Below are 207,377 nucleotides of genomic sequence, written 5' to 3' on the forward strand. Positions count from 1 at the left end.
GAGACACAGCACGGCAAGGCCTGACGGTCACTGGCAGCACAGCAGCCAGGGATGACTTCCTCAGCTCCATGGGATGGTGCCCAAAAGAGGAGCCACTGCCAAGTGTCCCAACTTCCCAGTCCTTGTGAATGGAGAAGGGCCTCCTTGTGCCCTCACCCCCTTCCACCCCAGAGCAGAACCCTTTTCCTTTGGCAGTTTGGTGAGTGCCCACAGAAGGAAGGATGACATGGAGGCCACACCTGAATGCAGCAGAACTTTAATAAGTCAAAAGAGAGAAACCAGATCACTCCAAGCGGAGGACATAAGTCCTAGAGCACCAGGGGCACCCGAGAGTCTGTGCTTTTTGGCCATGGAGAAGTTCCTGCATGATGTCCATCTGCCTGCCCCAGAGAGGGAGAGGAGACAGATGGTTCCCACCAGGCTGGCCCAGGTGGGACCTTGTTGCCAAGGGGAACCGAAGCAAAAAAGGAAAAGGTAAAGAAAGGCAAAGCCATTCAACAATACTGCAAGCACATTGAAAATCTTGATCCTTTGCCCAGCACCATGTTCTGTGTTCCTCAAGGTGTCTCCATGGAGCTTTCCCAGCAGCTTTAGCATGGGGGACACCTTCTGCCACAGTAGCGGCTGGTGATGCAGGAGAGGTCAAAGCCCCCGGAGTTGATGGGCACTCCCTCACAGCTGAGGATGCTGCCAACGGCAGCGGAGGTGGAGGAGCCCACAACGGTGTTCTGCGGGAAGGAGCTGAGGATGGGTCCGGGCAGGGTCACCACCACAGCAGGGGGCTCGATGACGACGGTGGAGTTCTGGCACTGCCTGACACAGGGCTCGTTGCAGCTGTTGGCCAGCGGAGTCGGGCCGCAGGGCCGGCAGGGCATGCACTGGCTGTAGCAGGACATGTCTTGAGGGTGGAAGTGCAACTTGGAGGCAAGCAGTGAGGAAACAGAGCAAAACAGTAAGTGAGAAGCAGCCTGGTTACCCTGTCACAGGGGAGACAAAGCTACTACTGAGTGGGGAGCTGGAGGCTCGGCCAGGAGATGCATGTAGTCTTCATCGCTCTATAACGAGCAGCCTGCCCCAGTGAGTCTCTCTCCCAATTTGTAAAGCAAAAGCTCCCTCAGCCACATCCCAGACTCTCTCTAAGCAGACCTTCCACCCACTTCCCTCTGTCAAGACAAGAAGATCCAAACCACAGCACGGGACATAGCCAATATCAGCTAAGGTGTCCATCGAGCAGAGATCTTTGGCAGAGGAGGAGAAAGGGCTTCAGACTTACCTGGTTCCCGAGGAGAAGGAGGCAAGAGAAGTGGATGAGACAGCACGGACTTGGGCTGCCTTTTATACCTGCCCTTCATTGCTGCAGGACCAGAGGCACCCTTTGCAGAGGTAACAATTTTCTGACAAGCTCATCTCAAATGCAAACCATCACAGCTAATGATATGGGTGGTGATCTGGTTTCGAACACTGCTGCCTTTTCATTTCCAGGTTTGTGCCATGCCCATGCCCCGATGAAGTCTTCTGAGCACTGGGATGAAAGGCCTCAGAATTTCTAGGGCAGGTTCCTTTGCATGATTCTACACTGGTGTGCATGAGCACGTGCATGTTTGCACATCCTTGTGTGTCACTCCTCATGAGGAAATTTGCCAGTCATAGCAGGAACAGTCTCCACTGCTCTGATCATGAGCTCCACAGAACAGCCAGAGCCAGAAGGACCCTGAGTGCAACTGAACAGCAACAGAACAAACCTGGCAAAGAACTCCCCATAGCACAGGCACTGAAATGCAACCTTTGGTATCTCAGTCCTCCTTTTTCTGCCCCTGCGAGGCTCATGCTCCACTGCTGCTGATTTCAGGCCCCAACAAGGATGGTTTGACACCAGTTGGGATTCTTAGTTTAATTCAATATGAAGGTATTTGGAGCGCCTCAGCGTAGCTGGAAGTCACCTCTCTCAGCAGTTCCTCACCAGCCTAAGACACAGCGCTTGGCCCAAGTACTAGAGTCCTAAAGAATGGAGTTTGCTTTATGAGCAGCTTGTTTGGGGCAAGGGGACATTGCTGGCTCATTGTCCAGCAAGACAACCCAGGTCATTCTCTGCAAAGCTCCTTTACAGCTGGGTGGGCCCCAGCACATGTGGTGCATGGAGTTGTACCTCCCCAGACGCAGGACTTCGCACTTTTGTCCAAAGGAGGAAGCATGGGTACCTTGTTACCCTCCCACAGGCACTGCACCAAACCAGGCCCTTCCCATTGTATCTCTCAAGTTGCTCCCATCAGTTGGGTAGTGTGTCACAGTCACCTGTACCATCACCTCCTTGCACTGAAATCGCTCCTTCTTCTGGTGCTGCTCACCAGTAGCAGTGAGCCTAGGTACCTTGTGGGCACTGCCCAGTCCTCCAAGAACAGCGGCTGCTTTGTCCAGGGGATGTTCACCACCTGGGGAGATTTCAGGTGAAGGTCTGAGATTTACAGGGCCAACCTCACCTGGTACCCTTGACGGACAGAGGAGTGCATTAGTGCAGAATTAGATGCACAGCAGATAACGCTGCTCTCTCCATTGTATGCAAAGTACCCACCAAGGTGAGAAATGCAGCAAAAGCTGCAGATGTGCCAGGAGGCTGGAGAGACAGAAAGGTGCTGCCGAGGCGCAGCTGTTCCCAATGCCAGGGCTGCTCCTCGGCCCTTCTCCGGCTCCAAACACCAGGATTTTCCTCCCCCTCCATCCCAGCCTCAGTCCCTTTCCTTCCCGGCTGCCAGCAGCGGATGGGGAGCCCCTGCCCTGCCCTTACGTCTGGCGCAGGTGTAGAGCTGCGCTGGGGACGGGGCCGCAGGTGCCCCCACCAGCCCACCCTGCCCTGCCACACGGGGCCAACGCATTGGCATGGGACTTCTGCCGCCTCCTCCAGGGATCTGTACGTTCACTCGTCGAAATGCCTTTCCTTCCCCCTCTCCAGTGCCTTTCCTTCCGCCTTGCTTCCCCCTCCCCCCTCGCCAGTGCCCTTTCCTCCCCCGCACCGCCGCCCTCCCGCCCGGAGACACACTGAGCAGCCGCCCCCAGCACCGCAGAGGCTGGACCAGGAGGAGGCCGGTGCCCTCGGCGGAGAGCAGCGCCCGGCGCCGCCCGAGCCCCCGGGGCCGCGCTGCCCCGGACCCCCAGCGGCGCGCAGCACCCGCAGCGGGCACGGGCGGCCCCGGGCGCGGGCACGCGGGGCTGCGGCCGCGGGGGGCGGGGCGCGGCGGGGCGGGGGGGCGGGCCCGGAGCTGGGCGGGGCGCGGCGGGGCGGGGCGCGGCCCCGCTCGGCTCCTCCGCGGCTGCCCGGGCCCGGCGCGGCTGGGCAGGATGGTGCCCGCGCTGGGGCCGTGGCTGCTGGCCTGGGCCTGGGTCTGGGCCGCGGGGCGGGCAGGTGAGGGCCGGGCAGGGAGGGCAGCGAGCTCGGGGCTGGAGGGGGAGGTGAGAGGGAGAGGAAAGAGGAGCCAGAGGGGAGAAGAGGTGGAGAGGGGAAAGAGGGAGAGGAGCAAGAGGGAGAGCAGGGAGAGGGGAGATGGGAGATGGGGCAAGAGAGGGAAGAGAGGGGACAGAGGCAGAAGAGGAATAAGCAGCAGGAGAGGGAGAAGGAGAAGGGGAGGAAGAGGGAGAAGGAGAGGCAGAGAAGGAGAAGGAGAAGAATGAGGCTTTCGGGCTGGGGCCGGAGTGCAGGGAGCAGGCAGGCTCGGCCGGAGGAGGGCAGGGGGCCATTGCCCCGGGTGTGGGGCTTTGCCAGGGCAGGGGGCGGCTGTCGCTGGGCCAGAGCAGGGGGGCACCAGGGAACGGCCCTGGGCACCCCCTGCCCGGCTGCCTGCGCTCTCCATCCACAGGGGTCTGGGCACAGATAAGGCTGGTGGAGTCCGGCGGGGGGCTGCAACCCCCCGGGGGCTCAGTGCTGCTCTCCTGCCATGGATCTGGCTCTGAGTTCAAGGATTATGCATTTCATTGGTACCGTCAGGCACCCGGTGGCCATCTCGAGTGGGTGTCCACTATCTGGCGTGGCTCATCAACCTGGTTCGGGGCAGCAGTGCAGGGTCGGGCCGATGCATCCCGGGACAATTCCCGGTCCGAGTCATCTCTGTCCCTGCGTGCCCTGCGCCCCCAGGACTCTGCCCGCTACTACTGCTCGGCGGACACGGAGACAGGAAAACCAGCGCAGCTTTGACAAAAACCTGCTGGAGCCCGGCCCAGGGTGCAGAAGCTGTGGGGGATGGGGTGCTGGGGCAGCTCAGGGGTGTTTGCAGGGAGAGGGGAGACAGGGCAGGAGAGAGAAAGGGAGAAGGGAGAGGGAGAGGAGTGAGGATGAGAATGTGAGGGGCAGGAAAGACAGGGAGAAGGAGAAGGAGAGGGAGAATAAGGAGAAGGAGAAGAATGAGGCTTTCGGGCTGGGGCCGGAGTGCAGGGAGCAGGCAGGCTCGGCCCGAGGAGGGCAGGGGGCCATTGCCCCGGGTGTGGGGCTTTGCCAGGGCAGGGGGCGGCTGTCACTGGGCCAGAGCAGGGGGGCACCAGGGAACAGCCCTGGGCCCTGGGCACCCCCTGCCCGGCTGCCTGCGCTCTCCATCCACAGGGGTCTGGGCACAGATAAGGCTGGTGGAGTCCGGCGGGGGGCTGCAACCCCCCGGGGGCTCAGTGCTGCTCTCCTGCCATGGATCTGGCTCCGAGTTCAAGGATTATACAATTCGCTGGTACCGTCAGGCACCCGGTGGCCATCTCGAGTGGGTGTCCACTATCTGGCGTGGCTCATTAACCTGGTTCGGGGCAGCAGTGCAGGGTCGGGCCGATGCATCCCGGGACAATTCCCGGTCCGAGTCATCTCTGTCCCTGCGTGCCCTGCGCCCCCAGGACTCTGCCCGCTACTACTGCTCGGTGGACACGGAGACAGGAAAACCAGCGCAGCTTTGACAAAAACCTGCTGGAGCCCGGCCCAGGGTGCAGAAGCTGTGGGGGATGGGGTGCTGGGGCAGCTCAGGGGTGTTTGCAGGGAGAGGGGAGACAGGGCAGGAGAGAGAAAGGGAGAAGGGAGAGGGAGAGGAGTGAGGATGAGAATGTGAGGGGCAGGAAAGACAGGGAGAAGGAGAAGGAGAGGGAGAAGAAGAAGAAGGAGGAGGAGGAGGAGAAGGAGTCCTTCGGGCTGGGGCCGGAGTGCAGGGAGCAGGCAGGCTCGGCCCGAGGAGGGCAGGGGGCCATTGCCCCGGGTGTGGGGCTTTGCCAGGGCAGGGGGCGGCTGTCGCTGGGCCAGAGCAGGGGGGCACCAGGGAACAGCCCTGGGCCCTGGGCACCCCCTGCCCGGCTGCCCGCGCTCTCCATCCACAGGGGTCTGGGCACAGATAAGGCTGGTGGAGTCCGGTGGGGGGCTGCAACCCCCCGGGGGCTCAGTGCTGCTCTCCTGCCATGGATCTGGCTCCGAGTTCAAGGATTATACAATTCGCTGGTACCGTCAGGCACCCGGTGGCCATCTCGAGTGGGTGTCCACTATCTGGTCATTTGATTCATCAACCTGGTTCGGGGCAGCAGTGGAGGGTCGGGCCGATGCATCCCAGGACAATTCCCGGTCCGAGTCATCTCTGTCCCTGCGTGCCCTGCGCCCCCAGGACTCTGCCCGCTACTACTGCTCGGTGGACACGGAGACAGGAAAACCAGCGCAGCTTTGACAAAAACCTGCTGGAGCCCGGCCCAGGGTGCAGAAGCTGTGGGGGATGGGGTGCTGGGGCAGCTCAGGGGTGATCCCATGGGGAGGGAGGCCATCAGTGGTCCTGGCTTTTCAGCAGGAGCTGCTTTCTCTGCACCACCCCTTTCCTTCTGAATCCCAAAAGCGGTGACTTATTTTGCAGAGGATGTTCAGTATATTCCTTGTCACTCAGCCAGCATGACCACTCTGCCTGCCTGGAACACCTCTCACCTTCCCTTGGTCCCCTCTGGGCTGCTCCTAGCGTGGACGGGCGTACTCTTTCCTAAATAAAGACCTGGCTGGATGGCCGGGCCCAAAGAGCGCTAGTAAATGGAGGCAGGTCCAGCTGGTGGCAGGCCTGACACAAGTGGTGTTCCCCCAGCCCGAGTATTTGGGCCAGGTTTGTTTTAATATCTTTATCAGTGATCTGGTGGAGATGGGGCTTCTTGACCTACTGGAAACACTCCTGGTGCCACCCAGGACACCATTAGCCACCTTCACGCTGGTGGGTTAACCTTGGGTGGCTGCCAGATGCCCATCAAGCTGCTCTATCATCCTCCTTCCACAATGGAATGGGGGGAGAAAAGCAGATGAAAATTTCACAAGTCAAACTAAAGACAGGTAGATGGCTTCCAAATCACAGAGAAAAAGGCTTGGGGAAAAGGAATATGTTGCTAATCAAAAAAAAGAGTAGGAAGATGAGAAACAACAAAAACAAGAAATCATTCCCCATTCCTTCTTCACAGGATGAACTTCACTCCTTTGTTCCCGATTCGTCTACCTCTTCCCCACTCCAAGCAGCACAGGGAGATGGGGAAGGGGGCTGGAGCCAGCTCGTAACTGTTCGGTGCTGCTCTCCTGCCATGTGTCTGGCTTCAAGTTCAAGAGTTACACAATTTGGTGGTACCGTTGGGCACCATCTCAAGTGGGTGTCCGCTGGTCATTTGGTGCTACAGATTACAGAGCAGCAGTGGAGGGTCGGGCCACTTCCCAATCCAGGTCGTCTCTGTCCCTGCCTGCCCTGCGCCCCAGGGACTCTGCCCGCCACTTCTGTGTTGTTTCCAGGGGGCAGGAAACCTGTCTGAGCTCTACCACAGATCTCCTGCCAGGGTTCCAGCTCTGAGCCTACAGTGCTGCTCCCTGAGAGTTGTAGACAGCTTTCAAATGTTTGATGCTGACAGAGACGCTGTAGTTGGTTCTGTCCCCTTCCGTTCTACCCTTTCTGCCAGACACCTTCCCACACCTCTCACCCACAGTGCCACTCACTCCGAAACCTCTTCACCTTTGGAAACAAGTTTTGCTTCTGTCAGTTCCCAGTAGGGCAGTACCCAACACAGTATGCCTGTCAGGACAATGTCAGATGTCTTTCAAAAACTATAAATACAAAGCAAATGCTACTTTATCTCTTCTGTTAACCACCCTCCTTTGTTGTAGGTGTCAGCAGCTTAGGGACTTCCCCAGGCAGGTACTATAGATCTCTTTTTAAATCACTGCTTTTAGTTGTCCTCTCCATAGTGAAGGTTGTGACTTACTTTTTGGTCTTAAAAATCTAGTTTCCTAAGATCACCTTTAGTGTCTCCAGGGAATCCATGGCCAGTAACTTTTCTGTCATGGAAGAAAGGCTGAGCGGGATGGTTCTGTCCGCAGAAGGACATAAAGCCCACTGCATCCTTGAAGAGAAAAGTCACCTTCTTGACCGTCATGTCCCAGAAGCAGCTTCCCTTGCCAATAAAAGTCACGGACACAGTCTCCTACAAAGGTGTGATGAAATCAGGTGGACATGCTGGGAGCTAGGCTCAGAGTGAGCTGTTCTCAAAAAGAGGAAATGGTGTTAAAATACAAATGGAGGTTTTGAGGGGGGTCAAGAAGGATTACGCTGGAAGGGCCAGGTTAGTTTCTTCTGGAAAGAAGCAGGGTAGGCCTTTCAGCAAGGGCTGAAGGAATACCAAGAACCATGCATGCACACACCACCTGCTAGTTCCCCTCCAAAACCTATCTTCATCTGCCTAGGACAATTTTCTGGAGGAAAGTGGGACTCCCTTTCTTCTTGTTTCCTCTGAAGCAGAACTCGAGGACAGGTCTTCAGCATCACCTTGGAAAGCCTAAACACTCTCTCTAACACATCACTGGCAGCATTGGAGCACCTCCTGTGATTTTTTGAGGGGATGCACCAGGACAGAAGAAGAAAAAACAAAGGCAGAACTCAACTTTTACACTGAACAAATCCAAGCGTGTGGCTTGCAGCAGGCTGTGAAGAGCAGGTGTGTTTCTGTGGCCACCCAAATGGAAAAAAGGCTGTTTAACTGCATCCGAGATCTTGTTGACAAGCAGGGGGTGGTCTCACTGCTCTGGAAAGATTTGGGAGCAAGCAAAGGGTGTAGGAGGGGCACCTGTGTGTACCCAGGCCTGTTGCAGGAGGTATTTAGAGCTTTTTCTTTTGTCCTGCCAGCAGTTCAGGAGACTGAAAGTAGCATATCGGCCACTCAGCTTTCCTGGAAGAGTGGGGCAAGAAGGAGAAAACAACATGACACACTAAAGGGAACAGCAGGTGAACGTGCCCATGTTAACAATGGAAAATATAGCAGCACTGGTGTCAAAAACAGTGATTAAAAATGAGAAATACACCTTTGTGCTTGGTAACAATAATGCAAATAAACGTACAGAGTAATACAGCATGGAACCATGCAGATTTGTGAACAGGATGAAATAATGCTATTTCCTTTTGTGTCTTAGAACTGGGTTAGGGTATTCCAAAACTGCCTCACTATTCCAGGCAACCTTTAATCAAAATCATTAAGGTAAGATAAAAATAAAATTAAAAGCTAACTTTACTCAACCATAACTAGGTGTTCCCTGCTTTCAAACTCAGCCAAAGGCACATATAAATAAAAGTCCAAAGCATAGCCAAGCCAGTGGTCAATAATCTGGTTCACAAGATTAAAGAAACTGAGGAAAAAAATTATGCGTATAATCAGGAAAAAGCTTCCAAGACCCTTATGAAAATAGCATTCAGACAAGACCTATTCAAAATCAAATACCTGAGTAAATAAGCAACTTTAGCACATCAAGGCAAACCAGAGTCCATTAAATCACTACCAGCTAAACCAGAATAACTATCAAACGTTTCATAAACATGGACTGATTTTTTATTTGGCATTAAAACAGACCTTGAGAACATAAATACTTGAAGGTCCAGAAAAAGTTGTAGAATGCAACTAAATTGAAAATTAGTAAGACTGGGGCAGCTGGTCCCCAGATATTCTTTAAAATATTTCACCATAACTCTCTTGATGTTTCTTAAAAGAAACTGGTAATGGAGTCCTTTAAATGAGAACAGCTGTAACAATTCAAAAGGAACAATATCGCTTTCTGACAAGTGTGGATAATATTTTAGTGAGAGATTAATAGTATGCTATCTGCCAAAAAAAGCAATGCTGATGATAGTTTTAGTGTACTGCAACCTCTCTGGAACAGTGTAGATTGCAGAAGTAGAACAGTATAGAGGAAGAGGAAAATAAAAACCAGCTCTTCAAAGGACATGAATGGGGACACATCACCGGCCACTGAAAAACGCCAGTGTTTTCTGTACAACTGTCTACCACTGTGGGAAATACGTACCACAGCAACTGAAAAAGACCGAGCCACTCCACACAAATTCTCTCACTCACTGACTTCTCCTGAAGATGGAAACGTGGTGTCCTACAGAGGCTCTTTTTCCTCAGACAACCGTATGCACATACACAAATTTGATTCCCAGACCGACTCTGCAGGAAGACCTTTCTATGCAAGAACAGTTTCCTCAACATTCAAGGCCACATCTTGGGTTTTGCAAGCACATCATTTTAGACATCTGAAAGTCAGCTCAGGTTCAGCCAGTGGGGATTAACCCACTGTATTTAGGTGTTTCCATTTAAGCTTAGCACTGTGTTCTATTTGTCTCAGAGCACAGAGGAGATAGATTTCGTCACAGTTTTTGGTAAGAACAAAGATCCTATAACTTCATATCCAAGTGTCTAGCAGCAGATGCATGAAAAACAAGGAGACTAGAAAGAATACTTCCCACTAGTAATCTCCCAGCTAGTAGACATCAGAAGGACTTTGAATTACATATGGTTCCTTTGTATTTATAATTTATGAGTTTATTCAGGAGCACCTCATTCATAATTTTGGCCTTCTGTCACCTTTGTTTGACTTACTGCTTTGTCAAGGTGAACCATTCTCAAGCTTGAAGGAGCTAATCTCTGAAAGTCAGGCAGCTCTCCTAGACCCTTTCTGTGTCCAGAACCATAATCCATGGGATTCTTCCAAGAAGATCCCTGAGAGCCCAAATTTGCAGTCGTGTTTCGTGCATTGCTCCCTGTTCTCTGGATCCTGAGCTCAAACACTGCATGATCGCTGCAGCCAAGGCTGTCCCTCACCTTCACATCTACCACCAATTCTTCTTCGTTTGCAAGTAGGAGGTCCACCTCATCAGTCACTTGTGCAAGAAGTTTTCATCAGTCCACTCCAGGAAACTACTGGACTGATTGTGCCCTGCTGTGCTGTCCCGCCAACAGACACTCGGCATGGTTCAGGTACCCAACGAGGACCAGGACCAGTGAACATGAAGCTTCTTCAAGGTGTCTGAAGAAGTTTCTTCCTGGTCCAGTGATCTGTAGTAGCCACCCACCGCAGTGTCACCCACGCTGATCTGCCCTCTGATCCTGACCCATTCGCTATCAGCTGGCTCATTGTACACCACAAAACGTGCGTTTCAGCTGCTCCCTCACAGAGAGGGTGATTCCTTCTCCTCCCCTTCCCCACCTGTATTCCCTACTCAGCCTGGCTCCATCCACTGCAGCACTTCTGTAAGCTGTCCCGCTGCACCTCCTGCTCCCACAGCTCTGCAGCCAGGCCACCGAGGAAGATCTGGGCCGTGCTGGAGAGGAACCCAGGCAATGCGTGCTAACTTGCACTACACCGTGCATTTCAGCCATGCAAGCTCCCCCACCACTTCTCCGTATTGCCAATGAGATCATCTTCTTCTTTGTGCCAGAAGTCACGAGCTCCCAGCCTTTATCGTCAGGGGAAGCTCCATTCCCCATCCTGATGGGCACAGACTCAACATGCCTCTCCCTTGTTAGAAAAGGGAGGAGTGGGCTCTTAAAGCTACAGAGTCTCTGAGGTTGAGTCCATCTCTTGCCATCAAGGTCTAGATAGCGCTAATGATGCGGAAGCTGATCATCATGAAGGATTTGATCAATCTGCAACAACTCCTTTGCTCGTTAGTAGCCACTTCCATGGGTACAGTGCCTCTACCTAACAAAGACCAATCACTTTGCCTACTTACTCATCTTACTTAAAAAGGCACAAAGACTTTCTAAGGCACCAAATAACCCCCAAACACCAATTCTAAGAGCCCAGGTGAGGCACATTCCTCATGCTCCTGAGCACTGAAACCAAATTCAAGGTGAAAAAGCAGGCAGCTTCCTGCAGCCCAGAAGAATTTTCATAAATACTTTGAGATAGCACTAAAATTACTGATATTTTTTTTTCCTGCTTTCTATTCAGCTTAACTCCATAAGACTTTTCAGAGTTGTTGTGTAATTCCCAAGTTTTCACTTGTAATTCAACCTTTCTGGTATTATTTTAGACCCTTCTTTGAAAGCCATACCATGTTTCTTCATGTGGTATGTTGGCTCAAAAACCACTCGAGAAGTCATGTGACTGCCTGTATAATCCAAAATTCTTTGTAGTGAAAAAGAAGGAAGAGACAGTTTTTATAAGGAAATATATCACCGTGTTTGGGGTGGGGTAGCACAATGATATAAACAACACGGGGCCCTGTACAAAAACCTAAAGAAGGAAAAAAGGCAATGTATTTTGGGGAAGAAAGGAGATGGGTGACTGAAATGACTAAGGAGACAAATACAACATTCATTTCGTGTTTCTTATTTATCCTGGAAATACATTGCTCACAGGGTTTCTAAAAGATGGGACAACTTGGAAAGTCTGTATGCAATCAAGTTATTTGCAATCACTGAACTATTCAATTATTGGTTTTCCCTTTCCAGTTTTGGAAGAGAATCTGGCTCTGGATACCCTCATGGAGTTGCACATGTTGATAATTAGGACAAATATCTGGCTTTTCATCTCCTGTTTTTACAACACTTCTGAAAACCATGAGGAAAGTTATTTATTGGTGTAAGTATTAGCAGTGTGTGAACAGACAAGCTCATATTTGGAAGTGGCACCACTCTCACAGTTGAACAAAGTAAGTACCATTGTTTTCTTTCTAAAAATTATGTTCAAATTAGGGGAGGGGTGGAGGGCAAAGGAATCTAATGGTTTGGGTTCACTGTAAAAATTTTCTGCTGCTGTAATCCCTAGAGTGCAATCCCTTTGGCCAGGGTTTCAAGCTGAATCCTCAGCTTGTATCTGCTTAAGAAAGCTTTACAGGAACAACTGGGCTAACTCTGTGTATCACCATTACCCCATGATCCCCAAACACCCGGGGTGCACTATTTAAGTTTAACACGTTATAATATAATGTAGTGCTCTGGCCCCAATTTACAGTGAAGTATCCTGTCCTCCAGTGGATGTCCACTGCCTCGTTTGGAGCAGGAACGCACAGCTCAGTGACCAGCTGCCAGTGAAGTGTTTTGAGACAGATCTTTAGCTCACTGGTGTGAGAAGTTAGGTTTTGACACTGGCACTACACTCATAGTGTCACCAGGCATGGAGACAGAGGAAGAAGAAGGTTAAATATCCTTGGGCTTAAATTTTTACAACTGCTTCATCTCCAAGACCACTTAGAATGAATGGAAGTTGGCTACCAAGTTGCCCAGACTTTGAAAATGCAGATGTGGTGAGCAGGGATCATAAAAAGCCTTAGTTCTTCCTATCTTTATTTGGAATTTCACAATGTAGAAAAAGGGTGGATGTCACCCCGAGCTTTCCTGTGGGAGTGTGCGTGTTGGGGCAGCAGGGGAGTTTGTTAGATTGATGTTTGTTCTCCTAAACATCCAGGTGCGTAACTTAAGACTTGTTACGATGCTTTCAGAGGTCTGCATGTCTTTAAAGTGGTGCAAAAATGTCCCATGTAATTTTACATAGCTAAAATATCCTGCTCTCATTCCAGAAGGGCAAGGGGCTCCCTTAGGTGCTGCCTAATAGCTGTCCAGGTCTGTAGGATATCTTCCATGTGAATAAATATCTATTTTGGAACAATTTAAGTCCACTTCCAATTCCAAAGGGACACAGGAATACAAAGTTATCATTCTGAAGAAAGATCTGTTCTTTCCAACCAGCAAGTCCTGCTGTAAGTGTAGGACCAGAAGAAACTGCTGGATTCCATTATTTTAACACCAGTCTACATTGGTTTAAAGATTATATTTGTAAAAAAAAATAATAATAATACAAAAAATAGGTAAAATAACCCGTAGAGAACAGTAGAATTTGGCAAGAAAAAACAACCAACAAAACACAGTCTAAGAGCTGGCAGGTGGAAGACTGAGGAATGGTATTGCCATTTTAGACGTTTGCAGGAATGCTGATACGATACTCATTTCTCACATAAAGGGTCTTATACATCTTTTTCAAAAAGCTTAGTGTGTTGGTTCTTCTGCTGACAGGAAAATATTTGTTTCTCATCAGCTGAAAGTAGCATGTGGCTGGTTGAGTCAACAGGTATTCTTGGTTTAAGGACACTTTTACAGTACATTACTCCAATTTCTAAAACATCTTCACTGAGTTACCTGCAACTTGGGTTAGAGAACAATTCATTTCACAAAAGAAAGGTATTAGCCTTGTCTTCTCCTGTACCTGAATGCTTTAAATTATTCTTTCTCTGGTTTTCCTGCCTAGGTATGCTCTCTGACAAAATTCTGTGAAACTTCAGCTGAGTGAAGTTTCCATGCTGTTCAATGATTTCTCTTTTCTAGCTAAGGATAGGATGACATTTTCAAAGCTGCACAAAGACTTTAAGATTATGTTTGACAGTAAGAGATAACCTAATTCACATATAGGCACAAGCTTTGGCATCAGGAAGCTTAGAATCCTGTGGAATTAAAGCTCCTACAAAAAAACCTACTCTCATACACTCTTTCTGTCTTTGATGTGATCTTTTGGAAGCAGCAGCAAGAAATAATGACGAAAAAGGGAGTTAGTCATTGATAATGCTAGGAATTAGCCACAGCTGGAGTCTATATGAACTTTAGGTGACTTAGCACTCAGACAAGCTTGCAATAACGTTAAACCATGCCCAAACAATGTCCCTTTTTACAGACAATCAAGAACCTTCTGTCCCACAAGTCATCATGTTGAAATCAAAGAAACTAGAAGATAGCACTGGGAAAGCAGCTTGTTTGGCAAGGAATTTCTCTCCAAAGAACATCAGCTTGGAAATGTCCTCTAATGAGGTTGTATATGAACAGAGTCCATCCATCTTGACATCAGAAGGGTTGTACGATGCCATTAAGGTGGTCAGTGTGGCAAAAGGCGCAGAGGTGACCTGCACGGCCAAATTCTACGGCAGAACTATTACACCAGGTACAATTTTGTGGTACAGCTGCAACTTGTTTCTGGAGGCGGTGTCTCCTAGCACTTGCTTTTCTCCTGCTAGAAAGCATTGCCCTGGGTAGCAAGCAGAAATGGGAAAGACATGCGGTACTTAAGCAGGCAGAGCTGTAAGACATTTAAAAGCATCTGAGATAAACGGTCTTAACTGTGTAACAACTTGGAGTTAGTTGGGGTTTTTTTTTGGGGGGGGGGAGGAAGACACAATCTTTTTTTTTAAATGTACATTTACTTATGACTAAATACTTCACCACATAGCAGCAAACCTGCTAGAGCACAACTGAAATAGCCTTTCTAAAAAGTTAAAGTGGTAGTGTGTTTGTGAGTGGTGGTTTTTTTCCCAAACCACTTTTTGTAATTTGGGGGCTTTTTTGTCATCATGAAGCTCATTCAAATAGTGAAAACAAAACAGGTCAGGAGTTCTTTTGCTTCCTGCAGTTCCGTGGAGGAATTTTCTTCTCTAATTAATGTTAGAATTAGTGACTGGTCACCTAAGCCTCAGACTGTACTGCCCACATGTTCCTACAGGAAGGGTCATATAAACATTTTGTTTAATCCCTTTTGAAGTTTGGGTATAGTTTATAATGCCTTTTCTTTATCATGCTACAGAAAAGGAGGCTGACAAACCAGGAACAGGGAAGGTTTGCAACACCGCAGACACCTTGGCTCCAGGTTAGTTACCCAAACAGGCTGTGAAGTTACAGTGCTGTGCTGGGGATAAATGCATGGAAATGTGTTTTCTCGGGGGCAGAGGGATCAGCATACAATGTATTCATCAAACACAACCTGCTTTTTCAAGGCAGCTAGTTTAGCAACAGGCGAGCCACAGAAAGCAAAATCCAGTCTAGACAGAATCCTCCCCCCTGTCGCTGCCGTGTGTCTCTACCACCTTTTCCTTCCCTGCTGTTTCTTCACCTGAAACTATCACCTGTGGGGGTTTTCCACTTTCTGCCAGTACCACAACATCCAAATCTAGAGCATGATCTCACCCGTCTTTTCTCTGTCACTGAGCAGATACCAAAGTGGAGAAAGCCAACACGCTGTCTGTGGCTGTGCTGGGTTTGAGAGTCCTGTTGGCAAAAAGCATCGCCCTCAATACGCTCATGACTATCAAGCTGTTTCTTTTCTGAGGTAAGGAAGCATGTAGCTTGATCTGTAGAAATACTGGAAGCACACATCAGGAATGACTACCTGCCTTTGTGTCCTTCTCTAACCCCACAAGCAATGATACCTGCTCACCCGCCTGTCTCCTTTAGATACCTCCTGTAGGTTTCTGGGGGAAAAAACAACGATGATGTCCAAAAAAACCAAACCCCAACATAAAACAACTAAAAAACCTCCCACCCTCTCTTCCAAACCACAGAGAAAACAGCCCCTTTCTCCATCAAAAGCTCAGTTCTTGGCAGCTGTTCCCCACATTTTCTTTGCAGCAAACCTGCTTTAAGCAGCTCGGCTATCACCAGGAGTGCCGAAGAGGTCTCTCATTGACTTCTGCAAGTGGCAGAGCACAAAGGCTGGAGAAAAATTAAGACAAATAAGGGTTCAAAAGCAAGGCTTCTGAAACACAAACATGTGAAGTGGTGGGAGGAAAGAGAGGAGCGGAGAGGATTTTTAAATTAAGGTATCCAAAGAGGCACAAAAGATAGTCCAGCCTAAATTTTTTGACTCTACCTGTCTTGATCTGACAGCTCTCAGACAGTGGCATGTAGACCCCACTGCATTAAATGTAGTTTAAAACACACTTTGCTCTTCCAGACAGGGGGAAGCCAGGCAACAGCAATGTGCAGAACAGCAGGAGAGAGCGTGTAGCAGCGGCACAACAGGTTGCACAGCCAACGTCAAATCCGCTGGCAACAACCACGGAACACAACAGGGCGCCTTCCCCTTGAGCCATTTCAGACGGCTGAATCCTGCATAGCGAGTTCATTTAGTTTTAAGAGTTGTAACTGCTTCTGCTGCTTCTTTTTCTCTGTGAACTGAGGAGGGTGTATTCTTCCTCATCCCCCTGCTGAGCAGAAGTTGATTTCCCCACCCTCCCAGTCTTTGCATGGAATTACCCAGCCTGCTTCTATAGTTTTGAAAAATCCAATCCTCACTGTAGATACACAACCCTCTTAAAACACCTTTTGCAGGCATGTTGCATTACTGTCTGTAGCACTGATGTATTACTGCTGAGGGAATTAAGGCACAGTAGGTGCTATTTATAGCTTTAATGGTTTTTAGATAGCTTTAATGACAGCAAGTTTCTAGTGTAGATGAGGAGACCTGTGTTGGATCTGAAGTGATTAAATTCAACCAGATAAAGTTCAACTATAGAAGCATTTCTTTATTAAACCTATATTTCTTCTGCAAAGTGTATGGCACATGCATTTTAGGTTACTGTAGTAGTAACCAAAATAAAGTTTTACTAAGCCAAAATGCTGTGGTTTGTTCCATGCTTTTTCTTCAGAATTTGGGATGGAGATTGCTGAAATCCAACTGTCCTAATAACCACTGAGATGAGAAATGCAGCTTTAATAACTGGGATTTCCCATTGGCTGAATTTGTCTTTTCTAGACCTTGTACAGGGAAGTGGAGATTCTCTTTGGCACATTAAAAAGCTTCAGTAGGGCCATGAATTCCAGACTCAGGGGATGCAAATGAGGTCTGGTCTGTCACTCTGAAGACATCCCCAGCCAGATGTTCTGCATCATGGCAAAAAAAGAAACATGTCTAAGGAGAAACCAGATAGGAGATGGCTTGATATGAGCATAAGGAAGGAAAATGCACATATCAGAAGAGAAGAAAACATGTTTTTTTCCACTCATTGCTACTAGGAAGAGGCCAACAGGAAATAATGCACGGTGGTTTGATGGAGTGATAGTTTCTATAACAACTTGGTTATTAGTCAAAAAGACCCCAACACACACATTCCCCAGCTCGTCTTTCTCTCACAAGCATAAGCAGGATGCTGTGGTCAACATTCATGACTACGTTACACCCTGCAAGATTAACTGCCCCTTGTTTTGAAAAACAAGTTAACCGCATCCTGAAGGGGAAATCAGGTTTTTCACATACTGAGTTACTGCTGGTTCCAAGACAGCCTCTGCAGAGTGCACAGTACGGGCTGTTTGATTCAGCCTGGCCAGGTCAGTCCCTCAGACCCTGCAGACACCTAGATGAAGCCCCTCACCCTATGCAGAAGGTAAGTGGAATTTGCACAGCAAATCCAAAACCAGTAAAACGCTTATTTCCTGCATTCTACCACCATAATGTGAATCGGGACAAGAGGTTCCCCAGTATTTTTATCCTGATTTTTTGATGACACCCTGAACCTCCACACCTTTTCCCAGTCTCTCAGGCAAGACTCAGACTCACGGTACCATTTCTGTGTCTTTGTGTACATCAGGGAATGATTCTCCTGAGCTTTCCTTAGGTGTGCCTGAGAGCTTTGGCAGAATTAAAGTCCTGCAACATTGCCCAAGCAAAAAGAGGGCTCTACAAATACATGACTACTGAGAGGTAGCATTGACTCATACAGAAATTTGTCGCCAGATAAAGACTTCAGTCTCTACTGTTCCAAACACCCATCCACACTGCAGCGTGGGGCACCAGAACACTCATCTCCATCACAAAGAGATTCATGATCTGAGTGATACCTCCATGGTCAGGTTTTTCAGACCTCTCTGTGGGTCACAGGGAAACCTGCCAGTGTGACAACATCTGTCTTCCTCCTAGATATGAAAAGGAGTGAAGACCTTAAAATGGCCTGGAGGCAGCTCAAGTTCTCGGTAGCTTTTAAGTTTAAGATCCTTTGCACCCCCACAGAGTTCAGCATCAGAATCAGTGCACAAACTTTTGAGTATACTTAGCCCACGTGTTGAATAATCCCTGTCTTTTTTTTAACAGATTCCAACAAGCCAGTCAGGTGGTTGGAGTGGGGAGAGCATATAAAGCACCCTTCCCTACTAAATATGTGGAAAAAAATATGGCTTTTTTTACTAACACAAAGTTTTATTGCTTTAGCTTTCCTGAGTATTTCTAAGTCTTACTACACCTACTGCAATACAATCCCATTTTGAATAAAGAGCTTAAGCCCTTTTACATACACAAAATGGTAAGATTTGCAATACTTTATCAAATTATGTCGTATGACAACTTTCTGTAAATTTAAGCCATTTGGTTGCAGATATCAAATGGTTCTATAGGGTTGTGTTGTATTTTTTATTATATTTCAAGGACTTTTGTTTTTGTCTAGGCATCATTATGGTCATTTCACTGTTAGATTTATTTTAACTGAAAATAACTGCTGCTGGAAAGGTACTTTGCTTTTCTGTGGAAGAGGTCATTAAAACGATGATGATGTCTAGATTTCAAATGAAAATCTAAACTACTCTGCTACCTCCTGCTAACTCTCTTCATCTGCATGCTACTTAAAGAGAATATCATGTTTTAGATAAGATGAGCTGGTTTACATTCCTTTCCCAATAGTACTTCAAGTGCTGTTCAATTTTGTCAATGTTAGGAGATTTTAGAATTGTGTTTCTGCTTAGTATAATTTTGTGGTTGTTCTGCTCTAATCTATTTTAATTCTTTCTTGCTTATTTTAATTTAGTGAGATACAGATGGTGTGCTTGGCTGTTGTTTTACCCATCGGTGGTCCTTAGCTCACATCCTGGGGCAGGGACACATCAGGCCATTTTGACCTGTGTGAAGCATTACATCCCCATTGCTAACGATGACTTATCCCAGTTTAAGCATGCGATTCTTCTCTGACTGCTACTGAGCCTCATGGATATTCTCTGGCAAAAGTTTACAGGTGGTTGTAGGCGGGAGTTACCTCTTCACCTTGCCGGGGGGGGGGGGGGGGGTGATAGCTTCTCTAAGTTGCAGGCGCTTCTAAGCAGCCAGTTATCTTTAACTGATGCTGTGGGCAAAATGGAGATGCAGAGAAGTTCACAGAGCCCAGTATGACTCAGAAGCTGCAGCATCTGCATTTCTACTGACTAGTGCTAGCTGCGATAGTTCAGCTCCAAGGGCTTCTTCACTCCTCGCTGACAGAAAAGAGATTCCTGCCTGAGGAGAGTAAGGTGTTGCATGCCACGCATTTTTGCAGGCTGTTCTGGTTTTACCAAGGGTGAAACTGCTGTAGCAACCAGGAACTTTGAGATTTGACTGTCAGAAGATCCCACCTCCCGACAGCTGCTCAGCCCTTTTGCTGCCAGCAGGTCAGAGCACACAGCATGTTTTGCGGCTTCTCATCATAGAAGGGCACATGCCACCCACAATATGAATTTAAATAAAACCTTTACAGTACTTCCAGGCAAACACCCACCTCCAGCACATGAGGTTTAATCTTATTTCCCCCTGGTGGGCCCCACAGAGTATGTTAACAGCTGGGAGTGGTTTCTTGATGAGCATGTCAAATGGTGATAGCCCTCTCCTGTGGCAGAGAGCATTAAAAGCACCCTCAGTGCACAAGCATCTTCCTAAACATTAAGTGGAAAAACGTCATGAGGAACAAGGAAAACCGAAGAGCAGGTAGAATATTTTGCGTTTTCTTTCGTATTTTTATTTATATATGGGGAGAGGAGCGTTTACGCTTGCAGCCTGTAAATTTCTTGCTTCTGCAGAAACATATGGGGATGCCCCCAAGCCAGGTTAAGTATCTCTGAGGCTTCAGTGCCCAGCCTCGCACAAGACATAGAGGGTGGCGAGTCTTCACGGCCAGAAAGGCTCTGGCAGCACAAGGCAGGACTCCCAGTCTCGTTCCTTTAGCGTCCTGGCTTTCTTAGAGCCAGTAAGTGTCACGGAAAAGGAGGCGTTCGGGGCAGTATTGGTGTCTCTGTGGGCTGCCAGAGAAAGTGCTTAGACCAGCCTCAAATGATGCGTAAGATTTTTGTAGCCTCTGGCAAACTGTTTCAACACGAATACTCCAACCACATGCAAAACAGAAAAGGAACACCTGCCTGGAACCCCTTTCCAGCTCAGCACACAAACACGCACGTATCAGAACCTCAGAAAACCTTGTTTCTTGCTTTTTTTCAGTGATGCCCAGTGTTCTCTAGGGCTGCGATACCTCATTGCCCTCATGTCCTTACCCTGCTTCTGTGAGCAGCACATCAGCCTGGCTTGGGGGTTATTTAGCACTTTCTTGCCAAAGGAGAGCAGGGAAGTTTGCTGTAAGTTGTTCTTAAAATGGGTCTGGATGTAATATGGCTAATGATGCTTATTTCTTACTGCTGTAAAACCCAGCTGGGTGTGAGAGCTGCCTGCGATTATTATCCCGTGGGCTTTTATCCTCTCATGCGAGGGCTGTGTTGGGAATGAAGAGCGTGCATATACTTAAACAGATACTCAAAGCAAAACCCAAAATTTCCAGAAGTTTTAACTTGTTAAAAGTAATTAAAATACATGAAATGAGGTGAAAAAAAATTCCCCCCCACCTTTTTTTTTCCTCAGACTCCATCAGTGTGTTCTTCTCAATTTAAACTTTATAGCTGAGATGGTAAACCAGGCTTTATTTCGCTTTCTGGCCATATAAACTTTTATAGATATTTTTAAGACGATTGACTGATTGTTTTCTTGTCATTACTTTAAACAATACCAAGCTTCATGAGAATGGTAAATATGAAATAACTTTTTGTACAGCTAAACCCTTCTGTTGTCTTATACAACATTAAAAATACAACATAATGAAGTCATTACTGCATTCTGCTGGGGCATAATCTGACCTGTCTGTTCTGGGTCCCAAAAATACTAAAAGGTTCCTGATAAAATTAGTTACGACCTAAACTGAATTTCTTTCCTTGATCTCTCCTGCTACCTGCTGGTCAAAGTGTTTATTGTCTCACAACATTTTTGACTTGATGAAATTCAGTAATGAGGGCAACCGGAAAAATTAGGACCTTACATTGGTATTGCCTGGCAATTTTCTTCTGTTTATTTTTTTCTTGGTTTCTTTTGCTTATGGGTCTGGTCGCTGGCTTCACTTCTAGACCGACTGGTTGGCTGAGCTCTCTAAACTCCTTCTGTAGACCATGAGAAGTTTTAGAAACAGCTATGTCAGCTGTTCAAAAAAAGATGGAAATTTCATCCCACTTTAATTAGCAGCGTGTCCTGGCTTTGAGAGGCTGAGGCTTTTCTCCTTTACAGTTTCGGTATAGAAGCTCATTACTGTGGGACAACTGAGTCTTCCTGGAAACTCACCTTTGGGAGAGGCACAAAACAATTATGGAATCAGGTACACCTTCAAACAAGAAGTCGTTTCACATTATAAATCTGAGGCTGAGCCTCTGCTGTTCTCCCAACTTTGACAAAAGCTGTTCTACTTGAAAGCCATCCAAGGAGCTTCAGCTGTGTGATGCTAACAGGATAATGGGCTTGATTTTCCACCTCACCAATTTCAGAATTGTTTCTACTTTCATTTCTATGTTGAGCCGAGAGGCATGCAGCTGGAGAGGCATCCTCATTTGGAGTCCATGGATGTGACAAGGGTGACACCTGTTCTGCCCCTTGATCTCTTTGAAAAATGCATATACTTGTCTGGACTGAAAGGTGTGTGTGGGTTTTTTTAGTGGGTGTGTCACCATGCGAGTTCAGCATCCAAAGTCACCTTTGGAAATGGGATGCAACTGGTGGTGAAACCTGGTAGGTAGAAACCCTGAAGGGGTAAGGATAGGAAAGTCTAATTCCCCTTTCTGTGGAACAGACACTGAAATTCCATTGCTCTTTCCTTCTGTGGGCAATCAAAGGTTGAGGTTAACTTTGCATCAGAGAAAAAAAAAAATCTTTATAAAGCTAAATACCTATTTGAAGGACTGGGCTCTCCTGTATGTGTCATTGAGAGATATGACACTTGTGAATGTTCAAAAACGACTTTAATGCAGATTCTGGAGTAATAACTACATTAATAATTTTCTGGGCAGCCTCTGTTGATGTCAATTGTCCTGTGAGAGGACAGAGAGAGATCATCCATTCCAATGGACTGGATGCTGGCGGTTACTTCTCCTCCAAAAAGAACAAGCAAATAACTGTTCTAGCGTTCTGCACCTGGAGAGAGGAGTCGTACCCCAAATGCTCCTTTCCTTCACCACTATGTGTTCCCAGAAGAACCTGCAGGGACGCTCGCTGTCCTTGTACTTCCAATGCCCAGAACCTCATCTGCATTTATTCTCAGAAATAAGGAGTTCTTGTCTCTGCTGGAAAAACCGTCTTACCTTTTGCTCTGCTGCTCCAGCTTCTGGCTACAGATAGGTTTCTGTCCAGGTTTTCACTCCTTGACAAAAAAAGCTGGGCTGTCTTGGAAAGAGATGCGGACAAGCAGGGCGTTGTTTGTTTGGGGAACTGGGAAAGGTATTTTGAAGATGTGCATGAAGGTCCAGGGGGAGATCTCTGCTCCTGATGTTGTTCTTATTCTGACAGAGAAATTTTGCTGTTAATCCTTGTAGCATTTCTTCGCATGAATGAAGGACAAAACTTGCAGTCAGTGGTCACCTCTGTCAAAACTGAAAGAGACCGTCAACTAGGAAAATCTTTAAAGGAAATCTCAGTTGCCAACTTACCAATTCTTGTTGTATTCCAGTTTTGCAAAATTGTTTTCTTCTTAACAAATTTACAGTGTTAGGCTGCCATTCAGAAGTCTAAAATCTGGGACAGTTTTTTTTCTCTTATTTAGTTCACATCAAAAAATCATTGGATTTTTTTTCCTTCTGTGACTTATGAACTTCCTTTCTGTGGAGGAAGGCGGAACTATCTAACGCCTGCCATAATGTGATGTCCACCGCTTCTCCTCGCTGTCTGGGACAAACACACCGAAAGCTGACATACTGGTCTAAAAGTGTTGCAGTGTGATACCTGATAAAGTACATGTTTCAGCAAGAAAAGGAAAATGGGCATTACAAAAGGCAGGGAAACTTGAGGTTGAGAATTTTATTTTTTTTTTTAGATATTTTGAGATATTCTCTGTGGCTTCTCACTTCTGCTTATATTTGCATTGCTCTGCACACCTTCTGCAGAGCTTGCGCCGCACTAAGGAATACATGCAAGCGTGTTTACTACTTTCTGCTTGTGTCGAAAAAGTAAGTGTCATGTTTTGTACCAGCTTTACTGTATTTAGTAAGTTAGGGGTTGGTTTGTGCTGCTGAAAGGCTTCATTCAAGAAGAGCAAAGACAAATTATACCAACTTTGGGTTTGGTTTAAGGTTTCTGGAAAGTGGGACTAAAATGTCCTACAGCCCAAGGCAAAGTTTTACTGAGGTTTTAATGTTGCATTTTTCTGGGGGAGGTTCAACAGAATTAACACATGGTTGGGAGGTCAACATTCTGAGAGGAGCAGTTTAAAGGACAGCATCTTTCTGGAGAAGTTAAAAATGCTAGTCCACCAGACAGTGCCTTATCCGTACTGTAGGCATGAGCTGTGTGAGCTTGTTTGTTCAGCATATTATCTCAGACTAACTTATTTTTCTAGATAAAGGTGTGGTGCCTATTTGTTTTGTATTTTGTGCCTGCCTGAATTATCGGCTGTCCGATTTACACAGCTCAGAGACTTCTTAGATGGCCGGATTCGTATTGCTGCGCACATCAACACTTACTGTTGCCCACCTTGTATTCCAGACCAAATCTTAAATTACAGACTTCTGAAAGAGTCCATAAGCAGAAGTTAGGCTTTTATCACCAGGTAATTAGTTCCTATCTCAACAATGCAGTCCATCTGGATGTTTTTGCCTTTGCCCTGCTGTCTCTTGAGCATGTAATAGGTGTTTTCAAGGTATTGAAGAGAGGAGGTGGCAGAGCTCAGGGCAGGTGGTGCTTCCCTTCAGCTGAGTGAGTGATGGACCAAGTTTACCTCTGAGCTGAAAAGATTGGTATTTTTGAAATATATTTAATTTCTTGCCTCTTTCTTTGCATTATAATGACCAGTGGTGTGACCGTCAGTGGGGTTGGGTACCATTTTTTTGAGAGATACACTGTTGTGCAGGGCTGCTTCTATTTGTGCAAAGAATGTCTTGTGTTGTGTTGACAGCTTGGGGGTTTATTATTACTTGCAGAGTACGTAGGTAAATATGCCTGTGAGAATATGATAAAACACTATGCAACTTGCAGTGAGGCACTCGAGAACACATAATATCAAACTTTTTTCACTCTTGGGACTTGAGCTCAGGGTTGCAAAAGGTTTAAATGATTATTGTTTCATATTTCTACTGACTAACAGTATTTTAAAAGCCAAACATAATGTATACCTCCACAAGACTTTTTTTACCCACTAGTAAGGAACATCTCACTTGTAAATAGAAGATGGATCAAGTTTCTGCTTTTAGTGTTGGGCTTGGTTATTAAACCTGGGAGACATGGCTACCTGAGAGATGATCAAGGTGAATTAAATAAATGCTTGCCCATTTTCATAACATAATGAACTGGCAGTTTTTCCAGCCTATTATGTACTACACTATGATTAAGATATCATAGGATATCTCAAGTTAGAAGGGACCCATAAGGATCACGAAGTCCAACTCACTGCTCCTTGCAGGACTACCTAAAACTAAACGATATGACTAAGAGCATCATCCAGGTGCAACTTGAACTCTGACAGGCTTGGCATCCTGACCGCTTCCCTGGGAGCCTGTTCCAGGGACCAGCCACCCTCTCGGTGAAGAACCTTTTCCTAATGTCCAATGTGAGTGATTCTTAATGGGGAACATGAGTTCATTCTTCTATCTTATCTGCTTCTGAACTTTGAGCTGTACTGTTTTTCAGGATGGACCATAAAGGTTCTTCAGATATTTGTCTTTACAATCTGATGATGTTATTTTTTAACTGGCATAATTTTTTTTTTTGTGTAGTTCCTTTGGTTGGCATAATATGTACTTGCAGAAGACCCATGTAGAGTTTCAGCTTGGATGTGATCTTCTGCTTCCTGGTTAGAAAAGCATAGAATGGAGGTACGCGTACTTGTTAGAACAGGCAGCCACATGTCTGTGAAGGAGGGTATTTTTATGGTAAAGACAGTGAGACTGGCAGTACACAGTCTCCTGAGCAATTAGAGATAACCTTATCATGCACCGCTGTAACAATTTGGAATTGCCATTGGACTTCTCAGAAATGAACATCGTTGGCTACAACCCCATCAGTTTGGGATGGATAAATATCATGTCTCTCTAGACTATGTAGTAAAGATTCAAGTATTTCAGAAGTAGGAGAAAGGTACAATGAAAATGAATGACTATGAGAGTGTTTTGCGCTATTACGGTTTAAATTTGAAAGCAGAAGTGTCACTGCACAGATTTTGACATGAGCATTAAGATTTAAACAGTCTTTCATAGCACATCACTTGTCAGCTCCCAGCACGTGACTTTGACTTGTACCATGTTAGTTATTTCACTCTTATGTCAAAAACATTTTTGTACTATTTCACTACTTGTTTTCTTTTCTAGAATGCTCTTTCCTATAGATTCGCCCCAAATCCAAACCACTGCACCAGCTGCTAAGAAGAAAATCAACTCTATCCCAGCTGAAATCGGGGCAGAATGAAACTTGGTAATTTTGGGGAGGAAATTTAAGGGTGTTCAAAACTGGAATTAAGCCCAAATTAGTAACTTTCACTGCTTTAGCAGACTGAAGGCAGTTTAATTAATCCAGCACTAGTAAGTGGTGTTGTGTTGCTGGCTTTGAAAGGTATAAATTAATGCTTATATTTTTATTTCAGCACACTGATTGTGCTACAAATAAAGGGCATAACTTATTGTACGTATGTGGCAGAATAATTAAAATCCACCCTTAAAGAGAGAAGAAAGGCAAGTGTTTGCATTTCTTGTGGACACTAGAAAACAGGTCTGCCTTAGGTCCATAGATGTCCTTAATAAAGATATTTGTCCTGGCAGCAACAAGATAATTATGCAGGTTTTAATCTTCTCAATAATTCTGAATAAGAAATGAAAATGACATTAATTTCATTCCTGCTTTCTGACCCACCAAGATAATTTCTGCCTGAGTTGACCCGTTCAGATTTGTTCTACTGCCTCAGAAATTTGTTGTGGGTCGCAAGGGGTGCGGGCTGATCTCAGAAATAATCAGGGCTTTTTTAGGACGATGCCTCATTCTTCTGTCTCCTTAGCTGTGCCTTTTTAAATGGGGATAAAGATTTGAGAGGGACTTAGTGTTTTGGGGGTTTGGTGGCTTTTTATTATTATTATTTTATTCTCAATTTTGAAAATTGACCTGTCCCTATCTTTCTCTCTCTCTCTTTTTTTTTTTTTTTTTATGAATCCTCTGCCTTTCTTGGGCTGTTGCTTTTACAGATCGGAATTAGTGAATGCCTTCTGATGAAATGTCTTGGAATATTGGGAACAGCTGCCGTTGTACTGAGCCATGCCCCACATACACGCAGCATGAGTACCTTTTGCAATGGGGGCCATCCCCGTGTACTGAGGACCGAGGTACACAAGCACCATAGTCAAAGGAGGCTCCCTGAGAACAGCAGTCGGTCTAGGTGTTTTCAGTCTCTCCTTTTATTTCATCGTATTGCTAAATATTTTTTTCACCCCTGTCTTACTGATCCCTCTAATTTAGCACAAAAGTGGGTATGTGTGATCTGTGCTTGCATTTATAATTCTTACGCTGTTTTCCATGGTCTAAGGCTCTTCACCGTGTCCTGCAGCATGAGCCTTATAATGCAGTTTAAAGACATTGGAAAGTGAGAAATTATACAAAATTTTCCACCAAAAAGGAGACACAGCTTTTGTTTTAATTCCCTGTCCTGAAAAACCTGCCAAACTCCTGGACAGAGTGCGGAAGGAGGCTATGAGTTCCCCCTTGAAGTGATCTATTAATTATTATCTTTTACATGCAGAACTCTGAACAGGGCCATTACTGTTTATTTTAATTGACCTATACAGCAGGAGCATAGTTCCCTTAGATATTTGTAATCTTGTTTTATGTGCAAAGAAGAAACCTGTAGTAGTGCTGATGCGGATCAGTTGAGGATGTGCCTTCCCAGGAAAGTAGATACCTGACTTTCCCTGCACACGGGGTCTGGTTTCCCAAGGGGTCATCGAAGCCTTTTGAGCGGAATTGACCAGTTACAGTGTCTTGGCTTGAAGGTTCGTAGGGAGCGAGCCCAGCCCCCCCAGAGACAGTAGGGCTGATGGGGTTTCTGACGCGCCACGGGACTAAAGCACTTTCCTAGGGTAAGGTGAGGTGCCGAGGGTGAGAATGAAAATCTAATATCAGTTCCAAGATATGCACATGAACAGTCTGTTCCAAGGTAATGATGTTAAAATTAATACCGCTAAAGAGAAGCCGGTTACTGGTCCTGCTGGACAGGGATACAGAGTTCATTAAGTACAGGAATCAATGGCACTATGGCACCGAGTAAGACAGAAGGCAGCTGGCTGGGGGTGGGGGGGAGTCTTTAAAACAGAAGAAATATAAAGATTTGATGGGAATTATCGTCTGTGGAAAAGCAAGAGGCAGTTCAACTGAGCTGCAAGAAAATTACATTTTCTTCCTGGTTTAGAGTGGAAGGTAGAGGCACAAAACCATCATAAGAGCAGAGGTTTTGTTTCTCCTTGCTGTTTACCATGGTCCAGCTGGAAAAAAATGGCTAGCAAGCAGTGTCCAGAAAGCCACTTGGTGCTTCCAGACACATGCAGGCTGTCTGGGTATTTTTTTCCCCCTAACACAACCAGAATTTGAAAACCAAATCTAATTTGTAAGGAATTTTAAGAAGGGCCGTTTCACCCTGGCTGACTGGCTGCTGACACTGGGCGGGGGGGGGAGCAGCCCTCACGCTGCAGGGTGGTTGGTGATGTCGCACCTTTCATTCTTCAACCTGTAATTCCAAAATCAGTTGTGGAAAGATGTGGGAGATTTGTTTGTTGTGTGGTGTTTGGCGGGGGGGGTGGGGGGTGTTTTGTTGGGGGATTGTTTTGGGTTTTTTTCTTAATGCAGCAATAACTAGTTAGTAAAATTTCCTGACCAGCATGGGAAGGTTATGAAAACAAGTTTTTGCTCCATTTAACGTCGCAAGGTAGCATGTTGCTCAGAAATACAGGGTTTTCCCTACATCAAAAATACTAAAAGAAGGGGGAAGGATGGGCATGTAGAGAGCTAAAATTTTCCAACTTTTTGCTTTCTTTTGAACCCTCATTGGAGTTAATGTGCTTAGATTTCTAACAAGAGCTGATACTAGTGAGAAGTCAAAGGAATTAACAAAGTGAAGTCAGGAGAAAGCTGCAGCGTAGACCTTAGGTAGCCAAACCACTGACAGCCCCCCCCACCACAAGTAACACCTGAAAAAAACCAGCGAGGATCCGTAACTGCTGCTTGTGTCCCACATCTTGCTTATGTGACCAGGACAAAAGCGAGTGTGTTACGGCTAAGCGCTGTTTCTGTTCACAGTCTTAATTTTGCAATTTCACCTTCAGATTGCCTCAACTCTGTTTTGCCTGTGGTCTGAGAATAATAATCAAGGGGCAACTGACAGTGGACCGTAACTTTGTCCTTCTCAGTCATTCCTGTGTGCTGCCACCGTGTGCTGCATGTCGGAGGGGGACAGGCAAGTTACAGACGACGGGACGTTATCGTGAGCTGCAAAATAATTCTGCGCACGTGCATTGGCACGCCTGAGAGCTGAAAGACTGAGGCAGCGTATTACAAAATAGTTTCCAGTTTTGCTTTTCAAACAGGAATTCAGCCTTCCTTCTTCCCCGAGTAACTCGGTGCAGGGCAATGAAGTGTTGTTTGCATACCTTCCCTATAGAATATTGGTAGGTGTTCATCACCGTGCTTAAAACTCTCAACCTTCCTCCTGCACCCTGTGAGAATTACTTCATCCCTTCACCAGGAAGGTGGCTTTCTCAACAAGCTTTGATAAAACTAGGAGGTTTATTAGAAAAGAACTGCTGTAAAAGACAACTTACTATTTAAAGGTTCCTAGCGGTGGTTACTTGAGCAGACCCTGTGATTAAATTTGGCGTATCGCTGCCAGATGAGCAAACATCCCTGTTGTGCAGATGTGGAGCTGAGGGACCCGCCTGACGTGGTGTAAGCGAGTGGCCAGGGTCAGAGCGCTCAGCTACTTCTGATCCAGACTCCTGCCCAAACCACAGGATCACCATTTCCCTTTTCAGTTCTTTTTAGATCTTCTACGTAATTTTCTCTAAGGTTTTTCCAGACGGTAGATAGCGTATATTATAATAAAGGAGATAAGAATCGGTTGCCTCATTGTAGTTATACTGAAGCTACTATGTACAGGCAAAAAGCCATGAATGCAAAAAATAGCAATTGGGAAATCTTACTCATCTCACAATGTGCTTCTGGTGGCTTGAGCTGAGCAGGGAACAGAACGTAGACAGCGTTTCAGCTGGAGATGTCTCAGAATAATGATACATAAAATTAGTTCAGACTGAAAAATGATTCCTTCCAAAGCAGCCCGAGCATGAAGGTATCAGCTTTCTGTTAAGCCTGAGATGGCTATCATTAATAGTCCAAAGGTCTTATGACACTTAAAACTAAAGCCTGTGTCTTGTTCGAGCTCTGGTTTGGTGACTGTGTTCTGACCCTTGCGTAACTCCTGCGATTCCAGCAGGTTACAGTATCCCACGCCTCCCTTTCCCAGAAACCCAGTTTCCGAGGGATGCTGAAAGGAGGAGTGTTGTGTGCCAGCAGAGAGGCTGAATTTGGGGTTCGCTGGGGGTGACCCGGCTCCCAGGGGCCGGGAGAGCTGCACACTGAGAGCATCGAAGCAGCGTTATCTAACTGTCCATCCCAGTTCCAGGTTTGTAATAGAAAATGATTCATCTGCCATCACCAAGGAAACAAGGGAGTGTGGCAGAACATGCTACTTACCTCGAGCTAGAGTTTGTGTCCCTTTCCTTTAGAAATCATATGGTTTGTAATACAGAGTTGTTAAGTCATAGGAAAATTCCTACTTGGCCTGAAGTGCTGTCTCTTCTCCTGTGAAAATTTAAGCTTTTTGTTACTACCAGAAAACAACTGGATTTTATGGTACAGTGTCTCACAGATTTTAATTTACTTGTTTCAGGCATGTGTTTTAATTCATTACAGTGATCCGTGCACTATGCCTACTGTTTAAAAAAATACAGAAAAAACGTTAATTGTCACAGAAGCTAAATTCAGTAGTTGAAATTAATTTAAGCTAATGTAACCTGTGATACTTTACGTTGCTTGCTTTTTCTATTCCCAGGGAGAAATCTTTCCCCAGGGGGCTGCGATTTGATCTGCATCTGTGCTGTTGAGGGGACGGAGCTGCAAGAGGAAGAGATGGCGGAGGATGAGCCAGGAGATGGCAACGGGGCAGATTGCTGCCCACTGCTCCAAGGAGCAGATGAAGTGGATGAAGGAAGGCAGCTCGCCCCTGTGGTGGTATCAATGTTGGAATCCCTGCAGGAAGTAACTTACCAAATTAGATAACATTTCCAATTTGCAGCTCATTTCAATTAATTCCTAATGTCTCTGATCCCTCTATTTTTCACGCTGCTGAAGGTGTACGACCCTAAGTAGAGCCTCTGAGCGCTGCAGGTCCGTATTGCGTTGCAGTGACTCTTCGCTGTGGCTCTTGCCAGTGGAATTGGCTGAGCAAGATTAGGAATTGCACTGAGCCCAGAGAGTTTTGTTCTCAAGCATTTGCTGAATATGCTCAGCAACTTGGGGCTGCAGTGAGAGATTTGTCACCTTTGTCAGTCTTTAGAAATCACTGTGATGGTTGGTGTCACTTATATTGCGTGACTGGCAAGGAGTAGGAGGATTTTTAGGCTCGGTTTATGGCAGAGCAGAGATGCATTTACTTGCATGGGAAAGAGCAGGTTTTCCAGCTGAATGAGTGCAGTGTGTTTCCCAAAGGGAGCTGCAGTGACTGGGAGCATCATCCGGCTCTGCTCAGCAGCACGGCGGTGTGAGAGCAGCCGGAGCAGCCGATCCCACTGACCTGTAGTGTGTGGAGATAGTCAGCGTTATCTGTGCATCTCCTGTGCCACTTCAGCAGAACCTCACCCCACCTGATAAAAAGCCCTATCTTGTTGCCTGTGTTTCCTGATTTCCACATGTTATATAGAACATATAAAATACTTTTGACTCCTGATGGGTGGTGACCTAGCCGCTCCCCTAGCGAGTCCTTGTTTCTTCCTTAGTGACTTCTAGCATTAAATACAAAACTGAAGCCCACATCAACAGGAGAAACCTCGGGAGACCTCAGCTCGGACTGGCGTGGCTCACACTGAGCAAGGGTGGCCACTTTGTCACGTGTCCCAGCTGCTGCTTGACAGGGGACTTACAGAAGGAGATGCATGGGAAGGTCACCCCATGTGGCAAAATGAAATGAATGGTGTTTGCTGTCTTCTTGCTTGTTAGTTCTTGAGGTTTTTCCTGATACTGACCATATCAATATTATTCAGCCACCAGAGATGTATTGCTATAAAATAAATAGTGTTCATTAGAGAACACTGCATGGAGGAGGTGGCACGAGGTGACTAGCTGTGACTGAAGTTTCCTTATCCATGTGCCTTGAAGACTGAGCTAGAGGGATTAGCTTCCCCCTGTGAGTAAAGGAAAGCATCGGTTTTACTCGGAGCTTCCCCAAAATATGTGTAGTAGATCGTGTGCGCCAGCGGAAGGAGGTCCGATGCAGGCGGCCAGACTGATTTCACAGGGGCTCCTGAACTTGTCTTCACCAAACTTGTCTTCACCAAACTTCTTCTGTGTGCTGCAGGGTGGAAATAAAGCGGGGGGTGGGGGGGACGGACGGACGCATGCAGACTGGATGGACAGACAGACAGCTGTGGGCACACTGGGGTCACTTATGTGCTGCCACGATCCACTTGGTGGTGGGAAAAAAACAGGAGGAGAGGCTTGGAAAGAAGTGTGCGTCGGTGTATTTCTTGTAGCGCCAGGGATGTTACACCCATTGTGGGGAATCCGTGTGTTCCTATGAGGGTTCTGCCCTACAGCCTGCCTATTCAGGGGTTGCCAGCAGCCAGCTCAGCCCAATACAGACAGCACTGTCCTCACTTGCTCTCTGGGGTTCTTAACAGTGGAAAATCACTGGGATACAGGATCACCCTTGCCAAACTCCTCCGTCTGTGATGTTTCTGGAATGATCTTTGCCCCACTGCCTTTCAGTGGGAAGGAGGCAGAAGGCAGTGGAGAATTTGCCCTTTTGAGTTTCCCACTTGCCTTATACCCAGTGACAAATCCCTGGAACGCCAGCCCCACACTAGTAGGAGCTGGTGTAACTCCGAGGGGGGGGGGGGGGAACGCGAAAGGAGAAACAGCAAAACCCACGCCGTGCAGGGGAAGCAGGGTGTGCTCAGCATCAAAAAGCCAGAATGGCTCAGACTAAATAGATGATAAAATATTTTCTTGATAAGCAGGGGCTGCAGGCAGCTATTGCGAGGTGAAGGTCAGTCCTTTAGTGACTGGGAGTGAGGGCTGTGGAGATGGGGGTCGGCATGGCTGTAGTTCGGCTGCAGAAATGCTCTGGGCTCTGCTCCTGGCTGGGGCTGGCACTGAATTTTGCCAAAACGGGGAAACTTCAGAGCTTCGGGGGCCAGGGCGTGAGCACTGGGGCGACGTGGCGTCCCCTGGAGCAGCCGTCCCTCATCCAGCCCACACAGGGAACAGAAAACTGCCTTTTTGCAGACCTTTTAAATTTTGTTTGCATCCTTCCATTCTTAGGCATTTTTAATTAAAAAGCAAGAGAAAACCCAACCTCTGGCGGTCTCTAACTATATGTTTTTAAGGCCGAGTCGCTGAGTCCCCTCCCTGCCCACACCCTCTGTCTCCAGCCTTTGAACAAGCTGGCCTTTTTTTTTTCTTTTTTTTTGTTTTTATCACAGGCGACTCCAGTACAAATTGGGCGTCCTGCAAAACCAAAGATTACCGGTTCCGCAGCGCCCCGGGGCCGAGGGGAGGACTCCGGGGTGCGGGCGCAGCCTGGCCGGGCACCCTGCCATCCCGTGTCCCGGGGCAGCGCCAGCACCTAAAATTAGCCGGGGAGGTGGGCGCGGGGGGTGCTGCCCCCCCGGTGTGGGTTTGGGGAGGATTTGTGCGGGTTTCTCGGTCAGCGCCTCCGCGCACCCCTCGGCCGCGGGGGCTGCGCCCTGCGCTCGCGCCTTGTTTTGGGGGAAAATCCCCCCCGAAGGATTAAATTGCAAAACTGCTGAATTGGCTGGTGCGGGGGGGTGTGCCGCTTTGGGGAGCAAAACCGCGCCCGCGCTGCGCTAAGGCGGTCTTTGCGCGGAACGCGGCGGGGGCTGCGCGCTTCATAGCGCCCCCGCCCCGCGGGTTGGGGGCGTGGCGTCGGCGGTTCCCGCCCCCTTTGCTGCGCGCCGGCGCGGCTGCCATTGGCTGTGCGGGCGGTGACGTGCGCGGGCTGCGGTTGTTCCGCGGAGCGGCGCCGCGGCTCCGTTTGCGTCGCTTTAAAGGGGCCGCGCCCGCGGCAGCCCCGGTAGCGGTGCCGGCCTCGCCGCACCGGACCGCGCACCCGCGGAGCCCCGCTCCCCAGCCGTCGGTGCCCGGCTCTTTCCACGGCCGAGACGCCGGGCTGGCAGCGCACCCACCGGCACCGGGGCCAGCCGGGCGCTGCCGGGAGATTCCGACCCGGTAAGGGGGCTCCGGGGGCTGATCAGGCGTGAGTCCGCACCGGAGCGGCCGGTGCCGGGACCGAGACGTGCCGACCGGGCAGGAGGCTCCGCGGACCGGGTGTCGGCACCGGCAGATGCTGATCGCTGCGGCTGGTGCCGGTACCGGGAGGTGCCCGCTGGGTGGGGGTCCCCGCTGGCGGGGGTCGGCACCGAGAAGTGCCCATCCGGTGGGACCCTGCGGGGACCGGGGTGGCTGGTGCCGGTGCTGGAGCGTCCCCCACCTGGTTGGACTGTCGGAGGACTGGAGCGGCTGCTGCCCGTACCGGGAGGTGCCGACCGGGCAGGATCCTGCAGGGATCGTGCATGAGTCAGCCCTGTTTGGGCTGGCACCGGTACCGGCGTAGGGCTCCGGTACCGGCGTAGGGCACCGGTACCGGGAGCAGGCACCGGTATAGGGAGTGGGTACCGGGAGCAGGCACTGGTCAGCACAGAGCACTGATACTGGGAGCGGGCACCGGCCCTGCTCACCAGGCAGTGGGCTGGGACGAACCGGTACCGGAGTGGGAACAACAGCTGCCGCCAGTCCCGGCCCCTCTGTCCGCAGGGAGCTGGCACCGGGCTGGCACCGAGAGGCCACAGGATGTGTGTGCCCGGCGGTGGGTGCATCCCCACAGCGTGGGATGCAGCAACTGGGATCCACTTTTGGGTACCCACAACCCAGCTGCTAACCCAGCACCCACTGCCTGCCCAGCTGCAGCGTTTGGGGGCCAAAACCACCTGGTTCAGGGTGGGGGGGTTGAGAATTTTTTTTGTTGCAGAGCAGAGAGCTCTGGCCCTGACGGCCGCAGCTTGGCCGCGGTAACGCCGCGGCTTCCTGGCAGGCAGCAGGAAAAGTAAACACCATAAAAAAAAAAAAAAAAATGGAACATCCCCATAACCTGAGGTGACCCCATGCCGTGCCGGCTGGGAGCGTGAGCCCCAGGAGGATGTTCCCGTTCCCTGTTCCTGTTCCCGTTCGCCCCTGCCCGGGGCATTTGGGACAAAGTGGGACCTACGAAGCACGAAGGGCGAGGTGGCACAGTGATGTGCGGCGGGGGTCCCGGCTGGCTGAGACACCCCCGTGAGCTCTGCTGTCTGGGTGATTTTTTATTAATTTATGCATTTGCTTCTGCTTCGGGAGCTGTGTGGACAGCCGGGGATGGTAGCGGGTTGGGTTTTATTCCAGGAATGGTGAAATTGTCCCGTGATCCCGATGACGTGCCTGGTGGTGCCGGAGAGGAGGGTTTCCCCTCCTTTGCTTTTGGGGCAGCAGGACTCTGTCCTCTTGTTCTGCCCGTCAAAAGGGTGGGCAAACAAGTTTGCCAAAGGTCAGGGGTTGGGCTTTGAGTTAAAATTAAATAAACCCAAACATGTTGTACACACCAGAAACATCAAATGTTTTTGTTTAAGGTTAAAAATGTTCAAACTGGGTGAGAGCGGAGTACAGGGGGGGGTTAAAACCAGCCCAGGGACTGTGCCTGCAGTTGGGAAGTGCCCTGTGCCCCCTCGCTTTCAGTGTGTCCTGGCTCTGGGATCAGGTGCTGATCCCTGTCCAGGCTCTCCCGGGTGCGATGGGGGCTCGTGTTGGGCCTGATCCTGTGCCTGGTGCAGGATTAAGCCCGAAGTCACAGCAGTGCAGAGGTCTGCCAGGATGCACAGCAAGAGCTGATCTGTGGAGGTAACGAGGGCAGCAAATATTGCTGGGCTTCAGCCTTTCCTCCCTGGGCATCTCTGGAGCAGGAGGATCCCAGGGATGGCTGGAGGTATTGCCAGAGGGGAGGAAAACATTGAGATTTTGGGGATAAACCACCCTGGGAAATTGCTCTTGTGGTGAGCCCAGCAGCTCACCAATTTAAGCAGGCATATTTTGACCCTCATCCCAAATTCCATTTGTTTCTTTATGTTTAACACGATTAATGAGCAAATATCTGTTTTTATTTTCTGTTTCAACATTCAGGCTTTACATAATGTTAGGAAGTGCGGCCGCTTTTCTTTTATTTTGGAGGGAGTCCCTTTTTTGCAGAAGGTGGACGGACACGCTCCGGGGAGGCAGCTGCCGGGTGAGTCATCTCCGTGCAGAAATAGCTCCGCTGGGAGCAGCGACACGGTCCTGCAGGGATTTCACTTCTCCCTACCCCGGATGGGGCTGCTGCTCCATCCCACGCTCCTAGCAGTGTGCCCACGGGCGCTGCCGGCTCCTGGCTGGATTTAGCGGGATAATTGAGGGCTGGGAGGTTTGCTAAATATTTTTTTCTCATCTCTGCTCCCCTCCTGCACAGGGCAGAGTCAGGGCTGCTGCCAGACCCCACAGCTCAACCTGCTTGTCTTTAGAGGATGAGCACTGGTTTACTGGCTCACTCCTAATGCCGGTATCTGCCTTTTCTGTGTCATAAGGGGAGAACAGCACATGCAGGAAGGATGCAGTTTGTCCGACAGCCCCCAGAAGCCATGAGATTCCCATCCTGAACCTTTACTGGCTAAATAACACTGGGTTAGATTTTAATTCCTCCTTTGCATAAAGCAGTGCACATTTTGATACTATTAAGAGCTGCGTTGGGGATGGTTGAGAGCAGAAAGCGGCTCTTGCAGCATGACAGGGATGCTCCGATCTCTCACCGGTAGATGGGGGCAGCAATTGTCCAAGCTGACTTCACGGATTATAGTTTTCCATAGAAAGGGCCCAGTGGCCTCTATCCTCCCCCAAGACCCACGAAGGGGCAGCTGCATCTGGGGGAGCCTCTGTGCAACAGCGGTGGCAGTGCCAGTGACACTGGGACAAGGAGCTTGGTAGAGCAACTGATTTTTGTTTTCCAGCTCTTGGATTTATCCCTGCTGGGGCTGTCAGTGCCCACGAACAGCAAAGTGATGCCGGGGAGATGGGGAGAGGAGGCAAGAGCTGCAGGGAGCTCTGCCGAGGATAAATTAGCATGAGGTTGAGGTGAACGATGCTGCTTCTGACTTCATGCTGGTCAGCTCTTGGAGGAGAGCTGGAGTAAGCCAAAAGAGACCAGACTGACTCTCCCCCAGCTCATAGGTCAGGGTTTTATGTACATAACAAAATGTTAATTCAGATGGTGGCTACATGGAAGGTGGTCAGCTGAAAAGTGCTGAAGGGACTAGAGACTGTATGAGGTAGCTGTTAGGTCTGTGCCTGACCTCATCTGCCCAGATTCCGAGATGTCTGCTGTTAGCCTTTCCTGGTTTGCAAAATGCAAAACCCTTGGGCCCAGAAGAGGGTTTTTTGGAGCAAGTTAGCTCCCCTCTCCACATTGTCCCTTAAGCTGCCCATAACAGCATCCACAGCATTAACCAGCCAGTCCAGGGCTCTTGCCCTGTGCCACGGCATTGGTACCACAAAGTCTCCGTAAGGCTTAGACCCAAATTATTTTCTCACTGCTGGCAGCTGAATATCATGAGAAAAATTACAATTATTCTTTCTTTAGTTTAATCTTTTTTTTCTGTTTCTCTGGGTTTGGACCTGAAAATCATGGTGGCTAATCCCACTGCCAGGCTGGCTGTAGCATTATTTGGCTTCAAATGATGTCTCTCAATAAACTTCAGCTTTTAATGGGTGCTTCTGCAAAGAAATAACTAGTATTTGGTTGAAAGGTTTCACAAAAAGTCACTTTTACAAGATTTCAACCCAGGGTTTAATTTTGAGTGCCCGCTTCTTTTTGCAGTGTGCCACCTCTGAGGTGCAGTTGTGGTTTATTATTTTAGCAGAGTCATGAATCGCATTTGTGCTCAAAATAGTTCGATGCTGGGCTTCAATCCAGGCAAATCCCCCACAAATCACCTTCAGCTGAAAAACTCTTCCTGTAGCCATGCTGATGACAAAAAAAAAAAAAAAAATCATTTAAAATCTCCTGACCCCAGCTAAGCTAAGCTACTGGTGACCAGTTAAAATTTCCGGTGTCCCAGTGTGTTATTCCTCCGGCTAACCGTCTGCCTGGGTTTGGCCACGAGGCTGTTTTTTGGAGGTTGCCCATCGCTCTGTTCTGTCGCCATGGACCACAAGAGGTCGGCAAAATTCGGGAGACGTATCCTGGGCTCTGCCTTCGCTGCGGGGCAGCAGCCTGGCACATCCTCGCCAGAGCTGCCTGGGCACCCGGTTTCATTCCAGGATAATTACTCCATTAGAATAAACACCCCAAACTAATTATACTGGAAGAAAATCAGGGCAATTTTGGAACAGGGCATGTGTTGCTGGGGTTTATTGCCGAGCCGTTCTGCTGGCTGCTTTCACATACGGCAAAGCCCAAGTGCTTGGGAGAATTAGGAGGGATCAGAAGCATTAAACGGGCTCTGCCCGCTCACCCCGCTCTCCGGGGACTCCTTTAATTCCTCCATTCCTGGTACAAAAGGTCCTGAGCTTGGGAGTTGGCTGCAGGACATAGAGCTGGCCGTGCTGTGCTGGTTGGTGCCGTGCCCGAAGGTGGCAGGGGGGAAAAGCCAAGGCATTAACCAAACCCCCCCTTCTCTGTGGTTTGCAGGCAGGAGTGCCTCCCAGCGAGCCCTGAGCCCTGCGCCCTGAGCCCTGCCTTCAGCAACACGCTGCCCGCAGAGTGATGGTCTTACAATGAAAAGGTGCTGTGAGGGCGTTGGGCTGCCATGCCTGTTTAAGGTCAGTGCCATTCTCACCCCTCTTGTCCTCTGTGAGCAGGGTTGTCCCCCCTCTTCCCAGGGGCCGGGAGCAGGACTCGGGTCCCCATCCTGCGGAGCCCTGGCCACGGGCAGCACGGCAGCAGCCAGGAGGTGAGCGGGTGCTGCTGGGGCTGCGGTGGCTGTAGCTGAGGGAGGCTGGGCTGGGGCCCGCGGCTCAGCACCCTGCTGGCACAGTGGGTTTGCTTTGGTTTTAGAGCAGAGCAGGAGGCAGCTCTGAGCTGTCCTGGGCTTCCCCAGAGCCTGCAGAGCCTGACCAGGGGGAAACTGCGTCTGAATGACGGAGCAAAAAATCAACCTGCAAAATCTTTTCCTCTGTCAGGCAAAGCCAGACTTGTCCCAGCAGCAAGAGGGGTCTTCAGGGGCACAAACCCCTTTTCAGGGGTGGGACGGGAGCAGAGTAAACCCCCACCAGGGACCCTCCCTGCACAAAACACCCCAAGGCACGTACTGTCTCCATGTCCCTTGGGAGGACGTGTGGCGGTCACTCGGCACAGTGACCGCCTTGATTGCAGGAACGGGATTAGTGGTGACAAAATGATCTCTTTATAGGCAGGATAAATGCCTTAGGGCCGGGGCCGAGGTATGGCAGCTGGGGATTAGCCCCCCTCCCCCGCCAAGCCCTGCTAGGCTAATAATCTGCCTGGGGGTCAGGTAGCCTCTTGCTGCTGTGGGTGCCACTGTCACTGTGCCCAAGGCCAAAGCCAAGTGCCTCGAACTAACGGCTGGGTGTGATCCTTCCACCTCACAGGGTGTTGGTATGGCCAGCCCCCGGCCTCCTAAATACCTCCTCGTCTTTGATTTTGATGAGACCATCATCAATGAGAACAGCGATGACTCCATCGTGCGGGCGGCACCAGGGCAGGTGCTTCCAGAGCACATCCGACAGACCTTCCGCGAGGGCTTCTACAACGAGTACATGCAGCGCGTCCTGGCATACATGGGGGACCAGGGGGTCAAGATGGGGGACTTCAAGACTGTCTACGAGAACATCCCCCTGTCCCCCGGCATGCCGGACCTCTTCCAGTTCCTCTCCAAGAACCACGAGCTCTTTGAAATCATCCTCATCTCTGATGCCAACATGTTCGGCATCGAATGCAATCTGAGGGCAGCCGGTTTCTACTCCCTCTTCCGCAAGATCTTCAGCAATCCATCCAGCTTTGACAAGAGGGGATACCTCACCTTGGGGCCCTACCACAGCCACAAGTGCCTTGACTGCCCGGCCAACATGTGCAAACGCAAAATCCTGACAGAGTACCTGGCAGAGAGAGCCCAGGAGGAGGTGGAGTTCGAGAGGGTCTTGTACGTGGGGGATGGTGCCAATGACTTCTGCCCTTCCGTGACTCTGACTTCAGCTGATGTGGCTTTCCCGCGCAAGGGCTACCCCATGCACCGGATGACCCAGGAGATGGAGAAGAAGCAGCCTGGAGCCTTCCAGGCCACTGTCATCCCCTGGGAGTCAGCTGCAGAGGTCACCCGCTATCTCCAGGAGGTCCTCAAGAAGAAGTGTTGAGGATGGCTCAGAAGAGACTTGCATACTATAAGCAGTGGGGAAAGGAGAAGCCGGGGGGTACCCCACACTCATCAGTACTACTCGCTTAGCCCCCGCTCCTGGGCTGCTTTCCTGCCTCTCCTCTCCACGCTCCTTTCTCCCCGGTGATTAAAGCACTTTGTCTCTGTCCCCCTCCTCCTGCCCCTGCCATGGTGAGATGAAGCCTTTCTCTATGCAGCTTGGACATCGACTCCAGTGCGGGTGTTTGCCAACACTAATGGTGACTTTTTGTTCGTTTGTTTTTCCCTTTTGACTTCACAAGAGCAATTCCTGAAAGAGCAGAAGCCGGCTCCCTGCGGGCCGGCCCTGCCTTCCTCCTGCCTTCATCCTCCTCGACTGCCCGACCGCTGCCGGCCATGCCGGGGGCTGTGTGCTGTTGCCTTGAACCTGATGCTCAAGCGCTCCTTGCCTCTTTGTGAGGTCACTGGAGGTTTAACCCAGGATATTTGTGCTGCCTGGGCTTCCTGGCTCGCCCTCTGCATCCCACCCGGGCAGGGCAGCTCCCAGCCCAGTTGCTGAGCCTTGTGATAAGAGTTAATTGTCCCTTGAGACTTTATTCTCTGAAAAAAACACGACATGAGGAATAGTAAACCTTTTGGAAAGGGGTACATTGGGAAAAAACCTCCTCTGGCCCATCCCCACCTACTTGCCCAGGGCACGGGCACGCTGACTGCATCCTGCGTGGGGAGGACGAGCTGCCCTTGCCTTCCATCCTCTGCATCTGCTTCCAGGGTAGAACATCCCCGTGTCCCCAGGGCAGACAGGTTCCTCCTCACCCTGAGCTAGTACCGCTCTCATCTGCTTGTCTTTGCTGGATTGTATGGGCTCCTCTCTTACCCCGGGGGGGGGGGGGGGGGGGGGGGGCGGGCGGCAGCTTCCCTCCTGACCTGGTCTAGAGGTGCTGAACCTCCCCCCGGGAGGTGTGGTGCTGCAGCCCTTCTCCTGGCATCAGGTCCCCAGTGGACAAAATCCCCCACGTCCCCCTGCCCCACTGCAGTATTAATTGCCCCTTCTAATTGCACTCTGCAGGGGGGACCTACAGTATTCGCTGCTCTCTGGTGTTGGCTTCCCCTGGATTTATCCACAGCCTTACCAGCTCCCGAGGGTGGCTTGTAACTCCTCCAAAGCATAGAAACCCTGACAGCAAACCTGAGCAGTAAGGAAATAACCAAAGCAGCCCTGAGGTGTTCCTCTATTTCATTTCCCGTCGCTTTGTTCTTCCTCCTTCGGACCCTGTTCAACTGTGTGGAACTTAAAGCCATGGAATTAAAAATATACATATATATATAGATATATATATTGCAGATACACAAGATGTATCCAGGACATAAACCTGGACGTGAAACAGCTGTCCGAGTTGCACATACATGTTGTTTCTCTTCCTTGGGCTGGTGAAGGTGGTGGGATTGCGTTGGAGTGGGGGCAGCGGAGTGGGGCTGGGCTACAAGCGATGCTCTGCAGGGGCCCCCGTGGGGACCCCTTTGCTGGAGAATCGGGCCCTGGCTCATCCCCATCTGTGTCTCAAGCTGATGGGGACAGCATGCAGCTTCCCTGGGTCCACAGCTGGGTGCTGCTCTCCTCTGCGTCCCTGTGGGCAGTTGGCCCCGTCCCCCATTTCTCTGCTTTGGTCCTGTGGGGCCGGGAGCATCACCAGGATCAGTCCACAGGACCAACGTGCCGCCCACTGCGTTTCCATCAGCTGAGAGCACTGCAGTGCTAAACCATCCCAGCACCAGCAGGAGCCAGTGCTGCTGTCATGAAAAAAGAAAAGATGGGAGAGGGGCCAGGCAGGAGATGTTCTGGGTGCTGGTAGCTGTCAGGGTGCAGCAGTGCCAGCAGTGGCACCCGGTCTGGCTGCCCATGCAAGGGCTGAGCTGTGCAAAGCCAGAACTGATAGGCGAAGCGCAGCCCCGCGAGCAGGAGCAGGATGCGGCCGATCCAGGAGGGTGGGGGGGATGTGCAGGGGCCTGCCTGCCCTTGGTGCTCAGATGGGCTCCACGTAATTGCCGGGGAAGAAACCCACTTCCTCACCCATGACGCCCTCACACCAGCCATCCGAGTAGCGTCGTGTGACAAAGAGGAGGGCGCCAGGCTGGAAGGAGAGCTCGTTGTCCTTCTGCTGTGCGTAGGGGTAGAGGGCCACCACTGCAAGAGGAGGGAGAGGGGGCCATGGAGCCCAGCAAGGCCACCACAAGGGACAGGCCACAGCTGGGAAGTGCAGGAGCAGGGGACATCAGCAGACCATGGCACTGCTCAGCATCCCAGCCCCAGCCGACGCCAGGGCAGAGTTGGGCCCTCAGTGCCGTGAATGTGGGCAGGAGCTCAACCAAAAGCACCATGGCAAAGAGACTGGGGGATCTGGGCATCCACTGTACCTTTCTCCAGGTAGTTCTCTGGAACCCAAGGGGGGTCCTCTGCAGCAAGTGGTGGCAGGGGGGCCAAATCCTCAAAGGCAGGCAAAGCTGGTGGTGGCAGCATCTCGAGATCATCAGGGGCTGCAAAATCAATGGGGGACAAAGGGCTCCATGGGGGGCAGAGGCAACATGCAGCCCCCCATATCCCTGCTAACCCCCCAGGATCAGCATCTCTGGACCACCAAGCACTCACCTGGGGGCATGAGGTCTGGTGGGGGCATGTCCATGCCTCCTGGTGGTGGCAGGTCCCCAGGGAGAGGTGGGGGCGGCAGGATGGCAGCCGCAGCTGGTGGGGATGGCCCCAGCAGGGAGGGGAGCGGTGGTGGGACAGGGATGCCTTCACAGGGGGCTGCCGGGGCTCCGCTCGAGCTGGGGGTGGGGGAGCAGCAGTGTCAGAGTGGGAGGACCAGCCTGGGGGGCTGGCCTTGCCCCCTACTCTTTGAATAGACATGTGCCCCATGCCAGGAGGGAGTGGCACTCGCTGTGGTCATCGTGTGGGCAGGAGATGCTGGCATCTGTGTGCCAAGCCTGTGCAAACCCCTTGCCCAGCGCTGAGCCTCATTTGCCCCATCAGGGACCCTCCCCATAAGAGGGTATCTTTGCTCTAGAGACAAGCACCGCCCAGCGTGCAGTCCCACTCCCAAAACCCGTATTTTTAATCAAAATCCCTTTGCAGCAGAATGTCCTCTGAGCAGCAGAATGACAGCAGCTGCCCTGGGGTCTCCTGACCCACCAGGCCCGCCCCCACCCCGAGAAGTGCCAGTACCTGACGGATATCAGCGAGGAAGTGGAGGAGGCTGCTGAGAGTTTGCCCTGGGGAACCACGGGTGGCTGGATGGGCTCAGGGACGCGGGTGCTTCTCCTGCGGGAAGAGCAGCCACTGAGCCCCCAGCCTGGCACAGGGATGGCACCCTGATGGCAGCAGCATCAGGCGAGCCCACGCCACATGTCACCGCTGGGTGACACGGAAAGGCAAAGCCCCCAACCCTGCACCCATCCCCACCCACAGCCTCACCCCAGGGTGCCCACAGCTTGCGCTGTCGACTTGATCCCCTTCCGAGCCAGGGTGCCCGTGCGGGACAGCTGGGTGCTGTGGTCCTGTGGGCACAGGGAGACACAGAGATGTGACGGGCGAGGGCAGCTGCAGCTGCCCCACAAACTCGTTGCACCCCAGATGGCCGTGACACACGCACACCCCCCAGGGAAGCAGCACCCTGAGGTCTCTGCTGGGCCCCCCCGACGGGAGCAGCCGAGCGGAAGGAGCCGCCGGCGCTGCGGTGTGGAGGCGGCCAAGAGGCGCCCGCCACCGTGGGAACCACAGCCCCAGTGCCACCACTTCCCCTCCAGCCCCATGCTGGGAGCTCGCACCTGCTGGGCTGCAGAAACCCCTGCCTGGGCGATTTAGGTGCTGAGTAAGGGACCGTGGGGTGGAAGCGTTGCAGCTCAGCGTCAGCCCCAGCAGCACCAATGGTCTTTGCTGAGTGTTGTTTACCTTTTCTGCACCAGACCACGTCCCCACTCCCCACGCTGGGACCACCGAGCCCCAGTGGGCTGTGGGGCACAGATAGACCCCGCTTTTCCATCAAGGAGCGGTTTGAGCCCACCTGTACAGCCATCAGTGCAACACTGGGGACACTGGCGACCAAGATAGCCCATCCAAGCCCCCTCACCCCTGTGGGACACCCTCCCAGCCCTGGGCTGACCTTTATGCCATGGCCGATGTCATCCAGGATGCTGAAGTTGAGGGGTTTCCTGTAGTAGGGCTCCAGGCAGGGTGGGCTGGGGGGGGGCATAATCTTCTGGTAGGACGGGAACCTCTTGCTGACAGTTAACGAGCCAATCTCCCGGCGAGACACCTTCTCCTTATGCATGTCAACCCTCTGCGGAGATGACACTGTCCCCACTGTCCCATTCCAGGTTCTCCTCACCTCCTGCTGCCACCTTCAAGTCCCACCACCCTTCCCAGCCCTGTCTCCCTGCCTGTAAGGGAGGGGCTGCAGGGAAGCATGGGGACTGAGCCTGAACCCTCTGGTCCAGCCAAAGCCACCGGGGCAGATCCTGCTCTGCTCCATCACAGCAGGGCGAGTGGTGCCCTTCATGCCACCACAGAGGACCTGGGCCTTCCTAAAGCAGGGGACAGGGCAGTGGCAGGGGGATGCATCAGCTTCAGCCACCTTGAAGCTGTTTTCCTGCTGCTTCCACCATGACCACAGTGTCCCTTCTCCTCCCATGGCTGGAAAGGCTCCAGGTGGCTTCCAAATGCCAGGAAGAGGGTGGGTGGCCACACTAGTGTCCCTAAGCTCTGGGAGGACGAGGCCAGGCAAGGGGAAAGTGTGGCAACCAGGCCAACACCCCGAGCCCCAATACTCCATTTTGGCCTCTCTGAGATTTCAGAGGCAGTTCCCAAGGTCCCCCCTCCACTGGGACTTGCAAGTGCCCAGACTGGAAGAACACCCCAGAGACCAGTTTCCCAGCCCCAGATAGAATTGTCTCCCCATGACATGTTGGGTGACCCCCACCACCACCCAAGGAGATGGTCTTGCACTTCCACTGCAAGGTGATGCTACAGGGGGCCAACGGGCTCTTGAAGCTGCAGGGGAGGAGGGCCTTCAGCCCCTTCGAGCTGCCCAAACCCCCCTTCCCAGAACCCAGACCCCAACACACGCCGGTGCCGGTCAGAGGATGGTCCCACCTGGGCCACGCAGCTGACGTCAGCCTCCACCTTCCGCAGCTCGGCCGCCTGCAGGTCCAGCAACCGCAGGAAGGCGGTGGCCAGGCTGCTGACCTGGTAGGTCACACTGGCCAGGGACTGCGTGCTCAGCGCCATCGTCTCCTCCAGCGCCTTCCGCTTGTCACTCGCCTGGAGGGGGAAACCCAGCCGTGGGACCCCACGCGGCCACCACTGCCTCCATCCTCACGTTGGAGTCACACAGGAGCAAAGATGCTTCCTTCTGCTTTCCAAATGCATCAAACTTCCTCCAGCTCCACCGGCAGGACACATGGGCACCCGGCAGGCAGCAGCATTCACCTTTTCCAGCACCGGGGATTCACCGTGATTCCTCCCCAGGATGCTGCCGTTTTGGCAGGTGCTGGAGCTGAGCCTGCCACCCCAGGGGACAGCTGGCCATGCCACCAGCTGTGCTGGGGATGGTGTCTCAGTTCTCTGAATAACTCAGCGTGTTTCCCCTTCAGCTCCGCTCCGGTGGATGCAACCCCCTGGGCACAGCCTCGGGGTCTGGCTTGAGCCAGCAAGGCCACTGACACATGCTCTGCCGAGCTCACAGGGACCCCTCCCCAGAAAACTGGGCCAGAACAAGCCTTTTCCCTCCTATTTCATCCCAAAAGCTCCTGCCCCACTGCTTCCCTCAGTGGGGGCCAGGCAGGAAGGAGGAGGAGGGACACTGGTGACAGCAGAGCTTCACGCTTGTTCTGCATGTGCAGGCACCTGGCTCACCTCTGCCAGGCCAGGATGTACCTCCGAAAGCCTGGGGACAGCCTGGGATAGCCCAGCCAGGGCTGGTGTCTCTGGTCCCCTCCCAGGGCTTCTCCAGAGGCACCAAACTCCTGGAGGACTCTCATTCATCCCCACTCTGAGAGCTGAGCAGAAAAGCTGCTGTAGAGCAAGAGGGGAAACTGAGGCCCAAGGGAAAAAAAAACACCCAAGAGCAGCAGCGTGCAGTGCTGGGTAGGAGGCTAACAGGGATGCTCAGGCTCCCAGCTCCCAGGGCACAGCCTTCGCCTTCACCCACCAGCCACCCCTCTGGGACCACCACCTCACCAGGGCTCCCAGCATCACACCCAGCCCCACAGCTGCAGCTCACCACGCAATGTCCCCAGCTGTCCCCATCCCCCTCACCTGCAAGTAGTTGCTTTCGCAGTAGTCGGCGACCCTGTGGAGGTTGCAGTGGTGGTCACGCAGGACCTGCCGGCCTGCTGGGATGTCACGCTGCTGCAGCTGCTCCAGCTCCGACATGGTGCTGGGCTCAGCTCCCACTTCCTCCCCAGCCGCCTCGGCGCTGGGTTTTGAAGCTCGTGGCGGTGCTGACGCAGGGACTGTGGGCGCCGCAGTGTCCCCGATCCCCCAAGGGACACCCCGTAGCTGTGGGGCCCGCCCCGGCCACCTTCACATCACTGACCTCCGGAGAGCTGGGTGCAGCCAGGAAAAATGGGGGGGGGGGCAGCGGGGAGGCAGCCAGTGTAGCCCCAGCCCCACGAGGGTTGTGTTGGGGGGCAACCCCAGCTGCAGCTGGTGGCCACCCCACCAGGCAGGGGGTGAGAGCGGCTGCGGCAGTGAAGGATGTGAGTCATGGAGGAGCCAGCAGTGCAGGGGAGGGGGGCAAGCAAGCAGAAAAGATCCTGACCCCCATCTCTGCCACCAGTGGCCGTCCTCCATGAGCTGCTGTCACCATCCCGGTGTGTGAGCGGCTGAGCCGGGCTTGGGCACACCCAGGGAGGGCGATTCCCTTCCCTTCCCCTTTATCAGCCATCAGGAAGGGATGCAGCCAAGGGCAGACTGCCAGGCCCTCCTCCCTGGAAAAGCCCCACGCACCCCACATCCCCCACGCAGCATCACCCCAGTCACCCAGACCTCGCGCAGCTCTGGGTACAGAGGGGTGGGACAAGTGACCCCCCGTCCTTCCCTCGCCCAGAACAGCACGCTCCCCTCCATGCTTTGCTAAAACAACCTTTCACAGCCCCACGGGTGAGGCTGAGGTTGTGCGGAGGGCAGGAAATTTTCACTTGGAAATCCCCCTCCACCCTCTTCTCCTCCTCCCACAGGTTCTTCCCTGGGGCCTCCCAGGCTCTCTCCTCAGCCCCAGTGACTGCACCGGCCAGACAGGAGCAAAACCCACGTTAGGGCTTGTCCCTTCCTGAGCCCGTGGCCCCACCAGCGCAAGGACGAGGGAAATGATGAACTTCCTCCAGCACTAGCCCAGACTCCTCACAAGCCAAAGGACCAAGAGCTGCCTGAGCCGTTCCTGACCTCCAACGCAGCTGCACCAGCCCTCAGAGGCCCCCCCACCCCAGGTCCCCCCGCATCCCCTCCCAAACTGTGAAAGCAGCTCCGATTCCCAGAGGGTCCAGTCCCCCTGACCCAGCCACGGCAGCACCCAGCCACCCCCACAGGCTCAGACACCCATGGCAGGGGCTCAAGGACTTCCTGGGCTTCCCACCATCCCACCCTACCCTTCCTCCCCCATCCTCACCCTCCCCACAGCCCCACCACCAATTACCCTGGGCTTTGAGGTTAATGCCCAACACCTGACCAGCTTATTCTCCTGAGTCTATTATCAGCTTAAGGACAAAAGACATCTGCTCCCTGCTACTCTCCCAGAGAGCTGAAGGAGTCTTCAAGCCTGGAGCAAGAGAGCAAGGGCTCGTTGACAGCATCGCCCCTCTGATGGATCTCTGAACGTCTGCACCGCTCACAAGGGCTACCCCTCGTCACCAGAGGTAAGTGGTCTTGCTCCTTCCCGGTACAAATGGCATTGCAGTGCCCACCCAGTTCGGGAGCCACCCGCTCAGTGGGTAGCACGACTGTGCCACGGCTTTGGGTCCCTCACGCTCTGCCCCAAAGGTATCAATGGGGAGAGGAGCACTGGGCACACGTGCCACACGAGCAGCTGCCAAAAACCAGCGGGGTCTGGGACGCACAAGCTTGACACCTTCAAGAGCAGGGGCAAGGTACATTTCAGCTTAATCATTTTTTTTTTATTATTTAAAAGATTGCGGACAGCTTTTCAATTCAAGTTTTAACATGGGAACAGACCTCAGCAGTACAGGCCAGCTATGTGGGAATCTCACATAACGCTTGGATGAGCTTTCACGAAAAAGAGAGTTTGGCTTTTCCAACCCACATAGCCCCAAAACCTTTCAGTCACAGCAAACAATGCCTCTGCATGCAAACAGGCAAGTTTACAGCAATGAAGGAGGCACAATCCATGTTATCACTTACCTGGGGGGAAAAGGCACAAGGAGGGGTGAGAAAAAAAAACTCCCAGTATTTAGTTCCTTAGAAAACCTGCAAAGATGCTCTTGCCCAGGCACAGGACAGCAGAGAGGTCTAGTTTGTAGAACGTGACCATCCAGGTTCTCCTATGATGTGCTGCCCTGACAGCCCCAAGGCAGCAGCTTTTCTCTGGGCTCAACTGGCCCCACTCAGCTAACTGGCCAGCTCATGTCCTAGGGTAACAGCTTCTGTGGTAGCAAAAAACTATTTAAAAACCACACTGGATCCTCCTCCGCTGCTTTAACTGCATCTGTCGCTCAACGTGCCTGCTGAGAACAAGCAAATGAAAATCCGGTTACAGCAGGTGTTACAAGCAAGGTTTTGAAAGGTGCCTCCTGCTTCAGTTTTCTTTTAGCATCAGCCTATCTCTCACCATGGGCATAGCTGAGACATTAGTGGCGTCTCCAGTATTATTAGGGCTGAAGCAAAAGTCCTAATGTGCCTTAAGACAAGCCCTGCTACACACTAATAACTAGCCATTTCCCTGTGGTTACAGGGCAAAATGGCTCAGGACATGACAGAGAAGGAGCTGCTGAAGATGGAGCTGGATCAGCTGAAGAAGGAGGTGAAGAACGAGAGGCAAATGGTGAGTCTTCCACCCAAAATGCAAAGGTTCCCTGGGGTAACTTTCTGACCTGATCATGCTGCAAAGGAAAAGAACCACAATCCCTGAAATTAAACCTCAAATACAGACATGAGTGTGTGCATCTGCACCATTCCCCTCGGGCTTAGCCCCATGTCCCAGAGCCCAGGGGCTGTGGCTCTGCACCCAGTGAGGTGCCCACAGCACCCTGGGGATGCTCTTGGGGACACCCCATGCTGGGTGGAATGTTCATGGCCACAGTTCCCCCCTCCCAGCTGCACAAAGGGGTTTGTAGGCAGCTGAAGAGGGGGAGCACAGCGCTGCAGCGAGGATTTGATCCCGTAACCCACACAGAGTGTCTTCTTCCTTGGCAGATCTCCAAGACAGGCAAAGAACTCAAGGAATACATTGAGTCCATGGCAGGTGAGGATCCACTGCTGAAGGGAGTCCCTGAGGACAAGAACCCCTTTAAGGAGAAGGGTGGCTGTACGATAAGCTGACCCCCACTGCTATCACCGCTGGGCACAGGAATGTTCCTGTGTGCAAGCCAAGACTGTCAGAAACCTGCTTTCCCTGTAGTCTGACCTCAGCACTGGGGAGTCCAGAACCAAAGCACAGCACATCTAAAGGATGGCAAAAAGAAGAAGGGAAAAAAAAATATATATTATCCCACGGCCACCAAAGATGAGGTTCAGCAGCCAGCGCAGTGTGCTTTTGTGCTCTCACAGCTGATCTACATTTTGTTTCCTGCAAGCAAAACTTCTGCATTTTTAGCAGACAGCAGCAAACTGGGCTTTAATGAAACCGCAGACCTGCATCTGTCTCAGGCTTCTCCAAGCAGCCCAGCCCCAAACCCCCAGTCACTGCAGAAGAGCCTCGCAACAGGACCCTGCTCAAGCCGGTTCCTCTCAGTGCCTCAGTTTTCCCATCTGGCACAGGAGGGCAACACCCACCCACCCTGCTGCTTTGAGGCTTCCAGGGATCTGAAGCTTTATTTTTATTCCTACGCATCCCCCCAGCCAGTGACCACCACTGCCCAACACTCCTACAGCCCACGGCTTCCACCCACCATGCACCTTGCATCAAGAGCCAGCAGATAGCCACAGCATGGCTGGGTGGGCTTCAGCCAACACAGGGTATGGCATGGGAAGGAGCGAGGCCCCAGGCAGTTTGTTCAAACCCTTCCTCCACCTCTCAGTCTCACTTCCTCCTCTGGAAAACCCCTGGCAGCCATGGGAAAGCAAACCCAGGGCTGTCAGGTCCTGCCAGTGACCGAGGTGGCTCCAAGCCCTGCCTCTGCTTCACCATCAGCTCCTTTCCGCTGCTGCAACTGGGCCCCATACAGGCAGAAGGGCTGTAAAGTCTCATCCCACCATGTCCCATCAGGGACGGGAATGACTTGGAACAAGCAGTCTGGGGGACAGCAGCTCCTTGGAGCAAGACAGGACTCTCCAAGCCCTAACCCAGCAATGTCAGGCCATGATGCTCCTGCTCCCAAGGGCAGTTTGTATCTAGGACAAATTTCATCCCCTGTTTGATAGAAAAAAAACTTATCAGCTCTGGCACAACCAGCTTCCAGGCTCAGATACTTTGGGGCAGATTTATGGGGTTTGCTGTCTGGTGCTTTTTTGGGGGTGTTTAGGTCATTTTGTTCCTCCTTTTTAAATCAGTTACAGCTACCTGTTACCTTTGGGAAACACCCTCCAAAACTTCCCCAATCAACCCCAAACAGAAGCAGCAGCTCTTTTTATTTCTCAGGGTCCCTCAGGTCCCATCCCTGCCACAGGCTGTCCCCACCCAACTTCTGCTTCACGCTAGCCCACCTCTACATCGTGGCAGCCCTCAAGGCCACCGTGAAACACTCCAAGGCCCAGCCAGCCTCTGCGTGGATGTTACACGCATCCCGTGGCGGATTTAGCCACAGTGAAGACAATGGCTGCAAACTCGAGGCAGGAACAAACCTCTTCCAGCCAGTTTGTGGGATGAGGCGATGGCGCAGCAGGTACCTGCTGCCTCCTGGGAAGGCCATGGGTCTACGATGCTGCCGGTGGCTGCTGCCAGGGCTCTGGGGCTGCATGGAGATGTGCCTGGGACTAGTCTAAATGCTGTGCGTGCAGGGGAATTGTTACCAACCCCACTCGGAGCAGTGTTCTCCTGTCTGCTGGGCCACCGCTGGTCTCACCGACGGGCCGGCCCCACTCAGCACGGTGTCCGTGGGGCAGGGGGGGGTCCCTCAGCCCCACAGGTGCCCAAAGATGGGTGCTCCCTGGCAGAGGACAGACAGAAGGACGAGGCTTCTCCTCATGCAGGTGGTCCCCGCTGCTCCCCTGCAACCTGTACCTCCACTCCACGTACCTTCCTAGCCCGAAGAGACAAAAATAAAGATGGTTTTGCTCTTTCTCGCAGATGCTAAATAAACCTCTCAGCTCAACCACGGCTTCCGTCTTTCTTGCGGCTGAGGGGCAGGGCGGATGGCCCTGAGGCGAGTGGCCGTGGCAGGACTCAGCCCCGGGGCCTGGGCTGCCCCTAATCCCGGGCGATAACCCGGCCGCGAGCGGGTTTCCTGCGCTCGGCGGGGATTGACCCGTTAATCGACGTTAAACGGCTGGAAACCTGCGTCAGAGCCGGCTAAGCCGCTGCTGAAGGGATTCGGGACGCTGCTGGCCCAACAGCGGCTTAAAGTCAGGGCCGGGCCCTTGCGGCTGCTTCCCCCAGGCCCCCGCGCCTCGCACCGCCCACCCGCGACCGCGAACCCACCGTACCGAGGCCAAGGGCTCCCCTATCAGGCGGTGTCGCCTCACAATAACGCGGAGGGAGGCGGAGCGCAGCGCGCCCCCAGCCAATAGCGGCGCTCGAGGGGCAGAGTGTCAGCCCGGAAGCCCAATCAGCGCAGGCACAGAGCCCGCCGTGGTTTGCCCGCCCTGCCTGCGCATGCGCAGTGACGACCCGGCGCCCCCGCACAAAATGGAGCCCGGCGGGCGCCAGGAGGGCTCGGGGCCGGGGGGGAACACACACCCGTGGCGCTCCCCCCATCCTCCTCTAACGGCGATTGGCGGCCGCTCCCCGCCGCGTTCCCGGAGCCATGGCGGAGGAGCAAAAAGGCCAGGAGGTCCCACCGAGATTTGAACTCGGATCGCTGGATTCAAAGTCCAGAGTGCTAACCATTACACCATGGGACCGCTACGTCTACAGCTCCTCGCCGCGCCCTCAGTCTATCCCGACACATACTGTTGACACCCCTCGGCCCCCAGATCTGGTGCGTCCCCCCCGTAGTAACGGGGCTCCGCTTCCTGCTCCCCCGCACCGGTAGTGCCGGTGCGGCGCGGCTCTGTACCCCGGGACTGGCCCCGCTGCGCTCCGCGCCAACTCGGGGCGGGGGGGACCGTCCCATGCCCCCCCTGCTGCTCGAGCAGCCTCAGGACGCTCAAGGGCACCGGGCCGGTCGCTCCCGGTGCCCTTGAGCCACCCGGGAGGGTCCTGAGGCTGCAGCGCCGTTGGGGAGCGGCACTGATGCTGCACGACGCGGCTGCATCCCGGCGAGGGGGGAGTGGACTTTACCTCTCCCAGCACCCCCGGGCAAGAGAACGGTATTATTTATCCCTCCAGACCCCATTGAATCACGATAGCGGCCCCGTCTGGGTGCTACCGGCACCGAGGACAGGCCAGAGCATCCTCTGGGGCGGCCCCGAGCTTCACTGCTGCACCCACGCTCACTCCCAACCCTCGTTTCCCCCCGTTATTATTTCTCTGGGGTTTCTCCATTTCCCCTTTATCTTCTTTCCCCCTCTATTTCCTCTATTTGCCCTTTATTTATCTTGCTCCCCCCTCTATTTCCCATTTATTTATCTATTTTTTCTCTATTCCCCTTTATTTATCCTTGTCCCCTCTATTTCCCCTTTATTTTTTCTATTTCCCCCTTCTGTTTTTCCCTTTATTTCCCCCTTTTTCCTCTATTTCCTTCTTGTGTTTTTCCCTCTACTTCCCCCTTCTGTTTTTCCATTTCCCACCTTTATTTATTTTTCCTCTATTTCCCCTCTTTCTCCATTTCCCCCTCTATCCCCTCTTTTTTTCTCCTATTTCACCACTTTATTTCTCTTTTTTCCTCCCCTCAACTCCAGAAAAACACACCAACACTTTTTTTTTTGCTTGTTTGTTGTTTTTTTTCTTTTATTTTTAAAAATGAAACAGTGGAGTGAAGCGGTTTGTGGCAAAAAAAAAAAAAAAAAAAAAAACAACAACCTCACTGGAAGAGAAATGGAGCCCACGTCCATCCATAATCCCAACTCCACATCCAAGCCAACAAACTGCCTCACGCGAGGGGACAAGGAAGAACACGGATTAGAAGAGGCAAGGAGGAGAGGGAGGGGGGAAAAGGCAAAAGGAAACATCAGCTGAAAAGAGGAAAAACAATATCATTACAGGAAAGTACAATTATTTTTTTCTGAATAGCCTGAAATTGTACTGGGGCAGCTGCCGGAAGAAGTAGCACCCTTGGGTGCACCCAGCCGGTGGATGAGGAGGTGCTGGGTTCTCCCAGCATCAGGGTGCAGTGATGCGGCACCCCAAATTCAGCTCGATCACCCTCCTCATGCTGCCATCAACCCGCTGCCGCTGTCCCGCCCCAAAAAGCTGCTGGCAAAAAAAAATAAAAAAACAACCCCTCGACTGCAATTCCCCCAGCAAGAAATGGGGTTCAGCCCCGCCGGGCTGGGGGAGCGAGGAGGATAGAGGTGTACTGCTGATGGACGTAGTAAATATCCAAGTTCAAAAGGAAAAAAAAAATAATGGAAGATTGAGCATAAAAAAAAAAAAAAAAAAATCAGTCACAACCAAACATTTCGGACTGCTGAGGTCTGGAGCTTTTACAACTAATGACCACTTTAAAGTGAAAAGAAAGCCCATAAATTCTATTTTTAAAGAACATTTTTCTTTGGAAAAAGAGAGTAATTTTTTTTTTCCCCTAAACTACAGCATATGGAGTTGCCACTACCTAGTTTTTAATCTATTGTCACTAAGAGGTAGATAAACAAAAATGAATTGGTTATATAGAAGGTCGTGCCCCGGGTCTGACGTGCGGCGAAGCTGAGGGACTCCACGGGCACTGGCCGCTCGGGCTCTCAGGAAAACCTCGGGCTTCACGGGGGGTTTCGCCTCCTCCAGGGACACCCTAAAATCTGCCGGGTTCAATGTGGCTGCAGGAGCCAGAGCCGGCGGAGGCGGCAGTGGCACGGGGGGTCGCAGTTTAGGGCCAGATTTCCTCCTGAAGTCAAGGAATTTGATCCCGAGATGAATCCAGATGTGCGTCGAACAAACCAATGCAATTAACTGCTGGGTAACGAACGCTTGCACCAATTACGGCCATTTTAAGGATTACTTTCTGCCCTGATACCGGTCAATCCCATTGATTTCCTGGGATGATCCACCAACAGCAACGGGAGAGCCCAGTGAGCCCAGTGCCGTTCCCTGCCTCCTGCCTCTGCCGCAGGCAGCTCTGCCAGGGCCATGCTCTGGGTCAGCCCTTCCCAGCCCAAAACATCAACAAACTCCTTACCACTGGACTTCGTGTTGTTTTGCAGAGACCAATTCCTAAACTGGCCCAAAAAAATGGCTTCAGTTCTGTCATACATCCTGACTCCTGGGGCTTAAGTTAATATTTTATTTTTTTTAAGCAAAAAATCTCTTTCGGTGTTACGCTCGTGCTGATCTGCAGCACCCAAATGCTTTCCACAGTTCATAACCCACCGCTCTACCACACCAGCAGGGATGGGCTGCTGCCCTTATCTGGCAGAGCATCCCACCACTACGGTCTGGCGGAGCATCCCGTCATGGTCCAGCAGAGCATCCCACCACAGCACGGCTCAGCATCCCACTACCACGGTCCAGCAGAGCATCCCACTACCATGGTCCAGCAAAGCATCCCACCACAGCATGGCAGAGCATCCCACTACCACGGCATGGCACAGCATCCCACCATGGCATGGCACAGCATTCCACTACCATGGTCTAGCAAAGCATCCCACTACCACGGTAGCAGAGCATCCACCACGGCATGGCACAGCATCCCACCGTGGTCCAGCAGAGCATCCCACCGCCATGCCCTGGCAGAGCATCCTGGCGCTGCTGTGCCCCGCCGCCACTCAGAGAGGTATTTGTCTTCAACAAAAAACTAAAGAATTCTGTAACGTACAGTAAAGCAGCAGGGATCCAACACGCATCCAAGCCAACCCAGGGCTGACTTCTCAAGGGGTCCAACTCAGCCACTATCCCATCCCACCACCCTCCTGGCATCCTCCAGAGCCTTCCTCATCAGCTCTCCTCTTCCTCTTCTATGAGGCAGCTCTCCCTAACAGCGAGGCAATAAGCCAAGACACCAAAACTGCCTCCCCACCAGCCAGGAGCATCTCTGCTGAGCTCAGGGGTGCCAAAGGCCAGGTCCTGCCACGGAGGGTGGCAAGGGACCCCCCGTCCATCCCTTAGGGATCCCTGTCAGCTCTGAGGTAGTTTGCACGTGTACGTTTCCAGCTCACAGCACCTGCACGGTCTCAAAAAAAAAATTCATGATTTAAGAGCCTCTGACTGGTTTCACTCTGCTCTGGATTTCATCCACAATCACAAATGAGTTTTAAAAAAAGAAATAAAATTAAAAAAAAAAAAGAAAAAAAAAGAAAGAAATCTGAACAAAGATAAGAAGAAAGGCTGATTCGACCGAATGCGGACACATCTCTCTTCCCCGCCACGCGCTGCCAATGCGGAGCTGCCGCCGGGCATCCCAAATTCATTCTAGCCCTGAACGTTATCACCAAGCACCCGCGCCGAGGGCACTTCCCAAGCACTGGGTACCTGGCACGTGGCCACCCACCTCCAACCAGCAGACCGAAGCCTCCCAAGCTCCAGCACCACTCAATCCTGCTGCCCCATCACCACTCCCGGCTCCCAAAGTAAATCCATAGCCAAATTCTGCACCCTCCGGCCAGGAAAGACCACAGCCGGACTCGGCACGGCACAGCCCGAGCGGCTGCTGGCAGCCAGGGTGTTACGAGGATGCTTAAATATTTCCGTGCCCTCCCAGGAGAATACACATTTCACAGGATCACACCAATTTCATCCAAACAAAACAAAAAGCTACAATGGAAAAAAGAAATTAAAAACAACCAGGAAAAAAAAACAGAACAAAAAAGAAATCAAAAAAACCCCAACCCTCAGTTACTAAATTCTCTGAAAATAAGAAAGTTCCAAAAATATCAAAAGCCTATGTTGTGTGGACCAGCAGGGGACAGGGAGGGAAGACCTACATCAGTAAAAAGAAATTAAATTAAAGAAATGTCTTCAACTGTCTTATAGCAAGTCTGCGTTTCTGATCCTTTTTTCAAAGTCTAGAAAACACTCAGAATAGTTGGAGCTAGAAATTAAAAAAGATTTTTTTTTCTGGCACTGATTAACTATCTGACTAACTTTTACTGCTTTCTTCTTTTTTTTTCTTTTTTTTTTTTTAATGCACTAAAAAAATAAAAACAAACCCAAAACCTAATGCCCAGGAAACATAAAACGTAGCTTAGAGGCAGTTTCTCTTCAATATTTACAATGGATTTTCCTCTAGTTTGAATCCTAGGACCCTTCCACACTTGCCAGCCGGGTCGGGCTGCAGGGAGGGTGCATGGCCCTGGCATCGCTGCCGAGCCCACGGATGCTCGTAGCGACCTAGAAAGTGTTCAGAGCTTGAAAGAAACATTAGCTGTTATTTTGGGGAATTTTTTTTTCTACTTTTTCTCTCTTTTTTTCTCCACCTGAATGGCAAAAGAAAACTCTGATAGCATTAAAACGAGGCGAACCCCCAAATCCAAGTCTCTCCGTAGCGCGGCGGCGGCTCGTTCCAGCGATGCTTTGCACGGGATACGGCACAAAGGAGCACCAAATGCTTCCGAGACGTGAATCTGTTCATCTTCACACCGACCCCGAGGTAGGCGAGCAGCACTGCCCCAGCCGGGGGAAACTGAGGCACGGAGAAGTGCTTTGCTTGCTTGCTTTCCTTTTTGCCCTGGCACGATCCAGCGAGCAGAAACCCATTTCACCCTGTTTTCCACTCCTGCCCAGAGGCTCCCTGTGGCCCCCTGCCCCAAATTAAAAGCTCCACATCCTTCCTCACCCCACAGACAAGGACACTTCAGGACAGCAGCCGACCCTCCACACACCCCAGGATGGGGCAGTGCCAGGGCTGCTCCTTGCTCATGGGGAAAAAGAAAAATAATTTAATTTAAATAATAAAAAAAATAATAAACCCAGATTGTTTCTGCTAAGATGAAAACAAGGCAGAGGGGAGCTGGCAGCGCCGCTCACCCCCTCCGTGCAGAGGTTTCCCCTAAATTACCTTTTATTCTGGCTCAAAGAGAGCAGTGAGAGGAGCTGCCACAGGGCCTGGCATCCTTCTCGCTTGCTTTTGGGGTTTGCTAGAGCTATTTTTTTCCTGCTTATTCATTCCAGGTCTGATCCAAGGTTCGCTCGTGTCTCCTGCCACCCACCTCACCGGCCAGCCACACCAGGGATCCCGGTTTATCCCGCTTTCACTCTTCCCAGCTCAGCTTGGCTTCGGAGAAAGATGGGAGATGCTTGGAGGAGTCTTCCTTACTGCAAATCACTTTATATAAATAATTTCCCTTGGGAAAACAAAAGATTCCAAAAAAAAAAAAAAAAAAAAAAAGCACCGATCACTCCTACTTTACGGCAGCGGGACCAGCTTGGGGGTGGGAAAAAGCATCAAAGGTTTCCCTGAAACATCAGATTTTAGGTCAAGATCTTCTCACTGCAACAACCAGATCAACAGGACTGGGGGTGCTTGGGGTAGGATCTGGGGTTTGGTTTTTTTTGTGGTTTTTTTTATCCCTCAATGATACAGTTTGAACCAGTTATCAAAAACGCTTGCTGTCAGAAAAGACAATTATAATCACCGATGTCTGAATACACTGTTCTGTGCAAGGCTGAAAAAAAAAAAAAAAAGTAGAGAGCCAGAGATTTCAAGTAATAAGAAACCATTTTTCCTAGGACAAATGCTAGTCTTCCTTACAAAAAAAAAAAAAAAATTAAAAAAAAAAAATGAGGAAAACCCCATGAAGCCCCTCTCCCACCACCCCGAGGGGCAGGAGCTGCCCGCAGGGTGCTGCCAAGCCCTGGTTTTGCTCCTTTAACCCCAAATTTATGGGAAAAAAAGGGTCAGTGCTTCCCTACTGCCAGTGACAAGCCGGACCTTGCGCCCCTCACTCCCCCAAAGTGTTTGCGGAGGAGATGCGTGGGCCAGGGCGATGGGGACGGTAGTGCCCGTCACTCCCAAATTCACTACCACCACTGAATATTTTATATTTTTTAACTACCGTGCAAGCAAGGGTCATTTTCTTGCAAGTACGGTGAAAAATAGCAAGGTGGGACTTAAAAAAACACCCCGTGAACCGTTTAGAGCAGGCAGAGAGGTTCAAGCCCATCAGTCCTCAGGGTTAGATTCATCCTCTCTCTCCTTGATGTGCGTTTATATAAAAAAAATTGGCTCCCATTAATTTCTCTCTCTCTCTCCTTCTCACTTTTTTTTTTTTTTTAATTGCTTATCCTCGGTAAAACGGAGGCAAATCTCTGTAAAATATTTAACAGCATCATAGTGGAGAAGATGGTTCGACGCTGCCTCCGTGGCAACACAGGAGGCTGATTTGTTTGGGTTCTGGGATATATATAAATATATATATAAATATAAATATATATATATATAAATATATATATATGGCTTCCAAGTGCTTGAAAAAAAAATTGCCTGAGCTGGTGTGGTTTAAATACCAGCAGACCCCGTATACCCCACTTTGCATAGTCAACGCTGCCTAGGAGTCCATCCTTGCATCCCTGGGAGTGGAAGACTTCTGATTCCAAAGCTCTTCAATAATTTGTTTTCTCGATGGAGCTGGATTGAAAAAGGCCTTTCAGCCAGTGGCAGGTTTTGGTTGGGTTTTCTTAAATTTAATTAAAAAAAAAAAAAAAAGAAAGAAAAAAAAAGAAAAGGAAGAAATTACGTTTTTCCAATTGAAAAAGTTGGTGGGCTCCAATTTGTCCAAGGTCTCGAAGAGTCGCGACATCTGACAGCTCTTGTGTTGTGAAACTCATTAACTGGCTTGAAAAGGCCAAAAAAAAAAAAGCTGCTGCTGCCATCTTTTCCACTATGTCTGAAATTCCTGTCGTTCTCCATAGAGAGCTCATAACACTTGGTTACCTGCACATAACTCCTGGCTCATAAGAAATTATGAAACTTAACTTCTCTTTTCATTAAAAAAATAAAATATTCAAGACTATCAGCTTTTATATAAAATATCAGCAAGCCCCAAAAAAAAAAAAAAATCAATTGCTGAGGTAACTTCATACCTTGAGGTAGCTTTTTTTTTTTTCTTTTCTCTTCTTTTTTTTTTTTTTCTTTTTTTTTTCTTTTTTTTTTCTCTCATTGCTCAAACACACAGCAATACCTGGCCTTCCCCCACATTTCCCTGTTGTTGCAATGGTTTAACGGACAGTAACTGCTGCCATGTTCCCTTATCAACGAACCACCCGCTTTCCTGATGCTCCATGAGCTGAATTTTCAAGCCGGGTTTGGCTTTGGAGGATGCGCCCAGGAAAACGCCTGCTCGAGCGGGAGGACTGGTCTCCAGAAAATGAACAGGTAAAAGCATCAGTGCGAGTTTTTTTTATCCCAAATTCCCTCCTTTTAGCCTCAAATTGGCTCACCCGGGGGGGTGCTCCCAGGTCTCCTCCCACCCAGTGGGTGTGCAATCCCTAAAATTAATCCCAATTTTGCTTTTCCACCCTCCCGCTCCAATTTGCGGGAAAATCGGCATAAAACCACATTTTGGCTGGATTTGCAGCAGAAGAAACATGGTGTGGGGGCTTGGCTGGGGGCTGCCCCAGCCCCACCACGGAGACAAGACCTTTCCCCACCTGGAAGAGGCGATGGCAGCAGTTACTGTCCCTTCTAAATACTCAATATTAAAAACAAATCATTAAAATATATCTAAAATATAAAATCCACATAAGAGTGACGGGAATCAGTAACCATATTACATTCGTTTGACGTATATATTTGGTATGGTCTCATGAGAACAGTTATTCTTACTGCAGAAAGAAGGGTGGTGGATGGTGGTTTGTTGTGTTTTGTTGTGTTTTTTTTAAATAATTGAAAAAATATTTTTATGAACTGATATAAAATGTGCCAAATTTCAAGAATATTTTTTCCCCACCTACAGAGATTTGGAGGGGAGGGAATAAGACACAAATAGCCCCAGGGAGTTTGGGGGGGCTGGTACCTCCCCAGCTTGCTAACAGCAGTATTGAAAACCCCCGTATTCCCCGTGGCTGAGCCCCCGCAGGCTCCGGCGGGACCTGGGGGCACAACCCTCCTGCTCCGGGTGGGGACCGAGGCCGAGGGCAGCTGGCAGAGGACACGGCAAAGGAGTTGGGCACAAAACCAGCCCCCGTCAGCGGCAAAGCCGAGTCCCCTGCAGCTGCGCATCTCCCCGCGGCACCCCTCAACCCCTCCGACTCCCTCCCGACCCCCCCGACCATTCTGCAAGCATTTTGTTCCCATAATCTGATTACTAAAGAGATGTAAATTAATTCAATGTTTCCTACCAAACAGGGGGTTTCTTTGCGCTTTTTTTTTTTTTTTTTTTTTTTTTTTTTTTTTTTTTTGGTGGTGGTGGTTTATTGCTGTTGCTTGAAGGGAGGAGGGAAAAGCAAAAGCCCTTCCGTTGCCCCTGCCCTTCCCCGGAAAATTTGCCTCATCTCTAGGACTGGTCGTCACCTCTGCAGCGGAGATCACTGATAAAAACAGTCGCATGTCCCGTTTCTGCCATTATTTCATAGGCTTCAAAAAAAAATTTTTTTTTTTTAAATTTTCTTTCTTTAAACTAACCTAAGATGAAAAGAAACATTCAAACAATGGAAAGAAAAAAAAAATCATCCTGGAAAATAGAGGTGCTCTCCTGGCTTCTAAGGCTTTGCAAGGCACTGCACTGCAGGCAGCACAGGCAGGAGGAATCCTGCCCTCCCACCTGCCCGCTGGTGGTTCTGAGACTGGAGCGGTGCAGAGCTCCCAAGGGACCCAATCCGTTTGGTGCTAAGGTGGGGGGGTTATCTTTCCGCCCCCCCGCCCCAGTGGATCTCATTACCAACTGGAATTCATAAAAATCCACTGGAATTTCTCTTTACAAAAAAAAAAAAAGGGGGGGGAAAAAAATCGAAATTAAATGCTCCAAAAGGCTTAACGTCTTTCTAGGAATATCCACCAGCTGCAGGGAGGGAGGGAGCGAGCAAGGGGTCGGGGAGATGCAGCCGCCGGGTGCCCCAGCTGGGACGGGACCCCCAGAGGCTACTTAAATGAGTGGGCAAATGCTGCACCCGTGAGAGGGGACGCAGTGCCGTGGTGGCCACGGCTTCACCGCACCGTCATCCCCGCACACCCAGCGCTGCACCAGCCGGCCTGGCGTGTTGCAGCACCTCTCGCTTCATTTAAGTAGCTGTCCCGGCACGTGGAGCTAAAAATGGATCCAATTTTTTTTTTTTTTTTTTTTTTTTTTTTTTTTACCCTAGCCATCTACCTTGGAAGCCAATCAAACTGCCTTTTAATCTCAATTGGTTAATGAAAAAATTAGCATCTGTCTACGGTAACTGATTCCCAGCCACTCTTAAGCCCGGCATTGGCTTGTTCTGCTTTTCACGTTTGTGTCGGTGCTGCTCTTATTTCCTCCGCGCTTGTGTCTGGCCGCTCTGTCCCTTCTGGTGCTGCTGCTTCACCTGGGCCAGGATGTCTCGGATCTTGCGCTGAGCCATCTGCGGGTGAGAAGAGCAAGGTGGGGAGCTGGGGGGAACCCCAGGGCCAGCCAGACCCCAGGGGTGAGGGAAATGGCTTTGCACGTTGTGACAGATGCTGCCGCGTTCAGCACGGCTGGCTGAAGCGGCTCCGGGAAGTCCCTTCCTGCCTGGTTTTTAGCGTGGTTTCCTCCAGAAGTCGGGTTTGGGAGGTCACACTCTCCACGTGCACGCTCTCCCATGGCTCTCCCTGCTTCCCCCACCATCCCAACACCATCACCTACGGCAAAAGGCACAGCTCACCCTCACCCACTTCTGCAACCACCACCAGACAGGCGTGGAAAACACTTTGACAAGAGATGACGCATATGGACACAACACCATATGAGCCATCAGAGAATCCACTAGTACTAGCACAGGAGCTGCTGGGGCCGTACCTGGCTGGCGTAGAAGTGCCCAATGATCTTCACGATGACCTGCTCGTTCTCGTCAGGGGTCTGGTCCCGTGGCACCACCACCTCTGCTGCTGTCAGGTTCTGCAGCTCATTGACCTGTGGGGAAGGGGCAGAGACCACCCTGTTGTGCCATGCAGGAAGGACGAGCACCTTTGGCAAATCCCAGCCCGTCCCCCGGGAAACCCATCCCTGGGATGTCCCCAGGCACTGGCGCAAAGCAGCCACCCTCCCAGGGATGTTCTTTCGCAGGGTGCTCCCACCCCCATCCAAGCATCGCTTCTGCTTACGGTTTTGCCCCCTTTGCCGATGACCCTGCCTGCGGCCGAGGCGGGGACCCGGATGTGCGTCTCCAGCTTCACTTCTTCCTTCGGTCCAAAGAAGTTCTCCTCCTTCAGCTTCCCGTAAATCCTGCCCTGTGCCTGCGGACAGGAGGGAGCACGGAATCAGGTGCCGTCTGAGATGTCTTAGCCCAGCGTGTCCCCACCGGCTCAGTGGGTCTCCACCCCCGAGATCCGGGATGGGACAGCATCCCACCAAATCCCAGTTCCTTGGGGTTTCAAACCAGCTCAGCCCCTGGGAAAGATGATGCTGGGTTTACCCAGCCACAGGCTGGGGGGCTCAAAATAGGGGCCACCCCCCTGCTCCTCCCCCCACATCCCCCACAATGACGGTCGCGCAGGGGGCACCTTGAACTGAGCCTCTGGAGGGCCCGTGATGACGACCATGCGCACTTTGGAGTCCGGCGTCTCTGGAGGGGCAATCTGGAGCGGGGAGAGAGATGGGGGCTGCGGCACGAGTGGCACAGGCAGGGTGGCAGCCATGCCCTCCCTTCCCCACACTACAGGATCGGGCCCCCAGCCCAACCGCCTAGGGTTTTCCAGGTGGTTTCCCCAGCCCCTGCCTTCCGGAGGTGCTGGCAGAGGGGGGTTCTCCACCGGGCAGCCCTACCTTGATAGAGGCACTTGCGAACCGGGAGAGCTGCTTGATGTGCTGGCCCTTCTTGCCGATGATGGCACCGACCGCCTGCGCAGGGATGAAGACATGCACCGTCTCCTGCTCCGGAGGCTGCAGGTACAGTGTCACCGGTCAGGGCTCAGTACCACCACCGGGATCAAGGCTCCAAGTCCCCTTCCAAGTGATGCCTCAACCTCTCCCAAGGGCACAGGGCTGAGCCACTGCCAGACCCCGTGGGGTCTGAGCACCTTCACCACGTTTGCAATAGTTTAGAAGACCAGATCCTGCACCCATGCTGGACCTGACCTGCCTGCTGAGCGCAGGGGGTGCTGGAGGCATAACCCTGCCCATTGCAAGGGTCTCCTCCATGCAGGGGACATCCCCAAGCCTGAAGCGGAAGCAGTTGGAGCTGTCTGGTGTTCACCTACCATGAAGGAGCTGTATGGCGCGGCCCCAGAGACGCTGCTCGGTGGAGGAGGTACCGCGTTGGAGGAGGCAGGGAAGAGGCCAACTGCAGCCAAGTTAAGGCCAGGGATGAGGTGAGATTGCAACTGAGGGCGAGAGCAGACAAATGCACATTGCTTTGATCAGGGCATCCTCCTGGAGAGCCCGCATCAGCTGAGATGCTGGACCAAACCCTACTCACACTCATGGCGGCCACGTCGTTCTCGTAGGCTTCCCTCACTTTCTTCATGATCTCCTGCTCCGCTTTGCAGCAGTTCTCAATGGAGCCCTTCACCGTGATGGTCCTTTCAGGGTTGTACAGAGTCAGGTCCTGCAAGCTGATGGGAAAGCCAGCATCAGCACCCCACCAGCCCTACACACGGTACTCTGGTCCTTCTGATGGGTGCTACTGGGGTGCCGGGGACACAGGGTGCCACTGCCACTGTGTACTGGTCCCAGGCAAAGCAGGGGCCAACATCACGGTTTGTACTGCAAAGTCCACTCTGCCTTCTCCAGACACAGGGCTTATGAGTAAAACCCCAGTCCTGGCCATCAGCCCAGCCAGTACTGAGTTCTGCAGCCCTGAAGAGATGGGGAGGGGACACCAAAGGAACTGGGAGAGGAATACAGAAAATATAAAGCCAAGATTTTTCAAGAGAGCTTTGGGGAGTAAAGCACCCACATCACAGGCTGGCTTCTAGCTGACAGACTCATCACATTACCCATCCCCTCATCCTCCCCATCCTCCCCAGGCTGAGGAAAATCTGTCCTGGTTTCCCCAAAGGGAGCGAAGAGCCTTACGATGAGATGGTGATTTTTGTCTCTGTGTCCTGCTCCACTTTCTTCAAGTTTCGTCCTTCTTTGCCAATCAGGCGCCCCACAAAGTTGTTATGGGCCAAGATTTTCAGAGGCACTTCATCAGCTCTTGAGAGAAGAATGGGGAAAAAATCCAACGTGAAGGATTAGTACAGCCAGAAGAGGAGGGATTTGGTACAGAGGGGTGGGGGAAGCTCAGATCCCCTTGCTTGGAGTCCTTGGGTCCCCCAAACCAAAGCTCCCGCACACCTGGGAGCATCACACGGCTCTGGGCATTACGATGGTACCACAGCCCAGCAAAGAGCCACAGATGGGACACGGGTGCACAGCAAGGCAGGGGGAAAGCTTACGTCTTGGTGTCCTTCGCCTCTTTCTGCATGATCTCCAAAATCATCTTGCAGGCGGCAGAGCAGCCCTCGGGGGTGGAATGGATACTGATGGCTTTTTCTGCAGCTCCCGCATTTTCTTTCCGGTGCACGTCAATCCTGCAAGCACGGGATGGGCGCTGGGGTGGGGGGAGCAGCTCTGCGGCTTCCCGGCAGCGTGAGCACCCACTGCTCCGCTCCCCATGAACCACCTGGAGCTCACACTCGACTGTAAGGTTATATGCACCCAGGGAAGGCAAGAGGAGTTAATTCTGGGCTCGACACTCAACATGGACGCAGCAGCTAGAAGGTCACATCACAGACATCCAAATAAGGCATCAGCATCTACTTATTTTAAGCAACAGGAGTGATTACGTGGTGGAACAAGCACGTGCCTGGGGGACGGGGTGGGTTGTCCATCACTTCACGTCTTAGATAAAGCCTTCCTTGGGGGACAAGAGCCATAGCCAGCAAGTTCATGGGGCAAATGCCAGAGCAAGCAGGTGACGCTCGACAAGCCTGGGCTAAATGAGACTGGCTGAAGCAGCAACCTCCCCGCACACCTGCCTGGGTCCTGTCCCAGCCAAGGCAGCCCTGGCAAAGGGAGACACACAGGGAAGCACAGCCAGAGAGCCTGGCTGGGACAGGGTGAGGGAAGGTGGTTCCTGGACATGCCGCCCTACCCGGCGGGAGAGCCAGAGTGGCCTCAAATAGCCCATTCTTGGATAAGAATCCAGCCTCCTAAATCAGTGCACACCACAAGGCACAAACCAGCACGTAGGAGAACGGACTCACTTGGACTGCGTCTGCTTGGTGATGTTCCTGATGGTGGCCCCTTCCTTGCCAATGATGGCACCCACGTACTGGGTGGGCACCAGGAGGCGGAGGGGGATATCCACTGGCTGCTGCTTGACCGGTGCCCCCGCAGTGACGGGGGAGCCCTGCCTGGGAGCACCGCGCACCCCAAAGCCGCCCCGCCGCCCGTTCTCCGGCCCTTGCATGGACTGCTCGTCGGGGATGTAGGAGACCTTCAGCGCGTGGTTCTCCAGCTGGTGCCCATTCAGCTTCATGATGGCTCTGGAAGGGGAGAAGGGGTTGGGGTCATGCTCCCACGCCGAGCAGCAGCGCAGCAGGTCAGCCCAGAACGGGCCAAGCCCTCCCTGGTGTAACGCCCGGCAAGCAAGCACCCGGAGTGGGGAAAGGAGACGTGGTGGGGACCTGGCAGGACTTCCCACCCAGCCTGGATGAGCCAAAGTATTTTGAAGGGAGCCCCTCCGAGCACCCACGGCAAGGACAGGATTGTGCAGGGAGCGATTCCCGCATCTCCTCAGCCGTATGATTTTTGTCCGGTATCTCAAACCCTTTCCCTGGCAGGACTTCAGGGACTGCAAGGGCTGGACGCTGTCGGTAGATGGGGCTGGCAGCAAGAGCAAAGCGACGGCTTTGGCCACCGCTCTCCAGCTCCTTCAAACCTCCCCGGCTCTCTACCGAGGCAACCCAAACTGCAGGTCTCCAGAAAGTGGTCAGTGACTCAACTCTTGCAAAAAAAGAAAAACAAAAAACAAACCAAAAAAAAAAACCCCACAAAAAAACAAAAAACACCCTAAATCTGGATGGAAAGAGACTGTCCCTGCTAGCTGCCCCATCTCTGCAGGACATGCAGGGATCAGAGATGCTCGATGAAACACATATCCACAGAGGAGGAAAGAGCCAGACGGAAGGGCTGCAGATCTGAGAGCAAAACTACTTGCACAAAACTCTCGCTGAGTGCTTCCTGGCAAAAGAAATTCAAAATACTTCATCTTATGGGGTGTAAAGTGCAGGGCTGGTGTGGATGAACAAGAGACAGGACAAGCCAGGAGTGTTCCCCTTGCTGGGCTCCATGGCCAGACCCTGCCCCATCTCCTTACAGAAAGTAAAACACGATAGCGGTTCCGCCGTGATGGTTTGCTGCGGTCACACAAGCAACCGCAGCAAATTTGGGTTTGACAGCTGAAGTATTATCGGCCAGGCGGCCATTTGGAAGCTGACGCTTTGGCAGAGTGACCACAGGCGACGTCCCAGGAGGCAGCAGCGCGGCCACAGCGGCCACATTTGACACGCGCCTGCCTCAGCGACGGAAACCTTCCCGGATCAAAACCTATCCATCAATCCCCGCTCTCCTCCAGGCTGCCCTCCGAGGAAAGCGCTGCTCCCGTTCCTTTCCAGAGCCCTTCCGTGGGGCAAAAGGAAAGCGAAATAAACAGCGGTGAAAACCCAATTAATTTTCCATTTGCATTTAGTGCAAAGCCCGGTCTTCCCCGGGCAGGACGGGGAAGGGAGCTGCAAGTCTCCACATGAGCCATCAGCCTGAGAGGACACGTGCTGCCTGATGCTTGCCAGCTCCTATGATATTTGCTCTCATTAACTTTTTCTGGAGACATAATCCCTGAAATCATATAAGTACAAGAAAATCTCCACTTTTCCTTGAGCAAAACATTACGGGTTTACTCTCTGAACTGCAGAGAAAAGCCTAAAAACTCGGGTGTTCATCTGAAGGTGAAGGAATTCAGAGCTCGGGGAGGGTGTCCTCAAAGATTTGCTGCATTTTTAGCCAAAATGGAGGAATTCTGGGGTAATCTGACTCCCAGCACTGGAAATCCTCTTTTCTGCAGGCAGGGAAGGGGCCAGAGCAGCAGCAGGGAGGGCAGCCCGAGCTCCCGAGGGAGCACAGGGCACTTACTGCCTGGTCTGCTCCCGGTTGGCGTAGGTGACATTGACAACAGCCGTCTCGCTGTCCGTGTTCACTGCGAGCAAAAGAGGTAGAAATTAGAGAGGCAGTGCAAACATCTCTGACCAAAGCCCCCCAAAAAAGCTGAGAGACCGTCTCAGACAAGCCCCCACTCAGACAAGTCCCTTCCAGGGCTCCCCAGGGATTTGCAAACATTTTTCTCCTGCAAGGGAGAAGAGTGTCCGAGGACTCACCCTGGGCAGCACAGACCCTCCTGCCTTATTTGAAGGATCCCGATGTGCCGTTGCACCCTGCAGCAAAGCCACCAAAGCCAACTCCACCCTGCCATCCCTCGCTGGAGCCCAGGGAGGGTCCCAGGAGCTCCTCCAAGCCCTCCTTTCCATTTCTAGGAGGGTTATGGTAACTCTACTCTCATTAAACATCCCACGGGCAACATTAAACCTCCTGTCTCAACTGATCGCCATTAGAGGCTGAGATAAAATCTGCCGAGTGGAGACAGATAGTCCCCGGGCAGCCTCGGGAGAGCATCCCGCATCTTCCCCCAAAGCAGCTGCTGGGGGGTACCCACAGGCGCGGTGGGAACAATGCTGACCCGGACCCGATGCAGGGACGGACACCCACATGAGCTGCCCAAAGCCACCTCACGGGACTCATCTTTTAGCAACAGGGAACAAAAAACAAGCCCCAGCGACCAGGCTGAGACCTCTTGACATCTTCAGCCACGGTTTCTGCTGACAAAGGAAAACCACATGTCCATCCTCACCCTTCTCCCCCCTCCCAAAAAACAAAGAGCTGGGGCAGAAAATATCTTAAATACAGCTTCTTTTTTCAGTCCTACCTTGCTCGCAGTTTTCTACAGTGCCATACTGGGCTAGCAAACCATCCAGAACCTGGAAAAAGGAGCAAGAAAACCCCACTTTATACTGGGATTGTCAGGACAGATCAAGGAAATACAATCAATCAATAAAGGCAGCTTTCTAATCATTAAGACTTCACAAGCAATTAGATGAAGGAAGCTCCTGCCTACTCCAGGACGCTGGAGCAAGAGGCCTTGGAGCCTGCCTGGGGGGGAAAAAGAAGAAAAGAAGAAAAAAAAGAGTCAGGGAAAAGTCCCAGCAGCCAGCAGGAAGAAAGGATCCGGTTTGTTCCTTATACAATAGATAAATCATATATCCCTGTTATTAATGGGGATTTTTGTTGGTGTAGCTTACATTGCTTCTACCAGTTGAATTTACTCCTGTAATGGAAGAGGAATAAGCTACGTGGACGCAAGGGCTGAGTATAATTAGACCAAATTAACAACAAAGAAAAGGAAAAATAGACTTTAATCCCAAGTACAGAAACCTGAGGCAGGGAATTAGTCTGTAAATCTGATCTACACTTCTCCACTTGCTCCTCTTACCTCCCATCGCAGCTGGGGTGGGATGTTTCGGATTTGAATTTTCCGGCTCCTGAAATAAATGAAAAGCGATTAAAAAGCAGATTTGGTGTCCGAAACGTGGCTGTCTTGCATTGAGCTGTTGCACATTGATGTATCTAATCAAGTTTTGCATTTCCATACACTACCGGGATTTCTGATGGCTTTTGGCTAATTACACCCAGCCCGGTCGGTGCTGGATTTATGCCGGGAGCTTCTCCAAGAACAATGTGCCAAAAATCCCCCCAACCCTTCGGGACTGGCTGGAGCCCTAATGCGGGCATGGCTGGAAAGGCAGAGACTTTAGCTAGATTAAATAGAAGGATTAGTACACAAAAAGGGAGCCGTGTGCTCATGCAGCCTGCCCTCCTGCAGCAGAGGCATGAAGGAACGACCCTTGGGATGCCACCAACCGCTGGCAGGAGCCGCTGGAGCATCACTGCCGCAGCCAAAAACCCGGCTGAATTTTAACCGAGGAGGCCAAGGCACGGGCATCACAGCTTCACCACTCAGGCTGCTTCCCCACTCACATTTTTGGCTCTTCCCAACCTCACTTTTCCCAAAATAGAAACTCTTTTTTTAATTCTGATGCCAAATTTGCCCCGGGGGTGCTGTCCCCCCACCCACCCCTCACCGTGCAGCTGCTGCAGACAGCTGAGAGCAGCCGCGGGCTCGTCCAGCAGCACCGGCACACAGCCATGCCACCGCGGCTGCCGGCACCCCGACGTGCTGCCGGACACCCCAAAAGCCCCCACCTAAAGACAATGACACCTTTAGGCATCCAAAGCTATGAAGGACGCAGCTTTGTAGGCACAACTCGCCTGCAAACAAGGGCCAACCCCCAAGGATGGCTGGTCCTCCCCACCAGCCTCTCTTCTTCACGAATAACCAAAACCACTGAATTTTAAGATGCCTAAGGAAAAGGAAGATAAATGCCACGACCATGGCAGGCAGCTCAGCGCTGGCAGCACTATATTGGGTAAATACCCTCGGACCTGCTCACGACAGACCCAGGCTTCAAATTCAAAGTATTTATGACTGCGTGGAATAATCCAAAAAAAAGGAGAGAAAATGAGATTCCAGATCCTTATCTTCTAATTACACAACTTCAGAAGGTGGCTCAGCTCATTTGTCAATGAGAAGAAATCGTCTCGGCATGAAATGGCTGAAAGCCATTGGTGTGATTTAGCCATGCAGGTAAGGATCCCTCCTCAGTCCCTTCATCCCGCCAGGTAAAAGCAGCTGCCTCGAGCATCCCCTCTGATCCGCGCTGCCAATGCAAACCCACACACATCAAAATCCTCGAAAGGGCTGGTCTGGCCAGTTGGTTTTAAACAAAACCAGAACTGACGTTTCCCAAAGTCACCAAAGACTTCCCAAAGATTCAGACCAGAGGGATGGGATGGCCAGATTTGGGGTGGCTCTCCCCTCCAAAAGTCAAAATGAGCACAAAAAAGAAAGATTTCCAGCGGTCCCACCAGCTCAGCCGCTGGGAAGGCTCTGAAACACCAAAATTTGTTGCTACAACACAGGCAGACCAGGCGGGTGAGGAAAAAGAAACCAACCCAGCCTTAAAATCACAGCGTGTTGGGGGGGGCTGCAGAAAGCAGAGGCTGGGGGGGGGGATGCTCTGAAACCAGATCTCTTGTTTACATGTTAATCCGCATCCCAAAATGAATGGGAGAGAGATTAAGAAATTCAGAATGCAAAGAATGTCACAGTCCAGGGAGGGTCAAAAGGATTTGAAGTGATAGAGGAAACCCCGTAGGTCTCCCACCGCCCACCCCTGCCACGGAAACTTCTCCAGATAGCTACAAGCATCTGCATGGGCAGAGCATGTGTTCTGCACATACGTGACCAGAATCAAACGTGCTATGGAGAGAAAAGAGCCATTTATGTTCCCACACCGTAATTCTGCTGGTGGCATCTAATTGTCTCCCCCTAAAAAAAAAATATTTAAAAAACCACAAAAATCGATCTCCTTTTCTGAGCTTGCTGAAGCATCTGCCCGGGCAGAGCATCACCCACATACGCGCCGGCCAGGAAAGGTGCAGGGCTGCTGTCCGACTCGCCAGGGCTCCTGTGCTTTTATTAATATGTTAATTAACCGGTAATTCCTCCCATCACGACTATACCACTGGGATTATTTGCCGCTTGTAACAGCCTCCAGCTCGTAACAGCCTCCATCGCTGACAGATATTAAATTCCCCCGAGGCCACGCTGAGAGGGGAAGATGGGTCTTTTATCAGCCCAACGGGCTGAGCTGCACAGCACAGAGCAGGTTCCCCCGAAATCCCAGGATGAGCCGGCAGCCCGGAGCCTTCCCTCCTGGCCCATTCTCCATCGGTGCCCACCGTGCCCCAGGGAGGGCGGAATCAGGGCCGCATCCGTCACCCTTCGGTGAGGTCCGGCTCGACACAGCGTTGCCCCACAGTGGGTGGAAACCTCCCCCTTCGACGAGCAGCCGAATCTGGCTCCATCCAAGCACTCGTCCAAGCACTCGGCAGTGGCTGTGGTTAGAATTACAGAGGAAGTCATGAATAAATAAACCCCGCTATTTGCTTTGCCAGAAGCAGGTCCTGCTGTATTTAAATCCTCGTCGCGAAATGCCACTCTTCACACCACCAAACACGACAGCCCCGGTTCTGCCCGCTCCCACCTCCGCGCCAAGCAGAGCTTTACTCCAAATAAATAACTCCGCAAGACGGCAATTCCCTGGTTTTTATTCATGATGTGCCAAAGGCGGGCGCTACTCCCTCCCGCGCCGCGAAGGGCTCTCGCAGCCTCTGCTCGCGACCTCAGCTGGCAGCCAGGACCCGCACTCGTGCCCCTCGGGCCAGCAGGAGCCACGGACCAGCCCCGGCACCCCCAGCCCACAGGAAGAGGCAAGAGCTCTGCTGGACACTGCTCATCCTACACCAAAGGCAGGAGCCTCCCAGATCCTGGGGGTGAGCTGGAACAGACTGATCAACCTGATTAAAAAAAAAAAAAAAAGTCTATTCTCAAATCCGGCCAGTTCCTGCGCATGCTGGTGGCTTTTTTTCATTAAAAAAAAAAAAAAGCCAGGGGAGGAAGAGGAGGGCGAACAGCTGCAGGGCTGGAAGGGAGAGAGAGAGAGGACCCACGGGTCCCAGGGACAGATCCCGGTGTTAGTCTCCTCCTGCTCCGTGCCGATGATGCTATTTAGGATAATCGGATTTTAGCATCCTACTACGTCTGTTCTTCAACCCTCAAAAACCTGCCAACACGCCCGGCAGCCCCGTGCGGACCTGCTGTCTCTCTGAGCAGGCAAAGCAAGACCTTTGGAACCTCCTGACACTACCAGTAAACCCTCCCTGGACATGTGTTGGGCTCGCTGGGGAGAAAAAAACACCCACCCCGGGGCACCCCGACTGTAACAGGAGGTGGTGGTAGGACCCACATCATGGAGCCACACCACAGATGAGCACCCTGGGTCAGTCCCTCATTACCCCCAAGCAGAGGAATCACCCAAATCTGCTCCATCCAAGGCTTCCCTCAGGTTTTCCTTCAGCCAGCTCTTTAAAGAGCTCAACACACCAACAGATTAAGCCTCACTGGGAGAAAAAGCAAAGGGATGGAGCAAAGGGATGGAGCAAAGCACCATGGAGCAAACTGGGAGAATCCAGGAAAGGGACTGGGGATCCTGCAGTACCTGGGCACTGCAGAGATGTCTCACCCCGCCACGCTGCACCCACTGATACCATGTGGGTCAAACCCAAAGATTACCAGGAGGAACCTCTTCTCCAGAAGGGAGAAACGGAGCTGAAACAGGGAAAACTAGCAGCAAAGGAAAGCCTCGTTCATTCAGAAAACACCACTGCTGGTCTCCGACAGCTCCGGAGCCAGCTGGAAACCACTCTGTGTCCCTAACGCACCTGGAGTCCCCCCAAGCCCACACGGCATCGCTGGCTCTCGGTGCCGCGTCAGCAGCCACATCCTCAGAGCTGTGCACCCTCGGGTGCTCATGGCACATCACCAGCGTGAACAGAGTGGTACCTGCAGCTGCCTTCACAGAAAACCCTCATCACTTAGGGAGGCAAAATGGTCACTAAGAATCCCGCATTAAGTCTTGAGGTGGTTTGGGTTTTTAAATCTCACTGGGAAATATCCAAGTGCGGATTCAGCCATCAGGATCCACCTTCTCTCACCCTTGAATGCATCCCCAGAGATCGCCTTCGAGAGGGTGGCCAGAGCCTCCCGCTTAATTAAGAATCTGCTGGTAATTCCCTGGAGCGGACTGGCACAGTGGCAGCAGTGGCAGGGACCCAAGAAAGGGGCACTAGCTAGTTAGGAGCAGGCAGCCTGGCCGGGGGCCAGCAGGAGGCTGGGGCTGGCCGCCACGAGCCAAAGGCGACGGCAAAGCAGCATCGGCAAAGCAGCATCCGCACAGCCCGGCCTCGCTGGAGGGTTCCCTCCCTCTTGCATGAGCCCCATGGGGTGCTTGAGGTGATGCTTTGGAGGGGCAGAGCTGATCCTCGATCCTCACTGCACCACCAGCACCGGCACACCCCTGCCACCCGTGCTGTCACCTCCTCCCAAGAAAGTTTTGGTCACAGGTCCCAGCCGAGACAAGAGCTGCTCTCGCCCAGCACAGAAAGCTGAGAGATGTCCAGAGAGGAGCATCGCCGCACCCACAGCCGCTAGGTGGGTTGGCAGCAGAGCAGGGGATAAAAGTGCCTCTCTCCTTCGCACCCCGCGGATGCGCCTCCTTCCCTGGCCTTGCGGCACACGGAGCCCCGCGGCGCAGGCAGGGGCTGGCCAACGGACTGGCGTTATTTTGCCAACGGGATTTGATGTCAAGCATCACTGGTGCTGGCAGATGGAGGCGGCTGGTGGGATTGGCACAGTGGGCACGGGAGGAGAGGAGGACGGAGGGTGCAGGGTGCTCAGGTCACCCCAGCTATTGCCCTCTGGGCGCTTAGCCCTGAACAACATTCCCTGTGATCCGCAGGGAACACCCACAGCTGCCTGCGTTACCAGTGCAGGATGCTCAGCAAAACTCATCTTTAGGGAATGGCAACAGCCCCCATGCACAGGGGGACCCTCAGCAGTGAAACAGCCCCACAGCATGGCTATTTCCAGCACAGCCAGCCCCACAGATTTCCTTCCTCTTCCCCCACCTGTCCAGGTTTTGTCAGGACAACTTGATTTCTCTTTAGCCCCAAAGCAAGGGGCTGATTTAGCGAACCTCTGCTAGAGAAAGGACCAACTCCAAGCACCACAGCATGAGCCACCCGTCCTCTGCCCCGCATTGCTCTGCATTAGGGTGTCAGCAATGGCTCTGCAGTCACACCAGAGCCACACACACCCCAGACACTCTGCAGGATGCTGGCTACAGCATCTCCCTTAGATCCAACACCTCCTGGACCTTCTCTGTCCCCTACCATGTATTCCTCAAAGCAGAGGTGACTACAGGCACCAAGATGCTGAGGGACCAAGTGCCAATGGCAAGGTACGGCCAAGCTCGGGGCTCTCCCCTACCCCCAGCACCAACCCTGTCCTGGCCATCTCCCACCAAAACCATTTATGCAGCTCCTTGGGGCAGGAGGAGGACGGCCAAAGCCAGAGACATGGCAGGACATACTAGAATTGAACAACATTAATGATGGCTTTTCAATCAAATGCAAATGTTATGCAAATTTGGGGGCTGAAAACACAGTGCATCCCTGATTCAATTAACAGCATTTCATTTATCTAGTTAGGCTTTGATTCAGGAAAGCACTTAATCCTGTGCTTAATGTGTTGTTGTTGTTGTTTTTTAATGTTTTAAACATTTTTAAATGGAAAATGTGGTTGCTAAGACACAAACGTTGCCAGGGGGACTTGGAGAAAAGTTGTAGCAGAAATTACTTGCTTTTCCGTTATAAATTGATAGGCTTTCAATTTGCCGGCATTTCCACGAAGCAGGAATATTATCCCTAAACTCCCTTCACTGGCAAGGAAACAAAAGCACAAAAAAAGGAGGCACCTGCTAGAAGCCCACAGCAGGTTCCTACCACACCTCTGAGCACAACCCAGCGCCGTCTGCTTGCGTGGAGCGGACGGGATCTGCCCCCAGGCTTTAGCCACGTCACCTCTGAGCTGCCGTCTTCCGCGCTGCCCTCCAAGCCAAACACATCCCTGGGCTTCCCCACGTGCTGCTCGGCGGTTGTGCCATTAAACCCACTGACACACGGACATCCCAGCAGGACCAGGCAGGTGAGGTCCCGGCTGGAAGCCCTGACACACTGGCAAGGCAGGGAAGAGCTACATGCCGAACTGACCAGATGATGCTCAAGCAAGGCCAGCGATCCCAATTCCCTCCTCAAACCCAGCACTACTAAGGTCTGAGTCACACCTAAGCAGAGAGAGATATCTGAATATTTTTTTCTGACCCCAGACCTCCCAACCCAGCTCCTCCCAGAGCTGCAGCAGGTCCAGGTCGGACATTCAGAACCTTTGTGGTTTGGAAGAAAAAACTCAGTGCGGGACAGAGAGAAACCAATGAAAAGTCTTCCCCTGACTCTGCAAAAAGCCTAAAACCAGAGCTCTGAGATTTGGAGGCATCGCATTTGTTTTGAGCACTAATGTCTCAATGATCAAGAATATTCAATTTGAGCATATAAGTAAAAAAAAAACAGATCTGGGCTAGCATTTCCTAGAGTTTGGCAGGTGAGCCCAAAATCAAGGGCATTTTTTTTAAGAGCACTGAATCGTGCTCCCAGCGTTAAGGTCATTACTGCCTTCTCCACCATGCTGCTCCTCATCACTGGTCCCCGCACTGCAGCATGGCCCAGGTTCACCTTACCCCTCTTGGGCCCGTTGCTTCAAAGCCTGGCTTCGCTGCTGAAGCTGCGACTGAGGTAGATCTGGACTATGAGCTGGGCTGTGACGTGGGACAGGTCCAGCAGTCCCACAGAGCAAGAAAAAAAAGTGGTAGAATCCCATCAAAAAGCCCCAAACAGTTGCACAGGATGCAAGAGGGATGGAACGGGAAAAGGAGAGCATCCCTTTTCTTGTCCTGGAAAGGGACCCAGCTTGCAACCTGCTCAGGGAACACCAATTCAAACAATGACTTTTCATTTCTTCCATAAAGAAAATGCAAAGGTCTACCAGGGAACCATCCCCTGCCTCCAAAACACCTTCTCCCACCAGACCTCAACTTAAATGTCACCAGTGAAACAAACCCTCAAACTCTAACACCCTTTATTCTAAAAGCATCTTGTGCTATTTCGAGCTGCCACCCTCCTTCCTTCCAACCCCAGCGACCCACCTGCCCTCACATCTTAAGTCCTCGTGAAGAAACAGCTTCTCTATAACCACGCACCAGTGAAAAGCCTCCATGGTCAGTGGGCACTGCTGGCTGGGGGACCTGGCCAGGGCAAGAGAGGCGAGTCCCAGCTGCGCCTGTGCACAGCAAAGCCAGAGCTGCTGGGTGGCTGATGGGAAAGAGATTTGGGGGTGGAATAAAAAGAAGAGGAGGTCGAGAAAGAAATATGCAAATATGTGTCATGACAAGATTAAAGCAGCAGTAGCAGAAAGAAAAGCAGAGAGAAAAGCGAGCTCATCTGCTGAAAAGAAGCGATCCAAGAGGCCATTCCTGCGGAGATCAGGCCAAACCAACCAAGACATTTGGCCTCTTGCAGTTGGAGGGATGCAGAAATGAACTGGCCTTGGGTTTTGGAGAAACACATCATCCACGCAAGCGTCTTATACAGACCCACTCGCCCTGGCTACCAGTTATCTCTGGCAAGCAAGCATGACATGATTAATCCTTTCCATCAATCATCCCAGCAACCAGAATTTGATCTTGGGCTAATAAATCTGTCTAATTGGTTTCTCCCCATTAGCTCTTTTTCGGAACCCCTTTATACCTGGAGAATCACGCCTAATAATTGATGAGATTTTTTCAAGAAGCTGCTGAGAATGACTTGTCCACACACATCCCCTTTGAAAGCCTCGGAGAACTCACTCCTGCTTTCAGAAGAGCTGCTGTATCTCGGGCACGGAGGGAAAGGACTAGTTGATGCTCAGAGCCAGGAAAAATGCTCTGCCACATTCCCTCCTCTACTAAACTGCTGTGCTGCCCTTCAACTCCTCATTTTCCCCACTGATCCTGCGTGGATGGTGCTGGCATGGAGCACATGCCACATCCACCCATGTAAGTGCCACCCTCCGAGAGGAGCCAGTAACTTGGTGCTTCAAAAGGTGCAAAAAATCGTGAAGAAATCTCAACTCCCCTTATCCTCAACTTGCCCAGGGGAATACTCTCATCATCCCCCAGCCCTCTGCAGCTAGTCCTTGCCAAAGTCAATACATCAAGTATCTGCGGACAGGACAAGTTTAACAGTAAGTAATAGAGAGGAAAGATGGATGAGTTTTATACAATGCATCCATTTTGCATTATCTTTCCATTCTAATTTGCTGGCTGGTTGCCACGTATTGAAAGGCTCTTTCTGATGCTCTGAACATGTCCCAAAGCCAAGCCCAGCTAAACTCAGTGGGTTCCCACAACCCAGCACCCCAACCCCAAACCTCAGCAGGACAAGCTGCCCCAGATCCCTCCCAGCCACCTCCAGCCACAGGGCAGCTCGGTCCCACCGTGACCCAGCCACCAGCGAGATGTGTTGAGAGATTTTCATCTCTTCAGAATAACCTAAAATTTCAATTCTCAAACTGACCTTAAATCAAACCTGACGCCCCAAGTTGGCACAGGCTGGACTACGAACACGCCAACAAACGGGAAGCTTAAAGGCAAATCTTCTTGCAGCCCATTCCTCGTGGAGAGGTGGCAGAAGTGGGACTTGTTCCTCACCCCATCTTTTACCCACGGACCTCAAAGCACTGCTGAGACCATCACTTCAGAGCACAGCACAAGGCAACAAAACCTAAGGTAGCCAGGCAAGGCAGCACGCAGCATTATCTGCGTGTTCTCACCGCGTCGAAGGGAGCACTGCCCACTCGGCTCGGCTGTTAGCTTCCCTCCATCCCCGATGCTGATATAAAAACCTGAATAAAAGCACATAGAAGATAAAGTATATTTTGCATTTTGGTGCATTGTCCACATGTCAGAGCATCCTCTTTCACCCACCGGGGCCAACTGTGAATAGAAAAGCTCCTAAGCATGGACTTTCACTGAGCCACCTGCCTCCAGGAGCTTCATCAGCCACTGACATCGATGTCCCAGTCAGTCCAGTCCCCAGGTCTCCTGCCATCCCCCCCACATCCAACAACGCACAGCATGGTCACACCAATCCTGCCCTTCGTTAGGTGCTGGGGAAGGGGCTTCAGCCCAGGAACCTCCCACACCCTTGTTGCCACGAGAGGGCACCTCTGCCCTCCTCCAGCGCCCAGCATGCATTCCTAACTGGTTTCCAGTGGCTCTGATGGTGCTATGGGCTCAGGGGTGCTTTGAGATGAGTTCAGGCTTTGCAAAGCAGCCAAGTGAAGCTTCGGGCAGCTCCCACACAATCGGTGTCAGCAGGAACCCCAGACCCCATCAGCACACACTCTTGAGGGGGTCTTAGACCACTCTAATTTCTCAATAACTAAGCCCCATTACCAGGGCGATTGACAGGTGTCATTCAGATACGTTTGATATAATTTTGCCTAGAGACAGTGGCCAGGGACATAGCTTCATTCGGTATTTCAGCCCCCGGGCAGTGGGGTATTGGCCCTTCAGTGGATGCAGAGCCCTTCAGCGGGGGAAATCAGGAGGGAATCGCCACGGCCGAGGGGAGTTGCAAGGCTCCAGGGCCCCAGCCATTTCAGGTGCACGAGCACATGCCAGCACAAGAGAGGAAGAGGAAACAAAACTGTTTGTGACTTCTGAGGGTTTTTCGGATTGAGGTCTGTGGCGGGAGGAGGAGGCGGCAGCACAGGGACCAGCGGCTTGGAGGGCTGCTCCGCTGCTCCAGTGCCGGAGAGCGGCACGATGCCGCAGACCCTCGCTCCAGGCAGCTGCACATTTGTCACATAAAACTGGATCAAAACTCGATACAGGAGCCCCCGCACGGGGCTCTGTGCCTGTGGCACCCAGTCTGTTCTAAGCCAAATCAGGTTGAACCAGTGCAGCAAATGCAGGCAGACAAGCCCTTCCAGATCAAAGCAGATGCGTAAAGGGAGAATCCAGAAGTTACAACACGGATTATACTATCTTCTGAACTTGATTCAAGGGTGGAGACCCTTTTGCCAAAACTCAAGTTAAAACTCAGGACCTGCCAGTCCTCCCAGTTTGGGTGGGGAGGGGGCAGGGGGGTCAGACCTCCAGCAGCACAGGCTGCGAGCAGCATGCTTGTCCCCATCATGTCGGGCGCAAATCCCAGCCCAGATGCCGGAGAGGAGCTCCCAAAGCCCCTTCCATCCCTGGCACTGGCATTGGCAGGTCCAGGCAAGGACGACACACAGATCTGCGGCACGTTTGGTGTCACAGCCGGGCTGCGGCTGAGCCCCAGCTGGGTTACAACTGCCGTGTATTTTCCACTGAAAACTGCAAGTGAAATCAAAATGCTTCCGCTCTTCTGTCTGAAGAAACAGACTGAGATGAAAAAGTACAAGTGAAGCTTTTTCTTCTTCTTCATCTTCATTTCCAGCATAAATATTAAATAGAAGAACCGAGTCCTTCAACAAATCTGGTTGAAGCCAGACTCCCTTTCTCTTGCATTTCCTCTTCAGAAAGGAGGCAACAGCAAAGCAACACTCTTCTAAGAAAACGTGATCTAGCATTTTCATTGAAAAATGAGAAACTAAGGTTTCTCACGCCGAGCCCACAAAATCACCCTTTGGGGCAGGAGGAAAGACGCCCACGAGTCCACCGCAGGCAGCCCAGCTGAGGAAGCCAGCGGCATCCACGGAGCCCACAAAGATGCAGCCATGCTCCTCCTTCAGCATCTACTTGGGTTTGGGAGAGGGTTTAAACACCCCCGGCCGCTTCCTTCATCCCACCAGAGCTGGACCAGCAGTGGAGGAGATGTAAAGTTTCCAAACGAGGAAGACATCCTATGTTTGCTAGTCTGGGGCTGGGCTTTTTTAGCCAGGGGTTCATGAATAAGAGAAGAAAATGAAAAGGTTGAGGGTCAGATAGGACAGGACAGGAGGTGCAAAACAGCAAAGATGGAGATTTTCTACTCCACTGCCACTCACCTCATTACAAAGGCAATAGCGGTGCCGAAGCAAAGCCGTTTAAAGCCCACCGCTACTTTGGCACAGGCAACATGAAAAGCCAGCACAACAAACACAGCAAATAAATTCAACGCACCGTTAGCGAAATCCAGCACAAAGCTGCCCCAATATCTGATCTGGATTTCTTCCGAAGTGAATTCCCCTCAGTCATGTTTGTGCCCTCTCTCCTGTCTGCCTTCCATAAACATTCGCATCGCCAAGTTTCACGGCACGGCAGCAAGTAGCTTTCGAAGTTGCATGAACGAGTATTTGGGGAAACTAAATACCAAATTCGCACTGTGCAAATATTCATCCCAGGCGTGCAGGGGTGTGCAGCCAGCAAGGAACAGGAACAATGTCACCAGGCGGATAAAGGCTCACCGGGGGCAAATCTTCATTCACGCTGTAGCTTTGAAAAAGTCACAGATACTCTCTGCCCCCGATAGCTATCACTTATAAAAGTCACAGCCACTTTGCATCTCTGCTGTAAGCAAGAAGAGGCTACAGATGTCAGAGAAATTTGTTGCATTATTAGTTCAGCTGTAACTGAATGCTAAACAATGACTATATAAAGTTCATAGAAAGTTGTATATTTAGGCTCAAATTCAGCACATGCCTCATTTTATCATCGAAGCAGCCCCATTAACTTCAAACGAATGGCTTCCCTGTTTAAAAGCACATCCTGAGGAGGAGCCTTGTGAATCCAAGCCTAAAGGCACAACATTTATACCAGGTCCTTGGCTTCTCACAAAATTACACCCCAACAAGCAGCTCCATAAAAACCTATAGCAGCCACAAGGTCTCCTTCCATAGATCACAATTTTCTTTTTGCCTTTGCTCATCTGATCCGATTCATTTGTAAATAGTTTTACACCAGATGCTTGAACCACAGGAGGTCACAAAACACACACGAATGTCTTCATAGCAAAGAAAACATATACGCTCACGTATATATGCGTGTACATATAGACACACACACATGCCTACCCACGCAGGTGATCAAGTCTGCTTGGATGTGACCAGTAATAACTGAGGAATAATTTGGATCAGACTGATAGCCCTGGTTATAAGGCAGAACTGCAGAGCTCATGCCACCCGGGCAGCGTGGATGTTGAGGATGCAGCACTTCCCGACACCTCACAGGTAAACTTGTTTAAGGTTGGCCTAAGGTTGCTTGCGATACCTTAACACGGGCATCAGTTAATGCAGGTAGCTCTCTGCAAGCAACACAACCAGGTCTGATCCCACAGCCTTGGATTGTGCACAAGTTTAAGCAAAGCCAGCACTTTGCAGGTGAGAAATGCCACAGAAAACATAGAGCTAGAAAGGGAGAACAGAGCATCTCCAGCATCACTCCATTAGCTCGCTGTGCAGCAGCTCTGTGCCCCTTATTCTGCACCTCATCCACAGCTCCCAACACCTTGTCCACGAACGCTCCCGGAATTCCCGAAGAGTTCGACAAACCTTCTGCCACAAGCACTAAACACAATGGCTCGCAATGCAGCTACGAGCTAAAAAGCAGAGGGACGAGCAACGCCCCTGGACCTGCCAGCCCGTGTCCACAGCGCCCAGCCCTCCTTCGGGGCAGCAGCTGCCTCCGTGGCATCATTGGGGTGAAGGGGCAGGACCCGGCGGGGGGGGGGTGCCAGGAAGGAACTGCTGAAACCTCCCGGGTGTGAGGTGGCAGATCCAAATCTCAAGAAATAAGCAGGAATCCCAACAGACAGATTTTTCAAGAGTGCTCAGCACATCAGGCGCTAATCGCTTCTGAAAACGGAGCTTTTATTTAGACGCTTAAATGCAAGTTGGAAAAATCTGGCTCCAATTGTGGGTGAAAATCTGGCCCTGAGAGCCTTTTTTTCATTATTCTCTTCCCTTTTATTTGGCTCTAGATCACAATTCTCCTGTCTCTTACACTCCAGTCCGGGAGGCTGCTCCCCCAGGATCTCCGCTTTTAACCTTGCAGTAAAAGGAAACTGCAGCAGGACCGTTGTCGTCAGAGTCAAAACTTTCTCCTTTTTGTGCAAATCAATTTCCCTGTAATCTCAAGTGCTGTTTACACATCGCAATACCCCCGGACCGCGCGGGATTTGCATCTCGCCGCGCGCTGCGTGGAGCCCTGCCAGCTCCCAGCGGTTCCCAGCACACGGGGCTGCTGCTGCTTTTATTATAGGTGGACCGTGTTCATAGTATCTTAAATCCAACCTGGTGGATTACTATTCAAAATAAAGCGTGGACCGAGTTTTGCCGGGGATGCCCTGTGGATCAGGGTTTTGTTTTCTCAAACTGGTTTGCTCTGTATGGACCAGACAATTACGGTAGCCAGAAAAGTGTGAAATTTCAGCTCTGACCATGTCAGGGCTCCCAAGTGTCAGTTACAATAAAATAAATGACCCATTTCCTGACGGATCGCGAGGGCTCCTCAGAGACGGACGGACAGATTTTTTTATGTTTGTTTATTTTCTCTTTTTTCCTGACGGGAAGACTGCGCTCCCCTGCTTTTTCACATCAGGAGGTGGGAGCAGAGTAGGGATGCTCTCACCCATGTGCTGCTGCCCTGACAGCGCCCTCCCAGCTGCTCCCATCCCATCCCATCCCCGGCACCATGCCCACTGGCATCCCCTGCTCCCCCCCTGCCGAGCTCTGCCAGCTCCTGGCCCCTCGCCTCCAGCCAAAATCTCAATAAACTGTCCCCCCTGCTCTTCGGGTTTTATTAGCCACCCTGGGGAAGCGCCCATGCAGGGGCTGTAAGGGCAGCCGGAGCGGGCTCAGCCCCAGCCAGCAGCACAGGGAGGACGAATGTTTTCCCAAAACACTTCCCAACTCACGCAGACCACCCTCCAAACAGGCACCAGTACCCACAAGCTGCAGCGATACCAAGCACGGCTTAGTTTGCTCTTAAAGTAAAGCCAAAGCCCAGGGAAGGGGACAAGAGTCAGGCAGTGTCCCCTAGGGGAAGGGCTGGCAGGGGCCAGAAACAGGCTGCAGGACCCCAACCCTCCCGAGACCCTTTCCAGAAAGCCCCATCCATTGCTAACTGACCAGAGGAGAAAATCGAGTGGGTTTCAACTAAAGCATGACTTTTCAATCTTTATACTTAAAACCATGAAGACCACGCCAGCATCTTCAAGAGCAGGCTACGGGCACCACACATGAACCAATGTGGAACTGGTTTCCACTCCCCTTCCATGGGTTATTCCATCAGAAGCAGAGAACGCAGACAGGTTTTAAGGAAACCAGCTTAGAACAACACCTTACGTTAACTTTCCCACAGCTTCCCAGGGGCACCACCAACACAGGAGCGGTGTAAAACCTCCAGCCTGCGTTGGTCCGAGACATCCACTCTCAGCTCAGGGCAGGACTCGGGTGGGGAGGGACACCCTGAGGTCCCCTTGGCCAACCCCAGCGTTCCCCCAGCACATCCCCTCTGCAGGGACATGGGTCTCAATGCTGCCCAGGCAGAACATCTCACAGTTCACCAGAAAACATGCAAGGATGAGGACAGCCAGACAGAGACACCAGCAACCCCCTCGCAGAAAGAAGGAAAACCTTCCAGCCAAGACCCCTGCAATCCCCCCGGCTTCACAACCTCCAGGATAAACTTGCAATTTTCAGGTAAACCCCAGCAAAGATTTCTGAGCTTAATTCCCCCCAGGGTTCACACATTTACTGGTAATGAGCAGACGACCTGGGAAGGCAGCTGGGATAAATCACCACACACATCTCTGGAGTGGACAAACACCCCCGTGGGTCTGGGCTTCTTGTTTCATAAAATATAGGTTAAGAAAAAGTTTCCTGGTGAGCAGACAATTCCCTAACTGCCTCTGCAACGCTCCTCGTACCTCTCCCTGCAGCCCCTAGAAGCCATCCCAAGCCAATGCGGGATGCTGTAGGACATCAGCCCTGTCACTGATCCATTTTCTCCTGCATCACTTCTTTTCTTGAACTTTTTAAACTTTGCTGGGCAAATGCATTTTTTAACACCCCCCCGGTGCTCAGTGCAGGACCCTCCTGGATCTTTTCCAGGCTTCAACGTGGGCAGAATAAGAATTTAAAGGTGCACAAAAGGCTCAAAGCCATCAGTCAGCGAGGAGCCTGGCACTGAGAAGGATGGGCAGACCTTGCAAGATACTTCTGCTGGTTACCCCCCAGTATCCTCCAGTTTATCAGGGTCCTTCAGGCAGCTGGGAACCCCTCTCACCCACACCTTCAAAGAGGCAGCCATCAGTGCTGTTCAGAAGGGGGTGATTTTGGAGTGCTCAGCCCTCGCTAAAGTTTTTAAATGCCTGCAGTCACAGCAAAAACAAGAGGTTTCACCTAAAACTTTTGAAAAACTCCTCTCTGGTAAAAAACAAAAAAAAAAAACAACCCACACCCAAAACCCAAAAAAGACCAGGAAAGCCTCTGCAACCTTTTTAAAAGGCTTTTTTTCCAAAGAAACCTGCAACATCCAGGTTTCAGGCTCCTCAGTTTTTTAGTTTGCTCCTACTCCCCTCCTTAACTTTTGGGAAGGGGGAGACACCAGCATCCCCCAGGCAATTCCCTATGCATCTGCTTCAGCCTCCCACTTCTCCCCATCAAAACTGTTCTATAAAACCAGTGGCATCATTAAAAGAAGCAGAAAAAAACCCCCACCACCTTCCGCCAGCATCGATGGAGGTACCTTCCATTCCTAATTCCAGCAAATCTGGAAGGCAGCGGAAAGGCAGGGGCTGGAGCTGGTGACCCCGGCAGAGAAAAGGGGCAGGAGACATTTCCTCCTGCTCCAGCCTGGGGCTGCAAACCCCTTGGGCCATCCCCAGCAGCCTCAGCTCCCCCAAACCCCCCTCCCCAGTAACTCTGGAAAACATTAACATCACTGGGGGCTTGTGCTGGGAGGGGGCAGAAATCTCCATATTTTAAATTTTTTTTTTTTTTTTTAAATTCTGAAAGGTCTCGATTTTCAAAGCGAGTACTTTAACCCCAGCTTCCCCTCGCCATATCTCTGTTTGCTTGTTTTTTTAACCTAAAAGGCAAAGACAGAACCAAATTCAACTGGAGAGGCAGATTCAGCCCCAGCGATTGCCACTGAGGTTCTCTAGGGAATTCAATTTATTATTTTCTTCTGAATGTCAAAAAATCATCAAACTCCACAAAGGGCATCTACATGGGACAGGCTCCATCTTCTATGGGTTCAAAACTTGAAGCTACAGAGTTTCCAGTTAAATTGCAATTTCTTGGGCATATTTGCCACTTATGGCTCCTACGTGGAAAGGGGGGAAATAAAGGCATTTCTCTTGCTTCAGGCTGTAAACTGGTAAATATATTCTTTCTCCCAGGTAGGTTAAAATTTACTAAATCATCTCAGTTTCAAACCTCACAGATGAAATTTACTGACAAATTATTAATGACTAATTGAATGGCAAAGTATTTCTAGCTTTTCTAGCTGGAAATCATCAAAACACCTGAATTTCCAAAGAACTACCCTTCTCAGAGGTATAAAACCAGCAGCAGAGAGCTCACAGCTCAAGGCTGGGGGCTCACAGAGCTAAAGCAAAGAAGAACTCAAGTTTATTACCCTTTTTGGTAATCAAAAAAGTAGAAACACACCAAATCCCATTAAACTCTACATCCTGAGAAAGGAGCATTCATCCTGCCTTGCAATTTTCAAGCTTTGCAGTAAACAGGGGTGTTGCTAATTTTTGTTAATGATACTATAACTTGTGAGCCAGAGCTGGTTTTGGGAGAAGAGAAGGATCTTAAGATTGGACTAAAAGCTTATTTTATCTCAACATTCAAGACAGTGTCTTTCTTTTACATGGAAAAGAACTACCAAACTTTTTTCAGTTAATTTTCAGACAACCCAACCACCAGGAGGGAGAAAGGCACATTTTTTGATTAATGCTGACAAAGAAAGAAATCACACTCGCTGTGATCAAAAATTTTAAAATATTTCGTTACGAACAATTAATCACACAATTATGCATGCGCAAAAAGAATGGTTCTCCGGTGTGAAAACATTAATTTGAAGCAAAGTCTAGGGGAGAAAAAAGCCAATTTGAAGATTTTTCCCCATCCATTTCTATGTACTACACTCGATCCTCACATCATTAACAACATTTAATAATTTCCACCTCCGCTCGGGAGCACATGGAGCCTCTAAACCCAGGAGCTGCTGGGGAACAACCTCTCTTTAAAAATACCCTTTTAGTTTTCAGTCTATGGGCTGTTATCAACCCAACTCCCTCTCCCCCCCCCAATTACTTGGTTTCATTCTCTCTGGTCGACTCACTTCCACATTCCTCATATTTGGAATGTCTGCTTGATGGATTCACTTTTTTCCCCCCTCACCCCTCCTCCTCGCCTCATTCATTCATTCTTTCGACCCCATCGACTTCGGGCTTTTCAGCTTCCCAGTTCCACCCCCCCACAACCAATCCTTCATCTTAAGTAGGAAAACCGAATTTTTTTTTTCCTTAAAGAATCCTTTTAACCTTCTGAAGAATAAAGCATGCAATAATCTTGAATTTTTTTTTTAAATCCTGTTAAGTTTCTCCAAGTTTTTCTACCAAAGTTAAAGAAAAAATAACTCCCAAACAGCAATGAGATCCTTTAAACAAATCTAAACTCACTTTAAACCTCTGGGTTTTTTTAATGAAACGATACATTTATCAGCACTGACTTTTCTTTACAGTCTAATACTTCCAAAGTATTTCGTTAAAATGGTTCCCCAAGATCATTAACATAATTTGCAGTGTTAAGTGTTACTTGAAGAATCACTGTAATTAAAACAACTCTAAATCAGTTTATCCTTCTTGGCTATTTTGGTGCAGCAGCTACACACACCAGCCGCTCCTTCTTGGGCCATATGAACACACGGAGCATTTTTTAATTTATTTCGATGATGGGTTTAGGTACAGGAGAGATTTTGAAGAAGGCAATCCACCAGCAGGAAAGATTTATTTACAACATGCAATTTCACCAGACACAATCGTTTCCAAAACCATCCCTGATCAGTTCTCCTGAGCATTCCAATTCGCACATTCAATGAGAAGAAAACAACCAAAAAGCCAACTTTTGTAATTATTATTATTTCATAAATTAGCTGGGAAGCGCACCAATGCCCATGACTTGTTTTCCCACATTTCTAAAGGGGAAAAAAAAATTAATATCAGGTTTGGGCGGGAGGGGGAGGTTGTTTGGTTTAGATCCCACCAAACTCATCTGATTTTGTCCTCACTGCTCACACTTAATTAACCATTTCCTGTTCTATGTGCCTTTAAACTGGAAAATCCAGTCTTAAAAGCAAGCAGAAAGGGAAGAAGAAAGAAAAAATATGAAGTATCCTTTGAGGCAGCCCCCCATATATCTCAAACTTTTTTTTCTTGGTTTTTTTTTTGGGGGGGGGAGCAAAATACCCCAAATGTCCCCCAAAAAAGCTCATTCGGGGCAAACAACCTGCCAAGTTTACAACCAGCTGCCAAAAAAGTTGCCTTTTTTATTTTTTTCCCGACACAGAAACACAAACAACTTTTCCCAAAGTGAAACAAAGTAACGGCGGCCCCGGTCCCCCGCAGCCCCCCCCCCCCCCCCCCCCCCCCCCCGCGAAAGCTGCTTCTGCCGCTTCAAACGGCACCCGCGGGGGGGGGGGCGGAGGGGGAGAGGCCTCATTTAAACCCCCCAGCCCCCCAAAAAGGGGTCAGCAGCTAAAAGCGAGGCACAGCACGATTTAAGGAGATCCAGGAGAAATGCAAACCGACCTTCCTTCCACCTATTGTACGGTTCCCCCCCCCCCCCAGCACTTTGAATTCCAGGCACCGGAGGAATAGTCCCATTTTCAGTGAATTTCTCCCCGCGCCTCCTGGGGGGGCGTGAGCGGCTCCCCCCCAACCTACCGATTATCCAGCAGCAGTAAGAAAAAAAATATATATGTTTAGGGGTTTTTGGAGTGTTACTATGTTACCCTTCAGAGGGTAATTGCCTTTGCAACAGCCCCCCTTCACCCATTGCCGTTTAACCCCCAGCAAGTCACCCAACGCCGTAACCAGCACCAGCGCTCACCCTGCCACGAGGGGCTAAAAAATTAATTAATAAGAAGAAGAGTCAAAATCTTGGCTAGGAAATTGTTGCACGGATTTGGGTTTTGCTGTTGGGATCAACCCCAAGCAGAGGGAAGCCCCTCTGCCACAGCCAGGGCTGCAAAGTTTGGCAGCTCCCCCACCCCCTACAATGGAAGCATAAAGGGGTGACCCTAAAAAAGGGCTCCCACGCCCCAGCTGAGCGGGGGGGGCTCAAAAGATGAAGGAATCGGGAGAGTTTGGGGAGGCAGCGTTGGCTTCGCCTCCTCCCTCCGCCCGGGCGTTGAAGTAACCGCCTCGTCACGTGGCCGACGCGGGTTTCGGGCTGCGCGATCCAACGTGGACTATTGGGGTTGGGGTCTCGCTCGCCCGCAGCCCCACCGGCCCCTCCTTGAGCTGGGGAGGGGGGCAAACCTCTGCCAAAAATAAAAGCTCTTGGTATTTCCCAGGTAACCCCCGGCAGGGCTGGGAGCGCGGGGCTGGGGGCTGCTCCGGCGTCCGGCACGCCAGCCCGGCACGCAACAAAGGGCCAAGAAGATGGAGAGGGCCGGGCTGGGCAAGGCCGGCGGCGGCGGGCGAAGCCGCTTGGCAGGTTGAGGGAAACCACCAAGAAACCCGCTTCTTGCCCCAAAATAAAAGTTGCCGCTGGATGGGAGCTGGGCCAGCGCCCCGCGCTCGCTGGGTTTTAAATCACTCCCGGCATGGCACGGGGAGACCGGCCCCATGTTGTTGTTTTTTCCTTTAAGCCCTCACCATCAAATCCCAACAAATTGCACTTTTTTCCAAAAAAAAAAAATTATACCTTTTTTCATTTTATGATTCTATTGGAAAACAAAAAAATTTTGCTCATTTCACAGCAGAGGAACAGAGCGAGGCTGGGAAATTCTTCCAGTGCCACAAGTTTGAAAATCCCAACGCCTCAGCCATCCATCACCTTGGGTGAGCTGCTGGATAATTGTTCAACCATTTCTTTAAAAAAAAAAAACAAAACAAACAAACCAACAAAAAACTTGCTCACAGAGGAAGTTTTCTATTTTTTTTTTTAAAAAAAAAAAAGGAATTAAACGCTGAGCCTCAAAACTGCCTCTCACCTCGCTGGTATCTAAAGCCAAATCACCAACATCTTTAATTTTATATGCACATATTTGGGTATAATTTTTTTGCCTCCTTTATCTTATGTTCAATTTTTTTCCCCCAACAGAAATAAAAAAAAAAAAAAGAAATGAAAACACTGTATTACCTTTGCTTTTTAGGTACTGAATGTTCAATCTCTAGCTGTTTTCCATGAAGCTCCACTTTCCCTAAAAACAAAATGTGTCTGTTTTTGAAAATCTGGGTGGAGTGGTCAGAAAGCTTTGGATAACACACTATCACGTGAAAGCTCACAATTTAATTCAAATTACGACGAACTACGCACAAATACATTTTCCGATTCCTTTACAAGTGCATTTTATTAAATATAAGACTGGCTTCAAATGGGAAGCGGTGGGAGGGAGTGGTGAGTTAGCTGTCTGGACAATGTTCCTTAGGAATATTTAATTCCTTAGTTCATCCTGCTTGGAGTGAAAAAAAATGAGGAATAATATTTTGAGACCAATTCTTTGCCTTTATTTAATTCTGTCTTGTTTAATCTCTGGAAGAAGTCCTTTGGGCTGATTTATTCCCCCCCACACACACACACGCCCCCCCATTAAAAGGCTCAAAAATTGTAACTCCATGGCAGAAATGGATTTCTCTTTGAAAATGGAGTGGGTTTCTTTGCTGCTAGCTTATTACGATGATTTTTTTTTTTTTTTTTTTGGAGGGGGGAGAAGGGAAGAGCTCGGCGGGAGGCGGGGGGAGCCCGGGCCGAAGGGGGGGGTGGGGAAAATTCAAATATTTTAAAAATTATCTGCTTCCCGGGGAGCTTTTTCTCTCCCTGCGAGCAGCATGGCGACCTTCGCGCTACTCCACACATCACATGCCCCAGGAAACCCAGTTTCAAATCAAAATGGCCAAAGTCCCAGCCCACCCGCCCGTGCCGCGACGGGACCCCCGCACCGAGCCCTGCCGGGGCGGCCGCCCCGCAGCCAGCGGGGCCTGGGGAGGGGGCGGCCCACGCGGGGCGGGGGGCTGCGTGGGGTGTGGGGCCCCTGCTCTTCTCCCCCCAACGCTGGGGGGGGTTGGTGTTTTTTTGTGTTTTTTTTTGAGGGGGGCTGCGCTGGGGAGGGAAAGCGGGTCGCACCCCGCCGCCCGCTGATGCAAGCCCCGACGGGGCGCAACGGAGCGGGGGTGGGGGGCACGGGTTTGGGGGGCGGGTGGGGCTGGAAGCTGGGGGGGTCTGGAGCGTTTCGGGGAAGGGGAGAGGAGGAAGCGGGCGGGGAGGGCAGGCGAGATAACGCCGCTTACCCGAAAAAGTTTCGATGGCTTTCATGGCCCACTGCTCGTCGGGGCAGTCCACAAAGGCATAGCCGGACTTGACCAGGAACTGCCCGCTGAAGGAGATCTTGTGGTCGTTGAAGACTTTCTCCAAGTCGGCCGGAGTCACGTTCTCGTTTAGGTTCCCGATGTACAGCTTGTTCATGGTGGCGGCGGGGGGCGGGCGGGCAGCGGTGGCGGCGCGCCGGGGCTCCGAGCGCGGCTCCCGGGGGGGCTCCACCGTGCGCCCGCGCCGTCGGGCTCCGGCCGCGCTCTGCCGCCCCGCAGCCGGCCGGGGGCTTGGCTTGGGGAGGGGGGGGGTTGTTGTTTTCTTGCCCTTTTTTCCTTGGGTTTGTTTTTTTTTCCTACCCCCCCTCTTTCTTTTTTCCCCCTATTTTTTCCGCTTTTTTTTTTTTGATGGATTTTTTTTTTTCCTTTGAGGAGGGGGGCGGCGGCTGCTGGAGGAGGGAGGGGGGGCTCCTAGGGGAGGGGGCGGCTCCGGCGGGTGGCGGCGGCGGGCAGGGCGGTGGCGCCGGCTGCGGGGGCCCCCAAGTCGGCGGAGTGGCACTGGAGTGTCACCGGACGCCTCTCGGCAGCCGGGCACCGCCTCTAAATAAAACCGACCTGGAAAATGAGTGAAAATGTTTGCTGGAGGAAGCCACGTGGTGATGCGGGAGGGCCCGGCCCCCGGGGGGAGGGGCCGGGGGGGAGGGGGCGGCCGCCACTTATTTATTTATTTTAATTTAAATACTACGTTATTTACCTCCACGCACACACCCCCTCCTTCCTTTCCGAGCGGGGGGCGCATCCACCCCCCGTCCCATGTGGGTGTCGTGCCCCCCCCCAACCTCCTCCACCGCCCAGCCCTGTCCCGTCGAAGGCACTTTCCCATCTGCTGCAGCCCCCCGCCCCCACCGCGCCCCTCCCCCCACCGCGCCCCTCCCCCCACCCCTTTCCCCCGGTGCCTCAATGGGATTTTTCTGGGTGTAAAAAACTTAGGCATCAAAGGGGCCGGGAGGTCCCCTGGCGCCAGGGGATTGGGGGGGGAGGGGGGGCGGGCAACAGCCCGCCCGCCCCCCCGGGGCTGGTCCGGCCCGGCGGGGCGGCTGGGGGAGCCCCCCGGGGCGGTATTGTCCCCGGCATTGTTTTAAGCCCTTCATGTGCAGCCCCGCGGAAGCCTACGGGGAAGGGGGCGGGGGGGGGCTCCTCCCGGCACAAAAGGGCCCCACGGTGGAGGAGGGCCGTTCCCCGACGGGGCCAGGGCTGGGCTGCGAAGGGGGGGGTGCCCCGTCGGCAATGTGGCGTGTGCGGCGCAGGCCCCCCCTCCCCGCCTGCCTTTTCTGGAGACTTTTATTTTTAGGCTCAAGATGGGTTGAAAATAGCAGCGAGCCCGCGAGCCCCCACCACCACCACCACCACCCCCACACCCCCGGCCCCAATCCGCCACCCACCCCCCCGCCTTCCTGCCTATTCGACGGAGCGGGCGGGGGAGCCCCGGTGCGCTGGGGGCTCGGCCCGGGATGCTGCCGGGCGGGGAGGGGCGGGGGCGGCCGCAGCTCCCCACCCCCCCGCCCGCCCCCCCGCCCGCCGCGCTGCAAGTAGAGGCACGGTCCGGCCCCTCCGCGCCTGCAATTAAATGCAACGCGCCCGAGGAAACCAGCTCCCGCCTGCCCCTCCCGCCGGGCGGGGGGCTCGGCTCCGTGCACCCCCTCCCCTGGAAAAATTTGTAAAAAATTAAAAAAAAATAATAATAATTTAAAAAATCGCTAACACATGATTTTTGCCCATCGAGGGAGCGGCTCGGCTGAGGGATTCCCGGGCGCGGAGTTCCCGGGCAGCTCCGCGCTCCCTGCGCGGTCGCGCAACCGGCTCCGCGCTACGCTCCCCCCCCCCCCCCCCCGCCTTTCGGGGTGGGTGCGCGGGGCCGAGACCCCGGTCTGGGAGGCGGCGGCACCCCCAGCACAACTGGCAGAGCTGGGTGTTTCCTCGGTGCTACACAGATGGGATGTGCTGCGTTCTATTGCTAGAGTTATTTTTTTTTAATTATTAGCGAATTTTTTTTAATTATTCCTATTTTTCTCCCGGGTGGGGAAAAGCCACGTGGAAAATTTGTTAGGAAATAAATTTGGTATTAGTCGGGAATCAGAAGTTGTGTAAACCTGAAGAAATAGATGCACATGCCCGAGGACATTTGTAGTGCTCTGTGCTGCAGCCTCTTAGGAAACTCGTTAAAGTGAATGATAAAAATCCTGGGAAACGGTCATTTCAAGCGAAAAGCCTTTAGCTTTCCCTCCTGTATCCGATCCACTCTGTTATCCCGGGATCTTTGCCTTAGAAGCATGGAGATGCTGCTCACCAGGGAAAGTTCGGTTCCCATCCTTCCAGCTGCATTACTTGGCTCTCCTGAAGTACCAAAGCAGCCCGAGCAGCCTTTGTGGGAGCGCTGCTGCGCCCACGTGCGTGTCCCCCAGCCCTGCGGGGCGCAACGCAACCTTCAGATCCACAGGTGAAAAGCAGAGAGCAATGGAATTGGGAAAGAAAGTTCCTGCAGCTCAGAAAGTTCACTGCGAGCCTCCCCTGCCTGAAACCGCCAGCGTGCGCCTTCCTCCAGCGCTACGTGTGACCCCCCCACCGCCACGATAAATGAGCCGCTGGCTGCTCCGGATCGATTTCTGATCTTGCCCAGAATCTTTTGTTGTTGTTTCTATTGGTTTACCCAGTACCTTCCCCATGTAACATCAGCCTTTGCAATAATGAAATGAAGGAAACCAACCTTAAAAAAAAAAAAAAAAAAAATCCAAACAAAGAGGGAAGTCTTCAATTTAGATCTGAAACGAGAAAGACTATCAGTCAACCTCCTTCCCTTGGCTGCAGCATTCCAGATGCAAGGTATTTAGAGAATGCAAACAGCAGAGACTAAATCATTGATCTGCTGGGGGGTAACCGAGCTGCACTCACCCCGTGCAGGGGCTGGGGGGCTGCCCCCCAACCCCAAACTGCTCCCGCCCAGGCTGAGCCAGGGCAACATCCCCCCCACCAAGGGGATGTTTCAAACAGTTCTGCCCTCCCTGATTTCAATGTTACTAGGAGCCAGGGAAAGGCTGAGCAACAGTTTGCACCCAGGCACCGTCACTTGGAAAAAACTCTGTGGCCTTTTTGCTCCCCCAGGATTTTCTCAAATTGAGTTGTAGTTTTAAAATTCACTTTGAGGAGCTGATTTGTGTGTGTGTGTGTGAGAGAGAGAATTTACAAACATTTTCAAATTTTACTGCCTCACTTCCTCATCAATGTAAAGCTGCTTCTGATTTAATACCTAAAATCTGATTTGGCCAAAAGTTGGAGTTTTTAAAAAATGTAAATCTTGGAATCAGGCAGAAATGGTCTTAATGAGTTTTTACAATTTCTCTACAAGTTCAAGTAGTTACTGTTGCCACTTAGGAGTTTGGGGAAATTTCTTAAGGGAGAAGGTTGAAGCTGGGTGGCAAATAGTGCAGCTAAGATTTCACCGGAATGGGGCTTTGATACGAGAGGGTGCAATTACTGCAGCCTGCTGAAGTGTTGTTGATCTGAGGCAGCACATCTCTGAAATAGAAATATTTTTTACTGGCAGATTAGCAGTAAACAAGAACAGATTATATTCTGCTATTTTTCTACCAGCTATCATTTGAATCTTTCTTTAATTTGTTTTTCTCTCTTTTTTTTTTTTTTTTTTTTAAATCTCTGGTGATCTCACTGGTATTTAATTTGGACAACATTAAAGATGTACTTAGAAACCCCAGAAACTTTGAAAAAAATCTTCATTTTTGAAAGTCTGAAAATAAGTATTAATTACTATCTAATAAATATGGGGTGAAAGTTTTCAGTAAAATACACAGGTCATAAAGGAAAAAAATAAAAATTTTATTTTCATATAATCTGTCTCAATCAAATGTCAACTAGCAGAAATAATCTGAATATGGAACAAGCCTGTCCTTGAAACACAGGTGAGAATTCAACAGAACAAGAAGAGTGAGGGCTACAGTTGGGAAATATTTCCTTTTACTTAAGTGGAATCCCAGTTTAAACCACCTTTTGTTCAGTTTTTATTACATGGAAAATATTCATGACTGGAAAAAATCAGCTCATATCTAAGAAGATCCAGTTGATTAAAGCTCGTGTCGATAAATTTGTTAAGAATCAAACTTGCTATGAAATGACTAGTTTGCTTTAAAACAAAATTAAGGTTTGAGGTAGATGATTAGTAATCCCCTGGTTCTCTGTGCATTTGAAACATCATCCTGGCATGTAAATGAGGTTTTGTTTGAGCCCCGGAGCATCCCCAGCCCCAAGGAAGGGGCTGAGTGATGGGAAATGCCCCTCTGCTCCCTGGAGGGCGGGAGGTTCAGAAGCAGCAGTGCTGAAGATGGAAATGGTTAAACCTGGAACTTGCTGGAAGATCTGCCTATTCCCTAAACATTTTAGTGCTTCAGTTAAAAACAAAGCAAATACTGCAATAAACTCTGGCTTCAAAATCAACTCCCATCTTGAAAAATCCTTTCGTTCTGGTACGAAAAAGCTGGAGTCTCTTTCAAAGTAACCCAACAGAAAACCACAACCAAACAACTGTTTGCTTCTCCTCCACATCTGCTGCTTGGCACTTGCTGGGCTCCCACCAGGGCAGGGTGCTCAGCGCCGCACAGGGCTGGGGCTGGGTGCGCTTCCCAGGTCTCCTGGAGCAACAACCTGAATTCTCCGTTGGGCTTTGCAAACACACAGAGGAATGTTCAAATTGCAACTGAACAAAGCTGCTTTGCACAGATTTCCCCTCCATCCCCCCACCAATGGAAACAGTTAATTTGGGGGTTTGCAGTCATTTTCTTTGGGTAAGCAGTAAACTCTAAAGGGGAGGAAAGGAAAAGGCTTATCAGAACAAAGCCTTGAAATGTTGCTGTTCAGATAGTCCCTTTAATTTTCAATTTTTCTCCAAAATGAATATGCCGCCACTTCTTTATAACAGACCTTGCTAACCTGTTCATTCAGTTTTTCTTCCTCAAAAATCGCCGGAGCAGCTGGACACATAGCTGGAGCAGCCATTTCTCCTACGGATGGCTGGAGCGGTGGGGGAAAGTTTTGGTCTTGGTACAATGATAAACTAAACTAACATAGTTGAGAAAGCATGGTGGGGGATGAATCCTGCCGTTGCTGAACTCCCCCTGACCTTATTTCAAGTAGGAGCTGCTCTTTTGAACCCCGCTCCAAACATTTGCAGCACTTATATAGCACAGATTAAATGTTTTCCTTTCAGTTACTGTAGGTATTTGTATCAGATTTCCTCCAGTCTGAAATAAATGCAATTTCTATCAGATTTATGCTCTGTGAGTACAAATTTGGGGGCCCTATAATTCCGAGTCACCATTTAAATCCCCCAAAGAACAGCAGGCTCTCCAGCACTCACTGCTTTTCATCCCTCCACTTTTTAAACTCCCTGTAGCAGGAGGCAACGAAAGGCTCAGCCGCTAATACCATTCCATTTTTGCCTAATTCTTTATACCCAAAACAAGTGTATCCCGGGAGGTGGGAAGCTGCACAGCAACACTTTCTGTTGTGGGTCACTTTAAAAAATATAGGTCATTTCACAATCGGAACCTTGACCCATACCCCACCGCCTGTGCCGGGGCACCCGCACCGCTGGGCTGCCGGAAAGGTGATGTTAGGAGAGCAGCAAGGGCACGAGATAGAAATAATTCCACGTTACTGAACCAGCCACTTGGGCAGGCGCCTTGCCGTGGACCGGGTTGTCTAGTTTCTCGTCCTGCTGGTACATAGTTGGGATTTAGCAGGACTGATTATTTCCTCTCCTTTCCTGCAGCTCCACCACTCTAATCTCCCCAGCTGGTGACTTCTGGCTCTATCTTTGCTCAAAAGGGGAATCAAGGATGGTTTTCACATCACGATTGCTGCCGCAAGGTGAAGTGCTAACGGGGTAAAGCGCTAACAGGGTACAGCCCAGGTAGTTCTAATGCTACAGCAAGTCCGGATCACCTCTCCAGCCCTGGGAAGCTGTGATGGTGCTCACTACGCAGGGGTGAAAGTTGCAGTTGTGAGATTCTTATAAGCAGCTCAATGGTCCAAATAAATCTTCCTCGCATAGATGTTACAGGTGCTGTCACAGGCTTTTTGTTACGGCAGTTACTGTCCTGTAGGTCCCTGCTGCTGGGAGATATGACAAGCATTTCAGAAAAAAAACCAAAAAAACAAAAAAAACCCAAAAAACCAAAAAAAACAACAAGCAGAGGATGCAGCAAAAAGTCCGTATTCCCTGTGTTTTGCAGTTCCCATTTTTAGTTGTTGTGGATTTTTTTCCCCTCGCAAAGAACTGGCAATCAGGAAGGCTCCGAGACAGCCGCCCCAGTGAGCTGAATTAGTCAAGAACAACTGCTGGAGCCTTAAAAGGCCCTAGGGTTTGTCTGCAGTTAAAAGAGAACATTGGCATTTAAAAACATATCTGGTATTTTGCCATCGTGAAAAAACCTGTTCCAATCCCCGCAAGCACTGGAGGGGGAGGCAGGTCTGAACCCAGGAGAGAGGATGAAGCGGCGTGCAGCCCTCCAAAGATGCCCTGGAAATCCATCCAGCCCATCATCCGCATCCCCGGTGCAGCTCCACGTGAGCAGGGGATGGGACGAGGAGCCAGGCAAACCCTCGCTGCCTTCAGCTGAGCCCAAGCTGCTGCCACCACGTTTCGGGAAGCCTGAGCTCCCTGGCAGGGTCCTGGCCCTCGGGATGGGTGCGTGCTCTCCCCCCCTAACAGCACCAGCCCTCGCCGCACGACGGGTAGAAGGTGCCGTTAGACCCCAGGCAGCCCTGGGAAGCAGGGGAAGGCTGGACACGGGCTGCGGGGTCAGGGCTTGGGGGAAAGAAGCTCAGATTTAGGACTTGAGCTCTGCAAAGGTGTAACAGGGTGAGTGAGAATAAAGCATGTAAGAGTTACCTCCTCTGCAAGACATTGCTGGTATTTTAGGGAGACAAACAAGCTCCCAAGAAAAAGCTTGGAGCCTCTGCACCTTTGGCAGCAGCAAAGTTGAATTAAGAACAGAATCAGCCCTGAATCAAGACCAGAGTTGAATGATGCTCCACTGCCTGTGATTTCAGGTAGAGGATGGGGGTGAAAAACTCTAAAATCCCTTCTTCCTCCTTCCCTGTGCTTTGAGGAGCCAAGCAAATGCTAACACCGATCGATCATAGCCAGCTACGGTTGGGAACCTCAGATCAGCCCAATGCTTGCACACAAAATGGAGCAGAACGTGCTGTTTTCTTCTGGGACAGGCAACACCTGAAATCCGTCCCTGGCAGAGCTGAGGTGCCCTGAGCAGCGCCACGCAGAGCAGCAGCTGAAGAGCCCTGCTCCGATGGGAAAGGGAAAATCTTACTCACCAAATCCATTGGGAAGAGGAGAGGTGTAAACTGTGACACCGAAGGAGAGATGTTAGAGCTAAACACCAAGAAAATTCTTTGAGACGTTTGCAGCATTCTCCTTGCTGAAAACTTTTGGGAACGGATCAGACTTGTCCTTTCAGAGTGATCTAAATGGAGCTGAGGCTGCCTGGGAGCAGGGGAAGGAATGGATGACCTCTTAAGGTCACTTCAAGCCCTATTTTTCCATGATTACAGGGACATCTAATACTTGAAATGCTCTGTAATCAAAGTTGCCCTTGAGATGTTTCGGTGTCTCAAAGCAGAGCAGAAGGACCATTTCAGTAGCGCAGCTGTGATCTTCCCAGTGCATTCCCGAATTCCTGAAACACCAACTCCTCGAGTCAGGTCTGCTGCAGAGCAGAGCAGAGCTCGCTCACTCCACACTGCCTGGCAGGGTAGGATGAAGCAGGGCAGCTCCAGCTCTCCCGTTTAATTTGCAGGGAGACAAATGCTGCAGCTGGGTGAAACCTAAGCTAAAGTGTCCTCTGTCCCAAGCTAGGACGCAGCGGAAGGTTGTGAAATGACTCGTGTTATCAGAGAAGGCAGCAGACCACAGATAGCACTACAAGGGAAGAGCTGCTGTGGCTGGGATGGGCTGAGGCTGGAGAAGAACAAGGTTGACATCATTAATTGGACCCCCTGTAACAGGGGGCAGAAAGCAGATGCGGGCGCGTGGTCCTTCTCTAGGTCCCTAGGTCTGCCCTGGGCGCTTCCCAGACCCAAACTGGCATGCAGAGGTTCGGCGCTTCAGGTACCGACCAGTGGATACTGCACAGGGCAGGATGAAACGCAGGCAGTGCCCACCTGCCCTCGGAACTCCTGCTCCTCTGCAGGCTTTTTGCATGAAAGGTTGGCAGAAATTTTGGAGCGATGCTGCCGTCTGAACTGCGTCATGAGTGGATGCCCCGAAATAACTGTAATTGTGAACTCTGGGTCAACATTTCATGTTGCTGGACATTTATTTCACCCTATTAACTTTATACCCTACAGAGGCACTTAATGAGAGGAAAACAAATAGGTTGCACTTTGGAGAAACAAGATATCTGAGTTGGCTGGGAGCAAAGTACCTAGAATACATATAATAAAGACACTGGGCTAAACTATTCTATTTTATTGATTAGCAGCTATGCTAGGAGTGCAAATTGGTTACTTGTAACTATTATAGTGCATCATTTATTACAGCAGGCACAATGCTCCTGCATGGGTGAAAAGCTCTGGAGACCCTGGCACGCTTGTGCGCTGCAAGCTAAAGGACGAAGCCACATGTTAAGTAGCTCCTGTGAAAGTAGTAATTACTCCCTAATAGCACTGAACTCTTAATCTACACTAATAATGTCCTTCTGAGCCTTTATCTTGATGCAATATAGATGCAACATTTTTTTTGCTGGAGAGGCTGGTTGGGCAGGGGGTTGTATAACTGCAGCGCAGCAAGAGCTCGCCTCTGCCTGCGCCGGGGGCAGGTGGATGCGGCATTTGTTCTGCACCCTGTGGTCTTTGGGGGCAGGAACACAGGTAGCGGTTGAAACCAGCCTGTATCCGATGCTCTGTCCCAGCAGCACTTCTCAGAAGAGCAGAAAGAGACACTTTATAGAAAGGAACTACAAAATGGATAGCCTTTCCGTGGAGAGAAGCACCTCACCGTGCTGGATTTCTGCACGTGTTTGGGATGAGATACACCAGGGGCACCGTGCCAGCACAGCGAAACCCTCTCCCACGCCGAAACCACCGACACTCCAATTTTGCCATTATTACTGCAATTCCACTAAGGGCTGCTTCTTGCTCAGCCCTGTCAACCAGAAATCCTACTTCTTTCCCACACAAATCCCTGATGTAGCTGAGCCAGCACAAACCTGGGAGGATACACGCACCCCTCCTACACCCAGGTGTGCAGGGTTACTGCTCTGAGCCGCTCTGCTGAGCTCCACAAAATAAATAATAATAATAAAAAAAAGCTGGCAGACCTGAGGGGAAGGTTTTAACTTGGATAACCTCCTGCAAAAGTTCAGGCTGCTCGGGGGAACCGAGCTGCGGACGGGACTGTGCCATGAGCCAGCCACGGGCACTGCCGCGCATCGGAACGATGCGAGTGCAGCTCAGCCCCTGGGTTAGGCTGGCACAGGCACAATCCTGCTCTGCTTCCCTCGGCAGCTGAAGCTGGGTGTGACGGGGATCCTAGAGCAGCACCTGGTAGCAGTCCCTAAACGAGATTTACACACTAAAATGCAATGGGTCGGGCTCTCCCAGAGGGACTCAGGGAAAGCAGGCAAGTCAAGCACGAGGGAGAACATCTTACCGGGCACGTAGTCACAGCAGAGCTGATGGGAAGGTGGGTTCACCCCTCCTACTCTGATGGCACAATTCACATCTGCAGAACATCTGCTGTCCTAGATCCAGCTGTGCGAGGGCAGGGTGAGGTGGTGGCCTCACTGACCCATGTCCCCAGCAGCTGCAGAGCCACAAGGAAACACTCCATCACCTACTCAGGACAGAAAAAGCCCAAATGGGGGCTCAGGTCCCCCTACCACCCCTCACCATTACAGGCAGCTGCTGTGCCGCCACCATCCGCCTCGTTAACCAATGCTGCCTCACCATTGCCTACTAGAGTCCTGTCTGCCACCCTCCACCCCAAGTTTGCTTCTCTTAGAATGCATGTTTTGGGGGACAGATGCTGTTTTCAGTATTTGGGGGGGTTGCACAAAGGGTTTCAGACCACAGTTGAGATGCCCAGGCTTGATGGTGACCAAAAAATCCCAATGATAGAAGCTATTGATTTTAGCAAAGATATTCTTTCTCTAAGAAAGAGAAGGAGCAGATTGGATCTCTCTGAGACAGCACTTACACTTGGCAAAAGAAAAGATGGAAATTAAGGAAGTTTTTGCCATGGAAGGAGGTGCTATGCGGAATTAAGGTTTAGACCAACGCCATATGTCTTATGCCCACAATCCACGTTCATTCTTGATTTTGTGATAGAGTAATGTTTAATTGCCATTAATGTAAACAAATTTTAAAAGGTTATTTTCCTGCTCTGTAGGTCAATAGACTTAATGAAGCAGCTCTAAGTGGGTTTGAATTGCTTTGATTAGGTGCCTGATTTCCTGTTTACCTCATGGGAGTGGGTTTGGTCCTGCACAGCTCACGTATATAAAAGCCCTGGAAGGTCTCCTCAGCACCAGAACCAACTGAAATCCTCTGGGCAGCTTCAGAGAAAGGTAAGCAGCTCTATGTTAGTCCCTCTTGTTGTATTTTTTTACTTTCTTTCCTCCTTCCCTCCCCGCCCCCCCTAAAATAACAGTGGGAGCGAGCAGTTTGAGAGCATCAGGCAGGAGCTGGAGCAGAGCAGAGCAGCCCGTATCCTTGGCGCAGGGTTTCCTGAAGTGGTACAGGACTAGCCACTCTCTCGGTAGCTTTGGCAGGAAGGACCCGCAGCAGCGTGGCTGCTGGGTTGTAAAGGGAGCGATGGTTCTTTCAGAGGAGGATTCAGTATGTGGCAAATAGCAGTTTGGGATCTGCACCTGCACAGGGAAACAAGGAGAAATTGGTTCTTGGTTGCTTTTGGGGACCTCCCAGCTATGGATAAAACAGGGGCAATGTTTCTTCCAAAGCAGACAGTATTGTATGGGGGACTGGAAGACCTTCATGTTGCAAAGATCCCAAACTTTCACGTTGCAAAGATGCAAAGGAGTTGCTCCTCCTTCGATGAACAAGTCAAATCACAGGATCAAAACAGCGTAGGTATCACAGCAAACTCCGTGCCAGGCAGGGCTAGCACAGCTCGACTACCCCAGTTCAGTGTCACGCAGGCAAAGGGGTCTTGAATTAATTAAAAAATGGGTTTTTAACAGCCTCTGAAAATGTGGATTGCTTTCCCTCCCTGTCTGGGTAAATTCTGCAGAGAAGGAGAACTGTCCTTCCTTAAAATTAGGCTACAATGCATTTTCTCTCCTAGTGTCATAAATAATTACCCTAAGCAGAACAATATTCTTTGCACAACTGAGCTATTTTCAGATCCATCATCGTACCCTCAGTTATATCGCCAATATATGAAATGAAAAGCAAATAAAAGGGAAAGCCTCAGTTATTTAATCATGATGTTTTTTTCCCGTTCTCATTTAAAATACTCCTCAGCTCTTTGTATAATGGAATTTATTTCTGCTGTTAACATACTCTGTAACTATTTGTCTTTTATTGCTTTAGCTCTAAGTATTTTAGGGATTTCGCCAGTGTTCAGAATATTACATTACACCTTTGCTTTTAAGAGCATTCCTCAGAACTCAATGTATCTGAGATAATGTAATGCATTCAGTATGAAAACGAAAACATTTGTAAAAGATGTCACAGTTTTCCAGAAATAAAAAATGCCACAATTACAAGCAACATCCCAACTTGCAAATTATCGCTCTCTCCAAAATAAGAACTGGGCTGTCCTAAGAGTACAAATAACTACTTAAAGGAGTAAAGTTCTATAGATGTATGAATAAATTTTTGAAGGATGGAATATTTGAGTCCTGATCTAGACCTTTTTCGTTTTGTTACTGTACTATCCTTCCTGTTAACAGCAGCTCTCCATCGCAGTGCTGTTTCCAGAAATAGCTGTGACAAAGAGTGAGGTGAGGGACAACAAAACATATCTGTGAGCCATGATCAGAACCATTTTTGTACGGAGTTTGCAAAGCTGGAATAGTAATTAAAAGAGCTCAAATGTCCAAGGGCTTTTGAGCCGAACTGTGGACGTGAAGACTCGGAACAGCTTGAAACTAATAAATCTTGGAATCCGATCCTGTCACTGTCCATGCGGTATTTTTCATAACTGATATTCACTGACTCTGGCTCCAGTCCCTACATAAGGCATTACCCACCCCAACAGAAACTGTCCCAGAAATTAGATCAGGCTCCTAAATCCTGCGGAACTGCAGCGTGGGATAAGCGGGATGCCGTTGTTGCTGAATTGCCTGATCCAACGTAGGTTCCCGTTCACATACTCAAGATTGAATCGACCCTTAAAGCACAATGAGGTACCCACAGGGTCAGCTTGTAAACATGGAGGAAGACAAAGCCCTTGCCTCCAGGAATGTGCAACTCACAATGAATTTGATGGTTACAATAAAAGTATAGGGAACCAACATTAAAAGACACCAGGGTGGGAAAGAGCGTTGGCATTGAAAAAGTGATTTAACTGGGAGCGGCAGAATAAGGCTTTGTAGGATGGAGAAGGCTGCTCGAAGCACAAGGACTGAAGAAACACATTTACAAGCACAGGCACGTGCCCAGCCACCACACATCCTCCTGGGCTCACTGTCCTGTCACTTATGTCCCATGTGTTCGTAGGGGCCGGACATCTGGATTGCCCTTTGCTTTTGAGCAGAGAAACCAGCTGAGAAAATGATGTCTTTCAAAGTTCTCTCTCTGCTCCTCGCGTCTCTGGGGTTTGTTTTGATGGAAGAGAACGTCTCAGGGTAAGTGTTTTGGAAAGCTCACAGTGTATTTTGAGACTCTTCCAGCTCCTCACTGGAGGCAAATGGACTCTTTCCATTGGCATCTTGGTGAGTAGGTGAGAACATGAGTCCTGAGGTAGAGCTCAGATAATAGAGACAGCCAAGCATACAAAGATGAGCACATGATAAGAGAGATATCAAACTAAAGCCCTGAGCCTTTGAGCCAGAGCCAGGAACTCCCAAGTTTTCCCTACAAACTCCATGGCTCTGGGTTAGGAGGAACAAGCTGGAAGTCAACCAGGAGAAGAAGGTTGGCTGAGAACTAGAAACAAGATGTAATCCTCTCGCATGAATGAGGGTGGGGGCACCCAGTATTTGAAATAGTCTGAAAAGATGACTGGTTACATAAAGCAGGTATGTTATAAAGACTTTCCCTATCTTTCCCTACATCAAGGAGGTATATTATAAAGACTTTCCCTCTATTTCTCAGACTCCTATTACAAAATTTCCAGCTACCACCTGAGAAGATCCAAAAGATCCCTTATTAGAGCAGGAGAGCTTGCTGCAATCCCAGATAGCAGTACTATAAAAGGATCTGTCTTGAAATCCTTCACTAACGTAGGTAGCCACCAACTGTCTGCCCTGTCAGACTGGCTCTGGTCTCAAGGTCAGCCCTTGTCTCCTGCCACTCACCCCTGAGCCTCTCAAGGATGTGGGGACAGGTTTCCTTGGCCCGAGGTGCACGGCTGGCCGGAGGCAGCCCAAGCACACTGGGTGCCTGAGCTCGAAGCCATGATCTGTGAGGATCAGGCAGGGAAAGCCTCCCTGACTCCAGGCTGCCAGCAAACACCCAGAGCTCTGCTCCTCCATCTCCTTCTGGGTGGTCAGACACGAGCTGCCATCGCGTTCGCAGCCAGCAGAACCCACGAGGAGCTCAGTGCGGGAACAGTCACCGGCTCCAAGGGGGATCCAAAGTGATCACAAAACCTCGCAGACTGTAGGGAGCACGTGGGCCACTGGGGCAGCCCAGGCGAAGCAGGACTCACTCTTGCCTCTGTGCTCTTCCCCCAGTTTAAGCATCAGCATCCCCAGTGCCAGACCAGTGCAGCGGCGCTACTCCGAGGCCACCCTGGCAAGCGACTACAGCCGCACGATGGACACCATGCTGAAGAAGAACTTTGTGGAGTGGTTGCTGGCCAGACGGGAGAAGAAAAGCGAGTAAGTGCGTAGACTCCCAACGCTCCTACGGTCCAAACCGACAGCTGCTGTCAGCCGACCTATGGCTACAGAAAGATGGGGAGCCGAGGTTCTTCCTGGACCGCAGCAGTGATTCTCCAGGGAGCTGGTTTTCTTTATTTCTTGTATTTTCATAAGTCCTATAACGTTTCTGCTCTGTCAGACAGCACAGCTACCCCGCTCCCTGCCCGAGCCCGCCGCCCGCCCTGCCGGTGGTGGGGGGAGGGAGCCGGGTGCGGGGAACGCGGCCTTGTGGCGCCCCCTGGTGGCGCCGCCCGGCATAGCCCCGTTCCGCCCTTGCAGCAGCGCCGCGGAGCTGCGCAGGAGGGAAGCTGAGCCCCGAGGTCCAGCTGGGGACGGTCAGAGCTTCGACCTGGGCGCTCAGGGAGCCAAGGACTTCTTCACCTGGCTGCTGAAAGCCAAGAAAAACCAGAGGTGAGACTGGAGAACAGGTCTGGTCACTGGGAGGGGTGAGGTCTCCAAGAGTTTTGGAGAGTTTGGGGGCAGGTGTCAGTGGTAACGGTGTCAAGTAGGAAAATGAGAGGATTTTGATTTCAAAAGGAAATTTCACATTTCGCCATTCCGCCTCGTGAGTGAGGAAAAGAACAAAGACTAAAAAAAAGCTTCTCTAGATTTTAAATTTCTCAGAACACACACACCCACCCCAAATTTACAAAAACATAGATGATTGGGGTCATCTTTTGTTTTGCAAATGTCAGCACAGCTTCATCAAACCCCAGCGCTTTGATAAGGTCAAGATGCGGACTTTTGACAGGGCTGAAAGCGCATCCACTCCTCTAACATCACCCTAACAGAGAAGTCAAAATGAAGTGCTTTGACCTAATCAAAACAAAGCCCTCTCAAAAGAAAACTCCCCAGCGAAAATGAGATGAAATTGATACATTTCTACAAAACATTTTGATTTGATCAAATCAAGCCATGGGGGGGAAAGAAAAAAAAAACAAACCCAACCCACTCGTTCACACTCTCAGCACCTGACCGGTTCATTTTTTAAAAAAGAAACAAAACGGTTCATTCCTTGGATCACCGCTACAAGCTCTCATTATGAAGAGCCTGTCATCTAAATGAGAAACCAGGCAGGAGAGATGCCTGCCTGACCCAGGAGGAATTTCCCAGTTTGTTCCTGATCTGAGCATCCCCAGTTAAAGGCACAGATTTTTTTTTTATTTTTGTTTTTTTTTAAGATGTAATTATCTTAAAATCATCACGGTTACAATGGCGATACGAGCTCACTTGGAACAGGTACCTCTGGGCAAGGTAACCGAGTCCATATGGAGCATTCTGGTGCTGCAGCTCGTGCCTGCCTTTCCCAAGCCATCTGGCTGTGAGCATGCTTGTGTATCTCAGCCCTGCGCGGCTTTGTGCTGTGTCAGCATATCCACAGCCTGTCAATAGCCTGTTTCACCTCCCCCAGTCTTAGCTTATGTCACAAATGTTCAAAAAGCAAATTAGACACGAGTCCAAGGAAAAATCTGTTCTCAGGCACTTTATATATTAAAAAAAAAAAACACACAAACCACTGACAAATGAATGAGGGATACATTTCCTTTCTGTAACATGAAGGGGATTTTACAAAACCTAACAGGTTGCTGCTGGTTAGTCCTAAAATGGTGGCGAGAAGGGGGAAAAAAAGCACTTACCGCACACAGCCCACATCCTTCAGGCACAATCCTAGCCTCTTCTGGCAAAATAAATGGAATTTCTAACTACAGGGAGTCATGGGACAGTCACCCAGAACAAGAATCTGGGGGCATTTGTTGTCTTTTGCAGCCTTTGCATGAAAACTGCTTTAGAAACCAGGGTGCAGGGGATGACCCGGGGTGGGGGAAACGAGCAGAGTTCTGGTTCACAGAGGTGTCTCAGGCCAAGCACTCAGAAAATCAGACACCGAGAATCGCTAGTCATACTGAAAATACAAAATCAAAGAAACGAGGGCTTTGAGGGATCTCAAGAGGTCACTCAGTCTGACCTCTGCTCCAAAGCAGGATCAACTCGCCCTAAACTGTTCCTGACAGATGTTTGTCTAACCTGTTCTGGGGGGGGAGGTGGAGGGGGGAAGGGAAACCTTTGATGCTAGAGATTAATCAGCTTGATTAGCTTCATTTAAAAAAAAATTGTTTGCTAGTGTCTCCCTTAATCTCCTTAATTGCAAATAAAAAACAGGACTTGCAGGGGGGAAAGTCCTTCTCGGAAACAAAGACTTTCCTTTGTGAGTTGGGAGTGTAGATGCCGCTTCACCCACGCTCTGCCTTTGTTTTGATGCCTGCTGGGTCTAGGAGGAGGTGGGGTGCAGGGGGGGTCACTGCACAGCTCCCCCTCATCCCCCCAGCTGGATAGACATGCTCACCGCCAGGCAGCCCATACACGCCAAGATCAAGGCACTGTTGTGTGCAAGGAGCTCACCATGTCAGAGAGGTTAAAGCTTTTTTGTGGGTTTCTCTCAGTCAAAGACAGTAGAAGACGAGGAAAATAAAATATCCCTGTGAACTTGAGGAGATGGGGAAAAGAAGCTGTTATGTACTGCATCTGGATTGTTGCCTCTCCTCTGTCTTCATGGCATGGCACATTTCTTGCAGTTTTACTTCTCTGGAAGGTACAGAAGGTTTGAAGGATGTTTTGAACCAGGACTTTCTGACATGGCTGATGTCGACTGATCTCTGCAGACCAGCGTGAGTGGCTGTTCTACCCATTCCCGGTGTTACAAGCATCCCTAGAGAACTCTTCCCAGCCCTCATCCCCAAAGCCACTTGCTGCAGTGCTCAATCAAGGAATTTAGGATTTCTTTAGATAACCACTGAGTGCTTACAGGGCACAGCTCAGCTGGATTTGACTGGAGAGTTAAGAGCTCTGGCCAGAGTTTGGTCTTGCAAAAGTATCCTCAGCTCATTGATACAACAAAGATGGGGAAAGACAGATTGCAAAAAAATTGCTGTCTATAGAGCAGGGAGGTTAGTAAAGCCTTTCCCCCTCTTTTTAATGAGAAAATAGAGGTGTCTTTTTTTTCTGTGCATTGTACACTGCTACGAAAGGCTTTCAGAGAGAAACACAAGTAACCAGGATGCAAAAGGTGCAGGGGAGGGCCCCAAGGAGGCTCCAGGGAACAGCGAGCCCATCCTATGCTTAGCCGAGTAAGACAAAGTCACCATCTATTAAAAAAAACAAGCGAGAAAAGAGCTGTTTATGCTAATGGCAAAAGTTGGCATAAGAACAAAAAGGGATGAACTGGCCATGAATAAATGTAGGTTGGAAATAAGAGGCAGCTCTGTGCTACAGACAATTCCAGGCAGCTTGGTCAGACAATATGAGCCGAGTGGCCGGCCAGCCGGCCAGGGAAAACAAATAACTGTTGAGCTCATACTGCAGCCTTTCCTGCGGAGAAACACTGATTTGCATCTCTCTCCTCTACCCAGCTGCTGGCTGGTTTTTGGGGTTTTTTTCCTCAAAACTTGTAGGTACTTACTATTAGATACTAACTTGGAGTCACATCTTGCTATCAAAATGGATTTGCAAAGTATCCGGGGGGGGTGGTCGCTAGGGAAGGCGAGAACTTGTGCCTTGTTTCCTATCGGAACCAAATGAAAACGGGTTAAGCGCCACACCGCAGGAATTGATGTTTTTCTCTCCCACTTCTGCTTTGTTAGGACTGCGTAGCTCCAGGACCCCCCAGGGAACGCTCTCCTCACCCCAGCAAGACCCGCGAGGAGGAGGAAGGGACCCTACATTCACTCCCTTCTGTGCATATTGTCCGTTTTGCTAATGCAAGCAATAAAGAGTTGAGTTTGAAGCTGAAGTAAGATTCGGAGAAGAACCAATTTGGGGATGGGCTATAAAATATGAGTTAAAAAAAATACATATGTCCTTTCAAACAAGGTTGTTAAGAGTCACCCACCGTGTATGCCAGCGAGGGGGCCGGCGGGATTCCCACACAGGATTTGCGGTGTTCGGGACCCAACAAACCGGGCTGGGAGCTGGGCTGCCCCAACACAGGCGCCCCCGGCTCGCCCTCCCGCCTGACCCCCCAGCGTGGAGGGGCCCCTCCCACAGAGGGGACCCCCCCTTCCAAACTGGGACTTACCTCCATCTGCGGGGGCAGGCTTACCTGAGTTGGGCTCACCCTGGGGGAGGCTGAAGCCCCCCTGCACTGAGGGCTAGCCCCCCACTCCTGCGGGGGGACCCCTTCCCCCAAGGAGGGACTTACGTTCATTTGGGGGGCTCCCCCCACCTCGGAGGAGACTGAATCCCCCTCCACTGAGGGCTACCCCTAACCCGGGGGGGGGGGCCCTACCCAAACAGGTACTTAACTCCATTTCGGGGGGCCACCTGTACCCGAACCGAGCTCCCCCCACCCCAGAGGCAGACTCCCCCCACCCCCAAAGAGGTGACCCCCCAAAGAGGGACTCAAATCTATTGGGGGGGGTGGGTCATGCCTACCCGAACAGGGCTCCCCCCACCCCGGGGAAGCCTGAAACCCCCCTCCAGTGAGGGCAACCTCCCCGCCCCGGGGGGGACCCCTCCCACGGAGCGTCCCCCCGCAAACGGGCCTCCCCCCCCGGGCGACCCAACCCCAGCAGGGTCTCGTCCTCCCCCCGTGCACACACACACAAGAACCCCCCGCGCGGTCTGGGCCCCCCAGCGCCCCCGCCCTCGGGAGGGGTGACTGGGGGGCCCTGTCACACGAGGGGGCCCGGTCACGCGGCGCGGCCCCGCCCCTGCCGTGCGTCACGCCGCCCGTCGCGGGGAGATGACGTCACGCGGCGCGGCGGGGCCGGGATGCACCGGCGGGGGGTGGGCGCCGGCGCCATCGCCAAGAAGAAGCTCGCGGAGGTGAGGGGCGTCGAGGTCTCGCTGGGGAGGGGGGCGGGATCGGGGGGGCGGCGGCCGGGCCCGGTGCGGGGGGTGTCAGGCCCGTGGGCAGCGGCCCCGGCCCGTGGAGGGGTACCAGAGCCGCTGGGACGGGGCAGCACCCTCCGGGCCCCTGGGGAGGCGGGCAGGACCCCCGGTCTTGGGTGGAGGGAGCTGCCCAGCGCCATTAGTCCCGCGTGAGGGGGGCCAGGACCCCCGGTCTTGGGTGGAGGGAGCTGCCCAGGGCCATTAGTACCCTGTGAGGGGGGCCAGGACCCCCGGTCTTGGGTGGTGGGAGCTGCCCAGGGCCATTAGTACCCTGTGAGGGGGGCCAGGACCCTTCAGCCCTGTGGCAGGGGGTGCCAGGCTCGGTGTGGGGCCATCCCTGTTCTCACATCTGCCATCCCCGGTGGACTCCCTGCTTGCCCAGGGCACTGGTCGCATGTCCTCCTGGTTCAGCCATCCTTACGGAGCATCTCCCTCATCCAGTTCTGGTTTCTGGTCCACCTGCAGCACTGCCTCCATCATCCTGTTTTCTTCCTGCAGGCGAAGTACAAGGAGCGAGGGACGGTCCTGGCCGAAGACCAGCTCGCCCAGGTGGGAGATCCCCTGCTGCCCCGGCAGCAGCAATAACTGGCTGTGAGCCCAGCCCAAACCTGGCCTTTGCTTCCCGCTCTGCTTTGGTGTCCGGAGCGTTACCCATGAGCAGCGTGGGTAACAATGGCACCCGTCAGGCTGCCTTTCCCTCACAGAGCTGGGGTGTTTGCTGCAAGTCTTGCACTGCCTCCCTTCTCGAGACCTCGGCAACATCTCATTTCTGTAGAACTGCTTCTGTGTACATCACTGAGTCACTGCTGCCCCCCTCAAGCCTATCTCTTGGCCTTCGCTTTGTCTTATCTCCACTGTGGTCTGATACTGGTTTGTATTCAGTATTAAAAGTGTGCATGTGGAGAATTCTGATTTCACTGAGTGATTTTTATCTTGTTTCCTTCCTTTAAGACCACTGGGGCCATCAGCACTGGGTAGGCAGCACGTCAGAGACCTCAGTGTTTCTTGAGGATTCTGCTCACTCAGTGCCTGTGGGGGCTGCCTTGGCAGAAAAACCACATTAAATAAGTGCGAACACAGAAATGCTTCTCTGCGATTCTCTTTCAGATGTCTAAGCAGCTGGACATGTTTAAGACCAACTTAGAAGAGTTTGCTAGCAAGCACAAGCAAGAGATCCGTAAAAACCCTGAGTTCCGGGTCCAGTTCCAGGATATGTGTGCAACGATCGGAGTGGATCCTTTGGCATGTGAGGAACAGGCACGGGGGTTAACGACCTCGCTGATCTCTCACTGTAAACAGGTCGCACTGAAGCTGGTGGCAGCTGTCCCCGAGCGAAGCTGATGGGGTTTTGACTCACAGGGCTTGTGAACTAGTGCAGTGTACTTTTGGGTGCTGTTTACTTAAAAGGGTGGGAGGAAAACGGGTGGAGATAACCAAAACTGTTGGACTTGGTGATCTTAAAGGTCTTTTCCAACCTAAACAATTCTATGATTCTATAAAGTGGAGACTTTTCATTAACAGACCTGAGTCCTCACAGTGAGGTTTGTGAGCAGCCTGCTTCACATCAGTAACCGTTAAGGAAGAATATTTTGCCCAGTGGTCCAACTGCTTTCCCCTTTCTCACTTCACAGCCGGTAAAGGATTCTGGTCAGAGATGCTGGGAGTTGGAGACTTTTACTACGAGCTGGGTGTGCAGATCATTGAAGTTTGCTTGGCTCTGAAACACAGGAATGGAGGTGAGGATCCCACTCTGGTTTCTCTGAGATACAGCTAATAGGAGGACAGATACCTTTTCGCTGTGGAAAATGAGTTGCATTGCTCTGTGTAGCGTTCTTTACTAGATCTCACAAATTACCAAGATGGCAGTCAAGTCTTCCTTGTTCCTCAAAAGCCTCATTTTGTTTCTACAACACGTTACAGCTACCACTGATAATCAGCCAGCTTTAGTGATTCCTACAGAAATCAACGAGCTCTGCCCTGTTTAGGTAACAAAACCATAACTCACAGTATCATGGGGAAGGAGTGGGGGTCAGTGACAATCCTGAAGGATTACAAAACTGCCAGGTTACTGCTTTGAACCTGGCAGTAAGCTTGTCTCCGAAGGATCACAGCAATATTCAGAAGAGCTGGAATACCAGTGATAAGTGCCTAATGAAAAGGTAGTAGATGTTCTTCATTCCAAAGGGGCAATCTGAGACCAGGACTGGGCTACAGCAAAGCCAGTTGAAGCCTGAGTCTTGTGGGAAAAGGCAACAGCTGACTGCCGCATGTTAGTCCTGGGAACAGAAGGGACTCAGTGCTTATCCCACCCAGTGCTTGATTCTGGGAACAATGAACAGCCACTTGTAAAATGGAAGGCAGGGGTGAGCCAATGGCAAATGCACAAAGGACCCTTGACTGCTCTTGCTGGAGTAATCGTATTGCTATGCAGTAATGCTTTCCTGTCCTCTTTTGTTGACTCTTAGGTTTGATAACATTGGAAGAACTTCATCAGCAAGTGCTGAAGGGAAGGGGGAAGTTTGCTCAGGATGTCAGCCAGTGAGTGTCTGCGTAAAGGGGAATCAAGTAGATTTGGGGAAGAAAAGGGGGTGACTGATCTCCAGCTGTGATGGGACTCCAAATTTGACTTCTGTCAATGGAGTCACTTACACGTGATCCACATTTAATGACTTAACCATTTCAGAAAGCAGCAGTGTGCTTTCTCTGGGAGCCCTAAGGTGAAAAGGACTGTTGCCTTGAGCTGGAGACAGTTGGTTCCCTGAAAATCCAGCTCTCTTACTGCCACAATCTGCTGGAGCGGCTCTGGGCTCCCGAGCTGTAAGGGATGGACTCGGGTATCATTACAGAATCAGACTTCAGGACACAACTTGCCATGATCACAAACTGGGGCTGAATCTTAAAGTTTAACACTTGCAGCTCCGGTGCCACCAGTGTGTGTCTAACGCAAGTCTGCACTTCTGAAGGGGGGCACAGATATACTATATCTGTATAATATATATTTATATAATAACACTAATTCTAAATTGCTTTATAAAAAAAATTTCAGCTGTTGTTTACCTGAAACTGGAGCAAGCTCCAAGGGGCTGTTCTTACTCATAGCTTCTGCACATCAAGCCTTCATGTACAGAATGTAGTGTGCAGTTTGAGAGAGGCTCTCTAAAGCCTTGCATTGACCTCTGCTTCTCAGGGACGATCTCCTTCGTGCCATCAAGAAACTGAAGGTCTTGGGGAACGGCTTTGGGATTATCCCTGTTGGCGGAACATATCTGATCCAGTCAGTGCCAGCTGAACTGAACATGGATCACACTGTCGTCTTGCAGCTGGCAGAGGTATTGAGCCAGGAGATTTTAAAATACAACCACCTTGAAAGAACCTTATTGCTTCCATGATGAGAAACTGATTAGACCAGGCCTGCAGGCAAAACTGTCCACACTCTTTTAAACTATGGACTTAATTCTTGACTATAAGCAGAGAGTATTTTTCTTCTTTTTTTCAGAAAAAGGGCTATGTAACAGTCAGTGAGATCAGGTCCAGTCTTAAGTGGGAGACGGAACGTGCAAAGCAAGTGCTGGTATGTATGAAGGTCTCACGTGCACGGAGTTCAGTGATAGTGTAGAGTGACTGCTCGTGCAGCCCTGCAGCAGACACCTGGCCGGGGACATGTTATCACAACACACACAGGGGATACTAAGCCTGCTGGTTGACCAAAGGCAGAGTACGTGCTGCGTAAGCAGAGCGAGGAAAGCGGAATCTCAGTAGCTGCATATATTCCTGTGGCTTCGCTAAGCTCCATTAAAACTTGAATCTTCTTAGCTCAGGTCCTACACAAACATGGGCATGGCTGGATGTCTGAACTATATTTCTCCTGGTCAAGTTGAGTAAAAATTACTGTAGCCCAAACTCTACGCTCTCCCTTACCCTCGAATAAATACGGGGTCAGCCCTCTATTGTGAATGGCTTCTCAGCCATTTAGTTAAGTTTCACTCACAGTTTCCGCTCTGTCTGTATAGGAACACTTGCTGAAGGAAGGAATGGCCTGGCTGGATATGCAGGCAGCAGGAGAACCTCAGTACTGGCTGCCCGCTCTCTTTACGGAGCTGTACTCTCAGGAAATCACTCCAGAGGAAGCCAAGGAGGCAATACCTTGACTGCTACATGTTCTGTGCCTGTATACAATTCTTCCTGTGAGGTTATTTGCATATCACCTGAAACACAGGGACAGTGGACTTGAAATAAAAGTTTTGTAAAAAGTGTCTAGCTTGAAAAGTTTACCAGGACTAATTCATACTTGCTTACCTCTGAATTGTCCCCTCTGTTGTGGGTGGAAATGCCACTTACCATTACAGGCAACTAAATACCTTGTCACAGCAACAAGGAAATTATCTAAGCTGCTTTTGCAACTGCAGTCGCAGACGATGCAAATGTGACTCTGGCTAAAGAATCCTGGAGCCAGCAGTGACATTGAGAAACTGTTCTGCAGTCCTCTCTGCTCTGTGAATGAGTCGTTGTTCCACTAAGGAGTACCACAGCCTAGATTCTGCCAAAACAAACTTTATTGCACAAAAAAAAAAATCTTATGTACAATAGTATATAAACAAGGTATCTTAGAGTGACTCTTGTGCATATATTTTCAACTCAGGTCTAAAAATCTGTTGCTAAAACATCTCTGCCTAGAGCAGTCATTTGAGGATTGTCACTTTGAAATGGAAACATTCAGAAATGGTAGGACAACATTAGAGCTATAAAACTAATGCTTCTCTTTTACAGCCACATGCTAGTTATGTGAATAGTGTCCACAATAAGGCATTTTCTTGTTTCGTTGTATCAGTGGATGGTAACGCCACATGCATCACAAACAGATTTCAGAACCAGCTCTGCCTTGGGAAGGCAGCAGAGTCACAGCTCTACCCGCAATGCTACTGAATGGTGAAAAACAACGTGACATTTACAATGGGATTACAGAGGCGGTAAAGTAGCACACAGCTCATGACTTCTCGGGAGACCCCCTGCCTCCCCGAGACCTCATCGCAAGCTGAACACCACTTTAGTCACTCTCCTCTGGTGTTACGTGTTGAGTGAGTCCTATGTAAGTTCAGCTTTCCCTTGAGGGAAGACAGGGTTTAAGTCTAAATCAAGCCAATGACAGACCCAGGGGAGTTTGCTTGCTAAAAGGAAAAAAGGTTCTCAAGTTGTTAAATAATTCAGAAATGTTTCCACCTTTCAGCTTTTCAGAGCTGCTTAAGCAGCAGTGTGCAGGCTTCTGAGTTCTGCAAGAGTTGATACAAATCACAGAGACTGAAAATAATTCAGTGACGCATGGGGCATTGCCTTTCTCGTACAGCACGCAGCAGGGGTCTTTTGGCCCCTCTTTCTGCACTTTTTTTAGAAGATGACTGCGTTGGAAGTTCTCCCACCACCATCAGGAGTCTGAAACAGGGCCGAGCTGGTGGGAAGGTGTTTAAGGGAACTGGGAGAGGGCCCAGGACAATGTGCAACTTTGTGCTTAGCTTTCTAGCAAAGCTCCCATAAAAATTATTTAAAAAAAAAAAAGTATAGATTAAGCTCTTTAACAACAAAACATTCTACTGCTCCAATCAATCAGCAGGCTCATTTGCCTGGAGAAACGGTAATTCACCTCCACCCAAGTTACACTGAATACATCTTTGATGTAATGGCACTCACAGCCAGCAGACACCTCTCCAAGAGGGTGGCCTTCACTCAGTAAAAAGTTGCTCTTTAGAACGGTCAAATACACTGAAGTGTTAAACTTTACGACACTCGGCTCGCCTGGACTCAGCCAAGTTTGGCAAAGGAATTTATCAGTAACAAGGCATACACCTCCGAAGGACTCCGCCCGTGAACAGTGGCTTCCTTAGCTAGAATTGCCCCTTATCCTAGCATCTCAATCTGATGGATCAAGGTAGCAGCAGCGAGTGAGGTGGCAGGAGGAAGAAGGAAGGAAAATAAAATAATACACTGATCAGAGAGGTGGAAAGCAGAGTACTTCAGTTAAAGAAACAGAACAGCTCTGTTCAGAGCAGCCCGAATAAAATATTTCTAGAATGCTAACTTCAAATCAAATACACAAACTAGGCTTATTTTTAAGTGCTCCCCCCATCTCTGAACAATGATTTTCTCACCCTCCCTTCCCCAAAATGCCAGGATGAACACACCTGCACTTGATTTATGGATTCTTGCTGTTTCCACTTTGCATCCACCCCTCTGTGCCCAAAGTCTCAGTGGACGAAGTCACCCAGGGCTTGAGTAAAGCTTTCAGAAAGGAGCCCAGATTCCACCACTGCTCTTTATCTTTGGTCTGTCTAGAACAGTGTCTAGAAGAAAGACATCAAGTAGATGGGCTCCACAGAGCAGAGAGGCTCCATCTCTCCCAACCCGCACAAAAAGGTTTCGCCTGGGCACACAGTGCGTGGGCCCTGTCATACCCTGGACTCATCAAAGCGCTCCCACAGCTACAGCTCCACATTCAGCGTGGCCCCAGGAAAGGGCTCACTGTCTAGGAACAGAAAAGCTGTAAAGAGGATTTGCAGTCTAGATCTCATTCTTTAATCAAATGGAGGAGAAAAAAAAAAAAAAAAAAAAGAAAAAAACCAACCAGTGTAGGTGTTTCCAAAAAATAACCTGATGCCACATGCTCCGGCTTTCTAGCATAGTAAGTACCTTTTAAGAGTAGCCTGTCACAAGCTTGGCTTTGTCTAGCATGAAGTCTTCTCATTCAGCGTTATCCACCAAAGCAGTACAAGGAGACAGGAGATATCCCGCAGTTTCCTCCGCTCTGGCATTGGTTTGGTTGTCGAGTCTGTCAGGGGTACTCTAGAGTGTGAAGACAGAACATCCCCATGGCTTGGCCTCTCCACTGTTACCGTAGCTCTAAGCTTTAGAGCAACCCTGAGTGTCTGTCTCTGTCTCGGAGGAGCTGCTCTCAGAGTCTATTTCTGTATTCTCCTGCTGGTGTTTCTCTTGCACCTTCTGCCGAATTCCTTGCAAACGCACTAATAGGGACTGATAGTCAAAGTGGCCCCGTTTTTCACCAAAAGGATCCTGGAAGAAAACCATAGATAAGCCCATTAATACAGACCATTATCCATCTGGTAAGAGGCACAAAGGAGAGAGCTGCATAGTAATCGGGCAACAAATTATCAAAGGCTTAAGGGTTAAATTCCATCTTATGATGAAGAGGCCCCTTAACTTCCCACTGTCGTGGCAGAGGTTGAAGACTGATAACTTCTGTGTGGAGTCTCTTTTGGGAAACCTTACAAACCTAAGCAAACTTCCGAAACAGATGAAAGGCCAAGCAGACATGGGTTGAATTTCTACTCCCAGATTTGAGGAAGCAAACTACTTCAAAGATTTGGTCTCAAGATCACTCCAGGGAGGCAGGGAAAACATTACAAATGAAAGCCTCTAAAATCCAGGAGCCAGAACACTTGACCACACTTTGTACTAGTGCTACAGACCCTGCCCAAATGAAAGCATCGCTATTTCGTTTTAAACCAAGCCCCCCAGCTGAGATGTAGCCAAGTCAGAGGCAGAAAGTCTTTGGAGATTATTTAGCATTTGCTGCTTTCACGCCCTTCCCAGGTCAAAGACACACTGCCAGGGCTATATAAGGTGCTGGTGCACTTTACGCTGTCCTACCTGATGGGAATCTTCGGTACAAGCCAACATGTGGCCCCAAAGTTAACAAGACAGCACGTCTTGCATGCACTTAACTGATACTGAGCCTGGAGCGACTTAGTTTGAAAAACAGGGTAATGAAGACAACAAAACCATCTCTCCAGCACGTGTTCATGCTTCCTGCACTACTATTTACAAGCGAGCAGAAAACCAGCCATGGCAGTCACTGCCTCTAGGAACCGAGCACAACACAGTGATCTTCATAAACCCTGGAGAAAAGCAACTGAGTCCTGGCTCCTTGAAGAAGAGACAAGAGTGGAACCAAACCTGACAATCCTCTAATGTCACCAAACTTCACTCGCTGCCTTCAGTTCAGTACTCTCTGCAGCTGTAAGTCAGGCACAGACCTTCCTTATGGGAATTTGTCACTCCAAACATGAACTCTCCTGTTCTGGGAGTCCTTTCAATTTATGAATTACACAGCCAGCGATGCACTGACAGGAAAAAAGGGCTCAGAGACAAAATCATTAAATCAACCACCTCCATCTTTCCTTAGCAGTGGAATTTCTCAACGAGTCAGACAAGAGGTGGCTGATGAGGAAGACACACCTATTCATATGCAAATTAGCTTTGTAATCTATTCTTTAATGTCTGCTTTCCTGCAGAAACAAGCTCCTGTAACTCAACCTGTCTAGATGTGTCTGCTATATTGACAGTGTTCCCCCACTCCTTCCCTCCTCAGTAACTTGACTCAGTCACCCACTTTCAATCTCATCTCACAGAACTAGGGGTGTCAGAGAAAAGTTCCTACCTGCTGTGTGAGCAAAAGAACCTCAGAAAACAAGAAACTCTAGCAGCAACCCAACAAGAAAATACTGCAATGAAGTTCAGTTGCCACCAGCATTGGTTAACCTGCACGCACCCTCCCTGCTTAACATCAAATCTGCATGAAAACACACTGTGCCAGTTCCACCGCTGAGAGAAGTACCTGCTTGCCTGGGGAGGGTGTCAGGTCCAGCACTCTGAAATCTAACAGCCTTGAAAATCTAACACAGAAAAACTGCGTGCATACTCTGAACTTGAGAATTATACTGTTTTATCCACAGGAACGTCTCAGTTTCATGGCTGATACAAAGTTGGAATACATATTTCACAGAAAAGATCCAGATCCACCCCATGTGCCGCACATTGTTGTTTGTCAGCCTTATCTAAGGCAGTGTGTTATCAACAGGAAAACTGTCTGCCACTCACCTGCATTGTCTGTCCTTGGAGATAAAGTCTCTCTTTACACACCCCTTCATAGAAGTCATAGTATTCCATGAAGGATTTCTCCATCACGCCCCTGCATGCAAGACAGCAAATGATCAACACAAAATGACAGTGTTACAACACTCACACCATCATCCAGGGTCACCCCATCCCACTGAACTCCAGTTCACGTTGTCAGCATGGACAGCCATACAGTGTGTCCCAGTCAGCTAACAGGGTACAGTGAGGCAGGACACAGAGTGAAACAAACTGCAGCATCACTGCAGCTGAAGAGAGCCTGCACGTGATTCCACAACAGCTGTGCTCCCCCCCCAGCCCAAGATATTTTTTTTTTTCCTCTATAAGACAAGGCACATTTATTCTCAAACACGAGTCAGAGGATGCAGCCATTGTGCACAATAACACAGGCTTTGTCAATGCACAGCTCCTGGGCACCACAGAGACACAGCCATCCACTTCAGGGGAAACAAAACAACTCTTTGCAGGACCAAGCAGAGTTAAAAGACTTGCTCTTCCCCGAAGCAACTCTCAGGATCTCAGGAATAACAGCCAGGTACATTTATCCTGCTTCCCTACACCACTTTCTTATGCTCCCTCCATGCCTCTTTTCCATACCGTAACGGCTCAGGACAGGGACACTTCCCTTCCAGCATGTCGCACACTGCTACTCGGATGGTCTCATGCCGAATGCACTCATTATAGTTCTTGCTGTCCCCAGGGTGCCTCTCCTGGAAACAGAATTTGGGCCAGTGAGTCCACGCAACTGCAATGGCTCTTCGTCTCTCCCTCCTGGGCCTGATGAATTTCATTGGTGCATGAACCCACTACAACTCTGTCTGTTCTGTGTATGCTGAGCTAGTTCATACTGCAAATGAAAAGCTGGCAAGATTTTACCTGTCTCCAGAGCCTTGGACTCACACAGCTGTGGAGACAGGTCAACTGATGAAGTTAGCACAGAAATCAGCCTCTCTCTGAGATGCTGGAGACCATGAAAACCTGAGTAGTTTGGTTCCCGCGTGACTAAATGTCCCAGGGAAGCCATTTCAGGAGTCATGTAGCAGAGAAACAAAGAGCCATCCCATACTTCTCAAATGCCTCGTGTTCTTCTATTACCTTACATATAGGCGAGCTAAGGAGCCTCTGGTTCAGAGCTGGCTTGCAACTCCCCCTCAAGCTCTGACTAGAGGCAGAGCAAGCTGAAAAAGAGCCAAGCAACATAACCTACTTTTGTCCCCGTTTCCAGAATGGGATTTGCCACCAGGAGCAAGATGTGGAGGGAAAAGAGAAATAGCTGCAGAACCAGAGAGATCCACCTCAAACTCTCACCTGCTCAAAGCCGGGTTCATTGTGATAAGGGTTCTCAGTCATCAGAGACTGGATGGAGATGAGGACTGAAGAGATACTCTGTGCTGGGCTCCATGCAGGCCCGGTCCAAGTGCTGAAGCATCAAAACAGAAAAGCATCAATTAACAATGCAGGACTGGCTCAGTGAGCATCACCCCTCCAACTGCCAAGGATCAGAAAGCTCGGGAAACCACATTTACTTCTTACAGAAATGCAACAGAAAAAGAAACAGCTGCTACAGATATGGGAAGCACTGGACACTGAGGAAGTTTTCAGGGTCAAAGTAGTTTATTCTCTCAACCAAATGAGTACTTGAGCAAGACGAGAGGCTGGCTAACCTCACTCCACTGCTAACACACACAGGGCATCACACGAGTTGAGGAAGAATACATTTCCAAGCATTTTACAGGGAACTTTAAAGCTATGTCTGTCTATCATCTTGCACAGCTGCCTGGAGCAACACAAGCTCCCAGCACTACCATAAGTCAAACACAACAATTTTCAAGAACTAAAATCTGATTTTCAAGACTCAAACAAGACCATGACTTGTGCAGTCTGTAATACAGACAATCAGCGCAAGGACTGCCATCAAAAGCACTAACAGATGCTCTACTATAGGAATAAGTATAGGAATGCCCATTTCATACACGCAGGGTAGCAAAAACCTTTGCACAGAACAGCACAAGCAGAAAAAGCTGCTCTGCTGCTTGCCCTTAATATCCTAGTTCCAGATACAGACCCGTCTCCCTGTGAGCTGAACAAGGATGTGCTGACCCATATATGCTCTTCCTAAATCCTTTCATTTGCAGCTCCCTCTGCGCTTCCCATTTCTGCTAAGGCCGAAGCTCTTTGTTCACTCTTCAATAATTTAGCTTCCACGCTAGGGCTACAATTGCATGAGCCACAAGGCAGCAGCTTGCGCGGGAGCTGCTGGGCATTCAGACCTCCAAGATAAGGACGTGCCCTGCACACCTCAGTGCTTTGCAGGTGCTGGCATCCAGCTCGCTGGATCAGGAAGACTTCTACACTGAGCAAGGTATTTCCCAGCACCATGTGCCTCTACCAGCCCTGGACCAGCACCTATCAGCTGACTGGTATCAGCTACTTGCACCAACTTCGGTGTGAGCGGCACATGCAAAGCACTGCTGAAACCATACCAGCAAAGGCAGTCATAACCACATCAGCACTCAGACTGTGCTGGTTGATCAAATCCCCACAGCAATTCAAGCTGTTGCTGCCCTTTCCTCACCTGGCCGCTGTTACTGCCTCCCTGCAGCAGAAGGAACCAGGTAATCACAACCCAGCTGCACCAGTCCAGAGTCTCAGCAAAAGCCTTTCTTTACTGGCAACTGAAACTGTTGCAGCTGGGGTTGGGAGTATCACACCATGGCCTGGGTTCCTCTGGCAGAGCTGTAAAAGCCATTCAATCAGCCAGGACTTACACATGTTTAAAAATCAGGCAGGTGAATAACGAGCATTTGCAGCCGTGGAGCCTGTTTGAACAGGCATCATGGGAGCAGCGCTTGTAAATCATTACACCCAGAGCTCAGCCCCACATACTACATGTAAGTGGAAGCCCAGAGCAGTCAAATGGCTCTCAAGGAAGTTCTTAGTGGCTTTTAATTTTATTTATTTATTTTCAAACCCACACAGAGAGAGGAAATTAAAACCACAAAAACCTACATTCAAAGAACATTAAGGATCAAGCTGCAAAGCGCAAAAGCGGAAGAAATGCAGTGCTTGGTCCGAGGCTTTGCAAGGGGAAGCAGGAGAAAAGCGGCAGCATCCACTGAACTTCATGCTTCCCCTGCTCTGTTCTCAGGTGCTTTTAAACACAAGTTAGGCTCTTACATCAGTAGAGGAATTTGTGCCGCTTTAAGACTCTGATTCTGCACATGACTTCGCAGAAGCATAAAGGTGCATCCAAGCACGCGTCTGGGGCAACATCAAGGCACAATGTGCTGAGAAAGATGCGTGAGGCAGAACACAGCCTGCAGCCACCTCCTGATCTCCCATCGAAACAGCCAAAGTCTCCTCTTACCCTAGAATACTCAGGCAGACTTTCCCATTGCGGTAGAAGTTGGGGTTAAACCTCACTGTGTTATTTCCCGTTGTCATCAGTTTGACCCTTGGTGGGTGGATGGGATAATCTGGAGGACAGCGAAACAGGAACAAGAAGAAACCCCCTTCATAAGGCGTGTCAAATGGGCCTGTGATCAATGCATGAATCTGGAAAACAAAAGCCCGTCTTGCGCACCACTTCAAAATTGTGCAGCACCGTCAAATCCTCAACAAAGCCAACCAAAGGCAAGAAACCTCCACCCAGGCAACAGCACAGAGGCAGCATCTTCCACAAGCACACCCACGTGCAGGCCATACTTAACCCTCCCTCCTTCCCTCGTTAGCCAGAGCCACTGCTGTGCACTTCTCTCCCCTCTGCCACACTCAATGTGCAAAGCAGGTTTCCAATGCGAAGTTTGGCCACAGTCCACAACAGCTGCCTCCCATACATCTCTATACAACCCAAACCAGACTGAATCACAGTTCAGGTGGTAAGCTATGCTTAAAAAAAAAAAAAAAAAAAAAAAGGAAAAAGATCTCAAACAAAAAAATTCAGAATTTCTGCGCATTCCTCAATTTTATGGTCTTGTGCTGATTTGGTCTTATTAAAACCAATCACTCAATTTCCTCTTCCAGGATCCAAAATTGAGACCCTATTCTCTCCATGCTAATTACCCTCCAAGATCCCAATTGTATACCAGGAAATCTACTCCCTTTGGGCTATTAAGGAAGCTTTTTCCCCAAGCATCCAAGCAGTCTCCTTTAATGATCCTCTTACCTCCCCAGGATTTCAGTTAAAAGCCCTGAGGCTGGTGTTCTACAAACCCGCATTTCCGTTGAAGGGCATTTTGGTGCTTTCAGCTATCTACACCAGGGAAGCCAGAGCAGCAGTAAGAGCCCCAGGTGGGAGCTGGCTGTGCAGAGACACTCCCTTTGTGCTACCTCCAAAACCCCAGGGGCGCTAAGTCGGGCAGGCACTTACACGGAGGGGGAATTTGGGGGATGCCACGTTTGTCAGGGGGGTGGGAGAAGTGTGCAGCAGAGGAAAAAACAAAGCAACCTCACACACACGCACATACAACACCCAGAAACCAGCATGGCCAGACCAGGTGACACTGGCTAAAGAAAGGGCAGCACCAGCCAAGAAACACACTGGATCAAGAACACTGAGCAACCTCTTGCCTCCCAGCTCACTGCATTCTCTCTGGCATAACTGGAAATTCCCAGTCCTGGAAAAACTCGAGAACCAGGAGGGGAAGAACTGGGGCAGGAGAAGCCGTAGCCATGCCCGTGTCCCTAGAGAGCAGGTCTGTTGGCAGTGATGTGGTGGGAGCGTGGGTCAGACCTGCACGCGACCCTGGTACCTGTGAGAACCCAGCTGGCAGCTCTGCAGCAGGACAGGGCCCGCCTGCAGGGACGCACCTCACTGCCAGCTCACAACAATTAAACATCTCCAGGTTCCGCAGGTGGATTACAGATACTCCAGCACTGCTTGTAGCTAATGGACATTTCTCATTTCTAGCTTCTCTGAGAAGCCCCCCATGGCCACTAGCTTCCCACAGAGTTCTCCTTTGAGCTGCTCTGTTGATTGTTTTCAAGCATCAGTAGGATGAAACGAGCTGAATCAGTACCCCACTGGTTCACAGGGCCTCTAAAGCAGAGCTGGCTTTATCTGTGGAAGCTCCTCGGATTCCTGTGATGATATCTCTCCACAGAGCCAGTTTCCTTGAGAGCCTCCTCCCATTATAAATACAGCCCATCGCAATGCCACCAAGAAAACTGGAACTTCATTATGCTTTTGCAAGACTCGCCCTGACTTCTCTCAAAACATGAAGGGAATACTCCATTTGGGTAAACCCTTAAAGCAGCCATCAGCAGGAACATATAGAGAAGTGGAAAGTTGAAGCAGCTCCAAATCTTCTCTTACCTTGGTCATGTCATGGGGATCAGGCACAACAAACATTCCCGGGGGCGGTTCCTTGTAAATGGACATGATATCCCTGAACAAAGGAAACAGGAATTAGTCAAGATCTCCCTTGGCGTTCATCAGCCCTTGAGGCACTGAACGTTCTAGATGACAAATCTGTGCACAGATGCAAAGGGACAGACTTTTAAGACAGAAACTTGTAAAGAGCTAGACATTTTTCTTTTGCCTCTGTTTTCTGGCTGGGCTCTTTCAACTTACCCCCCAGAACAGCTGAGGCATTTCAAGGGCACGAGCAGCATTCAGGAAAACAATACACAAGACATCAGAACAAGTGCACCTTGACTAACTGCTGTCTTGTATTTCACCATGGATCAGCTCCAGCATGTAGAACTTCAACCATAAACTTCCCCTAAAGTAATCACTTGAAAGTTCTTCTAGGTGAAGTTTGTTGTTTAAAGGATGACTTCTCCTCCCTGTGTTTTCCTTCTCCACACTCAGACTATTTACAGGATCCCTCTTATATACCCAGTCATTTGGTTTTCCCCAAACATACCATGACTCAACTGCCTTTGAGAACGTTACCGCTCTGACAAATTTGGGTTTAATCAGACAGCAGGTTCAAGAGTAGGTGAGAATGCACGCACACACACAGCTTGATCACAACGGCCTTGTTTCTCTAGGGACTCAAACCAAATGAAGTGAAAAACAATAAATCACCTACAACTCCATGCAATTTACAGATAAATCGAATGGCACCTATTACCTTCCCTCACCCAAAACCTCCCTCCCATAACCAGAGCTGCAGTGAGCTCCAGGACAAGCTCCCACTCAACCTTCCCATTTCGGAAGCAACTAGAGCTCAGAGGTTTCAAGGTGAGAACAAATGCAAAAGCAACAGCAGAGCCTCGCCTTCCTGCCTAATGTTACAAGGTTAGTGCTTCTGGCATTTGGATTGGAAACTGCCCAAATAGCTGGTGCCATCTTCGGAAGACATTATACAAGCTCCAGAACAAGGATGAGCAAGAGCCTGGCAGCGATACTTGCTCTGAAGGAAGAGGAAGAACTTGTTGAAACAGTGCCAGCATTTCTAACAATACAAGACTGCTTGTTATATTAAAGGCTATCGACACACCAGGTTTAACAGATGAACCTTTAAAAAGTCAGAGCAACCAAACGGATGGGCATCAGCAGGAAGAAGGATCACTACAGGCAGGTTAAGTATAAAAAACTTAACTCGACCGTTAATGGGAGTTACAAACCTGCTCCCCTCCCCATTTAACAGCACCTCCAAGAAGCTGCTAGCGATCCCGAGGGCAGGATCGGAGCCACACACCAAGGAGCTCTGCTGCCAAACACCCCAGAAACTGCAGATGGAGAAAGAGACCCTGGATGGTGATACCGGGGTCCACGGCTCCAGGGCAAAGGGAGGTGCGAGATTCCATCGTCACCCAAACACCTGGGCAAGGGGAGTCCCGGAGAACAGTGGGGACTGGGGACTGTTCCCAGGACACAGAAGTGGGGGACTGGGGCCTGTCCCCGGGAGCACCCCGGGACATGGGAGGGGGGGACCGGGGCCTGTCCCCAGGCCCACCTCCAGGTCTCCAGGCCTGTTGGTGAGGGGACGGTGAGGCCCAGGGGTCCATTACCCCCTCGAGGTTACTGGAGACAAGCCAGGTCTCTGCCCCGTTACAAGCCTCTGGCCCGTGCCCGCCCTCCGCCCGGGCAGCCCCCCGAGCACAAGCCGGGGCAGGGCCCGGGGGTTTCCCGGCCCACACAGCTGGCCAGGCCCGGGGCCACCCCCCAGCTCGCCAGCGGAGCCGGCCGCGGGCCCAGGGCGGGGAGGCTCTCTCACCGTTTGATCCGCAGGAGGCAGGCCGGGCTGGGCCGCTCGCTATCCCAGTCGCCGCTAACCGTAGGGTCCCAGAAGGCGGAGTGCGTGAGGAGCGCGGCCCCCGCGGCCGCCGCCGCCGCCGCGATGGGGGCCCCGCCGCTCCCCGGGGCCACGCCGGCGCCCGGCGTCGCAGCACCGAAGCCCGCCGCCGCCCACAACTCGGCGGGGATGAAGACGCCGGGGCTCCCCGCGCCCCCGCCCGGGCCGGCCGAGGCTCCGCCGCTACCCGCCGCCGCCAGCACCGCGGCCGGGGCCGCCTCCTCGGCGGCCGGACTCTCCGCCATTCCGCGCCCGGCCTCGGGGAACGCCGCTTCCGGGACTCCGCACCAGCGAGTCCGCCGGCCAGAGCGGCCCCCGCTCCCCGCCTCCACCACCGATCGCCGGCCAGAGCGGCACCGCCCCCGCTCCCCCCTCCCACTACCGGCGCAAACTCCCCCCAGCCACCATAGAGTCTCTGCACTGGCGCCAGAGCGCCCCTTCCACAGAGACGCGTAACCCTGGGCTAGAGTATCCCACCGGGAGCAGCGCGCCCTCTGCCGCGGCGGATGTCTGCGGGGCTGGAGGCGGCACAAATCCTAGTTTGCGGCTTTTTGGGCGGAAAAACAACCTTTCTGCGGCAACAGGCTCGCTCCCAGCACGCCTCAGCCTGCGCAGGCATGGCCGGGCCGCCTTCCAGCCCTCTCCTGCCCCTCAGGGCACCCTCAGGAAGCGACAGAGCCCGCCCGGAGCGCTGGGGGGTCGCCGTGGCCCGTAGGACACCGCGGGGCCCCTCACCCCCGCGCCGCCTGCCAGACACTCGGGTACCTACAGCACGCTGCGGCTGCACGCAAACAGTTTGAGTTTCAAGGTCACAGTCGCTTTGCCAGGGGTACAAGAAGTTGTTTATGCCCATTTTTATACGTATCAGGGACAATAAACGCAACGTGCTGTGCTACCAGCAACTGCTGTGTTCCTGAGACACGCAGACCACTGTGCCCCACAACGATTCCCAAAGCACAGTGTTACTGTTGTAGGGTTACACATTCATTCCCAGCAGCCAGCCTGGCCGCCCACTTATGATTGTTCCTTTTTAGTTCCACCAGCAAGTCTCCCTTGAGCTCTTTTTTGTTCCTCCAAGAAGTCGCAGAACAGTTTGAGCCAAATTCTTCGCAGGCCCTTCCCCTCGCCAGAGCATAAGCAGCTCTTCTGGACAGAGCACTGCCTGCACCCCATTCACATCCCCAGGGAGGCCACAATCCTGCTCCAGGGGCTTTAAGCACACTGAGGAGCTGCATTAATTCAATTACCTAAAGCAGATAACCTCCCACAGTGCTCACCTTCCTACCTTCCTCAAAGGCACAGCTGTCCTACCACGAGGTCTAAGACTCAGGTGAGACTTTAGTATCTCTCCTCCCTAGTATACGCCAATCTCTAAGACAGCTGAAGCACATAACTGTTGGGGGGGGGGGGGAAGAAATAAAATTCAGCTGTGGTCCTTTGTGTAAACTGATGCTTGGAGGAGGCACATGAATAGTGTGACCTTGAAACCGACTCTTCTTTGCGAAAGAAGAAAATTCAGATGATATGCCAGTGCTTATCCTTGTGTACTTGTTTAGTTATGCAAACACCATTAATAAGCTTCTAAACACACTCACCTGTACCCAGCACCTTTTCTACATACTGCCTTTCAGACAAAACAGGTGCACAGTATTTTCAACAATATGTGGAAAAACCACTTTGTCAGCTCATCTAGACATATTTGCTTCACTATGGACAATACTTGCTGGGATTTTTTGTATAGATTTGTGCTGTTCAAGGGCATTCTAACTGAATTCACATTAGATTTTGTCCCCTCCCACCACCATTTCACACTCCCCTTTTGCTTTATCAGCGAGTGCCTCCCCTACCTGGGATATAACCCTCTTCAACCAATACATCAACTCACTCAAACACTTCCTCACCACTGGACCAGAACATAAGAAAAAAAAAAAAAGAATTAAGAAAAAAAAAATAAAGCCACCAGTTTATTTAGAGAAATCTTTTCTTTAATTGTCAGTCTGGAACGCTCTGATGGAAGCAGACTCAAACCGCAGAGGACAGAGTGATGGAAGCCGCAGCCAGGACCAGAAGTTGTCACATAGCAAAGAGGATAAGGAATGCCACCATCAAACAGAAGAGACCCATGGCCTCAGACAGGGCAAAGCCCAGGATGGCATAGGAGAAAAGCTGCTGCTTGAGAGATGGATTCCTGTATGTTGTACAAGTGGGGGAACAAACCAGAGAGGAAAGAAAAACAAACACACAAAAAGATCCACGGTGAGAAAAAAAAAAAAACCAAACCAGAGCCTGTATCACAGAAAGACAGGATTATGTCACACAGGCAATGTATTTTTCAGTACAAACCAGTTTTATGGCAGGTAACTACTAGCTGGAATGAGAAAGTCATAATTCTTCCCTGGTTTTAGTGATGTAGACACACTGAAGCCTGAAGGCTGGCTTCACCTGCCCTGGTGGTACCAAGCAACAGTTCCTGCTAACAACTAGTACTTCATCTCTTCTAGAGGCAGACAGAGCTCCACAGAGCAGCTGCATCATTTAGAAGTAACTACAGGGTGGATTCAAACAATTCAGGTGCTTTCTTACTATTTATTTCAAGAGAATAATGAATTATAACAACTATTTTATAGTCCAATGAGGATTGCTTCAGTTAAACACAGTATCTGCTTATATATACTATGCGTGTAGAGCTGGACATATATTGCAAAGAAAACTCTACTAATTTACCAAATTTAGTGCTGGAAGAAGGGAATAAATTCAAGCCAGCCTAGCATCTTACTTACCTGGCATAGCCAATGATCAAGCTGCCAAACACTGTCCCAATGCCTGCTCCTGAACCAGCCACCCCAACTGTGGCAGCACCAGCACCAATGAACTTAGCAGCAGTGTCAATATCCCTGGAAACGGCACTGGTTTGGAACTCACGGCGGGTCAGCTGTGGATAGGAAATGCCAGCTGGCTGCAGGGCATAGGAGAAGAAACATAATAATGACACTTTTAATCATAAATAGAAAAGTCTACTAAAACATGCTCACCATTTATCCTTTACTCAAGGCAGAGCAAGACCAGCCAAGCTCACTAAGCTATCTCTAAACTGGCCTAGAAGCCATGTCCCCATATTACCCACCCTCTAGATACACAAACTTACTCCTCTGTCTCAGGAGAAACCATCAAGTATCACAGGCAGCGAGTACAGAAACACAGGACCCAGTTTACCACATAAAAGTCTCACCTGTACAGTCTGAACCTCCGGCCTGCTGAAAACAGACACTGAAACTGGTCTGGCCAGGGCCCTGGAACAGCACCGGAACTGAAGCAAAACACAGACAATTAACTCCTATAATTGGATGCGGCCGCACTAACCCTCAGGGAAGAGCAGTTATTTTAAGAAGAACAGTCTTAGAAATTCCTGAAAACATCTTAAGTATGAAATAAGACTAAAAAGCAAAGGCACGTGCAAATGGGGGATATTTCTGTTTTAGCCAGCTGGATTAAGTCCACAAGCAACACTAGCACAGACCACCCAATGTAGCACAGTGTCACACCTGCTACAGCAGTTTAGTTATTACTACAGTTCCCTGTCTTTTCTTCCTAATTCATACCTGGAATGAAAGGGGTGGCTGAGTACCTCTGTGACAATCACTTAGCTTATCTTTGGAGACGCCCTTGGGCCTACAGTTCATTGCACATCTATTAACATGGGAGGTATCACTCTGGTCACCAGAGGTCACCTTGTTTCCCCTCCTTGATAAATCCTCGGTATGACCAGCTTGCGCAGTCCCACCTCAGCTGAGGGTGGTCGGCACAGCATTTTGAACCAAGCAACACACAGAAAAGCTTCACAATCGTCCATGCCCACTAGGCATTATTATACTCCTCTTAAGACAGGCAACTTACCAGAGCTGGAGAGCTGAGGAGAGCCAAAGGAGCCTGCATTTTGCTTAATCTAATACAAATAAACAGAAAAAGAAAGGGAATTGGGAATCCCAATGCTACTGCCACCAGCCAGCACCCTCCTCCCGGGACTGGCCCACCACACGGCTACCTGCAGCCCCATCACCGAGTCGTGCCCGAGGCTTTCCCCACCGCCCCCACGCGCGGCTCCGTGTCCCCCCGCCTCCCTCCCCCAGTTAATCCTCCTCAGGAGCCTTCCCAGGGCTGAGCCTGAGCCTCCCCGGCACGGGGCGCGCCCCCACGGCGGGCCAGCCGCGCCAGCCCGAGCCCAAAATGACAAAATGCCCTAGGGAGGCCTGGGAACAGCGGAACCACCACCGCCTGTCGCGCCCTCGGCGGCTGCCGCCTCCCAGCGAAGGGCACGGCCCGGCCAAGCCCCGACCCCGCGGGCCGGCCATGCCCGGCACAACTCCGCGGCCAGCGGCACCTCCCTCACTGGCGCCGGGGCGCGGCGGGGCGCGGGGCGGGCGGGTCAGGAGCGGGGCCCACCTGCGCGGGGTCCGCTCAGGGCTGCGGCGGCGGCTGCGAGAGGCTCACCTTGCCGTGTCCCCCCGCGTCCTCCGCGCTCATTGGCTGTCGCCCTGAGCGGCGCGCGGCATCCTGGGCTAACATCCGGCTTCCTGATTGGCTGCGGCCGAGCGAGTACCTCCCGCCAGCATCCGGGACAGCGGGACGGGGCGGGAGGGCGGTGTCACTACGCGGGTCGCTATTGGCTAGTTATTTTCACTGTGTGCTTGCTGATTGGATGACGGCCTGGAAGTCTTCAAGAGGACCATGAGGCCAGTGGGGTTGCTCTTGTACCATAGAGGTGACCATAGAGGCCGGGGGGTGATGCCGGAGGGGCGGGGTGGGCGGGGCGGGCAGGGCATCTGGTTGTGGTGTGCCGGCGGCTGCTGCGCCCGCCCTCTCTCCAGTCTCTTTTAAAAGATCATTTTGAATGTTTAAACGTCTTCCCGTGCTTTATTGCAGTGCCCGGTTCAGCCTCAGGGCCGCTCTGCGCGCCGGGTCCGTGCGTCGCTGGAGCCGCGGTTGAGGCCGTGGGGCCTGGGCAAGGCCCGGCTCCGTGCCCCGTGCCCGGGGGCTGCCGCCGGGGTGAGCCGGGAGAGGCAGTGGGCCCGTCCGGGGCCTCCGGTGTCCCGCTCACCGGGGTGTCCCGGAGGGGCCTCCCCAGGCCTGCAGCCCCTTACCAGGGCTTTACGCTCCCGCTTTGCTAACCTCCCTGAGCTTTTTTCCAACCCCCTCCCGAGCCTGGCGGCCCAGGGCAACCGGTACCGGAGTTCTTTGTCTCTCCCCACCCCGTAACCGGAGCGCTGGCACGGAACGGGTGTATCGGGGCGGGGGGATCCCGTATGGAACTACAAGTCCCAGCAGCGGGCCGGGACCGCCCAGGGGGAGGTATCCCGAGCAGGCGGCACGGGGACGGGGGCCTTTTCCTGGGCTTCCGCCTCTCCGCGCAGTCTCGGAGGTTTCCAACGGTGCCCCTCGGTGAGTGGGGCGGGGGGCGGAGTGTGACGGGGTCCCCTGTACCCCTCCCGGCCCGGAGTTGTGATGTCCCCCGCGGGGGTCGTACGGGAGGCTGGGGGGGGGGCGATCCTGCGAAGCGGTGACGACACTTACGCTTTCGTTTCCCGGCGGTGGCACCGGGGGTGTCCGGCCTATGGGGTGGGGGGAACAGTCTGGTCCTCTCCCCAGCGGGGCCCCACTCGCGGGGATGCTAACGGGCACCGGCTGCCGGCGGTGGGGGCTGCCCGGCACATCGGGTGTCCAACAGCAGCTGGAAGTTGGTCTCGCTTGGGAAAGGGGATTCCATGATTCCATGTTTTTCTACATCTTCGGGACGCTGCCGGTGAATGAAAGAAGCAAAACGGCAACAGCGAAAGAAAAGGGAAAAAAACAGGAATTTCCCGGAGAGGCTGGAAGTTGGTCTCACTTGGGAAAGGGGATTCCATGATTCCATGTTTTTCTACATCTTCGGGACGCTGCCGGTGAATGAAAGAAGCAAAACGGCAACAGCGAAAGAAAAGGGAAAAAAACAGGAATTTCCCGGAGAGGCTGGGCCATAAGCACCAGAGGAAGCGGGATTTATTCTGCTCTGCTCAGGGTGAGCTGTTATGATACCTCGTTAGGCATTAACACCCCGAAGGTGTGGCTGTCCCAGTACCCTCAGGCGGCAGCAGCCTCGCGCGGCCTCTCCTGCCTTCACTGATGACTTGGAAGCTGTTGGCGTAACAAAAATGTGAACGTTAATAAAATGTCCTCTCCCCTCTACTTCCTGTCATCTTTTTGTGGAAGTGAATCACACACTCTGCCATCAGCACGCTCTGCACAGCCTCTGGGCTTGTTTGCCTTCAAGATTACAAGTATTTTCACCAAAACCAGCATCTTTTCTTGCTTTTTTTTTTTTCTTCTTTCAGCAAGGCCTATTGTTTTTCTGCATCCAGACAATGAGTCTTCATTTTCTTTAACCTTTGTCGCAGCAAGGGCTCATGTCCTGTCCCAAAGCAATGCAATAACATGATTAAGGTGCTGTCCTTACATCTATTTTCTTTTTTTTTTTATCTCCTCCATCTGGTGGCTGTCAAGAGATCCCTTGCATTTGGGAACTGCAAATCATAAGGCACATCAAGGTAGGAAAGATTGACAAGAGCCAGATAAAGGCTGAGGCTTAGGTGAATTGCACACCATTTCCTACGCTTTACTGAAATAACTAAAAGTACGCTGCAGCCCTGGGTATCCTGGAGGATTGCACCGCATCCATTTGTAGGGGCTGCCCTGCCTTCTACTCCCAGCAGGAGGAATTCCCCTCCCAAGGTAGCCTATGTCAGTGCAGTTATCACTGCTCTTTCCAGCTTGGATACCTTTTCCTTTCTGAGTGCAGCCCCACAGTCCCCATCTAAACTTCTGCCTGACTGTCAGGCTATTATTTGGCACAGAATACAGGTGATCTCCTGGATGATGCCTGAAAAAAGAGCAGGGTTCCTGGGAGCTTATTTCCACGTGAAGCTTCTGGATTGGAGGTCACCTGAAATGCTCCAGTAGGATGATTGTTCATGATGAACTTTCCCTCTGTTCTGAGGTCAATCCTTGCTTGCTGCTGCTGTCACTAAAATCAGCTGAGAAGGTTCTGCTTTGGATTCCTGGAATTGAATTGTCTGGGATTGGTGGCAGAGCTTTCTCAGCAGTGATCTGCCCCTTGACAGATTGCCAGGGCTGAAGCCTTTCTGCCTAGAAGACCTCATGGCAAAGAGGGTGATTTATTGTTGTGTTTCCAGTCCTGCCTAGGCTCCTGGCAGTTTGCATACTGCTTTGATCAATGTACCTCGTACAGATTTATGTTGTGTGATTTGTAGTGTCACAACGCACTGCAAAGTTTCCTGTATAGATAACTCACACAAAAGCTTTAATGCTGTTTGTTGACCCTGCTGTCATGCAACATATTCATTTCGATACTGAGAATCATCTTGCAGTTTCAGCATAGCAGTCACGAGTAGCAAGGCTATAATAGCCTCATGACACAGGCTGGTGAGACAGAAGTACGACGATCTGCCTCACCAGGATCTCCTCTGTTTCTGCTTTTCCATGGGAGCCGAGCTTAGCAAGGTACCTCTTTTCCCTTGAAGCCAGGAAGCTGAAGATGAAAGATACTATGTTTGGAGGTCAACTCATTGCATCGGATTTGAATGCAGATGACAGGGAGGCTGTTGAATTTGCTTGTCACCAGCATGACTGTGTCTTGTGTGTCTCACCACGGTCAGCCAGTGAAGGTGGAGCATGTTAGGGCTGGGAATGCACAAGTTGTGGAGCTCCTAGCATGATAGATTGTAAACTGCTATTTTTGTTGTATACTACTGTTGAAGCATTTCACTGATGCAGTGAAACCTCTGTTCTTCTCGAGCAACATACTTGTGTCCAAATTTCACAAGAGCTGATGCACCTCCACATTAACTACCTACGGTGGGGGTGTGCCCGGAGTATCACATCACATTAAAAACATGATGTGAGGCTGCATGTGGGGACAGCCGGCATTCCAGCAGGGTCTTCAAGCATGGGATCCCACCAGCCAGCACACATTCTCCTGCTGCTGCAAGGCACCACTGCCTCTCCCGTGTGGCAGATCTGTAGGTTAGTCAGTGGGTCTGGTTCATGGAAGGAGAGAGGCTGTTGTGCCATACGAGCAGCCTCAGAGTGCCAGGCTCTGTGGCTGGGAAGTGGCAGTCAGGTGAAAGTCTTGCATGTGTCTGCTAAAGAGGTTCTGCAAGCTGCCATGGATGTCCGGAGCAGCCTGGGCGCAGTGGCAGGGACACCAGTGGGCTCACGTGCCTCGCTGAGAAACCCTGGCATGTGCTTAGGGGGTTTGGACCTCACAGCCGTGTCATTCCCAAGCTGTACCTGTTCATACCCTTCACGGATACAACTGCATTGGCAGCATCTGGAGATGAGACAATTCCCCCCCTTCTTTCCTCTTACAGACTTCCACGATGGACGAGACCTCCGATGAGCCTCCCACTTCCGTGGTCCTCTTGGACAACTGCCACTTCTCCCAGGTCGTCTTTAACAATGTGGAGAAGTTTTACGTTCCCGGAGGAGACATAACCTGTTACTATACCCTCACACAGAACATCGTTCCTCGTGGGAAGGACTGGGTGGGCATCTTCCGGGTAAGTGACTACTGTGAAACCAGATGTGCCAAGTATGAGAAAGCAGCAGCAGGCAGAAACAAATAGCTTGGGCTTTGATAGAACGGGGTTGGGGAATTTTTTCAGTAATAACCTTGTGTAGTGGAACATCTTTATTGCGCCTAGGGACAAAGTGCCAGACGCGTTGTGACCTGAGCAGCCTCAAGGCTAATCAAACACTCCAATTATCCTTTCATGCATAGACCACAGCTCTTAAAAGTCGGTATCAATGGAAAACTCCTCCCAGTAACTGATCTATGTGGAAATGTAGTCCCATGACCACAGGATAAACAGGAACTGTGTGATGCCATGTAACAATTTTGCTGTTGCAGGTGGGATGGAAAACAACGCGGGAGTATTACACATTCATGTGGGCCCCTCTGCCTGGTGACGTCCACGGTGATACCGCTGTGCAGCAACAAATCCAGTTCAAAGGTGTGTTGGGCACTTGGGTCACTGAGGCGATGTATGCACACATGCACACACAGGCATGCGCACAGACTCACGCCTTAGTGCCGCTAATAGGCACTACATTTGGAATTACAGAATGTAGGACCATGCTTTGGGAGACTTTATTTCAAATCCCATAATAAATCACAACATTTTGAATCTGCTAAATTCTGCCATCCTGAGTGATATGGTTTGCATTCTTATTACTGGCACAAGGGGTTACTAACAATTAATAACAATAAATAACATTGCAAGAACAATACTGAACTAGGATGTCATGGTTTTCTGTGGTTCTCACTATCTGTGCTGTATAGTTAAGATGTAGAGGAATGAAGCCAGTGGGTTGATTATCTTTGATAACATGCAGCTGTGGCCTTGCCTCGAAGGCAGTGAGTTGATTGACATGGACGATGTGCAGCTGTAGCTTGTCCCACTAAGCAGTTAAATAGCCCTGAGGAGTGTGGGAGAGGTCATTGGGCAGAGGGAGAGTTAGTGTGGTCTGACTGTTGGAGGAAGGTGAAACAGCATGGATGGTAGAATCTGACCAACAGTAAAAGCCTTGTTGCAGCCAGCCAGCTAGTTTGTTTGTGCTGCAACATTAAAAGTACTTGAATAATTAAGAGGCTGGACATGATGGGATTGTTGTGCTTGTCTGAAGGTTACTATCTCCCGAAAGATGATGAATATTACCAATTCTGCTATGTCGACCAGGATGGTGTGGTCCGGGGAGCCAGTGTGCCTTTCCAATTCAGAGCAGAGACTGAGGATGATATCCTGGTGGTTACCACGCAGGTATGTGCACTCTCTTGCCTTGCTTTTTGCTGCCTCTGCTTTTGTTAGCATATGCTTACTGCTAATGTGGAGTGATCTGGTAACCTGGATGCTAAGCTGGGACTCAGCAGACTTGGATTCTGTTCTTGGCTTTGCTACTGATCTGTCACACAAATTTGGGCAGCCTTTGTTTTTCTGCCTGCCACTTGTCACTTAGTTGGTGAGCTCTTTGTAACAGACAGCAACTTAATATATAGCATTTCAGGGCATTTTGAATACTTCTAAATGTGTATGTTATTTGCATGGAAACAGCCTGCCGTTAGATGGGAGTAAGGGGATGTGGAGGGACAATAATGAGGTTCTGTGAAGCCAAGAATTCTTTCTGTAGTGTCTTGTGTGCAGCCCTTTTGTTAAGAACTACACTGCACTCATGGTCCTAATCTAACAAACTGATTTTGGGGCTGCAAGCCCAAAGTTCTGTCTGCGCTGACTTCTGCAGATGCAGAAGGCATTGAGCATCTCCAGAGATCAGGGGTAATATGTGCTCAGTATTCAAGAACTGGGTTGATGGTCATTTTTGGCCAGGCTAGGGAGAGTGAAGCAGCAGTCTGGTCTGCGCTGCTAGTGAAAGCACAGGGAGGTACGTGGTGTTCCTTTTGCAGAGCTCATCTTTCTTTGCACTGTGCTGTTTGGAATGTAGTTTTTCAGTGCTTCTGTTATGACCGAACAACTTTGTTGCTTGCTAGGGAGAAGTGGAAGAGATTGAACTGAGAAACAAAAATTTGCATAAAGAAAACGAGGAGCTGAAAGCAAGCTGTGCAAGTCTGCAGAAACAAAACAGTGATCTGCAGGAAGAGCTTAAGAAGACACAAGTAAACAAAAAGGTTAGTAACTCAGAACCTTTAAGTCTGAAAGATGATGAGGGACTAAGTTAGGTATTGTTCCACTGTATACTTCCAGAGGTTTCTCCCCATATTGTGTTTAATCCTTTATCAAATCATACAGCACAACAGTACAGTATCACTTACTATGATAAGAACAATAATTATGAACAAAAGACATCTTCAGACACAGGAGTCGGGAACATATGTAAAGGGGAGTGTTCAAAAATGTTTTGTAGACTATTCTGAAATCACGTTATTATCTTTCCTTCCTTCAGTTTTGCTTAGGTCAGACCCCATTTCATTGATATTATGAAAGAGTAGTCAGGATGCAAAGGAGAGATTTTCCTTCTTCAGAGGGGCTGACTAATAGTGTTACATTTGAGGGTTTTTGCACATCCAGTGCAGAGTAGGACTATTGCTTAGGTCCCATTTACCTCCTGTCAACCTTACTGTGATTTTCAGGAGCTGCAGGATAGTCTAGAGTCTCTAAAGAGCAATGCAGAGAAGCTGGAGCTGGAGCTGAATTCCCTGAAAAAGGAAAATGAACATCTAAAGGAGTGGGGTGACTGCAAAGAGACAGAACTGCTCCAGTAAGTGTATTTACAGCAATTCTCAAAGTAGGGTTTTGTGTAAGCACCTTGCCTATAGGGGTTAAATTTCCATCCATGAGAGTATGGTGTGTTTTGATTTCTTTTGAGTAGAATCAAAGAGCAAATTCAGAACGTGACCTCTGACAAGGAACGCCTGGAAATCAGACTGAAAACAGCCCTGGATCATGTGGACCAGCTGCAGGTAGCAAACAGCTGCCCTCCTTTGCTTTTACGAACTGTCTCTGATGGAATCAGTTTCCCTTGCTCAGAGAGCTGAGCAACTTTGTGTAGTATGTGGTGTATGAGTTTCTTTTTTGATTTCTTGGGTTCTTGAGGAAAGTGTCAACCTTTGATATGATTTGACCTCCAGGGAACCTCAAGAAAGTTGTGTTCTGGAATGATGGATAGAGGGGAGTGTGCTAAGAGAAACTGTAAGGATTTTATTCCTTAAAAATGTTCCCTTTGCATGCTCATTAAGTTGACCAAAGTCAGACTGTTGTTTACCCCCTGCTAGCTAAGGATCTAGGCACTAAACACTTCTGTTTTGAAAAACATTCTAAAATTATGTTCAGTACTTGGATGAAAACAAGACTTCTAGCTGGGAGGTATGTGAAGGGAGAAGGTAGACTGAAAATAGCTTGGTGGTTATGTCTGGGATGTGGGAGACCCAGAACGATGGGCTAACTATCTGGCTGTATGTCTCTGTTTTTCTCTTTGCTTTCTGACTTCCCAGACAAGAAGTGTTGTGTTGAAACTTAGCTCTTCAGAGAAAGTCTGAATGAATGCTGTGTTCTGATGAATACGTCAGCTCCAGTGCATTCCCATGTAACCAGTCTGTTTCTACAAAGGTTTTAATGGAAAAATGTTTTCAGGAAAAAAAAAATAATCATTGGTGGGTTCTAGAGCTTTGCCTTCTACAGCAAAAGGTGCCTGTGCTCCTCACTCAGTTGTTGGATTTTCACTTTTTGCACACCCTTGTTTCTCCCTAGTCTCAAGTGCTGAATTATGAGAAAGAAGTAGAAAGCCTGTCTCATATGGACCATGACAAGACAGAGCAGCTTGAAAGTTTAAAGGAAGAGAATCGCCAGTTACGCATGGCTAGAACTCAACAGGTAAAGCTGTCCCTGAGTATCACGGTGCTTGGGGGAGCCAGGGCAGGGAAGCAGAGGCATCCTCTGTGGTGAGCAGTAAAAATATTGCTCAATCTTACAAGAGTCTAAGGGATTCCATGACGGAGAAATGTCTGTGGTGGTGTGGGTGTTCACATAGGTGGCTCTGTGAACACTCCATCTGACAGATTCGTATACTATGTATTCTTATAGTATACACATATGGTTTAGTTTTGGAAGAAATGTCTGTATAACTAGACATTGTAATTTTGATTCTCTGAGGCAGGAAAATACAGCCTCTGTCTTGATCCTTTGAGTCGGCTCAAGGGATAAAGTAAATCAGTGGGAAATCAGGATTGATACTTAGCTGATTTGCAGGTAACTGCAGCTAAGCAAAATTGTTCCAGGACTGGCATTTAGTGATAAATAAAACAAGTTGCCCTAAATCTGAAATCTGCCCAGACTATATGCTGTAAACTTTACCTCCAACAGGAAGCTGACTAGTAATTGGTGTGAGGTGGCAGCCTTGCTGGTCTTCTCCCTGTTGATGTTTTTGTGTCTTTCTCATCTTTTTAATATCTCAAATTTACCATTTAATAATTAGTAAAATAGATGCAATGTGCTCAGAATACAACAAAATAAGCTGTGAACAATACAAAGTTTCTGTTCTGCAGTTTGGTGCTCTGCCCCACATCATTCTCCAATACCTCTTTGCAATTCTTCTTGTGAAAATATGAGATTCCTGTGAAAAAGGAGCAAAATAAGGAACTTGAACATTGCATGGAAATCTTGAAGGGATCTGTTGTGGTCTAGCCCCAGCCAGAAACTAAGTACCACGCAGCTGCTTGCTCATTGCCCATCTGCTCTGCAGAGGGATGAGGAGGAGAATCAGAAAAGAATGTAAAACTCAAGGGTTGAGATAAGAACAATTTCATAATTAAAATAGGAGGAAAAAACCCCAAACCAACAATAATAATTATTAATAATTATAATGAAAAGGAGGGAGAAGGGGAGAATAAAATGCAAAGGGAAGGGAAAAAACCCAAGTGATGCTCAATACAATTGTTCACCACCTGCTGACTGATGCCCATCCAGTCCCTGAGCAGCAGTTGGCCTGCCTAGCCAACTCCCCCAGTCCCTATACCATGTGTGATGTCCTATGGTATAGAATATCCCTTTGGCCAGTTGGGGTCAGCTGTCCTGGCTGTGTCCCATTGCAATTTCTTGTGCCTCTCCAGCCCTCATGCTGGTGGAACCTCAGAAACTGAAAAGTCCTTGACTTAGTATAAATGTTAAGTAGCAACAGCTAAAAACTTCAGTGTGTTATTAACATTGTTCTCATACCAAATCCAAACCACTGCACTGCAGCAGCTAAGAAGAAAATTAACCCTGTCCCAGCCAAAACCAGGACAGGGTCAGAGGCCAAACTCTCACTTTTGTTTGTCCCACTGCCTGCAGAATGAGCAGGTGCCCAGCATTTCTGGGAGAGCAGCTGGAGAGGTGGTCCTGACAGTGCTGAGCACAGAGCTCTGCTGTATTGCATGGAACCCGTTGGTACCTGTGCAGGGAGCTGAGGCCCGCTGACAGCACTGTTTTCTGCCTTCTTCCGATTTGCAGAACCATCAGTTTCCCCATGATGTTACAGATGACTATATGTATAACAAATCTAAGTTTATGGACAAAAAGGCTTTTCTGAGGTAACTTCTGCAGACCTTTTAGAAGGAATCCACAAACCTTAGCAGTGGAAATCACTCCTTGAAGGAATGTCAAGTATATAAAAGGGCAGTGTGCTGTGGTGTTTCTTCCTGCTGAAGAAACTATCATTGGCAGTGACTGAGGCCATCATATAGTCTTTAGCCTGTTGCCCTGAGTGACCTTCTAAAGGTGCTTCTCTCTCTAGTTTGTGGTGCTCAGGAAGCTTTTGCAGGCTGTACTCTCACTTTGGCATTGGAGATTGGATGCCTAAAATAGATGATGTGATTACCTCTGCTGTGATGCCAAATGTTCAGAATTCTTAGAGTGATACTTGGAGAATGACTGCAGAATCCCTAAGTACTCTAGCTTATCTAATTTACTGATTTAATTAAAGAGTCAGCTACAAGATTAATTCCTAAAGATGTACTGGCTACCCACCATCAATGCAAGTCTCACAGCACCAGGAAGCCTGACAGACTTGAATAGCTCTCACCTGCCAGGGTGGATTTTTCAGCTGTACGAGCTCCTTTTCTTCAACCTCCCTCTTAGTTTGACCTCCTGTATGTCCCCTACAAAGGTCATGTGTCATCTCACATGTTGTAATGAAAATACAGAGTGTAAATGAGTGGGATGTAGAGATACCTAGGTGACAAACCATGAAATGGTAAGACTCTCACTGAAAGGGAAGGGTTATTTGTTGGTAAAAATGCAGCATGAGGCAGCTAGTATGAGAGCTCCAGTGCTTGGAGCTGTCGTCATTTTATGTGTCAGTTTCCCATGATTTACTGACTGCCACTCTTCCTTCATAGCAACAAACCCGCGACTTAATGAAAGAACTTGAGGAGCAGAAGTGTTTGTTTCAGGTTCTGCAGGCAAAAAAGAATGAAGCTGATGAAGAAAATCGGGTGAGAACTTGGGACAACTCCTTTGCCTTTTTCCTGTATTGAATATGACACTAATCTCTCAGTCTAGTGTTCAGTTCCATTAACCTTTCTACCAAACAGATCACTAATTGTGCCTGCACGTGGGCCATCACCTGAAGGCTGGCTGCCAGGCTGCCTGCAGGGACGTACAAATGACTGTGTGTGTACACTCACAGTGTGTTGCTGCCACGTCTGTACAGCCTAAGAGGAAGGGTCCCAAAACTTGCACCTTTTTCCCCCACCAAAGAATAGGCTGGTTTAACCATGATAGCATGGGGTTTTTTAAAAAATTCTGTTAGCTTAATTCTGACACCACTGGAGTGAGTGGACTTTACTCATTTAAATGGACATATTTGTTTTGTCCAGTCTAAGTAATAATTGCTCAGTTTTGTTCCTTACTCTGCATGACTTCAGGAGAACCTTCTGTCTTTTAAAGTGTATTCCTCTGTTGTGATCATGCTGTCTGCCTTTCTGAGCAGGCCACAGAACAGATCCTCGCCCACTCTTACCTTACTTTCCCAGTCAGTCAAGCAGGACTAACGCTGAGCTACCTAAAAATTTAGAGCAATTTTGATTCTGGCAAAAGAGGATCTATGTTAGTGCAAGGTATGACTTTTCTCAGAAATGGTCTCCTAAGCTAATGGAAATTCATTCTACCCTTTGCAGAAATTAATGGAAGAGAATAACAGACTGCTGAGGCATCTCTTTCAGGCTGCAGAGGCTTCTTCCTTCTCTGTTTCACAAGCTCAAGCTCCAGTTCGAGCTCCTGAAGTAGGAGGCCTTCTGTTTGGAAATCCATATTATGGTGAGATTACTTGGCATTCTGTCTGAAACTGCAAATGCATGGCAGTTAAAGTCTCTGCAAATTATCCTTCCTCTCAAATTGAATGCTGTAGAAAAGACATTATCAACAGCACCTCTGTGCAGCTTTGTGTGTGCGCAGATGACTTGGCAGCTGCAAAATGCTGCCAGGTGTTAAGGGTTCGCTTAAGCGATCAGCTGTCTGTTCATTTGCTGCCAAGAGAGACAACTATTAGCTAGTTTATTCAGCTGTGAGACAGCTAGTTCTGTGGCTTATATCCAGTTTCCATAGTACTAAATATAGAGGTTTAGATGCAGAACCACATCCTCATGTTTCAAGAATCACTAGTTATCATCACATTACATTGTTAATAACTTTGCTGTGGCTAAATTAATATATTATTTTTTTCCAGCTGCAGGAACAAACCCAGGGGCAGGAGATGCAGACATAGTAAGTAAAGTGGACACAACTGGACATGAATTACTGGTTTGAAATAGAAAGCTCCAAGTTCAGCTCTGTGGCCAATGGTCTACTTGCTGGTTCAGTCCTAGTAAGACGGCGGACAACAAAAGTGGATCCACATATGCTTAATGTGTGGAATTAAGAGTTATATGTCTTAAGGAAAAGAAAGGAAACTCTGTTGACCTTAATCTCTAGATACTGCTAAGAGCTGGTCCTTAATGTCAGAGTGAGCAGCATGCAGCTGCTAAATACCTTATTTCATATTGGAGACATGGACATGTGCTATGTGGGATGGAACGTTCGAGAACCTCTCAGAAGCTCTTGACTTTTAAGTGCTATTTAGAGAAGCCTGGAGCCATTTGAAAACATGAGAGTGTAAGAAGTCAGAAAGACTTGTCCAAAAGTGATAATAGCTGACTACTAAGCTTTTCTTTTTCTTCTCTTCTAATATCATTTTTAAACTGACTTTATTTGCATTTGCTTTGTACTTCAGGCTTCTATAAGGAAATGCCCCATGTGTGATGAAGTATTTCCTGAAGACATTGAAACAAGCCAGTATGAGGCCCATGTGCAGAGCCATCTCCTGGAGTGCCCACTCTGCAGCGAGACCTTTGAAAAGTCCAATAAGCAGGTGTTTGATGACCACGTTTTTTGTCATGGCCTGGAATAATTCTGAATTCATATCTGCCCTGTAGAATAGGTAGCAGAGGCCGCAGTATAGAATAGACCAAAGTCACTGTATAAGCTTAATTCATGCTAAGATCACCCAGACAAGACTGACTATGCCACTAGTACTGTAATTCTGACCCTTCTGTTCCATGCAGCATATGACCAACACATAAATCAGGTCAGACATCCACATCCTGAAACTGAATGACCATCATCAAGCTTGAGTTCTCTGTCTTGGATAAGGATATATGCTTGGTAAATGAATTGCAAATCCTTTAACTGGTAATGTAGCTGAGTGTGGTACCGGTTCTTTAGAACAGGATTGGCCATGTAACTGTTTATTCAGGTGGGGATCCAAGTGATGGGAGGTGGTACAGCAGTTTTCTGTACTTGGCTGATACATCTCTATTATAATGGGTTTATTCTTTAATATAGCACTGTGATTGCTAACCAAAGACCAGAGACATTTTATAATCTTTTAGGATCACACCTTCAGCCCTGCTCAGCTTCTGGAATGCAGAATTAATTATTAATAAGTAAAAGTCTGAATAAAAACAAATCTCACTATCAGCCATAAAGCAAGTGAAAGAGATGTATTTATATAGAGACCAAATATCCATTTGCAGATCTGAAGGTTTAGAGCCGTCCTTCTAGCAAAGTAGGCAGCACAGCTTATTCTAGGTTGAGGCACACACACTTTCTCCATCCATCTCGGGATGAGAATGAGAAAAACCTGATGTTTCTGAGAGAGGGAAGGTCAGTGTGGTATGGAGCCCACAGGAGAGCAGTAGCCAAGTTGTCTCAGCAGCACAGAGGATAAATGGTCTCTTAGCCAGAAACTGGGCATCCTCATTTAAAGGAAACTATTAATTTGGATTATTTCTCTTTTATATTTCTAAACCTTCTGGATTTACCAAGAAGAGCCTGTTTTGAAACCAAAACAATGTGATTCAAAACTAAGTGCCTTGGGATATTACAATGCTTTGTGCATAGATTATCCAGTTACTATTTTAATTTCTGCTTCAGGATTTTCAATTTATGATTAACAGCTCTTTTTTTCCATGCAAACACAAATGGTTAAAGGTTTATTATCCAGCTATATTAGACTGTTTCCTGCTGACTATCTGAAGCAATAGAAAATCCTAAGTTTACACAGTTCTAAGAATATTTAGAGTAACAAAGACTTCAAAATGTTTTGACTGTTTTGATTCTACACAACCTTTTTATCAATCTCTTAAAACTTAAATAGAGTATTTCTGTCTTGAGATGTACTATACTGATAAGCATTATTTAAAAAAAAAACCTGTAACAGAAAATAGCTTCTATTTTTGTTTGCAGTTATACAAAGAAAAATCTTTGAAAAAGATGTCTATGTCTGATCATTCCTAAATAAATTGGAAGAATTGATGGGGGCTCTTCAGGGAGCTATTTGCAAGCTTTCAATTACTTGCTGAAGCTCTCTATAACAAAGTACTTAAGCACCTCTCTGAATAACTTTTAGCATGCAAAGCAGTATCCCTAAGGGTAGTGAGACTCTGTTCAACAGCAAACACATATTTAACTGGTTGATCCTCAGTGGCTTCTCACAGCATGGGAATATATCACAAAGGCCAAAGGATAGTATGGGATAATGAGAGAAAAAAAAAAAAACCAGGAAAGTAAAATGACCTGTGTGGGATCTATTTGTTTATATTTGTTCCCAGTAAAGCTCGTCTAAATACCTAGAGCTGGCTGAATTTCTTCTGTGTCATAGGAAAGTCCAGCATATCAACACCTTTTTTCCCTAGGCTAGGAGAAAAAGCTGAAAAGCTTCTCACTTGGGATGATAAAATATTATTTAAAAACTACTTGGTATTGTACGTATTTTGACAGTGATTACTATAGTCTATCTCAACATTCCTGGCATAGCTTTATCCCAATTTTGACAATCAAACATTCCCCAAAATGAGGCTCATTTTTAACTGAACCCTTGTTTCCTCAGGAGAAGCCCCACTGTTTTTCAAGAAAATGCTTTCCCTGGCCCCCAACCTTTTCCCATACGTCCTTATTCTAAACTATATTTTACTGCTTTGTATCCTGACAGAAGCAGATCAGATGTCGAGAGATGCAAAAGTAAATTTTACTAAAACCCTGGTAGTTCACCCAAACGCCTATTATCAGACCTCTTTCCTTTGTACACTGGCTGGTACTGGCTTTACCACCACCTATCCTAAAGTCAGACCCGGCCACCTGGGTTTGGAGTTCTGTCATGACACTGCCTACGTCCTTGAGCTACCAGTGCCAAGTGCTAGCACCCCTCTCTCCATCCCTTTGGCACTGGTGCCCATCGTTGTCCATTTGCCTGCTCCTGTCTTTCTGCAGACCCCATTGCCTGTGCTGAGGTGCCGGCCCTGGGGCACAGGCAGCAAGCGGGCGACCGGCAGAGGGGGTCAGACTGCAACAGATCTCACCAGGATGCTGGTTTTTTTGAAGTCTTTTTTTTTTTTTCTGTAATAATGACACAAGATTCACACTCCCAGCCATATACTTTGGCCTGATACGGGTCATACCTTCCCTATCCTGGGCAGCCAGGGACCAATTTACCCCTAAGCACAAATTACATCATCTATTTTCTGACCAAGTTTTCATTTTGTTTGTAATTTACAGTATTATTTATGTTACTGCTGCATTTAGCCTTTGGAATCGTAAGAGGTTTTAATCCTATCTCACTTTTATGGTTTAATACAGAAGTAGCTCAAATGGCTGATAATTACATATAGTTATATTTTGGATGAGCTCCAATTTACATTGATATGTATTGGATAAGGACCTTGAAATACATTTGCAAAAGGGACTGTAGGGATTTGGCACAATTTATACCTGAACTCATATAGCATCTGAATGAGTATTCGTTAGAAATGTATCGGAAAGGAAGAAGTCATACTTTGTGGGCCAAATCTCTGTGATTATTTATCTTTTTAAACCTTTACAGGGCTTACCAATTTGGTCCAAGTTGGGAACTAGCCCAGTTTGCTTTCCATCAGCAATCACTGCTCCGGTGAAGCACAGCATTTTCTGCTCTCTTGTCCAGGCAAAACCACTCAGCCTCAGAGAGCTCTTCTTCCCTTTGCTTGGTCCTTTTGATTCTCCCTCATTTTTGTCAGACCCTTTGCCTGCCTTCCCCAGGAAGTTTGATCTTCTCTTAGGCTTTCTCTCCCATTCACAGAGTATATTTTTAATATGTCTGTCCATGGCACATCATTTTCCCATTAATAGGTATGTTTCTGTGTGTGCAAAATGCAAACCAGATGATAATTTCTCTCAGCTGCAAAAACACGCTGATAACCATGGTCACAGCAGGCATCACATACTGACTGATGTCAGTTTGTTTCTTTAAGAAAGACCATTGTTTTGCCCGCAAAAAGTTATTTTTGGTGCAGAAAAAAAGACTGGCTGCAAGGGAGATGGTTACAGATTCCCGATGCCCAAACTATTTCAGCCTCCAAAGACAGAGAATCTGAAAGGATGCTGAAATAACTTGACTGGTGGCTCAGCTTCTCTCAAGAAGTGATTCCGAACTGTACAGCTACAGTCCACTTCCCCACTTTAACAGCCTCTTTCCTCCACCTGTTCTCCTCCTGGTTCCTCCTCACCTGTCCATCCTTCTTTCCTCTTCCTGCAGAACAATTTGGACCTTCAGCATCATCAGCCTCCTCCAAAAACACATTGCTGAGGTTCAGGGTGTGGACGAAGGGAGGCAGAGGCACAGAGCATGGTCCATCTGGCAGTGCTGCCTCTCCCGGCCTTTCACTCCACAGAACACAGCCTGGGAGCGCTGCCACTGCTGCTCTTCACCTTAACAAGGCTCCAGTTCAGAGCAGAGCAAGCTGAAAGATAATAAAAAGATTCTTGATAGAAAGGAATGTAAATAGACAAGATGCAGGTGAACAAAGGAGGAAAAGGAAAGCCACGTATAAGCCAGCAAGTGAGTGGTTATACTCAGTAATCAACTTGTCAGTTTGATTTTAAGACACGGCAGAAGAGATCGATAATTCTTTACAGCAGCATAATGCACATCTAGGGTTTAAAGTGTTTTGATCGTCAAAGTACTTATTTCAGGCGTCAATCCTGTGCTCACTTAGTAAGTGGAGGTGCTTCTGCATTTGCTGTGTCAATGATAGGAAGGGGAAGACAGCACAGAAGGGAATGGTGGAAAAAAATGCTCTAAAATGCACTTAAGACTGCCATGCTGGTTTAGGTGGGCAGCTCAGGAAAACCTGGGGACGGAGGGAAAAGTGAAGATATCACACTTACACAGAGGATTTGGGGTTTTTTTGGTCACTTGTATTATTTTGTAAGGACACATTGTTTATCTTTGTTCTGCTGTGGAGATCCAGACTGACCTACTCCCGCTTGCACAGGAGTCAATGAGTCCCTTTATCTCTAGTGCACTAGTACAAATAGAGAGTGCTCAGCGGGTATATAACGGCACAAAATCCAAACGCTGCCATTTATCACCCTCTTTGTACTGAATTAAATCACTATGTGAAATGCACTGAAGAATCGAACCTTTATTGTTTTGTTCGTGAAAGGATTGGGTCCCAGAATTACATCAGTTGTTTTCTCTAAACAGCTATTAGCCTCCTCCATTATACTAACAGAACTGGTTTCCATCCTCTGGCTCATTTATTCCAAACCAGCATTATTGAAGTGAATGGGGTCTAGGCCCTGGATATTAGAAGAGCTGTTGGTCTACTCATAAATAACAAGTTGTCAAGGATTTTAATGGAAACCCTTAGAGTGCTGTAAATCTGTGCAGTTCTGCCTGCATCCCCTCCCTCATTTCCATCACAATATCACTCCAGTGGGACTGCAGCTTGCAGCTTGTGCCAGGCAGCCTAGATTGGTAGGACACGGGGGAAGAAGGAAAAAAAAAGCTGGAGATGGGGTGGGGGATTCAGAACAGTTGGTACTGCAGAAGCATCTGCTGGGTGGCCGGTTTCGGAGTCACCTGGCCTATTCAGCATAGCGAGGGGATAGGGCTATTCATCCAGGGGGACCGGAGAGGGGAATAACAGAACCAGGGATGCTTGTGGAATAAAGACGGATGTATTGCAGTTTACATTTCGCTCCGTTGGTCTGTGAAGCAGTAAATCTCAGCAAGTAGAGGGTTTTGTTAGGTTTTGATCACATTTTAAGTGGTAGAGCTAGTGCAGTGGTACTGCACAGGATGCCTCTTGCTGTTTGGCAAAGAGGACTTTCCAAGACAAATTTTTTTGAACCTTCCTAGCCAGTCCAAACTACCTGCAGGGAAAACTCTGATCGAAACAGCAATGTTTCTGTAGTTCACTGGATCTGGCCAGAAACTGGGTTACTACAAACTATCGCCCTTGACTTAGTCATGCCCCAAATATCCATAGCTCAGCTGCCTGCTTAGATCACAGCAACCTGCTGTGTACAACACTAAAGCCTTCTAGGAAGGAACCTGAGCTCCCTCGTCCATTCTCCATTGGCCATATGATATTATGAAATATATTATGCACAGCCATGCTTGTGCCCATCCCACTCACAAAGCAGGCAGGACTGCACAGGGGCCTATTTAAGAGATCATGTGGACTCTCTCTGCCTTCTGAGGCATCAGAGCTCGTTAAAATTTATATGCAAGGTCAGTTTAGGCTTAAATGTAGGCTTGCACCCCAGCTTACCATGTAATATAAATAAAAAATTACATCGGTGACAAAGCTTCAACTAGCTTCAGAGTGCCCAGGGCTTATAGTCTTGTGTAATTACTAGTCTGGCACTGAGAGTCTAAAATACAGCAAGGCCATCAGCAACACAGATCCAAAATTAATGACGTTAAATATAGCTCCTTTCACATTACAGCTTCACATGAGAAGCTCCAAAGAAGTAGGCCTTAGGAGACTTATGTTCTAATTAAATATTACCCCTATGTTACAGACAGGGAAACAGTTATGCAGATATGAAGGAATTTGGCCAAAGTCACTCCGAAAATTTGTAACATAATCCCCCTTTCCCTCGCCAGATTTAACATTCATTTTGAGAAAAGCTGAACAGCACAAGAAGTGAGCCAGGATGGAGAAAAAATGGACGGCTGCCAAAAGGGATTGATGCCCTTCAGACTCCAGGGAGTTTTTAACCCTTCCCAATGGTTTTTCCAGCCTGAAAAACCTGGTGGGGTTCATCAGACTCTACTTCTCCTCTACTGATCCATAAGAGATTTGCCAGTGGGAGCAGCTGCTTGGAGAGTGAGTTGATAACTCAAGCCCTGAGGCACTTACATCTGTACGGCTCATCCCCTGCCTGCTTCCCTTCCCCAGTAACAGGATGAGACTAGAATATTGCATGTGCTTTTATAATGTGTATTCCTGTGGGGCCTTGGTCATGATTATGGCATCTAAATGCAACCAGAAACAAACAGTGACAACGAAAAACACAAAAGAGATGGTCAGCCTGAAGATTCTGAACATTTTTTACACTAAATTTTTTTCTATTTAATAGTAAATTGCACTTTCATAAGCAATCCAGTGTAGTTAATTCCTTTTTTAATAACAGTTATAATATTTTTGAGAGCAGCTGCTGCACGTTATGTAGTACAGCTGAGAGCACCATATGGATTTTTAATTCCTAGGAGTTATTACTTGGTTGTAGCAGTATATATGAACCCATGCCTGCCTTAATGGAGTCATTAGGTTTGACAATCCTTCCTTAAAGAGGGCTATTGTTAGGATAGATCTGATCCAAAAGGTAGGAAAGGTTTGGAAGATGGACTCTTCATTACATGAAACCGAGAACATCAGTATTTTTTTAGGCAGCTCAGTGGTTTTTACACCTTCAGGAAGTTCCTTCTCTGTTAGAATAAGATAATTTTAATGACTTGTATTCTGTCCTTTCAGAACTACACTTAGAAAGTTTGCCTTGAGGTGTTATGGTTGCCTTATGCTGGTGGGGTTTTTAACAAATCAGGCAAAATGGGAACACGCAAAATGGGAACTTCCTTGCAAGCTACCTACTAGAATGCCCCTCTGCTCTTAAAGGAAGAGATCTTATAAGAATACTCACAGTTACAACCCTAACACATGTTTTGGAAGATACATTAGCTTTGAAGGAGCTATTAAATCATATTTTTCAGTGAACTTTTCTAAGACAACCTCTACACATTAGATTCTTGCACTTCATCCTAAAACATGTGGCCAAACAAGAGACAGAAGACAGACTACATGCATCATTACGGGATCCTAAATGAAAATTTCTTTAGTTCCAGTAAAGGCTCCAATCCTTGTACTTACAAGCAGCAGAAGAGAAAAATACACTGCTGTAATGTAGAAGCAATATATACCTATATATCACTTGAATGCATCTTATTGAGTATGCTACAGATTGCTCAAATAAATCTGAGCTCACTGGATCTTTAATTCTATAGAAAGTGTTGGAAAACTCTTAACCTTATGACACATATCAGGATTGTAAAATTTAAAATGAATTCTAGTAAATCTGCTGCTGGCTGCCATGGAAACAGAGCAGGTTAGTTTAATGGAATCAGTATCTCAAAAAGAAAAGGGAATCCAAGCTTTTTTGTGTGTGTCGAACAATTAGCTCAGAACAACCTGCTCCATTTTTAGCCATGTCAGTCTGTTTCCATGGCAGCAGGAACTGAATTCATACAACTGTTGCAAATTCTGATTGTAAATGGTGCTACCCATTGTGTCAGCAGCACCAGCCAACCTCGGAGTCTAATTTCAGTTTCCCAAAGCTGATAATTTTGTTTCATTATGATTTTAATCGGATTATTTTTGCGCTGGTTTAAAGATTTAAGACAAGGTTGCTGTAGTATCTGTGCACTATTAGCCCAGAGTTAGGGAAGCATGGCCAGATCTGGTACAGACTAATCTGCAAACTTTTGAATGTTTCAAAGCAAGTCTGGAACTCATTGCCTCACAAATAAATTCTTGATGGGAAGATCATCCATAGCCATTGCTGTTTAGGGATCAACATTTGGCCCTGTGAAGAACTTCAATACATCAAGTCACCTGAAGTTGCAGGCCTCACAACCACGCACCTCCCTCCTTCTGGCCGCCCAGAATTACACCCTACAGCAGCCCAAACGCAGAGCCCTCCGCCTCCAGCCCTCCACACGAAGCTTTCCACAGACGGAGAGCAGAGCTCTGAGGTAGGGACCGGTTTTGTACCACAGGATCCCGCCCGGCCCTGAGGAGCGCGGACAAATCCCGCCCGCCATGCCTCCTCGCTTGCTGGCCGGCCAGCTCAGCTCCTCAGACAACGCCCCACAACCACCCCCAAGACGCCCCTGCGCAGCCTCCTGAATATTCAAATCAGCCCGCTCCTCCCATCTGTGATTGGCTGTGGCCGTTCAAATGAAGCCACGCCTCCCTTGCCGGGGCGGGGCCGTTAGTGGCCGTTGGTTTGGGGGCGGGAAAGGAGGCGGCTGGATGCGCACGCGTAACACCGGCGCACGCCCGTGACGCTAGCGCGTCCTCTTGTTGCCCTAGCAACACCTCCCCCGCCCCTTGCTGCTTTATCCAACCAGAGGCCCTCCTGGCCTCTTAGCCCAATGGAGCAGCAAATGTTATTAAGGAGGCGGGGCGAGAGGGGTATCAGGCAGGTTGTTTTGCCCAATCAGGAGGCGGGGAAGGGTAGGAGCGCGCTCCCCTTAGCGGCCCGGCTGCTGCGGGCTTCGTCCCGTTGTTTTGCCTCAGCGGCTGGCGGGGGTGGGTCGCGCAGCCTGCCAGCCCGCCCCGCGGGGGTACCGGCCCTCCCGGCTTGGGCCTGCCGCTGTGTGGGCTGCGGGGTCCTAGCTCCCTGTGCTGCAGGCCCAGCCGTGCCTCCGGGCCTGCTGAGGGCCGTTACAGGGGTGGCGGTCTCTGTGAGGTTCCTGCCCCGGGATTCTCCTACTGGCGTTGAAATAACGCCAGGGGCTGCGTGACAGGTGTGAGGGTGAAACCCTGAGGAAAAAAATGCTTCAAAAATTGCTCTGTAGCCATAGATGGGTCTGTTGAGTGCTAGAGTCTGCTCCTGGCACAAGGATGAAGCGTGGGGAAAGCGTTTCTGTCCCATCTTGGCTGGGAAAGCCAAAATAACTGTGGTGGAGTCGATTCCTAAAGGACTAGTAAATTTACAGTTGCACGAGGGTCAGCATTATTTTAACATATCAATTGAATTGTTAGAAATCAACAGCTTTAGTGTCTGTGCGCCTTGTTTTGCAGTTTGGCAGCCTGTCCTCGGAATTCCCCCACTGACGCTGTTGACTTCAGGCATGTGCTACCAGTCCTTCGAGTGTTTCTTTATTGGCCCCGGAGTGTCCCCTGTTGTTGTAACACTTGCTCTTTGTGAGTATGTGCTATCCCTAATGTTTAATCTTTCTGAAGTACTAGCTTGTGATCATTATGCATATTTCTCTCATAATGACTGAAGTTAGGCAAGAAGTCAAAACTTAGTAAGTCTGAGCTCTTGCCAGTATTTTCTGGATTTGTGCCTTCAGAGAAGAACATGAAGAAACACTGTAAATGGCTCCGTTCCCAATCCAAATAAAGCATTATTCAGAGTTGTATTCCAGGAATCTTTGTTTTTCACCACTCATCAGAAACGTCAATGGAACTGTTTGTTCTAGCAGTTATTGCTAGCTAGTATGAAGCTTCTGAAACAGTAAGAATTTGTCTGTTTGTTTGGTAGTCATTTATGACTAATTGCCCAGATTATTATCTAAAGTGGACAGTTTGTAAATAATACATCCACAGCCAGCAAAAGCAATCCACCTTGATTGATTGCCGAGATCTAGTTGAACAGAGATTCCACATGTCCCTCTGAGTGCAAGCAGAGAGTTTGAAATTACAAATCTTCATTCTCTTGAAACTGCTTCTGCTCTGCGATGCTGTGTGTGGAGCTGCTAGCGGGTATGGCTTTTGGGGAGCAAGAGATAATGAGCGAACAGCATGCTGCACAGATGTCTCAGCAGATCGATTAGAGGAAATGAAAAATAATCAACTGCTTGTGAGAGTGAGTTGGTTAGGCTATATGCATGTGATGATTCCTTTATTGTTCTTTTGCAGTCAGAAAGGTGAAGATCAAAATATTTGTTTCTGGCTTTTTCTTTTCCCCTGGACTTCTTTCCCCAGAAAATTAGCCACTTCCCTGGAAGGAGTAAGGTCTGTAGGAAATTTTTGCTGGCTAGGAACATAAGCAGGGTGGTAAAGCTCTTCCCAAAATAATTCAACTTCTTTCTTAGTGTCTTCCTGCAGAGTAAAGCTTAACTTTCTTCTTGGCACAATTATTTTTGGGGCATTGGATTTAAATTCTATTATTTGTATGTCAGAAGGAGCTAACTTCCAGCATATTAGAAGCCTCTCCCGAATGCTATGTGAAGATTAATATGCTAGGCTAGTTAGAAATTAGTCTTAGAAAATAAATCAGGAAAATTAAGTAACTGTCACTTAAAACTTTAAGTGCAGAGGGCTGAAGGAAAGTAGTCCTTGTTCTTTAATCTTACAAAATTCTTACAATCCTATTTGCTGTTACAGTTAAAGTTACGCTTCTGCAAAATTCTTGCAATTGTTTAAAAACTCAAGCCTAGAAAACTGACATTAGAAAGCAGCTTTAATGCAATCATTTCATTATTTCATAGTTTCCCTCTGTTCTGTTTCCCTCCTCATAGTCATGACAATTTGTAGCCCAACAGCAGATCAAGTAATCGCAAGACTTGTATCTGTAAACTGGACTCTTGCCTGTCAGGGCAGACAAATCTGAGGAGGACATAAAACCCAGACAGGATATGATCTGCCAGCTTTACATCTCAAGGGTAATCCCTCCATTCCGTGCTGCTTTGTCACTGAGCTGGTGTTTTAATATCCTGTTTAGCCTTGCCTTGATGTGGTCAGTCAGCCATAAATAGCGTCCACTGGTCATTTCCTTCAGATTCATCACTGTCAAAAGAATTCATCGCTGTCAAAAGAAAAATGTCTACTTTATATGTTATTCTGTAAACTCTTGTTCAGAAATGACTTCTAATATTTTGCGGCAGAATCACCTTGACAAGAATTCAGGGCATTCAGGATAGATAAACTGAACAAGGAAAACTTTATCCTTCATCCATGAATGAGCACTAAAAAGATACTTATTTTTCAGGAGTCCCATTAAGCCCTATTGTCCTGTTCCAAACAAGTTTCTCACCACAGTGTTTTTGATTGACACTTTTAAGTCATGTCCTTAATTAAGTTCTAATACAAAAACTTCATTAAGCTTCTAGTTGTTTGGACTTCTAATAATCTGAGGAGCAAAACCTTCATTTACTTTGGTTTATTGTTGACCTTTGGTCACACTTTATTTTATGGGCTAAATTTGTTTGACTTTGCATTGACCTCATTGTTATTTTTTAGGGAATGTTCCAAGGAAAGAATGAAAGTCTATGAACGTCTGGAAAAAATAAGATATGGAATGGAAAGGAGGACACACAGAGCCTCTGGCTCAGAGAAAAAGAAAGTAGGAAATTGGATCCTCTTAAGCAGGAGGTAGGGTGGACTGACCAACAGGCTCCTTTTCTGTTGTTCGTGTTTCATTCCTTCAAACATTCATGCTTTAAGTAAACTTCAAACTCGCTGAGCTGTACAATGACCAGCTATGGCTTTAAATTTAAGTGGAGAACCCGTGAACACTTGCTGTAGTGCAGACACAAGCTCTAGTTTGGTAGGTGTTACTACACCCCAGTAAGAGACATTTACAGTATCCTTCCCACCTCAGCACCAGGCTAGAGTGTAATTCTGACTTAGAAAGTACTTCAGTGGGGACATCAGCTAGCCTTGTCACCTTTGCGATAGCGATTAATGAGTTACAGTGTTGCTCTGGTGTTCCAAGGAAGTTTAGAAGCAAATTGGCTTCATGTTCTCCTTCCCAGCTTTTATTCTTGGTAGATTAAAGTTTGATCTGAGGATTTATGTGCTGCTGACATCCCATGACCCTCTGAGGATATTTGTCTATAATGAGGGCCTTACACATTTTGCTACTTCAGCATCCTCTGACCTTTTGCATAATAGCTTGGTAAGTAAACAAGCCTATTAGCAGAAGTTAATGACAGTTCAATACATAGCAACCAGAGATATGGAGAAATCGTAATGGTTCGACTGTCCGTAGCATCTTTCTCTTGAGAATCTCTAAGCACTTCATAAATACTGGCAATTAATCTTTGTAGTATCTGAATGCCATAAATAAAATTATGCGTGAAATATTTGAGCAAATTCTACAGTAGAATACAGCATGTGTTATATTATCCAAATCAGTGCTGCAGACAAGTTTTGGCACAGTTAGTTCTTCTATAAATACACATGTAATTAACTTTCTGTATTATTCTGTTACTATTTTTCATGAAGCATTGGGGTGGGGGGAGGTGGGGAGGATAGTTAAAGGAAATCTTGGGAGGAGAAAAGGTCCTAAATGCTAAGATAGTTTGGCTTACTTCTTTATGAAAAGAAGTCGTGGCTTATCTGATGGCTGGAAAAGGTTCTGGTATGCAGTTCTGGATCATTCCAACACAGAATTAGCTCTACTAATAAGTGGTTGTAGAATGGGGCCTGACTGGGAAAGAGGGTTATCTTCCATTGAAACTGCTGATTTCTCAGAAGTGATGGAATTGGAATGCTGATGAGATTGCAGTGAAGTGAAATTGAAACTGTTGAGCCTCATTTATTGGGTTCTTTAGAGTAATGGGATCAGTATAGGGCTGATCATATTTAGTGCCATTAAATCTTCTGTGCTTAATTAAGATGCTTTGTACATTATGCAGTGTGACCAGGATCATGTAGAGAAGAAGGGAGGAGGCTAATACCTTTCTAACCCTGCATCTTGTTCATTCATTTGCAGGATAATGTATGCGTGCATCTGACAAATTATTTCATTAACAAGAACAGAGTTAATTCTGCCAGAGAAAAAGACACTGGTAGTAAGAGGTAAAAAGGAGAGAACATTTCTAAGCTACTCCCAGAGGGGGTGGTGTTTACCTTGTCTTGTACATCTTCCATATGCTTGATGTAAGTCTTCAAAGCATCTCTTTGTGTTTCCCCAATGCACTGAATGTTTTGCTGTTGAATAAATCAAGTGAAGAAACTCAGATGATTAACAGAATTGAACACCAAAATTGGGAAGAAAACTCCACAGTGGGGAGTTTGTACTCCAGCTTGACAGCATAAATGGGATTTGTTTCAATTTTTGTCCTGAGATTAAATGCTTGCCTGCTTTTCCTAGGTACACTGATTTGTCTAGTAAGATGTTACCACTCTCCAGACTTTGCTTGTAATCTTAGATCATCATGCTATCACAATTCTACATCTTCACTGTATTTATCTTCATCAGCTGTGATAGGCATTTTTATTTTTTTTTTATGTTTACCCAGACATAATATTTTTTCCTATTGCAAGCATTTCTCTTGTGATGTTCCTTTTGTGTTCTTTCTTTGTAAAGAAATCAGCTGCAGTGCTGGGATTGTGCAAGGCATAAGTCTTAAAATATGGTCCACAAGTATACATTTCTTCTTTACATTTTGCTTCCTAAATCCTTTCCTATACTATTAAATGGGATTGCTCTAACTCAGTAATAATTTGAGCAACAGAAGGTTCCAGGCATGCATACAGTTATAATGGTATAAAGAAGCTGTACACAGGTTGAACTATTGCAATGTTAGGGTAGAAACATACCAGTTCAGTCACATTTGTGTTTGTTATCAAAAAAAATCTGCCCTTTCTAGAATATCGTCCACTTTTAATAACTGCATGCAGAATAGGGCTGCACTACCAGCCAGATGTGGCTGCATATAGCAGATGTTATTAAAATGTAGGTAACAACACAGGCTATTATGAAACATAACCATCATATCTGCTCCCCCAATTACTCCAGGGTAGTGCTCACTTTGAAATACATGTGTTTGATGTTGTCTTGAATCACAAATCCAAGTCCCAGTTACTTAAGGGCCCTGATCCTGCAGTACAATCACGTATTGACTGCTTTGGGGGGCTGGGGGGTGGTGGGGGTGCTGGTGGTGTGTGTCAGCCAGCTGGTTGCTACCATCAGCCTCTTCCTTACCCCCAGTTTCGGATTGTTTTGGCTCCTTGCAGATCTCCCGCAAGCTTCCCGGGGCCGGACGGCAGAGGGGGATAGACTACACCGAATCGGTGGGAAAGCTGCTGCTGCGCTCCTGGGCACTCGTGGGGAGCGTTGCCGGCCGCCGTGGCCTCACCTTTGCGTCCAGCTTCACTCCAGTTCTCTGCACACAGAGGTATCTCAGCCCTATCCACTGCCCTCGGTGGCAGCTACTTGGCAATGGAAGGGGCAGACTGCGGTTCTCAGAGCACAGCAAGTTAATGCCAGTTCCTTCTACTGCCAGCACATGCTAGACTAGTATTGACTCTGCATTCAACCTGAGGCTACAATTTCAAACTGATGGGTGTTACTGATTTGCTTGCCTCTTTGCAATATATATAAAAAAGAGCTGGCATCACTTTACCAAGAACAGGCTGGGTAAGGTGGGTTTTTTTTCCAGCTTAAGTGACTTGTTCACAATTCCTTGTTGAAACCAGCAGCAAAACCTCCAGCTTTCCTGTGTTATTTATCTCTGATCTTAGATGCTGGGATCAAGCATAGTGCATCCCCTCAACTGGCTCCACAAGTCTCTGTCACCTGTAAGATATATTTAACTTCCTAATACAGCATGTATACTGTGTTCTAGGTAGCCATCAAATCACACAGGAATTTGGTTTATATGCAGCTTGAGGTATGTAGGTGAGGGATCTTCTAGGAAGGGCTTTCATATCAGTTGTTGTATCTTAATAGTCCCAGTAATTAAGGCAGTGGGGCCTGGGCTCTGCTTTCTGCAAAAAGTTCCATGCAAAGGGATAGACTGGGCTCACAATTTCTCCTTTAGCATTTCCTGGAGCCACTCAATACCACAGCAGTTCAACTCTAGGCAAGTATGGGTGCCTGTAATTACACCTAGGATGTAGTATAAACCTATTTCTTCAGCCCATCTGTGAGCTATGATATGCTGAACAATATTGTCTCTGTTGCTTCAGGCTGGATATGATTTTTAGCAAATGTCAAGTAAGATTTGGAGACGCTGGATGGCTACAACTCCAATCCAGACCCAAGAGACCATGCAGTCTGTGTTCATCACCCTGCAACAGAACAGAGAATCAGATTAGCAAGTAAAAAAACTCAGAGGTCTATAGTCACAGTATTTTTTCTGTTAGCTAATTCCAGTCCTCTAAAACCTTGATCTCCTTATGAAAATATCAAATGGCTTGTAGCCGCAGCATACTAGTTCTCTGACACAAAGAATAGCATAGTGTGTCCTAAGTTACAAACCGTGGAAGCTACAAATAAATTTGAGGACAAAGGAAGAGGAGGAGGAGAAACTAAGTGATAACATCTATGTGTCCAAGAACTATCACCTTTCCGAAGTATTCTGCAAATAGTGGGTCCTACCCAGCCAGGAGTGAACTGCATTCTGTGAAAAATGGTGCACTTCAGTGGGCCTTATCACTTGCTAGGTTTGACTTCACACTGTAGGAAGGAGAGATGAGAGTTACTCATCACTCAGTGGGTGACTTTTCTTTCTCTGACTCAGCATTATATCCTCAGTATACTATTTATAGCTGTTAAGGCTAAGTATAAAAAGAGCAAAAAATTCCTAATTTTAGTTTTAAAGTGATTTGGGAATGAAGGATTGAGCACTGCTAAGAGGGAAATCGATTTGCTTTGTGTGCTAGATGATTAATCAGAAATATTCAGTGTATGATAACTGCCTCAGAAATGATATATTGACTTGATGGAAGCTATATTGGGAAGGGAAAACCTTGACAAGGAAGGTGCTAGCTTCTGCTGCCTTCACTTTGACCATCACGTTGTTACTGGAAACAATACAGGACAAATATGCTGCCAGGTAGAGGATTTTTAGGATCTGTTTTGCAAGTTGTTCAGTTATATCATTAAACCCATGCATAGGTTTAATGACATCTGTAGGAAGGATGTCCCAAGCTGGTGGGGAAGGGTGTGCTTTCTTTCAGTGTGTGATTTCCATCTGCTTCCAAAGCGTGTATCTGTTGGGCAGTCTTGTAGTGGTAGTAGGAAGTAGCTGGTCTCAAACTGTGATTGATGCCTTTATGAGCAATGGCACATAGGTCATTTAAAATGACAAGTGAGTACCACTAAAATAATGGAACGCCCCTCTGCATGCAAATTTGTAGCATGGGGAGCAACCTAATTTGGGAACCCCTTTGTGAAGCAATATCTGAGCTATCTTTAATTTACTCACTGAGAACTGGCAATGCATGTGCAGCTCTGCCTTAGCTATACTGCTTCCAGAATATGAACTAGCTTGTTTAAAGCTTCAGCCTATAGTGTGGACATACCATTAATCTACTAATTATTCTATTTCCTTCCTTATGGGGCTTTAGCAAACCCCTACTCCCAAAGATTTTATTTCCCCAAATCAGAGAGATCCTGTTTTCTATAGACAATATTGTTAATCAGGAACTGACAGAACCATTTTGTTGCTTCTTTTTTTAAACATACTCTTTGGCAACTGCTTCCATTTTTACAGCTTTGCTAGCACATAACATCCATCAATAGATGTGGGAAATTTGCCTTTAAAAAAGAAATGTCAGGAGTTTGTGGGTGTCCTGATGTGAAACTCTTGTACCAAAACTTGATGTATCTATGCTTGCTATGATGGTATCTGGTTGCTGCCAGCTCTTGTTTTGCTCAATGAAAAATCCTTTGCTAAGAATGTCAGGGCAGTGTCTGATCTACCTAGTGGAATATCATTACTGAGGGAAGTTAGTTCTCTGTACTGAACTTCAGCTGAACGGCTGAGTGCTTGCACCACATCTTGAAAATTTTCTCTTCATAGGGCAAGATATGTTTAAAACAAACCTGTAGATCTGTGACTCTCATAAGACTGTAAAGAGCATAAAAATAAATACATTAATGTGGTATAGCAGTCTCACTTCTGAGACTTGTGAAGAATAAAGGATGGAAGAGGCCAAGAAGAGGAACACCAACTGTGATCTTGTAAGTCTGGGGGTTTGGCAAGCATTGTTGTTTATAGTGCTCCATTGAGAGTCATTCATTTTGCACTTAACCCTGTTAAGAAAGCACTCAACTACTCATAGATATGCCCTTCCTTGGCCTAGTTTTCATCTGATTAGAGAGGCAAAAAGACCTTGTGTCTGACAAATTGCTTCATTGGATAAGGCAATTTCTTTTGCAACCTCATTTTCACAAAATGTACATTTGTTTACAACGTATTGACAAAATTAGGTAAGGAGGCATTGTCCCAGTCCAAAGCATTCACAACATCTGTCTTGATGAAAGAAAGATTTGAGGCTCTTGCGTCATGGTTCCTCTACTAGCAGCAGAACAAATATAAACATTCTGCCTGGTCATCCTTGTGTCTGGAGCCTGCTGCTGTTAATTGTGCCAGATTGGTGTTCAGCACTCCTACTTTGAACTTCACCTGTGGAATTATGTTAGGAAAATGCTGTTGTTTTGTTGTGATTTTTAACAAAAGCACTTGCAGATCCACTGCAGAGGTAGCTACAATTGGTTTAGTTGAAAGTGGGCAGTCACTGAGGGAAGGTGGGGAATGAACAGCTGACTGAGCAACGGGTGAAAATCTCTGCCCCAGCAGAATAGCAACATGAAACAAAATTAAAAGGTAACCAGTGTATCATCCTCGCTTTTTCTTTTTTTTTTTTTTTAGCTCATTTTTTAACAGTAGCCAATTTTGTAACATAGACTGGGCTGATGCTCTGTGTTTCACCGACCTCAGCAGTGTTGCACGAAGAATGAATTTAGTCTGTACCATCAATCTGACTTTGAATCGGCTCCTGATACAAGCTATTTAGCCTTGTGAGACAGATGTGTCTGCGTTAAGGAAGATAATTACTGTGCAGGACATCAATAAGATACGAATCTTTTCATATATTTTAATAGGATTTTTTGGTAGAAATTAAGCTACCCATTCCAAGACTGTTCCTATGTAAAAATACAGTACAATGTAAGTCACTGGAAACTACCACATACATGAGATGCAGTTAATCAGGTCACTGCGAGAAAGATAATGTGAGCCTGGGAAGGGGTCATGGATTGCCTCCTTGCTTTTTTTCTAGTAGCTAGGTTCTTGGCACAGTGATTCACTGCCGTGTGAGCACCCACACAGTGGAAGGCAGAAGGATTTCTGAGTTGAAAGGAGATCTGGCAGGTAGAGAGAAAAATTTCAGACCTTCTAAATACTGGAAGAATATTTTAGTATAAAGAAGGGAGAAGCACATTTCATATTATGTATATTATTGAACAGCATATTAAAAAAACGTTGAGGGGCAGCAATCAAGGCAATTAGTACCTCTTTCTTTTATCCTTCATCCTTCATTTCTGGAGCCAAATGTACGTGAAGAAATGAAGCATGGTGTATTAGAAACACTGCTTGTACAAAGCACCACTAATGGATTGGGAAAATATTATTATGGCAGTGGTATTGTGGATAGGGAAACTGAGGCACCGAGCCCATTGCTACCTGGCAGAGATGATCATCTGTGTCACTGGACCTCTCTGGAACTTTATCTGTGACCCACAGAGTGAGGAACAGAATCAAATCTCATTCTCTCCAATGTGGAGTAGAACTTTTTGGTAGCTTTGGCCTGGTTTTGGTCCCTGCTCCAGCTATTAATGGCACAGGCTTGGAACGAATAGCAAAGATAACCCTTAGGGGCTTTAGCTCTTACTGACTCTTGGAAAGTGTCAGATCCCATAATATTCATTTCTACAGCCTTGTTCTGACCTTCTCAGTGTTGATAGCAGACCTTCATGGTACTGTCGGGTATATTCAGGGTATCCATCACCTCTTGCCTTTTAATTCTGGAAAAGTAAATTTCATTGAGTTATTATGTTTTCAGGTCATCTATTTCAATAGCAGAGTCTCAATAAAAGAGGTTCTATGTCTACAAAAGGAAGTTTCTGAGCTGTACAGTTCTTCATTTTCTTGTGTCAGTGTGGAAAAAGAAAAAGATACAGAACTAATTCTTTTCTTTTTTGGTTTAACAGTGATATCAGTTTAGGTATTAAAATGGCCAGATCTGTAAATGTAGTCAGAAAACAGCAAATCAAAGCAGTAGTTTCAGAAAAACTGGGTTTTTGAAAGTTCTTCAGTGTGCTGTGTGTGGCCCTGACCCGTGGGTTAGGACGGGATGGGATATCCTTGGGAGCAACTGCACTGGGAATGTACTTTATATTAAACAACTTAAATAGAACCTGGCCATTTCTGGCTTCTACATAATTGCAAAATACTTAAAAATCTGTCCCAAGCTGTGACAAAAGTTTAGCCCTTTGAAAGCCCCTAACACATTATCCCACATGTTTTTAATACTTCTGAATAATCAGAATAATCCAATTAAGTGCCCAAATGAGAATTAGACTTCTTTAGAAATCTGATCAAAAGTGACTATAGCAATTGTGCCTTTTGATTTAAGTTGAGGAAAACCTGCCTAGCTCATATACTAAAAAAAAAAAAAAAAAAAAAAAAAAGAAGCCACTGTCCACTTGGTCTGGTTGCAAAGCACATTTTCAATAAGTTTATGCTCTAACAAGCTGTATCAGTTTCATCTCAGTAGATCTGATGGTTATTGAACAGTGTTCAATGTTCTGGAGGGTGCCAGGCACATAATTGTTTTTACAACACTGTAAAATGAATCAGACTGAAATTAGTGTCACTCAGCAGAATCACTTTCCTTCCCTTTAAATTACTTAATCTGGGGGTTAATCAAAAAGAAAATGAAGTTTTGACACTGCCCTTCAGCTAAGGGCAAGTACAGGTTCAGTTGTCTTCACTTCATTTGACTAGGAAGAGTGTTTTACAGTATCTGCGCTTGTACATTTGCCACTTCCCTGCTGCTCGTCCCAGGGGGGAGCACAGGATGGTGCTGACTTCTCAGTGCTTCCCACTTAATAGTCCAATTAGCAGAGAAGGAAGCTAATGCCATTTTTTCATTTTAACTCTGGTGAAATGGGAGGTAGCAAAGAGGAGTTACAGGAAAGCTTAGGGAAAAGGGTATTTCTGTGGGGAAGGTCCTCAAAAGAACAGGCTGGCAGCTTTATCTGTTATAGAGTACAGTGACACCCTCACCCCTCTGGTGCCACTGGAGCTCAGGATCTGAGGTGCCAAGAGCTAATACAGCTAAGATATGCCATTGTGTACAAATATCAAATACCATCTCCTTGATTTCTCTGGTATAAATTGGCTCCTTGCTGAGATAAACCAAACCTCTTTTGTTCTGCCCACTTTGAGTTGTGTATTTTGGAAGCAATTCCAGTAAATGTCTCTGCCTTGAAGGCTTTCAGGTCTCACTATATGTGGCTATTGCTTTGTTCTGATCATTCACTGTAGCAGGTTTATTATTTTTCACTCCATCATATTTTGTATGCACGCAGGTTTCAGTGGCATTTATTAGTAGTATGTTTTTAGAACAACGTCTGGCTGATGAGTTGTATCAATAACAGCTGGGCAAAGTAAGATGATCATGAGCCATAATTATTATATACAGCAATACTGTCAACTAAAGGCTCTGAGAAATTATCTAGGCTAGAGAATATCGGTAGTTTCAATAGTGCATAATCCCTTTGCAACAATACAATTATGCAAAATGAGATTAAAGGGTTTATCTGCATGTGAAAATTGCATCAGTTTCCATACATATTGCTTTTCAGCCAGTGTAGATACTTGTCCTCTGATAGCTTCATTTCAAGAGCTAGTGGCACAACAAGCCTCAGCTTCCATTTTTCCTTCTTCCCTGAAAGAAATGGTACATTGGGGGCAGTTGGGTCCATTTTGGGTTGAGTTCAGACCGCCCCATCTCAGACAGCTGGTCTGCCAAGGCTAAGTTGCCAGCGGTCAGTCCTCCTCCGTCCTACCAATACCATCACTTAATATGATTTTAATACAGCCCTATCGTAAACTGTTGCAGTCCAGCACAAGCCATGTGGATCACCTGCTGCAGGATTAGGGCTCTCAGGATATAAAACCACGTACCAAAGGGAAATGTGAGTGCAGCAGAAGACCTACCCCATTCCCACCCCAGCTTTAGGACAATAGGAGCAAACCCAGAATAACAGAGGCTTAACACGGGTCAGGAGCCAAAACATCAGCTCTGCATCCTTCAGGGGCCTGTAATCCCAGCTGCCAGCCTGGACAGGAAGGTGCAAGTCTCCGCTTCTCTGCATGGAGGAGCTGTGCTGCTCCCCAGGCACATCGCCTCTGTTGGGAACATGTGATTGGGATTTAATTAGTTCCAGTGCATATGGGATGGCTTCTTTCATTACAACATATATCTGAAGATTTATATTCTAGCAGAGACAGGGAGGGAGGTAGCTTGTAGAGTGCTTTGACTCCTTTCTGCTGAAACTAATTCTAGATTTCCTTCCTCACAGCAGAGCCAGAAGAGGCATTGTGTCTGAAATCCCTGGGCCATTATAGCCAAGAAGTGTAGGGATCAGGGGGAGCCAATACAGATTTTTTAGAATATCCAAGATAAAACCCCTCTACCTTTTAAAAGGATACCAGCCATATAGATCTGAGGGAAATGTCTTCTCTACAAGCAGTAGAAAAGGGGGAGCTCAAGCGAAGAGATGATTACAGTAAGCCAGCCATGAGGAAACAATATTTACTTCTTAATTTATTTTCTTAAGCAACAACCGATAGCGTTTTGGACTCGTGTTCAGGAATGAATGGGAAATACGAAGCCACTGATGGCAACGTCACACACCCTGCTTTTAACAGTTGGGGCCTGGGTGCAGAAATATATGATCACATTAAGTCACACGGGTGGTAACATTGCTCACAACACCAAGGACCAGCAAGCAGTATTTATTGGTCCTGGCATTCATAAAGTGATCCAGCGCTGCCTGATGTCTTGCGGTACGTGACTAGTCAGCAGGAGAAGTTGTACATAACAGTGGAAAGGCAACATTAATCGTGAACCATCTGCCAGACAGGTGCTTGGGAAGTACTCTGATGTGCATACACTGTGCAAGGAGGGAGAACCCAGATCTGCCCCTCCTTCTGGAGAATATAAAATTGTGTGGGCACAGGTATTGAAAAGTCTAGGTTATCTTGGAAATGGGAAGAGGATGGCTGGCCAGATCATCTCCTGCTGTGTGAGTGTGCAAGTGTCTGCACGTGGTCTGCCTCTTCTGCTGTAAAGAAACAACTCCGGATGACGCTGGAAGGACGGTTGTCAGAGGGAATGACTGAAAATCTCTTTTGAAGGACTTTCTAGGCAGTGAATAACCCTGCCATCATGAATCTTTTTTGCCCCCTGTGTTATGTTTTGGAAATCCAAGTTATTCCCCAACTGCACTGATGAGCAGCAGGGATTAGACTAAAATAAGAAGGCAAAATATAGTCTAAGACCACCAAAATGCTCGTCAGGTTCCCCAGGGAGGCTGTGAGTTATCGCCACAGGGAGGCAGGGAACAGCTCAGGTGTCTGAAGCCAAGTATATCAAACCTGCTCTGAAAATTATGGTGCTGGCTGTTTCAATCTCTAGACTTAAAAGAATACTGTGCAAGCTAAAACAAAAAAAATATATACAATAATTTAAAAATCAGAACTCTGAAAATGAGGAATTTTTGAGTGGAAACCATGATCTGCAGTCAGCTCCCAACACCTGGCATGGACACAAGGAAGTGTCTCTGGGTCAGGGAAAGGTGCCAGTCAGCGGGAGCAAGGAAAAATAACTTAGGTGCAAAGAGAGGTAAATGGTAGAAAAAATGTCTAGTTTGTATCTAACTTTCCTGACACCATGCACGTGTGTTTAATTTTTAATTTATGGTTGCACTGTAATCTGTTTCGGTTTTTTACATCCTGATTGTTTGATAATTAAGAAAGAAAATTGATTTCCCTTGCTGGAGGACAAGAAGCTGTAGAGATCACCTGGAAATTAAGATGTGAAAAGGTATAAATGGGGTTGGGAAAGGTTGATGAAAAAATTATTATTCCATTTCCATTAACGTTTCATGAGGACACAAATGATTTAACAGGGAAAGTTTCGAGTTTTTCCAACCAGACCCTGCTCATGGCCAGGATCTCAGGGACCCCCGGACCCCGCAGGGTAAATTTGTCGGGAAGAAGAAAAAGAGAAGAAAATGAAACCGAAATAAAACATAATTTAGGCGTGGAGGTGGTCCCAGCTGAGCTGTTCACAAACAAACCTCTCCTTAAATTAATGACTATATTGGCACCTTGTTGGGCACCTTGGGGGCACCTTCAGCTTCGGCTCATTTTTAATAATCCAATGATTAACGTAAAATAAAACAGTTGCCTCCGTGGATGGGAGCTCGATCCCTCCTACTAGCCCTGGGGGGAGCAGCTGGTTATTAGCGGGCACCTCCCTGCCTCCCAGCACACCTTCCCTCCCGGGGGAGGGTTTGTGAGGGTGACTGTCCCCCCCAAAGCCCAGCAGGGGTTGCCAGGCCCCGGGGGGGGAGCCTCAAAATAAGTGGCACCAAAACGGGAGAGGAAAAATCATCCGTTTTCCCAGAACAGCTAAAAAACAGGTAATGCTGGAATATTACAGAGAGGGAGGAAGGGGAAACCTCCTCTCCCTGCAGGAATTAGGGTAATTGAGGCAACATGGGGACTAAGTGGAGAAAAAAAAATTAACCTATTTTATAATTATTTTTCTGTTTTATAATGTTACTTCAAGACTTTGTTGTCAGAGTTTTGGCGTGGGGTTTTTTGATGGGGGGTTGTTGAGTTGGGGTTTTTTTTGCGTTTTGGGATGTAGGAATAAACTAAGGAAAGAAATGGAAAGAAACCTTTCCTACCAGCTGTGTGACTGCAACAGAGAAAACGAGAAAATTGTGTTTGTGCCTTGAGTAACGTGGTGCCCTCGGAGCCTGCGACGCTGCACTGCCCTGACGGCTCCTTTAGATGTTCATATGTGGGTACAGGTATTAAATCAAAAGATTAAATAAAGGGATGATATTTTGTTAACGATTATTATTATACGTATGCATTAATATTATAGTATTTATCAATATAGTTATTACTGTATTAATATTAACAGTAACTTAATGGTTGATGCTAATATTCGTACACTTACTAATATATTGATAAATGCATTTCAGTTACTTAAATTTTTCAGGGAAGCTCTCAAATGGATATCGAGTCTCGATTATAATTGGAGGCTCTTAATTACTATATCTCCAAGGGCCAGAGGGAAAGCACCGGGTTTCCTTCCGTGGGAAGCTCCGCGCTTTGCTCCGTGTCCCCAGCACCAGGAAAACCAGCAAGTGCCGGGAGAGGAATCCGGGGGGAGCGGGCTCGGGGGGTCCTTGGGCCGCTGCGAGTCGATCCGGTACTGAGCCAAAAAAAAATATTCAGTCCGTCCCCCCCAAAAAAAAAAAAATATCTGACCGTGGTCATAGGTCCAGCTGGTTTGCAACACAACTCGCCCGGGGTGTTACTCTGCACCGCAGCGGCGAAGGGAAAATACAAGGAATGTCCTTGATTTTTAGGGAAAACGAGTGAAAAAGGCCCGGGGCATTGATGCTTGTGGTGACGTGAGGTCTGAGCCTTGCAACGTCCTTGCTGCTCTGCCGCCGTCCTTATTTACCCGGAGGACTTTAAGGTTAGGGAATATTAAAACCTTTATCCCACTCGGAGAGAAGGGAGATGGGAATTCCTGCGCCTCGACCGACACTAGTTCAGTGGTGCGTTTGTCTGACGTGTAGACGGGGACAGCTACGTTTTTCTTAATTGTAACTGCGCTAAACTTTTCAGCTGTGATTTCTTCAGTCCTAAAGCAATTATTCCTGCATCCACAAGAACCGTGGCTTCGGTCACCCGACCCGAGCTGCCAGTCCGGTGTTCCCCCGGGTGTCAGCTGAAACCTGCGGGGTTTTGAACTGTCCCTGAGTGCAAATGGCCTGAAGTACCTCAGGAATCCCTCCAAAGCTGGGGGTGGGGGTGGGGGGGTGTCGGGGAGGGGAGCCCCCATCCTCCCTCCCAGGCTGGAAACGAGGGGAGGCAAAGCCATTGCAAACGTCGGACTCGGGTAATGTGGTCTCCCTGTGTTTTGCCCTTTGGAAAAGGATGGAATTATGTTTCTGCAAAGTAGAATACAAAGCATCCGACCCTGTCCTTCTCGTAAACCAACAATCCCGCCATTGTATTCACGCGTGGGATTTACTGTAGTCTGGCACTTCTTGTAAACCAATAACTCACTCGCCCACCGACTTCGCATTATTTTTTCCACCACTGGCAAGTAACGCTCGGGCGTTTCATTGATTCACAGCAACGCATTTATTCCCCACACCGAATTAATTCGGCATCAGCTGGCTGGTCCTAACAGCCGGGAAGGTGTCGCCGGGGAAGCTGTGAGTTCAGCCTTGAAAATGCCAGGAAATACCTGAATTTAGAATTCGTTTTCCATTTGAGGCTAAAAAGCTGTAGAGCCCCGGCTGCAGCCCGGGGCGGGGAGGAGGCGGGAGCCGGCTCTGTGTGTGTGTGTGTGTGTGTGTGTGTGTGTGTGTGTGCGCGTCCCCGACCGCCTCCTTCCCTCCGCGCCTTCCTCCCCATCCTCCTCCCCACCGGCCGGCCCCGGCCGCCGCCCCTACAATAAGGAAGGGGGTGGGGGGATAGGGCGACCTTTGAACCCCCCCTCCAGGTTTCCCCCCTCCCCCGGCACCCGCCCGTGCCCGGCGGGGACCCAGGCACCCTGCGGGCAGAGCCGGGGCGGGCCCGGTGCTCTGGGCCACCCCGGGGGGGCAGAGCTGGGGGCACCCACCGGGGTCCCTGCCCTCCCCAGCCCTCCCGTGGGCTCTCCGGAGAGGAGCCAGGTACAGCACAGGCAGTGGGAAGCGGGGGCCGGGGAAGCGCGGGGGTGCCCGGGGGGGCTTTGCTGCCCGCCCCGTCTGATTTACCATTTACCGCAAGGCTTTATACCTCCCCGGCAGTGTGAGCCGGGGAGTCGAAGAAAACCAGCGCAGCGGCAGGGGACAGGAGCTCTGCGGACCCAGCTTGGTCTCAGAGTCCAGAGACGCACGTTTCGTGTTGTGCTCTCAGTCCTTCCCTATCGCTCATCCCACCTCACACTGGGATCTCAAGCTGGATTCAAGGGCTGAGGGAGGGGGAACAGGGAGGAGTCCCTGCTTTCAACCCTTGAACTACAGAATAAATAGAAATGTATAAAAATGCATTAAAACCTGTCAGGACAGGGATGTCTCTCCCTGTTCCCCACGATGCTGCAGCCCAGGGCACACCAGAGCTCTGGGATGGTCCAGGCATGATTCTTGGTGCCTTTCCACACTGCATCCATCCCTCCTCACTGGGAATCACAGTGCAGTGGGCAGGGGGAGACAGAAGAGACCTCCCCAGAGCTGGCCTGGCAGTGGCAAGGGCAATGCACAGACCATCTCCCAGAGACTGTAGTAATTCCCTGGCAATGTATTAATTGCAAAGTCTCCCAACACATTTGCTATGGTCTTTGCTCTGCCCGAGCAATGCTGAGCCCAGCCCTGTCCTGTAAGCAACTGCTTTTAGGCTTTCCAGATCCACTGCTGGGCTCAGGAAGGCAAAAGAAGCCTGAATGAATCACTTGGCTGCTATTCGGATATACACGTCTCTCCCTGCAATACAGGAGAGAAACGCAAGATTTGGACAGAGAAGGAGCAATGCTGCTTCCCAGACGCCTCCATGGGGCATTTCTACGGTGTGGCTGTCATGAGGAGGTTCAGATCTCCAATATTTTACCTGCTCTGAAGGCCTTAGCCCCAAAGGCTTGGAGAGGTTTTGCTGTGAATAGGAGGAGGCATAATTCTCATTGCAGTGGTCACCGCAGACACGGGGACCTCAGTCACCATCCTGCCGGCCTGAGCACCTCTGTGCCTGGGACTGGGAGCAGCCATCTCTCATCTTGCTGTGATTTATGATCCATCCTACTGAGCTCAGTAAGACTTCCCTGAGCCTAGAGCATGAATCATGGCAGGCATGGGAATTAGGACCTGGCCCTCAGTGGAGATCACCGTATCCGCGGCTGGGCCCGAAAGACAAAGGCCTCATGTCTGGATTTCTGCCCTAGGGAGAAATCTCTGATCTACCAGAAAGATCAGAAAAGAGAGCGCTAACCCACCGCATGCAGCAGAGCTGTGCTGAAGCAGAAGCAATGTCCAGCTCACAGGCTTGCTCAGCAGTTTATGCTACCAGGGCAGGGGATTCTCCAGCTCCCACCTCCAGAGCAGTGACATGCCTGGCACAGGGGAGCTGCTCCTGCCCTGACTGGATACCACCAGATATGTCTCCTGCAGGGCACATTTTCGAGAACAGGCCTCAAAATTCTCCTGATTCCTTCAGAAACGGGGCTCACCTCCAGCCCCTCCATGTGTGTGGTCACGCTGCACCCCCTCGCAGGCTGCCTGCACAACCCACACCCGGCTGCAGGCTCCCACCGGCAGTGGAGGGAGCAGCAGGGAAGCCCGAAGGATCCGGATGGCTCCTAACAAATTAAACATCAGAAGCAGGGCTTAAAAGCCAAGCACAAAGCAACTCCCCTTTTCTCCCACAACAGCTGAAATAAATTGCTTTAGCTGAGCAGGAACTTGGGGAACACAGAGCTAGTCCCTGGTGCGTGCAGCAATGGGCGCACGCTGCTGGGCTTGGCGCCGACAGGGAAACGTGTTCAGGCAAAAGAGCTGCTCCGGCTGGGTGGGATGGACAGGATGCACAGCCAGTGTGCGATGCACATCTAGGGGTGTGTGGAAGGAGTGTGCAGAGATGCACACTTTGCCATATTTAAAGAAAGGGCATTCGGAGAGCTGGATTGTACACAGAACCAATGCAAGCAGGGATGCCCAGCTACATTCATATGGCTGTTTCCAGGTCAAGGATGTGCAAACATCTCTATCTGCAGTAGACAGACAGATAAAACACAAACATACCTATAATACCTTTCTATTTTGTCTCTGCTCCCAGGCAGGAACATTTGCTTCATAAGCTGCCCCCAGGCCACATCCCCTCCAGGTTTCTGCTCTGTGGGTAAAGCCATTGCGGACTCCCACCATGCTTCTTCCCCTCCCAGAGGCAGAAGCAGGCTCAGGGTCGGTCCCCTTTGAGGTTTCAGCCTCCCTGGCTGAGGAGCTTGGGCTGGAAGAGGCTGGGGCTAGAGGGGAGGATGCGGGAGGTGGGAAGGGAGCTCATGGAGGGGCATTTTCCAAGGGAGGGGCAGGGTTTTGGGGCTGGGAGCAGAGGGCACCCACAGCCATGGCCTTCAGGAAACCACCACAGTGTCTCATTTTCCATTTTGGTGAACAGGAGGGAGAGACCCAAACTGGAGGTTTCAGGTTGGACAGCCCGGGAGCAACACACCGGTGGTCTGAGGTGCAGCTGGGCCCTCCCAGTTTCTCAAGAAGAAGCTAAAAGGCAAGGAAGGAGCCTCCAGTCAAGGCCGGGGAGGGGAAAGGAAACCTGGGACATGTAGGGATGGTGAGAATCAGATTAAAAACAACACACCGAGTTTGAAATCACCCCACATTTCACCCCAGCTAGGGGTGGGTGGTGTCAGAAGCACACTGCAGTGATCGCAGCGCCGGGTCTTCAGCACAGAGCAGGGATAAAAAGAGCAAAGCAAAGACAGGCCACGCTCTCTGTTCCCATGCCAGCTGATTTGTTCAAAGGATCCACTAGAAATGTGCTATAAAGTACAGATTCTGGCCCTCCAGGCATCAGGGAGAGAAATATTCGCACCTACATCCCCGGGGCTTCCGGGGATGCCTGTGGGGTGGGAAAGGAGGGGCCGGCGGCGAAGGGAGAAAAAAGAAATAAAAGATCAAAATGTTTGCCTTTACTTGATTTTTTCTTCCCAGAAATATTGCCAAAATCAGAAACCAAAGAGCTGGGCTTCCTTCCAGACCCAGAATTCAATTTTCCAACAATTGATTATTTCCAAACGTTAAGTCTTTAAGTAGTTCCAATTTCCAGCCCCCCCCCCCCCCCCCCCTTCAAACTGCTTTGGGGTTTGGGTTGGTTTTGAGGGTTTTTTTCCTTGTATTTTGTAACGGCGGCCTCAAATTCAATTGCTTTAAAAAATCACAGACCGTTAAAAAGTTATTCCACGGCTTTTTCAGATTCCAGATGGCATAAATATTAAATAGATCCTATCGAGAATATAATAAAAGTATAGTTGCAAACTAATGAGTATTCGGTAATTTTAAGCCCGATCATGGAGAGGAGAGAGGAACTGGTAAAACAAATCAGGTTTTTTCCCTTTAAAATAACCCCGTTCCTCTCGCTTTATCGTGACCTGAAATATTACACTGAAATTTTCTCCGTAAAATTGTCAAGGAACGGAAATCTTAACATCAGTTTGGAAGTCGCGTTTTAAACTATTTCCACGGCAAAGCCTGCTCGAAATTTTCCGACCGTGTTACAAAGACGAACCGAAGGGAAGCGCGGGCTTAAAAAGCACGAGGCGGGCTGCAATTTTGGAAATCGGTAATGCCTGTAAATAAATCAGCCCAAGTGCAGGATTTCTGGGGGGTGAAATAGGTGAATCCCCCCTCTCGCCCCGACGCCGTCCCTGCCGGGGCAGCGTTGCGGGAGGCGGCGGCGGCTGCCAGGCTGAGCCCTCCGGCTGCAGCCCCACGCACCGGCCGGCCCCAAGGGCCCTGGGACACGGAATAAAATCCCATTTTTCCATAAATTTGCGGTTCTGTACCCTCGGTTATGGGGGTGTCTGGCACGCTGGACCGGCCGAGCGGTTCTGCCCGCGGACCCCACTCCTCCTGCGTTTTTTCCCGCTTGAATTAAAGAAAAAAAAATAATAAAAAGAAATAAAGGGATACAAACTACCGGGAAAGTCTGCAGCAAGTCGGTCTGTCCGCGGATCCCGCTCCAGCCTCAAGCCGGGACTCTTCTCCCTGCCTAGCGCCGCGGGGCCCGGGCCCTGTCCGCGCCGGGGGGCTCCGGGCGGCGGCGGGGCCGGGGCCGCCCCGACGGCCGCCGCCACAGCGAAGCCCCGAAGTCAACAGGCTCTTAACTTTCAACTTGGCCTTGACCTCGGGATTAAGCCCGACCTTTCTGTGGAGGAAGCAGGGTGAGACGCGGGGGAGCTGCGGCCCCGTCGGCAAACACTCGGCCGCCCGTCGCGGCCGCCGTGCCCAGCGCCCGAGTTACGGGCTGTTTGGAAGCAAATGGAGAGAGGGCAGGAGTGGGGGAGCATAAAAAGGGCATCAAAGAAGAAGTGCAGTCGTTAAACTACGGAAAGGGAAGAAAGAAGCTTTGAAAGCGGAAAGGTGAAGGCTAAAATCACTGGGATTTTTTTTTTTTTTTCTCCAGAAAAAGAAAAACGTTGGTTTCCGTGAGACCCCGGGATTTTTAACGGACGAGAAGGGCCGAGGAGCGAAGATGCAGCTTCGGGATGTGCTTTATTTGTTTCCCTGGGAGAGAGAATGGGGTGCAGGAGCGGATCTCGTCGAGACAGCCCGGCATAAAGCTGGAAGGAGCCGGGGATGGTTTGTTGGGGTGGTGGGTTGTTGGGGTTTTTTTTGGGGGGGGGTGGGGGTGAGAGGGGAAGCTACCTCCCACAGCGAAACGGGATGCTTCCCCGCCTGGGAGAGCTTTGCTATCATCACTTCTAACCCCTATTTTCCACAGGGATTTCTGTCCTTACATGTTAAAGCCTGTCGCGGCTCCTCTGGGCAGATGGGTCGTTGCTTTGGTGGCCCAAAGACGTGGCAGAAGGAGAATTTTTATTGCGATTTGATAGTCAGAAGGCAGAAATCTCTCGATTTCTTTGCACGAAGGAAACAACACATGAGCTCCAGTGGCCTTTGAGGGAATTCCAGCAAAGCTTTCCCGCAGACAAGGCCTTTGGGGAAAACCAGAGAGAAAAAAGAGCTAGAAACGCGACTCTGTGTGTTTGTACCATGTGTACAGACGATTAAAAATACACGTACCTGAATAATATAATTGGCACGCATGCGGACACAGGCCTCAGTGTGTTACCCCAAACTTCTCCAGACCATCGCCACATCCCTCCGTCTTTCCCTTCTTCTGCCCGTCTCTCCACCTGTCCCATGCTCCTGACCCCAAAGGGACTCTCTGGATTATTTTCCCACCTCCCTTTTCCAAATACTTTCCCTTTGGGATGCTTCCTAGCGGGATCTACGGTGACTTGGCAGACATGGTCCAGGGCCATGCGTGGCAACAGCTCTGTGCATGCAGAATTGTGTGTCCCCTCCTTTGTAATTATTTTTTCGGGGTACCGTGGACCCCCTTTGCCCTCTTTCTTTGCTTTTAGGGCCATCCCCTGTCCCTTTCCCCAAGGATACAGGTTATGGCCTTTTGTAGCTGAAAGTTGGGGTGCACAATGATGTGCGTGGGATAAACCCCCCCGAGCAGGGGCAGAGTGACACTGGGATGGAGGGGAGGCCCCAGCCCCTGGGGGGGTCATCCCTGCCCCATGACTGCCCACCACCACCCCGTTTGGGTCGAGGCCCCCCCCCGGGTGCCCTCAGGCCGGGCATGACCTTTTCCAAGGACAGAAGCCCCCGGACCCGCGTGGGAAGAAGGGGCCACAGCGAAAAAAAAAAAAAAAGTAAAAAGGTGGGTTTAATCTGAGCCCGGATTTTTCGACCGGGGACTGCTCCTCCGCACCGTTCATGATCCTTTCTCTCCTTCCCTTCCCTCCCCTCGTCCCCCCATTCCCCCCCCACCCCCACCTCTGCCCCCCCCCTTTTTTTTTTTTTTTTGGCAAGACGCAGCACAAGAGGCGCCTCCCGTGTACCCGCCTGTCACGTGCGGGGGGGTCCCCCTCCTCCTCCCGTCGCAATAAAAGTATTTTCGCAATTTCTGCAGCCAGGGTTTATTGGGGCTGGAGGTTTTTTTGTGTGGGGTTGGTTTTTTTTCCCTCCTTCTCCGTCCTTTTCCCCCGAGCGGCAGCCAATGAGGCAGCCCCCGGCCGTTGCGTCAGGGCAGCCCGGCGGGGAAAGGCAGCTCTCGGCAGCTCGCAGCCTTTTAAAAAGATCCGGGGACCCCCCTCGGGCAGTGCCCGGGTGCTGCCGAGCAGGCTCTCCCCATGCCCCGGCCCCCGCGCCGCCCCCCATGCAGCCCCCAGAGCCCCGCGGCCCCCCGGGCCTCGAGGGGCTCCTGGCAGCCGGCGGCTTCGCAGGCAGCCAGGGCAGGGGGCTGCTGCCACCTCCTCCCCCGGCCCTCGGCGGCCCGTCGCCTCCCCCCGGGATGAACCCCGGTTACCCGGCGGAGGGTCCGGCCGAGCCGCCCAAGCCGTGCTCCGTCGCCCCCCCGCCCCCGGCCGCCCCCCCGGGGCCCGCCGCCTCCGCCCCGCTGCCCTACGGATACTTCGGCAGCGGCTACTACTCCTGCCGCGTCGCCCGCAGCGCCCTGAAAGCCGGCCCGGCCCAGGGGCCCTTCCCCGCCGAGAAATACCTGGACCCCCCCGGGGGCAGCGAGGACTTCCAGAGCCGCCCCGCCGAGTTCGCCTTCTACCCCGGCTACGGGGCCCCGTACCAGCCCGTCGCCGGTTACCTGGACGTGTCGGTGGTCCCGGGGCTGGGCGGCCCGGGGGAGGCCCGGCATGAGACTCTGCTGCCCGTGGACGGTTACCACCAGCCGTGGGCTCTGGGCGGCGGCTGGAGCAGCCAGATGTGCTGCCCCAAAGAGCAGGGGCAGGCCGGGTACCTCCTGAAATCCGCCTTTGCAGGTAAAATCCCTGTGCTGGGAGAGGGGAGGGGACTGGGTGGGGGAAGGGGGGGGGGGGGGGCATCGTGCCGTGGGGGATTGGGACCAGGGCTTCAAATAATCTGCTGGGAACCTGCCCTTGCCGTCCGGTAACGCTTGCGAGCTAGCACGAATTCGATTTCACAAAATAATAATCTAGATGAACACCGCCCTTTGCAACTCCTCGCCCGCCGAGCAGGGAGGCAGACGGTGATACAATCCGGGTTCAGACGGTGATACTATCCGGGTTCAGACACGGTCACGGCAGCTGCGTGCCAGCCGTAGCCCGCAAGCAGCTCTCGGGATCGGGCTGCTTTAAAGGGGGCAGGGGATGCTTATAGCCCACCCCGGGAGGGCCGTGAACGAGGGGGCCCTTCCCACGCACCCCCGCCCACCCCGTGCCGGTGGGGTCGAAGTTGCCCCCGCCACGCTCGGCCACGCAGCAACCGCGCTGGAACCGCGGAGCGGGTCCGCGGGTTAATCCCGGCGCGGGGCTCACCCACGTCGCTATTTTGCCAATACCTGGACTTCTGCACAAAAATAAAGTTAGAAACAAATTCAGAGAAGAAAAATAATCTTTAAATATCAATAGGGAGAATATATCACTTAAATATCTTTAAATATCGTCGCTGTCAGGAGGCTGGAGGGAAGAAACGGGGCGAGCAGGGAGAGGGGGTGCTGCTTGCAGGAAGGTGACGGGAGGTGGGTGCAGGGTGCGTGGGGACCCCCCCTTCCCCAGCCCCACTCAGCCCCGTCTCTCCCCACGCCCAGACTCCGCCGGGCAGTTGCCCCCCGACGGCTGCTCCTTCCGCCGGGGCCGCAAGAAGAGGGTCCCGTACAGCAAGGGGCAGCTGAAGGAGCTGGAGAAGGAGTACGCCAGCAGCAAGTTCATCACCCGCGACAAGAGGAGGAAGATCTCGGCCGCCACCAACCTCACGGAGCGACAGATCACCATCTGGTTCCAGAACAGGCGGGTGAAAGAGAAAAAAGTCGTCGCCAAAATCAAAAGCAGCAGCAGCACCCCGTGAGGACACGGCCACCGTAAGCCCCGAAGGGGTCCCCGTCTGCCCCCCCAACTCCCCTCCCCGGGGGGGGCCGTGCTCCGGCACCGTCAGCGGCTGAGCCGTCCCCGCCGTCGGGCAGCGCAGGGCTCTGGGCACCGCTCCTCGCTGCTCCGGCGGGGTGAGACATCCCCCCAACGGGGGGCGAGCTGGCGAGGTGCCCCATCCCTGCCCGCTTTGCACGCAGAGGACCCTGTACAGTTTACTCTTGCCTTACAACGCCGCTGCCACGTCGTGTTCCACCGTCTCCCACCACTTCGGTTTGAACAGCCTTCTCAGAGCGCTTTGGAAAAAAAAAAAAAGAAGAAAAACTGGTCTAATTGCATTAATTAAACCCCAATACGTAACTCCCGGCTCGCCTGCGTGCGGCGGGAGTGGGGCTGTCCGGGGGTGCGGGAGGGAGGGGCGGGTCACAGGGAATTTGGTCTTTAGAAACAAGCAGCTGTACTTCTAGCAGGAAAAAAAATCTCCTTAATTGAGGCAGAAGTATCAAAATGCGCGTCCAAGGGAAAATAAATGAAGTCCGGGTGTGTTATATAGAAACACACGTGAATTGTTTGCATAAACGCGTGGATTTGCGTGAATGTACAGTATATATGCGTATGACAGATGTATACCCGTAGGCACACATTTATGAAGGCACGTACTACTTTTTTCTTTGCTCGGTTATATATAAAATATACATATACGTATGCAGAAACACATATTTAGCAATATTTTACCTTTTGTCATATACGATATTTGTGTTCGTGTGTTTATATATACCCAGCTACCCAAACGTATGCACGTATACATGCTATATAGTACTGGATGTGTGGATATAAATATATACTCAGATAAAGGTGTATATACACGTGTTTGCATACTTACATTTCTACATACTTATATGTCTGTTCATGCCTATATTTTGATACAGGTAAATGCAATTCGTATAATTCCATACGCGCTTTCGTTTGTGCTAATCGACGTGTATTTGTACACATATTTTCCTTCTCCTACTAATACAGAATTATAGCGAGACGCTCCGTAGCATGTGCTGAGTAATCCCCGTGTAATACTAAATGAGCTTGGTTACTACTAAGAAACGCCGACATCCTTTTCAGCAGAATAAATAGGGTGAAAGTCAATATACTCCAACGGGCGTTTTTCTCCGCTCTTTTCGGGTTATTTGTGGCTCCGGGAAGCGCAGACCCCACGCACGCCCTGTCTTTGTTTAATTTCTCCGTGTTTCGAGGCTGCGGCTCGCAGAGGGCTCTGCAACGCGGAGCAGCAACGTCGGGTTGAAAAAGCCCCTCGAAGGGCGAATGACCCCCACCCTTCCACAACCCAAACCTGCCTCTTTTTTCTGCCTTTGCGTTTAGGAACCCGAAGAGTTCAGCGCAGCGCGCCCTCAATGACGATGGGTTTACACAGTGATTTGGTTCTTCTTTAATGATGGATTTAAATACTTGAGGCTTTGGCTGCAGGCGGGTTCCCGGGGGGGCGGAGCACAGCCAGGCGCTCTCCCCCCGGTTTTTTCCCCCGTTTTTCCCCGTTTTCCCCAGATATTTTCGCCCGGCGCTTTGCAGGAGGTGCCGGTGGCACCCCGGGGTGCAGCCTTTCCCCGTCGGGGCGGGCGACACTCGCCCGTGACGTCACGCGTGACGCCAGAAGCTTCGGGAGAGGAACAGCCAATGGCGCTCGGAGTGAACGTTCCGAGCGGTGACGTAAGCAGGGGAGGCGGGGCAGACGCAATAAACCCCGCCCCAGGAGGGGAGAGCCGTCGGGGCTGCGGGGAGGCTCTGCGACACCCGACGGCCGCTCCGGTCCCCCCCCCAAAAGGGGCGATATGGACCGTGTTGGCGCAGAAGCGCGTAGGAAACCGCGCAGCCCCGCGTGTGTGGACCCAGGGTGGGCTTTAGGTTCCCGTGCCCGTCTATAAAGCTCGTCCGGCCCCTGGCAGCGGTGATGGGTCGCCCCGCAGCTGGGTGGCAGCGCTGTCGTGCAGGAACCGGTGACACTTTGCTCTTCCTCATCCGGATCCTGCTCCGAATTACTGGGCCTTGAACCATTTCGGGTTTATTTTCTTAGTTTTTAGCTCGAGGGGAGGATCGCGGCGGCACCGGCCGGCCCCATCGTTCCTCCCGCGCTGGAAGGCGCCTGGGAATGTTTGTCCGGCTTTCCCGAACAGGCGGATGGATTAAAACCTCAAAATCTGCTTTTCTGTCCCCTTGTATTGCCACTAGTGAACCTCCTCGCCCCGATTCCTGTGTGGCTGCAGAGGCCGTAAAGCAGAAGCAGCTTTACCCGGCAGGAGGTAGCCCCTCGGATGTCCCCCAAAGAAAAGGAAATAATCCAATAAAATAAAAAAAAAATCCGGTTGTGGTGTCCCATGGCCCGTGTCTGAGACCGACTTCAAAATAAACCCGGTCTGTTTACAGGTTTGGAAATGGACGCTCCTCCTAAAGCTCCCCTTTGTGGCACCTTAAGGGTTAATCCTTTTAGTGAGATCTTTTTTTTTTTTCCTCCCCATTCTTTTCCCCCCCCGACGTCTTTCCCCAATGTCCACAAACCCACACTGGAACGGCTGGAAACCCCCAGACACCTCCAGCCCACTTAGGTGCACCCGCCCCAGTGGGAAACCGGGCTGAAACTGGGAGACATGACACCACCACCAAGCCCCGTCCCCCGCCCCCAATCCCTGTCCTCAGCTCCAGCCCCGAATCCGAAGCGGAAAATGCAGATGGGAAGGGGAGGAGGCGAGTCTCGGGGAGAGCTGTAAAACCTTCACACGGCGGCCCCAGCAAAGGGCGAGAACGGCCCGACATCCTCGTAAAACGCCGGGAAGGAGCCGCTGCCGGGGGGCGCCGGGCCAGGTGAAGGGTCCTGCCCCCTCCCTTTGCCGTTGAACTTGAAACGCAGAAAACCTGGGGCAGAGCAGCCCCAAACCTGGGGTAGGGTAACCCCAAACCTGGGGTAGAGCAGCCCCAAACCTGGGGCAGCAGCCCTGGGAGGTCCCGGCTGGGCGGTTGGGTGGGCGCTTTGGGGTTGTTTTGGTAAGAAAATTGAGTTTAAAACAGTCACTGGAGTGGCACTTTCATCTGCCAGCCGCCCTGCACCGAGGTGGCATTGGCACCCCTCCTCTCTCGTCTTCTCTTCTCTTCTCTTCTCTTCTCTTCTCTTCTCTTCTCTTCTCTTCTCTTCTCTTCTCTTCTCTTCTCTTCTCTTCTCTTCTCTTCTCTTCTCTTCTCTTCTCTTCTCTTCTCTTCTCTTCTCTTCTCTTCTCTTCTCTTCTCTTCTCTTCTCTTCTCTTCTTTCTTTTTTTTCCCACCTTTGTTTTTCCCCCTAAACCGAATTAAAATCTACCAAAGATCCACCTACTAACTTAAGGAAGGCAGCAACAGGCGCAGTGCGAACACCTCTCCGAGCCCTTCCTTCATGCCTCCCCCGCTTTCCCAGCCTTTGACTCCTTTCTTTTGTTCAAGTTCATGCCCACTGCACAAAGTGTCTGGGCTGCTTTTTTTTTTCTTCCCCTTTCCCCTTCAAAGGATTTTGTCATTGAACTTGAGCCCACGTTGTAAACATTCTTGGGTCTTACAAGCATCTTGACGGGATGTCATTAACAGGGACCTCAGACTGCTCTGTCTTTCCCTGCTTCTTCTTCAGCAGAATCAAAGGTACATTTTTTTACATCCTCCATCCATTTGTTTCCTAATCGGAGTCAAAAAATACAATACAAAAGGGAGCTCTGCCTCGCTCCCTCTCTTCCTTTAAATTTTTTTAATCATTATTTTTTCAAACCCTAAGCCGATGTGATCTTGCAGTGTGTGTGCTGCTGTACATCACTATGTGATTTCAGACCTCTAAACAAGACAGGACAACTCCTCACTGTAGTTACATCCAATAAATTTAAACCTAAATTCGTTACTTTCAAGCACTGTCAGGAAAATGCCTTTTTGCTATATTATAGTGTTACACTTTGTCCAAAGGCAAACTATAATTAATTTTCCACCCGAAACAATGTTATCTTTCTCTGCTAGATGGCTTAATTGCTTTTTATAAAATTATTTAAAAAAAAAAAAGATTAAACAGGTTTATTGTTTGCAAGTAGCCTCGCCACTGATGAGTCTCATGCCACTCTGGAAGTGCCACTGGGATGAAATATTCCCTAAAGAGCAACCAAAGCGCCTTTTCCGTTGGAGTTTTTGCTCCAATCTACAGAAGTAAGCGTCCAAGTGAGAAATATTTCAATTTTCCGAGCTGAAATTTAATACAGTCATGGGTTTCTAATGGGTTTTCGTTCATTCGCACTCAAACCCATTTCATCCCTGCTGCAGAGAACCGTGTGCTGAATGTTAATGTCCACTGTAAACTGTGAAATATCCGCATTATAGATCCGTCTGCTATTTTCTGTTGCAACCAAAAGACGGAGGAAAAGGGACTCTTTTCAATTCCTTTCAAGCATCATTTTGCCTTTATTCTGACGGCTAAACACTTCTTTTTTCTTTTTTTTTTTCCCCTTAAAGGACGATAAAGGAACGACCAGAAACCCAGGGCTGCCCATTTACATTTCGCCGCATCCCTCAGTCTCCAGCACCCGCTTCGGCATCAATTTGCGTGCAAGAAAGTGCAGGAAAGAGGCGATTTCTCCTGCTCTCCGTCGAGCAGAAGGAGAAACCAGAGCCTGGCTGAGAAACCAGGGGGAAAACCCGATTTCTCCGGTCCCGCAAACGTTTGCTCCAGCGGAGGTTACACCCGGAACGCCAGACCCGTCCCATCGGGAGCGGCGGCGGCCCCGGGGACGGAAGAAGGGAAAAATCACTTTTAAAGAACAATTCCACCGAGAGAGGGAAGCCCTGGCTGCACCCGAACTCACCTTGCAAGAGCCCTCGTCCCCTCGAGCAATTTGCAGCCTCACAGATTTTTTATAGTACCTGTAGGGTACACCCAAGGCTAAACCAGACTTTTTTTCTTTTTCTTTTTTTTTTTTTTTTTTTTATTTTTATTTTTTTAGGCTACAACCACTTGCTTTTAATTTTTATAAGCAAGTAAGAAAGCCTCTGTACGGCCACAGGAAGGGTACTACCTAATGAAGAAAAATACGTGGAAATCAGTATGTCAGTTATTATGAGGTTATGGGTGTGGGGGTGTGTGTGTTGCACAGAGAAGGAAAAGAAAATCCCAGTGGTGCTTATCCTTAGCTGTATAAAGCAACTGAATTAAAGGATGTGTTGTGGTTTAATGCCATTAACTCCTGACTGATGCATGGGTATGAGGCTAGCGAGGATGCTGAGGGCACTGAGGGACAGAACACTTGGTGTGTGCAGTGGCCAGAAGAAATCCAGGTCCCACCTGGGTCACCTTCCAGGGAACATTTATCAGAACAGCAAAAAGACTCGATTCACTAAAATTCATCTCCAACCCCAACCCACCCTTGCACAGCCCTGAAACCATCAGGGACCTATTCTGGGTCTGCAACCCAGAAACCAGCTACTGGCAAGGATATCCAGAGTGAAAGTGAATGAGATGTGGGAAGGTCAGGGTCAGACCCAAGCCTGCACAAGAGGAGCTGTACGGAGCTTGCAGTGATGCTAAGCTGCCGAAAAAGGAAAATGAGGGGGCGGATTTTCATATCTGCTTCCCACTGAAATGCACTGAAGTGCTGGAGAGGGATGGAAATGAGAGGGATGGAAGCAGAAGCAGGTCTGTGTTTGCATGCATACATTTCAGCAGCACACAATCATTTATGAAAAATAAAAGTCACCTGCACTCATGGCTTCATTTCTTCATTAAAATCTCAGTTTAGCAGGATACTTCAGTGACAAATTTGAGTGGGTGACTGAGACACAGGAGCTTAATCTGGCTTAAAACCAGGCCGCTTTCAAGCATCCTGTGGGACACGGGACTCCCAAGGTTGTCCTCCTTGCACCGCATGCAGCTGCAATGGTCACGGTAGCCGTGGGTGTAAATAACTGAGGGTGCTGGGATGGTCATGGCTCACCTGAAGGGCTTTTAGCAGATGAGGGAAAGGAGGAAAATATTTCTGGCTTGGAAAATCCCACCAGGAAAAGGCTAGTTGGAAGAAATCTCTTCTTGCAAAATAATTGTCCTTAATCTATTAAAATAGCCATGTGCTTTCATCTTGTTCCCGTCCCCCCCAAATTAATGAAGTGCTATAAATTTCCTTTTGCCTTAGCAGTCATGGGCTCAGGTACCTGCATATACACTCACATCCACACACAAAGCCAGGAACACACTTTTTATAAAGTTTATCAGAAACATCAGTATTGCATTGGCTGTCTTGGAAAAAAAAGAACCATATTCTTTTCTCACATATTTTGGTTTTTAGCAGTTTACCACATGAAACGGGAGAGGCAGGAAGTGGAACATAACTAAATTAAGTTAAATGCCATTTTTCCTGCACAGTGTAATGCTTGCAAGCACAGGGGCTCAGTCAGTGTTGTGAGCTCTGAGAGCAACAGCTTCCAGCTTTTATCCAGGGCAGAAAATCTAAACCTGCCCCAAAAAGCTGGGAGCTGTGCCTAGGTGCAGCTCGCTCAGCCTTGCCCATCACAGCCAGCCATGAGGATGAGGATGAGCCTTTCCTTCTGCAGCAGTGCCTGACTGCAGCACCTCTCCCCATCTCTCTCTCCAGCTCCTGGGCTGATGTTGATATAAATCAATAGCAATTCCCCTAAAAGTGCACCAGAAGATTGTGCAGTCCATTGCATGCATTAAAGTTCAAAGCAATCTCCTCAAGTTTAGTGCAGAGGAAACTAGGAGCATCGTTTCATGCACATTTGCGAGGAATGAAGCAGAGCCTTCCTACAGCATGAGCTGCTGTTTTATGTCACCTTATTATGGCTTCTCCTGCGTGTCCTTCCACAATATCCCTCGGTCAATGCTGCTGAAACACCGACCTGATGTTGCAGATCTACTGGGGATGGAGCTGTTGCTTCCTTCCACAGCGAGACTCCTGCTCCTCCAGTGGGTTTCTCTCCCTTCTCTCCATCTGTCCTGTGCAAGCAGTGGCCTATTAAGACAATGTCTTTCAGATGCACAAGAAATTCGTGACCTGCAACAGGCTAAAGTAGTATGTGCTTTGGTGTTCTTTCATATGTGTGCCCAGAAATGGTCCCCGTGGGCCTGTGAAGATGCGGCTGAGCCAGACAGTTGAGAAAGAAGTGGGAATTCATGGCTTCACAACTTGTTCTCTTCATCCAGCAAGAAATTTTGCCTTGATGGGAGAAAAAGAATTTGGTCACATTTTTTTGACACCCAGAAACAGGGAACAAAGGGAAGTAGGAATAGATTAACTCCATGGAGGTCAGTGAGTCTGATGCGTTTGGGATGTGCTGGGACCTACTATGCACGAGCCAGCTATGTGCAGAGTACTCAGGCAGCAAGTCCAGTGCCCTCAAATGTGCCGTGTGGTCTGCGACCTCCTCTTAGTGCTGGGGATTTCCAAGCCCTGACTGTCCTTCCTTCCCCTAACTAACTTCCTCCTATTTTTTGGATGCTTATTTTTTAACCCTGGAGAATGTTTCTTAGGGCAAAATATTTCCTCACCTCTGAATTTGAGATGCATTGTGGCAAACACATGGCAACCCACTGTGTACCGGTCCTCCAGCAGCACAAGCCGCTGCACTGGGCTACCCATGAGGACCATTTGCTGGGCTAATGCTTCTACCAGTGTCACAGTCACCGAGCACACATCAGTTAAGTCAAATGCCTTTATCATCTCATCATTTCTCGCCTGTGATATTCCTCAAGAGTTTGCAGGAGCTCTTGGGTGCTGGTGCTGAGAATGTACAAGTTCCCAACTCAGGGCACGGCATGCAAACAGCTCGCATGTTTTTGGCTGATTGATTTAAAAAAAAAATTTAATATACCTTAGTACCTTCACCAATATGTAAAAAACCAGCAGCAGAGTTTAATCATTAGAAACAATATATAAACTGATGTGCTTGATTAAATTTAACAATGTGTGTAAAGCCATAAAGGCCAGTGCTGAGCTAGAAGAGACAGGCAGGTGCTTCTTGTTAAAATTCCTCTGGTGAATTACATGGCAGGTTGGGGTGAGTTTCCTGTCATTTGAAGGCTCACCCTTTTTGCAACCACCATCTATCTCCCCCCAGATGATAAAACAGTGCTTAACATCTCTGTATTTCTTGAACATACTTTCAAATATTGACATTTCCCTTCTTTTTAGCTATATCAGCCTATCCCAGATCTGAGATTATTTTCCTGAAAAGACCTGAGCCTTATATAGATGGCTTTAAACGATTACTTTGTTCCTATTTCTCCCTCCAAGCAGTCAGGCACCGGCACTTAGCACTGAAATAGCTTCAGTATATTTTTCCAGAACCAACAGAAACAATTTTCTCACCTCCAGCCCCCCACAGCAGTGTGGTAGCCCAGCTCTGGGACCTTCCTTGCCTAGCCCTGGGACCTTCCTCCCCACGACATTAAAAGAAAAAGTGCTTTTGTGTTAATGGGGGAGCAAGCACTGTGGTGTCGCAGCTCCTCAGAGGTAAGACTTTCACAAGCAGAGGAAGGTCAGTGGTATTTTTATGGGAATCCCTGGTTAATGTATGTTGCCGCGTCTGATAAAGACCCTTGTTTTTCTATTCCTATTTTCACGAACTCGCTCACTCCTTAATCCCAAGTGCTCATCATTTAGGAGGGTTTTCAGAGAAACATAAAGGTCTGCATACAGCAGTGAAGGTGTCCCGGGTAGAGTCTCCTGCGCAGACCAAAGAACCAGCATCTAAATAAAATGTTTACATCAAAATCACACATCTTAAGCTTTATGGTACCTTATAGCTCTGTCTGCAGTCTGGGCAGGTGATGCAGGGTGGGGGGTGTTTATGTGCACCCTGCACAGCCCATCGCAGCATCTGGCTGTGGCACCTGGGCAGAGACCCAGGCACTGGCCTGGCTGGCCAGATGGGCTGGGCACGGTTGGAGCCAAGCAGGCTGCTGCCCTCAGCTCCGCTGGCGGTCGAGGAGGGGACTGATAGGGCTCCCAAGGCTGGGAATCTCAGCTGTGGCTTTTAGAGGAACCTCAGGGAAATCGGGGTATGTTTTAACTGGCAACCAGAGAGATTCTGGTCTCAACTTAATCACTTTGTTCTCATTAACAAATGGGCTTTTCCTCCACAGTGACTCAGCTTAGTGCAAATGAAAAAAAGGACAAAGCTCATTCCTACAGCCTTGCACAGCCCCAGTTCTGAGAGGAAAGGGAGAGTCAGGCATAACAAGCCCTTCTCTGGGCCCTATTAGTCCCCCAGTCTGGATAGCTTACCATCAAGTGTGAGAGCAATTCACCTTACGGTTACGCTTGTTCTGCTGTACCCCTTCAGTCTGAATTTGGCTGCATCATGGACAGCCGGCACCTGGGAATTGCCATTCTCCTTACCCATCTGCATGGTGCTTTCTGTGCCCTGGGCCAAGCTTCCATCACTGTAAATCAGTGGTTTAAGACAGCATTTTTCAATGCAAAACAGTGAACCACCCTCATTTTTTTTACTTCTGATTTCCCACTTGCTCTTTTGTTGTTGTTGTTGCTAAATCTACTGCTGAGCCTATGCCTGAGCTGCTGGTGTTGGGACACCAGCCACCCAGTTTCCTCTCCCTCTCCCAAGTTCCCCATCATCAGTCCGTAGAGGATGTGAAATCTGGAATGAGATTCCAGGGCTCATAGCCTCCATTCCTGCTGATGCAGCTCTATTTATTGCCAGTCCCATGTCCTTTCTTGGAGTGCTTTTGGCAGTCTTTTCCTACATCTGTGCTCAACCATCATTCAGGCACATTCCACTAAACCTAGGGTTACACAGACACATGAAACAATGCGATATGTATGGAGCAGAACTGGAAATGCGCTCAAGGCTTTTGGTATTTGTCACATCCCACCGCTGCTGCTACCTTCTTCTGTGTTCCAAAAATTGTACAAAGAGGTAGAATAGTTGAATTAGAAAATCTCATTAATAAAATAATTGGATAGTTTTAATTTGAGTGTAGCTATTCTTTATCAAAATCCTTCCCAGAATCAAGCTGGTTCTTCCCCACCCAACTTTTAGAAGAAAAGAGGAACATTCAGGACTAGGATTTCTCAAAGACAAAAATAAATGCTGGCTCGTCTCTGTTCTCAGCATGAATTCAAAGCCCAAGACTGAGTGCTTTAAATAAAAATCCCAAGATTTGGTTTGCATTTGGTTTACGGCTTCTGCTGTAAAGAAATTAATGTATTTCAGAAGACCCAAGAGCCCAGTGGCTGGGGTACTACCCTGGGACTTTAGAGGTTTGAGTTGTACTTCTGGTTTTACCATCATCTCTAATTCTATTTCCACCTCTTACAGCCATTGTAAAGGATGCAGAGATCTCTGTGGATCTTTGCTATATAAGGGCCAATGTCATTTACAGTCTAAGATGCAGAGAAATCCTCCAAAATCTGCCTAGCATCAAGCTGGTCTGCCAGCAGCAGCCCAGAAGCCCTGTGAAATCTGGCAAACCCATGGGGTCCTCCCGCCTGGCCGACAGCGGAGTTCAGAAAAAGGCTGGAGAGATGCTGTGTGAACGGAGGCATTAGGGCCACACTGGCTGGAGCGCGAACGGCTGCACGATGGACCGGGCCACCAGGAGTCTGGAGGACAGTCAGAGGGCTGCTCTCTCCCAAAATGTAAACCTTGTTTAATCATTCCCTTTAACCAGTCTCCAAAATTCAGCACTCTCAAACCCATGTCAGGCTGCGAGAGGAAAAGGCCATTTTGACCCCAGCTCTTCTTGGCTCACCAGGCTGATGTGGGGCAAGGTCACCAACGCCTGAGCAGCAACACAGACCTCAGCCAAACCCTGCAGACCAGGACTGCTTTAATAAGTGGAATTTCTATGAGACTATGAGAAAAGCACTTTATTCCCATCTCTGCCGCAGGAATTAGAGCAGAGTGTCTCTGGCTTTGCTCCCCGCAGCCCTTGCCCTGAGCAGAGCTGCATCGCTGGTGCTGAGCAGTGCAGAGGCAGTGGGCACAGCTCTGCCAGCCCCAGCCTCCAGCTCCTTGGGGGCTTCATGTCACCACTTGTGCGTCTGGCCACCTCCAAGAATGGGCCTGCATGGGAGGAAGAAGAAATTAATTAGGAATTAGGGATCTCTGCACACCAGATCTGGTGGGTGTTTTTTATTCCTGGCTCCCTGTTTGGTCTTAAAAAATAAAAGAACACACCACAGTCACTGGAAGTTATCCCTTTTCCTCCTTCTTTTTCTTTTTTTTTTTTTTTTACTTTTCCTTTTGCTGCAAATGTCAAATGCAAGTGGGACAAGAAGTGAGATGGTTAAATTCTTTGAGGGGATTTGTGGACACTAGTTTCTCTTCTCTCTCCCCTTATGTTCCTGTGAATCTCTGCCTTGCTGGAGCATTTCTCACCCTCGCTGCTCACTTCACCATCAAACCCTCCACTGAGAGCAGAAGGCACTGCAGTGCTCCTCTACATGATGGAGCCCACGATGATGCGTGGGGCCAAGTCCATCCAAGCCCACCCCAAATGCCCGTGCCCCCTCCATGCCCTGATGGGGGTGCTTGGGTGTGTTTGGCTCGTCTCACCTCTCGGGAAGCATAACTCAATCCAACAATGCCTTGGATAGAAATTAGGATCCCTTCCCCATCAGAGGGCCCGTGGCTGCAGGGGCTGACAAAACCGGGGGGTTCACAGCACTACAGCAGTCCTATTACCGGGGGCTGGGCGGGGGGTGGGGTGGGGGGTGTGCGGCGCTGGATCTGGCCCCCAGGGATAAAGCTGCCAAGAACTGAGGGGCTGCAGGGCTGCAGCAGTGAACCCTCCTCGGCCTTTCCCCCCCCCCCTCCGCCGCGGTTCAATTTGCTCCGTGCCAGAGGGAAATTTATCGCCGCCCGAACAAGAGCACGTTTTCTTGGCGACAAACTCTGGCTAAGTGACATTCTCAGACTTTCTCGCCTCAAGTCCCCTCCGGGAAAGGCCGCCGATACGTTTTACAGTAAATCCCGATGCTTCAGTTTCCAACGGGCCGGATCGTAAATCCTCACCGCCCTCACCCACTCCCCCCCTCGCCCCAACCTCGGCTCCGCAGCCGCGCAGGGAAAACGTGGAACGGAAAAAACGGGGGGACATTTCCTGTGAAAGGAGCCAGGGAGAGAGGGAAAGGGGTTGGGGATGATTGATTAATAAATGAAATAATGCCAGGCCCTGCCCCCGAGGGTGGTGGGTGCAGCCCGGTTTGCCGCTGGGAGCCCCGGATTCCCCCAGAAGCTCTGGGCCGAGATTGATATCCCGGGTAATCCCGGCAAATCCCGCCTCCAGGTCTCCTTCCCCTGGCCGAGGGTTCCGATGGCAAAGCCACATCCCTGCACCGACGGGCAGGGAGGCAGCGGGGGCCCCGTCGGGGCTCCGCACCTATTGGCTGCGGGTAAAATAGCCTGGGGGAAGAAAGAGCTGCCGGGAAGGGGCTGAGGGGGTCCCCCGGCTGGGGGGGGGGGGCGGGGAAGGGGCTCCGGTGCAGCCCCGACGGGGCCGGGGCCGAGCGGGGCGGCGGGCATGGCTCCTGCCCCCAGGACAAGGGTTTAGCGGGGATCCCGCAGCGTGGGGGTGGAGTGCACCCAGCAAACGTGGGGTGCGAACCAGCCTTCTCCCACCGCCCAAACAACCCGGGCAGTTGCTGGTGTTGACGTTTAGAAGCACAGAAACTACCCAATTTCATTTTCTTTTTGAATAAACTAATCAATGCAGCGGGGAAAAAAACAAAAACAAAAACAAAACAACCGAAAAAAACCCCACCAAAAACCCCAAACCCACAAACAAACCAAAAAAAAACCAAACCCAAAAAACATCAAATTTAGTCTAACAGCGAAACTCTCAGATTATGCCGATTTTCATTTATTTTGGACAACGGCAACTCTACATACATAACCCCCATCCCCAAAACCCGTAAACCAAAGCTACAAGTGCGGTTTTGCCGCAAATCCTTAAAACCCGTGTCCCAGGGCTACGCGCGCCAGCCCGGCTCCCCGCGTCCTGCGGCCCCATCGCCACCGCACGTTTGCAAATGTTCTGTAAAAGCCTCTTTTTTGTTTGTTTATTTTCGTTTTATTTTGGTATTTTTTTTCCCTACACACATAGCAAATAACGAGGCAGCATTTTGAACATAATAGCATTCTCCTGGGGTAACGATTTTACAAAATGCAAGTTTCAACCTTGAAAATATTTCTGTAAAAAATATTCGTGCTAGTATTAACCATTTAGGCTGTACAAAATATTGCACTTACTTACACCCACAATCACCGTTACTCTTCCAGAATCAGAAATAAACTCTCCCTACATCTGGACACCGAGTTTTTAGGCTACAAATTTATATTTCTGTTTGCGGTTATATGTCAATTAAATTATCCATACCGGTTTCTCTGTCTGCATAAGGCTTTTCTTTGCTCGCTGCCTGACTGAAGAAGAGGAAAGTGAATCGGATACGCGAAGTTTAATGATAATAGAAAGTTGTAACTGAAGATAAGAAAGGTCCTGCAGCCCCAGGTTTCCCAAGTAAAGGGAAAAGAAGGTCGCTGTCGCCGCTGGTGAGGGAAAGGTGGGGAGGATCCGGATTCCCTTTGCCCTGTAACCGCTCCTGCTGCCACCTCGCACCATCCTCGCTTTCTGTTTTGCAGAAAGTTGTGATTATAGCCACGACAAACCAAACAAAACAAAAAAGCGCCCTGTCTTCCCTGCACAAAACCACCGTTTCTTTGGTAATTTTCCTTGCGCATCTCTTGGGCTGGCAAACAAAGACACTCGCCGTTTTTCAGGTCTTGGCTGCAAGAAAATGTATTTTAAAGACAGCGCAGGGGAGCGGAGCCGCCCGGGCCGCGCACAGGGGCTGCCCAAGTTCCAGTTCCCTCGTCCTGCCCATTTGCAAAGCACCTGATCAGCTTGTAGAAAGCACAAATACCTGGCAGCACTCTGCTACCTTTATTGTACTTTATGTTACTGCTGTATTCCAAAATTTTTTCCCCTCTGCTGCAAGAAGTTATTTTTTCTGTCCCTCTGTGTTAAATACCGCTGAAGGCGTTTGAATAATTTTTGTTATTATTTGGTTTACTTGACTGTTGTAATTCAGCCAGGCGGGGTTACTTTACTCCTGGAATTTAAATCAGTGATGTTTCTGACTTGTTGCACAGTGACTTGGTGCATCTGCATGCACAGCTACAAATAAATAAATGCAGGGAAGAAAAGCAAAATACCAGCCCGACTAACTAGGTTTCCTTAACCTCTGTGTTCCTTCAGGAGAGCGTGGCCATACACAGACCTGGGAGGACCCTTCCCAGCTGTAGACCGATGAGGATGCGCAACCAGTAGAGCTCTTGCTGATCATACCCATCGTTAACGTCCTCTGCCTGTCGCAGAGAGGGGGGTCGGACCCAGCCGGTGGGCTCCTTTCAGAGGACTGACTTGGGAAAGGAGAAGCCCCAAAGCTCGTGAGAAAGGTAGAATCCAAGCCCTGCTTGACGGGGCGGCAGGAGCTCTGTGGTGGAGCGGCCGCGCCGAACCCTGTCCAGGGAACCTGTGGATGTCAACGCCCAGAGGGAACGATGCCTCCATATAGACACCCAACGTGTAGGTGTGTGTACATACATGGAAGCCCATGTGTCCCCCGAAGCCCCCGGGCCGCCCCGTCGGGGGCGCGGAGCTCTCCGCGGTGCTGCCGGCCCCGGGTTCAAGGGCGGCCCCGAGGGCAGGGGGCTGTGGCAGCCCAGCCCGCTGCCTGCTGGGGAGGGGTCCCCGGGCTGCCAGTCCTGCTGGCCCCGGGGGGGTCTCACTTCGTGCCTGCCTAGCACTGCGGTGGGGTTCTGCTCCGCAGCTGGGCAGGGGGGCTGCTGCAGGACGGCTAATAAACGCTGACGGCTTCTGATCATCGCGCAGCTGTTCCATGTCCCGCTTGCAGCCCCTGTATTGTCTGAGCGTTTTCTGGGTAATTAAGTAAAAAGTAACATTTATTATATATGTTCTGTCACTATGAGTATGGAGTTGGACATGATTTGTCTATCATTTTCCTTGTGATCTTTTTCCTCAAAGCAACAAGACCCATCTGTTGGGCAGAGCAAAGCTGCTCGACTTTAATCCATAAATGTTACCCTGTAAGGGGTGCAACCTTTGACAGAACATAGTACAAGTCTTTGAACAAGACAGTTGTGCAACTGGCATTAAATAGCCTAATTGAAGCTTTCACTAACCACACACACTTGCTTTGGGCAAAGGTTTTCTCTGTGCAAATATGATCTTGTCCATTTGCTAGGAAATTTATTACCTTTCCAATCATGTGATTTCCATACTATCTGCAGACTTAAAAGCTTAAACATCATGGATTCATCTTCTGTGTGTCCACGTGTTTCATTAAGGTGCCTCATAAATTCATTCTGACTTTCATTAGTTTGCCTTTGCTTCCGTATTACACTTGTTTCTGTCTTTTCAAAGCATCTCGGTTTGATTGTTCCTTTAAGCTCTGCCCCTCTGAGTTGGAGACATCATATTTGTTCTGGTGTGTGTTAAACTGGAGTCATTTTTTCTGGCTGAGCACCTGCCATTTGAGGGGAGTGCCCAGAATCCTTCAAAAATGTTGGCTGCATGCTTTCTTCTTGCTCCCAAAATGTCTCTGAACACCAGTGATCCAAACAGAGCTGAATTGCTAGCAACTCACAGATCAGTGTTTCATGATTCTCTGGACCCTGCTTCATCTCTCATTTTCCCTGATCTGTGCAGATGAGCCAAAACTGTGCACAGATGGCAGGAGTCGTGCAGCCAAGTGCTGCCTCCTGCTTCCTCCAGACAGGTTTCATCTTGTACTTTTGGAGAGCAGACCTGGGATCCAAAGGCCAGAAGCAGGAGGGGAAGTGGGGACAGGCCAGGGCTGGTCTGTAATCTACTAATCAGCTGCTCCTGGCTTATCGGATCAGAGGCCAATAAAGATGTTCTGCAAGGAAAACAGGAGGTGAGAGTGGTAAGAATGAGTCTCGTTACCCTCTGCGTAAGATTGGAGTCCCAGGCTCAGCTTGCCCCATGAGCTCAGATGGTTTTACCGTGTTATCAGTGACATGTATCCACCCAGCGTCAGAGATCTCCCACCACCTTCAGACTCTAAATCCATCCTTTCTGCTCCTCACAAATACAAAATCTTTGAAAATGTGTAATACCAGTCTTCTTGGCTGCAATCTAAACCCATCATTTCTTGTCCTGTCCACCATGAAATCAAAGAACATGATACACTTTAGTCTTGCCTCCTTTTCTGCATATTATTTGGGCAATGCTCTGAAATTTGTCTTTAGACTTTACTTCTTTAGACTAGTAAGTATCCAAAGATCTGCAAGGACTCATTGCACTTAGACAGAAAAGGAGAGATTGCTGTGTTACTTGCAGAGATTCACCACTCAGTGTTTGCAAAGGGTTTGAACTGGGGGAAAAATTAAAAGTCATTGGAATTTCTTTTTTTCCTACTTTGCAATCCTTTTGCAAGTCCCCAGTAGAGTTTGGCCTCACGTAGCTACCACAGTTCTTTTTATTAATAACAGTGGCAAAATTAGGTGCACATGGATTATATTGTTATAATATTACTGGATTATATTGTTATGATTCTCTTTTATTTTTGAAAGAATTGTTTCTTTCAAAAGAAAATTGAAAGAGAAGTTTGAATTAGAGAGCTGCTCTGAACATTGGATTTATTGCATTGCATAAAACACTCATCAGCTTGCTTGATCTACCTCTTTCCTCTTTATAGCTCTCTGGGTGATGGCTAAGATGGGACTTTGCCCAGACTCTGCACCTCACAGAAAGTCCCTCCTGATGGTTATCACTGTTTTGTAGACTTTAAGGAGTTAACTCCAGACCTTGCTCTGGCTCCATTTCTGGTGAGTGGATTTTATGGGCTCCTTTCAACTCCCAGCACAGATTTGACACTCTGGCCTTTCGTAATAATCCTCTCACTCACGTTGTTTCTTCTGGAAACTTCTGCTCAGCTTGTGCCAAAAAGCTCTGCATTCCAGTTCTCCCAGGCTTGAGTGTTCCTATTCCATTCTGCTTCCTTTCTGTAGTTAACAGTTAGTAAGAGACAGGATGGTCCAAGGACTATTTTAACAAGGTTTTGTTCATTTATTTTCCAGATATTCTTTCTCTGAGCTTCACACCCTCACCAGGATGAAGTGGCCCTGTGGGATGCCCACTTTGCTTCCAATGGTTGTACATCAGGTTTTTTAAACATTGTCCCTGGACGTAGCTGGGAGATCACCAAGGTGTTGAGCAGCCCTCCCCACGCAGGTTGTGCCTTTATTCAGAAGCATTTTGACCCCTTTCCCCACCTTCCCCTCCTGCAGCTCCTGGATGCCTTCAAGTGCAAAGTTAAGGACATGCTCAAAAGTAGCTTCACTGAAATGTGTGGGACACCTCTTACATGCATAGTAAAACTTATCTGAAATACTGGCTTGGATCTTCACTGCCCTCTTAGGAAAGGGGACATCTGAAGAAAATTATGTTTAATTCATGGCTTCTGCAATGTAACATCTTGCAAAATGTTACCGGTTTTGTGATGCTTGTTTTGCAGATGGGGAAACTGAGACAGAGAAGAGGCTGATCTATTTGATCCATTACCCAATAGTATAGAATAAAACTTGGAATAAGTATTTGCCAGGGTCTTGCTCACCAGTCTGTCTCCACAGGGCAGGTGAAGAGTGTGTTTGCTGGTGTGAGAGTGCACTACATAAATAAAACAGTGTGTGTGGTGGAAAACAAGTATTTGGAGGAGGCTGAGAGAGAGATTACATGCAGATCTGCTTGTTTTACCCAACATACACCTGCATCCTCTGTCTGGGTTTTAAAAAAGAAGGAAGATTAAAGAAGATAAGTTCAAAACAAGCCTAACACAAATAGATGGCGAGATAAGGTTATAGTTGGATCACTCAGCATAAAGTTCTGACTGATTCAAAAGAAACTGCAGTTTATTTCTGACTCTGCTTTTTCCTTTTCATAGAGCCAGACTCTATTAATGAACGCCACTATGTAAAGGAACACCGGCCACCCCAAACCCACTCTTCCCCCAAGTTCCCCCATCTGTGTTTTCCATTTTACAGCCTTCCTCCTCACGGTAATTTGAGCTTTTGCTTGGATGGAGCAGCGAAAGAGGAAAATCCTCCAAAGCATCTCTTCTTAAGCCGCGTTTCTCAGTTCAGCTCCAGCCAGGGATTGCCCTCTCCTGGAGGACAGGAGAAAGTCGCATCCCACGACCTTGCAGTCCTTCCTTTCGGGCTGCAATCCCTGCACCTGCCAGACCCCAGGGACAATTTGACAATCCTACGTCTTGCAGTAGATTTTCTCCATCAAAACTTGGGGTAACTACACCATCCATCGCTGACTAAGCTGCCAGGAACAGGGATGGTTGAGAAGGAGGATAACAGAGGTCTGTCCCAGCCTGGAAAGTGAAGGGAAAGGTCCAAGGGAATGTTTATTCTCTGTTTCAGAGCATGGACAGGTTGTTTCCCACCAAATACTGTGGAAATCACTGCTACTGGAGGATGTCGAAGCCAAAGTTGTAAATGAGAGTCAAAAAGGGATACAACAGATTACTGAGGGATGCATCCAGCTTTGGCTGCCAATCATGATGGTCCAGGCAGAGTCACCAGGTCAGAAAGTTTCTTACCCTGCTGTGTGTCAGAGGCTGGGACATGATCCTCAGCGAAGGTGCACCCTGTGCATGCCCCTTTGTCCCTGTGTATTTGCTCCTGGGCTGCACTGGAAGCCGGGGTTGGTGCTGGAAGTGGGGCTGGATGGGGCCCTGGGCTGGTGTGTGTGACAGACCTTGTTCCAGCCAGCACCACCGATGCTGCTGGGTCTCGACAGGCACACAGACCTGGCTGTGGCCAGCCACAAAACCTGTGGGGCTTTCCAGCACCTCACTTTCTGCTCTTCCTCATTGTCCTGCTGTAAAAAACCCACTCAGCAGCATGCCACCATGCAGCCAACCCGGGTTCTGTGGGCTCTTTTCTTTCCCTGGCTGTGTCCCCAGCTCTTTCTCCATCCCCATTTCCACCAGCTGCTGCCACTCATCCTTCATGCTATGAGGCAGGAGGTTTCCAAGGTGCTTGGAGACCTCCACGGGGCAGTGATACAGAAATGCAAAGCATAAATCCTTTATGTATTTAAGTCTCATAAAAAGGAAGGCCACATCTCCTTCAGCTGCTCTCTGGAGCCCCAGAGACTTGGCCTGATATGAAACAGATCTTTTTTTTTCTTGTAACGTTGCTATTTGGATAAGGGCACCAGCAGGAGAGAAGGTCCATTTCTCTGCCTAATGGTGCTTCAAACACTCTTGTGAAGTTGTGAAGTTGAATTAACACCACTAAAGGGAAAGATTAGAAGTCACTTTAAAGTGGCTCTGGGGGAAGTTTTCAACCCAATCCATTTGCACCCACGACACTGTATAAAGATAGAGCTAATGGGAGTGCAGTGAAGTCATAAAGACAGGCAGTCTTGGTTTTAAATTAACAGGAGCATTATTTACACCTAGGACATGGGATACAGTAAAACCTTTACATAGTCCCTCTACTTTCTTGTTTCCCCTCTCCCACAGACTTAGGCAATATTAGAGTAGTTAATTAAAAAAACAATATAAAAAACTTCAGAAAGGTTTGATTCCCCTTTTTTCTTTATCCAGTGATTCATTTTTATTAAGGTTGGTTGGTTTCTGTCAAGATAAATACACAATACCAGTGTTTTATTCTCCAAAGAGCTACTGAATGGGATGCTAATAAGATTAAAATGATAATAAATACTCCCAACAGCAGCTTTTATGACCTCATTTCTGCTGAGGTTCCTTTGGGTTCGGTTTTGCTCACAGTCAAGCCTGAGCTCATCCACCACACAGCTCCAGCCCTTCCACCATGCCACGGGGACCTGCTTTGGGGCTGCTATCCCCCTTCCCCCTCCACAGGAGCTCTGCTTAAGTTTACTATGACCCCTCAAAACCCCTCATTGCCTTCAGGAACCTTTGGACCTGCAGCAGAGCTCTGCACCCTGCAGGAAAGGCTGCAGAGGGAGGAAAGTGAGGGGGAAAATGAGGCTGGGTCTCAGGGTGGCTCTGCAGACCCTTCTGCATGCAGGCAGCACCCTTACAAGCACCCTAAAATGAGGGGATCCTGCTGCAGCCACTCAGACTCTACACAAGGGTAGCCCCAGCCCTTGTGACCTTCGCCATGGCCTCTTGGCTGTGGTCCCACTGTGTTCGGCAGGCCTGGGGGTTTCCCTAGAGCAACTCTGTTCCAGCATCCCAGGGTGGGAGCTGGCGGCCGGGCCGGGCTGGGAAGGGTTGAACTCCTGAACATTCATTCCACACAGTTCCCCTTCCTCCAGAGGCACTTCAAAAATCAATATTGATATAAAAAAGGCATTTTGGAGACAAATTGATGCCTTCTGCTTTCCCTCAAATGCTTCAAAGTGAAGGATAAATACCTAGGCAGGGGAGAAAGTGGGTCTGACAACGGTTTAAATCAATTAGAGCCCAAATTGCCCCGAATCACATCACAAATGCACAAAGCCCTTTGCTGCATTTTGGGTTAGTGATACCCTGCTGCTACACAAGTAGGGTTTAAATATATATATATATATATATATATGTGCATAAATGCAGCTTGAAATGCCAGTAATGGCACAGGTGAATTAATTCTTCCTTTCTCTCCTAGCTTCAATGTTTTTCCCAGTCGGTTAATTCTTGCTCGTTAATTAATTGAGCCCGGGGCTCCCTCTAGCGTCTCTCGGGGCCGCTTCTGGGGTAGGGGGCTGCTCTCACCCCGACCCTCTCATTTCCCTTCCCTTCCCTTCCCTTCCCTTCCCTTCCCTTCCCTTCCCTTCCCTTCCCTTCCCTTCCCTTCCCTTCCCTTCCCTTCCCTTCCCTTCCCTTCCCTTCCCTTCCCTTCCCTTCCCTTCCCTTCCCTTCCCTTCCCTTCCCAGCCACCGGCCCTGAAAAACAGCAGAAAAAGGCCTTAAGGATGGGCTTAAGCATCACAGCAAGACCTGGCCTGTAGAGTTTTACTGCAGATCTTTCCACGCGTAGTTGTCATGGCTGGTATGATGAGGTCGTCATTGTTCGCTTCAACTAATATTGAAATAGAGTCAGGGCTTTTCATCCTTGAGGTCATTTAGATCATACTGACATCATCAGAGGATCTGGAGCTGAGTCTTCAAATACTGGGGCTTCAGGGGGGTGGGCTGAGGTTATATTGAAAGTCCTGGCTCTTCAAACGCTTTCCGATGCTCTTCATTCCTCTTGACCCAAGGGACTGACCTGTGTACATGTGAACATGGCCTTTAATGCCGTGTTGAATAGCCAAAGGGTTCTGTGGCCCACAGTGCATGATGCTGGCTGGTTTTGGTGGGATGTGCAGGCCTTCAGCAGGGGACATCAGCAGGATTGTGCTGTGATTCTGCTCACACCACCCATGTAATCTCATCCCCCAGAGAGAGCAGGGGCACAACTCATGCACTGGTACCCAGAAGCAGACACACACAAACCTTCATCTGTAGAGTCCATGGACACGAGGCTGATGTCTCTGGACCACTAAATATATTACTTTCCTCGTTTGAATGGAGATCCCAGCAGAGAAATAATTCTGTAGGCTATTCTACCATTGCTGCCCTGAAACAAGGCTTGAAGTGCTCTTTGCTGCTCTAATTGGTATAGCTGGGGGGAAACTGAGGCACACAGTTGTGACTGACTCCCCAGAGCTCCATGGGATCTCACAGAGACTTTCATAGCTGTTGTGTTGGACACATATTTGAGATCCAACCTCCTGCTGTGCCTCTGTGTTACTTTCCTGCACTTGAGACAATCTCTTCCTTCCTCCTCTTCCTGCAAAGATGCTTCTGGGCAGCCTCCTTGCTCCCTGCCCTGCACCTCAAGGTTTCCCCAATAGTGGCATGCTCTTTCTATTGTTTTCCACCTATCTTCATAAAACCGCCAGCATCGGGGGCTCTGGGCCTGCCCAGAATGCAAATAGCAATAAATAATGGGGCCTTCTGGCTCCAGCCATCCTGCCTCTCCTTTCTGCCCTCCTTTCTCCCCTCCCTCAGCTACAGCACATCCTTTGGGGGGTCTGCAGGTATGCAACCATCCAGAAAGAGCCCATAATTCTTGAGGAAGTTGTTCTTTCTCGCCCCAATTGAGGCATTCCTCTTTGTTTGGAAGACTTTTCCCTGTGATCTCCAGCAGACACACCTCAAGTTTCAATCCCAACCTCACACTCCTGCTCCTTATTCAAGACCGTGACCTGCGACCTTCAAGGTCAGACATCTCTAATCCCAAGAACAACATCTCTCTAGTCAACAGGGGGATCTCTCTCTCTCTCTCTCTCTCTCTCTCCAAATTCCTTGGATGTGGCTATACAAATCCCTCCTCCTCCAAGAAAGAAAAAAAAAATCCCACCACATTAGTAAAAATAATATATGAGGGTTAGTGGCTCTGGGGGTGGGGAAGGGAGAAGAGACCTTAAAAGGCCCCCATCTCCCATGAATGTGAACTAAATAGTTTCAGGATGGTGCCACAACTTGCCTTTGCTCTGTCGGAGCTGAGAGACACTGAGCTCTGCTGCTGGAATCCACAGTCTCGTTTTGCTCTTGATTTTGGGACTTTTTAATTTTATTTTATTTCTTTGTCTAAAGAACAACTGGCGGACTAGTGGGCAGACCCACACCACCTCCCAAGCACTAGGAACAATCACAGAGCTGGAGAGGTCTTTTTTTTTTTTTTTTTTTTTTTTTTTCTCTATTTGGGATCCAAACCTTCAGAGGGACTGGAGAAGGGGAGGCTGTGTCATCAAGGGCGTGAAATGCTGACACTACACAGAGGAGAACCATAAACCTGAGAGGCAAAGGTCCCCGGACAAGGACCAGGGGTGCAGGAGGGAGAGGAGGGCTCACATCCATCTGTTTTCAAGGGGAGTTAAGCCATGGATTTGCTCTTGTGCTTTTTCCCTGGCTGAATTTCCAGTGCTACTTTCCCCTTCTTTCACCTCCTTCTCTCCCCACCAAGCTCCTGCTTCGGACTTCAAAATGCACAAGTATTTAGCAGGAAAATAAGGAAGAAGAGCAAAGCAACACATCTGAGGAGCTTCTCCATCTGCTGCAGGCTGGGACTGGGCTGGGATTTTTCTGCATGGACGGCTGGGCCTACCTGGGAGCAAAGTGGTCCTTGGGATGTCCCGGGGTCAGGAAACCCTGGGGACAAACCAGCCTCAGCACCTTCCTGCAGATACTGGAGCTGATGCTGGCAGAGGGACTCCCCCACCATCATGGGGATCCCAAGGACTTTTAAAAAGCCGAAAATCCCTCCGGCTGGAATCAAGAGTTCAACTCCAGATGGTCTGAAAATCCTGCGGTTTAAGGCCAGGTCGTGAATCAGCTCTCGTTGCAAGGTTTGAGTGTTTAAATTCATGCTAAACCCGGAGGGGTCTCTTGCTGGGAAACACAGCCAGGAGAGAAAGGGATGGAGAGTTAAGGAATTAAATGAAGCCGCGTCCTGGGAGTCGGGTCGTAAAAAGTTGTTACCTGGTAGTTTTCAGGCTCAGGAGATGTAAAGTGACTTTTACAAGGAAGGTCTCTTTATGAACCGGGGACAGAAGGGCTGTCGCCGGAGGTGCCCCATGCTCAGCCGGACCGGACCGGGATGCTCGGACCGGGGACGGTGGCCTCCAGCACTGGCATTGAAGCACGTTAATATCTGTCGGCAGCAGACTTTGGGAGGCAGGGGTTTGGGGTTGTTTCTCTTGCGATTTGCATCACGTAACAAAATTCCCTGCCTGTCCCTCGCCCTCGGCACCCGCCGCCCCGAGGCCCCGCACGACCGTCGCCGCGGGGCTTCAGCATTAAAAACCCGAAAATGAAGTAAATTTAGTAAAGCCCGTCAGGGTGGGGAACGGACAGAGCCTCCGGCTAAAATCAAGTCAAGGAGGGATTACCAGGGTTTGGCCCGGAGTTAAAGGGAGCAAAGCCCCCGTTTCACCCGCCTCAAGGGCTCGGGTTCAGTCCATGCCCTCCGGCGGCTCTCCCGGGCGCTGATAATACCCCGAGCCCTCTCCAGCTCTCCAGCCGAGGTCCATTCCTCATTCTCCGAGCACTCCCAGCAAAAAGCCTCCCGAGAGGGCCGAGGGTCCTTCCCATGGGATGATCACAGCCCCCTGCCCTCTTCCCTGCGAGAAGCGCAGCCCGTGGGACCCAGCTGCCTTCTCCTCCGCACTTTTCCAACACACAGATTTTTGCTAAAAAAGAAAAAAAAAAAAAGAAGAAGAAGAAGAAAAAAAGCAGATCCTCACTCCTTTTAGCCGAGACCCCCTGAATCATCAGTCCTGGACTTCTTTAAAAGTCCTGCTCCCGTTTATCCTTCCCGTTCCCCCTCCCCAGTTCCCAGACGGCTCCCGGTGATCGGGAGTCGGGAGCAAGTGCAGGGCGCGGGGCCGGGGCTGCAGCGGGCCCGGGGCTGGGGGGGGGGGGACGATCACAGCCGTTCCCTCTCGGGCACACGCTTGTTTTGTCCCCCGCCTGGCTGGAAGCACCCACGGGTGACCCTTTGGACCGCAGGATCGATGGGCAAAGAGGGTTTGGACTTTGGTCCCTGGGGAAATAGGAGGGGGCGAGGCTGAAGGGGACACCACCACCACCCCTCCCCTAGGAGGAAAACGGTTTATTTAATTAAGGACTCTGTGCAAAAAGGCCCGTTGTGAGAGCGAGTGGGGAATTGGCTGGAATAGGAGCTGGGAGGCAGAAAGGAGGCGAAATGGGGAAAACCACCCCAATTTCAGAGCCCATGGCTGCGGCTCGACGTGCGGGAGCGGGTCCTGTCCCAGGACAGTCCCGGCGGGGGGAGGGTCGGGGCTTGAGGGGCTGCGAAGGGGCTCAGAGCTCGCAGAAATGTGCTCCCTCTCCTCCTCCCCCCGTGGTCTTACAGCAGAGGTTCGGTTGGGTTTGGTTTGGGGTAATTTTTTTTTCTAGATGAAGTTTTGGGTTATACCAAAATGGTTTTCAAAACCTGTAAAATCCCGCTCCTTATTCACCCCTCCATTATTGCCTATTATTAGCTATTTAAATCGGAGTATTTTTATATTTTTAAGAATATATTGTGGACATAGAACCAGATGCAACGGCAAAATATCTCCTGTCGCTGTAAGCTTTAATACATTTCCAACAACACCCCGTCCCTGCAGGCTCATTTCCAGCAGGAAAAGTGTATTACAAGTGAAGCAATTGGATAAATATATTCTACCGAAAAACCAAATTTCCCTTTTTTCTCCATGGTTTGGAAGCGGTGCACCCAGCCACCGGCAGCTCGCCGGCGCTGCTGGGGTTTTGTGTCCTGCCCTCTCTGCAATGACAGCCCTGCAGAAGACTGTGCCACAAACCATCGTTTTTCTTAAAGGCAGAATCAGAATTAATTCACGCTGGTTGTTAAACTGTCCTATGCGGCCGGGTATTTAATCCTGCTTATAAATCCTTGCTGAGGAGAAGGCAAGGGGGCCGGGAGCCGTCCTCCCGGGACAGGCGGCTTTCTCTGTGCTGGACATACCCCCAGGCAACCCCCAAACTGGGGAGACCCCAGCCCAGCCCCGGCTTTGCCGGCCCGGGCGGAGGGTACGCACCCCTGCACCGGCCAAGAACTTGAATTCCTGCCCGACGGGGAAGGAAAAAGAAGTTGGCTAAGTCGGAACGCGGGGGACACCACCGGGGGGGCTGCTCTGCCGCCTGCCCCCTCCCCTTCACGCAGCCCGGGCAGGCCCACGCGTGTGCAGCGCCGCAGCCCCCGGGGTGCGGGTTTTCTGCAGAAGTGCCCCGACCCCAGCTCCGGTTTTGGCCCCGGGAAGGGTGAGGAGGGGCTGGGGGGCGCGTCCCGGTGTCCCTCGGCTTTGGGGTGCTCCGTGTCACCCCTCGGCTCTTCCCTCCATGGCGCCCAGTGCTACAGAAAGAAATCCCAGCCCGGAGGCCGGCTCGTATTCCCTTCCCTAAAAATCCAACGGTCTTTTCGCCTTTAATATTTAATATTAAATATTTGCCCCCCTCTGCAGGCAGCTGTGTGCAGCCTGCAGGAAAGGTGCGCTGCAAGGAGGCAAAGGCTTCGAGCCCGGCTTGCAAACGCGGGGTTCAGTGGCGGAGGGCTGGACATCAGCTCTCTGCAAGACTCTTTCTCCTCTTTATTTTTTATTTTTAAGGATGAGTTTTCATGCCCTGGCACAGCCACGGGCTCCCACTTCACCTCCACAAAGGGTTTTCCCGAATACCCCGCCCCCGCCTCCAAAAACGGGGAGGCTCGAAATAGAGGTGTGAGCGAACTGCTTGGGAGTGGAGGGGGCGGGGAGGGCTGGGGGGCAGCTGGGGGCAGCTGTAGGTCTTTATATTAAAAAATACACATCGCCACCGCCCCAGCCACCCCCGCTCTGTAAAGCAGTGAAGTTCCCCATTAAAACCGACACCAGGGGATGGTCTCAGCAGCCTCGGCCGCCCCGGATTGGTGAGCTCGCCTGCAGACGCGTTTTCTAACAGATAAGTCAACCGTCAGAGACCTCCTCCCCCCCGCTCCCCCCTTACCCCAAAATATCTTTTTTGCAAAGCCCCAGCCCGCTCCTTCCCCTGGCAGCGGCGGGGCAGCGACCCTCTCCCCCGCCCGCGCTGGCTGCCGCCTCCTCCCTCCCAGCCCTCCTTCCTACTGCAAAGCGCGGGGTACGGGGGTGTCCCCCCCCAGCTCTTTTGCGGATGAATATGAGCGTCCAGCAGCCAGGGCTGCGCTTCCCGCCACCTCTCCTCCACCCCGTCTAGGGTCACCCCCCCGGGGCCGCGCCGAAGAGGCCTGCCCGCCCCCGTGTGTGTCCCCCCGGCACAGACGATGAGTCCTGCCCTGGGAAGCGAGGCTGGAAAACCCCTGCACCGCTCCCTGGCTCGGGGGGACCATGCCGGAGCGCGGGTCCCCGCTTTGTCCCCCCCCCCGCAGGTCCCGGGGTACCTCTCGGGTGCCCCCCGCCGCCGGCAGCCGCCTCTCCCCGGGAAGGGGGGGCCGCACCAATCGGGCACAGGCTGCCGAGGGGGATTTGGAGGTGCCCGTTGTGCTGGATCCCGCTTATGGATAGGGGGGAAGTAAAAAAGAAGATAAAGTACTTTTTTTTTTTTTTGTACTTTTTTTTTTTTTGCGGCAGAAATCTCCGTCTTTAGACAGGTCTAAAGATGCTAAAACAGCACGAGAAGTCGAAGGTGGGTAAAACAAATCAATAAAAATTAAACTCCCCTCCCCTGCTTTATAGCAGAAGGCAAACAGGCAGGAATTAGGGAGGAGCGGGGAAAGCCTGCAGTTTGCCGTCAAAACAGTGATTTTGTCTAGACAAGGGGAGGGAAGGTATGGGGTGGGTGGCTGGGGTTTTTTTCCCCTTTGCTAACACAATAGTCCTTTGGTTAAAAATTAATTTACAGCACCCTCAGTCTCAAGCCAGACTAAAGTGCAACCAGAAGGAGTCCCTAGGATTGAAAAAAAAAAAAAAAAAAAAAGAACCTTACAAAATAAAATCCAACCAGCCGGAGCTGGGGAAGATTCGCTCGGCTGTAACAAGTGGTGAGGGATGATGCTCTGCGAAGGAGGGAGGCTGCCGCTAGGTATTTATTTCCCTATAATTTTTAAGGGGGAGGGGAAGCGTTTGCTTTAAAAAAAAAAAAAAAAAAAAAAAAAAAAAGAGAGAGAAAGGCATGGGCAGGTAAGTGAGTGCTGGGTTCGGCCTCGCCGGGAGGCTGGAGAGGGAGGCGTTTTTCGTAACGTGTTGGTCTTTTATAATTTCCCACATGTAGCTCCCCAGAATACTCCATCCCGCTCCGCAGCGGCGGGCGGTGGAGCAGCGCGGCGCTGCTCTTCCCTCTTCTCTATTTTTTCATGATAATTTCGTGCTCCGTCCTCTAAAAAAGCCCTCAAGATCTGTTTTCACCCAGAGATCTGCACTGCTTGTATCCCCCTTCTCCACCCGTCTGTTTCTCTGCTGGGAGTTTTGACTATTTATTTTTTTAATCTTTGATCCGACTCTTCATCGTTAGCATCACGCATTTATTTATCTATTTGACTAAAACCACTAACCTGCGCGATGGATCCGGGGACTAGAGGCGGCCGCGTCGCAGCTCCAGCTCACCGCAGAGAAATCCTGCTTGGCTCAAAGGCTGGGAATGCCTTCTGGAATAAATCCCCCCATTTCAGCCTCTCCCAGCGCATACTTTAGTTTTTAAATAATAATAATAATAATCCAACCCACGCTTTCTACTTACGTGGCTCTACCATTTGCACGATTTTCCTGTCCCTCTCTTTTTGGGTGGGTTTTTTTTTTCCCTCTCTGCTGGCTCTCAGAGCTCACCGGTGGGATGGGAAGGAAGGCTGCTTGCTAGACTTGAAACCAAAAGGTCATTTCGACAGGATTGCCAAGTCCACTTGCTGAGGGGGACCCAGCTTTTTCATGTCGCCATGTGTTTCTCTCCGTCTGCATAAACTTGCGTCCGTCCGCGGCGAGGCAGAGCTAGGAAAGCACTTGTGCCATAATGAGGTACCTTTAAATTTAATTTCCTGTCCCTCCCCTGCTTTATGGATTTCTAATACCAATGTTGAAAACCAGAGAAGAAACCTATTAAAGTCTCCGGGACAGAGGGCTTATGTGAGTAATTCAAAGTAGCCAGGCTTAATTGAATTTCCCAACAAATGGATGGAATAGGAACAAATGGAGTATTTTGTTTAAGGGACCTCCCTGTGTTGGATATATTTCTGTTGCTCATTTCCAGAGAATTTTTATCAATATTGTTCCTTCCCCTCCCCCCCCCTTTTTTTTTTCCAACGGAGAACTCTTGCAAAGATTGACGCATAATTCAAAATACTCCGAAATAACAGCAACTGAAAGAATTCCTAAAAAGAAACAAAAACTCTCCTGAAAATTATTTAAACGAAGATTTTAGAAATTTTGCTGGCAGGCGAATATACGGAGCAAAATAAATTCTCGTACGAGTTGTTGGACCTGGAGCGGTCTTGGCAGAGCGAGAGGTTTAATTCAGCAAAGTAATGTGCGCTTGACGGATCGATTGGTCTGGCCATAGGCTTGGCCCTACTATTTTGTTAATTTGTTTTATTTTATGACAGCCAGCGTAACGGTTCTGACTCTTTTGTACCTGTAAAAATGACTTTTTAAGGCTTAGCCCCCAACCCCTCCCTCCGAAGCCGCTATTGCTAATTAAAGGAAGCCTCACTTGACTAACTCAGAAACTTTGCCGCATGTCTGGAGACTTTTTTTTTTCTTTTTTTTTTTTTTTTCCTTTTTTTTTTCCAAGCAAAGCAGCTCTCCCCAGTGCCCCAGTCGGTGGATCCCGAAGCCCGCGGCAGGGCCGGGGCTGAGCTCCACCGTGAGAGGCCCCCTCTGGACCCCCGAATCTGGGGGAAGATGCTCACACGGTTGCTCCTGCCGGGATGCCTTTTCTTTTTGCTTCTCTGCACCGTCTGGGTCTCCAGTTCACCCTGCGAAGAAATAGCGAATTATTGTGAGGATGGGTGGGAGCTCCCGCCGCCTTTTCCTTCCTATTAATTAGAGTTTGCCCATTAATTGGAGTTTTCGATTTTTTTTTTTTTTAACCTGGATTCTGCTTTTAAGCCCGGGGCTTTGCAGTTTGCTTTCTCTTAACGCCTCGGGAAGTGGGTGCGGAGGGGCAGGGGCACTGCGAAGGCACGCGTGGGTAATTCCTTGGGTTTCCCTGCCCAGGACTAATGACTCCGTCTAATTGCGGGTTTAGTCTATAAAATCAGGGGCTCCGGCTCTCCCTGAGCGCGGAAGGAGCGTGGGCGGCCTCGCACCGTGATTTCGAGGGGGAGGGAAAAACCGGAGGATGGAAAAGTAAATCCTCTAGCCCAGCCCAGACGGGGAGGGCAGGAGGTCGGGCCGAGGGGCTCCGAGGGGCTCCCGTTTCACCCCACTCGTGTCTCCGTGTCCCCGGAGGAAAACTTTTCTCCGCAGCAACAAGTAGCTAGGGCGATGCTGCCGTCGGGGTTTTGCTTCTCCTCGCCGGGCCCGCAGACCCCGCCGAGGGGAACCGTGGCCGGAGCTGCCCCGGCAGGTCTGCCCGTGGTTGAGGTGGCCCACGGTGCGATCTTGCCCCTCACGTGGGTGCAGGAAAGCCTTGCTCGTGGGTCCCCCCGCCCCTCCACACCCCGGGGCCGCGTTGGGGCCAGGAGTGCTGCCCTCCTCCGTGCCTGCCCGTCGCTGTCAGGACCCCCGGTCACCCCCACTCGGGGCCGTGGCACCCCGCCACCCACCCGGAATTACTAGCGTGTCAAAGCTCTTTGCGTGGGTCATAAGAGCCCCACGGGCCTTCAGAGAAATACGTTTGGGTGTTATTTTTGGTTGGTTTTTGTTTTAATTTTAATGCGGCGTTCCTCAAGGCAGAAATTTGAATTTAATTTTTATTGCAAAGCTCTTTTCTCTTTTTGCTTTTCCCTCCTTTCAGGTCCAAAAAAAAAAAGGGGGGGGGGAACACATCAGTGAAAATGTTGTCTTCTCCTTGGCGGAGAAACAAAAGGTGCCCCCGGAGCCGGCGGCTGGCGCAGCGGGACGAGGGGCGGCGGGGCCCAGCCGAGCCCGGC

At 49.6% G+C, this 207,377-nt stretch overlaps 11 protein-coding genes, 1 long non-coding RNA gene and 1 gene segment (V, D, J or C); 7 read left to right on the forward strand and 6 right to left on the reverse strand.

Moving 5' to 3' along the window:
• Positions 1-474: 474 nt before the first annotated feature.
• Positions 475-3,221, reverse strand: LOC308055654 (feather keratin Cos1-1/Cos1-3/Cos2-1-like). Its single transcript, XM_080369850.1, has one exon. The coding sequence runs from the start codon at positions 894-896 to the stop codon at positions 591-593; it is 306 nt and encodes a 101-aa protein (XP_080225976.1). The 5' UTR covers positions 897-3,221; the 3' UTR covers positions 475-590.
• An 8,522-nt stretch (positions 3,222-11,743) lies between these two features.
• LOC308055644 (T cell receptor delta constant-like) lies at positions 11,744-16,660 on the forward strand. The segment is given in 5 exons: positions 11,744-11,939; positions 13,952-14,215; positions 14,852-14,914; positions 15,257-15,373; positions 15,998-16,660.
• A 16,913-nt stretch (positions 16,661-33,573) lies between these two features.
• On the forward strand, positions 33,574-41,421 carry PHOSPHO1 (phosphoethanolamine/phosphocholine phosphatase 1). 2 transcript variants are annotated; one of them, XM_080369842.1, is made up of 4 exons: positions 33,574-33,838; positions 35,816-35,918; positions 38,352-38,613; positions 39,272-41,421. In XM_080369842.1, the coding sequence occupies exon 4, from the start codon at positions 39,281-39,283 to the stop codon at positions 40,031-40,033; it is 753 nt and encodes a 250-aa protein (XP_080225968.1). In that variant the 5' UTR covers positions 33,574-33,838; positions 35,816-35,918; positions 38,352-38,613; positions 39,272-39,280; the 3' UTR covers positions 40,034-41,421. The 2 variants fall into 2 exon arrangements, with proteins under 2 accessions (XP_080225968.1, XP_080225967.1); XM_080369841.1 differs by having other exon boundaries at positions 33,575-33,838; positions 38,352-38,482.
• Positions 41,352-46,617, reverse strand: ABI3 (ABI family member 3). The gene is made up of 8 exons (XM_080369839.1): positions 46,343-46,617; positions 45,179-45,346; positions 44,190-44,366; positions 43,502-43,584; positions 43,253-43,348; positions 42,680-42,855; positions 42,448-42,567; positions 41,352-42,217 (listed from the first exon to the last, which is right to left on the reverse strand). The coding sequence occupies exons 1-8, from the start codon at positions 46,457-46,459 to the stop codon at positions 42,057-42,059; spliced, it is 1,098 nt and encodes a 365-aa protein (XP_080225965.1). The 5' UTR covers positions 46,460-46,617; the 3' UTR covers positions 41,352-42,056.
• Positions 46,618-47,795: 1,178 nt separating this feature from the next.
• GNGT2 (G protein subunit gamma transducin 2) lies at positions 47,796-51,510 on the forward strand. Its single transcript, XM_080369851.1, has 3 exons — positions 47,796-47,940; positions 48,993-49,082; positions 49,454-51,510. Exons 2-3 carry the CDS (start codon positions 48,999-49,001, stop codon positions 49,577-49,579), a joined length of 210 nt encoding a protein of 69 aa, XP_080225977.1. The 5' UTR covers positions 47,796-47,940; positions 48,993-48,998; the 3' UTR covers positions 49,580-51,510.
• IGF2BP1 (insulin like growth factor 2 mRNA binding protein 1) lies at positions 50,631-100,989 on the reverse strand. 2 transcript variants are annotated; one of them, XM_080369838.1, is made up of 15 exons: positions 90,692-100,989; positions 89,544-89,604; positions 69,072-69,120; positions 68,508-68,559; positions 67,661-67,724; positions 65,734-66,015; positions 64,924-65,058; positions 64,559-64,681; positions 63,960-64,095; positions 63,742-63,864; positions 63,308-63,424; positions 63,046-63,120; positions 62,647-62,778; positions 62,342-62,455; positions 50,631-61,925 (listed from the first exon to the last, which is right to left on the reverse strand). In XM_080369838.1, the coding sequence occupies exons 1-15, from the start codon at positions 90,864-90,866 to the stop codon at positions 61,833-61,835; spliced, it is 1,731 nt and encodes a 576-aa protein (XP_080225964.1). In that variant the 5' UTR covers positions 90,867-100,989; the 3' UTR covers positions 50,631-61,832. The 2 variants fall into 2 exon arrangements, 1 of the variants encoding a protein (XP_080225964.1); XR_013924574.1 differs by having other exon boundaries at positions 62,342-62,778.
• Positions 100,990-103,612: 2,623 nt separating this feature from the next.
• On the forward strand, positions 103,613-109,430 carry GIP (gastric inhibitory polypeptide). The gene is made up of 5 exons (XM_080369843.1): positions 103,613-104,561; positions 104,659-104,805; positions 105,127-105,258; positions 107,421-107,513; positions 108,486-109,430. Exons 1-5 carry the CDS (start codon positions 104,380-104,382, stop codon positions 108,493-108,495), a joined length of 564 nt encoding a protein of 187 aa, XP_080225969.1. The 5' UTR covers positions 103,613-104,379; the 3' UTR covers positions 108,496-109,430.
• Positions 109,431-109,557: 127 nt separating this feature from the next.
• SNF8 (SNF8 subunit of ESCRT-II) lies at positions 109,558-113,987 on the forward strand. Its single transcript, XM_080369273.1, has 8 exons — positions 109,558-109,668; positions 110,233-110,283; positions 110,842-110,980; positions 111,366-111,470; positions 112,200-112,272; positions 112,922-113,063; positions 113,231-113,305; positions 113,745-113,987. The coding sequence occupies exons 1-8, from the start codon at positions 109,615-109,617 to the stop codon at positions 113,880-113,882; spliced, it is 777 nt and encodes a 258-aa protein (XP_080225399.1). The 5' UTR covers positions 109,558-109,614; the 3' UTR covers positions 113,883-113,987.
• Positions 113,988-114,131: 144 nt separating this feature from the next.
• Positions 114,132-126,254, reverse strand: UBE2Z (ubiquitin conjugating enzyme E2 Z). 3 transcript variants are annotated; one of them, XR_013924520.1, is made up of 8 exons: positions 125,823-126,254; positions 123,971-124,043; positions 122,024-122,211; positions 119,965-120,076; positions 119,254-119,366; positions 118,621-118,711; positions 116,413-116,793; positions 114,132-114,284 (listed from the first exon to the last, which is right to left on the reverse strand). XR_013924520.1 is itself a non-coding variant. In XM_080369272.1 (7 exons), the coding sequence occupies exons 1-7, from the start codon at positions 126,143-126,145 to the stop codon at positions 116,623-116,625; spliced, it is 1,071 nt and encodes a 356-aa protein (XP_080225398.1). In that variant the 5' UTR covers positions 126,146-126,254; the 3' UTR covers positions 116,276-116,622. The 3 variants fall into 3 exon arrangements, 1 of the variants encoding a protein (XP_080225398.1); XR_013924521.1 differs by lacking the exon at positions 114,132-114,284 and adding an exon at positions 114,291-116,263; XM_080369272.1 differs by lacking the exon at positions 114,132-114,284 and having other exon boundaries at positions 116,276-116,793.
• Positions 126,255-127,863: 1,609 nt separating this feature from the next.
• Positions 127,864-130,478, reverse strand: ATP5MC1 (ATP synthase membrane subunit c locus 1). Its single transcript, XM_080369274.1, is given in 6 exon segments — positions 127,864-128,088; positions 128,681-128,856; positions 129,130-129,207; positions 129,795-129,843; positions 130,341-130,382; positions 130,384-130,478. Coding segments are annotated over 6 exon segments (540 nt in total). The 5' UTR covers positions 130,464-130,478; the 3' UTR covers positions 127,864-127,973.
• Positions 130,479-130,735: 257 nt separating this feature from the next.
• CALCOCO2 (calcium binding and coiled-coil domain 2) lies at positions 130,736-144,203 on the forward strand. Of its 5 annotated transcripts, XM_080369271.1 has the most exons (15): positions 131,258-131,334; positions 131,696-131,763; positions 131,901-131,952; positions 132,435-132,478; positions 134,321-134,509; positions 134,860-134,962; positions 135,636-135,769; positions 136,495-136,632; positions 137,095-137,222; positions 137,334-137,424; positions 138,212-138,334; positions 140,836-140,931; positions 141,616-141,754; positions 142,164-142,201; positions 142,707-144,203. In XM_080369271.1, the coding sequence occupies exons 5-15, from the start codon at positions 134,330-134,332 to the stop codon at positions 142,881-142,883; spliced, it is 1,347 nt and encodes a 448-aa protein (XP_080225397.1). In that variant the 5' UTR covers positions 131,258-131,334; positions 131,696-131,763; positions 131,901-131,952; positions 132,435-132,478; positions 134,321-134,329; the 3' UTR covers positions 142,884-144,203. The 5 variants fall into 5 exon arrangements, with proteins under 5 accessions (XP_080225393.1, XP_080225396.1, XP_080225394.1 ...); XM_080369267.1 differs by lacking the exon at positions 131,696-131,763 and having other exon boundaries at positions 130,736-131,334; positions 131,835-131,952; XM_080369268.1 differs by lacking the exon at positions 132,435-132,478 and having other exon boundaries at positions 130,745-131,334.
• On the reverse strand, positions 143,168-168,437 carry LOC308055388. Its single transcript, XR_013924522.1, has 2 exons — positions 150,939-168,437; positions 143,168-146,748 (listed from the first exon to the last, which is right to left on the reverse strand). It is a non-coding gene; the product is annotated as an uncharacterized lncRNA (long non-coding RNA).
• Positions 168,438-174,700: 6,263 nt separating this feature from the next.
• HOXB13 (homeobox B13) lies at positions 174,701-188,006 on the forward strand. Its single transcript, XM_080369712.1, has 2 exons — positions 174,701-175,644; positions 176,433-188,006. The coding sequence occupies exons 1-2, from the start codon at positions 174,870-174,872 to the stop codon at positions 176,687-176,689; spliced, it is 1,032 nt and encodes a 343-aa protein (XP_080225838.1). The 5' UTR covers positions 174,701-174,869; the 3' UTR covers positions 176,690-188,006.
• Positions 188,007-207,377: the final 19,371 nt, after the last annotated feature.

Source organism: Falco punctatus, assembly GCF_963210335.1.
Source record: "Falco punctatus genome assembly, chromosome: 19".
NCBI lineage: Eukaryota > Metazoa > Chordata > Aves > Falconiformes > Falconidae > Falco > Falco punctatus.

Bases quoted from the DNA above. Each gene is read 5' to 3' on its own strand.
- LOC308055654 (XM_080369850.1), bottom strand. From the start codon at position 896: ATGTCCTGCTACAGCCAGTGCATGCCCTGCCGGCCCTGCGGCCCGACT.
- PHOSPHO1 (XM_080369841.1), top strand. From the start codon at position 38,438: ATGAAAAGGTGCTGTGAGGGCGTTGGGCTGCCATGCCTGTTTAAG. The intron at 38,483-39,271 runs GTCAGTGCCATT...TCCACCTCACAG, and splicing joins GGCTGCCATGCCTGTTTAAG to GGTGTTGGTATGGCCAGCCC.
- ABI3 (XM_080369839.1), bottom strand. From the start codon at position 46,459: ATGTCGGAGCTGGAGCAGCTGCAGCAGCGTGACATCCCAGCAGGCCGG. The intron at 43,349-43,501 runs GTGAGGCTGTGG...CTCTTCCCGCAG, and splicing joins CAAGCTGTGGGCACCCTGGG to GAGAAGCACCCGCGTCCCTG. The intron at 42,568-42,679 runs GTGAGTGCTTGG...TTGATTTTGCAG, and splicing joins ACCAGACCTCATGCCCCCAG to CCCCTGATGATCTCGAGATG.
- GNGT2 (XM_080369851.1), top strand. From the start codon at position 48,999: ATGGCTCAGGACATGACAGAGAAGGAGCTGCTGAAGATGGAGCTGGAT. The intron at 49,083-49,453 runs GTGAGTCTTCCA...CTTCCTTGGCAG, and splicing joins TGAAGAACGAGAGGCAAATG to ATCTCCAAGACAGGCAAAGA.
- IGF2BP1 (XM_080369838.1), bottom strand. From the start codon at position 90,866: ATGAACAAGCTGTACATCGGGAACCTAAACGAGAACGTGACTCCGGCC. The intron at 63,865-63,959 runs GTGAGTAGGGTT...TCTCGCCCTCAG, and splicing joins ACGACGTGGCCGCCATGAGT to TTGCAATCTCACCTCATCCC. The intron at 63,121-63,307 runs GTAGGGCTGCCC...TCCCCGCTCCAG, and splicing joins TCGCAAGTGCCTCTATCAAG to ATTGCCCCTCCAGAGACGCC.
- GIP (XM_080369843.1), top strand. From the start codon at position 104,380: ATGATCTGTGAGGATCAGGCAGGGAAAGCCTCCCTGACTCCAGGCTGC. The intron at 104,562-104,658 runs GTGATCACAAAA...CTCTTCCCCCAG, and splicing joins GGCTCCAAGGGGGATCCAAA to TTTAAGCATCAGCATCCCCA. The intron at 104,806-105,126 runs GTAAGTGCGTAG...CCGCCCTTGCAG, and splicing joins AGACGGGAGAAGAAAAGCGA to CAGCGCCGCGGAGCTGCGCA.
- SNF8 (XM_080369273.1), top strand. From the start codon at position 109,615: ATGCACCGGCGGGGGGTGGGCGCCGGCGCCATCGCCAAGAAGAAGCTC. The intron at 110,284-110,841 runs GTGGGAGATCCC...ATTCTCTTTCAG, and splicing joins CCGAAGACCAGCTCGCCCAG to ATGTCTAAGCAGCTGGACAT. The intron at 112,273-112,921 runs GTGAGTGTCTGC...TCTGCTTCTCAG, and splicing joins TTTGCTCAGGATGTCAGCCA to GGACGATCTCCTTCGTGCCA.
- UBE2Z (XM_080369272.1), bottom strand. From the start codon at position 126,145: ATGGCGGAGAGTCCGGCCGCCGAGGAGGCGGCCCCGGCCGCGGTGCTG. The intron at 122,212-123,970 runs GTAAGAGAAGAT...TTTGTTTTCCAG, and splicing joins ATCCCCATGACATGACCAAG to ATTCATGCATTGATCACAGG. The intron at 119,367-119,964 runs GTGAGAGTTTGA...TTCTGTTTCCAG, and splicing joins ATGAACCCGGCTTTGAGCAG to GAGAGGCACCCTGGGGACAG.
- CALCOCO2 (XM_080369267.1), top strand. From the start codon at position 131,841: ATGAAAGAAGCAAAACGGCAACAGCGAAAGAAAAGGGAAAAAAACAGG. The intron at 134,510-134,859 runs GTAAGTGACTAC...TTGCTGTTGCAG, and splicing joins ACTGGGTGGGCATCTTCCGG to GTGGGATGGAAAACAACGCG. The intron at 141,755-142,163 runs GTGAGATTACTT...ATTTTTTTCCAG, and splicing joins GTTTGGAAATCCATATTATG to CTGCAGGAACAAACCCAGGG.
- HOXB13 (XM_080369712.1), top strand. From the start codon at position 174,870: ATGAGGCAGCCCCCGGCCGTTGCGTCAGGGCAGCCCGGCGGGGAAAGG. The intron at 175,645-176,432 runs GTAAAATCCCTG...CCCCACGCCCAG, and splicing joins CCTGAAATCCGCCTTTGCAG to ACTCCGCCGGGCAGTTGCCC.